The 288,358-nt window shown below is 38.2% G+C and overlaps 10 protein-coding genes and 1 long non-coding RNA gene across 16 annotated transcripts; 6 read left to right on the top strand and 5 right to left on the bottom strand.

The window, feature by feature from the left end:
- Window positions 1-1,309: 1,309 nt before the first annotated feature.
- eif3eb (eukaryotic translation initiation factor 3, subunit E, b) lies at window positions 1,310-11,985 on the top strand. Of its 2 annotated transcripts, none has more exons than XR_008906009.1 (13): window positions 1,310-1,422; window positions 1,969-2,086; window positions 2,317-2,434; window positions 2,547-2,589; window positions 2,708-2,812; window positions 3,339-3,464; window positions 3,843-3,967; window positions 5,775-5,901; window positions 6,269-6,370; window positions 9,767-9,876; window positions 10,355-10,473; window positions 10,803-10,937; window positions 11,266-11,985. XR_008906009.1 is itself a non-coding variant. In XM_056742188.1 (13 exons), exons 1-13 carry the CDS (start codon window positions 1,333-1,335, stop codon window positions 11,302-11,304), a joined length of 1,341 nt encoding a protein of 446 aa, XP_056598166.1. In that variant the 5' UTR covers window positions 1,310-1,332; the 3' UTR covers window positions 11,305-11,985. The 2 variants fall into 2 exon arrangements, 1 of the variants encoding a protein (XP_056598166.1); XM_056742188.1 differs by having other exon boundaries at window positions 10,355-10,457.
- Window positions 11,986-13,655: 1,670 nt separating this feature from the next.
- Window positions 13,656-96,189, top strand: pleca (plectin a). Its single transcript, XM_056742184.1, is given in 36 exon segments — window positions 13,656-13,954; window positions 15,073-15,110; window positions 16,511-16,792; window positions 20,179-20,371; window positions 63,896-63,957; window positions 66,272-66,361; window positions 69,175-69,252; window positions 69,378-69,470; window positions 70,648-70,814; window positions 72,782-72,897; window positions 73,022-73,128; window positions 73,276-73,395; window positions 73,980-74,075; window positions 74,209-74,336; window positions 74,997-75,090; window positions 75,181-75,335; window positions 75,558-75,909; window positions 76,176-76,253; window positions 76,372-76,533; window positions 76,747-76,851; window positions 77,039-77,134; window positions 77,221-77,346; window positions 77,441-77,593; window positions 77,741-77,895; window positions 78,101-78,227; window positions 78,500-78,683; window positions 79,251-79,408; window positions 79,984-80,162; window positions 80,291-80,429; window positions 80,516-80,872; window positions 80,976-81,059; window positions 81,145-81,249; window positions 81,822-81,920; window positions 83,569-86,907; window positions 87,778-89,053; window positions 89,056-96,189. Coding segments are annotated over 36 exon segments (14,286 nt in total). The 5' UTR covers window positions 13,656-13,797; the 3' UTR covers window positions 94,092-96,189.
- Window positions 96,190-112,706: 16,517 nt separating this feature from the next.
- On the top strand, window positions 112,707-127,164 carry eppk1 (epiplakin 1). The gene is given in 6 exon segments (XM_056742185.1): window positions 112,707-112,847; window positions 114,677-120,162; window positions 120,164-120,409; window positions 120,411-120,660; window positions 120,663-124,373; window positions 124,376-127,164. Coding segments are annotated over 5 exon segments (12,210 nt in total). The 5' UTR covers window positions 112,707-112,847; window positions 114,677-114,696; the 3' UTR covers window positions 126,913-127,164.
- Window positions 114,749-133,210, bottom strand: fbxl6 (F-box and leucine-rich repeat protein 6). Of its 2 annotated transcripts, none has more exons than XM_056742187.1 (9): window positions 132,281-133,210; window positions 130,961-131,119; window positions 130,734-130,797; window positions 130,262-130,393; window positions 129,696-129,803; window positions 129,484-129,597; window positions 129,154-129,385; window positions 127,748-127,988; window positions 114,749-114,883 (listed from the first exon to the last, which is right to left on the bottom strand). In XM_056742187.1, the coding sequence occupies exons 1-9, from the start codon at window positions 132,829-132,831 to the stop codon at window positions 114,865-114,867; spliced, it is 1,620 nt and encodes a 539-aa protein (XP_056598165.1). In that variant the 5' UTR covers window positions 132,832-133,210; the 3' UTR covers window positions 114,749-114,864. The 2 variants fall into 2 exon arrangements, with proteins under 2 accessions (XP_056598165.1, XP_056598164.1); XM_056742186.1 differs by lacking the exon at window positions 114,749-114,883 and adding an exon at window positions 127,264-127,587 and having other exon boundaries at window positions 132,281-133,208.
- Window positions 133,211-133,507: 297 nt separating this feature from the next.
- slc52a2 (solute carrier family 52 member 2) lies at window positions 133,508-141,778 on the top strand. Of its 2 annotated transcripts, XM_056741758.1 has the most exons (5): window positions 133,508-133,678; window positions 138,502-138,644; window positions 138,825-139,680; window positions 139,881-140,004; window positions 140,258-141,778. In XM_056741758.1, the coding sequence occupies exons 2-5, from the start codon at window positions 138,515-138,517 to the stop codon at window positions 140,465-140,467; spliced, it is 1,320 nt and encodes a 439-aa protein (XP_056597736.1). In that variant the 5' UTR covers window positions 133,508-133,678; window positions 138,502-138,514; the 3' UTR covers window positions 140,468-141,778. The 2 variants fall into 2 exon arrangements, with proteins under 2 accessions (XP_056597736.1, XP_056597735.1); XM_056741757.1 differs by lacking the exons at window positions 138,502-138,644; window positions 138,825-139,680; window positions 139,881-140,004; window positions 140,258-141,778 and adding exons at window positions 134,777-134,895; window positions 135,075-138,487.
- Window positions 141,779-142,148: 370 nt separating this feature from the next.
- Window positions 142,149-145,969, top strand: si:ch73-196l6.5 (riboflavin transporter 2). 2 transcript variants are annotated; one of them, XM_056741555.1, is made up of 5 exons: window positions 142,149-142,172; window positions 142,371-142,490; window positions 143,930-144,986; window positions 145,142-145,265; window positions 145,346-145,969. In XM_056741555.1, the coding sequence occupies exons 3-5, from the start codon at window positions 143,968-143,970 to the stop codon at window positions 145,553-145,555; spliced, it is 1,353 nt and encodes a 450-aa protein (XP_056597533.1). In that variant the 5' UTR covers window positions 142,149-142,172; window positions 142,371-142,490; window positions 143,930-143,967; the 3' UTR covers window positions 145,556-145,969. The 2 variants fall into 2 exon arrangements, with proteins under 2 accessions (XP_056597533.1, XP_056597534.1); XM_056741556.1 differs by having other exon boundaries at window positions 142,156-142,172; window positions 142,425-142,490.
- A 772-nt stretch (window positions 145,970-146,741) lies between these two features.
- Window positions 146,742-185,601, bottom strand: nfatc1 (nuclear factor of activated T cells 1). Its single transcript, XM_056742055.1, has 10 exons — window positions 185,260-185,601; window positions 182,375-183,401; window positions 182,084-182,243; window positions 178,800-179,002; window positions 177,451-177,623; window positions 176,605-176,745; window positions 164,376-164,431; window positions 161,723-161,855; window positions 158,081-158,719; window positions 146,742-149,334 (listed from the first exon to the last, which is right to left on the bottom strand). The coding sequence occupies exons 1-10, from the start codon at window positions 185,276-185,278 to the stop codon at window positions 149,279-149,281; spliced, it is 2,607 nt and encodes an 868-aa protein (XP_056598033.1). The 5' UTR covers window positions 185,279-185,601; the 3' UTR covers window positions 146,742-149,278.
- A 179-nt stretch (window positions 185,602-185,780) lies between these two features.
- On the top strand, window positions 185,781-211,692 carry LOC130415454 (uncharacterized). The gene is made up of 3 exons (XR_008905929.1): window positions 185,781-185,929; window positions 196,799-197,035; window positions 211,575-211,692. It is a non-coding gene; the product is annotated as an uncharacterized LOC130415454 (long non-coding RNA).
- atp9b (ATPase phospholipid transporting 9B) lies at window positions 191,469-230,384 on the bottom strand. Of its 2 annotated transcripts, XM_056741178.1 has the most exons (30): window positions 230,299-230,384; window positions 227,383-227,556; window positions 224,935-225,085; window positions 224,187-224,300; window positions 223,578-223,686; window positions 222,931-222,989; window positions 221,831-221,882; window positions 220,868-220,962; window positions 219,780-219,860; window positions 216,534-216,609; window positions 215,373-215,449; window positions 211,603-211,763; window positions 211,347-211,489; window positions 210,024-210,136; window positions 208,103-208,357; window positions 203,508-203,669; window positions 202,858-202,950; window positions 201,598-201,681; window positions 200,750-200,920; window positions 200,542-200,640; window positions 200,361-200,450; window positions 200,142-200,286; window positions 199,726-199,790; window positions 199,400-199,555; window positions 199,131-199,195; window positions 198,886-198,994; window positions 198,671-198,728; window positions 196,794-196,997; window positions 193,610-193,642; window positions 191,469-193,344 (listed from the first exon to the last, which is right to left on the bottom strand). In XM_056741178.1, exons 1-30 carry the CDS (start codon window positions 230,376-230,378, stop codon window positions 193,208-193,210), a joined length of 3,411 nt encoding a protein of 1,136 aa, XP_056597156.1. In that variant the 5' UTR covers window positions 230,379-230,384; the 3' UTR covers window positions 191,469-193,207. The 2 variants fall into 2 exon arrangements, with proteins under 2 accessions (XP_056597156.1, XP_056597157.1); XM_056741179.1 differs by lacking the exon at window positions 193,610-193,642.
- A 544-nt stretch (window positions 230,385-230,928) lies between these two features.
- Window positions 230,929-240,302, bottom strand: sall3b (spalt-like transcription factor 3b). The gene is made up of 5 exons (XM_056742147.1): window positions 240,038-240,302; window positions 239,797-239,956; window positions 233,370-236,300; window positions 232,873-233,210; window positions 230,929-232,589 (listed from the first exon to the last, which is right to left on the bottom strand). The coding sequence occupies exons 2-5, from the start codon at window positions 239,876-239,878 to the stop codon at window positions 232,194-232,196; spliced, it is 3,747 nt and encodes a 1,248-aa protein (XP_056598125.1). The 5' UTR covers window positions 239,879-239,956; window positions 240,038-240,302; the 3' UTR covers window positions 230,929-232,193.
- Window positions 240,303-276,953: 36,651 nt separating this feature from the next.
- On the bottom strand, window positions 276,954-278,627 carry galr1a (galanin receptor 1a). Its single transcript, XM_056741756.1, has 3 exons — window positions 277,724-278,627; window positions 277,463-277,528; window positions 276,954-277,271 (listed from the first exon to the last, which is right to left on the bottom strand). Exons 1-3 carry the CDS (start codon window positions 278,381-278,383, stop codon window positions 276,954-276,956), a joined length of 1,044 nt encoding a protein of 347 aa, XP_056597734.1. The 5' UTR covers window positions 278,384-278,627.
- Window positions 278,628-288,358: the final 9,731 nt, after the last annotated feature.

The raw sequence follows: 288,358 nt of genomic DNA, 5'->3' as shown, positions 1-288,358 counted from the left end.
TCTCTCCATCTCTGCTAAATGAACCTTTATAGGCATATAATTGCAAGCACTGAATTACACACCCCCTCGTGGTCTTCATGCTGCGTGATGATAAGACACGACCCTGTTTCGCTTATATCAAGGCTGTGGATGATATCTTCATGTCACATTTTTTGAATAACTGAGTTACTATGAGTTACCACGAGTTACCATGGAGATGTTTTTTGTGTTCTCCCCACAATCTTTCATGTTGCCTTGACTTTAGTGTCCACGGAGCACCATCATTCATCCTTTCCAAGAAGAAATCCATATTTCTCCATGACTTCAGAAACCGCAACCAACAGCTAAGATGCTTTATCTCATTTATAAAATCAATTGAATGTGAACTTAATAAATAAATAAAAAGTTAACCCCATGACCCTTATCACATGACTCAGATTTGTTACAGTGCATGCCATACACACTATGATGTACTGAAATAATTGTATATCCCTGCTTGACAGTCTGGACTGCAATATTCATTGTGATGACTAATACACCACATCTCAAATAGGACATGGCTAGTTGGCTACTGCCAGAATTGGATCCAAAAAATATATATATATTTGGAAGAAAGCATTAATCTGCAATTTATATATTCTTATCCTATCTACATTTGTACAATTTTATCAGGTTTGATATATTTAGTTGCTTTGTAAAGCTGCTGGGTTATTTAAATTTAAGGACAAAAACATCAAAACTAGAATGTGCTTTTAAAGTGAATGACAAATTTAACAATTAACCGAGAATGTTCATATTTGAAGAAGAAACTCTGTTGAATTGTTTGATCAGTTTTCTTACTCTTTATTAAATTATCCTTCAAAAGTACATGAAGTAATGATATGACCTCCCCTTTAGCAAAATTACCATGGAAACCATAGTTTCTGCTCAAGACCAAATTACTTATTTATTTCTACTGCACATTTAATATCATATCATTGAGATATTAACAGGCAACATAATATATACAATAGATGTCACATTGCAACCATTTTTTTGATTAAACGTGCATCCTTAGATAATGAATTTCATGATTTTACATTAGAATATATTAATAAATATTTTATTATATTGATAAATTCTGGTATTTTTGTGGTATTAGTTGGTGAGTTTCTATTCAGTCAAATACAGAAATTGCTATGATGATATATCAGCTTCTTATAGGACCAACGTCATGTATGCTAGTAAAGAATCTTCTAAATGCATCACTTAACAATGGCTAACTTTAAAACAGACCGCTCGGCTGAAGGCTGGTCACCTTTGTCTTTCTCGATGGGTCAATAAAGTTTTTCAAGAGCTCTTTTCGTTTCCAAAATGGCGGACTACGATCTGACCACCAAGATCGCGCATTTTTTAGACCGGCATTTGGTCTTTCCGCTGCTGGAGTTTCTATCCGTCAAAGAGGTAACGTAACAGAATATGTAACGAATACGTCATTTTTTGTGTGGTGTTTTTTTTATATTAGTGGTCGCTAGATGGTCAACCCCACGTTTATCCGAGAAGACAGCAGGTGATCTGCATAAAGGATTTGGATTTCTTAAATTTAATCTGAAATAACATTAAACGTGATTGAATTCGCCACTTAATTCAGTTTGCTTACTTATTGATATGATTGCATGAGCTGCTTTGCTGCAGTGTCATTTAAATTGCAAGCATCTCTTTATCTCTATGTACACTTGCAGAATACACTACCATAAATTACTACAATAGTTGTTTTGTAATGATATTCACTGTGCATATAATAATCGATCAGTACAATGGCATATATCGAATTACCAATGTGTATTTTATTTGTTGTTTATAAGTCTCAATGATTTCAGCACTCCTTCTTCACATCATTATAAATGAACAATTACATTGTTCACTGCGAAACAGCTTTGATATATGTGTTGCCTTAATCCTCTCTATTGGAAAATAAACTATATACCATATTTATTGTTCTCGTCATAGATCTACAATGAGAAAGAACTTTTTCAAGGGAAGCTGGACCTTCTCAGCGAGACAAACATGGTCGACTTTGCCATGGATGTATACAAGAACCTCTATCCGGATAAAGACATTCCACATTGTAAGTGTTTCCATGTTTAGAGAAGGTTCTATCATCAGTAAGAGTTTTATTTATTTTGCCATAGTGTTTGATGAAGTACTCTTACCGCTGTGTAATACACAGGATGGATCCAATCCATTCTTCAATTCTGCAGATAATGCAAAAATGTCTTAACCTACTCATAGACAAACAGAGAATTTACAACGTCTTATTATTTAGTACGTTTTACATGTAATACTTTCTCTTTGTAGCCTTAAGGGAAAAAAGAACGACAGTAGTGGCCCAGCTGAAACAGCTCCAATCTGAGACCGAACCCATTGTGAAGATGTTTGAAGATCCGGAGACTCAGAGACAGATGCAGTCCACCAGGTCCATATTTCTGTTTATTGATATTAAACGCCTATCTTTGTGTATGTTTCAAACATCTAACCAAAATCATGAAATCTGTGCGTAATATTGCCTTTATGCTTTTTTCTGTAAGGGATGGGAGAATGCTGTTTGAGTATTTAGCAGAGAAACATAGTGTAAGTACTCACCACAGTTTTAGCAATTCTGTATTAAACGCATTTACATTTGTCGGTGTTGTTATTACCTGATTTTATTTGACCTTATTTACAATAACTCTTTATTTTGACCACTCAGTTTCGTCAGGAGTATTTGGATACACTATACCGCTACGCCAAATTCCAGTATGAGTGTGGAAACTACTCGGGTGCGGCCGAGTATCTTTACTTCTTCCGTGTACTAGTAAGTGTTGTTGTACGTGTATGTGAAACTCCTAATCTGTTATATAGCATGTTTCGGTTGTTGTGGTTTGTGAAGTGTGAAATGGAGTCTGTAATTACCGCCCGGGGTAGTGTTGTGGGAGGAAAAATAAGACTGAAGAGCAGAAACATATATACAATAATTTGAACCCGTGCTACACGAATGGGTTCTTTTGTTTTAGTAATTTATCAGTAACTGTCAAAACAGTCTAATACAGAAAACAAAACCTTATCCTGAAAATATTGTGCAGTATAAATAAACTATGTTGCCAAATGACTAGTGAAGGAGAGTGGTGGTGACAACACGCCATCACCGAAACAGACACCACCTGATCCAAAAAAGCGTCTTTTAGTCTGTTGCTTGTAGACTTGTAATGTAATTGTCTTTAATCATGTTATGTCAGAGTGTTGCATGCATATTAAACCTACGCGGTACCCTAGATATAAAAAAAACATTATGTCTCCCCTGTTGCAGTAAAGACGTTTGATTGGTTGTTGTCATGTCCCAGGTTCCCTCCACAGACAGGAACGCTTTAAGCTCCCTCTGGGGGAAACTGGCGTCTGAGATCCTCATGCAAAACTGGGAGGCGGCCATGGAGGACCTGACCCGTTTACGAGAGACCATCGACAACAACGTGAGTCTCTCCAGCACCCTTGAATCTCCCCTGTTTGATTTAAGCTTTGCGGCTGTATTTTATCAGCTGCAGAAATCCAATATCCTGCCCACTGGTTAATTTACTTTATTACTCATGATCCTTTGAGCTCGGATATAACAGTCCTATTGTTCAGACATCAGGCATTAGATGAACTATACAAACAGAAATGACCAGGAGGACATTTACATTGCATCAGCCTTGTGTAGACACTAAGCATTTTATTTGCAGGGTTGTTAAAAATGCATGTACCCGGAGTTATTGGTTCCATTGTTTTGCACGGTTCTAATATGAGACAAATGAAACTGCAAGCAATATACGCTTGAGTTTTTGGTAAAAAAATATGTTTTTATCTTTTAGTCGGTTAGTTCACCCCTTCAGTCTCTGCAGCAGAGGACGTGGCTCATTCACTGGTCTTTATTTGTCTTCTTCAACCATCCCAAAGGCAGAGACAACATCATTGAGCTCTTCCTGTATCAGCCCCAGTGAGTACAGCCTCGTAAAATTCCCTCTGCTTTCCATTATGTTTGGACGTGGTCATATTTACCTGGGATTGGTCTGTTTAAATTATAACAATATAACTCCATTTACTCTAAGTAGTATATCTTATTGGATGTAATATGATGTAAATAAGCTTTGTTATGTTTGCAACAATTACTTCAGTAGGTAGTTAAGGAAGCTCACTGTTAACAAGGCATTTGTTTGTGAAAGCTTTAAATCTTAAAACTTTAGGGCAACGGTGCATGTTTGCGTGACTGTTTAAGAAGCGCCTGAGTGCTAAAATGTGAAACACACACAGTGTTAAAGCTTTTGTAAGCCCTCTCTGATATTCTAGCAAACCGGAAGCTGTTCAAAGCACATTTTGTTGACCGTGTGCACATGTAGGCAGGAACATGATTTGGAATAGTAGGTAGTTTGTGGTTCATTCCCTTTGTGCCACAAAATCAGTTGTTTGTGTTCTCGGTTTCTGTAATTCTTAGCAAAAACATATTCATGCATTTGTATTTATTTCACTATATGCTATTTTACATTTATATATTTTTTTCAGTTGAATTCACAGTTTAAAAGGCAAGTTTTTTTCAGTTTTTTTATGTTATTCTTAAAGGTAATGAGTAATCATGTTAAATAACCGAGATCTCAATATTGGCCATAATAATCGTGATTAAGAGTTTTGTCATAATAGAGCAGCCCTATCACAACATATTGTTTACTTTGTTATTTACTTTATTGTTATTGCATAGTACATCACTATTAACACATGAAGCATACATCCAGGGATAAGTGACATTACAATAATTTATTATAATATCAAATAAGGTTAAATATTACAGATTCACTGTATTCAAGAATAACATATGTATTCACATTGGATGAAAAGTACAAGTGTATGTTTGGCCAAATCAGCATTCTAGCTCTATAAATACATGCACGTTTAAGAACACAGCAGCTGTATCGCTACATGACATACCAGACACACTGATGCGTTCTGATGTCTCCAATACTGCATTATTCAATAAAAGATCAAACGGGCTGTGATCAGGTTTAACTATATCTGGTGTGGGTATCAAAACCTTCCCGTAAGAATATGACTCCCCTGTTAAGAACACTGTACTCCACTTTAGAAATGTAAACTGTTTATGGTTATGGCAAAGAATTTGTCCAGTGTTTAGTGTTTTTATAAATTTAAACCTCTTGGTCGTCTACATACATAAGACGATATATCAAATGTGCCTGTTGGCTGGAGAAAAAGGTGGATAGTAGCATTAGCATATTATTTAATATTAAATATACTCTGCTCAAGAGTTTTTATTAATAACTAACAATTAATTATCAGCTTGACACAAAGTCAGTTAATCAGACCATGAATGACATGTACCGGTTCATTCAGTCTTATTTTGACTCAATTGACTCATTCGTTCAGTGAAGGGTGTATTCATTCATACATTTAACCAATGAAATGCTCTGACCGAGCTCAAACGCTGTATATGAATTTCGGGTGACTCGCAAGCAGTCATGCTTCAAGTTTGAAGGGTTTTACCGCCGATTGTGAAGGAAATTAAGACGCATCGTAAACCATGTGGAGACACAGATTACATGTCTTGTGCTTCCCCTTCTCACAGAGACTTCTCCGCATACGTGAGATAAGCACACGTGATCCGCTTGAGCGTCTTGACTTCTCAACGAATAGAATTAAAGGAACATCATATCGTGAAATATCCCCATCACTCTACGATGCGCATCTTAATATTTTCGTTACACCCCTAGTACTGATGAGTCTTGTCAATTTTTTAGGTACCTGAACGCAATTCAGACCATGTGCCCACACATTCTACGCTACCTTACCACAGCTGTCATTACCAACAAAGACGTGAGGAAACGACGGCAGGTCCTCAAAGACCTTGTTAAGGTCATCCAACAGGTACTCGACAGCACGACAGAGATGTGTGGTTTGCATGCACGTTCATACGGTTGAAAGAGCTCTGTTTTTTTGAAAGGCACATCTGAACTGAGAGTTTATTTAAATTCTGTCTGTTTTGAAGATTTGCTACTTAATGATTCGCATGAATGAGCTCCCAGATTCTCCTTTGAGGTTCCCAGCTCGATGAGCAAGCGCTGCATTTCATTTTCTTTCATAGCTTTCAAATGCGCTTCTTGTGAAGTATTCTGTGAATTAACACCACTTCTACTTTTAACCTAGATGTCAGTCTGAAGGATATGCGTGCAGCATTCGCTGTCAAATTACAACTGGATTAACGTTCCACTCTGCTTTTTCGCTCTCTCAACAGGAGTCGTACACATATAAGGATCCCATCACGGAGTTTGTGGAGTGCCTCTATGTTAACTTTGATTTCGACAGCGCTCAGAAGAAGCTGAGAGAATGCGAGTCGGTAAGGTTCACCACCCGCTGGTTGTATGTGAGCAATATGCACCCACTAGGGCTGTCATCCCGGTAATTCCCACAATAGACTGCTTTCCTGTGTTTGAATCACTGTATTAGTTTGAGACGTTCATTCCGAGTCTCTCTCATTCTTTGCTGGGAGCCAAAGGTCCATTCATCCTCTGCAAATCCCTGTCTACTGTAATTTACTGCTTTTACCCAGTGGGCTTCTCAAAGTGTTTTTGCTGTCAGTTTTAGACCCACAGCAGTGAACTTGACTTCATCTCTTGTTAGACATGGCCTAGTTGGGCCAGAGGGAGCATTTTCAATTCAGACCTGGGAAGAAATAATCTCCCTTTGCTTTAGGTTTCTGTGCACGATAGTGGGCTTTTGATGGATGAGAAAAAATATGTATTTTATGAGGTTTTCTATTATAGTAGATAAATATTTCTTATATGAATGTTAGGAATGAAATCCAATGCGACACGTGATACTGAGTTCACGATACGATAGTATTTAAATTATTTTCATAAAATAACATAAAAAAAGCTTTGGGTCCAACAATATATCAATGTATCTTCAGCAAATGTAGAGATATGTTTTACTTATAGAAATAACTTGTAGCAGGTATAGTATATTACTAGAATTACTATATTTATATTTTGTTCTGTTGAACACTAAAGAAGATATTTTGAAGAATGTAGGACAGCAAACTGCTCTGAGGCCCTTTTGACTGCCATTGTCATTTTGGTAGTCAATGGGGTCCAAGAACTGTTTGGTTACAAGCGTTCATCCAAATGTCTTTGTGTTCAACCAAACAAAGAAATTATTACTCGTTTGGAACAACTAGAGAGTAAGTCATTCATGACAGAAATTAAATTAACATTTTTTTTGTTTTATGAAACATTTTGCTGTTACAACTTTAGGATGTTCTCTCTTATGGTTTAGCTTTCTCAATTTATTTTGGTATTTTAATTTAGTTAAATATGGTTTTATTTTTCAGTCACAGATCTATTTAGTTTTCATACAGAAGGTTTAATCAAACCTTGAATGTTGTCAGTTCTTTAAAGTGGGCGTAACATACAGGGTTTTTGCCAATCTCATTTTAATTTGGAGTACTATAGAGTAGTATTGCATACTTTGTATCTTCGAAGAGTATTTAGTTTGATCACATTCATATAAGATCGATACAGCTTTACGATTGTTTCTGAAAACATACTGCGCCTGCAGGGGGGAGGGGTTGTCTGAACCAAAGCACGTGCGCTAGTGATGCACGGATGGCGGTCAAATCCTTGTGCTCCACGGATGATCCAAGGGTCGGGTGGGTAGGGTAATAAAAAAATACTTTCTGATTAATTGCGGGTGGCTCGCGGGTGGATGAGATCATCCATCCATCCATTTTCTACCGCTTATCCGAACTACCTCGGGTCACGGGGAGCCTGCGCCTATCTCAGGAGTCATCGGGCATCAAGGCAGGATACACCCTGGATGGAGTGCCAACCCATCGCAGGGCACACACACACACTCACTCATTCACTCAAGCACTCACACCCTACGGACAATTTTTCCAGAGATGCCAGGATGAGATCATATTAACTAAATTTCTCTAAAAATACGAATGTGTTTTAAATGCATTTTTCATCAGGCAGACACTAATTTGCACTCATTTAAAAGAAATATCCGCGTGCCGGCGGAAGAGAGGGGGGTCCATTTCTTAAAGCAGAAATGGAGGGAAGGAAGGAAAGAAAGAAAGAAAAGTACCGTGTGTTAGCGTTTTAGCGAAGTGGTTAACAAGGATGAATCAAGTGCTGGGTATGTAAAATGTAACGACGGTGAGGCATTGTGTGTGTATATAAAAGCCACAAGACCTTGAACATGGTACATCATGTGTGTGCTAAATCGAAGGATTAGATTTAAGCATTTGCAGACATACACAGTGCTAGAAAATGTACCATTATCCAGTCATTCGTGTGTGTTTGTGTGTTGCAGTGACAGAAACGGCGATATTCAAAGTCTGAAGGTTGTAAAGCCTGTGTTTATTTTATTAAGAAAATGTAGGTTAATCTGGCCAAAGACAAACTTTTGTTTTGTAAATAAATGTTCCTTTAAAAGCATTTTACAATCAGCGTATTATTGTACCATCAGAGATTGGCAGGTTAGTTCTAACTTCACTGAATCAGATAAAATCATGCTCAAAACAAAGAATTAAAGTAATTAAAGTGACGATCTGGTGCGGATATCTATATCAGAGAAAATTATACGTGCGGGTGGGTGGCGTGGCGGGTTGATAATTTATTTGAAGCAGTGGTTGCTGGTTACATTTTAGCTCATCCGCGCATCTCTAATGGCGCACCCATTGTCAACAAAACACAGACATCAGTTCCACTCACCGCATGTCCGGCATCTCTTAGTGCCGGGACAGCTCCATGTTTCAGTTTCAAACGAGCTCCAAATCCGGCGTTTTATCCACAGTTTATATAACATTCATCACCCAAATGCACTGAACAAACTCTCTTTCTCCTGCTTACAAGTGAAAGTGACGTCTGCGCATGCTCCTGCTCTTCTGTGGCCGTGCCGTTTGCTTTTCCTGGAGAATTGCCCAATAAGGGACTAAGAAAGTGGTTAAGAAACAGTTTTATATGTTCGGAAAAAACTTTCCGAAACATGTGCGATCACTGGGGGAGTGTAATGAGCACAAAAATACCACGTTATACGCCCAACTCGTTTTTTGACAAGTTAAGCATGAGAAGACAGGCATGTTTAACATTGTAATGAAGTCAGAATGCATGATACATCGTTGCAGGGCCCCTTTAACAAAATAGCTAAAGTAACTGAAAATTGTTAAATAAATCTGTTCAGTTCAGTTTTTTACATTTTGGTCAAAGTATTGTGATACAGTTGCATTTTTGAACCCAGTATCATCAAGTTCAAGTCGTTATTATTATTTCAACTTTATAAATAACAGATAATATATAAAATATTAACGATTTTCAGTAAAATTGATAAACAAATTGATATAGATTTAACAACATTCAATATTTGGTTGAACCTTCTGTATGTATTAAAAATGAACTTAGTGAAAAAATAGGTTGACACACATTATTAAGACGCTATGTTATACTTTTTTGTTATATACCGTTCCATAATATATCATTTGCATTCCTAATAAACCGTATTAATTTGTATTTTACGCAAGGCATGTAAACATAATCATTGATTGTTGAAAAATTTGTATTTCCAACTTACTGATATATATATATGTTACTTTATGTAATTTTAAAGTCCAGGATTTAACACCTTATATTAACAACAAAAATCTTTATTGTCACGATATTAAATCTCATTCAAAGCACGCAGTTTTAGAATTTGTCAATAGTCTGAATGGATTTGTTTGTTTGTTTTTAAGGTGCTAGTGAACGACTTCTTTCTGGTAGCCTGCTTGGAGGATTTCATCGAAAACGCCCGTCTGTTCATATTCGAGACGTTCTGTCGGATCCACCAGTGCATCTGCATCAGGTAACCCCGGAGGAATCCTGATAGACCAGTGTTCTTTAATCCTCTTACTGAATTCACAGCACCACGGGGATCAATGCAGCGGCAGGCAAATCTGACAAATCCAAAGAGACGACACATTATAGAGGGACTTTAGAAGAAAGGGCTTGATGTATAAAGAGATGTATGTGTATAAAAGAACAACAGCCCTGTTTACACTTCAAACGGCCGTTGTTATTCTTATGTATTAACAGCTTCTTTGAAGGGTGTTATGTCGATCCTGCCAGAATTATCTCTGCGTGGTGCATTTCACACTTGGAAATGCTACTGCGTGGAATCTGTCAATATTCTACAAACAGATTATTTCCTGTCGTGGTGTTTACCACGCCGATTGATATTTACGGAGACTCGTTGAGTTCTTGTTTGAAGATGAGCTATAGCTTGTTGTTGACCGTCTATGCTTTCTCTCTTGTCTTATGCACTTCTTCCTCTCGCCGGGCAGCATGTTGGCGGATAAGCTGAATATGACCCCCGAGGAGGCTGAGAGATGGATCGTCAACCTGATCCGCAATGCCAGACTGGATGCCAAAATCGACTCCAAACTGGTGAGAGAGCTCTGGGGTGCAGAACACATGTCCAAACACAACGCCCATTAGTTTGAGATACGCTAGACACCATCAGTAGCGTCATGTCAGTAATAAAAGCTCATCTTTAGACACTGTTTTATAGAAGAATTCTTAACCATACTGTATTACAAAACCACCTTCGATTTCACAGCTCTTTATTGCTGCGTACAATTCTAAATAAGTCATCCTATTTAGGACAGTAGGTGTTCCATATGTGTAACAGTATTACAATTAGAGACTAAAAATGTATAAAAAATGACGTTGAAGGTCCAATGTGTAATTTTTGGGAGGATCTTTTCACATAATAATTTTATTTTTACCCAGGGTCATGTGGTGATGGGCAACAATGCTGTGTCGCCGTATCAGCAGGTGATCGAGAAGACCAAGAGCCTGTCCTTCCGTAGTCAGATGCTTGCAATGAACATTGAGAAGAAAATAAGCCACAGCAGCCGAAATGAGGTACTTTCATTCGAAGTGATAAACAAGTAATACATGGCCAGGCCTCACTGGAACCATAACCATCATAGAATGAGCTTGTTGGGAATCGTCTGGGTTTGAATGTTGGGCCCTAAACTCAACATTTGCTCAGCTAGAATTTCCCAAATATATTTTGGATGCTTTAAATACAAATGCTTGACTCTGCGAAAGCCATGAATAATTGAGTTTTATGTTATCAAAGTTCACATCACGTGTCTTTTGGAGACAGCTTGATCTGTACACTTTGATGAAACGTCACTTTTACATATAAAAAATCATTGATCAATAATCTTATCTTTTGCTTTTCTAGACACCAAACTGGGCGGCTCAAGACTCTGGCTTTTATTAGACTATCAACCAAAATCAAAACAGTGGATCAACCGTTATGTTCATCAATCACAACTTAGTATTTAACTTACTTTTACCTAGGTTTGTTTTATATAGGATCATTTCAGAAAAGACTGCTGCCGACATTTCCACAGCGTGATGAGGGCTGTGGAGTTCTGGGATGTTAAATTCTGACAGAACATTTTATAAGTTCTTTATGACGGACAGACCTGAACATATTAAGTGAATATTCCAATTGTATGTCATCTCAAAAAACATTGTTTTTACCTTAGAGTGTTCGCATACACCAAAATAAACACAAAGTGTTTATTCACATGCTGAGTTCACATGCATTTGGCTGATGCTTTCATCAAATGTAAATGTAAATGTAAAAGCGACTTTGCTTTTATTAGTGTGTATATTCCTGTCGAATGAATGCATGACCTTGGCATAGTGAGCACCATGCTCTAGATGCTATTAGATGCTTTCATAATCTTAACCTGCTTCAGATTGAAACTAGAGGTGTTTAAAGTGATGTTTGTAATTGTTGTAAGATTGTGATTTTTATTTTTTATTCCAAACAGGTTTTTACATGACCTCTGTCTGCAATACTTTGTGAAAACCATTCAATGCCATTTTAAACAGTTTATAACAGGAAGTCCTGTTCTAAACTGGCATTCTATATAAAAAATAATCAAACTAACATTTGTTTTGTATTTTTACCGTCTTGTTCAAGTCAAGTAAACTTGTTTAGATATGTAGTACTTACTAGGGTTCCTATGCATTTTTTGAAAATTATGGAAAAGTATGGTTTAGTATGGAATTAGTCTGGATTTGGTCTGGATTAGTGGAAAAGGTTTTTTCAGACTATAGCACATTCGTCTTCACCATAAGCGAGGCTCCTTTATTATTTTGGCTAAATGAATGAGCGCGTGCCTCTACGTCACGTAAACCCTCAACGTAAAGGGAACGTCAATTTGTATGCAATTTTAAACCCCGATTATAGTCTAATCCGTGTCAGAGTTTAATATATGCAGGTTCTAAAGCATTTTAGGTTTCTTTTCGTCTTTTAAGGACCTCATGAATGCTGTGAAAATATAAAATGCGTCTCTGTACGTTACTTCGTCAGAGAAATTGAATTTACATATGACTGTAGGCTACTGTACAATATTGAACTATATTTTCAGTATTGAACTATATTTTCACTGTTATATTTAGAAGTTCAATAATGTAAAACGGTCATATGAATGTAGGAACACAAACAAACAAAAAGAGTAATGAATGCTTATGTTCAGTATTACTTATCAATCATAAAACCCTCATTTCTGTGACTTTGCTGTTTTTCAAGATATCTTTGAAATACAATACACAAGCAATGTCTTGGTTTATGTGTTTTCCACCAGGTGGCAGCAGTGACTAATTTTTCCAATGTGTCTGGCAGCCGTAAACCTCTCATTACAGTTGGGCATCTTCTCTGTAAAGTTTGCTTGACTTTCCAATGTGTTAACAAGCTGAACCTGAAACCTTGGAATGTTGGGCAGCTGCATTTGATTTTGGGTAGACCAGGTCATTTTGGCCACAAAATGTTGTGTCGTCAAAGCAAGCAAAAATGGAAAGATTATTCCTTTTGTGACTCATGAATGACCAACTTCCTCTGAAACACACGTTACGTTTTCCCTTAGTTTATATTCAAGTTTCAGTCTCAGACCCACATGACAAAATGATTCTGAAAGGTTCTGTTTAGGGTTTGTACTACAATATGTATTCAACAATTTTTAAATGGTCTTTATACTATTTATACTACTACAACAAGTCTTTATAAATATGAATATGACACTTCAACATGACGATGTCATTGCATTGTATACAAAATATCAAACTAAATAAACACTGGGTGTGTTTAATCGTAACACTAATGAGAAATTATGCACGATTTTTTGATGCTTTATTCATTTTCACGCTATACAATTTAGATTATTTTATGTTAAAACCTGACAAGCTTAAATTAAATTAATATGAACATTTCTTAATAATATTTCCTTGTAATGCAAAGACTGTTTATTGCTTATATGTCCAAATACTTTTGGACGCCAATTGTATATTTATGCTATTTGCAGAACTATCTCTCCAATCTGTGTTTGCTTGCACACATGCACACACCTAGACTGTAATAAATGTTGTCACAGCGGAGACCGGCTTTAAACCGCCCGAGGCACATTTCTCTGTTCACCTAACATTAACAGGCAGGTTGCGGAGCATGAGGAAACTGCGAGGGTGTGTGTCTGCGTGAGATGTTTTGCCCTGGGAGTGGCTGTTGGATATTCCAGGCACAGTTGCGCTTTACTCCTCACTGCTCGACTCGGTGAAGGAAACACACGCTCACACGTACGCACTCCTCCAGAGCTGACGTGGGCTGTGGCCTTGCACAGCTGCTGCCCATCTGCAACCCGCAGCCACTCACAGGAGGTTGAGGAGAAGAAAGAGCAGACAAAGTTAGAAAGAAGAGTGGATAAGTATGGATGTTTTGCAAGACTGGGCCCTGGCGTACCCGGCCCTGGCCCGGCTCCTCTGGGTGTTCGTGCTGGTGTTGGCCAGCGTCCTGGTCTGGGGCTTGTTCTTCTGCTGCTGGGGAAGCCAAAGCTCCACCTTCCCTCTGGAGAGATATATCTCAGGTAATGGAGGCTTTTTTTCTTAAGAAACTGACCTGGAGTCAGTTCTGGTTTGAATGGGTTGCGAATGGTCAAGCTGATCAGTAGTCGTGTCCTGTCAGAAATCCCAGTTTCAGGAAGCTGTAAAGAAGGAAATTTATATCGAAGTGGAAATATTTTTTTGTCCGTCCTATTCATTGGATGTCGTGTTGGTTTCCAGAATGTAAAAGTTTCCATGAGTGGCTTCTCTGTGGTGGCATAAGATGGAAAAGCGGTCGAGTCTTTCTGACGCGTGTCGTCATCTCAAGGGGCGTTTTGAATCCACAAATCACTGTTTACTATTTGACTAACCCTATCCCGAAATTAAATGTTCCAGGGGATGTTACGCAATGACAGAAGGCCATTGTAAACCGAGATCTTAATTACTTTAAATGCACACTTGTAACGTTATTTTTAGACTGTCAAGGAAGTATTATAGTAAAATTTTTACATTTCTTTTGTTTAGCTCTCACAAATGTCAGTCAGACAAGACATTCAGGATCCGACATGTGTTTCAGACCTGAACTGTAGCTAGAATAAGAAAAGAGGGTTCATAATTGAACTCATTCTTTCAGAGGTAAGAGGTCGCGGTTCAAAGCAGGTTCTCGCTTGTTGTCAGTTCTGTGATTATAGAGGCTTTGAGAGCTTAACAGTCTTTATCTACATTTAAGGTTTTAGGCTTTAAAGGGATACTTCACCCAAAAATGCAATTACAAAAATTACTCGCAATCAGATTGTTCCAAACCTGTATAAATGTCTTTGTTTTGCTGAACACACATAAGGAAATGTGGAAGGATTTTAGATCTCGCCCCCCTCTCGACTCAAATAGAACGAACAACAAATATGGGAGTCTATGTTGGGTGAGATCTGACAGTCTTCTAAATGTCTTCCTGTGTTTAGCAAAACAAAAAAATTCATACAGGTTTGGAACAATCTGAGTGTGAGTAGATGATGACAGAAGTATCCCTTTTAGTTGACATACTATAGGTTTGTCTCCAGACCAAATACACAACCAACCTTACAGCATGTCAATGTCCGATCTTAAAAGTGAATGCCACTGATATGTTTCACATGGTCTTTTAATCTTCTGTTTTTTATTTCAGCAATAGAGAAAGACTCCAAGACGAAACACAAGAGTCAGGTAAGAGACCCAACCTCACAGTAAACATAGTACAAAAAGTACATTTAGCATATTCCAAATATAGAGATTGTGCTTTAATCCCAGCAGACTGTAGAGGCCAGTGTTGTAAAGCGACAACAATTTAAAGACCATTTTAAAAAGCAACCTGCTTTCTTTTTAGTGATTTAAAGGTCCATTGTGTCATTTTTTTGGAGGAACATAAATGCAATATAATGTACATAACTAGGTCTTCAGAGGTGTATAAAGACCTCACATAATGAAGCGTTATGTTTTTATTACCTTAGAATGAGCTATTTTTATCTATATACACAGGTCCCATTACTTGTAATTTGGCATGTTGTTTATACAGTAGCCTTAAATGGACAAACTGCTCTAAGAGAGCGTTTCGTAAATAAGTTAAATCCTTTGGCAAGGAGGCGACGACATCTTTATCATGTGAGAGCCGCTGTAGGGCTTTCTAAAACGAAGGGATGGAATGAGCCATTGGTTGCAATTTGTAACCTCTCCGCTAGATGCCGCTAAAATCTCCATATTACTCCTTTAATATACATGTAAATGATACAGCTGCGGATATGTTTATATATATCTCTTAATCTATTCCTTGTGATTTTACAACTTATAAATGCATTACCACACTTTATGAGCCATAGATTATTTAAGACTGAGGGTGAATTGTCACTGCAGGCTTGTGTTTGTGGTTTGATAGACTACAGGACAGTGATGGCCTTTGATAGCACTTTCTGCATGAAGGGATAGACTTTGTCTCTATTCGCTGTTATGAGACAACACAAGGCTGTTTCCCCTCCTGTCCTCCATGTGGATGGCGAGAAAAACAGATCACAGTGGCATTAGCTCACAGCCTGAGAGAAAAGCCAGATAACGTTTGTGAATTAGATTTGTTTGCCAAATTTGACCAGCAGATGGTCATAAAAAAGATGATCATGATAGTCCCGAAATAACATCAATATTGAGACGTTTTTTTTGGAAAAAGTTAGACTTGAGACGTGAACTTTAAAGTTGCTATATTCATGGATGTGTCTCATGCTGACGTTTTTCAGTCAAGATGTTTAAAGTTTGATTTATAGTTGACTTTATTCAGATCACTATGTTCTTCTGTCTGCCTTCTGTGTAAAAACTGAGTTGACCGATCGAAATGGCCTCTTTTGTGTACCTGACAGCTTCAATCAAAGTTGCGGACTGTCTGAAAAGGACGTCTTTGTTTGAACTTGGCAGTGGGCAGCAAAAATAACAGAGTAGACCGAATAGACGGCCTATTCAGCGCTGTCTTTCATGATCATTTGGATCCACCTAACGCTGCTTTTACCTTTAAAAAGCAGATTTTCTGTTGTTGGCTTTATAACCCTGTCCAAATGAATAAGCTGATTTCTCTGCTTTTCCAGCGGAAGAAGAAGCCGAAGGATAAGAGTGTCTCCGCAGCTCTGCTGAATGAAGGGATTGTTGGTGTGATCAAACTGGCGAGCCCTTTGACTCGACGGAATCAGAGGAAGAAGGAAAAACAGGGGAAAAAGACAGAGGAAGAGGAAGGAAAGACAGAGGAAAGGAAGGATGAGAAAATGGAAGAGGGAAAAGAAGAGCGGTCCTCCACAGTAAGGAAGAGGAATAAACGCCACCTGAAAGTCACAATTGCACCGGGCACCGTGACTAAAGAATCTGCTGGGCAGGTAAGGTCATTGTCTGCAACAACCAATAGGAAAATTCCTTTCGGAATTGCTAAACAATAACATGATTGTGACTATTCTCATGAAATATGAAGTAATAAGAGGGGAGTGCGCTTTGTCACTTTACATGTAAGTATCTGCCACTTGAATCAGTATTATTGTACAAGTCCACCTAACAGCCTTCAGCTTCATAAAATATATGCTTTTGCACCCTTTATGAAGTGCACTAGAGGGTTAATTTAGTGGGCATTGTGCACAATAGGCTGAAGCTGGCACTGAGACTAGTGCTGTAGTTAAATAGAAACCGGCCCATGCCAATAGCCACAATTCCTTTCTTTAAAAAGCCATTGAGCGGTAAAAAAAATCTGTTATGTAAGATGTTTTCAAGTCCAAGATCCAAGTCAATGTGACTTTTTTATTTAAAGCCTTTGATAATGCTGATGTGATGTATAAGACAGGATGGTAAGCCATTAATTATTTAAAGGAGACTATTTCTCAAAGACTGCACCAACAAGCCAATGAAGTAAACATTTAAAATTGCTAATGGCACTAGTTTTATGTTAGAAATCATTTTGTTGATCAGATTTCTGTTTGCACATTAATGTCAGTGAACGTTTTGCGGAATTCTTTTCCAAACCCGGCTCTCCAGGACTTTGCTTAGTCCTGGCAGATTTAAATAAATGATCAAATAAGCTGTTATTTGCAGCCCTACATTTCTCAAAACTCACTAAAATCAGTATAGGCCTACTAACACACCAGTGTTCAGCGTGCATGTTTCAGGATGAAGGGTCGCTCGTGGGTTTAAATCACACTCTTGTGTGCCTTTACTTTAGATCGCAACTGGACAGTTTGTTAAACAGAGGGGCATTTGTTCACTGGGAAGGCAATAAACTCTCCCCACATAATACATCAAATCTATTGTTGCATTGTGCAAAACGCCCAGTGACATTCCACTGTTGTCTGGAACTGAACCAACGGGGAAATTAGAGTTTAACGCCGCGTAATATTACACCAGATCACCTTTCTCCTCTCCTCCAGTGATCATCTCCATCCTTCTGCACCGTCATCACCACGACAACCCGCATCACACCGTATCCAGCGGTAATATCTGTTGTTATTCATAACTAGCGCGCGCATCGGCGGCAGGATTTCTCCCCGGTAAGTTCACTTGCTCCCATTTTGGAGTATTTTAGAGTATTTTATTCATCTTACAGTCCAGGCGGGACGATGCACTGTACTGTACAGTAAGTACCGGACCGTTATATAACGTGGATTTACCTTTCGCTGGGTGGTGACCGATGAAAAGGGAGGTATAACAGCTGGAATAGGGTGTGTATAGACTCGTTGCTTTGGTCGTCGTGAATGAATTGCAGAAATGATGTGAAGCGGTCGTTTAAAGGATGCTGTGAGTTTGCCGCATCGTTGATTCTGCTGAGTAATGATGACGAGAATATTTCCGCGCGCACGATCATGTGCGATGCGGCACCGCGCCGTGAACTCACGAGAAATATAAACATTGGCAGGTGCACTTCAGGAAGCTCGATTTTAATCGTTTGTTGTGATTTTCCGTGATTAAATTCAAAGAAGGTGCTCAAGCCGATCTCACTAAATCAACGCCATGCCCTTTACTACAACTTTTATTTGTATTTTATTTGTCAGGGACGATGCACACACAATAGTCTCAAAAGAAAAATATGAAAGAGATTTGGCAACCAGCTCAAATAGCTTCCATCAGTCCTTGCAAGTAGTTAGTAACATGTTTTTCGTATTAATCAACAACATCGATGTTTATTTTCTTGCTTTGAAGACGTTGAAACACGTTGAAACATTGTCACGTTAACTTTGTGAGTTATTGATCGCTTAGTTCACTTCAAGTCAGTGCAAAATTGCACTTTTTCTGCTGCCAGTGTATATTATAGTGTGTATGAATCTACGTTTATTGTCTATTTAAATCTAATTTCATTATAGTGGTCATGAAAATATATATTTTTGTAAATATCATTGACACTGATTTAATTGTATTGTTCTATGTTTAATATTATATACACTCACCTAAAGGATTATTAGGAACACCTGTTCAATTTCTCATTAATGCAATTATGGTGGTGGTGTAATGGTTTGGGGGATGTTTTCTTGGCACACTTTAGGCCCCTTAGTGCCAATTGGGCATCGTTTAAATGCCACGGCCTACCTGAGCATTGTTTCTGACCATGTCCATCCCTTTATGACCACCATGTACCCATCCTCTGATGGCTACTTCCAGCAGGATAATGCACCATGTCATAAAGCTCGAATCATTTCAAATTGGTCTCTTGAACATGACAATGAGTTCACTGTACTAAAATGGCCCCCACAGTCACCAGATCTCAACCCAATAGAGCATCTTTGGGATGTGGTGGAACGGGAGCTTTGTGCATCCCACAAATCTCCATCAACTGCAAGATGCTATCCTATCAATATGGGCCAACATTTCTAAAGAATGCTTTCAGCACCTTGTTGAGTCAATGCCATGTAGAATTAAGGCAGTTCTGAAGGCAGAAGGAGGTCAAACACAGTATTAGTATGGTGTCCCTAATAATCCTTTAGGTGAGTGTATGTTGTGTATTTTATTTTTATCTTGCATGACTGGTATCTCTTTTTTACTACTCAATTCTGTTAAAATGTATTTTTGTTGCCCTTTTCAAAGTTTTGTACTGTTGTAAAGCAGCTTCACAGACAAAGGAAAAATGAGAGACATGATATAAAAAAAAAAGAGATGCACGATAAATTATCAGCCATATCGGTCGATAAATTGTAATTTTAATGTTATCGTTATTGCCTGATAATAAAATTTAGGTCGATATATTATGGCCGATAAATTGTGAATAATTTCCTCTGGTTGAACCTCTGACAGTTAAAATACAGTACAGTACTGTCTATCTATCATGATCATTCACTAACTGTTATTAGCAAAACAATGGTGATGTAGTGTATAGGAACAAAAGCATATTGTTTGAATCAGACTGCTGTCTGAATGCTTTCTGTCTTGAGACCTGTTAGACTTGTGGCTATTGGGAAAATCCTTCCTTGGTTGCTCTATGAGAACATCTTTAATTTGTTTGTTAAATAAACATTGTACCAGAAAAGTTAAAAAGTTAAAGAATCTTTAACTAGTGAAAATTAGGCTCGGTACATGATTTCCAGGGGACATAAAGAATTTTCAGTCCCAGAAAATGTTATTTTAATATTAAGATACTGTATGTCGGCAAATAAATCGGTTATCAGCTTCCAATGTTCAAGAATGATCGGTTACCGGGATTGGCCAAAATACACAATATTTTTTTCAGTGCTGCTCGATGACCTGATGAAATTGAAAATGATCTCTTAAACTCATCCTCTTTCCATTGCAGGTCATGTCAGGGGGTCGTCGACGGATACTGGAGCGGTCTGCATCGGAGGAGAGCGCAAAGGACCTGAGTTCCTCACATTTTCCTGGAGACACCTTACCATGGAACCTTCCCAAACACCAACGAGTCAAACGCTCCAAGTCTGCTTCTGGAGACGTCCTGGACGCTCCGGAGAGAGCAGTCCTTCGTATTGCAGGTATGAGACAGCGAAATGTCCACAAAACAATTTATTCCTAAAAATGGATTAACTCAATTTTATAAGGAGGCCTGGATTTTGGTTAGTTCCTAGACCTAGACCTTAGATTGTTAAGGGCCTTTAAAGCCTCAGATCATATGACCAGGGACCTCCAATGAAAGCTCAACATCAGCATGCATGCAGTGGTCCCCTGAGGGTCCCAGGCCTCTTTGCAAATACAGCACAAGCTTACAGTGTACAGTATAGAGCTACATTTTTTAAGTAAGGCATAGATCATACTTTATTACTTTTTGAAGAATATTCATATTTTTCAAATATTAAATTAATATTTATATATAGCTTTTATTTAGCCATGCCCTCATAAAACCATGATCTGTTCCCCGCTAAGAAGCAGCATACAGTAAATTTGTTTCATGCACATAATGTTAATTTGATATATTAACATGCTCAAATTAATGGTGCAGGCTTTATTCTCTGTGGTTTAGAGGAAGAATAAAAATCACTTTGCATAAGGAGTGCAACTGAAGTAATACTTGCCTGGCAGGTGTGTGTTTGATGTGGCATCGTAGTTCCTTTTGAAGCGGACTTGCTTCTGTTGTCTTATGTTTGCTTAAATTAACTTTTTAACTAACACTGTGTGAGTAAACTGGGTCAGAGAGAGATCATGCAAATATCTTCGGGATGAATGTTGATTTGAAAGTGTAAAGAAAACATGACTATGCTGTAGTGGGACTACTTATTCTGGGTAGACTTTCTTTACAGGTTTTATATACAAGTACATGTATATGGCATTTAAAAAGCATTTCAAAGCATTGTAGTATTGTACCTACATGCTGCATAGATTTGAGTCAGCAGTTATTTTGTGTGAGAATGAGACAAAGCACACACACACACAGGCTTACTATTAGACAAGGGTGTAGTCGAAGGACTGCAGTGCTGTTGTCATCACCCTCAATAGTTGCAAATTAGAAGGTGATTCAGTCCCAAACAAATAGATTAATAGTAGTAGTATGTTCAACTCAAATTAGTGTTAGTATTTGGTCTAAATATATTGGTGACTGTAGGACAATGGAAATAAGAAGGTCATAGATCTCCTGTGGAGATTTAGAATTTTCTGTGTTTCGAGTTTATCAGGATTTACATCCCACGAGACTTGAATGTGTTATATTGGTGATGCTAGTGCTTAATACTAGTTGAGCTACAGGAACATATTAACTATCCATATCAATAATCTCAATAAACTGGATAAGGACAGGATGTTGTGGTCATTTTTATCTGCACTTCGATGCCATCCTGTGGAAGTAAATTGACAGTGTACAATTACTTGCAAAGCTAATTTGTTTGGTGCTTTACCTCTGCTTTGTCTTAGACTTAATATTGGAAGATTTCTTACATGCCATCTTGTTTCGGGGCCCAGGTTTGACATGTGAGAGCCTCCAGCTATAGAGTGAACACTGCACAAGTATCTAATATGTCTGGAATTTTACTTGTGTAGACACCAGAGAAAGGTGAGAGGGATGTTTGTGAGCACGGTGGGTGAGAGTGAGATTTAGTTACCAGACCTAAGAATTAAACCCGTGTTCTGATTTATGTGACAGAATGTGACAATAAAAGCCTCTGCCAAATGCATATATTACGTACTGGAAATAACATACGCATTTCATATTCACATTATTATTTGGATGAATATGGTTATTTCAATAAATATATCTTAAATAAAGTTAAATATAGCTAGTTAAAATTAGGGATGTACATATATGTAAATTTGGGCCGATAATGATAACGGATAATTCTTTAACATTTGACGCCTATAACAGATACAATTGTGCGATATACAGTATTAAAATATTCATATAAAATTCCCGACTGAAGCAAAAGGCAAAAAGTGGACAAATGCTTTTATTTGAATAACAAATTAACCATTAGTTCTCTTTTTCCCCCTGAAAATCCTGAACCAAGCCTACTTTACACTAATTATCAAATCTTTAACCTTCAAACTTTTCTGTTATTTTTTTTATTTAATAAACAAATTATAGATGTTCTTACAACGCAACTCTGAATTTTTTTCTTAATAGCCACATGTCGCCACATGTCTCAAGACAATATGCTTTTGTTCCTATAATTTACACATTCATAAATACTGTATCTACATACTGTACCTAGATAACCAACGTTTTGCTAATAGCAGTAAGTAAATAATCACGACAGGAAGATAGTACTGTAAGTATTTGAACTGTGAGCAGTGTGCAGCTGAAGATGTTTAACCAGAGGAAATTATTTATGAACTATTGGCCTAAATTTTATTATCGGCCAATACCGATAACATTAAGAACGACAATTTATGATGATTTATCGGCTGATACCAGTACGGCCTATAATTTATTGTGCATCCCTAGTTAAAACACAGCTTTTTAAACAAATATGTGGGAGGTGTTGAGAGAAGGAATTCAGCATCTGAACTTGAACACATACAATCCCTTTTGTACCTTTAATGAGAAGCACAAACAATTTCTAGCTACGTATAATTGTTTCCAGCCAGACCATGCAGATAATTTAAAATTGGCAACTTTTTATTACAAAGACTGCTTCCAATTATTTGGAACTGTGTTAAGTTCTATGAAGTGTGTGCATTTTGTTCATATTGTTAACTTCAGAAAGTTTGTGGAAAAATCTGTGACTTTTAGAGAGCACAACATGATCAATTATTCAATAGCAGCTATTGATAGCATATAAAGTCCTATTCAGCTTTCTTCCAGGCTTCAAATGTTCAGAAAATTATTTACTTACAGACAAGTTATTGGATTGTATAAAAGTTATTATAAATTAAATTCTTTAAATGGGGATGCGTGATAAATGATCGGCCATATCTGTATTGTCTGATAAATGTTCATTTTTAATGTTATAACGATAATAAAATTTACGCCGATATATTACATCCGAATAATGATGAATAATTTCCTCTGGTTGAACCACTTCAGCTGTACGCTGCTGTAGAGACTGGGCATAAGCCAAATGGTCAGAATCATTAAAAGAAGACCCATAAACCCCTTCCACTCTCTTTTGTGCTGTTTTCTTGATATCAACATCAAAAGACTTAACTCCAAAGGAGGCCTGGATGTAGTTACAGTATAAAAACAGTACAAAACTAATTGTATACTAAACTAGTTGTGCACTACAAAGTGTGTACTACAAAGCGTGCACTACAAAGTGTGCACTAGGAAGCGTGCACTACGAAAGTGTACTTATTAAGCACAGTATTAAACAGTACTAAACTAGTTGTGCACTAGGAAGCGTGCACTAGGAAGCGTGCACTAGGAAGCGTGCACTAGGAAGCGTGCACTAGGAAGCGTGCACTAGGAAGCGTGCACTAGGAAGCGTGCACTAGGAAGCGTGCAGTACGAAAGTGTACTTATTAAGGACAATATTAAACAGTACTAAACTAGAAGTGCATTACGAAGTGTGCTTAGAAGTGTACTTATTTGCAGTATTAAACAGCATTAAACTAGTTGTGTATCGAAAGGGAGAATTACTTTCAATATTCTAGTGTGCACTTCAAAGTGTACTTAAACAGTATTCAAATTCATTTTTCTTTCACATATTTTTGCACTTGAAAATATAAAAGCTTACAACACCTGCTATTAACATTTCATGATGATTTAGATCTTGGCCGATCCCTATAGGCACAGATTTATCAATTGTCCAATTGAGCATTATTGTGTATCCCTATGTTTTGCACCTTTCAAAAAGGTGTTCTCAATAGCCACAAGTCGGACAGCCATTCAGCATTCAGCATTCAGACAAGAATCAGATTCAAACAACATTTTTTTGTTCCTACAATTTACACATTCATAAATATCTACATACTACTTCAACAATGTTTTGCTTATAGCATTAAGTGAATGATCATGACAGAAACACAGTACTGTACTGTATTTTAACTGTTAGCAGCGTATTGATGATAAGTTCCAGACCTTCAGTGAGAAGTCTCTTTGTGTAGTCGCTATGCGAAACTACACAATCAGGGATCAGAATATCAATTGAGGTTGCCTTTTGTGGTTCAGCTTTAATAAACTACCACTTTGCAATATCTCACGCATTTCAATTCAAGCTCCTTTTTGTATATGCACAGGTTTGCCTAAATGTAAGTCCATGATTGTTCATCTTTTGGATTTTTATGGTGAAACCATAGGGAGACAAATCACTTACTTCCCATTTTCATTCTTCATATGGGAAAGATGCGCATTTATCAGACGACTAAGCGATTAGAACATTTGCAGCAGAGGAGTTTCAAACAGAATTGATGCATTTTTCATGAAACCAACTCCCTACAAAACCGACAGCATTTATTTAAACATTTTATGACCCATTTTGCTAACATTTGCTTTAGTTTGAGAACGAGCTACCCAAGGACATTAAAATGTCAGTAGCTGACAAACTTTATCCAAAAAGAGATGGCGTGTTGATATATTGTGGTTATGTTGGGAATGCTCGTAACGAAGGCCACATCTGGTTTAGGGGATTTCTTATCGCAATGGGTGGTTTGCCCCCTGGAGACCCTTGGGGCGGGGGTTTGGGCTGTTTTTAAGATGGCTGTAAGGTATCAAATGTTGCTGCTGCCAGCTTGACTCATTTATCAGAGGGAACACTGATGGCAGAATGCAGAATTGCATCTCACCCACTTTATGCTTTAAAAGGTAATTGCTGTTTTAAGTGATAAAGTTCAGTTCCTCCACCCTTCCTCTTCAGAGGACAGAGCTTCTCCATTTCCTCCAGAGATAGAATGAAGGACATCCTTTTATGTCCTTATACTTCTACCTCCTAATCCTCTCTCTCTCTCTCTCTCTCCTTTATTCTTACTATCTCTGCTCACACAGAAAGACAAGTTTGTTTCGCTTTTTAAAAGAGAACATTATATTAAATGTCCAAGCCACTTTCGATCAGATCATAATGCTATGACTGCTTCTATTTTTGGGTATTACATGTCACACTTTGTGAACATATTAACAATTTAGATTAAGTGATGTTTAAAGGATTTGGGAATTTCCTGGCAACATCATAGTGAAGTGATAAAAGTCAATTTATGTTGCCTTATTTTTGGGCCACAACAAAAGATAATTGGGCTGATTTCTCCCCTTCCGACAGTCCTAGGTAAAGTCCTGATGATCTTAAACGGCTCTAAAGAGGATCTTATCAGATTTCCCTGTGGTGTGATGTGTGTTAAGAGTGAATGAAGCTGATCGGAGGAACATCGGAGCCACCCCTATCGCGAATCTTATATATTTAACATGTTGAATATTCACGGTCATTGGAGCTAGTGGAGCCAGTAGACACTTTCGGGTGATGATGTCTGCAGCTATTTTTTACAAAACTGTAAAAAAAAAGTTTTTTAATTACTCTGAAGACGTTAATACAACAATATTTGAGTTGCAATAAAATTATAGTGCTCTGCCACCTTAAATGCTTTAGACGACGCCGCTTGAGCAATTTCTCAACGATGAATAATATTTTTAAAAGGTTATATGTACACATTTGTTTATATTGAACACATATATAATAAACAAAGCTTACAGTGAAATAATAAATACCTTATTTTGAAATCTCGAGAGAATTTGTGAGATTTCCTGTGATCACAGTCAGGACTCTTTTGAAAATCTATTGGTGTGTGGTGTGCTTTCTTTGTCACATCATGTTGCACCACACAGTATAGGAGCAAAATTATTAAATCTTGCATGTTTTTTCTCATGTTTGTGGTCTCTCACTGTTTAAAACTCTTTTGGTGTGGCCCCAGCATTACCAACGCCTTGGCACCACTCTCGTTTTCTAGATTTTTGCTTCAGTTTTAATTCTTGATCAAATTACTGTTCTTAGATAAGGATAAAAACAAAATCCTGGTATTGATTGCATTATATGTTTGTTCACACAATGTTGTTGGTGTGTTTGGATGTAAGCAAGGGTGTTGTTGTTGTGTGTGTATCAACACTTCAGATATAGCCCTCTCATGTCAAAGCCAATATTAGCACGCTTTAACGCTCTATGCTGCGTACTATTCTTGATGATCTATATGTTTAGGCTGCTTCATAGTGCACTATATTTGTCTAAAGAAAGCATAGTGTGTGATTTTGCAGTTGCATACTTGTACTTTCAGGGATGTCCTAGGACAATATTTCTTCAATATGTTTATTCTGAAAAATGCACTTTTTCATTTAAAACTTTTTAAAACTTTTCTATAAGAGGAAGGCTGTGAGCTTGTAGTAAATAAATTAGCTGTGATTTGTAATAGCAACAGAAGTCAATAGTATGTCCCCATTTAGATTGTCAAGTAAATGTGTCTGTGTGTGTGTGTGCGTGTGTGCCTTTAAGAGGTGGGACCGTGCTGTATGTGTTGGTATTTCTCAAGCTCAGAAGGGGAGTGGTACTGGTGGTCTGGAACGAGAGCCAGAACTGTGGAAGGGAATACTCACTCACACACTCATTCACACACACATACACACACAGAGTGGAGAAAGTGAGACTGTACAAACACAGCAGTCTATTCTGACGCTCAAGCCACCAGAAAGGCACGTCCGAAGAGTGGGAGTGAAAGAAAGTGGGAAAGGAAGAGAAGAAGAGGAACGGGAAGAGAGATTGACCTGACCTCAGACCAGGGCCATGTACAACCCCGCCAGCGTGACTGCTCATGCAGATGAGCAGGACTTTGTGTTAGCCTACGAGAACGTCCGAGAGAAGTATAAAGGTACCTCCACCTTGTCGTCTCTGTCACTATCCGTGTGAGCGTGAGCCATATGTTTGACTGTCTGTCGATGTGTTTGAGTCTGGAGAGAGGGGGCTGGGGCTCGTGATTGGGTTATAAGTAGTTCCATAAAGATTGGCACAGATGTGAGCGACTGCCAGGTTGCACAAGACCAAACCGCACTAGGCGATAGTAGCTCCGCGATTTTGGAATATCAGAGAGAGTTTGACAGCTGTTTCTGTTAAACCAGATGCCAATATATCTGTTCCGTTTAGATTTTAAAAGATGCTGTAATAAAGGAAATGTCTAATAACAAACTGATTTATACCAAAAAACGATGCTTTAAAAAGTGCATACACGTTTTAGAATCTGTTAATAGGAATGATCTGTTCACTTTCTTTTTTGGCATATGTACCCTGGTGGTATAATCATAAAAACTATGGTAAATGAATTTGCTAGTCATTCAGTACCATGATACTTATGTATACTTATCGTGCAATCTTCATCTCGCAACAGGTACTATCAAGTGCTGCTCAAGTCAATTTTCTTTGTGTTAAGTCATCGGCATTCTTGTTATGTTCCTCAGCACGTCATCATCCTCTCCCATAATCCCATCTCGGCCCCCATGTCTACAGTATTGAGTCCTAAAGAGAATTCTAAAAATATTGCCCCAGTTTATTTTGGTAGTGGATAACTGGACTCATATGACCAGCAGGAGTCTGAACACAGGGGAACACTGAGTCTGAACAATACTGAGTCTGAATCGAGGGATTTTGCGTTGAGAGCTGCACTGAATGTTAGTCATAATAATAACTTTATTTATGCTGAAATTGTTGGTTGTGAGGCCACAACTTTCAATGCAGTTAAGTGACAAAAATGTTCAATTTTGAAACTATAAATATACTGTAGTAGTTGAGGAAACACCCATTTAAAGCTATGAGGTCAGGTTGCTTGAATCCCAGATGAGAAAAGAGAACCGTTCTAGTTGTTTGATGTGTTATACAAGATCTAATAATATCATTGTTGTTTACACACATCTCTATGGTGAATCTGGGTGTGTGAAACGCCATGTGTCTTCCTGAAGACCCCCTTTTGATGTGGGTCACATGGTGCCAAATTCCCAAATCTTTCCCTCTGGCTCCAGTGCGGGTGTTCTATCACCCACTGTGACAGACCAACTTTCCCTTTCTGTGTTTCTTTTCATTCATGAGACACCTGCTGTTAGAGACAGAAGATTTTCATTTTGAGACGATTAAGTTGTGAGGAACTCCGGACTCCTTTAGGACTGTGGAGGCTTGCTGATGGTCATGCGCATGTTTTAAAATTGGTTCGTCCCAACAGAGGAACAAGTTTAACGGTGATGATTTGAAATGTGTGGATATTTTGGTATCAGTTCTGTTTTTAACATCTTTAACTCCCCGTGAACAGGAAGTTGCAATCGCTTTTACTTCAGTATTTTGACACATTACCGAGATAAATAGGGGGTGTGCCTTTCGTCTTTCTCTGCGATTTGATTGGATGTATAAAAACAGCCGTCGTTTTTTTTAAATGGAACTTGAAGCTGACTAACAGTTGAAGGGGAGGAGTTAACGGATGCTCCGCCCAAGACGTCTAACATAGGTCATTTAAAATGGATAGTCATTACAGGAAGGATGTGCATATTTTCAGGTTCTAACTAAAGATTATGAGGGCAGAGGAATTTCAAAAAGAAAATGACCCAAACTTGATAAACTATTTACAAGGAACACTGCAATATTTCATGATTTAACATGCTACTCTTCACATACCTGCATGTCCTTTAAATCAGACAGAGAGGCTAATTGTAGTTGGAATGATATCTCATTTTTTTTTTAATAGGGCATTCTCTTAAGTCAGTAAAACTGGTATGACATCACATCCTGTCACACCCTTCTTTTCACCACATCTGTCTCCTAACTATAAGCTGACCTTTGACCCTAGAGAATTCATACTGAGCTGCCTAATTGGGAAGTCGTATGGTAACTGGATAAGGAAGCCTGTGTTTACTTAAGACTTCTACCTTAACCAAGCTTGAGATCCTGTGAGTTGACTTCTTGTAGTTAACGTTGACCCAGAGTGACCCTGTGGGGAATTAGACCTTTCAGAGATGGAAAGTCCTGTTTAAATTATTCTGGGATGGGCACATCTTGAGATGGCATGCATCCATTCACATAAAATGATTTAACTTTTGACCAATAAGTGATTTACCTCATGTTACCATGGAGACACCCCATCACATTTGACACACCTGGGCACTTAAATTCACCCAAAACAATCACAAAAGCTGAAATTTTCAGAAATGTCTCTGACTGTGGTCCATACAACGGAAGTGTTGTTTGGTTACCAACATTTTTTTAAATATCTTTTTGTCGTGTAGGTTTGTAATAACATAAGGGTGAGTAAATGATGACTGAGTTTTCATTTTGGGTGAACTATTACTTCAAGCTACTATTAACAAAATCTGAATCTCATAAACCAAGATATGTACTGTTAAGATTTATAAGTATCTGGACTTTCTGGATCACATCAGATAGTTATTGTGTTGATGTATTTCTGAGATGGTTTGGCATCATTTGGTTGCAGAAGCTATGCCTTGATTATAATAAAGAGGGGTACATCAGGTAGACAATGTAAATAGCAGGTGGTGTAGCTTTGTCAAAGGCAGTTGTTGTAATTTCTGGCCTAACTCATGTGGTCTTGATCTGAATCACTTCCTTCATTTAATCTCTAGCTACCTTTAAATCTTGCACATGGAGCAGTCCTCTGACTCACTCTCCACCCTTACCCAGGATCAGATTTATGCAATGTGATCTTACAGTCTAAAACAGTACATCTCGAAAGCCTACACACAGTCATAGGTATGCATGAGTAGATTTTCTAAATCCACGTTTATTTATTCATAATACGAGTTATGTGATGTTTCAAGCATTTGTTGTGTTTATCCGTATAATAATTATATTGGATAGCACATATGGTTTTTAAATATGCACTGCGATACACCCACTCGCACACATAAATACCGCTGTGAGTACACTCATGACTCAAATGAGCGCTGCTAATGGTGCCATAGCCAACGGCATTTAATTTACCTTTGCAATGTGATAATAATTCATGTCATCAAACATTTTCCGGTAAAACATCTTTTGAATGGAAGCTCCTTATATTTCGAAAACCCAGTCATCACATCTAAATGTGAATGATAGTATTACAGTCCATATGCATAGAATAACATTAGCATACATACTGTACTTAAAATTTACAAGTGCTCAACTAACTGTTTTCATTGTGGTCATCTGTTGTTTGTATTTCTCCTGGCACCAGAGCTTTTGAGTCACATAATTGAAACGTGATCCATAGTGAAGCTTTGGCCATCTGCATTGGACCAGCCATCTTCTGACAGTGGAAAATTAAAAGACGGCTGGAGGAGTACAGTAAAAGATGTTTTCCTGAATGTGTACCGTCCAGCGGGGACGTCTGTAGAAGGGAAACTTTAAGTAACGGAAGTTATAGTGTTAAGAAATGGAATAGAAAATAAATATTAATACAAAGAGAAGAATGGGAAACAGGGAACGATGAGATCTTTATATTGGTCTATAAGTGTATTAACACAGTGTGAAATATGCTTATTGTTATCTGCTAATTAAGCCATTTTAGGGTGGAAGAAAATACTTTGTTAATGAGCTTATATCGTGTTAAACGTTGTGGTTTGTCAGTGTTCCTGCATTATGCTTTCTCACGGATGCCGACACATTACAGTACAGGTAACCAGATAGGGTTTACTGCTCTGTGCTTAACCCCATTGGGATTTCCCACACATCTGCAGGGAGAACCATATCATGTTTCCTTAAACATTTGCCATGCATTTAATGTAAGCTCATTCCTATTCTCTTTACATGTGCACACCAGTAACATGCTTAAGACATTGAGGGACATTCACTGTAATGGGAACAAATAATGTGGGATTGACAAGAGGACGTTAAGAGAAATTAAACTTGAATGCTCTATTGCATCTGTTGTGTTTTCAAACAGCCTTTGGTTCGTCGTTCTTGGCAGTTTTCGCTATCCGTGATTGAGGAGGTGCAGGTTCTTGCCAGCCCCTTAACAGAAATATGTATTTCTTTATACTCTTATCAGATTTTATAATATAGATGGTTTCAAAGTAAACAAACGTAACTGCACTGTAGATTATTCCTGATAACAAATAAAGGAAACTTAGAAGAAACGTTTCTTGGCTAAACTTGCATTTGCAATATTTTGAATTAAGACTGCGATACCAAGCTCAACCGCTAAATGTCACTGTCCCGTATGGTTTCTTTAAATGCGACAAAATGACAGGAACCATTCAACAAAATATTTATTTAATTAAAAAATGATACAACACAATTCAACAAATTGTTTATTTAATAAAAAAATTATACATTAAAGAAATAAAATAATTGAATATTACCATAAATTAAATAAAACGCGCACGTCCGATGAAACGGTCTATAGAGGAATTGTGTTATACCTGCTGCAGTGTGGTAGTGTTGTGCAATACCTTCGCAAATGTATTTATTTTATTTTATGAACCTTTAGTCTTCATAAAGATCTGTGAATTTAAACCGGGATACTCAAGCCCACTTGCAAAAAGTTCAGTTTTGTTTTATTGTCTCATAACACATTATCTACAAATGAATCTAAATCCATTAATACATTTTAATACATTTAAATAAATGAAAATTATTCATTATGATTAATTTCATGATTTTTTTAATGGATTCAGTTTCTTAGACTTTTTGAATTTCTTACTCAATTTTTGAAAATTCTAAGTAATATTCGTTGTAATTTAAATAAAAAAAATCTGGAAAATTCTGGTGTAGATTAAATTATTTTTTAATCTTATTTAATGGCGCTGTGTGCACATTAATTGAAACATGACACAGACGGGAACAAAACCTCTGTCCACTCCTTCCTGTGTCATAGACATAGACATCAGTTACTTTTTTGTTAATATATTTATATTTTCCTTGATGTGTGTTTACGGCTGTTCTGCAGCCCTTATCTGTCTTTTAGTAAATTACGGAAAGTTAAAATTGTTAAAATACCAGCTTTGTTTTCAAAGCTTTTCCCATCAGAGCAAGAAACGTTTAGTTTTTGATAACGTTAACTAAGATTAACAATTGCCTGCACTTAGGAAAGAATGACTGAATGTGTTATCTGTATGTGATCACGTTGTTACTGGGTTAAAAATTTCCACAACTGGTGTGGAATTTCTGTCACCTGGATACCAAGCATGCAACAAACTCACTGTCCATCTGCTAAAGCTGTGAACATTAGAGAAGCATAAATACCTGAACCGTAAAACTTCACTGGACACTGCAAACACTGACTCATGGAATGGTTAGTCACTGTCAGAATATAGCAAACCAGATTCCTGTTTATGTTGCGCAGACAATCCCTGGAAAATGACTAAAATAATGCGTATGTAGGGGATTCCAGTGTGATTTTAGTCACTATTTACTGAGTCTTTGACCAAAAACAGCATTACTCAGATTACAGGATTGTACAAAGTGTGAGCGAGTGTTATAGCGGTTTTAGCCTTGATCATTTGGTCAAGGTTGCCAAGAGTGCTGTATCAAGTTTCTGCAGATCGAATACGTTTTCATAGGGCCTGTTGGCAGGTTGTAAAGTGAAGGGCTTCTGTTCAAGAGTTTTTCTTGAGGTTAAATCCAAGGCTGTTGCTCACACATTGCATTTTCTGTGCTGCTTTTATGGGGAAATTGACTGTATTAGCTGAAATATTTCATGAATGACAACGCAAAGACTGGTGTTTTTTCCTTGAATCTAAATGAATTATTCACACAATCACAGAAGAACTCACAGTGTTTGGTCTGCTGCACAACATCTGGTCCACTCACAAATCAGATAAAATCTTGCTTTGAGCTTCATGAAAGGTTAAACAGGGGTTTGACAGGATTCTTGGAAGGTGCTGAGCTGGCGCTTGTCACCTGTCAGCAAATAATTGACTAATGAACGTTTGACGACATAACTAATGATGTTTAATTGAATGTTGGGCTTATGTGTATATTTTCGTCTTGACTGATAGCTCAATCGGTTATTGCGAAATAAATGTTCCCGAATGAGCTCAGAAAATCCTTTTCAGACATAAACAGTTGAAGACGTTATTGCTCTAGGATCAACATCTTGAGAGTTTCTGTTTAAAATACTATCTCATTGAAAAGAAGCATTAACATATGAGACATTGAGCAAATAATCAGCTTGCTGCTTATCAGACTGGCCAAGGTTTTGTTCACTAAACAGTGTCAAGCTTGATTCTGAGTGTCAGAAGAGGTCAGGCATGCATGTTTTTTTTTTTGCTTAACTATTCGCAGTGTTTCATCAGTGTTTCATGGGATTTGCTATGTTTTTTGCAATGGTTGTTAAAATGGGTGTATGCATGGCATCATTGACTACCACAGTAGAAAAAAATGTAATGGTTGTCAAAGGTGCCCTAGAACTAAATTCCTCAAATTATCTTATTTTGTGTTCAACAGAACCAAAAAAACATACAATAATATTTCCTACTATGGTAGGCAATGATGTTCCAGAAATGTGAGTTGCTAACATTTTCACAAATATCTGTCTTGTTGTTCAACAGAACAAAACAATTTATACAGCTTTAAAACAACTTGAGGGTGAGGAAATAATGACAGAATTTTCATTTTGGGGTAAACAATCCCTTTAATTCTCAATTCAAACTTCCATTATCAATTTGGTGTCAACAGCCCTTTATTTGTTTTGTGAAGTAAACATTTCTGTTTCAACAAGAATTTGTGTAAGCACTGAAAGACTTTAACCTTCAACCCTTTCCTATAGTGACCAAATACAGAATATAATATGTGTACACTACATACTTCATGCGGGAAGGAGGCCAATACTAGAAAGAGTGTAAAACACACTGTCTGTCGACAGTTTGCTGTCTGAAACGTTTCTATGGAAATGTTCCAAACAGTCCCCCACAATACTGTTTAACATTGTTATGCTATTCGACGTGGGTCTGAAAGTGGAGACGGGATAAGTGATCTATATAAAAAAGAAAACACACATATGATATGACATCAAAAAATAGTTTAAACAAAATGAAATAAAAAGTCAGTCTGACGTAGCCAGAACTTTGTTTGATCAATCTATTGATTTTTTTTTTATGGAATTTGAATAACTTTATATCCGTCCAAAAAAAGACAACATTCTGATGTCGCTCTCCCAACAACACAGCAAGATATACATTCTTTCAATTTCTTCAATCGAAGCAAACTTTTGAAGCAGATCAAACGCAGGAATGGCAGCCTGGGCTCTGTCTATTGACTAAGTAAGTTATGGCATAACTGATTTAAAGTGGCTTATAATAAATAATAAGCCATTATAATAATAGACCATTGCACATCTAAATGCAATAATAGTTATTTGAGATACAAGACTTTATTTAACATTCAAGTGCTTAGGTCCTTAGGAATAAGCTTTCAGTGGACTTCCATACTCACCTCTCTAGTCAATCCAGTTTACTTATAAACACTCCAGAAGTACACTGGTCATTCAGAAATGATTATCACATATCCATATGATCACTTGTGTTTACAAGTCAACCCACAACTACACTGAAATTCGGCCTAATATCTTCTTTGGATTACAAGGAAGAAAGGCTTGGGTGTAGAATGACATAAAGGTGAATACGTGATTTTGTATTTTTAATGCCTTCATATTCTTAAAAGTAATCGTTATTGTGTTTAATTTTGGTGTCAGTTTAGCTGTGTGTTGTCATATAATTTGTTCAGCTTACAGTATGCCTCTGACAGACTTGAAAAGGAAGAGAGAGAGTTACAAAGTGTGTTTGAGAGAGAGAGAGAGCTGATGCTCTCAGGAGGTCCAGCAGCAGGCCAGCCTGGCTGCTCTCAAAACGCTGTGTCATCTCGTCTGACTGGGGCTTTTCTCTGTTTTTGTGTGTTATACGCGGGAGGATGGTCTGTTTCTAGTCATTTAAAGTATCAGTTAATACAGCACAAGATGATGATTAAACTAAATATAATGTAATGTAAATATGTTGGTTCACTCAGAGCTATATTATTAGTATGTTAGTTGTAGGCTAGTAGCCTATTTTCTATGGTATTAAGTGTAGACTTAAGACAATTTTAAATTATTTACAGTATATGATTGATTTGTTTGTGTTGTAATATTATGTTAGTAGTATTTTATTTAGGATTTTCTATGTTATCAATTATAGACTAAGGATTACTTATATGACGGATTTGTTGATATATACGTATGTGGTAAGCATTGTTTGTAGGAGTTTATAATAGATTGTTGTTAGCAGAAATATTATTTGCATGAAAACAATTCTTTGCTGAGTCACTGCATACTTGCTGGACAAAAGTGATTTCTTAATAAATTATGTATGAATACAGCATGACATGGATACAGCACTGAGTGTAACAACACACTGTGACAAATCAATACATGAAAAGAAATTGAGATTTTGAGTAAATCTGCTGAAACATTCATTTCAGTTTCTACATTGAAGGCCCAGTGTATGAAATTTAGCGGCATCTAGCGATGAGGTTGTGAATTGCAACCCACGGCTCCCTCAACCCCTTCCTTTCGAAGAACAACGAAGTTCTGTGGCTGACACAGAACTAAGATGTCATCACGTCAGTGAGATAACGTATTTACTAAACACGCTTCGAGCCGTTTGTTTGTTTAGGGCTACTTTAGAAACTACATGGCGAAGTAAGGAGTGTATGTATATAAAAATAGCTCAATCTGAAGACTTGTACACGCCGGTACGATCATCACACGTGCTTATCGTCAACGTTTTTAAACGTTCGTACCCAAGCGACATTCACTGGCGAAGAGGTGAACGTGCAAATTCACTCCCTGACGTAGATGGCGTTAAATGAAAAACAGAAATACCCCGTTACACAAGGTGGCACTGTGCAACTTTGTGCTTCTGACACTCGCTTGACACACAGAAGAAGAATTCATATTGCGTTCTCTTCTTCAATGTGTGCTCGGCAAGACCATTTTGTGCTTGAACGCCACCAAGTCGTGTTTGACTGTAACTTCAGCAGCTCCAGGCAACTGAACAAAATGGCCAATCTCAAAAGAACCCAAGTTGTTTTTTTTAAATGACGCTTTTACGTCTGCCGTTTTGCGCGTCAGTGTGCACACTCACATTAGAGCCCTTTGTTTCGTCACAAGGTGTTAGACGTCGACGATAACTGTGCGCGATAATCATCCCGTTGTGGACAAGCCTTTAGGTAATAAAACATAACGTTTCATTATGTGAGGTCTTTATACACATCTGTAGACATAGTAATGTATATTATATTGCATTTTGGTCAATAGATCCTCCAAAAAAATACACATTGGACCTTTAATAGCTTGTCGTTCTTTAGGTTTGAATAGCTTTGGTTGTCATTCACACATCATAGAGATGGTAATAGATAGTGGCCAAGGAATGATTTAATCGCGTGTATTGATCTCATTTTCAAATTTTACTTTTAATTGCTTGAAAACCAGCAGGCTAGATAAAGTGACAATTTAAAGCTTTTCTTATGGCTCCACAAACTATGGGCGTGTTTCATTTGTGATATAAAATTAGCAAAGTAGAGAGAAATTGTGGAGAATAAATGAGTCATAGATGAGAACTGTTGCCCGCATCTAGCTAAACGCTGACAGGTTATATATTATTATGGAACTCGTTTCTTCTGAGCTAAATACAATCCTGTGTTGAGATCAATTACAGGGATAGGCATAGCGGGGCATGGTGTACGACACCTCTCTGTTTCTCTGTTTTGCTTTCTTGCATCCTTTCTCTCCTTTTCTTGTGCATTCTACGCATTGTGCATTGTACGTCTCTTCCCTTCAGTCCATGTAACTTCCTCTGCTTTATTTGTTTTCCTAAAATAGTTGTTAAAATAGTATCTGTCTCCCATCTCGAATTGTCCCATTAGTGGATCTTTATTCATTCTCATCTAGCATTCTGATTGGCTCTCTCCCCCGTGGGACTCGTGGGGGATGGAATGAGGTGGAGGAAAGAGGGTGAAATTGGGAAGCAGTGAGGGAGGGTTTTTCTTTTTACATCGCTTCCCTGTGAACAAGGAATAAGTGTGAGAGGGAATGAGTGAGTGAGTGAGTGAGTGAGAAAAGATCAAAACAGAACCACACAGTCAGCAGGCGGCATTGCAGACCTTACAGGAGAGAGAGAGAGCACTAAATCCTGAGATCTTGCAGCGAGGCTGGTGAAATCTTACTGAGGAGTGACCTTGCGCAGTGCACACTTCACAAACAGAGTGACATAGCCTGAAGCATGGATACAGCCCGGTCTATCCAACACGAGATCACGTCACTCAAAGGTATGGAGATCTTTCATGCCATGTATTGAGGCGTTTAATAACGGGAATAAGGGCGTGAATGCCTATGCAAAGTTTTAGATTCATTGTGTTTTTCTGTGTCAAGTTCTCTGTGTTATTTATGAGGGGTTGGGCCGCTTCTATTGTGCGGGGGCTCTCATGCTTGAACTCCGGCTGTGTTTGGGAACCGGTGCTGAACTTGGCTACAGCAGCACAGTTGAAAGGCTTCATGCTCCCTTTTATTGCGATGGGAAGCAGAAGGATCCTGCGTCAGGCATGCGGCACTGTCAGTGCGCTGACTGCTGCATCACCACGGTAACAGCCAGCGCGGTGGTGTGGGATCCCCCTGTTTCTTTTTTGGTGTCTTTGGTGCACAACATGTGTGACAGCAAGCGGATCAGGAAGTTTGATGTCATGGCAGACAGCTCAGCATGTTAGATGTTTGTCGTTCAAAATAAACTAATTAGCGGAGAAAGAGGTTGACATATTCATAAATAAATATACATTTACTTTACCCAGACCATGTACACATTACTTTTATATCTATTTGAATTGAATGAGAATGAAATGGCATTTATTATGTCATAATGGACCGTTTCAAAGAAATACATGTTCCTATTGATTTTCTCAGCCATCCGGGTTAGCAAAAGGGTGGAATTTGTATCGTGACAAGAACTGTGTGTTGAAGAATCCAACACCATCACTAGTTTGGGCTCTGGCTGAAAAAAGGCTGAGTGCAGATATTTAAGGGTCTGTCCAACAGAGCATGAATGTGGACCGGCTGTAAATGCGTGAGGATTAATGCTTTAAAGCTTGAATGAGATTTTTCTGTGCTTGTTTTTGTGTCGGGGTTTTGTTGGAATCAAAACATTAGAATTTGTTGCACGCTCGGGAAAAGTGCAGGCGATTGTTTTGTTATAGAGCTGATACTGACTTTCTATGTAAATGTGCTGAGTCACAATTCAATGGCTAACCGAGATCTTTAATATAGTTTGATCTGCTGTGGTTTATTTTAAATGTTAGTTTTTTTTTGTAAATTGCTGATTTGAAATCATATCACGATCACATCAGTTTTCCTGTCATGTTAGTGTCAATATATAGTTTGAATTTCATTGAGGAGGACCTTTTCCACCGGTTTAATTATAGAGATCTGTTTGGGATCTGTAGTAAAACCCTGCTTAATTTACTAACAATAAAACTCTCGTAAACCCTAATTCATTTTGTAAGGGCAGTTGTGCAGTTTCTTTTCATAGTACAAAATGTTTTTAAATCAAAATATGCCTTTAAAGTGGGTTATTATATAATATAATAGGATTAATATAATTTAATAAAGTTGCTAAAAATAGTTTCCAAATGACTTTTTGATACTCCCTCCATCAACCATTGGTCAGATTGAAGTCCTCTTTGTTGACACTAGAGACAAAAACAGTGACCGTTGTTCTTTATCTGTGTCGATCACATTCTCCTTTTGTTACTCTTTTCTTTTTTGAAAAGAGTCTTCAGTCCAAAGCAGAGTAATTTGTGTCTCTTCTGATGAATCACTGGCTGTTGCTCGAAGAAGTTTCAATGGAGATGCGAAGTATCTAAAAACTCTTGACTGTTGTGAGCCCAGTGAATGTTTTCCTAGTGTCAGAGTGTGTCAGAGCAGACAAAAGCTTATCACCCCATCAGACACTCCACTGGGTCTTTAGTTAAATCCCAGACGGGCTTCTACCCCTGCACATACCCACCGCTTTCATTCATCAGCATGTTAAACAAAAGCGCAACTTAGTGACTACCCATTTGTCTGTCTGTTCTGTCAGAACACGAAACTGTTGTGCATCACGGCCAATCCCAAAACAGATGTTGTTCGATATTGATTTTAAACAATACACCACACCCCTCTCACACATTTGGTACGATTTGTGTTTTGGGGAAATTTGCATGTATATTTCCCATAGGATTTCACAGGACACAGTTGATGTAAGCTTGTTTTAAGCTTGACCGTGACTCTAAATCTGATTTTGTTATTTCTTGCTGAGCATAACATTTAGTCATTATATAGCATGATGAGATTATATGAGTTTGAACCAGATGAATAACAAGGTTTGTCAAATTTCTTTTAAGACTACTTAAAGCCTGATGTTGTACTAGCTCCAGAACCAGTTCCCCTCTAAAAGAGATTCTCTTCTGACAGTTTTATGTGACATGGTTTTCTTTTTTTCTACTGCACCATAGAGACAGTACGCCTGGTGTAGGAATCTTATGGACCTCATAGCACAAATGGTGTTTTGTGGGTTTTTGACAAAGAGTTAACACATTGAATTGATGTGCTTCCGGGCTTGGGTGGTAAATTATGTGTTTTTATGTAGGGGCCTTTAGAGGAAGAATGCAAGGATGGGGTTTATTGTAGTTTAGTTTGCTGTCCTAAACGTTTATGCACAGATATACTTAATGTTGCAATCTTCCAAGTCAGAAATGCTTTATTTTGTTATTTATTTGGTAAAAGAATGGGTGTTTTATGTGTGTGAGGGTAATAGTTTTAGAATGTTGTGTGTGTTTGTGTATAAAGTTTGTACCAAGACGATCAGATCTAGCAGACATTCAGGAATTCTGTAGGCTAATATTTAAAAAATAGTTTATCCATTTTATAGAGGTTTTACCCGAAGCGACTTACAGTGCATTCAAGGTGTGTTTGACATTTGTTAACAGGGAATCAAACCAATGTCATCATTTGAATGCAACGTAAAACAACTTTTTGGAGTTAAATAAAAATGGAAAAGTTTTTCTTCTTTCAGATGTCGGCAGCAATCTCAATGCTGCGTGTCATTACTAACAACAATAATATTAAATTTATGTTGCAATTAACGTTATCTATCAGCTTTCTCTCAGCACTGTCTGTCATCATATCAAAAAATTTTTTTTTTTTGTGTTGTTAATCCTGATCCCATTATATTTCTTGTGGAGAGATCTGATTTTTGATCTTGTCATCAGAAGTCAACCAATCCAGCGATTCATATTCTCTATACCACCCAGACCTCCCGCAGCATATTCCAGTCATTGTAAAAGCCAAAACATCTGATATTTAGGACCTAATGAGATAACATCAGATAAGCGTAACCAGCCCGGAATCAGTAGCGGATGTCAATCAGTTGTTTAACTGCTGTGTACTCATTCCCAACTCATTGTTTATCTTCGTCGACTCATTCTGGTCATCTGAAATTGCAGTATGATGAGTTTAGGATTTGAAGGAACTAAAGGAAATGAGTGTTTAGAGATGCAGCCTGATGATATATCTGTATCTTGCGGAGTCTAAGAAGTGAGGTGTAAATATGGGCAGTAAATCATGATTTAGGTGATCGGCCCCTATAGACCTACGACAGCTTCATAGACTTCAAGAAGCCAAATGCACAGCGATGTGCAACTTTAAGTGACATCAGATATAATATTATCATAATATTGTAATGCTCACTGTAGAGTCTTAATAAAAGGATAAAGCGTCTGATTCTTTACCTAAAGTTTCCAGTAGGTGGTGCTGTCACAAAAGCAATATTATGAATCTCCTCTCATGTAAACCCCTCCAGAAGGTCCAACCGTGGCTCAGTAGGGGGTTAACTGTGTCTAATGAGGGTTAATGTTGTAAAGTGAACTATTGCAGCGATATCTTCATGCCGTGCCTGCTACATCCTGAAGTTTATTTTCCTTTGTTTCGGGTGTTCCTGCCTGTTTTTAACAGCGAGTTTATTGGAGAAGTCAGGTCCTGTCTGATGTCTTTAACAAACTTTCCCATCCAAACAGGCGTCAGTTTGTGCGTCAGAAGCACTTACGCTGACACCTAAGATTCAAGGGCGGGGAGAATTTAGACTCTGGGGCTTTACCTTTGTGGACCAAAAATGGTGATAATGTTCTTTCCTTTCTCTTGTTTTTTTTAAAGTAATATGCTGTTTATCTTCAGGTCGTGGGTGTGGGAGGATTATGAACATCTGGTAGGGAATGCCTCTCATGAGCCACGTCAACAAGGCACAAGACATCTGACATCAAACGACAAACAGCTTTAGGGTTTGTTCCTCTGATGTGACATTAGTTCAGGAACTTTAAGTCTCATAATTTTCAACGCAGATTTATTACCAACTGAAAGTACGGTCTTAAAAGTCACATTCCATCTGAAAGTCACAATCACATTTGCGAAACAACCAAACACTGTAGTCTAAAAATAGGCTTATGTTCAAATCTGCTTTTCAAAGCAAGAAAATTAAACATAAACAAACATCTCCTCCGCAGTCTTTAAACTTGCACACTGCGTCTGGAAATGTCGGCCCGCTCTCAGACATTTGCTTTTAATTCTCCATCATTGTATTATATAACTGACATTCAAGCAGTTAAATTACAAAGCTCAGGGCTATGTGGCAGTGCCAAGTCCAGTCTGGAAGGTCCAGTAGTGTGGTACAACATAATAGTTCAGAGAAATCCTCATGAGGCTGGGCGGCTGAGGATTTTGCCACATTGGTGTAGTTCAGGATCTGACTCACTCAGAACATTCCATGAGAACCAAAGCGTTTATTTTAATCTATTACAGTGGTGCCCTTTTTATTCATTTGCACACTGTTTTATTTTAGTCTGTTCAGCGTTAACCCTTTTGGATAATACAGATGCGTATATTTTGAGCATTTGCAAGTAACGTTTAATTCTGTTTGACAGAACGACATGTTGGAGTCGTGGTTTTACATGACTCTGAGAGATCTGGTAGTGTGCTGCTAGGTTTTCTGGTGCCAGGAGGTTTTGATGGCAGGGTGCGAGAAAAATACATCCTGTGACATACATATACCCAAATAGCCTACACCTTATTAATGATTAGAGAGTCATGTTACAACATCATCTCAGTGGTATTGAGTTTTCTTGAAAAGATCTTAAGTCTCTAGCACAGCGCGAGTAATGCTATAATGTAATGCAGTTATTCCCATTTTGAATTTGGGCGTGGCACTTGAAATCCTTTAAAAGTTTTTTTAGGTGCTTTATTGATAAAAACTGCTTCACAACCTCATCTTTATTCACATCTAAGAGGGTTATGAATAGTTTACATTTATTTGAATTACTCAATGTTTTCTCCTTTAGGCTGATAGGAAATTCCCAATACGTTTTTCCTCTTTTTTGGGTTATTTGTAAAAATGTTATACTGTATGATATACATTATTTATATATAAATATTCATATTTTGTATTATATCATAACCTATATTATTACTTTTTAAAACTGAACTGTATTGATTAATATTATTACATGATTTTTTGAAAAAATTATAGTTTTCCCACCATAGTAACAGTAACATTATGTGGAAAATCCATCATTCGACCTCTAACTAATGTATAAATTAAAAATAATTTTAGAAAAACGTTATGCGTAGAGGGACATGTGAACACTGGCTCATATATGGAATCATTTTGATCCAGCTTGTTTTATTTAACGCTTTCTATTCTGTTTTCTATGTAGAGAAACATTCTTAAAGGGCATGAAGCGAAACAAAGAAGTGTTTTTCCAGGAATTTATCTTAATTTGTTTGTATTTTTGACTATTTTTGTTTTTATTTGTTTCTAATGACCATGCCACGTTAAGCTTTGACCACTTTTATAGACACCATTTTTCAAGTTGCTGTGGTAACACTAAGTCATTGTCGACCACACCCAGCAGGCGATCAGACTGCTGACTCACTCGCTCATGTCCATAAATTGTGATCGTCTCATGAGGCCATTCTGCTAATTACTCATTCATTGTTCTTTCTTGTATCCTCTCCTGTTGCCATGGCTCTCTTCCTGGCCCTCATTGAATTCTATTATGTTTCTATCACCGGTATAACACTCGCCTCGGTTAATTCTGAGCTTTATAAATAAGTAGTGGATGTAATATATTATAAAGTCATGGTTAAGGGGTGTGGCTTAAATGTGAGTCGTGACAGATTCTGTATTGCAAATAAAATACATTAGAAAATATAAATATACTGTCTGGTATACAGTAAATATGCTTTATGTCATGTTTTTTTCTAAATTGTGTATTTTGACTATAGCTGTATTTACTTATCTGCAACCAGGACTGGAATTATCTGTTGTGTCAGTAACATGTCAAGTTCTGATGTATTATCATCAGATAATTGCTGTAGGATGTATACAGTAGCATACTTTCAATATTTTGTTTTCAAGTTTTGCTTATGTGAGAGTGAAAGATGGATAAATAGATTGCGTCTGTTTGACCCCAAACATTTATTAAACCCAATTTGTTTTCCAATCTACTCAATATGTTTCATATCTTGTGTAATGATTTACCCTTAGAATTCTTCATTTGAAAGAGACTGTGACTGAAAATTGCATGCGTGCAACCTTTTCAATTCAATTCAATTCAAGTTTATTTATATAGCGCTTTTCACAATGTGTATTGTTTCAAAGCAGCTTTACAGGGGCAAACAGGAAAAACAGAAAAGTTAAAACACAGCACAGTGCATGGTATTTATACAACGAGTAAGTTCATTCTAATAAATAACATCTAATTTCTAAATAAATAAATAAATGAATGAATGAATGCAGTCTCCCGGTGAGCAGGCCAACACTGCCCTGCTGTGGCGAGGAACCCAAACTCCAATGATTGATTAATGGAGAAAAAAACCTCGGGAGAAACCAGGCTCAACCGGGAGGGCCAGATCCCCTCTGACGTGTCATAGCTGCACTCAGACTGGTGACATGTGATTTTAGTTTAGCATTTAATACCAAATATTGTAACTTCAGCATTAATAAGACAAATAGTCCGTCTTTGCTCTTGGTTGGGGATGTAGTGGTCTGAGCTGGGATGGTCCGATGGTCATATTTCTCTTGGCAGCTGGTGGAATTGCCTTAGATGGAGCTGGGATAGTCAGTCAGTCTGCAGCTGTATCTGGTGTAATCTCAAATTGGGGATGGGCATCTGTCGGTCGTCTGGACATGGTGGAACTTCTTCCTACCTCGGGATGGGCATGGGGATGGGCATCTGTCGGTCGTCTGGACATGGTGGAACTTCTTCCTACCTCGGGATGGGCATCCCGAGGCAGAGGCGGAAAGAGAATAAAGAGAATAATTAGCGTAGCTGCTGTTCATTAACTATGCATTAAGTGAAAGCTTGGCTGAAAAGATGTGTCTTTAATCTAGATTTAAATTGGGAGAGTGTGTCTGACCCTCGAATAGTATCAGGAAGGCTATTCCAGAGTTTAGGTGCTACGTATGAGAAAGCTCGTCCAGCTTTGGTGGATTTTGTTATTCTAGGTATTGTCAAAAGTCCTAAGTTTTGAGATCTCAGCGAGCGTGATGGGTTGTAACGTGATAAAAGCTCGGTTAAGTAAGTAGGTGCTAAACCGTTCAGGGCTTTGTAAGTAATTAAAATAATTTTAAAATTATTAACATCCTTTTGCATTGATAACAACATGCTTATGTTGTGTGTGAGAGACTGAGACAATGCACGTGTTCTTCCCCACTGCCCATAATGTCAAAGTGCAGAGGGGTGTGTTGAGCGGACTGGAGACCAAGCAAGTGCAATAAATTCCACCCCATAAACCAAGTGTAGGAATGCGTGAGAAGAGTCAGCGTGATGGAAAACTGCAGTTTTAGGAACACTTTATCTGTCAGGTCTTTGTATGAGCTCCTTTCATGCAGTTTGCTTTATGAACTACCCTGATCTATCTGACATTATCTCCATGGTGAAGACGTTGTCCAATTGATTCACAAATGCATGTTTTGCGTGATTTCTCTCACTTAATTTCGCGAAAAATAACTTTAAAGTTTATGAATAGAACAATTTTGTCACCCGTTGGCATTGAGGTTTGGTTTTTATTCGTTTGAATGTCTGTGTTTAATCATTTTTACTGGTTTGGATGGAAGAGAGGAATCTGGTTGAGTGATTTAAGCTCCTGTGCTTTGGGGGTTTAGACTACACAAGGCTTTTGTTTACACAGCCTCACCAAATCGGTTTCAGCGTCAGGCAATGACTTACAGATGGGCTGTGCACTACTTGTGGCTTGGCTTCTGAGAAGAAGTTGATTTATACATTTGAAGAGTTTGGTTCCAAAATGAGATAAATTTGTCTCAATCAAGTAGTTTCGCTGAATTTCAAAAATAACCAACTTTATCTCTGAGAGATAAAATAGGAAGAAAAAATATTTTTCCAAGCCATTGTTCAAATGTCTTGCCATGAAGGATCATACAGCCGTGCAGTTCATGCAAAACCCAATAAAAAGCTTAACAAACCTGCCAAAAATACATGTAAGATTGCAAGAACCAAACGTAACCTCAAACAAAAATGTAATGTGTTAGATTGTGTGGAGATTAAGCCAACAACATGTCACTAACAAATTTCTGATTGTATTTGAAATCACAAATCTCTTGAATTTGTTGCCTTCATAATTGTAAGATGGATGATCTGGGCGTTTATATTTATTAAGGGATTTAAATCATTGATACAATTTTCAAAAGTGAGCTTCAGATGACAGTGTGTGTTTTACAATCACCTCTCCTTAGGCCCTTTTCACATTTTGTGCATAAAACCGTGCAGAAAACGCGAACCGGGCCACTTTCTCTCTTCAAATGACCGGCGGTGCATGCACAGCACTCCGAAAAGTTTAACAATTCCATCTCGATGCGGCACCAACGCGTCTAGAAAATTGTGCACGCCGCGACCGCATCGCAGCTTATTTGCGCGCGAAATATGAAGCGGCCCTTACTCTATAAACATAGCCAATTTCTGTCAGTTTCTGATATACAATATTCCCCTACCATTGAGGTGCAGATTTAAACTGTAAATATGAAAGTTATGGCATGACGTTGTCTGTATAAGACTTGCATGTATTTGGTGTGCAATCTGTAAACCATTTTTCTTTCCACTCATTTGGAGTCAGGACTTATCTAACCTATATTGCTAGACACTACAAACATAGACATGATTGTCTGTCTCGCCCTTAAAGAGAGAAACCAGCAACTGAATTTACCAACAGCGGCCATCAGCGTGTATGGTGTGTACAGTATCATAGCGACTGCTAAAGGGTAATGAAATGAGAAAGGGGTGTCCATGCATCATTTATCTTTCACTAGGTTCAATAATCCAAAATAAGGATTTGTCATTAACATTTAAATTCTTGTTTTTTATGTTGATTTATTTTTTAAACCCTGCATTATAAATCAATCCTGTTAAGCTGTTAATATAAAAAGCTTCTTTTCTTCAGGTAATATGATAGGAGATCGATTGTTGTAGAGCTTCCACTTGTATCATAAATACATTTTCCTTTCTGGAAAATGACTTGGCTTCTCTGAAACGGATGAAACATAGCATCGCAAAGCATCGTACAATATCATTGCTGTAGGTCATTTTATGTGGTTAGTACACACACTTAAAATTTCTATTGTAAAAAAGGAAACTTTTGGGACAATTTTCTTTCAAAACACCTCCTTACAACCTGTGCATACACACACTTGCAAATGTTTAATATATTCTTTTCTCTATGATAATAATTTGGTTTTGAACAATGATTTTATGTAAATGTGAAAATAAATGTTGATTTTTGATTTGTGCCTTTGTTTTGTGAAGATGTTATATGGTACACATCAGTCATGTCAGAATAACTATGCTTTTGTTATGTCAGCTTTGAATTATTTGTTGACTTAACTCAACATTTTAAGTCAACCAGGTCAACTTTGTAGATCGTTGTAATAACTAAATATTTTTACAAATAATCTTTAGTTGTTTGAAAAATGTACTAGTTGGATCAACTTAACACAGTGTTAAGGTAACAAATAATCTTTAGTTGTTTAAACAAGCTATTAGTTGGATCAACTAAACTTATTGTTAATGTAACAAATAATCTTTAGTTGTTTGAACAAGCTATTTGTTGGATCAACTAAACACAGTGTTTAGGTAATTTATCATATTTTGTTGTTTGAACAAGGTATTAGTTGGATCAATGAGTGTGTCTCATTGTGTTCACTTATATTTTTAAGTTGAAGGAACTCAAAATTTTAAGGCAACCATGTAACTTATTTTTTTATGTTGAACCAACAAATATTTTTTTACAGTGTGTGCTTGACAGTACACACTAACCCCTCTAGTTGATGGAAGTTTCACAATATTTAAACTGAACTCCTGTGTTCATGTGTTTTTAAATACGGTACTGTTGCAGAAATAATATTGTCTGTACATAATTCCAAGAAGTAGTGAAGTTAAAAGTGAGACTATACTGGTGTAATAATGCAAATCTATCTTAAAGTGATGGTTCACCCAAAAATTACATTTCTGTCATCATTGTCTCCTCCTCTTGTCATTTCAAACCTGCATGACTTTCTTTTTTCGGCAGAACACAACAGAAGATATTTTGTAGAAAGTTGGTAGCCGAACAGCACTGGCCCCCATTTACTAGTACTGTATGGACACAAAACCAATGCAAGGGAATGGGAGCAAGTTGACAACATTCTTCAAAATCTCTTTTTTTGTGTTCTTCTATGAAGTCATACAGGTTATAATGACAAGAGGATGAGTAAGTGATGGAACAATTTTTGTTTTGGGGTGAACTATCACTCTATGGTTCTACTTTTTCTATGCGGGACACAAGAGCTTACACAAGCCAGGCCTCATGCAGTGTGGACAAAATTGTAAATTATAATGGGTTCTAATGCGTTTTATTGTCTTTTGTCGTGTTGCATCGCTCATTGTAGACACGGTGTAACATTTGTCTCCATTAATGTAGCAAAAGTGAAATGTCTTGGTACCTTGTGTGATTTACATTTACATTTGCTTTTATTCATTTGGCAGATGCTTTTATCCAAAGCGACTTAAAAGGAGGAGAACATATAAACATTGTGATGATGGTTATCTTAAATAATAATTAAAATGCATAATTTATTTTTTGTAAAAGATAAATCCACGTTAAGATGATAATATGATAACTGAATAATGTACTTTAAAAAAGTAACGTAAATGTTAAATACACCTGCTTATAGGTGATAAAATATATTAAAATAAACCTACTCCGAGCCTATTTTCTGGAATGATGATGATGTTCAATATGGTTTAGGTGATGGTGTCACAGCAGGAAGGGTGTTGGGTGTCTCGTATTCCAGAGCCCCACCCTTTGAGCTTTTAAGAGCAAAGACCATTGTGTGTTATTGTGTGTCTCCCTCTGTGCCCTTTAATATCTTCTGTAGGCTTGTTCACTTACTCTCTCCCATTAGAAGGATTCGTACACAGAATCATAAGCACATAGTTTTGTAGGGTGTAAATACCAAGAGTCTCACACCCTGATTGCCACTGTGAATTATGCTGCATTTTTGGAATAGTACACTGGAAAAGTTCAGAAACTATTTTCAGAAGCTTTGTTCTTTTATAAATGTGTGTTACATTTGGCCTGTTATGGTCTATCAGTGCTGTGCTTGAAGAAGGTTTTTTCATTACTTTTTTGCTTTATAACTTGATCTTGTGCTTTACAACGGTCTTATGAAGTCTAATAAAGGCTAAAATGTCTTGGCAGCTTAATTAGTATAACAGTCTAACAGCACACAAACAGCTGCTTGGCTCTTTGCTGCCACCTACTGTTCTTATGTATCTACACAAACTTTTGGTTTGAAAAACGAGACAAACCTTTTCCAGGTGCTTTGCCAGTCACGGGTGGTGAAAGCCGACTATTTTTAAACAAACCGTTCATTCTCCGCTCACAAAGTTTCCGTTCCCAGGCTGGTAAATGACACAGCAGAAGCGGTAGATCTGAGACCAATTAGCATCAGTTCATTTTTTCCTCTCTTTTTTTTTTAATGGTCAGAAATTTGCTCGCTCCTGTAGTCTTGACGATCACTGTAAGATGTTGCCAACTCATTCCTACCCAAAACTGTATTTCCTGCTTTTGCGCAGTGTGCAGATTAAAATAAAGACAAGCCTGGCCAGTCAGACTTTAGGAAACGTTAAAGTTTGGTAAATCAGACTAATTGCTTTAAACAAGACATGGACTTTGATGATGGTAGATGCTTTATGGAGGATTTGATTCAACAGGGCCAAGGTAAGCACCATAAAACGTTAGCGAAAATCTCTATGATTTATTGCTTTTAATTTTTGTGAGGACATACAACTAGTACATTTAATAATGACTATTTACCCTTAAGCTAAACACGTGTGACTTGATTTATTATAGTAATAGTTTTATATCAGGTGATTAAATCTTATCCTGAAGGGTGTGGTTGAGCATCCTGATTGGTTGTTACCTGACGTCAGTCATCTAGTAAAATATAATGCCATCCATTTTTAAGTTGTTAGTGATCTTACCAGCAACAGCATCCGTCTGTCTTTATTGCAAGACTTGAATATTTTTGGTTAACTTTACTGGTCCCATCGGGCAGAGGTTTTGTTGCCAAATCTAAAAGACAGTCACATACATCAAAAGACTTGATCTGAAACTTTCTGGCAGCCCAGATTTGCAAAATCAGTATGTGAGGTCCTTTTCACTTCTGGTTCTAGCTATTTTAGGGACTGCCTGCTGCTTTTTGTCTGCAGTGGCTCTACACAATGAGATCTTTGTTATGCAGGATGTTTTGTGCTGTAGTCCTTCCATATCTTAAAAAACTTAATAAATTCATTATGCTTATATAGTTAACTGTAAAGAAGTTCACCATCACTCCAGGGATGAAGTTTTCACAACGGAAAACATTTGGAACGAGTAAAAACCAAAAGTGCTCTTTTCTTGTTCTCCCTCCCCATTTCCTTCCACGTTTTTTTCACGCGGTTGAATTTTGTACGCCCCTCTGGATGTAATCAGCATACAATTTCTTGAGGTCAGATGTTCTACATTGGCAGTTGGTGTCAGTGTATTGCTTGAGAAAGGGCCGATTTTATTCACAATGGATCTGTGTTGCTGTTGTTGTCGCAAACAACCTCCTCAACCCAACGTTTACGGTAGGTGGAAATACTTTTTTGTGGGCTATATTAAAAAGCTTGTTAAAGGGGCTGTACTGGAAACGGAGAAAAAGTCTTTCATGTTTGATGCATGACCGTTTTGTTTGCTATATATAATACAGTTTTGCTTCGTTCATAGTGTTTATTTTTGCTGCAGATTTTTCAAGTGTACAGTTTACTGTTTAATGAACTCAATAAATCCTACATGTAAACTTCTCAATGTCACCTGTCATCCATCTCCTGCCACCGACATGGATGGCAGGTGAATCTAAACCACGCTCAGAGGAAGTGAGGTCAGAGTGGCCGATAGAGGACGCCATTTTGGTTCTTTCAGTCCTCAGTTTCTAGATCAGCCCTTTAAACCAGCAAAGATTCGGCAAGCTAGCACATGGGTGTGGCAGGTTCACGCATCACACTGTATAGAGCTTTGCAGGCCACTTAAAAGATTTACTATCACCGAACACGCATTTCTTGTTAGTAACCTCTATGTTTATTTCTGGAAGGTTGTATGTTATACGTTTTACAACCACCTGCAGTGCGTGTTAGTGTCATAGGGTAACCGAATACCCACATACCCTTCTGGATTCTCTTCTACTTTTAAACTCTTCCGTCGTCCCGTCTATGCATAGCATGAGTCCCGTTTTAATATGTCGCCTGGTCTATTTGAGGCTTCTTCATTGGGCAGTGCACGACTGTTGTGCCACCACCCCTCCCTGGGTCACATGTCTGATGTGGTGTTAGATTTCCTTCATTTGCCTGGAAAGAACCGACAGAGTGTGAGTTCTTTATATGTCCAGGACTGCTGTAGGGACTAAATTGATCTGTGGTTGTCATTGACACTGTTTTAAAGGTGATGTTTAGCAGTGCTCTTAAAGGGATAGCTCTTAAAAATAAAGGTGCTTAAAAGGTTTTTCACAGGGATGCCGGAGAAGAACCATTTTCGGTTCCACAAAGAACCCTCCAGTGAACCATCTCTTTCTTACCTTTCTATAATCTGAAGAACCTTTTTTTCGCCGCATGAATCTTTTGAGGATCAGAAAGGTTTTTTGGATGTTAAAGGTTCTTTATGGAACCATTTTGCCAAAAAAGGTTCTTCTATAGCACCGTGAAGCACCTTTATTATTAAGAGTGTAGTTCGACCAAAAACATGAATTATCATTTATTCACCCTCATGTGGTTTAAAATCTGTATATGACTCTATCTAGGTAGAACACAAAATAAGATATTTTAAGGAAAACAATGGAAGTCAAAGCACAAAAAGCAACGTTTTTTGGTTGCCAACATTCTTTAAAATGTCGTCTTTTGTGTAATGCAGAAAAAAGGAATATCCTACGTGTTCGGAATGACACGAGGGTGAATACGTTTTTTTGGTTGACTATACCTTTAAACTATTGTCTCGCATCTGCTTGTATTTGATAATGGATAGAGTAGCATGGTGTGGGCGTGTGTTTATGTTCACTTTTATATGTTTTTGGGGTGTGCCATGAGCTGTTTGTTTGAAAACAAACATAACATTCTGTAATAAATTAATTTTGCTTCTGCAATATTGTACAATCTTTCTTAACAGAGGTTATGCTCCTCAAGAAAAATAGCTTTCCCCTACAAAGAATTAACTCTTATGTTGACTTTTCTTCGTGGTAGGAAGTGTATAACAGCTGTCAAGTCCGTCTCATTGTTCCCACTGTGTAGAAGTGAGAGCCCAAGGGGCGTCAAGCTTTTGGAAAGTTCGGCATGCGGTTGTAGCTGAGGACATATGGAAGGAATTATCTGCTGAAAGTAAACTGCAGTTACATAACAAATGAGAACGCTTTGAAAAAACAAAAACACTAACATTAGATTTATACAATTCGAGTAAACCAGACAAAATATAGTCAGAATAAATGTTTGCCTTTTTATTGTAAACAAAAAATCTTTGGGACAAGAAGTTATGTAATGGTATGATAGATCGAGACCCTTATCAAGCGCTGAGGGCTGAGGGTGTGTGTACACTCCCCAAACAAACCTTACTCATGTATTATTAACTTAAGCCAGACAGTCTAGATCGGTTACAGTCTGCTACAAAAAACCCTCCTGCAATGGATTTTAGAGAGAAAACTGCAGAAACTAAACTCTTCTGCATCACAAAACTGCAAAGACTGAAACAAAAAGTGAAATGCTTGAGAGGGAGGACGTAAACAATAAGAACTATTGGTTAAAGCGAGCGAGAGTAGTTAAGAAAGAAGGGAGGGTGGTGGTGGAGGAACCTCGGTGGCTTATACCAGCACATTGAGTCACGAACTGAGAGAGAGAGAGAGAGAGAGAGAGGAAAAAAACAAAAAAGGACAAGGAGGGGGGCGACTCTCTCGCACAGAACTCGCGCAGCTAGGAGAAACTTGGTTGACGGGTACATTTAAAGCCCAGAGACGACCCCACTCTACCCCCCCAGCTGCCTCCCCCTCCTCTCTAGCTCCCTCACCTTTCACCTCAAGCTTTGCTCCGGTGCACGGAGCTCACGCTGACAAACTCGATCCCGATGCCGGCAAACCCTCCTGGAACTGTCTTCCCGACCCTGGTGGTTGTGGGGCATGTGGTCACTTTAATAGCGGTGTGGAGATGGATGCAGAAAAAGAGGAAAGTCAGTGAAGGTAAGATTAAAAAATGCATATATATAAGTTATAGAATATTGTTGTAGCGCTAGCGTCCTTCTGATGGTATCGGACAGTGTTCCTCCGGCGTGCTCTTGCTCTCACTGTACACATGTGTCGCACACCCTCGATTTCCATCTCCACCTCTCTCTCTTTTTTTTTTCTGGTGTGTTGAAACTGCGGGGTTAACCCATTAGCTTCTGGACGTCATAGAATGACACTGTTTGGTGCAGATGCGTGCAGCTGCCTGTGGTTAATAGTTCATTCATTCATTTTGTTTTAGCAACTGTGATACCTGAAGTACTTGTATGTTCTCTTTTGTTTAGCTGGTAAAATGCATTTGTCATTGTCATTTGTATAAATGTGTGATGTCTCACTAGAGATTTACCTGAAAGACAGTTCTGTTTTTAGCTTCAGGGCGGGAATGTTGAGAATGAAAATTATTATTCTAAGTGTCTAGAGAAGCCACCTGGTTTCAGTTGTCTACAATGTAAGCCTCGGGTATAAAACGTGTCAGAAATATTTGATCTTCTTGTCAACCTGTGAAGGCTACAGCGACATTTTTCTGTTGGTATGAAGGCAAGACCACACCCTAAACTCAACCTTCAAACCTTGGCTATCTATGAGTCAGTTTAAATACAAAGGTGTGGAAAGGTGACCAGGGTCCAGAGGTGTGGCTTTGGTTATTGTCACCTCAAACAAATATCTTTTTACTCTTTTTCAATGCCTGTCCTCGACATAATACAGGAAGCCTCGCTTTACATAGAAGTTGTTTTGTTGCTGTTGTTTTAATTGCGTGCCTTTTTATTTGCATTATAACGAAAACTTTTTCATTAAATTACGTCCGTTTTGCTTGAATGAACTTCCCTTTTATTTGTTTTTTAATGAATTGGTTGGCTCCTGTTGGATCCATGGAAGTTGAATCCATTCATTCGGCATAATTTTACAGTAAAAAATGTTAAACAATACAAAAATATGCCAGATAATAAATATTTCTAAGCTCGGCTTACACATTTTTGGAGTTGGCATGACTTATTTTCAGTTTAACTCTTTCTTCATTCATTCTGCTACTGATGTTAATCATATTTTCGGCGGGGCACATGAATGCTGAATGTGTATTCAGTGCTTGTTTGACTGGTAAATGATGGCTGTTAGGCTGGAGGACAGGTTTTGTTGCTCTGAGATACCTCGGCAGCTGCATCATCTTTGCATGCGGAATCATTTACGATAAGCCAAGCCTGAAACTCCAGTTTGCTGTTTGCCTTCCCAATCCGAAGGGAATTTATTCTTGCGATGTCTGATTAGTTATTTGATGTACAATGCGCCTCAAATATCCATGCAAACTTTAAGTTTACCTTTGCTTTTCTGAGGACAGACCTGCGTTGGTTTTTACGAGCAGAATTCAGGTTATCGCGCAAGCTGACACCAGAAAGGTTGTGTCAGTTTAAAGAGACTCCGTTGGCACGCCAGTTCAAATGAGGTCAACAGAAGTCTGTTTGATCTCGAAGGTCGTTCATTTGCAGCTTTCGGAGGGCACGGGCTCTGGCAAAGGGCAGTTGCGTAAGATTGCATTTGATGTCGCCTTGTCTTGGCTGGTGAACAGAGGTGTTGTGTTGGGAATGCACCATATCTAGTTTAAATTAAGAACACTCTTCCTCTGCAAAGCACACGAAGCCACGATGGTTTACCTAACGCTATGAGTGATGTGTGTATCCTGGATACCACCAAAACACACGTCGAGTTACACTCTGAGGTCTCGACTCCGGGTGCTTTGAAGCATGTCAGCCATTTCATGTGTGCTCATATGATCACTGAGTAAATATATCTCCAGCGTAATGTTTTAATGGCAGCTTAACCTTTTGTTTAGGTTGTACATAACACTTTTTATGAACATACTTTATTATTATAAGTCATATTTAAATTACTTTTAGGGTTAGTGATAAGAGAAACGTTTGATATGGACGCCATTAGTTACTATTTTAGATAGTTCCCATGACCTCTGCTCTGATAAAAATATTACATCTCCTCTTCATATAAACATCATGTTTTGTTTATAGTCAAATTGCCATGAAGCTTCCTAGACTTTAGATCGTATATACGCAATTAGACAATTGTTAATTTAGTTTTTCTATTGAAAAGAAAACCAACAGAAATGCTGGAATCAGTTTTGCTTTACTGCAGAAAAAGTTGTTTTAGATGCAGACACAAAAAACAAAACTTTCCTGTGCTGCTGTTAAAGTGAAGCTTGCTTGTTTCATACACCACAGAATCTCCAAATCAAACCCTGTGGTCCAGATGCAGGCATACTTCAGAGCGAGTGAGTCAGATTTCCTGAATGCGTAGACTGAGAAAAATTTCCTCAAATTAAATTCTTATGTTGAGTGACTCACAGATGCCACAATAAAACTGACCTCCCCCTAGAACTATAAAAGCTTTTGGATTGACTAAGTCACTTTTGTTACCCAACCGAACTAACATTTGCTGGAGAATTTTTTTAAATTCAAAACATGACCATGAAATGTTTGTCGTTTCAAAAGAAAATATGTATTCATGAAATGCACGGTTTCTTATCAATCATTCCAGCTCCATTTCCTTGTCAAGTTGAGTCAAGTTCACTCCACAAAAGATATTATTTCAAAGCAGCTTAACAGAAAATAGCGCCTTTATATCTTGTCTGAGTGATCGTACCAATGCCATGAAATGTCATAAAAGATCTGAATCGAGATCAAATAGAGCTGCATTGTGAATGCTGTCATAGGGTGTTGTTGTAAGCATGCACTTGTAATGTTCATAACTTGTGGGTTTTGTATACATTTTGCATCTGCTTTAGAAGCTCACAACTTTATTACCAGGTCACCACCAAGTCTCACGTGTACGGCTTTGTTTGAATCACCATTCAGATATTATGTTACCTGCTCTGCAAAGAGTCTTTGAACATGAAAGTCACATACAAACATCATTGATCAGTTAAAGACGATCTGTTTATAAAACATAAAACTAACCCACATTGAATGTTTCGGTGCATCTGGCTGTGATGTAGATTTTCACAATGCATAACTGAGCAAAGATCCCTATTACCTTAGTTTTCTGATTCCATAACTTATTGTATCGTCGTTTTAAAATGTAGCGCCAACTGTCTGCTACAGATCTGTGTGTTTCTTCTGTAGATTTATGACATTGCACCTGTTGCCTCTGAGCAATAGTGTTTACTATATGACTATAAAAACGCATAACATCACGTGCTTTGGCTTCAGGAAAAAGACTTGTCTTTGGAAAGCTCGGTTATAAAACTATTAATAGTTAAAGAATACATTCGTTTTAATATAATTCGACGTCTGGTTATCAAACAAATCGATGCGCTTTAACATGCGCAGCCATAGTTGACTTTCTCTCCTTTTAAATGCGGTGCGCAACGACTGTAAATAAATCACATGATTTGCAACTGTAGCTTTAATACATCGCATATTAGAGCTTAAACGACAACAGACCCGTTTTTCTTAAGGCATCACATTTCAGTGGCGGTCCGGGAGATGAGTTTGTCCCGGAGCTCGAGCAGTGAGAGGGAGCGCGGCTTCACACAGATCGCGATGGGTTGGGCTAGTATTGAGGCAAAGCTTTTCACTTCTTTCCTTTGAGACGCCCCTTCATTTTCTCTCTAATGCCGTGTAGTCCCATAACAAATGAATCCACACGTGTACGGATGATAGAGAGTTTGAGGAACTGAATTAAACCACAGAAGGGTGCGCAACAGTTTTTTTTGCGATCATGGCCGGAGCGGGGGACGCGTCCGCGGCAGCTGCGCCGTGTTTCTCTATATTCAGCATGGATGTGATTTACGGGCGTGGGAACTACATCCACGAGATGAGATGCGGTGAAGTGGGACCGCATTTATACAGCCGCATGTGTTGCGCAGGTACGTACTGGATGAGCGCATTGATTTTTACTGTAATGGTACCGGCGAATAGGAGGAGTTCAGTCGAGGGGGGTGATAACTCCGTGCGCGGGAGCGCGCGTGTGGAGGGGGGAGTAAATGGGGAGGGAGAGGGTGTTGTGATGTTAACCGTTTTATGTTTAACTTTAAGTTACTTGTGTTAAATGTTTGATGGCATTGTGCTGTTAGCAGGCATACTCATTGTGTCACTATGTACACAGAAATGTCATTATGGGCTGTTGACATGTCGTTTCAATCAAGGAGTTTTCTGTTTGACTGTGTGTCCATAGAAAACTTTTTATGCAATTTTAAACAATATTTTCTAATACTTTATTTAAGACTTATATTTATGATTTATATAATAATGAACAATTTTGTTCATGTTGCTGGACCTTTGTAATAGTTTAAGTGAACTGCTTAAGTGTAGCTACACAATTATAGGGTGTATTTATCAATTGAATCAAGTTTTGAATGTCAAAAAGTTTAAGTGAGAATAGTTGATAGATTTATGCATATGTAGCCTAGTAATAAAAGCACTATCACAGAGTCAGTATTGACTGTGATTCGGCTTTAGGCACTGGTTAGTCTGGTATCATGTAAGAGAGAGAGAGAGAGAGAGAGAGAGAGAGGAGTTTACATAGAGTGAAGTGCAGGTTTTAATCTTGGAATGTCAGTTTTTTCTCAGACGACAGAACTGTGTGATTTAGCCTGTAGCGAAGATAATAATTTAGTTTTTCTTGCTTTTGTGCTCAGAGACACGTTGGCGCTCTGACAGAAGACATTATGACAAGTAATAAAGATGCTTTTAATTGTATCAGGGGCTTGAAAGAGTCTTTGAACTACCAACACCAGTTACCAGTTTCAATGGGTTCGGCAAGATGTGCTGTAAGAATTATTTAATGTTACATTCAGTATTATATGTAAATATCTAGTTATATAACTTGCTCCAGTAATTATGCACCTATGTGTATTGTTAAAGAAACAATTTAACTCAGAAAAAGCACATCCTGGCATTTCCTCCTTTTGGAAAACCGCGCTGGACCAAAACCGCAGTGCCTCTAAAAATACTGGCGGGCTGTTCCTAACTCACAGCTTCTGTATATTTGGTTTTGTTGCCCCAGTAACCAGTCATCTGTCTTTTTCCACCCACAGAGTTTGTACATACGCGCTATGATCTGATCCAGCTGTGAGAACATCAGTGTGCTTTGATAACAGTTATGTCTTAATTATAGCCCATGCAATTAATCAATCCATAATGAAATAATGTCCACTAGGGGGAGACATCTACATTTTATTTTCTAAACCTTAAAAGTTTGTATAAGAAAATAATTTGGCTTTGTTATCTGGGAATCAGTTGTCACAAGGTGGTTATTTAATATCATTGCAAAAAGTAATATGTACCCAGGATGTAAACACAATTGGGTTTGCTTTCCAAACTCATAGTGTTTGTGCATCATAAATCCATTCCTTTTATGTGTGTGTCTGCATGAGAAAGTGCAGAACAGAAGTTTCCTGTCGTTTGAGCCTTGTTTTTAGAATTTACAAGCACATGTTCTTACTAGTCTGCTCTTTATGCTGGAGGAGGGGTCATTGGTTGAAAGTTTACTGCCCATCTGTTTGCAGGGCCTTAAAGGGACAGTTCACACAAAATATTAAAATCTATAATGTATCTCACGCAGTCATGTTTCTCTTTGACTTTCTTTCCTCTGTGGAACGCAAAATGTGTTAGGCCAAACGTGAGTGACTGACAGCCTCAGTCACCATTTACTTTCATTGTATAAAGTCAAGAAGTTCATACAGGTTAAAATAATATAGGGGAAGACAGAACTTTAATTTTTGAGTCAAACAAGTCAGGGAATCGTGAAAATGTCCCATTAATCTGACAGGATGAGTTGCTGCCTTGAGTGTTCATAATAGGTTTGTGGAGGTCAGGAATGTAAGATTGACAGATTGTAGCTGCAAGGATTCCAGAATTTACGTTGCCCCTTCATTCATATCACATTTCTGCATGCTCTTACAACTACACACATGACCACTAAGAGGTTTTAAGTAATTTGATTGAAAGATGCAGATTTTAAACCCAACCAACAGTTGTGCAGCACACAAACAATTGAAGAACAAAAAAATATGTTGCAAAATAACATTCATTTTAAAATTGAATCGCTGTGCAGAGAACAATTTAATTTACTCAGCAGAAGTGGAAATGGTCCCCATTTCAAAATGTAAGGAATTTCCATATTTTCATATTTTAATAGCCACAAAAATAATGTAATACGAAATTATGGAGGCTGAATGCATCTATAGGCGGTTTCATTGGATGCACACACTGGTCCTGAAGTTAACTTCCAGTCTGAGTCTGAGTTTGATTGTGATATAATATTTAATTTATGTCAATATGAATGTTTATGAATATTTTATTATATATTAATTGTATTAAATAAAATTAAAACTACTCAACAGTTATTGATTCTTTGCGGATTCTTCGGTCCACTTAACATTCGTTAATGTTGTTGGCGTTAAAACGTCTATAAATATTCATTTTATGGTTAAAATGTAAAAAATGCCCTTCCAGAACCCCTTGGGATAGAGAAGAATAACTTTATTTACTTCAAAAAACATTGTTGTATGTGCCCTGAAGACAGTCTAGAGGAAGTCAAATTCCAGTATCTGGCACCACTTGCAAAAATATTAAACCCTTGACCATTTCCTCCTCCTCTTCTTTTAAGCCAAACAAACATGTAATTAATTCCTGTGTGTACTTGTTTTACTATCTTCCTCATAAATAATCGTCTTACATAAGGTATGTGGAATTTACCTGACAGCTGGCCGTCAAATTCTTTCAAAACGACTGAAAAATATTTACGGCTCCAGTCTGTCTGGATTTTGGGGCTTGCGAAACCCATTTTAAATCAAATTAATCCTTATAACAAGTTGTGCTACACAAATAGCTAGTTTTGCTGGGAATGTACATAGATATTTGCTCGGTGTTTCAAAGCGTAATGCTGGTCAGACCTTCGTCTGTATTTATATAGTGATGCCCTGGTGAAGGTGGGTAACAGGTCTCTCAGCTCAAGACCAAACAGGCCACAGCCCTAAACTGCAATGCAAATAATCCTCCATCCCTACATGTGATCCGCCTGCCATTCTCTCCCAGATAGAGAGATGGATTATCTCTGTGGTTAGAGGCCAAACTAAATGTGCCAGTCACCTGTGCGCTCAGGGATATGACTTCTTCCTGTAGCCGCCTGCATTTGTCCACATGCACATGCTTTAGAAAGACTAGATAAAGATGTCTCGCTCGTACAAGGTTTCGGTTGTTTGGCACCAGATAGATACAGAGGTTCTTTGAATCTTTGCATCTGTTTGTATTCACGAACACTCTTTTAAGATGCTGCCTCAAGGACGAGTGTTAATGGCAGACAGAGGTCACCTTGTGATCCAGCTCATTTCTGTCGGTCTGTGGTGACTTTGGCAGGCTGCGTGAAACAATGTCTTTGTTTAATTGGATTAAGTGTCTGCATCACTCAAAAACTCGAAAGCAGCGACTCCAGACGCTGAAAATATGTGCCTCTTTTTCAAGACATTAAGGAACTGAATGAGCCTTCTGTGTGATGTCGGGAATTAGTCACATTTTCCCTTATGAGTGGGATTTCCCAGTTGGTGAACCCCCACCAAACAGATGGAATACCCAGATGGAAACATACCCTTGTCTTCGTTTTTCCAAGTGCTACATTTTCCTGATGATACATTTGCAGCATGTACAGTTGACCAACTTGCACTTGGCCCCGCCCACAATGAAATCCAATTGGTCCAAAATCCTGCCCCTCATAGGTTTATCAAATGGGTTTTGGACATTGTAGAATTAGTGCCATATTTTGTTTTTCATAAACTATTAGTGTTGGACCAGTTACTCTGAAAAAGTAATTATTACTAGTTACATATTCAATAGCGTTATTAGATTACTGTACAAATTACTCTCTTCAAAAGGATTTAAATACTTATTACTAATGACTTTCTATGTCCTATGTCAACCTTGTTTGTTAAGTGATTCAAGGATAGACATGAAACGGCTCTTTAAATTCATTCAAATACCGTATGTAATAAAAAACGACATAAAGTACTCTTAACTACTGTTACTTAAATGAACTGAGCAAAGTATTACAAATGTGAGAATTATACATTAAAGCACAGAATTTAAAGTTAGACTTGATGTCAATTCCAGTATTGCACACACGTATTACACACAGTATTAACCAACGCTGTAAACTATACACAGCAGATTAAGGACAGAGGCTTGGTTTGTGAAACTCTAAGGGCCACCGAAAGTTGGTGGGCAGATCCACGTGGCTGTGGTTTTGCTATATGGAGATAAAAGCTGTGGTAACCGTTAGTCAAAGCATGCTTTTGTAGTTTTTTAGAAGTAAGACGTGGACTCTCTCTGCAATAAGTGTGTGGCTTTTTGTGCTTGTTTCAAGCAGTGCAAGATGTGTTGGCATGTGTGTTGTTGAACGGTAGATTTCAACCCTCTAAAACCGTTTTTTATGCATTCTATGCACTTTCGAATGTGAGAGACCCCTCCCCAAAAAAGGAGCAGGGTGTGAAACACATCCTTTAAATTTATAGCCTTCAGACAGGTATTTAGCAAGAAGTGTGGAAAAAGAAGGAAGAGGTGAAGAGAGGAACAAGAATACAAGGGGAAGAAAAGTGAGAGAGGGAGGGCGATGAGAGCAGGCTTGAGACACACCCACACCACTGCATGGATCTTCTCTATTTCGTTCACACACAGCAGACCGGGCAAATAGAAAGAGTGCTGCCTTTAACAGATCGGTAGAAAGTGTAAAAGTGGGCTCTGAAACTAGAAGTGCAGGGATGTCTACTTATCATGGACACAGGTCTTATTCCACTGACAGTGTGGGCAGTGATCTGGTCTTTACAGAAGAGAATCACTACCAGGGGATGCTCAGGGCCATGGATGAAAGAAAAGGTACAGCTGAACTTCTGTGTTTCTTAGCTAGTAGCTATTCGCTATTTTATTACATTAAACCTGTCGTTTATCTTTTAATAGGGCAGTGATTCATTGGTGATTCATAATATTCAAAAAAGCGATTCATAATATTTTCATAGGTGCATTCCTGCTAAATTGTTTGAACAAATATGTTATATCATAAATCGGTCCTCACCATAAAAGAATAACGCTGCTAAAAAGCAATGGAGAGTTGAACTTTCCAGTGAAGAAAAAGTTCCTCACCATTGAATTTGTGAAATTGTAATCCTTGTTATCCTTTGAACCAGTGCTGAGAGAGAAATCAGATGTCTAGTGGAACTGTTGTATTGAAAATGTAGTTTTGGGGCTCCAGAAGGAGGAGCCAATTTTAGGGCGGGTTACACATGACATGTTGGAAAAGAGGTGACTTCTGAATTACTTTGAACTATAATTTATATCGACATCTTAAGGTTTGCTCACAGACTGCTTACGTTTAACTCAATACAGTAAAAATGCATTGCCTCAGGATGTTCTTTCAGTTTTTACATGAGTAACATATGAGTTGCTTTGCTGTGGTATGCATCTTAAACATACTCTTTCTTCTGATCTTGCGTTTTGTGCATCAGAGTGTGAAAGCTTGAAACCTGTGTGCAATAAAACATTAACTAAGCTTCAATGCTAGAGGTATATTGATTAGATCAATGGGTATATGTTTCCATTGGGAGGCTTTGAACCGGTGTTGATTTTTTTCCTCCGGGAATTTGAAGTGCCCTTCTGATTTGGCCTTTGACCTAGGTAACCCTTCAGTTGAACACACACGCCTAGGGAAGAGCAGTTCTCAGATCAGTTTACTGACTTCGACTACAAACAGCCCCAAGACTTTGTCTTGCCATTTCAAGTCTCAACTTGTTGGAGAATTCTTGTGTTATCAAATTGATAACAAGCATTCTAACACATACTCAGTTGTGTGATCGTTGCGTAAACAGATATCCGTAGGATAAGATCACTCAAGTTGTGGTTGACTAGTTCATTATTTATTTACAATGGATTCGACGTTAAGCAGTGACAGGAATTGGTTTTGTGGCAGAAACCGGACGTGATGCAATGATGCCAACCTTCATAGTTGCCATCGCAACAGAACAACAGGGGTTGTTTTGTCACAGCTAGTTTATCCTGCATCACTTTGTCTAGTTTTTCCTACATTATCACAAACCTTTTGACAAAATATAAAACTTTTTGTTTTATTGTTTAGTTATTGTTCATAATATCTTTATTGTTTTATCATATGACAGAGATGTGCTATGGTTGCAACTTGAAAGTTCAATAACTCTTCTATATTAGTCATAAAATATTACACAACATCATTCTTCGCAAAAATTTACTAGGGTTACATTGCTTATGGTATTTTTTGAAAGCCTAAAGCAAATTGGCAAATACTGTAAATGTCTATCTGATGATGTGATCACCTTGATGATGGTTATTCAAGATGAAACATATAAATGTCAAATCCTGTGCCCTCCACATAACATTATTTTGTGTTTATATAGTTTATATAGTGCTTAAATGTTTTTGACTTAAAGTTTTGTAGTGACAGTGAGTTAAGAATATATTAATAATAATATATAGCACATTTCAATACATCAAAACTGTCCGAGTAACATTACACACTGAAACAATAAATGACAAATAATATAAATGTTAATCTAAAACTCAAAACACAACAGGAAGAAATACAAATGAGTTTTATATTAAAAAGCCTTTGCTTCTCTAAAATCCTTTCACTGTGGAACCGCAAAAGGTACTACATGGATCTCTATTGCCTAAAGGAAAGGAACTGTTTGCCTATAGGTCAAAAGTCAGTTTCGATTAAGGTACAATTGTTTTCCACCATGATATGAACTGAACCGTTTCTAACATGTTTTTTTTGTGTCTTGCAGACGAGCGGGATCGGGTGCAGAAAAAGACCTTCACAAAATGGGTGAACAAGCATCTGATGAAGGTATCACACACCAACCCCACTGACAGAAAATCATTGAATCAATTCAAAGCACAATTGCATTATGGATCGCCATATGCGTGGGCATGTTTCAAAACAACATCTGGCACACAATAAAATTGCCTTTTTAATACACCTGTACATATAAAAGTAAGCATTATCTGACAGGTTATTAGCCAATATGTGATCAATAATAAATTTTATAAACAGTCTCTATCATAATGACCATGTCAACAATAAACTGAGGCAATGCCTCAAGAGCATTTTGTGAAGATGAGTAATGCTTAAACTTCAAACAACAGTAATGACAGGTGCTTGACTGAAAACTCTCAGTGAGTGTTAAAACGACACAGAAGTTTGTCACTTGTCTGTCATTAAACCCAAAATACTCTTGTTTGGTGCATGAAACGTGTTGAAACGATCCAAGTGTGTTGAAAGAAACGGCAAAGACAAAGTAGAACAGACGTCAGTTCTGTGAGATGCTCAGCCTTGTCAAGTTTCCATTTTATTGTGTGACCTTTATGTAGAAACATATGGCAAATGTGTGTAATAGCTACTGCAGTGGAGATCATGATGGTTGAATAGTCATCCAATACACACCCAGTACACACTGCACTACTGAAAGATGCTGTTTGTTTATTTATGAGTGTGTGTGTGAGCATGAGTCATAAACATCTGGTCTCATTTTATATCTCCTGAAGAAACGGATCGTTTTCTTGGTACCGCCAGTATTTCCCGTCTGCCCTACAGGCGCCTCCAGGACGGCGTTGCTTCCATAAGCAACTCTGCCAACTTCAGATATCTACAAATTGTATTTTTTTAAGTCTATAAAGATAGGAAAGAAACACTGGATATGAAAAACAAGTGTACTTTGTAGATATTACAGAGCAACACAATCGTGACTGTACTTTGTGCATACTGAAGAAAGGGCTGCCATTTTGAGATTTATGGGTGTAGAGAAATATATATAAATGATATATTATTTATAGGAATGTATGCTAGTTTTTAAATTGTCACAGACTTGTTTTCTTTCCTCTGAGGAAGAGTTGGATTCTTCAAAAGACTTTACTGTGAATTGTTAGTCTGTTGCAAGGAAATCCCTCTCATCTGGATGCACTGGTTTGGGATGGAAACCTGGACGCCACCAGCGTTTTCTGTCTCTCCACTTAATTTAAGCCCAGAGAGTTAGGAACGAGATGCCAAATGGTGGTTTCTTGAGTTGTTGGTGATGGTTTATTGCTATTTCAGACTTCGTACTGGCTTATGTTACTATGAATTACAACCAAGACCAGTTTATGGAATATGGAAGGTATGCCACATGGGCGCTGTGCCCTGTCACATTTGATTATATGTATTTACAAAGAAAAAAAACTTGTGGCTGGTCGATTTTTTTCAATATAGCATTAATAAACAGAATTTGTTTGGGAAGCCAAGTTTTGTTTAACAAAATGTGAATATATTTGTTTTCTTTATATCAGTCGTTCAGACAATAAGGGAGTGCCGACTTTGGATGATAAGCCCTGATCTCTAATAAAACAAAGTGTGGATGTATATAATTTACATTATTATAAAAAAAATTGTATACTTTACTATAAAAAGATTAGTTTGTTCAACAAAATAAACCTACATACAGTAATCACACATTCACACCAAACACAAACCCCCAAAACCTTTCCATCTGTGTCTTGTCTCTTCTGTCATACAGTTTCATCGTATTTCTCATCTGTCCCTTCTCTTTTTATCTCTCCATGTCTCATCCCTTCTTCATTCTTCTCTATCAGCACTGGAAGGCAGAGGTAGGTGGTGTCTGTGATCCCACCTTTGCAGAGTCATTTCTGTTATTACCTGCATGGGTTTCACAAGCATCCAGTTTGTTTACATTAGAGCTTACACATTCCTCACCTGCCTTCCACGCATGAGGTGCAACACCTGATCTGTCTCCCCTTTCCCTTTCTTTTTTCTTTTGACACTATCTGTGTGTTCACTGTTTCAGCCTCTTGATCTTATTGTTCAAATGTGTGCTGATATGTTTGCTTTTTTGAATGTGAATACATTTACAACATCATCCATTACCAGCAAACTTTGTGTATATGCATCAGTTAATTTTGAACACTGTTTAGTGAGTCATATGTGAAAAGCTCTCAGTAAGAATATTTTTCTGTGAGAAAGGTCTGTCCAGTTGACCTTTGCCCACAGAGAGTTGAAACATCTTAAAGGGATAGTTCACCCACAAACGTTTCCGTCATCATTAACTTCTGTTTGTTTTTGTTTATCTTCATTATTCATAATCATCATATTCTTCTCATTTCTTCTTCAGGCCCAGCGACACATCACCGACCTATACGAAGATCTCAGAGATGGACACAGCCTCATCTCCCTGCTGGAGGTGTTGTCTGGGGAGACACTGGTAAGACTCTCAAAAGAGATCTGGGCCAGAATTTCCATCCACAAACCCGTTACCACACCCTCCCAAGTTACATCAGTCCTAAATTCTGCTTTTGCAAGGCTAAATCTTCCTCCACCTGGATCTGCTTTCTTAACATTAGCCCCTCCTCTTCCTGTGTCTTCTTCCTTTATAAATCGTGTATAGTTTTGTGCATTAAACTGAACTTTTTAATCTGCATCTGATTGGATATTTGGGTTTTGTAGTGTTAACACCTCTGAATTTGTTTTAGGTAGATTTTTTGCATGCAATGGTTATGATGACTCGTGCACTGCAAAATATCATTGTCTTAATCTGGGTTTTTGTCTTGTTTTAAAAAAAACACCTTAACATATTTTTAACAATATTAATATGTGTATGTGTGTTTGTGGAGTGTGTGTCTATTTTTTTATTTAAACAAAATAAAAAGAATAGGTCGGTCATAAATATATATTTTTATTAAATATATTCAGTGTCGGGTAAATTACTCTGAAAAAGTAATTAATTACTAGTTACTCATTACATATTCAATAGTGTAATTAGATTACTGTCCAAATTACTCTGTCCAAAAAGTATTTAGTTACTCATTACTTATTACTTTATATATCCTACATCGACCTTGATTAGTTAAGTGATTCAAAAATAAACATGAAATGGCTTATTTAATTCATTCAAATAAATAATATTATTAACTGACCAAAGTATTACAAATGTGAGCACAGATTTTAGAGTAAGACTTTGAATTTTGATGTCAATTACAGTATTGCACACGCATATATTTCACAAAGTATTTAGTTTAATTACATCAAAAGTAAGATTAATCCCTTACTTTACTTTTTCAAGGGAAAAGTAATTAAAATACAGTAACTAATTACTTAGTAACTAGTTACACCCAACACTGATTATATTAAAGAAATTGTTATTACTGGATTAAGTAATATATGACTTTTGCTAAAAGTTATTTTTGTGCGTGTTTAGGAGTGCACTAGATGGCCTCGAAGCTAACACACGTGGACAAAAACAAGACTATAAGGTTAATAATAAGAATTAAGATGATTTTGTTATGGTTGTGCAATGACTAATCCGCATCCAGAATAAAGGTTTTTTTTTACATATTAAATGTCTACTGTGCATATTCATTTTGTATGTATAAAGAGATTTGTGTACATGTGTATACATTTAAGAAAAATATAAAAATCAGTAATTGTTTATATATGACTATTTGTGATATATTTGTGTACATTTTTGAATAAAAAATGAATATGCACAGTAAACAGACAAATATTATGTAAACACGAACTTTTATTCTGGATGCGATTAATCGCGATTAATCATTGCACAACCCTAGATTTTTTTTAAAAACAAGATTAAGAAAGTGATTTTTTACAGCGTGTCATTGAGGTCTGTATGAGCTGTGGAGCAAACCACACATACAGAGGTTTACCTGTAGGATTCCGAATGTCCCGGCACATCCCCCCATCCCGATGAGCATTTCTACTGTGATTGTGTCTGTTTTGCATTGCGTCTCACTCTTTTAACACATTAACAATCTTACATTTTCTGCCTCAGTTTCAACTCTGCACCGGTTTGATCCCCCTTGACCATTCCTTTTTCAACTTCCTGTTTGCTCACCTCTGCCCTGACCTTGACCCCTTTGCCTTTGCCTCCTCTCTTGCGATGCTCTTGCTGTGGTAGCCGAGGGAGCGCGACAGTGTCAGGAACTCGCGGTTGGTGAGTTGGGTCTGAAAACGTTCGGCTCCCCTCCCAGGGCGGGGGGGTGTGGCATGTGTCGATGCCAGGGGACCTGTGTCGTGCATGATGTCACTTCCTTTGTCATGTTGCTTGTGGACAGTGCTGAATTCCCCCACCCATCCATCCCCATTGTTCGAGATTAAGTACATATGGGAAATAATATGATAAATATTACTAGGTACTTGTCTGCGTAAGTAAGAGAAGGTGTTTGGGTATGGAATGTGTTAGAAAATTGTACTGTTTGTTCTGTAGTTTAGTCTTTGCCCTTTTTGTTGCACATTGTTTCATGTCTTCTCATGTTTGCAAACATGGGATCTTTGTATCATCTACATTGAAAACCCAAGTGACATCATGCACTGCAAGCCAATAAGATCCTGGCTCAGGACAGCTTTAGGTTTTGATTGGCTAAATGTTTTGATGACTGATTGACAGATGTCATTGCATGTTCTTATTGTATGCTGGTGCATTTTTTCCACATTATGGTCCAGTTGGCGTCACTGCGTTCATGTAGAAGATGTAAATTTAGAAGCTGGATAATAAGTCTGGTCCTTGGCACTTAGTAAAATAAAAAAACAAAGGTTATTATCTAATATAATGCTAATAAGTTACACTGTACAGTAGCTGTATATCAGATCTTTTGTTTCTTTTATTAAAGGGATAGTTCTTTCTTTATTTGCTCACCCTCATGTGATTTCAAGACTTATTTTGTTCTCCAGAATAAAAAAGAAGATTTTGAAGAATGTTGGTAACATCAATGGCCCCCATTGAATTCCATAGTATGGAAACAAAAGCCCTGAGACATTTCTCAAAAAAATCTTCTTTTGTGTTCCACAGATCATATACAGGTTTTGAACAATATAAGGGTTAATAAATGACGATGAAAACATTATTATTTTAAAGGGCGACTATCCCTGTAAACATGTATACGGTATGTGCAAGATGTTACACAGAAAACATTTAGCACACCTAAAATCCTCTTTCCTAAAGTATTGCATTTAATTCTCTGATAACTTATCTTTATAATGATCTGTCCCATTTTTTTCCAGCCCAGAGAGAAGGGCCGCATGCGCTTTCACAAACTACAGAATGTACAGATCGCACTGGATTTCCTCAAACACAGACAGGTACAGTAGACCGAGCTGACAAACATATTTTATGTTATATATATTCCATCTCGCTGGCTGTCAAGCAGTTTTTGGCCTATAAAAGTGGGATTTCTCTTAATACTTCAAACCTCATTGCATTGCAGGTGAAACTGGTGAACATCAGAAACGACGATATTGCAGATGGAAATCCTAAACTTACCCTCGGGCTGATATGGACCATCATTCTTCACTTCCAGGTTTGTAACACTTCAATTAGTCTTAGCAGACACACTTTTATCTGTTCTTTACACGCTCGCTTTGGTTTTGCCTCACGTGAAGACATTTTCATATCCCCTTTTTATTGTTTCTACGTGGTGTACTGGTATTGCTGTCACAACACAGGTGTTTTTTCAGACCCGTGGCTGGGTTTGATGTAATGTATCATCTGGCATGACTGATAAAGGAGATCAATTTTCATTTATGTACCACGTACAAAACCACTTTTGCAAGGATTACAGTTTGTACAAAAAAATACATTTTAAACCTCAATGGGTGGATCAGGCCACCCATTAAACACCCACATAGCTGTGAAGTGGTTATTGGTGTTTTTCAGGTTAAATTGTGCATGAATTTGATTCACATTCACAGAAAGAATGTTAAACAAAACAATAAAGGGAGTATCAACAAGAACTAAGTGCAGCAGAGGTACAAAAGAATTGTGTTATATGGACTCACTATGGAAAGGCCAGCGTTCCTCATTTCTTATGCCAATGTGGTTTCTTTTTTCAAAAACTGTTTAAGCCACGATTCGGCCAGCAACATGTGTATTTCAGTTGGTGACTCACATCTTCCTCTGAGGAAGAGGAAGTGGGTAGACTGGCATGATGCTGAGGTGATTCATGAGACCTGTCACGCTCTTTGGTTTCTGTTAATGTGTTAAAAACGGGCATTAGCCGTTGGGTGGTTAGTGCCCAAAGGGAACTCTCGCCGATGAGTCACCAGGAGAACATACGCATGCAAAATAGCAGACTAAAAATTGAACAAGCCTTTTATTATAATCTTATGATCAGTGCTAACCACAATGTTTGCCCATAGTTTCTAGGCAACAGAGGGGTTATTTTAGGTAGACTTTTTTGTGCCGCCTAAATTATGAAATGTCATGTACTTTTCTCAGAATGGTATAGACGGGTTCATTTTTGCACACATTTAAAACCTTATAGGGACATTTTTGTTTGCGGTTTCTTATGTTTGCATTTAATTGGCAGATGCTTTTATGCAAGCTGACCGGTTCTATGTTCTCCAGGAATCCCATAACCATTACATTATTTGACCTCGTCACTATAAAACACAGTTAAACTACGGTTACTGTTCAGTATACAGTACATTTTTGTCATGTTTAGCTCTCCAATTTGCTGTCTTTCTTGACTCCTCCAGATCTCTGACGTCCAGGTCAGCGGTCAGTCAGATGATATGACTGCCAAGGAGAAGCTGTTGTTGTGGTCTCAACGCATGGTGGAAGGTTACCAGGGCCTGCGCTGTGATAACTTCACCACCAGCTGGAGAGATGGCAGGCTGTTCAACGCCATCATCCATAAACACAGGTACAATGCATGTTATCGGAGCCATGGCTTTGCGGGTGCTCATGCGGGACATGCTGATTTTGGTTTAGAAAAAATCCCAAACTATTTGGAAATGTGTCTGTCATCTTAAAAAATGTCTAATTGAAAACAGCACCTAAGGAATGAGAAATACTTGCCACGAATGTTTCAGCAGACAAGTTTATTTATGAGTTCTTGTCCAAACCTGCTTCCATTTCTGAGTTGTCAATCACAGACCCCATCAGTCCTTGTTGGGTCTATAGATCATAAACCAACTTCTGGTTTTTACTAAGCACTAAGTATTAGACAAGTTACAAGACCCATCATGCCGTAACTTCAGGTTGACTGACCCGTTAACACCTTAACATGTGCATACTTTGCAGTCATGCAAGGGGACAACAAAAGAAACAAAATCTCAGTCATGCAGTCTTTGAATGGGAGCTCGATTACAACTTCGTTTGCTTTAAGTTCATTTGGGATTTCTCAGGATTTAGTTCAAGTACTCTCGGATTCCCACTTCTGAAAAAAATTGGTAACAGGACTCCCGAAATGTGGGCGTAGCAGGTTCAGTTTTTGAAAGGATAACCGAAGGGCGTGCTTTTATCTTTCAGCGTGTAGCTGCAGAACTCAGGTGTACCTGACACTCACAGGCACCAAATCAGTTTTGTTCAATTGAGGAGCACTCCGCTTTCACTTTTCTCTCTTCCAGAAACAAACGAAATTTTGACCGATTAATACATTACTTTGACATGCTGTGGAGTGCAGGGGAGTTTTTCTCTGAAGAACAGAAGTGAATGATCTGGAAAGCTGTGTAGACAAATATCCACCTTCAACTATATGGGAAATCACAGAGATTGAAAGGGTTTTCCACGAGATGTTTAGTCTAAAGAAGAAGAAAAAGTTCAGCTTCAGAAAGAGTCGTAGCAGTCTTTCCAGCCATGGATCCGTCAGCGATATGGAGGATCGGGTGGTCATGCTGTGTGAAGATGTGCCGTCAGAGGTCTCCTTTGATTCAGGCCAGGAATCCATCAGTCCTGGAGCATGCTCAAGCAGAGGATCCCAGAGTGAAGATCTCGAGCATGGCATGGGACAGAGGCTCTCCTCTCTAAGTAAAGATGGGTTTTCTTACAGAAAAGTATTCGTCTCGGAGACGGAGGTTCCCTGGGGCCAGCCGTGCTACCTGCTCACCCAGAGAGTCCATCAACCGTAGGATTCTTCTCGCTGCATTTTGGTTCTTCTGTTAGGGCAGCATAAATCTGCTTTTCTTTTATTATTGTATTATTGCAGTTGTCAAACGTTGTTGGAATCTCTATGACTATGTTCTATATCTGCTTACCACTAAGTATGCAAGTATGCACAACTATGGATTGCTTGAACAAGGGCAGGGGCCTGAGTTTGCATGTCGTATTTTCCTAATTGTTTTTTGTTGTTGTCTTGCATAGTTGGAAGTTGAGTATTAAGTCATAGAAGAATTTTGTTTTTAATTCTTTGAAGAGAGATCCATCTTGTCCTTGCTTGCCCATGCTCTGGCGCATCACCTGGTTTGCATAGCCTCCAGGTTTGGCCCAGCAATGGGCAGTAAATTATACAACCCGTAATGTGCGAGCATGCATGTCAACTATGTCTTCAAATCAAGCCATGCCTGCTGTTTTTTATTTTGGTGGAAAAGGTTTCTTAAATTCTGTTAAGTACAATGTTTAAACTGTATTAAATGAGCTCATAAACAGTAGTGGGCTGTCGATAGGATCTGTTTTATAAGCTATTAAGCATTCATTTGACAAAAGACTTGCAAGTACAAGGTGAAATCATTTTTTTATTAAGTTTAAAAATACACAGTGGCCAACAGTATATCTTATTTTGACATATTTTAATGACGTCCTTGTCACTAACAACATGTACTGTAGCTTATTCTATACCTGAAACAAAAAATGATCTTTGCATAACTAGTTTCTTCTTGTTTTTAATGTTAGGCCAAATCTGATCGACATGACTAAGGTGTACAGACAGACCAACCTGGAGAATCTGGAGCAGGCCTTCAGCATAGCAGAAAGAGACATGGGTGTCACTCGCCTGCTGGATCCTGAAGGTAAAGGAAGAAGATCTTCTCAACATTTTTTTCCAGCTTGTTTAACATTTCCATTTATTCCTGCTGAATTTATGTACTGTGTATGTATCACATCCAATGTACATTCTGATGGTTGGCCCTGCAGATGTGGACGTGCCACACCCAGATGAGAAGTCCATCATCACGTATGTTTCCTCTGTCTATGACGTTATGCCCAGAGTTCCTGATGTTCATGATGGAATCCAGGCCAATGTGAGAACACTTAAGTCTGCATGTATAACACTGTATATTTTCATATTACATGATCTTAATATGGATGCAGCTATAGTAGTTCAGAATATGTAAAACACATCAGTATGATAAAGTTAGAGTCGTATATCATCTGTGTGATGGATATAGGAGTTGGAGTTGCGCTGGCAGGAATATTACGAGCTGGTGACCATGTTACTCCAGTGGATCAGACATCACATCATCGTGTTTGAGGAGCGGAAGTTCCCAACCAGCTATGAAGAGATTGAGGTTGGTTTTACGGGCTCCCTTGAAAAGTATCCAGAACCATTGATACGCATGTTTGCCGCCCAAAATATTGACTAAAGTGTTTTTTAAAGAAATAGTTCACATTCAAAGTTATTTTTTTTAATCATATACTCGCCCTGTTGTTATTTTGAGCATGTGTGATTTTCTTTCTTCTGCAAAACATGAAATAGGATATTCTGAAGAAAGTTGGTAACCAAAAAACGTTGGTCCCATTGACTTATATTGTTTGGACACAAAACCAATTTCAATGTCAATAGGGACCAACAGTTTTGAGTTACCAACGATATTTTAAATATCTTCTTTTGTTTTCTGCATAAAAAGAAAGTCATACAGGTTTAAAATGACAAAGCGCGTGTAAATAATGCCACCATTTTTTTGGAAGGTGAACAATCCCTTCAAAGGAGCAAAATAATATTGGCATAATCATTTTGTTTTTTGGTATAAATCGTTTGAAATATTGTGGCCATTATACTTAACATTATGCTGCAAAACGTTAACAAAATGATATCCAAATAACAGTAACCATTTATTATGAAATAGCCATTAAGCTTCTTTATTCTCTGTAGGTTCTTTGGCGTCAGTTTCTGAAATTCAAGGAGACTGAGTTGCCTGCAAAGGAGACTGACAAAAATCGCACCAAGCTTATTTACAAGTCATTGGAGGTAATTAAATTCACTTTAGGGGTAATAACATTTTAAACAAGCATGTAGTACAAAAATGGGTTTTACCAGACATTCAGAGTTTCCTGCTTTACCAGGATTTGATTTGTTTGCACATGGGTTTGTTTGGCACCAGGGTCCTGTACAGATGGGTCAGATAAAGGTTCCCCCCGGTTACCACCCCATTGATGTGGAAAAAGAGTGGGGTCGTCTGCACGTGGCCATTCTGGAACGAGAGAAGCTTCTGCGCTCAGAATTTGAACGGTGAGATGCTGCTTTCTTTTAAATTATTATAGTTCTAATAGGTTGCCATATGATCTCATTAAAAAGTATTACAATCCTCTCATTATCCCTTGTTCATTTCTATCTGGTCTGAATTTCATGCAGTTTTTATTTAGAGAATAGATTATACAAGAAATATAGACTATAAGATGTTGAAGAATGAGACTCTTTCACTGACTTAATCTGTGTAGTATTTCCTTTTTTATATATATAAATATTATATTTTGAATATATTTATTTTTTCATACATTTATATAAAAGATAATGATTTGTTTTGGAAATATTTCTTGTTATGGATTGCTATTAGATGCAATCGCAAAGAAAGAGCAAACAAGGCGTCACTTTTAGGAAGTTTTGTCACAAGACGGTCTGCTGCCCAGAGTCAGTGCTTAGTTACGACCGCTCAACTATAAACCTCAAATTCAGAGCGTCTCTCTCTGAAAAACCTTTCTGGACTTGGATTTAAAATTACTGGAATTATTAGTCATGGCTTTTCTCAATGACAGCCATGGATTGGAGTATCTGCTCCGTCAGACGAGGGTGTGAGTTGGTGCATCAACAAGAAAAAGCACTTTTGTGTTTTAGCCGATTATGAATTAAATCTATTCTGACGTGTTCAATGGTTGTGTGTTATGTTTTCAGACTGGAGCGTCTGCAAAGAATAGTCAGTAAGGTGCAGATGGAGTCGGGTGTGTGTGAGGAACAGCTCAACCAGGTGGAAACACTGTTGCAGACGGTGAGATACACATACACTTTGAATTTGGATAATAGAAGCTTGACACATGAGACATTAAGAAAATAACGTGAATAATTCTTTGCTTTGCAGGATGTACGTCTTCTGAGCGCAGGAAAACCCATCCAGCACGCCTCTGAGATCGAGGCGGATCTGAACAAAGCTGAAAACATGATCCGATACCTTTTCAACGATGTGCAATTGCTTAAAGACGGGCGCCATCTACAGGCAGAACAGATGTATAGAAGGTCAATACAGTATTTGTACTGTGGATTTTTTCGTAAGCATGAAGTATTAAGATGTTAAGGAAAAGATCATGAGTTATGGTGTGATTTTTTTATTGTTTTGTATTTGAAAAAATAATTGTGTTTATTATTATTGTATTATTATATATGTATTATTCAAGCGCAAGACACATTTTGCCGCATGTAGTATGGTAACTTAATGCTCTCCTCTCTTTCATGTTTTAGAGTTTACCGCCTACATGAGCGCCTGGTGAACCTGCGCAGCGAGTATAATCTGCGTCTGAAGTCAGGTGTGACGGTATCACAGGTGCCCATGACCCAAGTGCCTGTGACGCAGACCTCTCACGTCCAAACGTTGCAGCAGTCTCCTCAACGCGTAAGACCCGAGCTAGATGAAGTCACCATCAAGTATATTCAGGACCTTCTTGCCTGGGTGGAGGAGAACCAGAGACGCATTGATGGGGCAGAATGGGGCCAAGATCTTCCCACTGTGGAGTCTCATCTTGGCAGCCACCGCGGTCTCAATCAGTCTATAGAAGAGTTTAAATACAAAATCGATCGTGCACGAGCTGATGAGGTAGGTGAAAGTGCATTTGTCATACATGTTTTTTGTAATATTGGGTCTTGATAAAGACTGTCTGTACAATTTTGTAGCATTTGTTTTTTTTCTTTAAAATTAATGTATAGTGTATGTCAAGGTTTTTCTATCATGATGTTATGATGTTGGTCTAAATGAATGTAAAGTCACCTTACAGATACCTTTAAAGTTAAAGTTGCATTCGAGTGACCGTGAATACATGTCTTGGACATTTGAAAAAAAAACATAATTTTCTGTTTTCTCAGAATCAGTTGACTCCAGTCAGTAAGCCAGCCTATAGAGAATGTTTGGCCAAACTGGACCTTCAGTACGGCAAGCTGCTGGTACGTTCTTGAATCACACGTTTACTTTGCAGAATGAATTTTCCTGATGCAGCACATTTTTCTAAGCATACAAAGCCTGTTTACTTAAATTTGTTGGTCCTGTAATTCTTTTTTTCAGAACTCCTCCAAGGCACGTCTGCGCAGTCTGGATCAGTTGAACAATTTTGTAGTGGCCGCAACCAAAGAACTGATGTGGCTGAATGAAAAAGAGGAGGAGGAAGTGAACTATGACTGGAGCGACCGAAACTCCAACATGACCGCCAAGAAGGACTATTATTCAGTACGCACTTCTGATTTCTACCTGTAGTTAACAGTACACTTCGCAAACTAAGTTTGCAATGTCAAAAAAGTTTACAAAATCAGATTTCGCTGCGGTGAAGGCCATGTCTGTAAGAAACCTTGATGCCTTAATGCCACTAGATGGCATTATTGTGACATCTCTTTGTTTTTGGGTATCAGTGTTTAATGTTCATGATCCCGTGCTGTGCTTTAGGGTTTAATGCGAGATCTCGAACATAGAGAAACGAGGGTAAACAAGGTCCAGATGACTGGAGACAAATTTCTGAAAGAGGGCCATCCTGCCAGAAAGACTATTGAGGTAATATCTTTATATGATCATTTATATGGCCTCGTATTCATATGTCTCATTTTTACCAAATTTATGTTGTTGTAATTTAATAAAATATTATAAATCATTTACAATTCAGTGTCTCAGAGCTTTTGCTCTCAATGTATGATGTTTAATAATGAGTATTAATGGCTGTTTGTAAACCGCTTTTCTTCAGGCTTTCACGGCAGCTCTTCAGACTCAATGGAGCTGGATTCTTCAGCTGTGCTGCTGTGTTGAGACTCATCTTAAAGAAAACACAGCTTACTTCCAGGTACATCCATCAACACCAGTAAACATGTTTTGTTTGCAGTTCAAAACCTTATTTGCCGTCTTCTAAAATGTTCTCCAAATCTACAGTTCTTCTCCGATGTCAAAGATGCCCAAGAACGGATGAAGAAGATGGAGGACATGATGAAGAAGAAATATATGTGTGAGCGTTCAATCACAGTCACACGGCTGGAGGATTTGCTTCAGGATGCAATGGTGGGTATTGAGATGAATTTTCGTTCATCGCAGAATGCATTGCAATACACCGCTTTGGAGCAAAGCTCACGTCTGTTCCACATCTGGCTTTCAGGAGGAGAAAGATCAGCTCAATGAGTTCAAGACTCACCTGGAGGGTCTCAACCGGAGAGCCAAGACCATTATCCAGCTGAAACCGAGAAACACTTCTAACCCCATCAAGGGAAGATTACCGATTCAAGCTGTCTGTGACTTCAAACAAATGGAGGTAAAATAGAGACGTTCTGCCATGTGTTTGCTCTTATACGTGGGTAATAAAATAAATTGAGCATGTGCTTATTTGCCTTGTACGATTGTATAAGTATAGTTTTGTTTGACCTGTTTACATTTTCATAATTGTCATTCTTCATCCTAGATCACAGTGCACAAAGCAGACGAATGTTTCCTGACAAACAACTCGCAGCCGTACAAATGGAACGTGCGAAACTCCAGTGGAAACGAAGCCACAGTACCGTCCATCTGCTTCATAATCCCTCCCACCAACAAAGAGGCCGTCGACTTGAGCTCGAGGTGAATCTAGATAAGAGCGTTCAGGAATGGCCTGGTTTAACCTTCGTTCTTCTGATTGGCAGGACAACCAAATTCCACATACTCCTTTAATCTCTGTTTATGAGATCTGGAGGGCGAGTTGGCAAGGCTGATGGTTGCAATATAACTATATCTTTTTGATCTCTTTGTTCTGCCGTTTTACTTACGTTTTCGTTTTGACCTTCAGTTTGGATGCGAGTCAGCAGAGGTTGATGGTCCTGTGGCAGAGGCTCCATGTCGATATGAAGAGTCTGCTGTCTTGGCAGTACCTCATGAGAGAAATCCAGCTTATCAGATCCTGGAATTTCATCACGGTAACTTGCACACACCTCATTTTTGGTTTTAGATACTTTCAAGATGTTTAGAATAACAATTTTACGCTTAATGTTGTTTTATTATTTATAACACGGCGCACACTGTTAAGCAGTTTTTTTATATAGTTTGACAAGCCACCTAAAATCTTCTGGTTACTAGTCAGACTGTTAAATGCAATTCCACATCTTCACGCAGTCCACGATTGGACCGTTGTAATGTTTAAGTGTTGTATGTACTAAATGAATATACATATTTTCTTATTTCTGTGCAGTTTAAGACTTTGAGAGTCGAGGAATATCGTCTGTCTCTTAAGAACTTGGAGCAGCACTATCAAACCTTTATGCGTGATAGTCAGGATTCTCAAATCTTCGGCGCTGATGACCGCCTGCAAGCTGAGAACAGTTACGGCAAAGCAACTCAACACTTTGATAACCTGCTGCGGTCTGTCGAGCAAGGTGGGTGTCAGCTCACGGCAGATTGTTTATTCAGATGCATAGAAATCCTTCATTTACATTTCTGCTGTTCATTTGCTTTTATGACAGCACCAGTTAAACTCTGGTTTGCACTTTCCAGCCACAGTTCCCATTATGACATTGAGACATATTTTTCAGAACCTGTCCTGAACCCGAAAGACAAAGCTATGGGTAAACATAACAGTGTGGATTTGAAGATTAACCGACTGTGAATGACTTACAGTACATGTGCATTGTGCTCAGCATTGTGTGTTTTTAATATCTCAGCGTTTGCTGAGACTGTCCACTTCATAGCATGTTTAATTTGTTTAAAATTTGTAAAAAATATTTTTTCATGCAGGAAACTGCCTCATTTCTTTCGTCAGCTATATCATGTCCACAATTTCGAATGCGGTTCACTCACATAAGTGTGTTTAATAAATATAATTTTGTAAAGCATTACTGCCTTTAAGAATGCTTCAAAACTGTGTTGCTGTCTCATATAGTGGATGGTGCCATATGTGTTTAGGTGGACAAGGGTTAACTGTCTACTATGCTTGGTTTCAACAGGTGACCAGGATGAGTCGGTGTGCAAGAGCTACATCACCCAGATAAAAGACCTGAGGCTGAAACTGGAGGGGTGTGAGACCCGAACTGTCAATCGACTCAGACAGCTGGCGGACAAGGAACCTCTCAAGGCTTGTGCACAGAGGACCACAGATCAGAAGGTGTGGACAAGCTTATTGTACTCTGTTTTACAGTACACAGTTCCAAATTGACCCCTATTAGTGTTAATAAATACAGTATGTGACCTTGCCTCTGATAACCTAGCTGAAGTCATTTTTACATAAATGTATTCTACATACTGTAAATATTGGTGATGTGAATGTAATTTTTGAAAATACCTGTATTACCTCGATATCTTTAATATAGTAATGCCATGACCGAGATTGAAATGAATGTTTAGGAAGCCGATCTCTGGTATTTATTTGTGCAAAATAATAAAACATTGTGTCAATAAAATGATTTCAGTATTCCAAAAGCCATTAATAATAATCTTTAATCTACTGTGTTAAATACCTTTTTTTGGCTATGAATTCTTTAATAGTCAAAATCTCCTATATTTTAACTATTAACTATATTACAAGACTTTATTGTAATTTGATTAATCGATTCTTGGTGTAAACCATTTGAGTTTACTGGGGCAGAGACAAATTTCTATCTACAAAATGTACAAGTCTTTATAAACCTACTGTATGTAAACTAGTTTATGAAACGTGTTTTTTGTCTCTCTGTCCTACAGAAAGTGCAGGTGGAGTTGGAAGGTCTAAAGAAAGACCTGGACAAGATGGTGGAGGAGAGTGAAGAGGTGCTGGCAACATCTCAGCAGTCCAGTTCCGCTCCTGTTTTGCGCTCCGAGATTGACATCACTCAGAAAAAGATGTACCACGTCTACAGCCTTTCGTCTGTGTACTTAGACAAGTCAGTCAAACCCCTTCTCCAGTCATAGTAAAATATAGATTTAAAATGTTTATTGAAATCAACTTAAACAGGAAGAACTTTCTGTCTGAATAAAATGATGCCAAACCTTCCTTTTTGTGTCTGTGCAGGTTGAAGACCATAGACATGGTAATCCGCAGCAAACAAGGAGCTGAGGATGTTCTTAACAAGTATGAGAACCAACTGAGAGATGTACACAAAGTTCCTGTAAATGAGAAGGAGGTCGAGGCTGAACAGACGCAGCTGCAGGTGCATGTCTTAAAACATTGTTTGCAGTGACAAGAGCACAAAGCATGGATTACCTAACACGTTTTGGGATATTTTCTCCACCCCAGAAACTGCGAACTGAAGCCGAGGGCAAGCAAGGCATATTTGACAACCTGGAAGAAGAGCTTCAGAGCGCTAACGTGGTGAATGACCAGATGTCTCAGCTTCACAGCGAGCGTGATGTCGAGCTGGAGCACTACAGGCAGCTGGTGGGTAACCTGAGGGACCGCTGGCAGGCCGTGTTTGCTCAGATGGAGCTGAGACAGCGAGAGCTCGATCTGCTGAGGAAGCAGATGCAGGCTTATAGGCAGAGCTACGATTGGCTCATTCGCTGGATAGCCGATGCCAAGCAGAGGCAGGACAAGCTGCACGCTGTGCCCATTGGTGACAGCAAAGCCCTACTAGAGCATCTGACACAGGAGAAGGTAATTGGGTGGTATTGAATTTTTGTTACCGTGGCAACCCTAAAAAAATGACTTTATTTAGCAGTGTTTCCTATATCACTTTCAACTAATTTGTACTGTGCAGAAACTGCTTGAGGAGATTGAGAAAAACAAGGACAAGGTGGACGAGTGTCATAAACATGCTAAAGCGTACATTGATGCCGATAAGGTGTGTATGAATGTTGATTTTAGGCTGTTTTGCACAGAAATCCGGGTGATTTTTGAATATCATGTGACTGAATGTTCTCATCCAGGATTATGAGCTTCAGCTGGTGACATATAAAGCTCTTGTGGAGCCCATAGCTTCTCCTATGAAGAAAGCCAAAATGGAGTCCTCATCTGATGACATCATTCAAGAGGTACCTCTTCCACCAATAGTCTGATTTGTAATATCCACCTGTGTGTGCGAGTGGAGAACTAATTAATAATACATAAAATTGTGAAATATTATTTTGATTTATTAAAGAAACAATCCACTTCAATAGGTTAATTCTCTTATAATTTCCCTAATGCCATCCCAGATGTACTGTATATGACATTCCTCAGCTAAACAAATCATTTTATACTAAGAGGCTGTCATGTTATTGTCTTACACGTTACTCAGAATGGTAAAACAATAAGTTTGTGAGGAATAATTATTAATATTTTAGCTTATTTAGCTAATTAAAATGAAATGGTGGTATGTTGCATTATCTCATCTGTTCTTCTGTGTCTTATGATGAAACAGTTTGCAAGTTGCAAGAACCAACATAATTTTTTTCTTTCAATGGATAAGCTCAAAACTTTGAATTCTTTAACTTAGGAAGGGAAGTCAAATAAATTATGAGATTTTCATATTGTGGGGATTTCTTTAACATGTTTAGAAATTGACACATTTTGGAAAAAAAATTCACCTTATTTTTGCAATGAAAAATGTTGACTTGTTTTTCAGTACGTGACTTTGAGAACACGGTACAGTGAGCTGCTGACTCTGTCAAGCCAATACATTAAATTCATCATAGAGACACAGCGACGCCTAGAGGATGAAGGGGTAAGTGTCAAGACCTGAAATCTAGTATGTAATTTAGTACTAACTTTAATTCACTAACTAGCTTTATGTATGGACACATGAAATATTTTACTGTGCAAACCATATGAGACACAGTTACAACTGAATTTTTTTCAAGTCTTTTAGAGCCAAAGAAGGGTCTTGACAGGATTGTTCTCAGATTTACTATTGAAAAGTGATCCTTGCATTCTCTGTAAGCACCTTAAAGGTTCAAACAGCATCAAATTAGCAAGAAGAAAAATGAAATGTGTAGTTACGTAAATCCAAAATACTACAGAATAAGATCAGCTACTTTAGGTGGGCAGTAATGCTAATGCTTACAGTGCAGTTCATCCCATTTCTGTCACAGCGTATCCCATTTCTCTCATTATACTCTATGTTTAGGACTATATACTGTAAGTAGGTGAAGTTTATTTATACTTAAGCGAGAATTATGTAAGCATAGAAACCCTTCAGTCTGAAGCAAACATTACTCTCATCTTGAATATAAAATTTGTGCATGTGCACTTTGTAATAGTACATTTACTATTACATGACAAACGGTGGATACTGACTGTTGCTCCTGTAAACAGATAGCAGCATTCTTTCCCATCACTTTTGTCTGGGCTCCGGTTGTTGATTTTACACTGTTATGCTTCAGCTTGACTGCCACTTCTTTTTCTGTAATTGTTCTCTGCACAGTTTGGTTCTGCTTTTCTTTTCTAACCTTTATTTTCTGTTTGCCTCTCTAAACCACTTGCCCAGCGCTTTATCATGATGAATGTTTGTCATGTTTGGGCACTAAAGAGGTAAATTGTCCACAAAAAAGCATGATCATCATTTTTCAATCCCTTTTCACACCTGACATTAATGTTTTTTTGCCATTATTAAACAACATTTTTAAATGCAAAATAATATATGCATAAATGTATACTATAAGATTTCTATAGGAATCTTTAAACATCATTGCATTAATAGTTTGCATAAAATATAGTTTTTTTGCACTTGTTCTGGCCTGGCATTATATATTTTTCTTTATTTCAATCTTTCGTTCATTTTTGCATCAATAAACTGTGCACTTTGAAGTCATGATAACCTTTCAAACATACATAAAATGTGTGTTGTAAAAAGTGCCTTAACCTTGCTGCAATCCACACCCCAATCCTTTTTTCATTGACCCTTTACAATAATAAAAACAAAAATTAGGCTGTTTGGCCTATTTGATAACGTTGTCAGCACGTTGTGTATAAGAAATATGCCTACATTTATTTTCTTTATTAGTTCAAACTCTTTATAATTCAGATTTACAGGGTTTAGGTTTTAAATATTTATTAGATTGAATTACCAAGTCATATCTAATGATAACACCACAATAGCATGATGCCATTTTATAACTGCAGCTATAGTGTTGTTTTTGTGATTGTGTCTCATTCTGTGTACCATACATTATGATTTGATATCGTACTTCATAAATAATTTGTAGATATTTTACTAGTTATTGTAGCATAACTACCTCCCTTTAACTTAATTACTTTACTTACATTTATGTGTACTTACACATGTCTATATCTGTAATTTACTACAGATATAATATCTAACTCTAAAATGCTTAACATCTCTATTCCCTTACTATTTACTTCCACTAATACAGAAAGCTGCTGAAAAACTTAAGGAGGAAGAGAGGAAAAAACTGGCTGAGATGCAGGCCGAGCTAGAAAAGCAAAAACAGTTAGCTGAATCTCACGCAAAGGCTATTGCCAAAGCAGAACAAGAGGCCAGTGAGCTAAAGATGAAGATGAAAGACGAAGTCAACAAACGTCAGGACGTTGCTGTCGATGCTGAGAAACAGAAGCACAATATCCAGCGAGAGCTTCTGGAGCTTAAAAGCCTTTCAGAGCAAGAAATCAAGTCCAAGACGCAACAGGTTGATGAAGCGCTGATTTGCCGTACCAGAATCGAAGAAGAACTCCGTATAATCCGAATTCAGCTGGAGACGACCACGAAACAAAAATCAATTTCTGAAACTGAGCTTCAGCAGCTGAGAAACAAAGGAGATGAAGCGGACAGACTTCTAAAGTCGGCTCAGGAAGAGGCAGATAAACTTCGAAAGCAAGTCGCTGAAGAGAATCAAAAGAAACGCAAGGCGGAAGAGGAGCTCAAACTGAAATCGGCGGCTGAGAAGGATGCAGCTAAAGAGAAAAAGAAAGCCCTTGAGGATCTAGAGAAGTTCAAGCTCCAAGCAGAAGAAGCCGAGAGACACATGAAGCAAGCGGAGCTGGAAAGGCAAAGGCAGATTCAAGTGGTAGAGGAGGTGGCCAAGAAGACTGCAGCCACCCAGCTTGAGAGTAAACAGTTGTCATTGACGGCTAAACTGGAAGAGTCCCTCAAAAATGAGCAGGTGATGGTCATCCAGCTTCAGGAGGAGGCCGAACGTCTGAAGAAGCAGCAAGCTGATGCGGATAAGGCAAGAGAGCAGGCCGAGAAAGAACTAGAAACATGGAGACAGAAAGCTAATGAAGCTCTTCGTCTGCGTCTCCAGGCTGAAGAAGAGGCCAACAAGAAAAGTGCAGCTCAAGAGGAGGCGGAAAAGCAGAAAGAGGAAGCCAAGCGGGAGGCAAAGAAAAGGGGAAAAGCTGAGGGGACTGCACTTAAACAGAAAGAGACCGCAGAGAAGGAACTCGAGAACCAAAGGAAGAAGGCTGAAGAAACGGCACAGCAGAAGCTTGCAGCAGAGCAAGAACTCATTCGGTTAAGAGCTGATTTTGAGCATGCTGAACAACAGAGATCAGTCTTGGATGATGAGCTCCAGCGTCTTAAAAATGAAGTCAGTGCTGCTGTTAAACAGAAGAAGGAGCTGGAAGAGGAACTGATCAAAGTTAGGAAGGAGATGGAGATTCTTCTGCAGATGAAATCTAAGACTGAGAAGGAGTCTATGTCGAACACTGAAAAGAGCAAACAACTACTTGAGTCTGAGGCGGCAAAGATGAGGGAACTTGCTGAGGAGGCAACCAAGCTGAGGTCTGTTGCAGAAGAAGCAAAAAAACAGAGACAGCTGGCGGAGGAAGAAGCAGCTCGACAAAGATCAGAGGCTGAGAAGATCCTGAAAGAAAAGTTGGCGGCTATCAACGAAACAACCCGTTTGAAAGCCGAAGCCGAGATCACTTTGAAAGAGAAGGAAGCTGAAAATGACTGTCTAAAGAGAAAAGCTGAAGAAGAAGCGTACCAGAGGAAAGCCCTTGAAGACCAAGCGTCTCAGCACAAGCAAGAAATCGAAGAAAAGATTGATCAGTTAAAGAAGTGTTCAGACACTGAACTGGAAAGGCAGAAGAAAATTGTAGAAGAAACACTGAAGCAGAGGAAAATAGTGGAGGAGGAGATCCACATTCTGAAAATCAATTTTGAAAAGGCTTCGACTGGTAAACAGGATCTTGAACTTGAGCTTAACAAACTGAAGAGCATGGCGGACGAAACTCAAAAGAGCAAAGCAAAGGCAGAAGAAGAGGCGGAGAAATTCAGAAAGCTTGCTTTGGAAGAAGAGAAGAAACGAAAAACGGCAGAGAAGAAGGTGAAGAAAATCCAAGCTGCTGAAGAAGAGGCGGCAAGACAGCACAAAGCCGCTCAGGAGGAAGTTGAACGTCTTATAAAGAAAGCAGATGAGGCCAAAAAGCAGCAAGAGAATGCGGAGAAGGAAGCCGAGAAGCAGATCCTTTTAGTCCAAGAGGCCGCACAGAAATGTGCTGCTGCTGAGCAGAAATCCCAAGTTGTTCTCCTCCAACAAAATAAAGATACTATGGCGCAGGATAAACTTAAGGAAGAGTTTGATAAGGCAAGGAAACTAGCACAAGATGCGGAAAAGGCTAAAGACAAGGCTGAGAAAGAGGCTCTACAGCTGCAGAAGAAAGCAGAAGAGGCTGAGCGTCAAAAGCAGGCTGCTGAGGCTGAAGCTGCCAAACAGGCCAAAGCCCAAGAAGATGCTGAAAAACTGAGAAAAGAAGCCGAAAATGAAGCTTCCAGGCGTGCTGAGGCAGAGGCCGCTGCTCAAAAACAAAAGCAACAAGCGGATGCTGAGATGGCCAAGTACAAAAAGCTTGCAGAAAAGACCTTGAAGCAGAAGTCTCAGGTTGGAGAGGAGTTAACAAAAGTTAAAATGCAACTAGATGAGACTGACAAACAAAAATCTATCCTCGACGATGAACTTAAGCGACTCAAGCTAGAGGTCAGTGATGCTGTGAAGCAAAAAGGTCAAGTGGAGGATGAGCTCTCTAAAGTCAAGATCCAGATGGAGGAGTTATTAAAACTGAAACTTAAAATTGAAAAGGAGAATCGACAGCTTATGAAGAAAGATAAAGAAAACACTAAGAATCTTCTCGAGGAGGAAGCTGAGAATATGAAAAAGTTGGCGGAGGAGGCGGCACGGCTCAGTGTCGAGGCTCAAGAAGCTGCAAGATTGCGACAAATTGCGGAGACAGATCTTGCCAAACAAAGAGAACTGGCTGATAACATGCTGGAGGAGAAAAAACAGGCCGTTCAGGAGGCAACAAAACTAAAGGCTGAAGCTGAGAAGCTCCAGAAGCAGAAAGATCAAGCTCAGGTGGAAGCTCAAAAGCTGTTGGAGGCCAAAAAGGAGATGCAGCAGCGTTTGGAACAAGAGACTGAAGGTTTCCAGAAATCCTTAGAAGCTGAACGCAAACGACAATTGGAAATTACCGCAGAGGCTGAGAAACTAAAGATCAGGGTGACCCAGCTGAGTGAAGCTCAGTTCAAAGCTGAAGAGGAGGCCCAAAAATTCAAGAAACAAGCAGATGACATCAAAGCCCGTATGATAGAGACAGAAAAAACTACTTCACATGTTTTTGTTGAGGAACTGGAAGTGCAGAGGTTGCAAAGCACAAAAGAGGCCGAAGATCTGCATAAAGCGATCGCAGAGCTTGAGAAAGAAAAGAAAAAATTGAAAAAAGAGGCAGCTGATTTACAAAAACAGTCAAAAGAGGTATTGTGTTACATGTAGTATTGTAGTCTAGCTTTAATACAATACCCTTAAATACCTAAATTAACAATTAACAGTTTGTATACATGCTGAACATCTTTGTTTTTGTAAATTGTGTAATGAGAGACAAAGTGATAAACAAATCTTGCAACTTTAATGAACAAAGATGTTCTGGCCGCCATTCACATTTTAGTGTCCATGATACGGTTCAGTTTAAGATACGGTTGTTTCTCAACACATCAACCATGGCAAAACACAATAATGTTGCATATTCAAACAATATTTTAATTTGATTATATACATTTTAATAAAAACATGGGCACTATAATGTATTTCTGTTCCATTTCAGAAGAAGAATTTCAAAGTCTTAGTGTTCGTAAGATCTCTTATGAGTTGTATTTGTACAGTGGAATGCTAACGGGTTAAATGTGTTAAAGAGATCACCCAAAAATAAAATGTCGTTCTAAACCTGTATGACTTTCTGCTGAACACAAAAGACAATATTTTGATGAGCGTTGGTAACCAAACAACCATTGACTTCCATTGTATGGACACAAAACCACTGAGGCATTTCTCAAATTATGATCTTTTGTGTAAAAGAAAGTCTTTTGAGCAAAATGATTATGAATAAATGATGACAGAATTTTTATTTTTGGGTGAACTATCTCTAACACATTTAACTCCTGAGCGCTCCACTCCACAAATAAAATTCTAAAGAGATAAAACTGAATATATGATGACAGATTTTTTCTTTCTGTAACCCATCCCTTCTAAATTGTGGAAATCTAGAAAGATTATATAACCGCTATTAATGTTGTACATTTATAATTGGTCAATGTTCATTAATTACTGTTTCATGGCTTTTATTCACAGATGGCCAATGTGCAACAAGAACAGTTACAACAGGAAAAGACTATCCTCCAGCAAACTTTCATTGCAGAAAAGGAAACATTGCTGATAAAGGAAAAGGCCATTGAAGCAGAGAAAAAGAAGCTGGAAAGGCAATTTGAAGATGAAGTGAAGAAGGCTCAGGCTCTTAAAGAAGAACAGGAACGTCAAAAAAAGCAGATGGAGGAGGAAAAGAAGAAACTCCAGTCTGCCATGGATGCGGCTCTCAAAAAGCAGAAGGAGGCTGAGGACGATATGCTAAACAAGCAAAATGAGATGCAAGAGCTTGAAAAGAAGAGAATTGAACAAGAAAAACTTCTGGCTGAAGAAAACAAGAACTTAAAGGAAAAGCTAAAACAACTTCAGAGTTCACAGAAGTTATCTCACACAAAGGAAATGGAAATTCAAACTGAGGATGTCCCTGAAGATCAGTTGGTTCAAATGACCATGGTAGGAACAACAAAGAAGGTCTTCAATGGCTCTACAGAAGTGGATGGTGTGAAAAAAGATGAACCGCTGTCATTTGACGGCATCAGAGAGAAGGTGCCCGCGAGCAGACTTTACGACATTGGTGTTCTCAGCAAAAAAGAACTGGACAAGCTTAAGAAAGGGAAAACCACAGTGCAAGATCTTTCCAAGAATGACAAAGTCAAGATGTGCCTAAAAGGTAAAGATTCCATAGGTGGTGTAATCGTTGAACCCAACCAGAAAATGAGCATATATCAGGCTTTGAAAGAGAACAAGATTGCACCAAGCACAGCTACGATGCTCCTCGAAGCTCAGGCTGCATCTGGCTACATCATTGACCCCATCAAGAACAGAAGACTGTCTGTCAATGAAGCTGTGAAAGATGCTTTGATCGGACCCGAGTTACACACTAAATTATTAACTGCTGAAAGGGCTGCCACAGGATTCAAAGATCCCTTCACTGGAAATACAATTTCACTATTTGAAGCTATGAAAAAGGGCTTGATCGCAGAGGACCAGGCCAGGAAACTTCTTGATTCTCAATATGCAACTGGTGGTATAATTGATCCAGTCAATAGCCACCGTGTGTCTGTCCAAACAGCATGTTCACAAGGTCAGTTGGATGAAGATCAAAGCAAAATTCTGTCCAGTCCTCCTGCTGACAAGAAAGCATTTATAGACCCCAACACTCAGGACAGCCTCACTTATTCTGAGTTACTAGAGAAATGCAAACTAGATCCTGACACAGGCATTCCATTTCTACCTATCATAGAGAAAGCAGGGCAGATTAAAGAACTTACACAGATGAAGAAACTAAAGATGTATTTAGTAGAGCAAGCGTATCAATTCCATTTGGAAGATTTAAAGGAAAGACCGTCACCATCTGGGAAGTCATCAATTCGGAATACTTCACTGAGGGTCAGAGAAAGGATCTCATCCGTCAATACAAGACAGGCAAAATTACTGTTGAAAAAATTATCAGGATTGTCATAACTGTTGTCGAGGACAAGGAGAACAAGAAGGAACCTGCCTTTGTTGGTTTGAGATCATCTGTACCTGCGACAGAGCTTCTGGAAGCAAAGGTTATTAATAAAGATTTATTCAACAAATTACACAATGGTAAAGCTACTATTAAAGAAGTGTCTGAGCTTGAACATGTCAAGAAAGCCCTACAAGGCACACACAGTATTGCTGGAGTGCTTGTTGAGTCGAGTAAAGAAAAAATGTCCCTTTATGAAGCCATGAAGAAGGACATACTTGGATCAAAGCCTGCAATTGACCTTTTGGAAGCTCAAGCTGGAACTGGCTTCATAATTGACCCAGTGAAGAACCAAAAGCTCACTGTTGATGAAGCTGTCAAAAGTGGTGTTGTTGGCCCAGAACTTCATGAGAAATTGCTGTCCGCAGAAAGAGCAGTTTGTGGCTTCAAAGATCCATATACTGGAAAAACTGTATCACTCTTCGAAGCCATGCAAAAAGATCTCATAAAGAGAGACCAAGGAGTCCGACTCTTAGAAGCTCAACTTGCGACAGGAGGAGTTATTGACCCAGAGAAAAGTTACCGCCTCACTCAAGATATCGCATGTAAACGTGGTTACCTAAATGAGGAGATGAATAAAACTTTAAATAGCCCATCCGACTACAGTACAGTATTTGTCGACCCCAACACACAAGAAAACATCACTTATGCCGAATTGCTTAAAAGATGCACTACAGATAAACAGACTGGTCTTCCACTGCTTCCACTCTCAGAAAAAGCAGTCAAGTCAAAAGAAATCGAGCCCCTTTCTAATGCACAATGTGAAGACGCCTTGAGCCATGCAACAGTAGATATACACAGTGGACTTTTTAAAGGAAGGAAGGTCACGATATGGGAAATTATCAACTCTGAGTATTTAACAGAGGAGCAAAGGATTTATTTTATTCAACAGTATAGATCAGGAAAAGTCACCATTGAACAACTCATCACAATAATTGTCACCACGGTGGATGAAAAAGAAAAGAAAAGAGAAGACAGCTTTGAGGGTCTCAGAGGACCCGTAACAGCCAGTTCCTTGTTTGAATCTAAAATAATTGACAAAGACACATATGACGAGCTCCAACAAGGCAAAAAGAAACCTGCAGAGGTCGGTCAAATTGACTCTGTCAAACGTTACTTGCAAGGATCTGATTGTATCACTGGGGTGTTTGCCGAAAAGACGAAAGAAAAACTCAGCATTTACCAAGCAATGAAGCAGAAACTACTGACACCAAACACAGGTCTGTCCTTGCTGGAGGCCCAAGCAGCTACTGGCTACATAATCGATCCCATCAGAAACGAGAGATTTACAGTTGTTGATGCTGTAAAGGCTGGCATCGTTGGTCCAGAACTACATGAAAAACTGCTGTCAGCAGAGAAAGCTGTTACTGGTTATAAAGACCCATACACTGGCAATACAATCTCCCTCCTCCAAGCAATGCAGAAACAACTTGTTCTGCGAGACCATGCCATACCTCTTCTAGACGCCCAAGAGGCCACTGGAGGAATAATTGATCCCGTAAATAACCATCGCATTCCAAGTGATATAGCTATTCAGCGTGGCTACTTCACTATGCAGTTGGCTAAATCTTTCAAAGACCCCTCAGATGACATCAAAGGTTTCACAGATCCCAACAAAGATGAGAGGGTCACATATAAACAACTTAAAGAGACATGCATGACTGATCCAGATTCTGGAATATGTCTGTTACCTCTTTCTAAAGCAGAGGCTCCAAAGCAAGCTGAAAAAACGTATGTTTATACAGAGGAACAAGCAGAAACAGACTTGGCCAACACTCAAGTAGATATAAAACATGAAAGTTTTGCAGGCCAACAAGTGACTTTATGGGAGGTTATGAAGTCAGACTTATTGCCAGAAGATGAAAAGCAGAGGCTCCTTGAACAGTACTGCTCGGGAAAAATTACAAAGGAAAGAATGGTCATCATTATAATTGAAATCATTGAGCAAAGAGAAATCAACAGGCCTGAGCAAAGCATGTCATGTGATGTCATCAGACGCCGGGTCACCATCGAGGAACTTTACAGAGCTCGGATTATAGACCTTGAAACTTACAACCTGCTCAAACAAGGCAAGAAAACCATAAGGGAGGTCATGGAGATGCCATCTGTCAGGAAGCTCCTCTTTGGAACGGGCAGCATCGCTGGGGTGCTCGCCGATAATTATGCTAAGGTTAGCATATATCAAGCCATGAAGAGGGGTCTCATCACACCTGACGTTGGCACTGATCTGTTAGAGGCGCAAGCAGCAACAGGATTTATCAATGACCCTGTGAAGGATGAGTTGTTGACAGTTGATGAGGCTGTCCGGAAGGGTGTTGTTGGCCCAGAGATACATGATAAACTCCTGTCAGCCGAAAGAGCTGTCACAGGTTACAAAGATCCATACACTGGTAAAGTGATATCTCTATTCCAAGCCATGAAAAAAGGCCTTGTTCCTGAGTATCATGCTTTGAAGCTGTTGGAAGCCCAGGAGGCAACAGGTGGCCTTATGGATCCCGAGTACTATTTCCGCCTTCCAACTGATATCGCCATGCAGCGTGGATACATAAACAAAGAAACCAGTGAGAGAATATCAGATCTAAACGGAGATGTGAAATATTTTACAGATCCAACTTCAGATGAAAAGCTCTCTTATGCGCTACTTCTCAAAAGATGCAAAGTTGACAAAGACAGCGGATTGCGATTGCTGTCTCTGGCTGACAAAAAACTTCTGTTTAAGGGACTTAGAAAGCAGATTACCCCGGATGAGCTGTTGCGCTCTCAAATTATCGATCAGAAGACGTACACGGCATTGATGGAGGGCACTATTTCTGTGGAGGACCTCAGTAAAGATCTAAAAAAATATCTTGAAGGTCTCAGCTCCATTGCAGGAGTGTATGTAGAAGCCTCTAAAGACCGCCTGTCAGTCTACCAAGCCATGAAAAAGAACATGATCAGACCAGGAACCGCCTTCGAGCTTCTGGAGGCTCAAGCGTCTACTGGGTACGTGATCGATCCGATCAAAAATCTGAAGATGAATGTCCTAGAAGCAGTTAAAGCCGGAGTTGTTGGACCAGAATTTAAAGACAAGCTTCTCTCCGCTGAGCGAGCTGTGACCGGCTACAAAGATCCATACACAGGAAAAGTGATCTCCCTGTTCCAGGCCATGAAAAAAGGTCTCATTCTGAAAGACCACGGTGTACGTCTGCTCGAAGCTCAGATAGCCACAGGTGGCATCATTGATCCAGAAGAGAGCCATCGGCTGCCTGTTGAAGTGGCTTACAAACGTGGTCTGTTCGATGAGGAGATGAATCAAATTCTCACCGATCCCTCTGATGACACTAAAGGGTTCTTCGATCCAAACACAGAGGAGAATCTGACCTACCTTCAGCTGATGGAGAGGTGCATAACAGACACTGAAACTGGACTCTCTCTTTTACTTCTGAAAGAGAAGAAACGTGAAAGAAAGACCTCCTCCAAGTCCTCAGTGCGCAAACGAAGAGTCGTCATTGTCGATCCTGAATCTGGAAAAGAGATGTCGGTGTCCGAGGCATACCGCAAAGGTCTCATTGACCATCAAACGTACATCGAGCTTGCGGAGCAAGAATGCGAATGGGAGGAAATAACCACCTCATCTTCCAGTGGTGTCATTAAGTCTATGATTACTGACAGAAGGTCCGGGCGGCAGTATGACATTGATGATGCAATCTCCAAAGGCCTCATTGACCAGTCTTCTCTGGACCAGTACCGTGCTGGTAATCTTTCCATCACTGAATTTGCAGACATGCTCTCTGGCAATATGAGTGGCTTCAGATCACGTTCGTCTTCCTTTGGATCCAACTCTTCTTATACCATGAGCCCAGTTCCCTCCATAAAACCACCAGCAACAACCTGGACTGATCCAACTGAGGAAACCGGACCCGTGGCTGGAATTCTGGATACAGATACTTTGGAAAAAGTGTCGGTCACAGAGGCTATGCATCGGAATCTAGTCGACAACATCACTGGTCAAAGACTGTTAGAAGCACAAGCGTGTACGGGAGGAATTATAGATACAAACACGGGAGAAAAATTCACTGTTGCTGATGCGATGACCAAAGGACTGGTGGATAAGATAATGGTTGATCGTATCAATTTGGCTCAGAAAGCTTTTCAGGGATTTGAAGATCCAAGAACCAAAACAAAAATGTCAGCCGCTCAGGCCTTAAAGAAGGGTTGGCTCTACTATGAAGCTGGCCAGCGGTTCCTTGAAGTCCAGTACCTAACGGGTGGATTAATCGATCCAGATGTTACAGGAAGAGTAGCACTGGATGATGCTGTAAGGAAGGGCACCCTAGATGTTCGCACTGCACAGAAACTGAGAGACATCAGCGCATATTCCAAATACCTCACCTGCCCCAAAACAAAACTCAAGATTTCATACAAGGATGCCATGGACAGAAGCATGATAGAAGAAGGAACTGGACTGCGTTTGCTAGAAGCTTCCTCTCAGTCAAGCAAAGGCCTTTATAGCCCGTACAGCGTCAGCGGATCGGGATCGACCTCAGGGTCCAAGTCTGGGTCCAGAACTGGTTCCAGATCAGGCTCTAGAAGAGGAAGTTTTGATGCTACCGGCTCAGGTTTCTCCATGAGTTTTCCTTCATCCTACAGCCCCACTAGCTATGGCCGCCGGTATGATTCAGGGCCGCATGGTGGACTTCAGATGGATGAGCTAAAGCAGGCTCTTACAGCTTTGGCATCAGGCAGGAACTGTTGCTTTGAGGAAAATAAACTATTCACATTATCACAAACCAACTGCTCTTTAGTTGCTTAATTTATGTACAAAAGGGACATTTATCCTGCTCTGCATGAGACTGCTAATGGCCTTTTCACTGATGGGTATAATATTACTATATGAGACTGGCTTTGTTATTGTGTTACATTTTTAAATATATTTAGTTCATCGTTTCTTGTTTTTTTTCTCATGTTTTTTTCTCTTATTTCTTGTTGACATGTCGGTATGAGACTATGCATCATATATTATATACAGTTTGTTCTGCAAAGCATTCATGGCTGAAAAAATATGTTTTACATTTTCATTCAATTATTAGCAGTGTTAAATACTTATAGCTTTTCTTTTTTATCTGTATCTAGTTTTTTCATAAACTAGTAATATTGCAAGAATGTTAATGACATTGTGAAGAGGATAAATCAAAGGAGATGTAAAAGTTGGTTCTAATATTATCTAATATTTTCTTAGTTTGTCCAAAGATGCTCATCTGTACATCTCTGCTTGTATTTTGATGTTAAACATGTTAACACTATAAACCAGCGTGCTAAAATTAGAGAAACTATTGACTATCTGCAAAGTGGGATAAGGTCCATGTAGACACTGAATATTGGCATGAGACAATGCCGATAAACAAAACAATAAATATCTTGGTTAAAGTGCCACACCTGTGGCTTACAAGAAATTGAACATCTTTTATTATTTAGAACTGGAAAATTATTAACTCTGAAGTCTAATGATACAAACTGAAGTCATTGCAGGGTGACACACATTTACTGTAAAGATGCAAAATTACATTCAATTACATTTACATGAGACTTCAATTGCCTCTTACACCTTGTTTGATGTCTACATCGTTTTTTTTGTAATTAATGTGCACCCCTATTAGGCTTAATGGTTTAAGCCTAGTGTCATTACTTGTGTTTTTGCAGATTATATTATACAGAATGTAATTATATAGGATTTTAATGTTTATATTGACATACAAGTACTATGACAGTAAAGATGTTTTGTCAGATTATTTGGAAGCGACTCTCTTCACTGGTATTCTGATGATTTAAATATTAAACGTCATGACCAATAATTTCTTCAGAAAAGCTTATGTACAGTTAAGTTATGAAAAAGCCTTAATATACTTTTAAGCTTTTAACACGTCTCGATTTTGCTGACAGGGTTCTGTGTCAGAAGACAACTATGTCAAAATTAAAGTCAAGTCAAATGAATGCATTGGGTAGATTTCGTTCATTTATTCAGTCACTTTTGAAAAATACATTACAACAAAAATGTTAAAGGAAAAAACAGCACTGGAACTTTCTATATGCCCAGACTACCTCCTCTTTAAATGAATCTAAATTCAACATTCATGTTCTTTACAGTCATTATTATTGCAAGTTACCTGTTATCTTTCACTGCCACGGTGTAATAAAATGGAATTGATTTCTCCAATGAGAAGATTCACAATCATTGTGATCTCTCCGCCAACATACATGTTCAACTACCTTTATTTATGCTCCTTTTCCTTTTGCTTTTGAATTGCTTGTTTGATATAAATATACAAGATGCTAATGGCGTGTATAGGTTTAGGTCAGACTGGTATACTGATATTCATCATCATTTGACCGTTTTAACACAAGTTTTGAAGTCTTTGAGGTTTAATATTAGAAACTTGGATTGCTTTGTTCTCATGATCACATATCAGCAGCTGTTCAGAACAGTAACTTGTGTAATGTTTTAATAATGTGTTGACCATTCTAAAATGAACTGAATGTATAGAACATGGTCTCTATGCACATATTTGTCAAACCTAAGACAGACCGTATTGAATGAAACAAAAAGCAAATAAAGAATCTGCTAAACCCAATCCAATATGCTAACTTTCCTTGAACATTTTGATCACTACTGTACATCACGATATAATTCAGTTTTATTTTCCAACATTATATATGTTGCTTTCCATGTTTTACAAACATGATTAAAAGGATATGGGTGATTCGTTTTTAAAGTAAGCTTTTGGAGATTGTATCAAGATACATTAAGAACTGTTCTGATGTTTTGAATGCATGATCTGAGGATGGTATTGATGAGATGAGATGAAATGTTAGTATGTCATGTAAATAAAGTAATTATCTGCTGTTCAATGTCAGTTTATCTGTTTGTTTGTTTCTTCCTTGTTTCTTTTCACATCCTTTACATAATAACTTCATGTTCATGTTAAAATCAAAGCATGAAAACCGCATGCATATGAATACTGTATTATATCCATCAACCGTTCAACTACAAATCATTTTATATGAACTGAGAGAAAACCACGTGAGAATATTTGTCCCTGGGTAAGACAGAGGGTTTGTTCTATGTGACAGGTGTACACTTAATGTGTCAGCATTCCTGAAGACCTGTTTGCATGCTCTTATTTCTCTCGTGACAAATTATTTTGCATAACCAAGAACCAAAACAAACCTTTTTTACCCTATCAACAGAATATAACAGTATGATTGCAACGCTGGGTATGAACTATCCTCCCTTTAAGCAAATCAGTGTACTACCATCTCAGAAACAACCAGAATCAGATGTTTTGTCTCAAGCCAAGATTTAGAGAAACTAGTCCATGCTTTCATCACCAGCAGGGTGGATTACTGTAATGGACTCCTTACAGGTCTTCCCAAAAAGACCATCAGACAGCTACAGCTCATACAGAACACTGCTGCCAGGATTCTGACCAGAACCAAAAAAATCTGAGCATATCACTCCAATCCTCAGGTCCTTACACTGGTTACCAGTTACTTTAAGAATCAACTTCAAAGTATTATTAATTGTCTATAAATCACTTAATGGTCTGGGACCTAAATACATCTCAGATATGCTCATTGAATATAAACCAAACAGACTTCACAGATCATCAGGATCAAGTCAGTTAGAGATAACAAGGGTTCATTCAAAACAGGGCGAGTCAGCGTTTAGCCATTACACCACCCGTAGCTGGAATCTGCTTCCAGAAGACATCAGACATTCACAAACATGAGCTACTTTTAAATCCAGATTAAAAACACACTTGTTTGTTGTGCATTCACAACCGGAGCACTGTGCTGGTTTACATCAACTGCACTTCTATTTATAATTTATTATATTTTGCTCTTATTCTTTTTATATATACACTCACATTTTTAATCAATTTATTGCTGTTTTGTTGTTTCTTAAAATCTAAAGTATTTGTGATCTTAAATAATTTGCATTTTAAAGAAACGTTTTATTTCTTTATGTCAATCATTTTATGTAAAGCACTTTGAATTGCCCTTGTGTATGAAATGTGCTTCATAAATAAACTTGCCTTGCCTCCCTTCACAAATCAGAGAAAGCGCTAATGTTAAAAACCTAGTCAAAGAGAATGGAATCCACAAGTTACTCAGCTATGCTCATTAGGCAAGGCAAGTTTATACTGGTACTTTAAAGAAACAAAATAACTTCCATATAACCAAGAATCAAAACAAACAAAGAAGTTCAACATCACTTTTCCTGTGAATGCAACCTTATAATTATATTCTATCAACACTTAAGGTGTGTACTATATCACAAAACTGACCTTAGGATAAAGTCCTCCGACAACCAAGTTTTAAATTGTGGACATAGGAACCCTCATTCATCCATATCCTCATTTACATTAAAAAGACTAACAAGCAATTAGAAACTGTAGGCACACCCAAAGCAAGCCCATTCTGCTCCTTATCCTGAGTCTGGTGACAAAGTATCATTCAGAGCATGAAACTGCAGATCCTTGAAAGTGATGCTACATAACTACTGTGACAACATAAGAAACCAAAATATCTGAGCTGAAAAACTCTGTCAAGATGATGATGTTTTTACAACATGTATTTAAAAATGCATTTATGGCATTTATTTTGTACGTACATTTTTACAACTTTAAGCAATTTATTTGTACATCATTTGACCCGTTTAGATCTTTAAATGATTACATACAGTATTTACCTTTATATAATTTCTGGTTTCTATTTCAATAGAATTAAGGTGTGGCAAAATATTATGATTTGTTTTTCCACAGTAGCTAGAGTGTCTCATCAAGAAAAAAAATGATTTTGATCAAGTATTTAACATTGCAAATAATTGAAGGGATATTTTGAAAAAATAATTTTTCAGCCCTAAATGCTTTGCAGAACAAACTGTATTTAATACATGATGTGTAGTCTCATATCGTCATGTCAACAAGAAATAAGAGAAAAAAAACATTTCCAGCTTTGCTTTTGAACTGCTTGTTTGTTATAAATAGACAAAATGCTAATGGCGTGTAACATTTAGATCAGACAGGTAATCTGATTTTCATCATCATTTGACCATTTTAACACTAACTACGAATTGTTTTAAGTGTGATAGAAACTTGGATTGCTTTGTTCTCATGACGTCTTCTGCAAACTATGGAATTGATGAGATGAAATGTTAGTATGTCATGTAAATAAAATTATTATCTGCTGCATAATGTCAGTTTGTTTGTTTCTTCCTTGTATTTTTCACATCCTTTACTCTATTTATGACTTGGTAAATGTCTTATATCCATCCTCTGTGTCAACTGTTGTTAAAGTTAGTACAAATCATTTATATGAACTGAGGGAAAACCACATGAGAATATTTGGCGCTGGGTAAGACAGAGGGTTTTTTCTATGTGACAGGTGTACACTTAATGTGGCAGCATTCCTGAAGACCTATTTGCATTCTCTTAATGACAAAAATTTTTTGCAAATAACCAAGAACAAGAAAAAAAAAATCATTTTTACCCTATCATCATAATATGGCGGTATGACTGCAACACTAGGTGTGAACTATAATCCCTTCACATATCAGATAACGTGCTTTTGTTAAAATAATTGACAAAGAGAATGGAATCCTCAGGTCACTCAGCTGTGCTCTTTACTTTAATGAAACAAAATAACCAATAACTTGCACATAACCAAGAATGAAAACAAACGAAGAGGTTAGACATCTCTTTTTCCCTCTCATCAAAATATGACAGCGTGAATGCAACGTTATAATTCAATCCTATCAACACTTAAGGTGTGTACTACCACTATATCACAAAACTTGCTTGAACAGGAAAGTGCTCCATTCTGGCTGAATGTTGAAGGAAACTGATTTGTTTTTCCACAAATCCATTAAGCCTATTAGGCTTAATGGTTTAAGCCTAGTGTCATTACTTGTGTTTTTGCAGATTATATTATACAGAATGTAATTATATAGGATTTTAATGTTTATATTGACATACAAGTACTATGACAGTAAAGATGTTTTGTCAGATTATTTGGAAACGACTCTCTTCACTGGTATTGTGATGATTTAAATATTAAAAGTCATGACCAATAATTTCTTCAGAAAAGTTTATGTACTGTTAAGTTATGAAAAAGCCTTAATATACTTTTAAGCTTTTAACACGTCTCGATTTTGCTGACAGGGTTCTGTGTCAGAAGACAACTATGTCAAAATTAAAGTCAAGTCAAATGAATGCATTGGGTAGATTTCGTTCATTTATTCAGTCACTTTTGAAAAATACATTACAACAAAAATGTTAAAGGAAAAAACAGCACTGGAACTTTCTATATGCCCAGACTACCTCCTCTTTAAATGAATCTAAATTCAACATTCATGTTCTTTACAGTCATTATTATTGCAAGTTACCTGTTATCTTTCACTGCCACGGTGTAATAAAATGGAATTGATTTCTCCAATGAGAAGATTCACAATCATTGTGATCTCTCCGCCAACATACATGTTCAACTACCTTTATTTATGCTCCTTTTCCTTTTGCTTTTGAATTGCTTGTTTGATATAAATATACAAGATGCTAATGGCGTGTATAGGTTTAGGTCAGACTGGTATACTGATATTCATCATCATTTGACCGTTTTAACACAAGTTTTGAAGTCTTTGAGGTTTAATATTAGAAACTTGGATTGCTTTGTTCTCATGATCACATATCAGCAGCTGTTCAGAACAGTAACTTGTGTAATGTTTTAATAATTTGTTGACCATTCTAAAATGAACTGAATGTATAGAACATGGTCTCTATGCACATATTTGTCAAACCTAAGACAGACTGTATTGAATGAAACAAAAAGCAAATAAAGAATCTGCTAAACCCAATCCAATATGCTAACTTTCCTTGAACATTTTGATCACTACTGTACATCACGATATAATTCAGTTTTATTTTCCAACATTATATATGTTGCTTTCCATGTTTTACAAACATGATTAAAAGGATATGGGTGATTCGTTTTTAAAGTAAGCTTTTGGAGATTGTATCAAGATACATTAAGAACTGTTCTGATGTTTTGAATGCATGATCTGAGGATGGTATTGATGAGATGAGATGAAATGTTAGTATGTCATGTAAATAAAGTAATTATCTGCTGTTCAATGTCAGTTTATCTGTTTGTTTGTTTGTTTGTTTCTTCCTTGTTTCTTTTCACATCCTTTACATAATAACTTCATGTTCATGTTAAAATCAAAGCATGAAAACCGCATGCATATGAATACTGTATTATATCCATCAACCGTTCAACTACAAATCATTTTATATGAACTGAGAGAAAACCACGTGAGAATATTTGTCCCTGGGTAAGACAGAGGGTTTGTTCTATGTGACAGGTGTACACTTAATGTGTCAGCATTCCTGAAGACCTGTTTGCATGCTCTTATTTCTCTCGTGACAAATTATTTTGCATAACCAAGAACCAAAACAAACCTTTTTTACCCTATCAACAGAATATAACAGTATGATTGCAACGCTGGGTATGAACTATCCTCCCTTCAAGCAAATCAGTGTACTACCATCTCAGAAACAACCAGAATCAGATGTTTTGTCTCAAGCCAAGATTTAGAGAAACTAGTCCATGCTTTCATCACCAGCAGGGTGGATTACTGTAATGGACTCCTTACAGGTCTTCCCAAAAAGACCATCAGACAGCTACAGCTCATACAGAACACTGCTGCCAGGATTCTGACCAGAACCAAAAAATCTGAGCATATCACTCCAATCCTCAGGTCCTTACACTGGTTACCAGTTACTTTAAGAATCAACTTCAAAGTATCATTAATTGTCTATAAATCACTTAATGGTCTGGGAACTAAATACATCTCAGATATGCTCATTGAATATAAACCAAACAGACTTCACAGATCATCAGGATCAAGTCAGTTAGAGATAACAAGGGTTCATTCAAAACAGGGCGAGTCAGCGTTAGTCATTACACCACCCGTAGCTGGAATCTGCTTCCAGAAGACATCAGACATTCATAAACATGAGCTACTTTTAAATCCAGATTAAAAACACACTTGTTTGTTGTGCATTCACAACCGGAGCACTGTGCTGGTTTACATCAACTGCACTTCTATTTATAATTTATTATATTTTGCTTTTATTCTTTTTATATATACACTCACATTTTTAATCAATTTTGTTGCTGTTTTATTGTTTCTTAAAATCTAAAGTATTTGTGATCTTAAATAATTTGCATTTAGAAGATCAGTTTTATTTCTTTATGTCAATCATTTTATGTAAAGCACTTTGAATTGCCCTTGTGTATGAAATGTGCTTCATAAATAAACTTGCCTTGCCTCCCTTCACAAATCAGAGAAAGCGCTAATGTTAAAAACATAGTCAAAGAGAATGGAATCCACAAGTTACTCAGCTATGCTCATTAGGCAAGGCAAGTTTATACTGGTACTTTAAAGAAACAAAATAACTTCCATATAACCAAGAATCAAAACAAACAAAGAAGTTCAACATCACTTTTCCTGTGAATGCAACCTTATAATTATATTCTATCAACACTTAAGGTGTGTACTATATCACAAAACTGACCTTAGGATAAAGTCCTCCGACAACCAAATTTTAAATTGTGGACATAGGAACCCTCATTCATCCATATCCTCATTTACATTAAAAAGACTAACAAGCAATTAGAAACTGTAGGCACACCCAAAGCAAGCCCATTCTGCTCCTTATCCTGAGTCTGGTGACAAAGTATCATTCAGAGCATGAAACTGCAGATCCTTGAAAGTGATGCTACATAACTACTGTGACAACATAAGAAACCAAAATATCTGAGCTGAAAAACTCTGTCAAGATGATGATGTTTTTACAACATGTATTTAAAAATGCATTTATGGCATTTATTTTGTACGTACATTTTTACAACTTTAAGCAATTTATTTGTACATCCATTTGACCCGTTTAGATCTTTAAATGAATACATACAGTATTTACCCTGATATAATTTCTGGTTTCTATTTCAATAGAATTAAGGTGTGGCAAAATATTATGATTTGTTTTTCCACAGTAGCTAGACTGTCTCATCAAGAAAAAAAATGATTTTGATCAAGTATTTAACATTGCAAATAATTGAAGGGATATTTTGAAAAAATAATTTTTCAGCCCTAAATGCTTTGCAGAACAAACTGTATTTAATACATGATGTGTAGTCTCATATCGTCATGTCAACAAGAAATAAGAGAAAAAAAACATTTCCAGCTTTGCTTTTGAACTGCTTGTTTGTTATAAATAGACAAAATGCTAATGGCGTGTAACATTTAGATCAGACAGGTAATCTGATTTTCATCATCATTTGACCGTTTTAACACTAACTACGAATTGTTTTAAGTGTGATAGAAACTTGGATTGCTTTGTTCTCATGACGTCTTCTGCAAACTATGGAATTGATGAGATGAAATGTTAGTATGTCATGTAAATAAAATTATTATCTGCTGCATAATGTCAGTTTGTTTGTTTCTTCCTTGTATTTTTCACATCCTTTACTCTATTTATGACTTGGTAAATGTCTTATATCCATCCTCTGTGTCAACTGTTGTTAAAGTTAGTACAAATCATTTATATGAACTGAGGGAAAACCACATGAGAATATTTGGCGCTGGGTAAGACAGAGGGTTTGTTCTATGTGACAGGTGTACACTTAATGTGGCAGCATTCCTGAAGACCTATTTGCATTCTCTTAATGACAATTTTTTTTGCAAATAACCAAGAACAAGAAAAAAAAAATCATTTTTACCCTATCATCATAATATGGCGGTATGACTGCAACACTAGGTGTGAACTATAATCCCTTCACATATCAGATAACGTGCTTTTGTTAAAATAATTGACAAAGAGAATGGAATCCTCAGGTCACTCAGCTGTGCTCTTTACTTTAATGAAACAAAATAACCAATAACTTGCACATAACCAAGAATGAAAACAAACGAAGAGGTTCGACATCTCTTTTTCCCTCTCATCAAAATATGACAGCGTGAATGCAACGTTATAATTCAATCCTATCAACACTTAAGGTGTGTACTACCACTATATCACAAAACTTGCTTGAACAGGAAAGTGCTCCATTCTGGCTGAATGTTGAAGGAAACTGATTTGTTTTTCCACAAATCCATTAAGCCTATTAGGCTTAATGGTTTAAGCCTAGTGTCATTACTTGTGTTTTTGCAGATTATATTATACAGAATGTAATTATATAGGATTTTAATGTTTATATTGACATACAAGTACTATGACAGTAAAGATGTTTTGTCAGATTATTTGGAAGCGACTCTCTTCACTGGTATTGTGATGATTTAAATATTAAAAGTCATGACCAATAATTTCTTCAGAAAAGTTTATGTACTGTTAAGTTATGAAAAAGCCTTAATATACTTTTAAGCTTTTAACACGTCTCGATTTTGCTGACAGGGTTCTGTGTCAGAAGACAACTATGTCAAAATTAAAGTCAAGTCAAATGAATGCATTGGGTAGATTTCGTTCATTTATTCAGTCACTTTTGAAAAATACATTACAACAAAAATGTTAAAGGAAAAAACAGCACTGGAACTTTCTATATGCCCAGACTACCTCCTCTTTAAATGAATCTAAATTCAACATTCATGTTCTTTACAGTCATTATTATTGCAAGTTACCTGTTATCTTTCACTGCCACGGTGTAATAAAATGGAATTGATTTCTCCAATGAGAAGATTCACAATCATTGTGATCTCTCCGCCAACATACATGTTCAACTACCTTTATTTATGCTCCTTTTCCTTTTGCTTTTGAATTGCTTGTTTGATATAAATATACAAGATGCTAATGGCGTGTATAGGTTTAGGTCAGACTGGTATACTGATATTCATCATCATTTGACCGTTTTAACACAAGTTTTGAAGTCTTTGAGGTTTAATATTAGAAACTTGGATTGCTTTGTTCTCATGATCACATATCAGCAGCTGTTCAGAACAGTAACTTGTGAAATGTTTTAATAATGTGTTGACCATTCTAAAATGAACTGAATGTATAGAACATGGTCTCTATGCACATATTTGTCAAACCTAAGACAGACCGTATTGAATGAAACAAAAAGCAAATAAAGAATCTGCTAAACCCAATCCAATATGCTAACTTTCCTTGAACATTTTGATCACTACTGTACATCACGATATAATTCAGTTTTATTTTCCAACATTATATATGTTGCTTTCCATGTTTTACAAACATGATTAAAAGGATATGGGTGATTCGTTTTTAAAGTAAGCTTTTGGAGATTGTATCAAGATACATTAAGAACTGTTCTGATGTTTTGAATGCATGATCTGAGGATGGTATTGATGAGATGAGATGAAATGTTAGTATGTCATGTAAATAAAGTAATTATCTGCTGTTCAATGTCAGTTTATCTGTTTGTTTGTTTGTTTGTTTCTTCCTTGTTTCTTTTCACATCCTTTACATAATAACTTCATGTTCATGTTAAAATCAAAGCATAAAAACCGCATGCATATGAATACTGTATTATATCCATCAACCGTTCAACTACAAATCATTTTATATGAACTGAGAGAAAACCACGTGAGAATATTTGCCCCTGGGTAAGACAGAGGGTTTGTTCTATGTGACAGGTGTACACTTAATGTGTCATCATTCCTGAAGACCTGTTTGGATGCTCTTATTTCTCTCGTGACAAATTATTTTGCATAACCAAGAACCAAAACAAACCTTTTTTACCCTATCAACAAAATATAACAGTATGATTGCAACGCTGGGTATGAACTATCCTCCCTTTAAGCAAATCAGCGTTCTACCATCTCAGAAACAGCCAGAATCAGATGTTTTGTCTCAAGCCAGGATTTAGAGAAACTAGTCCATGCTTTCATCACCAGCAGGGTGGATTACTGTAATGGACTCCTTACAGGTCTTCCCAAAAAGACCATCAGACAGCTACAGCTCATACAGAACACTGCTGCCAGGATTCTGACCAGAACCAAAAAATCTGAGCATATCACTCCAATCCTCAGGTCCTTACACTGGTTACCAGTTACTTTAAGAATCAACTTCAAAGTATCATTAATTGTCTATAAATCACTTAATGGTCTGGGACCTAAATACATCTCAGATATGCTCATTGAATATAAACCAAACAGACTTCACAGATCATCAGGATCAAGTCAGTTAGAGATAACAAGGGTTCACTCAAAACAGGGCGAGTCAGCGTTTAGTCATTACACCACCCGTAGCTGGAATCTGCTTCCAGAAGACATCAGACATTCACCAACATGAGCTACTTTTAAATCCAGATTAAAAACACACTTGTTTGTTGTGCATTCACAACCGGAGCACTGTGCTGGTTTACATCAACTGCACTTTTATTTCTAATTTATTATATTTTGCTTTTATTCTTTTTATATATACACTCACATTTTTAATCAATTTATTGCTGTTTTGTTGTTTCTTAAAATCTAAAGTATTTGTGATCTTAAATAATTTGCATTTTAAAGAAACGTTTTATTTCTTTATGTCAATCATTTTATGTAAAGCACTTTGAATTGCCCTTGTGTATGAAATGTGCTTCATAAATAAACTTGCCTTGCCTCCCTTCACAAATCAGAGAAAGCGCTAATGTTAAAAACATAGTCAAAGAGAATGGAATCCACAAGTTACTCAGCTATGCTCATTAGGCAAGGCAAGTTTATACTGGTACTTTAAAGAAACAAAATAACTTCCATATAACCAAGAATCAAAACAAACAAAGAAGTTCAACATCACTTTTCCTGTGAATGCAACCTTATAATTATATTCTATCAACACTTAAGGTGTGTACTATATCACAAAACTGACCTTAGGATAAAGTCCTCCGACAACCAAGTTTTAAATTGTGGACATAGGAACCCTCATTCATCAATATCCTCATTTACATTAAAAAGACTAACAAGCAATTAGAAACTGTAGGCACACCCAAAGCAAGCCCATTCTGCTCCTTATCCTGAGTCTGGTGACAAAGTATCATTCAGAGCATGAAACTGCAGATCCTTGAAAGTGATGCTACATAACTACTGTGACAACATAAGAAACCAAAATATCTGAGCTGAAAAACTCTGTCAAGATGATGATGTTTTTACAACATGTATTTAAAAATGCATTTATGGCATTTATTTTGTACGTACATTTTTACAACTTTAAGCAATTTATTTGTACATTCATTTGACCCGTTTAGATCTTTAAATGATTACATACAGTATTTACCTTTATATAATTTCTGGTTTCTATTTCAATAGAATTAAGGTGTGGCAAAATATTATGATTTGTTTTTCCACAGTAGCTAGAGTGTCTCATCAAGAAAAAAAATGATTTTGATCAAGTATTTAACACTGCAAATAATTGAAGGGATATTTTGAAAAAATAATTTTTCAGCCCTAAATGCTTTGCGGAACAAACTGTATTTAATACATGATGTGTAGTCTCATATCGTCATGTCAACAAGAAATAAGAGAAAAAAAACATTTCCAGCTTTGCTTTTGAACTGCTTGTTTGTTATAAATAGACAAAATGCTAATGGCGTGTAACATTTAGATCAGACTGGTAATCTGATTTTCATCATCATTTGACCATTTTAACACTAACTACGAATTGTTTTAAGTGTGATAGAAACTTGGATTGCTTTGTTCTCATGACGTCTTCTGCAAACTATGGAATTGATGAGATGAAATGTTAGTATGTCATGTAAATAAAATTATTATCTGCTGCATAATGTCAGTTTGTTTGTTTCTTCCTTGTATTTTTCACATCCTTTACTCTATTTATGACTTGGTAAATGTCTTATATCCATCCTCTGTGTCAACTGTTGTTAAAGTTAGTACAAATCATTTATATGAACTGAGGGAAAACCACATGAGAATATTTGGCGCTGGGTAAGACAGAGGGTTTGTTCTATGTGACAGGTGTACACTTAATGTGGCAGCATTCCTGAAGACCTATTTGCATTCTCTTAATGACAAAAAAATATTTGCAAATAACCAAGAACAAGAAAAAAAAAACATTTTTACCCTATCATCATAATATGGCGGTATGACTGCAACACTAGGTGTGAACTATAATCCCTTCACATATCAGATAACGTGCTTTTGTTAAAATAATTGACAAAGAGAATGGAATCCTCAGGTCACTCAGCTGTGCTCTTTACTTTAATGAAACAAAATAACCAATAACTTGCACATAACCAAGAATGAAAACAAACGAAGAGGTAAGACATCTCTTTTTCCCTCTCATCAAAATATGACAGCGTGAATGCAACGTTATAATTCAATCCTATCAACACTTAAGGTGTGTACTACCACTATATCACAAAACTTGCTTGAACAGGAAAGCGCTCCATTCTGGCTGAATGTAGAAGGAAACTGATTTGTTTTTCCACAGAAGCTGTTAATGACAAATACTAAAGAACTGATCAGTTTCTTAACACGAACACCCTGCAATTTACTGAAACAAAGATTAGATTTGACATTTGATAGCCTTCTAATCTCTAACAGGCCACACAATGTAAACTATTCATTTGAAGTATTCATTTAAAATAATGTATTTGAATTTTAATCTTGTTTTGCTATCTCTCACCCTCGCTCTCTGGCTTCCTGTTATTCAGGATATATGGGTGTCAAACTACTGGCCCCTTTGCAACGGATGGAATCAGAACAATGAACAGAATATGTGATGCATAACGAAGACTTCTAAAAGCAAAAAACAACCCTGAATTAAATAACTTACATATCTGAAAGAACATACAGAGATTGCAAAAAGTTCACGCATTAAATCTAATGAGGTGTACACTCACCTAAAGGATTATTAGGAACACCATACTAATACTGTGTTTGACCCCCCTTTGCCTTCAGAACTGCCTTAATTCTACATGGCATTGACTCAACAAGGTGCTGAAAGCATTCTTTAGAAATGTTGGCCCATATTGATAGGATAGCATCTTTCAGTTGATGGAGATTTGTGGGATGAAAGAAGCTCCCGTTCCACCACATCCCAAAGATGCTCTATTGGGTTGAGATCTGGTGTCTGTGGGGGCCATTTTAGTACAGTGAACTTATTGTCATGTTCAAGAAACCAATTTGAAATGATTGGAGCTTTGTGACATGGTGCATTATCCTGCTGGAAGTAGCCATCAGAGGATATGGTCATAAAGTGATGGACATTGCTCAGGTAGGCCGTGGCATGTAAATGATGCCCAATTGGCACTAAGGGGCCTAAAGTGTGCCAAGAAAACATCCCCCACACCATTACACCACCACCATAATTGCATTAATGAGAAACTGAACAGGTGTTCCTAATAATCCTTTAGGTGAGTGTATATTTAAACGCAAAATGACTGCTTTCATACAATAACTAAAGAATGGTATATTGGGAAGGGAATGGGAAAGTTTCTGTGACACAATTTCATGAATATGGAAGGAGTTGCAGTAAGTGGTTCAAATATTTGCAAAAAAGAAAAATCTTACCACGTTGATGACAAATGTGTACACTTCAGTATTTTCTTTCAACACTTGTCGCAGGACATCTTTTGTGATTGATGGGGAATTTTTAGGTGGACCCCACCACAGACAGAATGAGAAGAAATTGTTCCTGCACTCACATCTGGCATTGACACTCAAACCCCCATCACTGCGTGGAACTTTTCGGTTGAAAGGGATTCTGGAATGTAAATTGACCCACCTTGTTTCTTCAGGCAAAACCTAACTTGCTTCAGCTGTTCCCCAGATACTTGTCAGCATTAAGTGTAGGAGGGACAATCTTGGAAAGGTGACGATACTCATGTCCTCATAAATTCTAGGGCTGTTTGAACACGTAACTGCTGATGATTAAAATGTCTAACAAAGGAAGCTGGCAACGTTTTCAGTTCTCCACACGCATAATACATTTACGAGAACTCGTTTGTAATTTACAAATGAAGACAATGTTGGAGTCAAGTCAAGATGGTTGAAAAGGTTTTGATGGAGGGTGTGGATTAGTTAAGTGTATAATGTTGCATACTTTCTGTGAGTAAAGTGCCTCATTTTTCCAGATATGCAGAAATTAGATTATTAGAATTCCATCATTTATCAGAAGTAAAGCATCATTATTATCTGGTGTCATCAACCAACACTATAAAAAAAGTTACATTTCTGTCCAATTTACATATTGAAGTAAGTTGACATGTTTGCAACGTATTATTTCATCATTTTCAAACCACTTAAATTTGTAAAATGGAATTAAAACGTAATCAATCACCTGGGCAGTGGATCAAGTTCCCAGCATGCTTTGAAGTATTTTTTAATTGTCTTATTGTGTTAAAGTGAAAGACTTCTTAGTGTTTAATACTCATTTTTGTTAGAATTTTTGGTAACACTTTCCTTGAAGCATATATGTATAATGCATTATAAGTTTTAAAGCATTGTAATGCACCTTTTAATACATTTTAATGTCTTTAATTGTTATTACAGTTAAAACATTATAACACTTAGCAATTCATTGTTACACTACACATTTTAAATTGGTTATAATTCTTTACAACTTCATATAATGCATTACAACACACATTATGAAGAATTATAATGCATTTTACCCTTTAATAACCCTTTCTAATGCATTATACATACATGCTTCAACGAAAGTGTTAGCACATTTTTTTAATGATTTTTTTGTTTGTGGTTAACATTGTGCTTAGGGATGTTTGTAAAGTGTTGCTTCACATTAGCTGTGCTAATGGGAGTACAGAGATCAGTCTATACACATTCTGTACGTTGTATATAACAATAAATAAAATTGGGCCCTATGGTAAACTTGGCCCAAAAATTTTTGCTAGTGTCAGCCCGATGCAGTACTCATTTTCCCATCCTGGGCTCCTTGTTTAAATAGCAAGAAAAATGCATTTACGCCCATTTGTGTGCCCATAGGCGTGCTGGTCTAAAAGAGGTGTTATCAGGCGTATTGTTGTCACGTTGCTATTTTGAGGAACTTAAAATAGACTGTGCCAAAGACCAACTCAAACCTGGTCTAAAGTCTAAAGTCAATTGCGCAAAGTCTGTGCGGTTTAGACCATGCACTTAGATCATTCAAATAGGGCCAATTGTCTTTAACAACTAATATACGCTAAAGCTAGTATGTATGATATGAACCCTGTGGGTAACCTAAAGGGATAGTTCTCCCAAAAAAGAACCAAACAACATTTGCACCAAAAGACTTCCATCGTATGGACAGCATTTCAACACCTTGGAATTATAAGGTTCTATCAGACATTTTTTGTGCACTGACCAAATATTTTGCATTTGCCCATATTACAATATTGATTCGGAAGATTAAATCATGTATACATAACATTATGTAAAAGTAAAAACACACACACACTAAGGACTGATGTTTAAACCAGGTAATCCTGGCCTTCTATTATCTGTTTACCCAAAAACTAAGGGGCAGGTTAAGCAGGATCTCATTCTCCGACAGTGTTGAAAAAGGTCCCCCGTTGATGGATAGATCATCTGACAATAGCGTGAAAAGATGTTTCATGTGATACAATGCCGTCTTGCATAGTTTTGAAGTCACTTCTGTTTGCAGGATTGTGTGGGTGAGCCCGCATATCAGGTCATCTTCACTGAGGTGTGGCATCGAAATACTGTAGAAGTACTGAGAAACAAAAGAGAGTGATGTAATAGTGGAGAAGGTGAGGTGATTTTGATAAGCATTTTCTCTTAAGAAGGGTTTTGCTTGACAGACCATGTGAAAGCAGAAGTAGTTTCCTATCACTGTTTAAATTTTGGGTTGTTTTAACATGGTTGGGTTAAATAGACAAACCCAACAACTGGTTTAAATGAACCATATTTAAACAAACCGTGGGTAAAAAAGCATACATTTATTTAAACAATTTAATCAATATTTTACCAAAAGCTGGGTTGAAATAATTCAGGATTTTATAAATATGCAGTAATTAAGCAAACGTTTTGCTTTATGAAGGGCACAATATAAAGGCCAATGTAAAACAAATCTCAGAACACCTAAAACTGTGTGAAATACAAGAGCAAAAAACAAACGGTTATTGTCGACAATGAAAAAACTTTAAATGAAAATATTTGAATGTCACATCCCTAGTAAAGAAACAATTAATTTAAAATGCATTCATTTCATACTAAGTAAAGTTTACATGTATTAACAGATTTACTTACGTGAATTACTGATATTAAATTATAATTAACCTTTATTTGGAGTACTATTTATACACAATGCACATTTCTTCATATTAAGCCTGTTTAAAATGTGTTCTTATGTCACTTTTGATTACGATTTTAAGATTTTTTTAATAAAATCAACCGTTCAATGCAAGATATTTAAAGTGTACCTGAAGCATACTTGCAATAGTTCCACTTTAGCACAATCAAATACACTTAAATGTATCTTTAGTTGGACTTCAGCACTATTTCTGCACAATTAAAGTATATTGTATATAAAGTATAAAGTACAAAATTAGTTGTTCCAATTTGGTATACCAAAAATACAATCGCAGTGTAATTTTATTAACTACATAAGATGTAAATGGATTTGCAGTTAGCATGAAATAAATGTATTCCAAATACATATTAATACAACAACGAATCCCTATAAAAACAGACAATGAAACGCAAGATAAATACAAAAAACTCTGTATTTCCCTTTTTTTAAATGCTTGGTCCAACGCTAAAACTATTTTATTCTGATTTACCCATGTAGCTTTTATACATGAATAAAAGCCAAATAAAAGCTTAAATGGAATTTTAACAAAAAAGGCAAACTCCTTTAGAGAAACACTAAGGTTGATGTCCAGTTTCACTGCCCTCAATGATATTTTAACCCAGTACAGGTCGGGCCAAATTTCCTTTGATCTGTGTTGAATCTAAAAGATAAGGTTCGCATCCTATACACTGCTTGCATTATAAAAACAACATTTTAAATCATTAACTGAATCCGTGCAATAAGGAAATACTTGAGAAAAGCATAGTAAAAAAAAATATGAGAACAGAAGCTTTTTCATTTTAATCATGCTTGCCTAAAAAAACTATTGCTCAACCACAGTCTGAAATGTCAGCCAGCTATTGAGTAAAGACAGAAGCATATGACTACTGCATTCCCCCAGTAAGGTTATGCACAAACACAAAACTCAAGGCTTTTGCTGACGTGCCTTTTTCATAGTGTTAAACATTACAAGTCGAGTGTTTATGACAACTTTGGTAGGAAGACAATAAGGAGCGTAACATTCCTTCTTTCGGCTGCAGGATATTTGATTTATCTCCAAAGAGAGAGGGGAGTGTTCCTCGGGGTGGGGTTTGACCAGCCTATAAGTATGTTAAACAGAGACAAGGAAGCATGCATGTTCAGATTTTCACTGAGTATCTGTTGTGTGCTTGGTTTACCTTAAGGCTCAGTCAAAAGGAACGCAGTCTCAGTTAAACTCCAACTGGATATCTCTGCAAAACCGCCAAAAAGAGGTAAGATGTGAATCTTTGAAAATCAAGCTAAAGATTGTCATTGAAATATTGTGTTTGTATAAGGACGTTTAAGTGCCATTATGTTTAACATCTGTTAACTTGATGAGCCACACCTCATATAAGTAAGGAGCTCTATGAGAATGAAACGTCCTCTTTGTAAGAAAGAGTAAATATTTGCTGATGGACGCCTTGTTAACAGTGATGATTCTACGGAGTATGTAAACTCTTTTTATGACTGGTTAAACATTAACTTCACTTACAGCAGTAATAGAGATACTGTAAATAGTGAAGGTGCTATTAGCATTATTAAGGTTAAATGCACTAAACTGACAAACTGGTTATTATGATGAAATATTATAACTGATTACAATGTACAGTTAGAGCATTAAAGGGAAATTTTACCCCAAAATGAAAATTTTGTCATCATTTAGTCACCCTTAGATTGTTTCAAACCTGTATAAATGTCTTTGTTCTACTGAACACAAAGGAATATATTTGGTAGAATGTCACAAACAGATCTCATCTCAATTTACTGCCATAGTAGGGAAAATAAATACTATGGTGGTCAATGGGGGATGATACATTCGTCCAATATTTTCCTTTGTGTTCGGCAGAACAAAGAAATGTATAAAGGTTTGAAACAATCTGGGGGGGACTAAATGATAAAAGAATTTTCATTTTTGGGTGAACTATCCCATAAGCATAACATGCATTGCATCTACACGTGTAAATGAAGCAGTTCATTGATGAGATGACTTGCAAAGTTTGCTAGGAGGACATACAAAAAGTAGCTGATTTGTGAAATGTATGTGGTTATGTGAAGTTTAACCTAAGTCTTTATGTTTAACACAGGCTGTGTCCCTGGAATTTCAAATATTTTTGTACAGGAAGCCCTATTCACTGTGAAAGAGCTTTAAAAATCCTGCTTGGAACATGAAGAAAATGCAGGCATATTTGCATAAAGGCCTACACAATGTTTCACATAACCACAGTCCTATTAAACAAAAAATAGTTATAATGGATGATGATAATTGCACAATTTACACAACATATGCAACATTTGCATATGTAACTATTAAAGTTGAAATTGATATTTACTAAAAGTACTGAAATGTTATTAACAATGTTTATCTGATTACTTGTCTGATCAAGTCATAAAAATGCTACAAATGTTAAGCATTTCCTGCTCTTTCAAACTAGCAATTTACTTTCGGTTGTGAAATTGCACATTTGGCTGTTTGATCAAAGAAAGGGAGAGAGAGAGAGCGAGAGCGAAAGCGAGAGCGAGAGACAGAGAGAGAGAGAGAGAGAGAGAGAGAGAGACAGAGAGAGAGAGAGAGAGCGAGAGCGAGAGAGAGAGCGAGAGAGAGACCTTTTCAAATACGTTTCTGACAGTAACCAAATATAATATGTTCACAAGCATAATTATATAATAAATACTGGTTTGTTTCAATGCACATCTCATACTTTCACCTTTTACTTGTTTGTGCAAGTGAGGAGGGAAAGTCTTGACATGGGTAACTAACTCCCTATTCAGACTTGGATAACATTCTTAAGAATAACAGCAGCATCCTGTATTTCCAGTTTTACCGTTAACAAGGTTTGTGCATCAGGGTTTTGCACATGATGTAATGACATTTTGCTTGGGTAGACAGGTGATAGAAAAGGTTAAATTTGCCTTTTTAAAAGTTTTCATTGTCAGATAATCCCAGGTGTTAATAGGGCACTAAATGTGTCAATGCAATGCGTTTTTTACTGTGTTTCTACAGTTACAAAAGAGAACAGTATTAACAGCATAATCAATTAACATTTTGTTATGTTATGCATAGGTGCCTGGAAATTCACAAAAATGCAGGAAAGCAGTAACTCACAGGGGATAGTCGCTGGGGTGTCCCTTGAACAGTCAAATGAAATCTCAACCTACAGTGATGAACAAATAGTGCATGTCTTCAAGGAGAAATCTGTGATCATCAATGCCGGGAAGTTTGCAGGCACACTTGTTTCACTTTGGGATTTGCTACACTCCGAGTACATATCTGCAGAGAAAAGAAAAGAGTTACTTGACCAATACAAACACAAAAAACTGACAATAGAAGGGATAACAGAAATGGTCAAAGCACTGATAATTGAAGCAACTACAAAAAAACATTCATTTAAAGGTTTGAGAAGACAAGTATCAGCAAGTGAATTGTACGTATCAAAAATCCTCTCAAAAGAAATATTTAGCAAGCTTATCAATGATGAAGTAGATGATGAAGACGTTGATAAAATGGAATCGATTCAAAAATACCTTGGAGCAACAAACAGCATTGCTGGTGTATTTGTCCAATCCACAAAACAGACCATGAGCATCTATGAGGCCAGAAATAAAGGACTTCTGACTCCTGGAACATCTCTGGTTTTGCTCGAGGCTCAGGCTGCCACTGGCTTTATGATCGACCCAGTGAGAAATAAGAAACTGTCAGTAGAGCAGGCGGTAGCTGAAGGGATAGTTGGGATGGAATGGAGAAGTAAACTGCTCTCTGCAGAGCGGGCAGTCACTGGCTACACAGACCCTAACGATGGGAAAATAATCTCATTGTTCCAAGCCTTGAAAAAAGATCTCATTGTCAAGGACCATGGCATTCGTCTTCTAGAAGCTCAGATTGCTACTGGAGGCATCATAGATCCTGTGCACAGCCATCGGGTTCCTGTGGAGGTAGCGTACCAAAGAGGATACTTTGATAAGGAGATGAACAAGATCCTTTCTGATCCAAATGATGACACCAAGGGCTTCTTTGATCCGAACACGCAAGAAAACCTCACATACTTGCAGCTTGTGGAGAGATGTGTTAAAGACCCAAACACTGGCTTGAGCCTCCTCGTCATTGTGAAAAAAGGTGAGCACTACTTCTTCATTGATGAACATACAAAGCAAATCCTCAAGTCTACAACCACAAATAAAGCAGGAGGCAAATTCAAAGGGGTGTTGGTTTCTCTCTGGGAACTGCTCTACTCCAGCTACATTTCTGAGGAAAAGAGAAGAGATCTGGTACAGCAGTACAAATCAGGCACAATAACTATTGAACATTTCCTGGAAATTGTTCTGACACTAATATCACAAAAAACAGAAACAAGTACCACAACCATTACCAGCATCACAACAACTGAGACAACCAAAAATACCAACTTCCAAGGTATCAGAAAAGATGTGAGTGCTGATGAGATGCTCAGTTCCCAAATCATTACAAAGAAAACATATGACGACTTGACATCTGGAACAATCACCGTTGATCATGTGAGTGAAATGGACTCTGTGAGAAAATACCTGCAGGGAACAAACAGCATTGCTGGTGTATTTGTTCAATCCACAAAACAGACCATGAGCATCTATGAGGCCAAAAATAAAGGACTCCTGACTCCTGGAACATCTCTGATTTTGCTCGAGGCTCAGGCTGCAACTGGCTTTATGATTGACCCAGTGAGAAACAAGAAATTGTCAGTAGAGCAGGCAGCAGCTGAACGTTTAGTTGGGAGTGAAATGAAAAACAAATTGCTCTCTGCAGAGCGTGCAGTCACTGGCTACACGGACCCTAACGATGGGAAAATAATCTCATTGTTCCAAGCCTTGAAAAAAGATCTCATTGTCAAGGACCATGGCATTCGTCTTCTAGAAGCTCAGATTGCTACTGGAGGCATCATTGATCCTGTGCACAGCCATCGTGTTCCTGTGGAGGTGGCGTACCAAAGAGGATACTTTGATGAAGACATGAACAATATCCTTTCTGATCCAGATGATGACACCAAGGGCTTCTTTGATCCCAACACGCAAGAAAACCTCACATACTTGCAGCTCATTGAGCGGTGTATTAAAGACCCAAACACTGGCTTGAGCCTCCTCGTCATTGTGAAAAAAGGCGAGCACTACTTCTTCATTGATGAACATACAAAGCAAATCCTCAAGTCTACAACCACAAATAAAGCAGGAGGCAAATTCAAAGGGGTGTTGGTTTCTCTCTGGGATCTTCTCTACTCCAGCTACATTTCTGAGGAAAAGAGAAGAGATCTGGTACAGCAGTACAAATCAGGCACAATAACTATTGAACAATTCTTGGAAATTATTCTTACACTAATATCACAAAAAACAGAAACAAGTACCACAACCATTACCAGCATCACAACAACTGAGACAACCAAAAATACCAACTTCCAAGGTATCAGAAAAGATGTGAGTGCTGATGAGATGCTCAGTTCCCAAATCATTACAAAGAAAACATATGACGACTTGACATCTGGAACAATCACCGTTGATCATGTGAGTGAAATGGACTCTGTGCGAAAATACCTGCAGGGAACAAACAGCATTGCTGGTGTATTTGTTCAATCCACAAAACAGACCATGAGCATCTATGAGGCCAAAAATAAAGGACTGCTGACTCCTGGAACATCTCTGATTTTGCTCGAGGCTCAGGCTGCCACTGGCTTTATGATCGACCCAGTGAGAAACAAGAAATTGTCAGTAGAGCAGGCAGCAGCTGAACGTTTAGTTGGGACTGAAATGAAAAACAAATTGCTCTCTGCAGAGCGTGCAGTCACTGGCTACACGGACCCTAACGATGGGAAAATAATCTCATTGTTCCAAGCCTTGAAAAAAGATCTCATTGTCAAGGACCATGGCATTCGTCTTCTAGAAGCTCAGATTGCTACTGGAGGCATCATTGATCCTGTGCACAGCCATCGTGTTCCTGTGGAGGTGGCGTACCAAAGAGGATACTTTGATGAAGACATGAACAATATCCTTTCTGATCCAGATGATGACACCAAGGGCTTCTTTGATCCCAACACGCAAGAAAACCTCACATACTTGCAGCTCATTGAGCGGTGTATTAAAGACCCAAACACTGGCTTGAGCCTCCTCGTCATTGTGAAAAAAGGCGAGCACTACTTCTTCATTGATGAACATACAAAGCAAATCCTCAAGTCTACAACCACAAATAAAGCAGGAGGCAAATTCAAAGGGGTGTTGGTTTCTCTCTGGGATCTTCTCTACTCCAGCTACATTTCTGAGGAAAAGAGAAGAGATCTGGTACAGCAGTACAAATCAGGCACAATAACTATTGAACAATTCTTGGAAATTATTCTTACACTAATATCACAAAAAACAGAAACAAGTACCACAACCATTACCAGCATCACAACAACTGAGACAACCAAAAATACCAACTTCCAAGGTATCAGAAAAGATGTGAGTGCTGATGAGATGCTCAGTTCCCAAATCATTACAAAGAAAACATATGACGACTTGACATCTGGAACAATCACCGTTGATCATGTGAGTGAAATGGACTCTGTGAGAAAATACCTGCAGGGAACAAACAGCATTGCTGGTGTATTTGTTCAATCCACAAAACAGACCATGAGCATCTATGAGGCCAAAAATAAAGGACTGCTGACTCCTGGAACATCTCTGATTTTGCTCGAGGCTCAGGCTGCCACTGGCTTTATGATCGACCCAGTGAGAAACAAGAAATTGTCAGTAGAGCAGGCAGCAGCTGAACGTTTAGTTGGGACTGAAATGAAAAACAAATTGCTCTCTGCAGAGCGTGCAGTCACTGGCTACACAGACCCTAACGATGGTGAAATAATCTCATTGTTCCAAGCCTTGAAAAAAGATCTCATTGTCAAGGACCATGGCATTCGTCTTCTAGAAGCTCAGATTGCTACTGGAGGCATCATTGATCCTGTGCACAGCCATCGTGTTCCTGTGGAGGTGGCGTACCAAAGAGGATACTTTGATGAAGACATGAACAATATCCTTTCTGATCCAGATGATGACACCAAGGGCTTCTTTGATCCCAACACGCAAGAAAACCTCACATACTTGCAGCTCATTGAGCGGTGTATTAAAGACCCAAACACTGGCTTGAGCCTCCTCGTCATTGTGAAAAAAGGCGAGCACTACTTCTTCATTGATGAACATACAAAGCAAATCCTCAAGTCTACAACCACAAATAAAGCAGGAGGCAAATTCAAAGGGGTGTTGGTTTCTCTCTGGGATCTACTCTACTCCAGCTACATTTCTGAGGAAAAGAGAAGAGATCTGGTACAGCAGTACAAATCAGGCACAATAACTATTGAACAATTCTTGGAAATTGTTCTTACACTAATATCACAAAAAACAGAAACAAGTACCACAACCATTACCAGCATCACAACAACTGAGACAACCAAAAATACCAACTTCCAAGGCATCAGAAAAGATGTGAGTGCTGATGAGATGCTCAGTTCCCAAATCATTACAAAGGAAACATATGAAGACGTGAAATCTGGAAAAATCACCGTTGATCATGTGAGTGAAATGGACTCTGTGAGAAAATACCTGCAGGGAACAAACAGCATTGCTGGTGTATTTGTTCAATCCACAAAACAGACCATGAGCATCTATGAGGCCAAAAATAAAGGACTCCTGACTCCTGGAACATCTCTGATTTTGCTCGAGGCTCAGGCTGCAACTGGCTTTATGATCGACCCAGTGAGAAACAAGAAATTGTCAGTAGAGCAGGCAGCAGCTGAACGTTTAGTTGGGAGTGAAATGAAAAACAAATTGCTCTCTGCAGAGCGTGCAGTCACTGGCTACACGGACCCTAACGATGGGAAAATAATCTCATTGTTCCAAGCCTTGAAAAAAGATCTCATTGTTAAGGACCATGGCATTCGTCTTCTAGAAGCTCAGATTGCTACTGGAGGCATCATTGATCCTGTGCACAGCCATCGTGTTCCTGTGGAGGTGGCGTACCAAAGAGGATACTTTGATGAAGACATGAACAATATCCTTTCTGATCCAGATGATGACACCAAGGGCTTCTTTGATCCCAACACGCAAGAAAACCTCACATACTTGCAGCTCATTGAGCGGTGTATTAAAGACCCAAACACTGGCTTGAGCCTCCTCGTCATTGTGAAAAAAGGCGAGCACTACTTCTTCATTGATGAACATACAAAGCAAATCCTCAAGTCTACAACCACAAATAAAGCAGGAGGCAAATTCAAAGGGGTGTTGGTTTCTCTCTGGGATCTACTCTACTCCAGCTACATTTCTGAGGAAAAGAGAAGAGATCTGGTACAGCAGTACAAATCAGGCACAATAACTATTGAACAATTCTTGGAAATTGTTCTTACACTAATATCACAAAAAACAGAAACAAGTACCACAACCATTACCAGCATCACAACAACTGAGACAACCAAAAATACCAACTTCCAAGGTATCAGAAAAGATGTGAGTGCTGATGAGATGCTCAGTTCCCAAATCATTACAAAGAAAACATATGAAGACGTTGACATCTGGAAAAATCACCGTTGATCATGTGAGTGAAATGGACTCTGTGCGAAAATACCTGCAGGGAACAAACAGCATTGCTGGTGTATCTGTTCAATCCACAAAACAGACCATGAGCATCTATGAGGCCAAAAATAAAGGACTGCTGACTCCTGGAACATCTCTGATTTTGCTCGAGGCTCAGGCTGCCACTGGCTTTATGATCGACCCAGTGAGAAACAAGAAATTGTCAGTAGAGCAGGCAGGCAGCTGAACGTTTAGTTGGGACTGAAATGAAAAACAAATTGCTCTCTGCAGAGCGTGCAGTCACTGGCTACACAGACCCTAACGATGGGAAAATAATCTCATTGTTCCAAGCCTTGAAAAAAGATCTCATTGTCAAGGACCATGGCATTCGTCTTCTAGAAGCTCAGATTGCTACTGGAGGCATCATTGATCCTGTGCACAGCCATCGTGTTCCTGTGGAGGTGGCGTACCAAAGAGGATACTTTGATGAGACATGAACAATATCCTTTCTGATCCAGATGATGACACCAAGGGCTTCTTTGATCCCAACACGCAAGAAAACCTCACATACTTGCAGCTCATTGAGCGGTGTATTAAAGACCCAAACACTGGCTTGAGCCTCCTCGTCATTGTGAAAAAAGGCGAGCACTACTTCTTCATTGATGAACATACAAAGCAAATCCTCAAGTCTACAACCACAAATAAAGCAGGAGGCAAATTCAAAGGGGTGTTGGTTTCTCTCTGGGATCTTCTCTACTCCAGCTACATTTCTGAGGAAAAGAGAAGAGATCTGGTACAGCAGTACAAATCAGGCACAATAACTATTGAACAATTCTTGGAAATTATTCTTACACTAATATCACAAAAAACAGAAACAAGTACCACAACCATTACCAGCATCACAACAACTGAGACAACCAAAAATACCAACTTCCAAGGTATCAGAAAAGATGTGAGTGCTGATGAGATGCTCAGTTCCCAAATCATTACAAAGAAAACATATGACGACTTGACATCTGGAACAATCACCGTTGATCATGTGAGTGAAATGGACTCTGTGCGAAAATACCTGCAGGGAACAAACAGCATTGCTGGTGTATTTGTTCAATCCACAAAACAGACCATGAGCATCTATGAGGCCAAAAATAAAGGACTGCTGACTCCTGGAACATCTCTGATTTTGCTCGAGGCTCAGGCTGCCACTGGCTTTATGATCGACCCAGTGAGAAACAAGAAATTGTCAGTAGAGCAGGCAGCAGCTGAACGTTTAGTTGGGACTGAAATGAAAAACAAATTGCTCTCTGCAGAGCGTGCAGTCACTGGCTACACAGACCCTAACGATGGTGAAATAATCTCATTGTTCCAAGCCTTGAAAAAAGATCTCATTGTCAAGGACCATGGCATTCGTCTTCTAGAAGCTCAGATTGCTACTGGAGGCATCATTGATCCTGTGCACAGCCATCGTGTTCCTGTGGAGGTGGCGTACCAAAGAGGATACTTTGATGAAGACATGAACAATATCCTTTCTGATCCAGATGATGACACCAAGGGCTTCTTTGATCCCAACACGCAAGAAAACCTCACATACTTGCAGCTCATTGAGCGGTGTATTAAAGACCCAAACACTGGCTTGAGCCTCCTCGTCATTGTGAAAAAAGGCGAGCACTACTTCTTCATTGATGAACATACAAAGCAAATCCTCAAGTCTACAACCACAAATAAAGCAGGAGGCAAATTCAAAGGGGTGTTGGTTTCTCTCTGGGATCTACTCTACTCCAGCTACATTTCTGAGGAAAAGAGAAGAGATCTGGTACAGCAGTACAAATCAGGCACAATAACTATTGAACAATTCTTGGAAATTGTTCTTACACTAATATCACAAAAAACAGAAACAAGTACCACAACCATTACCAGCATCACAACAACTGAGACAACCAAAAATACCAACTTCCAAGGCATCAGAAAAGATGTGAGTGCTGATGAGATGCTCAGTTCCCAAATCATTACAAAGGAAACATATGAAGACGTGAAATCTGGAAAAATCACCGTTGATCATGTGAGTGAAATGGACTCTGTGAGAAAATACCTGCAGGGAACAAACAGCATTGCTGGTGTATTTGTTCAATCCACAAAACAGACCATGAGCATCTATGAGGCCAAAAATAAAGGACTGCTGACTCCTGGAACATCTCTGATTTTGCTCGAGGCTCAGGCTGCAACTGGCTTTATGATCGACCCAGTGAGAAACAAGAAATTGTCAGTAGAGCAGGCAGCAGCTGAACGTTTAGTTGGGAGTGAAATGAAAAACAAATTGCTCTCTGCAGAGCGTGCAGTCACTGGCTACACGGACCCTAACGATGGGAAAATAATCTCATTGTTCCAAGCCTTGAAAAAAGATCTCATTGTTAAGGACCATGGCATTCGTCTTCTAGAAGCTCAGATTGCTACTGGAGGCATCATTGATCCTGTGCACAGCCATCGTGTTCCTGTGGAGGTGGCGTACCAAAGAGGATACTTTGATGAAGACATGAACAATATCCTTTCTGATCCAGATGATGACACCAAGGGCTTCTTTGATCCCAACACGCAAGAAAACCTCACATACTTGCAGCTCATTGAGCGGTGTATTAAAGACCCAAACACTGGCTTGAGCCTCCTCGTCATTGTGAAAAAAGGCGAGCACTACTTCTTCATTGATGAACATACAAAGCAAATCCTCAAGTCTACAACCACAAATAAAGCAGGAGGCAAATTCAAAGGGGTGTTGGTTTCTCTCTGGGATCTACTCTACTCCAGCTACATTTCTGAGGAAAAGAGAAGAGATCTGGTACAGCAGTACAAATCAGGCACAATAACTATTGAACAATTCTTGGAAATTGTTCTTACACTAATATCACAAAAAACAGAAACAAGTACCACAACCATTACCAGCATCACAACAACTGAGACAACCAAAAATACCAACTTCCAAGGTATCAGAAAAGATGTGAGTGCTGTTGAGATGCTCAGTTCCCAAATCATTACAAAGAAAACATATGAAGAGTTGACATCTGGAAAAATCACCGTTGATCATGTGAGTGAAATGGACTCTGTGCGAAAATACCTGCAGGGAACAAACAGCATTGCTGGTGTATTTGTTCAATCCACAAAACAGACCATGAGCATCTATGAGGCCAAAAATAAAGGACTGCTGACTCCTGGAACATCTCTGATTTTGCTCGAGGCTCAGGCTGCCACTGGCTTTATGATCGACCCAGTGAGAAACAAGAAATTGTCAGTAGAGCAGGCGGTAGCTGAACGTTTAGTTGGGACTGAAATGAAAAACAAATTGCTCTCTGCAGAGCGTGCAGTCACTGGCTACACAGACCCTAACGATGGGAAAATAATCTCATTGTTCCAAGCCTTGAAAAAAGATCTCATTGTCAAGGACCATGGCATTCGTCTTCTAGAAGCTCAGATTGCTACTGGAGGCATCATTGATCCTGTGCAGAGCCATCGTGTTCCTGTGGAGGTGGCGTACCAAAGAGGATACTTTGATGAGGAGATGAACAATATCCTTTCTGATCCAGATGATGACACCAAGGGCTTCTTTGATCCCAACACCCAAGAAAACCTCACATACTTGCAGCTCATAGAGAGGTGTATTAAAGACCCAAACACTGGCTTGAGCCTCCTCGTCATTGTGAAAAAAGGTGAGCACTACTTCTTCATTGATGAACATACAAAGCAAATCCTCAAGTCTACAACCACAAATAAAGCAGGGGGCAAATTTAAAGGGGAGGTGGTTTCTCTCTGGGATCTGCTCTACTCCAGCTACATTTCTGAGGAAAAGAGAAGAGATCTGGTACAGCAGTACAAATCAGGCACAATAACTATTGAACAATTCCTGGAAATTGTTCTGACACTAATATCACAAAAAACAGAAACAAGCACCACAACCATTACCAGCATCACAACAACTGAGACAACCAAAAATACCAACTTCCAAGGTATCAGAAAAGATGTGAGTGCTGATGAGATGCTCAGTTCCCAAATCATTACAAAGAAAACATATGAAGATATAAAAGCTGGAAAAATCACCGTTGATCATGTGAGTGAAATGGACTCTGTGAGAAAATACCTGCAGGGAACAAACAGCATTGCTGGTGTATTTGTTCAATCCACAAAACAGACCATGAGCATCTATGAGGCCAAAAATAAAGGACTCTGACTCCTGGAACATCTCTGATTTTGCTCGAGGCTCAGGCTGCCACTGGCTTTATGATCGACCCAGTGAGAAACAAGAAACTGTCAGTAGAGCAGGCGGCAGCTGAAAGTTTAGTTGGGCCTGAAATGAAAAGTAAATTGCTCTCTGCAGAGCGGGCAGTGACTGGCTACACAGACCCAAATGATGGGAAAATAATCTCATTGTTCCAAGCCTTAAAAAAAGATCTCATTGTCAAGGACCATGGCATTCGTCTTCTAGAAGCTCAGATTGCTACTGGAGGCATCATTGATCCTGTGCACAGCCATCGTGTTCCTGTGGAGGTGGCGTACCAAAGAGGATACTTTGATGAGGAGATGAACAATATCCTTTCTGATCCAGATGATGACACCAAGGGCTTCTTTGATCCCAACACGCAAGAAAACCTCACATACTTGCAGCTCATAGAGAGGTGTATTAAAGACCCAAACACTGGCTTGAGCCTCCTCGTCATTGTGAAAAAAGGTGAGCACTACTTCTTCATTGATGAACATACAAAGCAAATCCTCAAGTCTACAACCACTTATAAAGCAGGGGGCAAATTTAAAGGGGAGGTGGCTTCTCTCTGGGATCTGCTCTACTCCAGCTACATTTCTGAGGAAAAGAGAAGAGATCTGGTACAGCAATACAAATCAGGCACAATAACTATTGAACAATTCCTGGAAATTGTTCTGACACTAATATCACAAAAAACAGAAACAAGTACCACAACCATTACCAGCATCACAACAACTGAGACAACCAAAAATACCAACTTCCAAGGCATCAGAAAAGATGTGAGTGCTGATGAGATGCTCAGTTCCCAAATCATTACAAAGGAAACATATGAAGACGTGAAATCTGGAAAAATCACCGTTGATCATGTGAGTGAAATGGACTCTGTGAGAAAATACCTGCAGGGAACAAACAGCATTGCTGGTGTATTTGTTCAATCCACAAAACAGACCATGAGCATCTATGAGGCCAAAAATAAAGGACTCCTGACTCCTGGAACATCTCTGATTTTGCTCGAGGCTCAGGCTGCAACTGGTTTTATGATCGACCCAGTGAGAAACAAGAAATTGTCAGTAGAGCAGGCAGCAGCTGAACGTTTAGTTGGGAGTGAAATGAAAAACAAATTGCTCTCTGCAGAGCGTGCAGTCACTGGCTACACGGACCCTAACGATGGGAAAATAATCTCATTGTTCCAAGCCTTGAAAAAAGATCTCATTGTTAAGGACCATGGCATTCGTCTTCTAGAAGCTCAGATTGCTACTGGAGGCATCATTGATCCTGTGCACAGCCATCGTGTTCCTGTGGAGGTGGCGTACCAAAGAGGATACTTTGATGAAGACATGAACAATATCCTTTCTGATCCAGATGATGACACCAAGGGCTTCTTTGATCCCAACACGCAAGAAAACCTCACATACTTGCAGCTCATCGAGCGGTGTATTAAAGACCCAAACACTGGCTTGAGCCTCCTCGTCATTGTGAAAAAAGGCGAGCACTACTTCTTCATTGATGAACATACAAAGCAAATCCTCAAGTCTACAACCACAAATAAAGCAGGAGGCAAATTCAAAGGGGTGTTGGTTTCTCTCTGGGATCTTCTCTACTCCAGCTACATTTCTGAGGAAAAGAGAAGAGATCTGGTACAGCAGTACAAATCAGGCACAATAACTATTGAACAATTCTTGGAAATTGTTCTTACACTAATATCACAAAAAACAGAAACAAGTACCACAACCATTACCAGCATCACAACAACTGAGACAACCAAAAATACCAACTTCCAAGGTATCAGAAAAGATGTGAGTGCTGATGAGATGCTCAGTTCCCAAATCATTACAAAGAAAACATATGACGACTTGACATCTGGAACAATCACCGTTGATCATGTGAGTGAAATGGACTCTGTGCGAAAATACCTGCAGGGAACAAACAGCATTGCTGGTGTATTTGTTCAATCCACAAAACAGACCATGAGCATCTATGAGGCCAAAAATAAAGGACTGCTGACTCCTGGAACATCTCTGATTTTGCTCGAGGCTCAGGCTGCCACTGGCTTTATGATTGACCCAGTGAGAAACAAGAAATTGTCAGTAGAGCAGGCAGCAGCTGAACGTTTAGTTGGGACTGAAATGAAAAACAAATTGCTCTCTGCAGAGCGTGCAGTCACTGGCTACACAGACCCTAACGATGGGAAAATAATCTCATTGTTCCAAGCCTTGAAAAAAGATCTCATTGTCAAGGACCATGGCATTCGTCTTCTAGAAGCTCAGATTGCTACTGGAGGCATCATTGATCCTGTGCACAGCCATCGTGTTCCTGTGGAGGTGGCGTACCAAAGAGGATACTTTGATGAGGAGATGAACAATATCCTTTCTGATTCAGATGATGACACCAAGGGCTTCTTTGATCCCAACACGCAAGAAAACCTCACATACTTGCAGCTCATAGAGCGGTGTATTAAAGACCCAAACACTGGTCTTTGTCTGCTTGCTTTAAAAAAGTAGGTTTATGATTAGATGCAAAAAGCCATGCAGAGTAATTCAGTACATTGTGTTACATTCCTTGTTTTAAGAACTATATTATGCTGTGTATACAGTTTTTTCTTTGTGGTCAAAGCTAATTTTTGGGTAACTGGAATCCCAAATTAACACGTTTCTACCTTTCTACCTAACGTTTCTATACCTACACCTAAGACTGTAATGGTCATTAAATGTATTATGCAAAAACATGTTTTAAAATAAAGCTGAAATATATCATTTTGAAGTCTGTTTACTTTACCTTTGTAAACATGGTTTTATTAAATGCAAGTTGTTTACATGTAAATTCATAACATTCATTACATGTAAGCATATGAACATTAAAAAAAAAAACAGTTTAGTTCAGACCAGACAAATATTTATGAAGACACATTTCAAAACTAACTGCGAAGCGACTTTCTATGTATAAAAACCTAATAAAATTTACATCAAAAAGTACATTTGGGAAAAAACTGTATAAAATATCAGTTTTCTTCAATACAGACATCTGAATTTCTCCAACAAATACATGTTCAGCTTAATTTTTCTAGAAGCAGTTGAATGTCTTCTTGACCATGATATATACGTTTGAGTCCTCTGGGCAGATACCGGCACGAGGACAGATTCAAGTACTTCAGAGCTGGTGTTTGGCCTATCAGTAACCTATGAACAATTTATAAATTGTTATTTATCTGATGGTTATAAATATTACTTTAAGAAAAAAGACTTTACTAACACACTGAAAAGCAAAAATAGAGAATCGAAATGTACATTCTTTATTACATCAATACATGCAAAATGTAAAACAGACTTGTAGGCCTACCTGAGGGCAGATGAAGTGATTTTAGTTCCACTGAGATTCAAAGATTTAAAAGAATCAACTCCCACACCATGTGCAAGATGTCCCATGGTGATCTCCAAGTCTTCCTCTGAGAATGGCTGATTGGCCAAATCAAGCTCCCTGAGGGTGTTAGTCCATTTCTGAGACAGCATGTGTATGCCTTTCTTGGAAGCCACCATGGTATTGGTATTGAAGTACAATCCCCAATATAAACACTCCAGTCCTATATATGCAGGGTAAGTGAAGGGGGAAAACAGAATATTATTTCTGCCCAAAAATGTATAGGTATATGACCCTTTTCAAAAGTATGATAAGTCAGACATTAAGCAATTCAAGTTTGCTATAGCCAGTGTTGGGGAGTAGCTAACTACATGTAGCGACGCTACTAACTTAACTACATTTTTCTGTAGCTTGACGGTAGTTAAGTTACTTTTAAAATAGTGTAGCTTTTCCGGTAGTTAAATACTTTTACAAGCAAGTAGCGGTGTAGTGTGCCCAAACGCTACTCGCTACATTCCATTGCGACGAACTTTAAAGCAATAAGTAGTGCAGCGCACTGAGCACGTGCGTCGTCACCTTACTTACTACTGAAAATGTTTGCATTACTGCCAGCTAGTGTCCTCTGACGAATCTCGCGGCTTACGCACAGTATTCAGATGCGTCTGATGATTACGTGAATGTGCCGAAGTTAACTCGACACACACACATCCATCCAGGATGGAGCAAGTCATGGCGACTGAATTTCAGATTCATAATCGGAAGATGTATAATGTTTCTATAGCCTTTTAAAGTGGAAAACTGTGTATTTCTCCAAAATGCTACAGTAAAAAAATCCATATGGTGTGCATATATTGCGGGACAGCCCCAACTGAAACCCACCATCTGTTTTTTCTACTTATTAAAAATAGGTTATTGAAAGAGACACGGATCCTCTACATTTAAATAAAGCTTTAAAAGCAGCGTTCCTGGAATTTACGGTAAACCACTCAATATCTGCGCAAAATAACATTGAAATCATAACTGTGTTGTATTACATTGTTTTCTTAAAATATTTTTCATTAACAATGAATCAGTTATTCTGTATATACAATGAAACTCTAAAAGTAGTTTCAATGTAGCTAGCTACTGTTTTATAGTAACTTGTAGTGTAGCTAACTGCTTTTTCAAATGGGTAACTTAGCTGTAACTTTACAACTTTTATTGATGAGTAGCTTGTAGCTTATCTAACTACAGTTTCATAGTAGCTTCCCCAACACTGGCTATAGCTATGGTACTTTGGGCAAAAATTTAACCCTTTTTTTTATATAGAGTATAATATGACCATTTTAACACTGTTACATTTTCTCTGGATTGAGGCACATTAATATGTTTAAAAAATGAAATCTTACTTTCACAAGGCAGAGCATACAAGCCAGTGGCTGTTATGCGGGAGGCGCCACGCAGGTCCAGCACTCGCAGATTGGGGGAGCTGTGGAGCACATTGCTCAGGTCGCTGTCAGACATGAATGAGTGAGAGGAAGTGGCAATGCAGAGCTCCTCCATCAGCGGAAAACCGGACGTTGAACTGGGTGTGTTGCGGATCATTTTAGGAACTGGAGTGACATTCATTAACCTTAAAGTCTATATGTCAAATGTAAGAAGAAGCAAAATGTAGATGATGCAGATCAGCATTTTGGAAGAAGCAATGAGAATTCATTCACTAAAACTCGGATCCACACCTGAAGTTTGGGGCATCCAATCTGCAAAGCCTGAATGCATATGGGAAGCTGGCAGTATCCTCCATCTAATTTAGTGTTGATCTCTAGCAATTGGAGGTCGGGACAGCAACCTTTCTTGAAATTACAAGACATTACACTCATCAGAAACAAAAAGAGATGCTAATATGTCATCAAGAGTCCTAATTGCTATACAAACATTTGTAGTAACATACAGACAAAATGCCGAGAAGCCTGTCACTCTTGGGGCTGTGTGTGAAGTAAATACTCTTGATTTGGTTTCCATAGGTCTCGAGGAAAGACACCAGACCATCAACATGGAACTATATATAAAGGAAAAAGACGGTTATACTGCATGGGTATCATGTTATTTGTCAGTGGAATATGTAGATGTATACTAAAGATATATACATATATTGCACCGCATCTGCACTTTACATGAAAACTTCCCCACTCCCCTACACTATTTATATATTGTTTATATATAGTTTAACTTTCCTATCTTGTTTCTATTATATTCGGACAGTCGAAAAACATTTCACTGCATGTCGTACTATGTATGGTTTTGTATGTGACAAATAAACTTTGAACTTGAGATGCAATCTTAGAAAACAACAGAGAATGCCGAACCAGTGGAACCTCAGACCTCCTTTCATCTATTCATATTCCTGACTGCTTCCCGCCTGCATAAGGCGTGGGAAATGTCCTATTGAGCAATTCAAATGTGCTGAAATAGTGGGATTATAACAACTAGTCCTATTAAGCGAATCATTGAACAAACCTCTGATTGTTGAACATTTAAAGTCTCTAAAGATGGACAGCCAGCACCAAGACTCTGGAAGGCTTTTTCTGTCAACCCGGTGCAATAGGAAAGCTTGACAGAATGAAGATTGGGGGAGCATTGTGAAACTCTCTAGAAAAAGAGAACACATACCCTGAATATATATAGAAACAAGGTTTATCGCACGAGGCATGTCTGCATGAATTTATGGACCAAAGTAAAACATAAAAGTAGCATTTACTTTCAACTTTGGTTGTATAGAAAATTTCTGAGAGAACATAAAATAATACATTTACATTAATGCATTTGGCAGACTTGCATTGCATTATCCTATACATTTACATTCTAAATATGTGCAATCCCAAGGAATCAAACCATGACATTGGCGTGTTAGCTACATGCTCTTACCACTGAGCTACAGGAAAGCAGGTTATAATAGTAAATACTTTTTCTCTAGCAAATGTTTGGTTACCTCAATGACATAATCAACATGTTTTTTCCAGTGGCAAAGTGAGAAGTCCCTCATCTGAGATAATCTGTAGTATATGGAGACAAAAAGAAATGCAGGACTCAACTCATTTGCATGAACATTCGTTCTGCATAATCTCAGTCTTTTGTAAATGTTCCCGTTTTTCTCCAGTTGATGAAATAAAATAAATCGCAACACTTCAATACACTTTGTTTGGTTCAACCACTGACCTGTTTTGTGCAAGCCAGTCTATAGTGTTCCTAATCTTCTGTTCTGTCCCAGGTAACTGACTCTTACCAGGTTCAATCCAGCAGTAGCCAAGTGACGCGCTGCGCCACAGGACCGGAGAGGATGCAGCCCCATTCCATAGACGACAAACTCTACCAACCCTTTAAAGAGTGCAAACAAATACAACCAAACATAAGTAAAGGATGTTCATTAGATTTGTCAAGAGTATGTTAATAAAGAAACTAATTAGTAACATTTTAGTAGCATTTTGGATTAAGATTGAATACATTGTTTTTACAGTATTGTGTCGATGTTTGTGTTATTTATTATATTTTTCAGTTTCAACAGGAAATTTAACATGCATTTATTGTAAAGGTATGGTAATGTAAGTGTAGTTTTTTAGCAGATTGATCACCGTTTGCAATACTATCTCACCTCAATAAACATGATATTTGTAGACTCTCGTTTATAAATGATTGAAGCAAAAACAAACAAACAGCTTGCTTATTGCCATAGTCAAATTGTATAAGTGTTTTAATGGAAACACTACTTCTTACTGTCATAATTAGCATCAATTACAAATCTTGCACAAATCTAGATTATTGTTATATATAACTTAGATGTATTATTTATTGCTAGGTCATATTAAAGTGGCCGTTTACCCAAAATTAAAAATACAGTCATCATTTACTCACCGTAGAATTGTTCCAAATCTGTATACATTTTTTCCTGATGATCACAGAGAAAGACATTTGGAAGAATGCTTCTAACCAAACCCAAACAGTTACAAAGATTGACTAACATAGCAGGAAAACGTACAATGGAGGTTAAAAGTGGCCCAGAACTGTTTATATCTTCTTTTGTGTTCAACAGAACAAAAAACCTTTAAAAAAACAAATGTTCTTATTATTGTAGTCAATGGTTGCCAAGAACTGTTTGGTTACAAGCATTCTTCCCAATATCTTTCTCTGTGTTCTTCAGAACAAAGAAATGTACAGATTTGGAACAACTTGATGGTGAGGAAATGAAGGAGGCTTGTGATCAGCCAAGGACACAAAAGAAGGAAGACGCACACCCCCTCACCCCCCCAAAATAGTATTTAATGTTACAAATTAAATGTTATATTATATAAAACAATATTAAAAACAGGCAACTGTTTGCCAAATATATATATATTTTTCATTTAACAACACAAAAACAACCTATTATATTTAGCCAATTCTGACTACTGTGTCACCTCATGTCATGTACACAAATGTTTAAAAAAAAGTATTTCTTTAAAGAAGGAAAAAAACAGCACAAACACAGCATATAGATCTCACCTGCATAGAAAAGGTACAGCTCCATCCAGAAGGACTGCAAACTGGAAGATTTTCACCAGTATCTCTATTGGTAAACTTTGACCCCAGTGGTCAAAACCATCCGCGTGCACACTGTCCAAATCGACACGTTTATCAACTGATTCCTCAGCGACTTTGATTTTGGCAGGTTTTCTTTTCTTTTGAAGTGAAGAGGTTTCATTCTTGCCCTTTACCTTCTTCTTCTTCTTACATCCTTTACGCTTTGGTTTCCATATGCTGTCGCCACTACTTATATTCGATATAATCAAAAGCATGTCTTCTCCCTCCTGGACTGTATAATTTGGTCTTGGTTGGCTATTTTTCCGCTTTTTCTTCTTGCTCTTATCATTTCTGTTGGAATCTGCTTTTCTTTTTACCCCTTTTCCCTTAGCTGGCACAGGTTTTCTCCTGGATGTTTCAGCTCTACTGGACGGAGAATCCTGCTCTTGAGAAGATGACACTTCTGCAACAGAAGCCTGGGCTGACTGCTGCTCTGTACCTGAGCTGGATGCCTCCACGTGTGTGCTCTCCATGCCTCATAAAAACTGTTCGACGACTGGTCCCTTATTTTTTATTTACTAGGTACAAAAAGCGGCATGAAGGAAACTTTAAACTGAAACAGGGAACGATTGACACGTTTGACAAAAATAACGTCGCTCCTCCTTAGTTGAATGCATAGTTCATACACATAGCAGTAACGTTTAACCTGCACAATATTTATAAAAGCAGGCAAGTAATTAAGCTTTGTATAGCACAAATAAAAAAAGAATCAATGTTGTACCGCTTCGCTTCTTTGTTGTTATTCGCCTGCCATGATAATGTTTCGTCATATCCGTTAGTCGTCATATCCGCTCTGGTGCCTGACCTCATTGTCCGCTCTAGATTTACAATATTACACAATTCATCTTTTATATGTTTGGTTAAATTTCAGTTCTTTTGTTTATTCAAAAATGAGCACGTGGTTTATAAAGCTCTTGGGTGTCTTTTCAAATAAATCTAATGTCGTTTTATTTGTACATGCTTTTTCGTATTGTCATATTTAAATGAAATAACGTATGTTATGGCATGTTGTTGTGTTTAATCAGCCTAATAATAAACATATTTCCAAGTCAATAAACACTGAAAAATATTCAGCAAAAAAAGCCTTTATGCAAAGAATGAATGTATCCAATCAGATGTTCCACTGAGCAACACGTGACAGAACACGACGCTAGCAGAGCGGATGCTCCTCAGATTATTCAAACATCCTTGGTGATCGCCGAGTCGGAATTCCAGGATTTCTCTTGTCTACACACAGCAAAGAGTCGAAAGATAAACACAAACTGCACAAGAAACGTATCTTATATAAAGCAAGGATACATTTTGAAGCAAAATACAACGGTGAGTACATCGTGAAACACTTCAGGATGTATCAACATTACCAATAATCTGCGGTAAATGTTTTTGCTAGTCCTTCAGGAATGCGAGAGATCAAGACACACTTAAGTTTTTCTTATTTATTTGCGCCACAATGTTGTCGAAAATCTCTCGCGTTTACAAACATAAAAAACAGACAGTTTGTCTCTCTTTCAAACTTAAAGAGACAGTGGAGGTCGCGTTCCACGCGCAGGGGAGAATCGTGCACGATGCATGTGCAGCATTAAACGCTAGCATTTAGCCTTGAGTTCAAGCAGAAAAACAAAATGTACCAGACACAGAAATCATGTCAACTGATAGGAGAAGTGTAGAAGTCGATAACAAGAAGGAGCCGCGTGCTTATGTAGGCACGATTTTTATTTTCAAGGGTATCGGCATTACTCAAGGAGAACCAGTACATCATTGAACCAACATTTCAACAAAGCACGTGACCTAGATTTAGGATAGGTCTGGGTGCAGCTGAGCTTGACCTTTTGCCTAATATTTTTACTGTCTGTCCCAGCTATTCTTTACGCTTCCTTTGGCGTTAACCAACCTCAACAAGGATCATCCTCCTCAAAAAAACACTGTGAATACTTTTAATATTTCATAGTACAATATAATAGTTATTATTTAACAGTTTTACTATTAGCTAAAATACCATTAAAATGTACGATTTATCGTCAACTACCCATTTAAGTTACAGCTAATGATAAATCTATGCATACATAAAGTTTGAATAATGTTTTGTTGGTGTAAATGGATAGTGAGCTGTAACAAAAATAGGGTAAAAGCAATAGGGTAAATATAGTGTGTCTTACACATGTTAAAATTAAAACTTATTTATTAGAATGATCTTGCTTGTTCTATTAACACCACGCACTGTGCTGTGTTTTACCTTTCTATATTTCTTATATGCTCCTGTAAAGCTGCTTTGAAAGAACGCCCGTTGTGAAAAGCGCTATATAAATAAATTAAATTGAATGAAAATTAACTTTTGTCTTTGTTGCATGGTTAAGAAACTGTGGACTACCATGCTCTGGTTGTTATTACTAAAACATTTATTTGGCCTTTATTTGGAAGCATGCTCCGCCAGATGGTTTAATAAATACAAGCCAGGCCACTTTGGTGTGCAACTATGGATGACCTGCTTGACTTTGGTTCTTCTTGTGGGAGCTTAAAAGCCATTGCTGCTGAACTCAGTGAGTACTTTGTTTTTTGTTATTACTTATTCATTCATTTTAGACAAAGCAAACAAATGCATAGTGTTTTTAATAAAAGCCGGTTTTTACAGTTTTATCTATTTTATTGCTGTTCAAGCGTATGTACATTTATTGCTTGTATGCATTATATACAATCATGTTTTTTATTTTTTTTGCAGAAGATGACTTTTACTCCAAACTTGCTGATGACTTCCTTTGTGCCCAAAATGGAGCTGTGTTAAATCTAGAAGAAAAGCCTTGTAAAAACCGCATGTTGGTTCAAGTTGGCCTCCTGAGGGAGGAACATGACATTTCATGGGTTAATTTAATACAGTGGCTCCAAAAGCTCATCCCCCAATATCAGTCTGCAGACTTCTGTGGCTTGATTGTGAGAAACACCACAACAGCACTGAGCTTATCCAGAGATGCCAGGGAGAACTTTCTCGAGTCGGATGTCAACTTTGAATTCGTCGGACCTCTATGTGATACTATCGGAATCGGAAGAAAAGATTTACTTGAAATGTCCGACTTTTCAGACCGTGCTAAATTAACCGGTCTCACAAATGGCCTCGTTCTGGAATTGACTAACTTTATTGCACGAGAGAAATTAGAGCCAACTGTGCTGGTGCCATGGATCCGTAACTTTGAGCCATTATTCTGTAGAGATGGCAAGATACGAAATGCCTACAGGCCTCTGCGTGCAAGTCTGAGGAATTTAAGGATGCAGTACCGCAACAATCAGAGTAGCCGAAAGAGGAGTCGTGGGTGTTTGGACGAATTTCTTCAAAGTCCATTCGATCTTGAATTTGACAGTGATGAGACTGAATACAGGAGTATAGCAATGGTAAAGGCACATCTGAAGAAAAAACGCCGAACTGCCATGAATAAGGCTGAGATCAAGGAGGAAGATGAACCCGTGGATATTTCAATGACAGATGAACACGATCGCAAACAGGCAGAGCATGTGAACAGTGAAAACGGGGAACAGGGATCCAAGACAAACTCTGTAACACATTTAGATGATGTGGAAGACCCAAAAACCGACAACGGTGACTGTGTAACTCTTCTTGATATTTCTTTGCTCTCTTTGCAAAAGCTCGCTGAAATGTATGGAGGTAAGAATGAAGTAGCAAAAGTGGTTTCAATGGATCTTCTTAAAAACCACTTCTCTGCAATGCTGAAAGAAAATGCCAACTTGAGATTCTTAAATGACAAAGTCTTGGCTTATGTCTCAACAGAGGGTGGCAACTCTCTGTTAGTGCCACCTTTAAAATTCCTCCATTACATCAGTCAATTCCTTTCAGAAGTTATTGATATAATTGAGCAGCAAATGATGTCATTTGAAAAAGATATTGTGAACACCACAGGAGAGAAACTTGGTCGCGACAAGCACCCCAAATTTCGGAGCTTCCTCAACTTTGACGAGAGTACTGTGACCCGCTACATCCACATGGCTTCTGAAATTTTGTGTCCAAGAGAGGAGACCAACCCTAACTACCGAAGACACTGGCTTGCTTTTTGCGCCGAGAAAGATAACTGCTCTAGGTTGCCTATCAATCATTCCAATCGCATCATTAACTACTTTGAAGCAGCTGCTGGACTTGTTCACCATTACGAAGATGTCGCATTGTTTGTATCTGATTTGCAGGATCTAAACGATGACGCAAATATCCTGTTGGAGAGCGTCACTGCGGATGCAAGCGATGAGAATATGCAAGCGCTGGTCTGTGTGGTTGCCATTGTCTACCTTAAGGTTTTGGGACCCTTGTGGCAGCTGCTGAAGAGTGATGGAGAATATTATCTTTTCAGTAGGTACATTTATTGCCTGTACGATAAACTCTTGGAATGGTCGAAAGATACGAGCCGGCTTATGCAGCCAGAAGCGTTATTGAACGTATTCTTACAGCTTCCAGTGCAAGAGAGCAATTTCAGGGGAGTGTTCAAATACTGTCGTGTCAATGCAGAGAACCAGTACGGCACTCTCGTGAGAGCTTGTTTACAGAGGATGATGAAAGCGCTCGCGGCAGTAATGGAGGAAAATCTCAAAGATTTCCTTCCCGGAGGAGAGTACTGCAAAGAGCTGCCTACAGAAATAAATGTGCAGATGTCAAACTGCACATTTTCACAGTTGATGGGGGAGTACCCATTTGGTCACGCGTATCCGTATGAGAAGAACAGACCTGATAAAACTCCTGGTCCGGCAGAGGGGGGCGTTTCCCAAGAGGCTGAAAGAGCAACTGCTCCCCAAAAGACGACGGATGAACCTACATTTCCACCACCCGTGGTCACGTTATCTCCTGTTAAACCCGTCCAAAAACAACAACGTCAAATGTTGAAACGCCCCCTTGTCTTCAAAGTGCCGAATCTCCGTGATGCCAGAAAAATGAAGGTGAACAGATTAAAGCAAAAAGCTCAAGATCACGTTTATAAGAAGATGATTATCAGAGCGGTTTCCAAAAATGGTGGTCCGTGTAGAAGCCAGCAAGATGTTGAACGATTGCTCACGAAGTTAGAAGGTGCAACCCAGAGAGAGAAATGTGAGGCCTTCCGCTGTGAACTGAACTATCAGAAGTGCATCATGGGTTCTAGAGACAAAAAACTTAATCACTTTGGTTTCTCGCTAACAGAAATGATTTCTGCATTGAAGGATGTCTTGCCAAACGAGAAAGTGCCAGTTACAACACCAGCTGTACCAAAATTTGGTACAAGCAAAGGTTCAGACAGGCATAGCCAATAAAATACCAAAGACCAACACCATCTACAGACCCTTAAAGCACTGGTTCACTGTTTAACAAGTGTATGGATAAAAAACCTAAAAAGTTGATTTCCATGAGACCTTCGAATTACCTTGATTGTCTTGTTGAAATCGTTCTTCTTGCATTTGTTACTTTTTTGCATATACAACTTTTTAAGGTTTTAGATGTTCAGTATATAGTTTTGTGTCCCATGCGAAGCAATCAAGTTGTTTCTCACATTTCTTTCATTATGTTTGTAAAAACTTTTGTAAAACATTTGCATCAATAAAGATGTTTTTTTTCTTAAACCTACTTGTCTTGACTATTTCACATTACATTTTGTTTTTAATATTATCTTACAATTAGTTTTATTTTTACTATTTAAGAACTTATTATCACTTTAAATTTTAATAATACGGTCGGTGAGAAAATTTGGATCATTTAGCATCAACAAATGTCATGCTTCTGTTTCCTTGATAAGCTTAATTTTGATCACGTTGTTATATGGTCTTTTTTGTTCAATTCTTAGCAAATGACAGTTTTGCTTGAAACAAATTTACCACCAATAGCATCTTCAGTATCTTTAGTACACCAGCTTCACTTGTTTTCTACTAGAAATATTTATTAGTTTATTAATCAAGCAGCACAATGGCTGAAAAACTATTAACTTTAACAGCTGTCTTTGTCATTTGTAGTGGGTGTAAAGTCATTCACTATAAACCAAAGTAATCACATATAATTTAGTTAATATAAAAGGGTTAAGTCATATGTTAACTAGTTAACCACATAATTATCAGTTTGACTACAAGAATTTGTACACACTCTTTTGATGTTTTAAAATGACTTTTAACTGATTTCTCCCCTTTTCCAGACATAAAAAACCAATGGCAGCGGGATGGTGGGATCATGCCATTGTTACACACATACTGGTGGCTTTGTTTGGATTGGGTTCATGGATCTCAGTGAACTCATTATGGGTTGAGCTGCCAATTGTTGTTGGTGTTCTACCTGAAAGTAAGCAATGTTTTGTGATGAAATAAGTAAAAGCTTTAATACCATTGATTCATCATAATAATAGTAAAATTGCATTGAATGTAAATATGCCTCAGATGAATCTGATATGCTGAAATTCTCTTTGGTTAAAAGTGCCAAATCTATTGACTTCACAACTAAGGATGTGTCCTCTCTTTGTAGAGTGGAACCTGCCAGCATATCTTTCAGTACTGATTGCCTTTGGAAATCTGGGCCCGGTGGCTGTCACTTTAACACACCACTTCGCCCCAGGGCGGCTGAATGAACGCGTGGTCATCCACGCCATACAAGTACTGGCTGTGATTGCATCTGTGTTTCTTTCTATCTTCTGGTCCCATGTGGCCACGGTTGCAGGAGTGCCGAGATCTGTCCCGTTCCTGCTGCTTACGTTCATTCTGTCATTTGTCTGCTGCACATCCAATGTGACCTTCCTTCCGTTCATGTTCCGTTACCCCCCTCAATACATTCGGACGTTCTTCGTTGGCCAGGGTCTAAGCGCACTCTTTCCCTGTGTGGTCGCTTTGGGGCAGGGCATAGGGAAACTAGAATGTGTCGAGACGCCCAACGGCACACAACCTGTGTATTTCAAGGAGAACTTCCCTGCCCAAAACTTCTTCTGGTTTCTGACCATAATGCTGGCTGTTTCTGCCCTGTCTTTCCTAGCTCTGACATACCGGGTGGTCACCCAGTCTGCGACAGAGGAAATTCATAAAAGAGAGCTGGAAACAGGTCAAACGGATGAAGAAGAGACACACCCGTTACAAAACGGAGGTACACCAGTCTCAGAAGAACAGGTGGAAGTTGAAAAACAGACTCCTGCTGTGTCCTTCTGGACATCACAGAATATCTATCTTCTCCTGCTGCTGGGAATCTCCAACGCACTGACCAATGGCGTGCTGCCGTCCGTCCAGACTTTTTCTTGTTTGCCTTATGGCACCATGACCTTTCACCTCTCTGTCGTCTTGGGCAACATCGCAAACCCTGTGGCGTGCTTTGTGGCCATGTTTGTCCTGCTTAGGTTAGTTGTAATCTTTCCCTTTTTTTGTGAAGGCAATGCTATGACATCATAAATGTAAAATATACAAAATGCTTTTTATCAAAGGTTAGAGCAGTCAAATATTAAATAATTTTTTCTCCGGAAAATGTACTTTGTATTGTAAGTTTGGTCAATTATGTAAACTTTGTAGAACTGAAATAATTTAAGTGGTGTTATTTCAGGTCTAGCGTTGGTCTTAGTGTGATGTCACTAGGAGGTGGAGTTTGCGCTGCCTATCTCATGGCCCTGGCAGCACTCAGTCCTTGCCCACCACTTTTAGGGAGTCAGTCTGGAATCGCTCTTGTGGTTTGTATCTTATTTAGATCTTATTGTATCATATTCTGTTTTCTTTTACATGACACATTTTCTGTTCAATGTTTCACTTAATTTTCTCAAAAGATCTGTTCAAGAGAAACTAGATACTTATTGTTTTTAAATGTCATCTTTCTTTAAAATCTAATATTTTGTAATTACAATAATTGTAATTTTTTAACCCTTGATTATTCACCACACGTAAAAACACAACATCTTAGTTTCATTTACCTGTTTGTCCTGTCAGATCATCTCCTGGATCATCTTTACTGGCCTGTTCTCCTATCTGAAGGTGGTAGTCGGGTCTATGTTGCATGAAGCAGGACACGCAGCATTGCTCTGGTGTGGAGTCTTCATTCAGGCTGGTTCTCTTATCGGAGCGCTTACGATGTTCCCTCTAGTCAGCATATATCAGGTTTTCCAGCAAGCGCAGGACTGCACAAATAAATGCTCTTAATGTTAAAGCCCTTCGGCCTACATTCACCCTATGCCTTTATAATGCAAAATCACTGACTACCTGCACAGGACATTTACAACTCGTGTCAACCTGTTGTTGTTTAGTTAAAGGAATAGTTGGTCTCAAAAATGGTCCCGATTGACTTGACAACAGTAATGGGGAACTATTAATTTGAGATGCACTCGATAACATAGAAAAAGACAGTTTGCACATAATATACAATATTATATTTCCTTCAATATTCTGTATGCCAATGATTATGCCCCTGAATTGTTTAGCATCTATGTGTAATATTATACACAGTATTTTTCTTTTCCAACTCAGTTCAGACAATCAATGTTATTGTCTAATGGTATTGTAAGTCGGGTAAGTTTGCATTGATCCTCAATGCGTATAATCACAAGCAAATTTATTTAGAGGGATAGTTCATCCAAAAATGAAAATTCTGTCATAATTTACTCACCCTCAAGTTTTTCCAAACCTGTACGAATTTCTTTGATCTGCTGAACACAAAGAAAGATATTTGGAAGAATGTTAGCCATTTTCTGTTCTTTCTTTGTGTTCATCAGAACAAAGAAATGTATACAGGTTTGTAACAACTTGAGGTTGAGTAAATGATGACAGAATTTTTATTTCTAGTTGAACTATAACTTTAATGTTTTCTATGATAGCCAGACAAGACAATGTTCTAAGATATAGATTTTTGCTTAAGACAACCAAGAAGAATTGTATAATGTCACATTCCAAAAATATGTTTCTTTATGTGTAATTCTGCTGACACTAGTTTTGTTCTTACGTCTAGTATTAGATTTTGTTCTAACATCTAGAATTAGTGTTGCGTACATTTTAAATTTACCATCTGAAATATGTTTAATATGTCATATCTACTGTCTGTGGTGCTGCCATGTGGACTTGAGATGAGAGGCCAGTATTTTGACTCCAATCCTGTTATCTTGCACTGCTTGTGACTACTTTCATTGAAATTATAATTTGGAATATTTCATTGAAATGGGGGTAATGGTATTCTTGGCTCTAATTGTAAAGTATAAAATCAGAAAAGACTCAAACTGATATATTACACTACTCAAGCTTTCTGTCTCATTTAATACAATAATTTATTGGACAGAATGTGTAATATATATATATAATATTGTGCAGTAATAATGTCCGGATACTTGCTCTTCTAAATGTGAAGGATTTTTATTCCATGTCATTATATGGTTTAAATGTATGGGATCATAAATTAAAATGTTCATGGAATTTATTAGAATGTGATAGCATTGTAAGTAAATAAACTTGTAGAGAATTGTTGCATCTCTTTTATGCTTCTTTTCTATGTGCTTGAATGCGATTGGGTAATTAACAATTATTTATTACAACGGATATATATACACCAGAACAATATGACAACTGGTGATGACAACACTAAAACAGTTAAAGCTATTTAGTAAAAAACTACAAACTAAAGTTTATAAAACTATACTATCGCTTTAACAATCATCACGATTGTTTCCAACATTTTTTACCTCCCGTTGTTAACTTTTAACGTTTTACTGCAGCTGAAACTTGCCTGCTATGCAAAAAAACAGCCAAATGTTAATGTTAAACTTGAAAGTTTGTCAATTTTTTACATTTTCTGTCTCAACTTGAGTAAGAAAACATTGGGCACTCGTGCTGTTGTCGAAGTGCAAATATGCAATATCCAGTAAGGGGCTCTTAATATTGTGCCTAAAATATATATTGTTTTTGTAAAAAGTATTTTATAATATTGATATAGAAAATTCCTGCAAACTTAAATATAAATTGACATTTGGGTGCTCAATTTTCTACAACAATATCTTGTTATAGAATCATACAAATTAAGGGAAGTGAATTTCTTTTTTCTTCTATGAAACATCAACAGATACAGTAGGTGGTCTTGGTTGGTCAATATGAGCACACCCATTCACTTTTACAGAGTGATATAAAACGCATTCCTTCTATGGGAGTACATGACAGTCAATCTCATATGATCTCCAAGCATGTAAGTACCTTTTTGGTTTCAAATATGCAATACTATATATCTTGTTTGTTTATATGTTTATTTACCTTTTTATTTATGTACCTGTTTATCTATTTATATCTGATAAAACAAACAAACTAATTGCATTTATCCAATGTTGCATAGTGTTTACGTCAATACGTAAGTAATAACCAAGTACAAAATTTAGCAACGAGGGGTCCATAATTCATTGACCAAATGCAGTATTCACTTCTGTTAGCGCTGCTAAATGTTGCTTATAACAAAGTCTTCAGTGTTAAAGGAAGGACAACTGCACCTTTGTATAGTGATATCTTTTGTGTAACAAATTGCATTTCTATATGCTTGCAGGAAATAAGCTCCTTCCTGACTTTGTTCTTACAATACATTGGCACAGTATCAAAGTATAAGTTAGACAATCCAGATGTTATTGAATAACTCGAACAGATTGCCCCGGAGTTACGGAAGATAACATCTCTTTCTATAAGGCAAAATCTCTCTAGTCTTACATAAGATGCATTTACAACATTGTATTAAGTATTTACTTACATTTTAAAATCCACTGGAATATAAGGATTGACTTAAAGGGATGTCACCATTTACTTACCTTCGAGTTGTTCCAAATCTGTAAAAAATTCTGTTCTGATGAACACAGAGAAACATATTTGGAAGAATGCTTATAACCAAATAGATCTCCCCACCCTTTTGACTCCCATAGAAAAATTACTGTTGCATACAAAAGATGACATTTTGAAGAATGTATGACAGAAAACAGTTCTGGGGCTCTTTTGACTACCATTGAATTTTTTCCTACTATCATAGTTAATGGGGGGGCCAGATGTGTCTGGTTATAAGCATTCTTCCAAATATCTTTCTCTGCGTTCGTCAGAACAAAGACGTTTATACAGATTTGGAACAACTCAAAGGTGAGTAAACGATGTCAGAATTTTCATTTTTGGGTGAAGTATCCCTTTAATGATATTAGAGTTTAAAGCCTCTACATCGCCATCTTTGATTAAATCATAAAATTGCAGAATACTTTATGTACATATATTTAAATTAAACTAACATTTTCTACGAAAATGAAAATTCTGTTATCATTTACTCACCCTCTTTTCAAACTTATCATTTCAAACCTGCATGACTTTCTTCCTTCCGCAGAACACAATAGATGATATTTGAAAAATGTGGTTAACAACCCTCCATTCACTTGCATTGGTTACAATAGAAGGTGAATGGGGGGGCAGTGCTGTTCTGTAACCAACATTTTTCAAAATATCTTTTTTATGTTGTGCGGAAGAAAGAAAGTCATACAGGTTTGAAATGACAACAGGGTGAGTAAATGATGACAGAATGTTGATTTTGAAGGCAAACTACTCTTTTTACAACAGATTTTTCTTGACTTACTGTATTTCTCTTGTACTTGTTCTTTGTACTTCTAGCCTCTGATCTCCAAAGGAATATCTAAATCACCCCAACCATGTCCATCCTCACTCATGTTTTGGCCTGCCTGTTTGGCATGGGATCCTGGGTCACCATCTGTGGGCTTTGGGTGGAGATTCCTCTAATCGTTTCACATACCCCTGAGGGCTGGTATCTTCCCTCCTACCTCTCTGTTATCATCCAAATTGCCAACATCGGCCCACTATTTGTGACATTAATGCATCGCTTCCGTCCTGGAACTCTTAAAGAAACGGCAGTTATCTATTTCATTGTAAGTTTTGGCATTCTGGCCAGCTTCTTACTGGCGTTCTTCTGGAGCGAGAGGGTCGAAGTGCAAGGTGTTGATCGTAGCGTTCCCCTCCTGCTCCTTACCTTCTTCATCTCCATCGTGGACTGCACTTCATCTGTGACTTTCCTTCCCTTCATGATGCAGCTGAAGACAAAATATCTCACCACGTATTATATAGGAGAAGGTCTGAGCGGTCTTGTGCCGGCTCTGGTTGCGATGGTGCAGGGTGTAGGCGTCATGGATTGCGTCAATGCATCTCAGATCCTCGGATCCAATGAAACGCTGATTCAGCGTGTAAATGCATCTGATGATGTTGTCTACCTTGTGCCTCAGTACCAGCCTGCCAACTTTTCAGTTGAAGCCTATTTTTTCTTCCTGACGGCCATGATGGTGGTTTGTTTGGTAGCTTTTGTACTTTTAAACAACCATCCAGCCGCGCTTCAAGAACATGAAACTAAACACAACAATGCTGGAGACTCCGTATCCCAATGGAAAACCAAAAGAACTGAACAGAAACCGATGATTGGTCTTCATAGCGGTCATGAAAACCCCAAGAGCAGTTTTGGGACAGGAAAGTACAGCTGGTTACAGCTGGTGTACATCTACGTTATCCTAGCCTGGGTCAACGGTCTGACAAATAGTATTTTGCCATCGGTTCAGTCATACTCATGTCTACCCTATGGAAACCAGGCTTATCACTGGTCTGCCACTATGGCGAATGTTGCCAATCCGGTGGCCTGCTTCATCACTATGTTTTTTCTTCGAAGGTGAGCTTGACTGAGACTAAATCACTAAATACATTATAATTGAGTAAATAACATGTTGATGCTGCTTTCAAAACAGAAATATGCTATAACAAAATACTTTTTTTGCCTATCTTTGGCTTTACACACTGACTGTGCATCTCATTGCCTCTCAACAGGTCTTTGGTGTTGCTGGGTCTTCTCACTTCAGTTGGGTCTCTTATCGGAGTTTACATCATGGGTATGGCTGTGTTGAGTCCATGTCCTCCGCTAGTTAATGAGACCTCGGGAGCTGTCCTTATGGTGAGCATTTACTTTTTAAGTAGACCCTATTGTTTTTTTATGTTATCTTTAATAATAAAACAATTGTGTGTGTTTTACAGGTGTTGGCATGGTTCTTTTTTATTTTCATTCTTTCTTTTGTAAAGGTGATTATTGCAGTTATTCTGCGTGATGAAGGTCACAGTGCTCTTGTGTGGTGTGGAGCGGTAGTTCAGATAGGCTCAATGCTGGGGGCAGTAACTATATTCCCTTTAGTCAATGTATATGACTTATTCAATACGGGAGACCCATGTAACAAACACTGTATATGAAATATGGCCCTTGGGGAAAATACTAACTCTATTATTATCCATTAGCCTAATATTAGTTAGGTACTCTTAGGTACATTTTTATCAGATAGACACATTCACTTACTTTTTTGGGGCATTCTCTTAACATTTTTAAGATGAGTTGTTTTAATTCGTAGAGGCAGACCGTCTTTTTATTGTGTATTTCGACGCTCTGGAATACGCGATTGAGATTGGTAAGTAGCGCCCTCCAGTGGTCTCCGCGTGGTCTACATCGATTCTGAGGAACGCTCATTCGGTCAAACGTTGTTTCTAATAAAATGCATCACATGAAACCAATAAAATATTGAATCTCAAGTTGGTTTCTGCAATTGTGTGTGTAGTAGGTAGCCGTATAAATGGCAGAATGTACAGTATCGTAGGCTCAAACATATCTGTCTATTAAGTCCAAAAGATGCCAATTCTACAATCCACTAACACTTTGCCTCATAAATCCACACATTTTCATTCAGCAACATTACCCTGAATAAAACTTGACGGAAAAATCAACCCTGGTCCTGTAAGTAGAAGCAGCACAACCAGCAGCTGCATGAATGTGTCTGAAATGATGTAATCATACCTGCGCAGGAACGACGTCATTACGCAAGACGTTGCTGTGCAGATACAATGACATTTAAGTGGGTTTATGATAGGTAAAATAATCAATGCAAAACATGGATTTTTTACATATTAATTTACAAAAACCAAAACAAATAGTATCTAAGACATAGCACTACGTCTGCCTGCACCTAACAGAGGTAAAGCCCAGAGAGACTCGTAATTAACAGACGCTTTACACAGTCATGTGACAGAGACCTAAAGGCACAGTAGGCTAATTAGGAAACAAATAATTGTCACAATATTTTTTCTTTTCTTTGGTAATTTTTAAAGCAGATTGGTGATAATGTAATAATGGTATATCAATTTCGTACTGTATGATATAATATACTTTTATTATAATCGTTCGGGATAACGAAAGTCTGTTTAGCAGATCAGATTTAACAGTGTGAAATCCACATCTCATAATCTGCATATGCTGCATGGTGTTAATTTGCTGCTGCATCGTATATATTAATTTATATTTTGTTTTTTTGGGAAGCAGAAACATTTCATAATTTATGCATGTAGGTGTGTGTGCGCAACTTCAAGTGCCGTATTGCAGAATCATCAAATGACCACTAGGGGACGTTCTCATCTTGCTAATGATCATGTTTTGTTTGATGTGTAACATTTGTATGCCAAGTTTATTATTTAAGAAAAAGAACCAATTACAACTACTAATAAGATTAAAGTTTTTCATAGGTTGAATTTATTTATTTCATAGGGTTAGAACATTCAGCAGATCATTTTAAATGTCCGTTCGTTGATTTTTTTAATAAACTGGACAGATGAAAACAGTCTGTGCATAACCACCACCATCTTGCATTGATCCAGCAAGCTGTTATTGCAATCCACTGTGTGAATTTATACATAATAGGATGTGCAGCTCACATCTGTTATTTCTAAGACTTTGCTGCGATTTACTGGCGCCTGGTTCTTCATGCGACAGCACGGTTTCGTTGACACAGTGATAAACTTAAGAAGAGAGGAGGCCTATAGTAAGACAGTTACCAAAGGTCTCATCTTCTTGGCTCTCAAACAATCCTCAGCCTGGCAGCCTACTAATAGAGTGGCTATTTCTGGGCCCTGGCTATGATGAACCACCCCACCCTGACTGTGCGTTGTGAACATGGCAGTGTAACTCGGGATTCAAACTCATGGAAAATATTCCTGTCCGGCTGGCAGGTGTCACAGTGAGCTTGGCTCGAAGCCTGGACTGAACAGCTGCTTCTACTTTGATCCATTAGTTACTACTCTGGAAGTTCAGCTCTCCGGGGCGCATGGCGAAGAAATCTTCTGCATATTTCACAGCTCCTTTTCAGACAATAGCTCTGTGTTTTTAATGAGCCATTGTGTCTGAGAGATACAGATGTAACTGTATCTGTGAGTCTGAACATTAGGTCAGAATTTCAGCTTTTTTTAACAACTTGGACGAAAGACCTGTCTATTAAATCAGTGGCTATCTGTCCTTGATATGAATTATTACATATGCTTGACTTGTCATACCGTAACCTTAATGGAACTGTCATAGTTTTGTCAAGTTTTTTTGTCAACGTTTGTGTGCATTTTTTTTACTCAACATTCCACACCTCTAAAAGAGCCAACAAAGCATGATTTTATTTTGCATATTTGGTACTTAAATGATAAGGCTCCGTAAAAATGTGACTAGCATTGGTAAATCGAATACATATATATATATGTGAAAGAAAAGCTATCATCAATTTGATTGTTGATACCCTTTGGAAGAATATATCCCCTTTGTGAATTAGGTCTGATTGTCAAAAAGCAACAACAACATCAACAACAACAACAAATGAAAACAATGTGGTATTTTCGAGATCCCATTAAAGAAACATACAAATTAAAGTGCATATATAACGCTCTACAGACGAAGGATACAATGTATAGGAAATCTCATTATATGCTGAGAAACATGCATTACATTTATAATCAGAGAGGACAAAAAATACATACAAAAGTATTCCTGCTTAATAAAACACTTTAAGGCACAGTGCAGTAAACCATCAGGTCAAAGAGGCAGTTATAGTGAAATGTATATTTAGCTGTTCAAAGGCAGTTCAACAGAGCGGAGCCAAATCTGAAAAAAATCTTGTCTAGCTAGAATAATATTGAATGGTTGACAATGCCAGCCCAGTCCTTCTTAGGTAACTACCACTGAAATGCGACAGAAAAGGGAGTAGATTTGCTATACGTCCCTTATGGATTGCGTTTGATGAATTCCAGCAAACTCCAAATAAATAATTTCTATTCTAGTCTATTCTATTCATACAAATTCCAGTTGACATGTAATCATACCTGATAGTAAAAAAGCTATAAACATTGGAATGGCTTTTCAGACATGAGTGGACACAGACATCTGCTGTCGAATCAAGAACAAAACTACAATCTGGCATAAGGTTAAGGCAAGTCAATAAGGCCTCTCGGGCTTACAAAAAGATATTTTTACAAATTTCCCCACAAAGGCAATCCGTCGTCAATAGTTTCTTCTTCACGAGGAACAGATACTTCATTTAACCACAATTAATTGTGCCATTGAATGATGAAATATAACAAAAACATATAAACAAAAGAGAGCGCGCACCTGCATTCACAAACACGCACACGCATCCAAGCAAAAAGGCTTAGGTTATAATTTAGAACCGTGCACGTGTCAACAGCATGTCTGGGTTTGGCCTGCAAAGTTACTGATTTGTGGCCGTGCTCAAGTTGGTCTTGAATGGACGCAAATCTTCTTTTCAGAAATATACATGACAGAGAAGGCGGTCAAACTGCACTTACGGTAATAATTTAAAAAGCTACACGAGTACAAGAGAGTATATAGGAGAAAAAAGGGAAAGGATTTGGTCCTCGAGAGCAGACACTCTGTCTTGGCAGGATGCGCTGATACGTTTTGGAGCGAAGTGCACTTTTTTGTGCTTTAAGTCCCCCGTGGAAATAGAACAAGTTGAGTTTAGTCAGTTCTGATGGCCACACATTAAGTGAATCTCTGAGAACAAAAGGTTTGTTCGTGAATTGACGGTTTTTAAAGTCAGGCCTTGGTGATCTTCTGTAAGGTGTCCTTCAGGATGGAGGAGTCGGTGATCGCTGCTACGCGTGGCTGTGCACGGAGATGCTGGAGAGATCGTTCCTGATGATTTCATTAACTGTGAAAAACAAGAGGAAATCATGTTACTTAAAGACTTTAACCAAATCTATATACAATATATAAGAAATATATATTCAAAGAAAGTTTTGAAACACGTAATGCCTTGATAGCACAAATCACAGATACATTTTTGAAATGCTCTTCAACAGGATCTTCATTCATCTTTGCTAAATGCACCCTGTTAAACACAGATGCAAAATATCTACCTTCGTCGAAACCTTGGATGTCCAAATTTGCTGTTTTTCAGGAAATATAACTGAATAATACTGTACTTTTTAAATGATGAAATACTGTATCGTTCAGTACATTTATTTGGTCGGATATTTGCAAACCCAATACAAACATAAAGGGAGACTTACATGGAGATACAAGGTTTCAGAAGGACATAAGATATATATTTGAACTGATCGACAGGAAAGTTTGGTGGCCACAACTGTACAGGACAAATACCCATTGAAAGAGATACTTTTAATCACTTGTTGCCTTATTGTGTCAGGATTGAGAAAAAGAAAGTTTATATGATATCATGCCCTTCTATGGAGGACCCAGTCTTCTATCTTCCTGCCTTCTATCTGTTATTCTCTTTTCCCACACACCAGGACACTGACTCTTTCTGTCAACTGTGTTCTTTGGCTTTGGCATGGGAAGTGAGTGAGCATTGCTTCACTTTACACAAACAGTGCACTCACTTGCTGCTTGATATCGGAGGGAAACCGGATGAGGCTGGCTCGTAGAGTTAGCATGCTAGCATATTAGCACCAGACGTATTATCTTACCAGCGGCCTGTTGGGAGCATTGTATGACCAACAGAAGCCGGATTATCATTTCACAAACGTCTTGGTTGTCAAACCAGTTATTAAAGAACACTCAGATTCGTTTTTCCAGAGAGAAATAAGTTGTTTTCACGTTTGCTGATCGGCGCTAAATGCTGTTAAACGTCTGAGGGCCGTAGACAGGCAGCGGTATCAGCTGCTCTATCGGTATCAAAACAGCACATTCCTCTTCCTTTACGATCGAAGCAGACCGCCTAAGTCAGCCCTTCGAATTCTTTAGCGTGGACGTAAGCACCTGCAGGAAGCATTTGATAAGTATTAAACAAGCTGCGAGTGTTTTTCTCATTTGCACCGAGGAACCCCTTCCTCAAAGCAAAGATTTCAATCTTCTGATAACTTTTCTGAAAGCTTCTAAACGTTTGAATGCCATTTTACCGTGACTGCAAAACACATGGCCATATGTATATGAAGTTACCGTAGATACATGTTCAGCATGTTGCAACTCCATTGTTTATACTAATGATAAAACACTCACAAACCTGAAAATTATAAGCTTTAAAGAGGACAGGGGATCAAGTCAAAGTCATTGTTTACTCACCTTGTTTTCATTTCGAACCTGTATGACTTTCTTTCTCTGCAGAACACAAATAAGATATTTTGAAGAATATTGGTAACTGAACAATGGCGGTACCCATTTACTTCTTTTGTATGGACAAAAACCAATCCAAGTCAATGGGTACCTGTTGTTGTTGTTTCATAAAAATATTTTCATTTGTGTTCTGTGGAAGAAAGAAACCCGTATAGGTTTGAAATGACCAGAGGTTGAATAAATGAAGAAAGAATGTCTCATTTTTGGGTGAACTATCCCTTTAAAGAAATAGTCTAGCTTCTTTTCCAGTAGCCAACATCTTGTGTCTTACTCTCCACCCAAATATTAGGACAACCATCCCAAGGTTTTATCACTGCCTGTCATGTACAGATCCACCCGTCTGTCTTCTGTTCCACACCTGTGCCTCATATCCACCATCCTGGGATGAGTTACACTTAAATTGCTTGCCCTTTCCCTTATAACTTGACTCATAGCCCACTTATGCAGATTTTACTTCTATGATACACTTGAAGTGGATGAAGCGTGATCTGTTGTGATGTCACAATTGAGTTTTGGGAGTGCAACCGTGAAGTTTACAAATAAGTTGATTGCTCAGTTGGGGTTGACTGGTAATAATTTCCCTTAAATTTTTATTTTGGGGTGAACTATGCCGTTAAACTCCCAACAATATGAAAGTGATGAAGAGAGAGAAGGGAAAGAGAAATTGAGAATACACATGTTAGCTAAAGGCGGTGGATTTCCTCCCTGAAGTGTTGCTCCCGGCCAAGACCAGGAAGCCTGCTGAGGAATTCCCTTCAAATGAACCATGGCCTTCATGCTCTCACTTCAAATTTGCCTAAGGGACTAAGAGCGGCCCGGAATGCTGACGTTCCCTCTAAACAATGAAGCCGAGTCTGTCTTTCATCTTCTCATGAGGTGCGGTGGACCCACCCTACCTGACCCTGGACTGACATCGTCTCTTCCCAGGCTCCTGGTTTCTCTTGACCACGGTCTCTGTAATTTTCTTCAAACTGAAATAGGATCGCTTTCCCAAAAGTAAAAGAACTACGCTTCGGAAATCATCTTACGCCATTAATAACTTGACTAAGCAAACAGGAGAACAGTCTCAGCTGCACTTACAGTTCACAAGAGTTCTGATATCCTTCATTTTGTAAAGCTGTTGTTTACTTTTTAAATTTAGATTAAATAAGTTTATGGAGCTAATGGAACATAATTCTTCAACATTTCACAAATCAAATTGATCACAAGCATAAATGTTTGAGTTTTTTTGGCCATAACTAGATCAAAAGTCCACCTCCAGACAAACACGCTTGCAGGTAAAGTGAGCATAATGTTTAAAATCTAACATAATCCATTTAGAGTTTATTTAATTTTTACTTTTTACAATTAAATTCATTCCACAGTTTTTTTCCACAGTTTTCACAAAAATATCCCAGAAACGGAATCACTGATATTAAAGCATTAAAGATGAAGGAATATTTTTCACAGCATTGTAAATATTAAACTCCTTACAGATTTCATATTCTTTTGGGCAACAGCCTATATGATATGCATTGCCAGTAGCTTTCTGATCGAGTAGCACTCATATGTTAACAGGAAATGAATCAACGAGATGCTTGAAAATGGGATGAGAATCGCACATGAGCGTGCCACACAAGCACCAGTACATACTGAAACAATTAGGACCCTTGACAGTTGGGAGTAAATTACGCCAATACGTCTTCTGGCGAAAAAAAAAAATCTGGCGAGCACTGACAACTGCCATGGGAGTTTGGACATTAAAATTCAGGTCTCTTGAATCACTAGGTTCCCAACTGTCAAAACAGAGGAGTTTGGGAAGAAATACCTGCACGACTGACTCGGGGCGATAAAGTTTTATTTACATAATTTATGGCGAGCAGAGGTTAGCGAAAGGATTTTGTGGATTCTAAGAACTACTGAATGGGTTGAAGGGTAGACGCTTCATAGTGGAAAATGTCCATACGTTCCCAGTATAGTGATCGGCTAGACTCAAATCTGACTTTATCTGATCAATTGTCAGGTTATTGGGCCAGGTGCTGGTCTGTTTGAAAACACTCTCTTTAAAATCAAAGTCAAGCTATTTGGATTTAAGCTTTATGTCAGTTTCACAGGCTCTTGTTTACACGGCAAGTTTACAAGTCAATATAAAGGTGAAGTGTGTAATTTATATATTTTCAATGGCATAAAATTAAAAAAGCAAAAACATAATTTTTAAAGAATAAGTAGTGAAGATGAATAAACTGAGATGACACCTTATGACAAGAACTTCTTTGGAAGAGAGAGAATAATTTTGGACAAACTGTTCCTTTAAGAGAGAGTAATTTTAGACAAACTGTTCCTTTAAGAGAGCATCATTTTGGACAAATATTTCCTTTAAGAGAGAATAATTTTAGACAAACTGTTCCTTTAAGAGAGCATCATTTTGGACAAATATTTCCTTTAAGAGAGAATAATTTTAGACAAACTGTTCCTTTAAGAGAGCATCATTTTGGACAAATATTTCCTTTAAGAGAGAGTAATTTTGGACAAACTGTTCCTTTAAGAGAGAGTAATTTTAGACAAACTGTTCCTTTCAGAGAGCATCATTTTGGACAAATATTTCCTTTAAGAGAGAATAATTTTGGACAAACTGTTCCTTTAAGAGAGCATCATTTTGGACAAATATTTCCTTTAAGAGAGAATAATTTTGGACAAACTGTTCCTTTAAGAGAGCATCATTTTGGACAAATATTTCCTTTAAGAGAGAGTAATTTTGGACAAACTGTTCCTTTAAGAGAGCATCATTTTGGACAAATATTTCCTTTAAGAGAGAATAATTTTAGACAAACTGTTCCTTTAAGAGAGCATCATTTTGGACAAATATTTCCTTTAAGAGAGAATAATTTTAGACAAACTGTTCCTTTAAGAGAGCATCATTTTGGACAAATATTTCCTTTAAGAAAGATTTATTTTGTACAAACTGTTCCTTTAAGAGAGCATCATTTTGGACAAATATTTCCTTTAAGATAGAGTAATTTTGGACAAACTGTTCCTTTAAGAGAGAGTAATTTTAGACAAACTGTTCCTTTAAGAGAGCATCATTTTTGTGTGTACTGTTCCTTCTAAGAAAGCATGTTTGCAAAAACTGTTCCTGTAAGAGAGCATCATTGTTGGGCACGCTGTTCCTTTAAGAGAGTATACATTTGGGTGAAATGTTTCTTTGAGAAGATACCACAGAGAGTGGTACAAAGTGAAAGATGAAATATCCAAAGCAATCAAGATATTTATGTTGAGCGGGAGTGACTTCTAGGCATACAGTAATTTTGGGCCAAGATGACAAGCTTACATTTGAAAGGGTTTCATCTTGTTCTGAGAGTAAATAAAGACTTGAGTCTCGGAAGGTGTTGACACATACGCTAACATTTTGAAAAGACCAAGGAAACTTTGATTGTTTTTAAGTCTCTGTTGGTCAACAATTTTGGTTTTGGGGTTTTGGCTAAGGATAGCAGCTGATGAATCACGCGCTGACTGTGACGCTTTGGACCGGCGACCGCTTTTGTACATAGTAGACTTAAAAAGAAAACTGTTGGCTGTTGCCATGGGATACATCTCAATTTGCTGCCACATTTCATATGGGGAGTCTAATGAAAGAACTCCAGCAGGTGATAAGTGAACGGATCCAGATTAATATGAGAAGCCAGTTAAACAGACAGCATAACAAACTCAGACACCAAACAAACTTTTGGTGATGTTTGAGTTGGCAAACAGCGCCCAATAGCTGAATGCAAATCTTCATGACTTTTCATACCCCGATAAGCTTAACGTGGCTCGAGAGATACCGCGGCACGTGAGAAATGATTCAGAGTTGGTGCAGATGATGCATGAACTTAATTTATAGTACGATCATGAAATGAGTTAGTCAGCTAAGTTTTTTTTAGCGGCCTGCATGGAAAAAGAAATCTATGAGCCTGGGACGCAATGTTTGGTTCAACAACACATTTAAAAAGTATTAGCTCTTAAATCAACACTATTCAAACAGAAACAATTCAGATCAGCCCTGAACTCAGGAAGAAACTGTGAATCATGCCATCCGGCGTCCATGTTCCATTTCAGTCCATGATCCGGACTTTAAAATAAAATGTCCACAATACTGTACTTCCTGATTATATCTGTTGACCACTACATATCCGTATATCATTGTGTTACTATAGTACAAGTATTTGCCAAAATAAAGTTCGCTATAACTCTGTGAACGGTATTCCTGTATCCCTCTAGGACTGAGTTTTAAAAAAGGCTTAATGTGTTCATTAAATAATGCATTTTAATAATTGTGATTTGGATGATGGTATCTGGTTTTCAATCTGTGGGTTGCACAGTCACTTGGTTGTTGCAGTGAATGACACAAACACAGTTTAGTCCAATTAATCTCTTGCATTGATAATTATTTTGATTTCTTACCAAAAGGTATTTTGGTTTTGCATCTTGTATTTAAGGTCATTATAGGACACTAAAAATAAAACCATTGAAACATCACTGTTATACTAACCGGAAATTAGACATGTTGTCTTAATAAACTGAAATAAGTTTTAGTTGATACAATAGCTATAGCTATATAATTATTATATGTATTAATAATGAATAAAATAAATAAATGAAAAAAATGAATGTAGCATAGTAATATAAAATTAATTAAATAAATAATAGAACAGCAAAAGCGCATAACAAAAACTCAAAAAAAAAAAAAAACTACAAGAAAAATTTAAAAATAAAAGCCATAATATTTAACACAATATCAATTAAACATGTACAATAAAACTGAAAACAAAACTATACAAACTAGTTATATTTAAATAATAAAATAAAAATAAATAAAAAGTAGGTTACCTAGAGAGTACATGGCTAGGGTCCTGTAATAAAAATTGTGGGAAAGCCTGGGCTAGACCATCTCAGACCAGCAAAAATACCCGCTGGTCTAATTAATATCAGGCGATCAACCTGACCTGACCAGCTCGGATCAGCTAATTACCCGCTTCCAGCTTGAAATCTTGTTTTCTTTGCACATCTTACTATATATTTTGACAACTCCCCCTCTCAAACTCTGATATAAAGGTCTTGTATCTGTGTTGCGACTGGGAAGTGAATATGTGGATGTGAGGCAACCCAAGAACCTGCTTCCTGTTGGAGCGGGATAAGCGGCAGCTGGAGTCGAGTGATAGAGCAGGGAGACACGGCTCGCTCTCTATACCTTCAGGAAACAATGGGGGAACAAGAAACTACCAAACAATTATCCCACCAGCACTGTTATGCTCATTAAGGGCCCACAAGTGGCAACACTCCCAGAAGTCCTAATTGTTCTAATCAACAGAATACAAGAAAAACAAACCTCGGGTCAGAATCGCATTCACACTGGGATTTTTCATCTCCGCAATGACCAGCTCCACAATTGACTCACAAGGGTACATCTTCCTCAAAAACATGTTCGCCTGACTAAGAAACAAACCACAAGATGTTCTTGGTTTTTGTTATTATAGCAACCCAGTCATGATGCTGTTAATCACCGACTTTGATGTGTGAAATAATAGCTCAGAATCATCTAGACAAGCTTTTATGCAAGCACCAATTATGATTATATATACATTTCTTAAGTACTAAATGGAAACATTTACAGTCATAAACGTCATGAAAGTCACCATCTTGCAATTACTGTACATACAAATCCTTACTATACTCCCAGCCTTCCCTGACGCTCTGAATAGCTTCAGCATACACTTCCTAACAGACCCTCAGGCAAAACTGGATAGTTTGTTGTGGTTTCTTTCGGGGAACCCAGCTCTTGGGTCACGTGCTGTGGAACAGTTCCCATAGTGACCCCCCCTCCCTTACGGCAGGATCTACTGCTTTGGCTCGACCGAGCTGGATTCTGGCAGAGATCAAGCCACAGGCTCGTGTCTGCAGCGGCCAAGTCAGTGTTCTTTATTGCAGTGAGGCCACTCAAAGCTTACGGCTGGTGAAGGCCAGGAGCCAGGCTCGTGGCCAGCTTTTGTAAGAGTTTCCATGAGTAAAATGGTTTGTAACCCCTCCTCGCAGGACCGAAAGAAAACACGAGAAAGACCCTATCAGAGGAAACAGTGAGAGGCAAATGAAGTTAAAGGCTAAGCGGTCACTCAAAGAACTTTTAGACCTTTATTCAAGCGGACAGCTTATTCAAATACGGCGAGTTTATTATCATCTTTAATGATTTCTAAAAGCACTAAAGGCTGATTAAAAACCTCAGTACTAGATGATGGACGATGCATGAAACCCTACAAGGTTTTCTGTACACAAGTGCCTCTGTTTGAAATCGAATTATCGAGTGTACATGCTCGCGATACGCCACACCTAAAAGACTCCATTAGGGCTATGAAACCTAAACTTCTAATGACATGGGGAGCCACATTAGCGCTCGGTAAAACGTGTTAGATTTTGCCAGGGGAGAAATGACAGGTAATAATTTGGACATGCCGAACCATAAAAAATCCTGCTCACTCTGTGCATTAGAGTGCATTAGAACTTAACCGCGTTTCCGCTCAGTTTGGGCAGTATGGACTATATATCAACTGCTCTCAAAGTTAAGACGACGTAAGCCTGTTCTGGAACATAAAGAAAACCACTATGGCGCCTGGAATCCATAATCCAAACAGTCTAAGGTTGTATCTTAGAAGGCTAGCATGATCATATGCAGAATAAATGAAAGGGGCCTATTTACTTCATAAAACAAGTCTGCATGGAGTTTAATTATTCAAAAGGCACTTGAAATCCATCATGGCCCAAACTAAAGGAACACTGTTGGTCTGTCATGAGGTCTACCGTGTTGAAAAGCTACACATATCCAGACTATTTGTGAATCATCACATTACAATCTAAGCGACAGTGCTAAAAGGTGATCTCCTGCCAGGCATGAAGTACAAGACGATATTTCAGCAGATCCCAGTAGCCGTTTTCATTACCACTAGCATTCCTGCTAATACGCCGAGAACTATTATCTATCAGCGCTTGCTATTTTTTAGACAGATCCGATATTAAAATTCCTCCATCTGCTGAACTTTCCTTCCACAGATGCTTAAAATCTAACGCTTAAGTTGAGGAGGGAAACTATTGAAGTAATTGATTAACTTTCCACTTAATTTAGTTTTCTTTGTCGATATATTAAACATCGTCTTCGTCGTAGCTGTGGCGGCCGCGCTAGATCTTAAGTCTTAATTTTGTGAGAGAGCACTCCAGCAAAAACATTGAGCAATTAGAAACATCTGTTGGGCATTACATCACCCGACTACGATGCACATGGTCACAAAATTGGGCTGCAATATTGCGCTGTCACTTACCATCATCGAGGTACATCTGATCCAGTTCCTGCGGTTCCTGCTTGATGCTGACAGCCAGCATGGTGGGGGTTTCTCCATCTTCCTGCAGGAGGGGGGACGATCCACCCCTCACCGGTCCTTTGGTTATCGGAGCCGCCAGCGCTGAGGCATCGCTTGTGGCTTGTGATTGGGTCAAACTGTGGTTGGGAGTGAAGGGGAGATCTGGAGCTGAGTTCGGGGTGGAAGGATGGGACCCCGGAGAGGACGCGGCACTTCCCGTTGGGTAATGGTTGGGCTGTGGATAGTGTCCGGGTGTTGGCTGAATGGCAGATACGTGTGGGATTGTCGGAGACTGAGGCCCTAGGTTAGATCCTGCAGGCAGGCACTTAGTGGAAAGGTGAGGTGGAGAGAGATCCTGTAGTTTGGGGCTGGTGCTTGGGGAGGACGAACAGGAGAGGGAGACGGGTTTTCCCACCAGTCTTTGAGGGCTGCTTCCGAATGTGCTTGTGACGCAGGGCCGCAGTTCTGAGGGCATCATGGGGGTCAACGATGGAGGGCTGTAGTAGGGCTTTGGATGCAAAGCCAACCCGGCGGGATGCAGCGGCGTACATACCTGGGAGAGGTCGTAGTCGTCGTGCGGCTCTGTTTTTATGGTTGGAACTACAAAGGTGAAAGAGAAAGGAGTGCGTATGAGAGACGCATAAATGGGGTAAAGAGAAATAAAACGAGTAAGAGGGGGAAAAGGGAAACTGTATAAACACACGTTCTGCCTTCATGTGACTTTGCGAGCTAGCACGAGTGAGTGGGTTTGTGGCTAGGATACCCACAGCGAAACAAACATTCTCATCAATGAGTCTATGTGTCTCAGACCACGCGCTCCCGCCCAACCGAAAATATTTAAAGAAAGAGGGAAAAAAAGGGATGAATCATCGCCGTAAGAGCCTTCCAGCTGCTTGCGAAAATAAAAGCCTTATTATTTTTGGATCTCCCCCCAGTACTAACACCACATAAGCGTGCATTATGAAATATTTTACTGCTACAGTAGCCTCATATCCACAGTTTCGAAAAAAGCCCCATCAAGAAAAAAACTGGATTTTTCTCTCAGTAGAATACTCAGTGTGTCGTTTAAGATGAGATCTCAGGTTTAAAAGAGCCAAATTGCATCTGGGATAAGAATCGGACTGAGACTGGCTGAATAGAAACAGATCGGCATATCTTACAAACTGGGTGCACTGAGTTCAAACTTACAGTGATGAAGGTCATTTTTTTAACATACACATACAATCAGGATCCAAAATGAACACTTGCCAAGGGTCAAATGCGAGTAACAATTGGAATGGAATTAAAGTAAAATGGAGTTACTTGGCAGTTGAACTGTAACTTTAAAGGGATAGTTCACCTAAAAATGAATCTGTAATGAATTACTCAACCTTAAGTTGTTCCAAAGTTGAATAAAATAGTTTGTTCTGTTGAACACAGAGAAAGATATTTTGAGGAATGTTACCAACTTAGATTTCAGTTGTTTTTCAATGGTTTGTTTTTCTAAATTGTTCCAAATATTTTATTTTATGTTCAACAGAACAATAAAAGTACAATATTTATATCTATTATGGGGATCAATGGTGACCCAGAAATCTCAGTTGCTACCATTCAACCAAACATCTTTCTTTGTGTTCAACCAAACAAGGAAATTTCTATTTTGGGGCGAACTCTCCCTTTAAGAAATGATACGTAATACTTCGTCATGGTTGAATTGTAAGAATTACAATCTAATACCTGCTGATGTAAATGACAGGCACAATTCAAATAAAAATAATGAAGAATATATCTGTCATGACTAGTAACTTTTAAAAGGACAATTTGCCACATCACACACTGCCGGTAGGCATGCAAAAGATTTCATTTTGGACCCTGTACACACTAAACAAAGTGCACATCAATTCTAGAACATCAACAAAATCGATTTTTTTATGTGTCTGACAAAAACAAAGAAAACGACTAAAATATGAAATAAAATAAAATATGACAATAAAGTAATGTCATCGAACAAACAAGATTGATATTTCAGGAATGACTAATGATAATTTTAGAGGCAATGTTTAAAAATAATAAACAAGTTGTGCAGAATTGGGATTATGAATTTATAGCTATCATGTACATTACAAATTCCCAACTACTGACAAATAAAAAAAAACATAAATAGATAAACAAATAGAATAAACTTCTTATAATAAAGAATTGTAATCTTTATTTTTACACATTTTGCCAGTCAAATATTGGCAAGACAAGTATAAATACGAACATATGGCCTGACTGGGCAGCAGAAAAAAATTCTCATTGTTGAGTCCTTGTTTGATTCTGGTGAACATATTTGAAGCTACTGTGTAAAATTCATCAGTTGTTGACAATCTCTTCATTCTCACAATGTTGTGTTTTTCACCATTTTACTTCTGTCAGTCTGTAACGGTTTATTTTTCCTCGACATTGAGACATCGCTCATGCAAACATGCCTCCACAGAAGCACTGAAGAAGTTATATTTTGAACTCTGTCAACAATACAATGAAAAAGGGAACCTATTCGGGCCAGTCAGTCAGACCGCAAGGTTTTAAAATAGAGACTAGACGTCTATTTTAGGCCCAGCAGGGGGAAATGAGGCTTCCAGCACATGACATAGCGCAGTGCCATACAGTCAGAGATGTCTATCACTCTGCCTCGTGCATAACCTCAAAATAATATCAGATGTTGTAGATTTTTGATACCTAACTGAACCTTTTATACTCATTATAGAGTCATCAGACGGAGGGACTCATTGTCATTCTGTTATATGAAACGAAATGCTGTCTTGGTAAGAAAGTCTAAGTTACTTGAAAGGAACCAGGTCGCCAAGCAAACCATCATCTGGGCCATCAGAAAGAAAAAGATTTAACAATCTGCAACGCCTACACTCCGATCCATTGCCACTAAAGCTGAAATTGCTCAGACCTCCTATATATGATACATTTTATAGATATAATTGATATTTGTCCTGAGCCACATCATAAGAGGAAGGCCCTTAACAGATTTCATCAGAGGACACTGTTTCATTTAATTTGTGGAAAAATATTCAATATTAAGTTAACTTTAACCGAAGGACTAAAAGTTCCAAAACATTGAAGAATCTTGCCCTGAAATGCCCTGAATTTATCCCAAAAAACACACAGTGGACCAGCCCCCTGCGTGCTAATTTTCACAGGACCCCGTCTAAAAAAAGACAGTAGTCCAGTGTGAGTGCCCACACTTCAGAAGACAGGGCTGGGACAAGACGGGTCTGAGTCAAGTCTTTGAACCACCCACTGGTTACGCACGCCGGGCCTCAGGGAATTAGCAGTGGTTTGGACTTTTCAGATGTCAAGTATTTTCTTTAACATTTCACCTGGCAACCAGTCTGGATTTGAATAATAGCATTCACATACTGGACCCCACCCTGTCACTGCCCTTCCACTGCTCCCGAAGCAGGTATGGAAAAGAACAAGTTTTATGGAAATGCTTTTAACAACGAAAACAAACCTTCCCACAATTCCTGCTGCTATAAAAAGGCATTCTGACTTTCTTGAGATTTAATTCGGTTGAAGACTGGAAAGAGGAACTTGTGTAAATGAAAGGGGAAAGAGGCGGTATATTACCGTTCGGGGGCAGGTATGTGAAGCGCTGGTACTGGCTCCTCTTTCGTTTGCCGTTGCACACGTAGAAATTCACTTGAACCGGGCTGGATATTCTTTGGTTGCGGTACGATGGAATTTCCACAAGCAAAGACACCTGAAAAAATCAAAACCAAATCCCAAATGAGATTAGAGACTGATTTTATCTCTTGACTGTCTAAACTGTGCTATTCTGCATTAAAGTTTTATTTCTGCACCCATGACCATTTTCAGGCACACTTTTTAGGAAAATGATCTGTCGTCTTTTACACACTATCTTGTCATTTCAAACCTGTGTGACCTTCTTTCTTCTGCACAACACAAAAGAAGATATTTCTCTTAAGCATGTTGGTAACCCGACCATGGTGGTCCCCATTCACTTCTATTGTACGGACACAAAATCAATGCAGGTAAATGGGTACTGTCCCTTTTTTGGTCAACATTCTTCAAAATATCTTCTTTTGTGTTCGGCAGAAGAAAGAAAGTCATATAGGGATGAGTAACTGATGACAGAATTTTTTGGTGAACTATCCCTTTCAGCTCCCTCTGAGTTGGCTCCATGTCTCTCTCCACCTATAGCCGTCGCAACATCCAAGAGGGGAGACCCCTCACATTGTACTCTTACTACTTTGCTAGCTTAACCAGATGTTGTTTAAGAAAATAAACACCTTACTAAGCGCCAGAAACCTTGACTGCCCTGTCAGCGTTATTCCACTTCACACCATGCACGATGTCCAACAGCTGCAAGAGCGTCCAATCATTGTGGCTTTGCGAGCTCGGGGCAGATGAGGTTCAGACAGACCAAACTACACGCAGCAGACGCTGTTATTTTTGTGCTTCTCACCCCGAATGAGAAAGCGTCCGGGGAATTCATCTAGACAGTTTATTTCCCTACACTTCTACCCTTGCCGTCTCAACACACCAGTGAACTTTTGACCGCCGAACCGTCTGCGATTACGACTACCGTATGCACGGAGTGCAGGGGGTGTCAAACTGACTATCTACTGCCCTGACTATCAATGTCTTACTATCAATGTCAATCTTTTCATCCACCCTGAGATGAACCCAGTGCGGCTGAGATGAAATTGATGGCGGTGCTGTACAGTAGCCAGAGAGGAAGTCATCAGTCTTCTTGTAGGTTTTAAAGCCATGCGCAGGTGAGCTCCCCGACTATTTATATTAGCACACCGAAGAGCAAAGCCAGATGGAGCTCAATGTGTTTCAACGAATTTCAGCCATTAGACCGATTCGCAGCTGTGCTCGGAAGTCTTGGCCAAAAGCAGAGTAGAATGCTAGTTTAATATTCAGTTATAATGCTAATGCTAATAATGTGCGACAAATCTGTCTTTAACTTAACAAAAATGTAGTTCATGATTCCTTATTATGCAATGTCATTTGGTGAAACTAGTGCCGCACAAATGGCACACTTTACTTTTAATGATCGCAATGTATTTTTACCCATTTAATGCCTTTTAACTCAAATTTAGGCTGTATTTCTGGTTGCAATTTAAAGCTTTAATGCTAATTTGCGAAAATATTGACTCAAAAATCCCCCCCAAAACTTCTAAACGGGCTCTGCCGCACGAGCCCGCTCACCAAACCGAGAGCCATGTGGTTCAGAATGTGTGAGAAAATGGTTTGCATTAAATAAATATACATTTACACACACAGCAGAGCCGGGAGGGGCAAAAATCAAAGGCGCCCTTGTAAAAAAAATAGTCTAACACATTAATACTCCATTCAAACAGATGGTCCCCATTCAACTCCCTGAGCATTGAAACCGGGCGTGGAGGCTCCAATAAAGTTATGAACCAGGAGACACCAGACAAAGAGTTGCTTTCAGAGAGCGTTTGGCTCATAAGGGGAAGAAACAAACATTCATGCCTCCTATGAAAATATATGACAGCCATAGAGCTCTCTTCATTTTATCATGAACATATGAGCTTAGACAGAAGCTTATAAAACGTTTTGAGGAATGGGTTGTTTTTTTTTAAAACAGAGCCCAACTTGCAGTGCCCACAATTCAATTAAACATTCCCACAATTAAACATTTACAAAGCAATTTTCAAAGCAAGGCAGCTTTGATAATTTAGTAAATTGCTTGTGATTTCCATTGAGTCATTGAATAAAACATCTTATCACATTCCAGAAAACTTTATTGACGTTACGCTTTTCTAATACACTTTTAAAACGATTTAACAAACGCTGAAGTCTACGGACATAGGTGTACCTGACAAGTGTGCGTGTGTGTCTGCGTGTGTGTGATGTAGTATGGGGAGCAGGTGCAGTGTTTTGCACACAAACATTGTCTAATCCCAGAGTCTAAACTGTGGTCCCTAAGCTCTCATAGAAAGATTCTTCCATGGAGAAAACAAGGAACAGGTTTGCGTATGCCAGTGCAAGTGTGATCGTTTTCCCAAGAGGGTAGAGAATAGGATGCCACATGTACATTGTATCCGCTTTAGAGACAAAAAACAACAGCCAGCTTTCAACACAATAAACAAATATTTAAATATTAAACCTTCTTTTATGAAAAAAAAAAGATATAATTACATAATTAAATTAATCAGGATTTTATCTCTAAGAGTCTTCATATAGTGTATAAAATGGTTAAAAGTGTATTATTAAAAATACTTACAGATTTGGACGACTCTCTGTTGACTTTGGCTTCCATTTCCCATATGTGATGGCCGTCTGCAGGGAGAAAAAGAAAACAATATTAAAATTTACCACGCATATCTGAGAAATTACACCATGGATTGGGTTTTATTTCATAGTAAATTTAATATTAAACTTCAAAGAAAGTTGTACTAAATGGTTTTGACACTGAATATTTTACAATCCAAATTTCACTTTTGAAATTTCACCAATTTTTATTTCTTTCGTTATAATTTATCCTCATGTGTTTCAAAACCTGTATATGACTCTTTGTGGAACGAGAAATATCAGTGTGCATACAATGGAAGTCAATTAAGGACCAATGTTACCCCCCAAAAATCTTTAAAATACAGGTTTGGAATGACATGAGTAAATGATGAAAGAATTTTCACTTTTGAGTACACTATCCCTTTAAATTAAACATAATAACAAGTGGGATTAAGAAATACATATAAGAAATGCTTTTTATTGTAAATTGGATTTATAAGTAAATATAAAACAAATACAAAGGTAAGTTTAAAAAATAGCAAATTAAAATATTCTTGCATTATTCTACATTACGTCTAGAAACCAACACACAGAGCAACACAACAGACCAAAATATGAATGACACTGAATTAGTTGTTAAATGAACAAATCAAGATTTACAACAAAAATACTGTTGAATTTACACACGGACAATTGCATATCGGCCTAGACAATCTCGTTACAACAAAGACACACAAATCCCAAAAGTCTTTAGCGAGCTATCGCTAACTGCAGCCAGGCCTTAGATTACATCATGTCCTGTCTGCCTCTGACCCGCTCGGGCAGATGGGGGCTGATGCAATCCTAATGATCTTACCAGAGCCAAGAAGCGTGCGTGTGTGTGCGTGACGTGCTTTTGCTATGGGGGGACCAGTCGCTTACATCAGCCCCTTGTGGAATCTCGCAACTCATGACAAATAGTGTCTGAAGGGTCCAATAAAAGCAGCGGTAAACTCTGCTTCAGATAATGAGCAGCGGCTGTTTGGCTAAAGAGCGCACGGCGCGCTTATGCGTCACAGACCGCGATCTGTCCTTTCTCTCGGTCTCCAATCTAAGGCTTCTTTTCTGCTCGTTGTAAAAAGTTTTATTTAACTATTTTCTGCCTCCAGCGTTCGAAGCAAACAGGCTTTCCCACACAAACGTTTGGGAACAAAAGACGCATTAAGATCACGTTGCTATTTTTAGTTAAGACATCACTGAAAAGACGTTTTTAGTTAGCCCGTAAAAACAGGAGAAAACCGCAGCAGCTTGGTCGCAGTAGCGACCCGTTAGGGTAAACCACAGGCGCACACATGAAATCATGCATCATTGTGTCTAAGCAAGATTTAAAAAAGAAAACAAAAGTAGAGGAATTAAATCTTTGTTTTATTTGAAACAACAGATAACACATCTTTTGAAACTTTCCATTGGCTTGTCTGCTGTAATATTTTGACATAATTGCACATTGCAAGCATACATTTCACATCGATGATGCTCCGGGGTTTAAACAGAATGCTGTGGAAAAAAACACTGTATTGGTTTTCCATGATCATTTTCTATGACAAATACGCTCCAGAAGACCCTCAAGACTAGACTCCCTTTATGTTCCTGGACATTGAGATCTTTATTTATACCACAGAGAAATATCAAAAGTATCGTTCTCACCTCAGTGAAATATTTATATGAGGTCCCGAGTTTCAAGTCAGACACATTACACGTCACATTTCCAGACGAATGGCTTGTAAAGTCGACATAATGCTAATCAACACGTACGGTGAATAGATAAGGTGCCGTTTTATTTACTTTTGCAGGCTCGCTAACAATACTGCAAGTAACGCACGATTACGAAAGTGAATCTGGCATCTGGGATCATTTTCCATTAGGAGCTTTTCAAACTTTCAGACATATTATTCAAACGTTAAAGATGGAATGTTGAGACTATTTTGATTGCATTTTAACAGAAAGGTTAGACAGTGGGGTCTAGTTTCATGGGCAGACAGTGAGGACATCCCTGGCTAGCTGAGCTGCGGTCTGTGATGTGGTGAGATGGTCTGTCATTACAGCTGCAGGGTAATGCAATGCTAGGGAACCTCCACTCTCGCTCTCTCTCACTCCTTTGATTCTCTATGTCACTCTCTCTTTTTCTCCTGGAGCGGTGCCAGGAAGGTAGCACAATGCCAGACTGCTGTTATTAACTTATTATACACGTTAACTATCAACTTTCAAGGCATTTTGCTCAGTGCTTTGAAATAACACGTGAAATTATTTTTACATGCGAATAGTAAAAGTTTAGGAACCATATTTTTTGTGGGGCTTGCCATTTGTATTACAAAGGTTTTAACACTGGTTACTAAAGCGAGTCAATGGTTAATTTTTGGTGATTATGATTTTACTACAAATAAAAGCAAAAAAGTATGGCACACTGTCAAAAAAGTACAAAAGTGTACCCTTTGCCATCTTCAGGGTGGTATCCTTAAAGGAAAACTCTGTAATCATTTTCTCTCCCTCTTGTCATTTCAAACCTGTATGACTTTCTTCTGCAGAACACAACAGAAGATATTTTAAAGAATGTTGGTAACCGAACAACGATGGTCCTCATTTACTGTCACCCATTGATTTTTTGCTACTTTTTTTCTGATAGTGTATGTTTAATTTCGTAGGGGTTATACCAGGGTAAACAAATTGTTTTACCATGCTTTCTAATGTTTAAACTTGTGAGTATAAAAGAAATCTGTTGAAAGCATCTGTGGTTTCAACTGCAGTTTTAAAAATGGGTGGGATCTGCAAATCACCCGTGAAACAAAATATTTACTTATTTCCTTTACTTATTGTGTATTGTTGCATTTGTTCATCTAAATGAAAATGATTGAAATTCTACCGTGCGTTCATTTAGTGAAAACACGGCGTGGATAACACGCCATGATTATTTCAAATTCGATTTTGACTGTATTTTCGCTACTCTGACTGAGAAAACGAATCCTTATGAGCCATTTCAGAGCAATTATATACGTATCGAGACATATTGAATATCCCTGCTCAGCCCTATACTCTCAACCCCAGATCTTCTGTAAATGAACACTATCGATCTATTTTTCACATTCCAGCCCAGTCACTCACTCACCCCCCCGAACCGCCCTTATTTTGAGCTCTCTCTCGTCTCTGGAACTGCAGAGGTGAAACCTTTCTTGGAGCCATACTTCCAGCGGGACGTCCTTAAGTGCTAGCACAGGAGTCTGTGGTCAGAGAGCCCTCATCTCCGCTCCATCAGAACCATATGAGTGGAATACCTGCCCGGTCTGACTGCGCTGGAGAATTGATGAGCACGGCATGTACTTCTGCATCATCATTATAAGGTGCTCAGAAAATCCTCTTAACTAGGACTCAATCATTGAGCACGTCACGTCACTCGGAGAGAGGTAAACGGGTCCATTACCATTATAAATCCAGAAATATTTTACTTGAGATGAAAGGGTCGGTATGACATATTTCAAACATCTTAAATCCATTTTTACCATCTTTGATTAAAATATGAGTGGCACTACAAAACCTGGCGTCATGATGCAAGGACAATGAATGGTTGCCAAGGTGTAACTATGCAGTTGCCTAGATTTTTTTAGCATCTTGCTTAAAGTTGCTAAAGTGTTTTGGGTAATTGCTCACTGGCCTAGTCACGCCGAAATCTCTTACTATAAATCTCAAGATATAGTTCATTCCAAAATTAAAATTTTAGTCATTCTCATCCCCTACCTGTCTGACTGTCTGCAAAATACAAAAGAAGATATTTTGTAGAATGTTCAACAACGGTACCTATTGACTTGCATTGCTGTTGTGTCCGTACAGTAGAAGTGTCTGAGATAGAAAGAAAGTCAAACTGGTTTGAAATGACAAGAGGATGTGTACGTGATGACAGGATCTTAATTTTTGGGTGAACTATCCCTTTAACCATGGTAGAATACACTTAACCATGTTTTAACCATGATTTTTGTAGCAAAGCCATAGTAAACACAAATTTCCATTTTGTAGTCAAACTTTGGTAATAAAAATGGTAACGATCCAGCAAAAAACAAAGGTGACAACACTTTTACTACAAAAACGTGGTCAATTTTCTTAACGGTATGATATTATGGTTACTACAGTAAACGTGGCTTTGACTTCTTTGGATACATCATACTTTAATGTGTTTTTCAACTATTTTTCCCTCTGCCAAGCAAATCATGCAAGTCTAACCACTTTAAAACGATAGCACATCTTACAGAAAGCTAGAATGATTTCATAGCACAAACGATGAGAGATGTGTATAAGTTCAATACTTAAGAGTTCAGGTTTTTTCCTAATCTCCAAGCATGAGAAACTGATATAGGGATACTTAGCAAGAACCACTAATAACAATGTGGTGTTTCTCAGATCTTACCCCCCACCGCCAAAGATTACAACTGTATGTCCTCAACTCAAAATTGAAGGACCGTTCCTAGATCGGTCCGGATTTGCCAACTCCCCCCCAGCCCAGAATGAAAAGGCCTGTTGTGTTGTTGATTAGGGTGGCCCGCAGAGAAAGAAAGCATGGTGCCCCAGGCGGTTAGGGAAGCAGGCAGGGAGCTGGGTGGCAGTGTGCGCCCAAAGCCTCCCTCAGACTGTTGTACTGTAAACACCCACAGATGCGGCAATGCAGACCTGCTCTCCACCACGTTCTGAATAGCCTCCCTTGTCTTCCCTGAGCTGCAGCGAAGAGCAAACTCACCCACCCACCCACCGCCCGCCAAACCCCCCCTCCGGGCGAAAGGGATCGGCGTATGGCATGAGAGCGAGGCTGGGATGACCCTAATTGCAGATGCTCAAGCGAGCCAGTTTTCCAGAACGTGCTAATGAACAGCAGCTGTGGAGTCTTCAGGCGAGGAGCGCTGCTCCTCTTTATGCCACGTTAAAACGCTGCTGTGCTAAAAACTATCCATTTTCATTGCGTTCAAATGAAAAACAATAAAAGGAGCCGAACCGTGCCAGGCCATTGTTGTGGATGGTGGGTTTATAAATGTCTAATATATTTTTTTGTGTTGTTGCTTCTTAATGAGCAGACAATACAGGAATTCCCTGAGGCTTGTGGCTGTGATTGGTTTGTTTGTGCGAGTGCGCCATTGCTGCCGAGGGCTGAGGAAGAGCCAAACCTCAGGGCTCCTTCACACGGAGGTTATTGTTCTGAAGTGTGAAAGAAGGACTCCCACGTGAGACTTTCATTCACGAAGCAACTTCAAACAAGCTCGTCTCACAGCGAAGACTCATAGAAACAACTTTCAAATTTATTAGCGGGTCTTGCTAAGCCATTATAGTATGAACCCTCTGACTCTAAGCTTGCATTTTGATACACAAGCCACAAATGCTACTTCAAATGGCTTGTTGAGGAGAGATGTTCTAATGCTTTCATAAGCAATCAGATTAAAAATATGCAAAAAACAAAACAAAATATTGAATGTGGAACTATATCTGGCCGCTAGGATATCAGAATATAGATGTTCCTTTAGCTAATCTGGTGGAGCATTGCAATAGCAGTGTGAAGGCAATGGGTTTGATACCCAGGGAATGCACATGGGTAGTTAAAATTCAGCCTAAATCTCCACTCACCCTCAGGCCATCAGAGATGTAGGTGACATTTTTTCTTGAGTAGAACCATAAAGAAGATTGTTTGGTAAATCAGCAGCCTTCTCTGCTTCATATAATGGGAGTATACATGGTCTGCTGTTCTAAGGTTATTATACATGGAGATGGTGGTCTAGTGGGTTAAACCACTGAACTGATAAATCAATGGTTGCTGGTTCGATCCCAGCAGCCACCACCAGTGTGTCCTTGAGCAAGACACTTTACTCCATGCTGCTCCAGGGGGATTGTCCCTGTAATAAGTGCACTGTAAGTCGCTTTGGATAAAAGCGTCTGCCAAATGACTAAATGTCTAAGAGTTCCTAAAGCACATAATTCCAAAAAGGTCCTGGCGACATGTTGATGTTTTGTGAAGTGACTCGCTCAATATTTTCATAAATTTGAACAATCATTTTTAATAATATTAGCCATACAGTACAGCCTCAACACTCCCTTTCTGCAGGTGGCGCTAAACGTACCAAACGCTGGTATGCCATCCGCCACCAAATACTACAAGGAGAAGATTGCGATTTTGTGCAGAGGCTGAAAATTATGGCCAATATTATTAAAAATGACATTCAGTTTTATGAAAATATCAAACCATCTGCTTCACGAAACGTCAACATGTCGCCAGGAGCCGCTTTTTGGAATTGTGTGCTTTAGGAACTCTTAGACAGGTGGACCCCATAGACTCCCATTATATTAAGCAGAGAGGGCTGCGGATTTACCAAACAATCTTCTTTATGGTTCTACTCAAGAAACAATTTCACCTACATCTCCGATGGCCTGAGGGTGAGTAAATAAACGTCAAATTGGAGTTTTTGGCTTAACTATCCCTTTAAAAATATACCGTACATGTGTCTTTTGGTGTCACATAGCAAAATTTAGAAAACAAACTGTTAAGAATATATTTGTTTTACATTAATAAGAGAGATTCATCTTCATTGTTATTTTTCATTTTTTTTCCTGTCAAACCATAGGACACATGTATGGCGTACTTGTCAACTACCCACATACTGATAAAATGTATACCTTGAAGTAAGACTCAAAAATATATCAGAAGGAATATCATTGTCTCTTTAAATGTGGGCTACTACCCTGCTGAAAAACCCAGTAGAACAATAGAAACCCAGTAGAAACCATTACAGAAATTCTGATGGTTTCTATTAAAATATGATTATGAACCATAAGCCGTTATAATCACACAAAATATTTTTTTTATGATTTGGGCATTCTTCCTATAGGATTAACCTATGCCAGATAACATCTCACTAATAGAATCCATCACATAAATTATAGTTTCCGTTAAAACCAATACAATTCCCATTATATCCATCAAACCATAAAAAATTGTATACGGTGATTTGAGCAGGGTTTTTTATTGTTTTTTCACCAGGGTGAAATATATATATTGTTTTAACCCAATAAGTGGGAGAAAACCCCCTAAGCAACCAATCAGAACATGTTAGAAACATGGTCAAATCCATTCAGAAGAACACCAGCAAATGCATAGTAACATCCTGACAACAATCCATCATTAGAGTAGCTACAAGAAGAGCAGTATGAGGCCTTTGAAGATATAAATAAATAAATAATATCGATATTCAAATATACCTTGTAGCATCTAAACAATCTTCATTTAAGTTGTATAGTACAAATTAACTGCTAAACAACCATTACCTGCACAAACTTTAACAACAACACAATCCAACAATGTAATATAATTCAAATTTATAAACTAATTTAAGGCTGAGGCTGGAGCATGGGAAGGTCATAACCATCTGGCTCTTCGCTTTTCGATTAAGTGCAAAAACTTCAGTTCAGAAAGTTTTTATTAAGTCAAGTCCAATATTCACCTGCAGAGTCTGGAACCACCTCTCACTGCAGACGGATCTGTACCTATCAGCTCTAATGAAGACTTACTCATTCATACACATACATACAGGTCTGTACAGTACCTGGATAACTAATCTAATCTGCAAGGATAAGATGCCCCAGGTCACAGCACAGCGCTGTCCGTGACGGCATCATCATATGCGCATGCACACACACCCATGAATGCACAAAGAAAGAGGGGAAAAAGAATTTTAACTGGTTTCGCAGCTGAACAGGCCGTATAGTCCAGTGGGTCCAGATGTAAAAACGTTTCAGTCTCATAAGGGAGTTTCTTTGTGTCTGTCTTTCTTTTTCATTCGCTGTTTTTTGCCCTCTATTTTCCCTTCTGTTAGGAATCCCCACTGTTCCGTAACACACCCACGCACACATATTAACTGTAACACATTTGGGCCAAAAACACACGCAGGCTTTTCCAGTCAATGGAAAAACGTGAGATTTTAAAAGCAATCACCATAGATCACAGGTCCGGCCAAAGTAAAACAAAGGGAATGAAAACATAATTATGTTCTGTTGTTACGTATTTGCATACAAAGTCAACACGTTACTTCGCCTCTGGCACCGTGAACCATCCAAAAATATCAACTTGATAGTCATCTTAGGTTCCAACTTAAAGAAGAGTTAAGCAGTCCCTCCTTCCACGTCTACAGGGGAAGAAAATGAGAAATGCCTTATCTTTAGTCATCAGCGTGGGCCTGAAGCACACAAATATCTGATTATGTGTGATGTCTAAAAGATTGAGGCTTGAACTTTCAACTCAGTAACACACACATTATTCACACATGACTATGGAAGGTGCCCTGATCATTTCAACAGAGACATACAGATTGAAGTGTGTTCATGTTTTCAATGTTAAAATAATTATCAGGTTGCCGCCAGTGGTCCAGTGGACTGTGCGCCGACATGTTATGCATCAGCACTTCGGATGACCAGAGTTTGAGTCCCAGCTCGGGGTCCTATCCCGACACCTGCTTCCCTCTCTCTCATCTCATCAACTCCTGTCTCATTCTTCACTGTCCTATCTATATAAAGATGCAAAGGCCAAAAAATAGACAATGATAATGATAATTATAATTTCTCAGATCTAAGCTTAATATGCAGAGATTGCTGCATTTTGTGTCAATATTTTGCCACTTTCAAAACATTGATTTGTTTGTTCAAGTGTTCTCTTCTGTTTCTAATAGCTTAAGGTTCAGACCAATGTTTACCACCGTTTCAATGACCAACACTCTTAAACATAGAGGTGCTTAAAAGGTTCTTCACGATGCCGTAGAAGAACCATTTTTGCTTCCACAAAGAACCATTCAGTCAAAGGTTCTTTAAAGGACCATCTCTTTCTTACCTTTTTATTATCTGAAGACCCTTTTTGACAACGAAGAACGTATTATGAAACAGAAAGGTTCTTGGGATATTAAAGCTTCTTTATGGAACCATTTACAAAAAAGGTTCTTCCATGGCATCGTGAAGCACCTTTATTTTTAAGTGCGAATGTGCAACAATGTTTAGAAATGTAGAAAATTTAGAAATTGTCATTTCTTTGGCACAGAATTGACAATGAAACTTGTGTTACTTGGACATGTGTTAGTTAACTTTCACCATTTTCTCAACCCCATGTCATTTCGAACCTGTATGACTTTCTTTTTGCTGCAGAACACAAAAGACGATATTTTGAAGAATTTAGACAACCAAACAACATTGGACCCCATTGACTACCATTATATGAGCACAAAACACAAACATGTCTCACAATATGTTTTTTGATGTTTCACAGAAGTAAAAGTTATATACAGATTTTCAACAACATGAGGGTGAATAAATTATGACAGAATTTCTATTCTGTTCTATTCTATTCTGCTTCATTCTGATGAGTTTTAAAAGTCTATTCTATTCAAATCTTCTCTCTGGTCAGTCTTAAAATTGTTTTCCCTAAACCTCTTTTTGAACTTCTCTGGCAAATTAGATTATTTTTATGATTTTCCATTTAAGTCACGCTCCAGCTACAGATGGGAAAAGAGAGCATGAAGTCACGTTGCAACTTGGAGGAAACAATGGTCAGAAAGACACACGGAGAGAAAACGAGAGAGGGATTCCCTGTGTGTGAGTCACGTTGTGGGAGCCCCCACTTTACTCATAACAAAAACAAGCTTTACCGCTGAGCTTAAACCCTCAGAGATCGGCTACACGCCACTTGAACATTTCAACTCTTGTATACAACACCTTGTCAATAGAAATCATGATTCAGATCAAATAAATATGAATTTGATATGCATATGCATAACTTAGACAAGGATGTGAAGACATCACAATACAAATAGAGACTTTCATCATTGCATCCCTGAAAAAAGACTGTTTTTAAATTTTGAAAAGGCCAATGTTTTATAGATGATGTTAAATGCAAATATAGAGGAATAAGTTATGAGGCAATAAGGCAAGGGCATGTGACCGAGCACATGAAAAATGATAGTGGAAAAGATTTGTCTTTAGTAAAGTGGACAGGGAGAAAGAGAGAAGGAGAGAAAGCCAAAGGTGGGCTGGCTCAGGGGTGTTTCCATGTGAGGAGTGCCCAAGAATCCACAACGGATGCCAGACATGGGGAAACCCTTCTCAAAAACAAGAGCACACACCCTTGAGTCGGCAAGCACACACATGCCCTCTTTATCTATCAGAAACACAAAAATACACACAAACATGTATGTGCAAACACACCAAAAATGTCTGACCGCATGTTGTTGATGTCACAAAAAATGAAACACAAAATAACTGCGTCATTCAGCTAATGTGTGCAACTACAAAGACTGGACTTTTGAACAAGAGACTTAATAATTTTGTTTTTACATTAAGTTGACGGTCGTATCCAAAGTAATTGATGGTGATTTTATGAAACTATTTGTCTGTCTTTGCATCTGTCCATACATCTTTCCTCACAGATACAACAATAAACCCATTTCCTCTGACTTTCTATCACATGCTGCCAAACATCAAGCGTGTTTACGGCGCTCAGCCTTGGCCTTGTCTTTTTTCTTTTCTTTTTGACAAACTCATCAAGGAAATAACTGTTTGTAAATCTCGGGTATCAACAGCAGAGAGCTACTGCTTCTTTTTTCCGTATGGAAAAGAGATAGAAAAAACCTGAATAAAGACAGACAAAAAATCAAAACAAACGCCCAGACACGAGGGACAGCCCAGACTGCACGTTCTCTATTTGGGCTCCATTCCTGGGCAGCACAGGCAATGGAAAGTTCTGGAAATGTAAATCTGTTGGGTTAAAAATACAGCGCATTAATGTGCTCCACATGTGGCACTTTGGCATAAGGAGTGATATTTTGACGGAAGAGAGGGGAAGGAGGAGGGACGGACAGAGTGGTAGGTTGGTTTTGGAGGAGAAACTGGGCATGGATTCACATTTCTCAAGACTGCAATGTGACTTAACGACAAACTAGAACTTTTGTTTTATATTCATATGTATCCTGTGCACTTTCTATGGGCCTTTCACTTTAAACTGTACATGCTCTTATGTCTAAACACTGACCAACATGTGATCATTGTTTACTTGACAAGCTACTGTGGTCAGAAACTGGAAAAGAAATGAAGGAGGTGGTTGAAATCAAATCTTTGGAAGAAAATGTTAAAGTTGAAGCCTTTTATTTTTAGAAGGTCAAAAAACTTATATTAATATGCAGAGACAACTTGAACCATTTTAAAATAATGTGGTGCTGTTAAAATACCCAAAAATGTGACCAAGTCTGTCAAAACCTTGACATCCCTAATATTGAGTATTAAGTAAATGTCAAAAATTCTCAGCATTAGATTTTGACACTTAAGCCTGGTTTTCAGTGTCACAAAAATATAACAAATTATACACCTTTAAAGGTCAAATGTAGAATTTCTGCACAACTAATAGCACCAAATCTAGATGTCAATAATAGTCTAAGCAGGCTGATCCTGCAATATAGACACATGGAAGAAATTTAGGAAACAATCAATGTTTTTTCAATTTGGTTTGGTAACATTATTGGCTAAGACATTAATTATTGTACATTTAAATGCAAATACACAGTCTCTGCCTCTTTACTAGTTTATATACTATCCCCGTTATACAATACGCTAGAATTGAATACGTGGATAGAAAATTACAGTATATAAAAAGCAAAATTCCAAAAGTAGCCAGAATATTACTGCATATAATCCCTTGCAGCATGCAAGAGAAACCAGTTTTGTGAACGGTGATGTCCTATCCGAATATTATGAACCAATACTGGAGTACACGCATACTGAAAGTGAAAGGTTCACCCAAAACTGAAAATCCCTTCACCATTCATCCCCATGTCATTCCAAACGACATGACATTTTTTCTTCTGCAAAAATCAAAAGACGATATTTTGAAGATCGTTGGCTACTAAACAGCACTGGTCCCCATTGACTTCCATTGCATGAACACAAAACTTTAGGCATTTCTCAAAATATCATATATGCACACGTTTTAAATGACATGAGGATGGATGAATGGAGACAGAACTGGGTCAACATCCCAGTATCTTTAATACATGAAAGTATGTATTTTACCATCTAGCATCTGGGATTCAGCCTTTTTCCCAATAGTTTTTAACTTTAGAAAACTTCACAAAAGAAAGGCAATTTCAAAACAATTTCTGCTGCTCATTCAAACACACAAGCGTGTCTTCTACCTTGTGCTCTCTCCACAAACACCACCTTTGAGTCGGGCTGGAAGTTGTGTCCGCTGAGAAGTATCTGTTCCCCTCCTGAGGCACCGCAGCTTTCCATGCTCTGTTTATCCACGAGGGGCAGCTCCTGTGCCGAGCGCTGGGCTGCAGGAGGGGACAGACAGAGACAGAAAGAGATAGTGAGAAAAATGTGCAAAACCTGTCAAATCTCTTAATAATAACTCTTAATGTTAATACAGGTTTAACAGAGTATAACTTAATTCATCAGAATGTACAGTTGGGTACAGTTTTTTTGTGGAAAAAAAAATGAAGCAGTATTTAGGATTCTGTATTTAAAGACTATAACAAAAATGGTTGAGTAAAAGAAGGATTGAATAACACCTTTCACTAAACCGTTCTGCTGAGAATATCTGTAATGATTCAAAGCATTTCTCAGCCTTTCAGACCTTTCTGTATAAATAACATCTTTTTAAATAATAAACTGCATACACCAATTCTTACCTGAACATTAAACATCAATTACACTAAAGTATTCTAGTTTTTCTCTCTAAAACATGCAGAGATGACATCTCATGCTGAGGCCTCTGATATATGCTTCACATGTCTCGTGTGTGTTTGGCTTTTAAATGGCTATACGCCAAAAATCACACACATTTTATTTCCTTCTTTCCAGTCATATTTCTTATTACATCATAGCCTCTGATTCATCACAGCAATTACTGAAACTAAACAATTCATTTCTATGCACAGTTACACTGATTCAATCCATCAGGACAATCTAGGCCCACTGTCAAGAATAAACAATGTTTGCTCTGAGATCGCAAGGTAAGACTACAAGCTTGAACTCACAGCACTCGATGGGGTTGGACGCCACCTGTAAGGACACAGTCCTGCCGTTGGGTTGGTTGATATGAACACGGTAAACCATCCTCACACGCGTGTTCTTCCGTCCGATGTCCGTCTCTCCCTTCCGGAGTTCGATGTCTGAGTTTCGCAGCTTGAGAATTCCAGCGCAGTCGATTCTGTAGTAAAGAATGAAGCTTAACGTTTGAGGAACAGACTCGACAAAACGTCTCAGAGGTACAAAAATATGTGGTTAATATTGTTGGACGGCTGTTGGGATAATAGCATTATCTTAGAACAGAGTACACGTTTAATTTATTGCCTGTTTTTTACTTTTTTATGAGTTTCTTCCTAAATTGGAATATAATTCTATTCCACGTATATAAATGCCCTTTCTTAACCTTCCAATTTATAGTTGTGAATTGGCAAAGTAAATTGATCAATCCATTGCTAAATCCATAAAAATTCAACTTGTCAAAGTCTTGCACCTCACTGAAGAGGCATTTAAGGGCATACCCTTTATTATCTATGTGTAATCCATCTGAGCCAAATAAACCTTGAAGCTTAACTCTGGCGAAAACAGGAAGTCGAAAAAACTGGAGAAATAATTACGATTACGAATTACCTGCCAACTCAACACAGATCCTGGAATATCACATATAACATTCCCACATGTCGTGTATGTGGTGAGGCAGAGCACATCGTGTTCTAAGTGTTTACGAACAGAGTCACCTGATACACAGTTTTGGTTGTATTTCATCACGATTTTACCAATGTACTCCCTTTATAATGTGTGAAACTAGGCAGGCGGCGAGTAAAGCAGCCTGCTTTCCATTTCTAGGACTGGCAGTCCAAACAAAACTATATACACAGAAAAAATATACACATAATAATAAAATTGCTTCTATATCAAAGAAAGTGAAATAAAATACTTCACGACAAATCTCCCCTGCATCACTGACACATGAGCTCGACCCTTTTCTGGCTACGCTACAGAAACGTGACAAAGTGGAAATGTTCCTCAGAAACGGGATCCACAGGGGTTTGGGTTTGTTTTCCTCCTAAGTAAAATGTTACATCCATTACAGAGCGGTGAAGAAAGTGCTGAGCTGGTAAGACCACTACTGCCTGGCTCGCAGAACAGACCCCGCGCCCTGTTACGAGCTCCACGCGACCAGGGGCCTCCTGTAACACGAGCCCTGGTGCTCATGTGAGGGAAACCTGGTGCGGCGGGACTCCGTGCACACACAAATACAGACTTCTGCAAAGCAATTGCTTTCACCACGGGGAGGACGCCGGTGGATGTAAAATATCACGTCCCTCTGTTTTTTTAGAGATGCATAGGGAATACTCACATGCCCCTCATGTTGCTCTCGGGCAACAGAGGAATCTCCAGGACTTTGGTGTTAGACTGCATGACCTCGTGGCTCGGGGTGGACACGGTCTTTCCGGTTATCCTGTGAACCTGGTAGAAGGCGTGAGGCCGCAGAAGACGATCATCTGCCGTCCCGATAAACAGCTGCAGGGTCAAAGGCTCACTCTCCATGTAGCCGTGAAGCTGAAAGACATATAGGCTCATTTAGACGGAGGGAGGATATCACAGCTGAAAGGGTTGTTTATATTTGCTTTCAGGCGTTAGCCAGATGCATTCATCCAGTTTCAATACATTCAAGGTATACAGCTGGGATTCGAACCCGCAACCTTTTTCCTGCTTATGCAATGCTAAACCAAGCTACAGCTTGAATTGTATGGACACAAACCCCTGCCAAATTTCTCAGAATATCTTTTTTTGTGTTTCACAGATAAACTTGAGGGTGAATAAATGAACCAAATTTTAGTTTTTCGGGTGAACTATCCCTTTAAACACGGCCGATCCATAGAGATCCTCAAGGAGGGTGGTCAGCATATGTGGTGAAGGGGGTTGGACAAGCCTGTATATTTATTTAAGTGGATAAGTTTGAGCATGGCATTTATGTTTATTCAGGCAGTAGGGAGTGCACAGGCCAAAGAGCACAGAGCAGCACTGAGCGGTCCGCACATCCCACCTCCCCCTCTTCATTACATTATCACCCACTAGAGGAATGCAAAGACTCTTTCGCCCATGGCACGGAGTTCAGAGCCGTAAGTCTGCACCTCTGAGTTCTGCCGGTCACTTCTCACCCACTCAAGCCTCAACCTCCATGGCACATCTGTGGCAGATGAGGGAAACAAGTTGAGAAAAAACCCAGAGTAGACTATTTACACGGACGTCTGTGAAGGAGGCCAGATACGGTGAGCAACTCTTACTGGAAAACGTTGTGTCTCATGTGATATTGAGCAAGACGATCTGTTCTTCGAATTGTGCTGGGTCACAGAAATGCCTTAATAAAAGATGCAAACTACAAGTGCTGAATGAAAAAGAAATATCATTGTAGATGGCCAATGAGCAAAACTACCATGAATATTGCAAATGTGGAAGCACAAACCAACCTATATTTAGGGATTTCGTCACTTCTTCCAGTTACAGCGCCGATTTTTGTTGACAGAGCTGTTCTGAGCAGTTTACATCCCGAGAGACTTAAACGCAGACGTGGAAGCGCATAGCTGTGGTGCGGCAGGCTTACTTCAGAGGCTACGCACTCACGTATGCCGGCGGTCCGATGGCGCATGTGGTCAAACTGCATCCAAGAAACAAAAAATGACAGAAACCACCAGAGCGGGGAAGGGGGGAGGGAAAAAGAAAGATGGGGCTCCAGCAGTCTCGGTACAAAAATCCTGACCACCAGAAACCACCAAATCCAAGTGAAGTAACAGAGAAAGAGATGTGGGCATGAGACTAGACTATCTGTGAGTCAAAGTTATAGAAACTCAAACTAACTCTGTGAAGATCTCCCCACAAGAATCTTTAGAACTAAAAAGATGTATACAATCTCTAATTGGATGTTTTACAGGATGAGACAAGCTTCATTCGAACGCTCCCCTCCAAACTCGCCTGCCAGATATGTACGCGGCAGAGATTGGACGCCTCCACACGATGCTGTTGCACATGATGTCAGGACCTTTCAATAAACAAAAGACGGTCTGTGCGCTAGGCCGGAAACTGCAATGAATTTGAAAAAAAGAGGGCGAGAGGGTCGTGTTTTCTCATACGGGGGACGTATAGAGCCACGTGTTCAGAATCATTAGCACCTCATTAGGTTGAATTAAGTACTGAGAAACCATGATGCTGAGCTCACCGGCTTACTTAGAAAACTGGTTCCTAAAAGACCCTTAACAGTGCACAATTTGGCTTTCTAATCTTATCCACCTGATTTAACACACCAGCTTGTTGGTAGAGTATATTAAGACCTAAAATGGGTGTGTCAGAAGAGGGAGACATCAAAAATGAGCAAATTTGGGGTCCTTTGGGAAGGACTGGGAAACGCATATCTACAATATTCTTTACTCTGACTGTATATGATCATTTCACCCAGAAATGGAAACCTTAAAATCTTCAATCTTTATTTGCCAAAAAATCGTATCGCCTGTCTTGGTGATATTAAGTGATAAGATACTACCACTGTGCTTAATTCACAAAATAGATATTCATTTAATTATCTTTCTTTCTGTTTTCCTGTTTGGGTGAACCAATCCTTCTATGTTTTGAGACTTCTATGTAAAGTTTTATAAAAGAGCCTTCAGGGTCTGTGGTTCGAAAATCCCAAGAGTTACATCTAACCACAGACTTTACAGATATAACATTTGGGAACTCCTCAAGCCATTAAAGACGATTTGCAACTGCAGTGGATAGCCATGATTCATCTACAAAAGCAAATGAGCTGTGTGAGTCACCAGTGTCTGATGATAGTTATGGCCTGACATTAAGACACTGCGGACTTGTAAAATATCAGAAGTTGTTCGCTCATGTTCCCAACTTTGCACGTGTCGGGAGGACAAGAAGGACGGTCTCTCATCATGACTAGTGAGAAAACCAATATAAGGAAGTTTTTCTTTGACCAACAGTCAGCTATGAAAATAAACAAACAATTACAGAGAGAAAAGACAGGAAGATGATGTTGCGAGATGTTGAGTATACAGCTTTGTAGTTCAAAATAAGGATTTTCGCTTTGCATGTCAGATTTAGAATTAAAGGATGAATTTATGCCCATACCCCATTGTTTACTTGAATGCTTGTCCGTTTAAAGGTCCGGTGTATGAACATTTTGGGACATCTAGCGGTGATGTTGCAAATTGCAACCAACGGCGCACTCCACCTCTCCCTTTCATAGCACTATGGCGGCTGACAGGAAACTAAGATCGAATCATTGCCGAAGGAGATAATGTATTTAGGAAATGCACTCTGAGAGCAGTTTGTCCGTTTAGGGCTTCTGTAGAAACAACATGGCGAATTCCATGCAAGGGGTACCTGTGGCGTATGTAGATAGATATAGCTCATTCTAAGAAAATAAAACATAACGCTTAATATTGCAAGGTCTTTTTACACCTCTGAAGACATACTTATGTATGTTATATTGCATTTTTGTCAATAGATCTGGCAACAACTTGCACATTGGACCTTTAAAGAGCAACTTAATGTAACCGCCTCTCCTGTAGGCATGTTATAATTGGTTGCTTTCACGTTAAGAAACCCTATCATCTTTTAGAGACCATGAATACATACCTGGACCACTGGATGTCCCCCTGCAAGTGCTTTCACAGCCCCTCTGCTGCCCTCGGTCTCATAGTGAGCCCGATGATGAGATTTGGGTTGAACTTCAATCTGTAGACTGTAGGGTCCTGAACTAGAAGGCAACTGCCAGTCGAGAGCAGGCAAAGATGGACTTCAGGAAAAAGGTGAGAAAAAGAAACTTTGGTTAGCGGGACAAAAGAAGAAATGACAACAACACTCATTTCAATCAATAATAGAACTAACATTTTAACATAAACTTTCTTTTACAGATCAAACATATACCTCATGTAAGGCTTTGGCTTGGACCAATATGGGTGTTGGGGAACATCCAAGAAGCCACTACAATACGTTTCTTTTTTGAAGGGCAGACGGGCTGAGGAGAATTCGTCCTGGCAAAGCTCCAGAGATCCGGTCTCCTCTCCACCTGGTTCCACTTTCAGGTTCATCGAGGCGTTGTGCTCCATACTGGTCTTCCGGGCCTTCAAAGGGATCCCTTCCCCAAGATCTGCTAATCCATCGGTGGTGAGGGCGTTAATGGCAGCCACGATGGCGGAGTTGGTGTATTGATTGGTGTTAGGCAGCCAGGTGTCCTCTGTCACGCTAAGACGGGGAGAAGTTTGAGGGGACAGCCCCGGTGATTGGTTTGGTGAGTACGGATGGTACTTGTGCGACTGACCACCATTAAAGCTGTACTTCCTTTTACCACCACAAGGGGAATTTGGTCGCGATCCTCTAGGGCCCATCCAACTATCGTCAGTGATACTAGTGCGGGGAGAACCAGACGGAGAATGTCTTGGAGAAGCACTTAGAGTGCAAGACTGCAACGAACCTTTAGGGGAGACGCATGGACTCTGCCAGGGGGAGTTTTGCGGCGAGTTGTCGTAGTTGTATGAGAAGCCTGACTCGTATGATGATGCGTCCGAGTGGCAGCTACGGGAGGACACGCTGCTCGCCGGGCTGAGGCAACTGGGGTCACGATAACCATCGACGCAGGGCAATGTTAATGTTACAATGGAATTGACTCGCTTGGCAACAGGGATGCTGTTCTCCTCCACTTCGTCCTCTGGGAACTGCCCATATGCTGTGATCTCAATGCGAGGACTCTCCAGCGTAGGTGCTCCGTTAGACCGAGGCCCGGATGTTTGGAAGTAGCCAACTGTGCTCATGTCATCATGGGGGGAAAAAGTCGATGGCTGACTGATGGATATTGACATGGAAGAGCTGCTTTGGAGATCGTGGTAATGGGAGGGTGGGCACGGGTTGCTCTGAGACAGGGTTATGCTGGTGTTTTGGCTGTAACTGTACGCATCTGTAAGGTGAAATGGGACAGAGGGTTTAGAATGACTTTGTGAAGATTGTTAAGATTCCTGCTTTTACAAATATACATATCTAATAAATCATTTAATTTATAAAGAGCCTTTTGATTCTGCCATTGGGGGACTGTAAAAAAAGTCATTCATCAATACCGAGTAATAACTGTGAGTAAAGAACCTTAGCGGCTAAAAGCCACAACCTCTGCAGAGGAAGCAAGGTGAGTGATACACAAATACCAGGCCAAAAATAACAAAGCGTTAAAAATATCTTCCTGACGACAAAACCAGACGGAAAACCAATACACATAAGCAATCTTCATCTAAACACAAAGTCAAACATTTGCTCGTATGCAATGCATATGTTAACATTAGAGTACAGTGCAATGCTTTAATGACACGCAAAGAGACTAACACAAAATGTCTTGTCTACCACCACCCAAATAAAAAAGAATAATAAGAAGAGGACGAAAACTTTAAAAGGTAATAATTATAGCCTCCTGGATAGAAGAGCTTGAATCACTGCCACTCGAAGATTTTAAGAGCACTTTGTAGCTTATCCATAAACTTTCAAATCATTTTTGAAGCAGTATTCGTACGTCATCTTATACGCAGTCATCTATAAAGTTTTGTCTGCATGTGCACTTTGCTGTCAAGCCATACTTTACTGATAACAGAACTGCAATATTGAAAGATGCATTATTTTAATGAGAACTAGAAGTGATCTTTGCAAAAAAGGAAAAATGGGCTATTGAGTGAGTCACTCCAGTCTGCCAGTCGAACCTGCTGGAAATGTAAGTTAGTCCAAACTGACTCAAAATTGCCATTGGCTCCGAGTGCAAAAAATCTGTAACGATTTCACTCTATTTAAGAAGATGATTAAAATGGGCGGAGTCGCTTCTGTGAGGCCAAACCCATAGAATACTTGAACACGTGACAGCACAGACCACATGCTGTATCCTTTATTTATTATAATACTAATAAATGCATTGCTTTTGAAGATATTAATGGCGTTTAGATTTTTTTCAATACAAACCACAATGCTTATTTACATTTACATTTTAGGCATACGCTTAAAAACTACTTAAATTGCTTTATCCAATACATTTTACAAAGGTATTTGCAATACCCTGGGATCGAACCCACAACCTTGCTCTTACCACTGAGCTACAGGAAAGCCAGTAGTATAAAAGCCTTATGAAAGATGATGGTTTTATTCTAGGAAAAGTGTAGAAGCCGAACCATTAAACCAGTTATTGTGGTAAAAACATAGTAAATATTTAAATAAATAAATAATACTGCATACATACAAATAAACTACTATAGTTAAACCTTGATTAGTTTTAATAAGGAATGCGAGTCTGCTATACCAACAACAATAAATAACGTTTAAAAAAGGCGTATTGATTACTTAAACTGTAGTCATAAGAACTATTAGTCAATATTGTTTTTAGGTTCTCATCATAAGCGATGAACTCTGACAACTTTTCTTGTGAAATACTTAACTGGTGCTAAGACGATCTTGTGGCTTCGTCACGCCCACCAATACATTCAGAAGTCTCTTTTAGAAACAATGCTTATTTTATTTTAAATAAAAGGACGGAATACCAGCAATTCAGTAAGGGGAGTTCAAAAGAGTTCACGTTTTAAAATAAATCAATTGAAGCTATTATTGTAGGACACTAAAGAGTGATCTTAGGTGCAATCGCATAGCAGTCATTTATTCTCGTTTATCGTGACGACAGGTAAAATCACAAGCAAATAAATGCATATATTAACGGAACAGCTCAATATCAACAGTGATGACCGAGCACATGCAGTCATTCTTCATACATAAAAACGTAGAGAATGCGTTACCTTCATCTGCTGACTTCATGCTGTCGGAGAGTCGGGTGAACTCTGCCACCAAGTTCAACGCACTTTCTCTAAACGCGCGACTGTGTCCCGATCAGCGTTTTAGTTCCCAATATAATGTCGACTTTGATACACTTCAACCGCATCAAATGTGTATTCCAGACACTGCACAGATAATGTCAAATCGCGAATTTAAAAGGAAACTCGTCAAGGCGCATGCAATAACAACGCAAAGATGAAGATTATTCATAAAATAACACAATTACTCTAACTCGTAGTATTTTAATTCTTGATTTGCATGTTAGTTTCCAGGGGTTCTGGTGACGCACTGCTTTGCGATGGAAAGGTCTATATCTGTGTCTATATAAAGCCGGGAAACACCTCCGTGAAGTCCCGCCCTCCTTGGTGTGACGCAGGCACCACGTCTTCAGCTCAGCAGCACAGGAGAGGGATTCTCTCCTCTCAACATTTCCAGATGTGGAGCAGCTGAAACCGCGGGGCGAAAGATCTGCGCATGCGCGCGCGAAATGGCGGGAACTCAAACTCCAACAAGCCGATTAGAGAAGCCATTATGACGTTAATTTCAATTGTCTTCGTAATGGAAGAAATGGCGCCTCAGTGAGAGCTCTCTCATCGCGTAGCAACTGATACGGAGGGAATAAACAGACAAACGGTAAGAGTTGTTTTATTTAGGACATCGCAGCGCAACGGGATCTGAAAATCACAAGACGTCGTTGGCAGCTCGGCAGGCGATGATTTCGCTTTTGACAGATTTCCAGAAGGGCGCGATTCGCCGTAGTCGTCGAAATTAGCAGCGATTTTTAAAGCCAAGAAATGTTGGCAAACATTTGCATCGGTGAAAAAGCAATTCTTACTGTTTGACACAGAGCAAGAATGAGCTAAATAACTATTACGAGCACAGCATTCATCATTGTTTCTCGTCATTTTCTCGTCATTCGAGTACCCATAAATCACAGCGACCGTTTTTGGCCATATAGGCTATGCTAAATGCAAATGGCAATACTACGTTTATGCTTAACATATAAGCCCAACATGCAAATGCAGCTGTCATACTGTACATTTTCTCAATGTAGGTTTATTTTTTTATGTAAATGATGAAGACACATACCATAAAAGTTATTTCAATAGCTATGAAACTGTGTGAAATGAAAATGTTTATCCTTAATGGCCAAATGCCTACGTTAAAAAAGAATGCATTACAAATATTACAAGACAATTGCATCATATACATATATAAATTACCACTGCATATCTACGGTAACTTGTTTTATTTGAACGTATGTCTTATTTAATGCAGTTGTGCAGCCTCTCTAATGATTCGGGCATGTTTTGAAGTAGCTGCACGGCGTTTGCCCCCACTAAGAATTTATCTCATCAAATAACAAAAGGGAGCCAAATAACCTTCCACCCGCATACTCAGGATGATCCATAATTTCATCAGGAATGAGTGCACTTATGAAACACAAGCTGATTCTTTCATCATGGGAACATGGTAATTGTGCCCTTAGCTTTACGATTCGCTCTCTCCTGTTGTTCTATGGGTCAAATGTATTTGTTTGACCTCATGGAAAGCTCTCACCCTGTGGTTGGGGGCCCTAAGTGGGCTCTAAGGGGGGGTGGGGTGTTGGGCGGGGCCTCCCTGCCCTCCCCGGCTATGTGCAAAAGCTGTAAACACGGCTTCCAGCATGAAGGTAATAAATAGAGCTAACTGTGCTGATTGACATGCACCTAGTTGTACGTCAGTTGGCGTGTGGTTTTTCCACTCTGCCTGCCCGTTGCTAGGGCAGGAGTTTTTAAGTGCCGGCCGGACGGTTCCGGAAATGTTGTTTGCTACGAGTTTGCATTTTGGGTTACATGCCAAAAGCTGGGGAATTTCATTGTCCCAACAAAGACTTTCTGCTGTGTACATGACCACAAGATGTATGATTAACTACCATACAAGTGCTTAGAGGGTATTTTAAGCAATCCATGTTTAATCGGTACATTTCGTTAATATGAGGTCACCTGATTTGCTCACGTTACAGTATTCTGAGAAATTATTTATATCCTTTTTTGTCTCAAGTCGCCTCATCAGCTGCCATATCCAGTAGTGGCAGGTGTCTGCAATGGCGTGGTTCCAGTGATCCACTAATGATTTGATATCTATAATCATTAATGATAAAAATAGAAAGCCTGTTAAGGTAACCTCATGCAAGGTCAAACCAACGGACAGGGATACATGTCAAACGAATGATGCTTTTACTGTATAAGGAAAAAACGAATGACAAAATAATTTTCCAAACAGGATACATGAGGAGCGATACGTTATGACGCAATGATAGATATCTAAATGCATGGCATACTGCGTCAAGCGAAGACTTGGCACTATGTAACTCGAGAAACGCGTGCGTAAGTAATAGCACAGATGTTGAATGTGTGTCTCGGAGACGATTTAAAAAAAGCATGTACACTAATAACAATGGCATGAATCATAACATGCATGTGCATCACTAATGATGTGTCAGCGTTTAAAAATGGCTAAAATAAACCAAAACCACATTAACCCATCATCTGCCCCGACTCTTCCTCAATCTGTGCCGTGATTGGTCCGCAGAGGGGGAGTCACTGATGTCATAGGTCCACTCACCTCTTCTTACAAGTGACTGCTCTGTCTGGCCAGCAGGTTTGTGGGTGAGTATACCGGGAATGACGCTGAGGCTGGTGGTCTTCTGGAAAAGACCTCAAGTTTCTCCCTTGATAGATAAAACAGGCCAGATTCTAAGGTTCGGATACAAACGGTGAATTTCATAAGACTTCAGAAGCAAGCAAAATGAGCATCATGCTGTGATCTGACCATGCCAGGCAGGTTAAAACCTACACAAAGTATCAAGATAATGTGAAACAGGAAAGACTGTTTTTACTTTTTCACACACAATGGGATTGTAATCAAATATGTTATTTTAGCTATTTTACGACGTGCCTGATGACTCCAGATCGTAAAATCCAGACCACATTTAAAAGTAAACTGATGAACATAAAAAAGCTTAAAGTAGAAGCAGCAAAAGCAATTTGGGGTGGTATTTACACGACGATGGCCTTGGTTATAGACCTGCCCCCTGCCGTACCTTGGGGCTTCCTGTCTCCACTGAATGCTCTCTTTGACTCGGCGCAGTGACGGAATCCCCAAGTCTGTTTCCTGTTGTGTAAGGCTGTTGCCGAGCAACCGTGGACGGGTTCCAGCGGGGAGGGATTTCATGGGCTCCCACAGGCTGAGTGAGCAAACACAGACCCTCTGCTCGGAGCTCCACCGCGGGGCCCAGACACAACAGTGACAAATCCACAACACAGCTAGTTGAGCAACTGTTAATCGATTTTTAACAGCATTACTGAGCATGCGATGCCCATGAAAATGAATTATCATGGAATTGTCTGATGTGACTTGACTTGAAATTGAGCAAAAATAAATCAACAAACAACTTTTGGAAAAATGTTTGTGGCGTTTAGTAATTCATGTTTAGCAAAATGTGTTTTGCTTAAATGTACTATTGCTGTCACCATATAAGATATTCAGTATGATTAACATTATCAAAATAATTAATGATCATACTTAGATACATTATTTGTTATCCTTTTGTTTGAATTATTATTATTTTTTCTGTTGTTGAATACAAGTGCGGGGGGGGGGGGGCAGGCGTTTTTACACTAATGCAAAACAGGTGACAAATTACTATCTACTATGTAAGATCGTCCACCAGATAACAGATTTTTAAACAATATTATAATTTGAGTAGAATAAACACAACATTAATATGAATTATTATTCATTTCAAAGTTATTGTTGAAATATTTTGACACTCCTACAACTTACAAAACTACATACAAATATTAATATGCAGATAAAAATAAATGTACCTACTGTAAATATCACCTAAATACAATAAGTTAGTATTATTACAGTTCCAAGTTCATAGGTTTTTGTGTACTTATATATGTTTGGCATTTACAGCTTGTCTGCGAGATTGAATTTAAACTGATTATTTAGAAGTTTATGACTCAGTCTGTGACAACACATGCTAAAGATTTTTATTTTGTGATTGACTGTTTTCTACATAAAAACATCCTATATAATGTAAGCCACATTCTGTGAAAAAATATAACCTTGATATTTTTAATATAGACTGAGTGAGGGCATGTCAAAGATTAAAATCATAGTGAAATTTATAAATGAAATCAAACTTTGATGCCCATTATCTCCAAATTTGGTTCTGAGACTTTTGCCTGGTTTTCACGGTCACATTTAAAATAATGTTGATCATCTAATACAAACATAAGTATTCTTATTTGCTGAATTCATTGTTGAAGAACATACAGGATGCTAAAAAACTGCTGAAGTGGACAGCTGAACATTTTGGATCTACAGTAAGAAAGTGCTTAGCTAAGGGCGTATCCCAATCTGTGTCCACCTACAGGAAACACAATGCTTTGGAAAAACAGATACACTTGAGACAGTAGCAAAACAGTATGACGCGTGTTGTGCACAACATGTGGCCGATAAAAAAACAGAGCTGCCCTACAATCTCTGCAACATGTCCGGCGCACAAACACATCAAAGGGCGGAGGCCCTATAGGGCACGTGCTGAAAATTACAGTCGTTTTAAGCAATCGCTGACAATGCAGGATTGTGCTTTTATCTGTTTATAAGGCCAGGGAGCATTTTTTGACGTACAAAGGTAGATGGACCGATGGAGAGAAAAAGTGAAAGAAGTGGAAGGGAGGCAGAGAGAAAAAGAGATAAGATAAAAGACACTTCCTGGCACGCCGGGGCCAGTGGACCATCACATCAAGCACAGGGTCTCTGTAAAACACACATTTCCTGATCTGTGCAGCATGTGTGGGTGAGGACGGGTAGAGGAAGGTGAGGGGGGGGTGGTAGTCGATAACAAATCTACGCAAATGTTTTTTTATGGGTTCAGTACATTACCAGCCAAAACTTTGGACACACCAGCTCAATTCTGATTTAATATTTTCTACATTGTAAAATAAGAGAAATATTTTCTATGCAATGAATGAAAAGCAATCACAAAAAGATTGAATCCAACTATTGTATTTCGGCTTCTGCTGATCACAGCCCTGTATCTCCCTGGTGCAATTTTCTATTTTAAAAAGAATAACATTATATATTACATCATGTAAAATGAATACATTTTAAGTTTAACTAATAAATGAATGAATTAACTCGGCCATTCGTTTTTTTTGGCTTAAATCAGTCAAGTGTGCCAAAAAATCTATGGGTAAAATCCCTTACTATATGCCCTTGTGAACGTCAATACAATTTCATACAAGTTTTTCAATAAAGGTTGAAGCAGTTTTCCGAAATCAATTTACAATTTGCATTGGTGCAAATTATTAATGTTATCATATACTCTACAGTCTGCTGAGAGTGAACAAGCAGAGAGCAGAAACTAAAGCAAAGCAAATAAAAATACAGAGTTTAAGTAGCATACAATTTCAACTGGAACAATAATTACAAATAACATGAATTAATAAAAAACATAAAATCGACCTTTACTCGTCTTATTTTTGATAAGCAACCACAGTTTTAGTGGTACATATGAAGATATATTTTACCCAGGAAATTGGTTTGAGGAATGGGAAATGCTGTGCAAATATCGCCCTCTAGTGGTTATAAGCAATACTAACATAACACTAATCATCACGAGGTGTAACCTTCAAAGTTTTATTCTAGTAATATCTTAGTTGCTAGCATCAATTTGAAAGGGGATGCTGGTCATCAATATAAGAATGTCAAGCTAAATATTAGTCTTTATGTATTTTCCTATTTATTTTTTTATGAGTTTTAAACTTTTAAATCATTTTTAATAACCTTAAAAAATAAATATTGTAATTGGTATGCTGCAGGTAACATAATAAAATGTGTGATATCTTAATATTAAATTATTGGGAATAAAATAGATTACTAAAAAATACTGGTTACTATAATGAATTGAATACCAATTGAACAGTTGCCAAATATTTTGGTGGGACAGGGCAAAATCAGTAATCTCGCACAGTATTAAATACAGCATTTTCTATGGACAACAACTTATCCATGTTTCCAGAAACTGCCATAGAGGATTCTGCACACATTATGCCTTCACCAACCTGTAAAACAAAATATTCAGCCCTCTTTAAAAAAAGTACTAACAAGACCATTTGGAAACATATTGCTTTTTAATTAAACATCAAGATTATTAAAATGATACTGCTCAAACTGTAATGCTGATAACATTTAGAGTTTAAGAACTGGTCAGCTGCATTAACAATACTACCAAAAGATCACATTTAGTAATATTATGGTAGAAAAAGAGTGCACAATTAATAACTAAACACAAAAATAAATAAATAACCTTTTGTTGTTAGACTCTCAAAGGGTTAATGTAAGCTTTTATATACAGTACATGAAAAATGTAGTTGGTTACAGTACATCTCAACTTTTTTTGACAAGAAAATAAATCCACAGTTATAAGATGATGAAAATAACAGCATGTGTGACGTATGTGCCTGGCATTGTCTCATTCAGTATTGTAAACACACACACCAACACGGTATAGAAAAAAATGTGAATGATAAAACTCATTCCTCATACCAGCTGACTGCTTTAGAAAGGTAAGGCAAATGATCTTGTACATTATAAACCCAGCTTCAGGCGTCAGTACAGTTACTGGGGGGAAATAGTGCAGTGCAGTTTTTCTGTCCGTCAATTGTGACCGCCAAAATCATTTTTGACTGTATGGTGTCATTGTCTACATAAATGAAATTGTCGTCTTGAATCGGCAATGACAAAACTGGCAAATGAATGCCGTACATCCATATCAGTATTCCAAAAATTGCAGCATAAGCAGCTTTGCAAATATTTATGTATTAAACAAACACTTTTTGCGATCTTATAAAAGTCTATAATATATAACAGCAATCCACCGAAATACTACATTCTTGCGCTGATTCACTGTCGCCCATGAAGATGCGACAGTCTAACGAAGAGTTACAACGTAACCGATGAAACAATCATTAAAATATCACGCATCATTCAATTTACAACTTAAAAATCTTAAATAGCTCACTGTATCAAATGGTTACAGATTTGACAAGTCAAATGTCATGATGATACATTTAGAGGTCAAAGCTAAGAGTCGGTTGTTCCCAGAACAAATACTGTGTTGTTACAGTTACACAAAGATCTGCAGAGCTGTCCAAACTCAACTTCAGTACGCGACATTAACACAACATGAACCCTCAAATCACAACATGGCCATTTATAAAGCCAAACTCTGATCTCTTCAATACAAAATAACCAAGAATGTGCCCAAAATGAAGTGCTGACGGGTGCGAACATACACACCAACAATAGCCATGTGGAGTTTAAAGTGAATAATCAAAACGTCGCTTTATCTCGTTCATAAAAAACATTAAAAATGAATCTATAAAAAATAAGCCTTCATTTAAAGGGATAGTTCACCACAAAGCGAAAATTCTGCATGTGAGAAGTTTCATTTCTGTGTGAATTATTCACAATAAGTCCGTCATTCCAGTGTGTCCCCAGAACAACCATCTAGATGTTTTCTCTTTCATCCTCGGTCTTTTTTTGTGCTTTTCAAGTACTCAATACTACTCACCAACTTCCTCTAAACTACAACCCTCTGCAGTATCTTTGTACAGAAATATACATAGTAGACATACTTATATGCACCACATCATGCCATGAAAGTAGTATTCATAAGCAAATATAAACAGCATCATCAAGCAGATATAAAGCTTCACGAGTGTGAGGTTACATCACACCCAGTGTTATGAAGCCGAACATCATATCTGTTTTCAAGAATTGATGTAGCCATGACCGTTGCTTATATATGCAAACACATGCCTTATGGGCACCACGTGAATACTGGAAAGTTTAAGAGGAGAGTTTGGAGTAACTGGGAGGTGAGAACTTCCGCTTCAGATATTTGATGATGTAGAGAGGCAGACAGCTGACCAGCGTGATGACGCACACCTTCCACAAGAACACCCGCGTCGTGATGAACGAAAGATCTGGAGATAAGAAAAAAATAATCAAGAAAAGATGTCAGGATAACAATTGCGGTTTTTGAGGACGATCAGTTGTGGATGAAATAGATGCACTGCACTAATGGAACATTTCATGAGCAATCGCAAGGTCATGGCACATTCGAACGAGCTCGGTCTCATCCAGGGGCTGTGAGAGTAAGCCCAAGGGAGAAGAACAGACTCATGTGTGAAAACAGGAAATGATAACCGATGAGATGACAAAGGGAACACAGGAAGAAGACAAACCTACCCAGGAAAGCTCCTAAGGTCACACGACCTATGCCTGAGGCACAGTCACAAAACAGGTGGAGAAAGAAGACAGAACAAAGAGCTTTAAAGTTGAGGTTACACCGCACAAAGCTGTAGTGATGAGTGTTTGGGTAGAGCATTAAAACCAGAGGCTACAGGTCATCTGTTATGGAGCATATTTGCATTCAATTGACCTTCTTCTGTATGATCACAGCTAAGGGAAAACTGGCCAAAAAGCAAAACAGCAGATTACATAAATAAATGTCAATAGATTATCCCCTGTGTGATTAAATCTACACAGCATGACCTTTTTTGGTAAAAAACAGACAAAAATCAATTGACCAACCGGCAATTTTAAAGGAGTAGTTCCCTATAAAATGAAAGTTGCATGATAATTCACTCACCCGCATGTCATACGAGTTTATTTCATCTCTCAAAAACAAAAAGGCTCTACACGACACCTGCCAATGAATAAGAGTGTTGTAAAGCAAATCCTTGGCTGGTGAGGTGTAGACCCTTTTGAAGCTGCGATGAAACTGAAATTGGGACCGTTACCAACAGCATCCAGTTTAAGTGCATTATATGGATAAGAACCCTGGAAACTAGGGATGCACTGATAAGATTTTTGGCCGATACGATACTGATTTTAACAAATAAATATCGGTCAATTAATTGCATATACCAGCTATTTTTTCTGAATTAAATTAATTTTACTGAACATGAATTTGATCCTTTTAACATTTTAAGAGAGGGACAATTTAAAGGAGCCAGTCTTTGGCTGTTTTAGAGGCTTTGATTATGTTTTTGGGGTGTTTAACAATGGATGTTCATGTTTCTAATAAAAAAAAACTGTCCATCTTTTAACAAAACGACTGGATTTCTTCCGGTCTATAACTTCCTTCCTTCTGAAATGCTCTGATTGGTAAAGCTGACCAGGTCTGTCGTGATTGGTTCCCTGCTTAAAGTGTGTCTCTGAAGATGTCCCACCCTTATCATATCAGCGAGCTTCAGCTTCTAAGGCTGTTGTGATTGGTCGGAGCCCTCTCAGTGCACGTGCATTCATTAACTTTGGGTTCGAGCAATAAACAGTAACAATGGTGTCAACTTCACTTTATCAGTTAAAAACATGCGGATCTCTTTGAAGTGTAATGGTAGTCTGCTAGTGCATGTGCAAACGTCAATGTTTGTTATAGATTGCCAAAGAAAATCCTACTATGGCGAGGGAAATGACACTGGACCGATTGGTGTCAGACAGTTGATAACAGAAGCGTTAGTTTTGCATTTTTATATTGGACCCAAGTTGGATATTAAAACGAGCAGATTGACTAGGAGACATTTGCAAGCAGGACTTCAGAGGACGTTTCAAAGAAGTGTTTTAGAGGTATGCGCACACACACACAGTACCAGTGTATTACACAGAACAGCTTTCACAGCCGATGTTAAAGTCATGGAAGCTGTTATTTGACCATTGGTTATCTTAGTATGTGTGTAGCTGAATTCTTATTACCAGCTGTAGGACTGTGATGAACTGAAAGTAGTTTAGCGAGCAGCTAAGTCAAAGGTTTACAATCTCTGATAACCAAACACTACACCAGAGGCTTTTCCTCTTCTCTGAGGAAGGCCTCGCCTATTTTTTTCGTATTCCTTTGGGCGGAGGTTATTTAAAGCATTTTGAATACTGACTTCATGTACACGGGAAGTAGAGCGCTGTAGGCAATTCCAGCCGTTCTATGAAGTTCTTGAAAAGCAAAATATCTCGCTTGGCACTGAACTTTGAGCTTCATCATTTTGCAGGTATTATTTATGCTCTAACAGCAACATTACAGACTAACTAAAGGTTATAAATGCGATCGTGGGGAATGTGGCCTTAAAGATAAAAAAATATGTTAAATTAATCCAATATCGGCTGATTTATATGGGTGGTAGATACATCGGTGCATCCCAACTTGAAACCTTTCCTCAAAAGCCTAAATTTGTTTTCGACAGAATAATTAAAAACAGGGACATGTATGACATTTGGGTGAGTGAATTATCATGAAATTTTTATTTTAAAGCGAACTACTCCTTTAAAGGAATCTGCAGTTCTTGCAAACCGAGATGGTGAGAAAGAGGCAAAAATTCTGCAATTATTTATCCTCATGTCATTCAAAATCAGTTCATGACTCAATACAGTGGAACACAAAAAGATATTATGAGAAATGTCTAATCGGTTTTGTTACCATACAATTGAAGTCAATGGAGGCCAGTGTTGCTTGGTCACAAGTGTTGTTTAAAATATAAACGTTTGTGTTTTGCAGAAAAAAGATATTCAAACATGCTTGGAAATTACATAAGGGTGAGTAAATAATGAACGAATGTCATTTTCAAGTGAACAATCCCTAAGACCTCTATCAATATTCAAGGTCAAGATTTTTTTTGTGAGATTTTGTATTAAACCAAGAGTTCCCAAACTTTTCAGCCCAGACCCCTAAAATACCAGTCCCAGTGACTCGAGACTCCCCACTATCCTCGGAGGTGGTTAAAGTATACAAACGTTGCGGTCAAATGCGCACATGCACCTAAACACGCATAATGACAACTCAACATAATATAATAACATAGCATAATTTTATAGTTATTTACTCTTTACTTTACTTGTCGTTATACATAAACTATGAACAATTACTACAGATCGTCAAATTTCATCAAACTGATTCGAGTACTGATGGATGTGCCTGTTCTCGTACCTGAGCACTATGGCCCCTATGACTGCGGTGCTATTCCCCCCTCCTCCGCTGACATCCCTGTATTGTCTTTGGTCAATATTAATCAACGTTTCATTTCGACAAATAAGAATATCCTAAATTTAAAGCCTGAAAAATAATCTGCGTGCACATGGGGCTGTTTAACATGATGGTGTAAATGGACTAGCTACACCTAACATAATACGGTAGCTAATGTCGTTAATGTGAAGTCATCACCTCAGGGGTCATGATCGAGGGGGTAGAAATTCCAAAGGCTAATGGCTTTTAATTTGCATGGTTTTATTTTTAACTTAACTAATGTTTTCATATTTTGTTACACTTATTGTTTACATACGCTAGTTCTAATAATACATTTCTGGAAATGATCTTTCTTTAACTTTATCATTCAGCAAACAAATCAAAGATTCAGGTAGACAGATAACACACAATCTTTCTGCTTACCAAAGTATTCATTGAGGAAGGCGAGGGAGGCGAGGTAGGAGACGAGACTGAAGAGTTCAGCCACCACCATGAGCCAATGCCAGGTGCGAACCGTGAGCGCCACCATGAGCAGCTCGGTGAGGATGAGAGCAGTGAAGGAGATCGCCACAACATGCACAAACTCCTGATCAAACAACACCAGGGCACCGTACATCAGGATGCCCCCTGGTGGCCAAACAGAAGAAGTGACGCAATGTGAACAGGTAATACTGGCTGTAGTATTGTATTTATTATTCTGAGCATGTAAACACAATGCAGTAGATATCACATTAAAGAAAACAAATAATGACAAAACGAACATATAATACTGTAGTCATGACAGAAGTGTCGCTTTAACGTTTTTAGCAAATGACTTAAGACTCATGTCTATTCACAACAACACAGGTTTCCTTCCCATTTTCAAACCCTCACGGTCTGATCCAGATTCACACATGAGTGCGTCGAATCCTGACCCCTGCTCGCAACGCTCCACGCTCGCTCGGCTGGTCAGCCTACTGTAACCGTCTCTGCTTTCATTTTAATCATAACGCCGGCGCGATCCAGCCTAATGGCCTCTAACTGATCACATAATTGCCTCTCTTCATACGGCGAGCATTCCTCGAGGTTACTCACTGGACTAAATGAAATCTTTGCTCATATTTCCCTGTTGTTCTTGACTCTCTGTATTAAGGTTTAATTAAAAAGCACGAGCTGTCAGACGGGGACACTGATCTCTCTCTCTCTCGCCGCTCGGATCGATTTACAGTGCGGATAAAGACCGCCGCGTGCGCGTGAGAGCTGGCGACGCTCCGAAAGTCACATTAATGACAAGGAGCTCCTTTAAAATTGTGGAAGAAGTTACTTTTGAGTTCAAGGTTTATTTTTTTCAATGAAAGGCTCAAGGATTACATTTTTGAGGCAAAATTGCTTTTGTATTTTTTAAGTTTATAATTGTCGACCACATCTTTCGTTTAAATTTCATATTTCTATAATACACTCCATTTGTCTTTACAAAATGATAACCAAAAAAATTGGTTTTCATTGGTATTATTTGAGTACTACTCTTAAATAGTTCAAAAAAGTAAATGAAAAAGGATAAAAATAGGAATAATATATTACATTAAAAATCATAGTAACATATTTTATATATTTCTACCGAAAAGTTTATACTTAGATTTCTTTTTATCATTTATCAAATTATTACTAATAAATACCCAAAGAAACTATTTTTAACAGTAAATATTCACACTGATGCACTGTGACCCTTTCAATGGTTCTCAGAGTTCATGAGTCAAATATGTGACCCTGGACAACAAAACTAGTCTTATGGGTAAATTTTTCGAATTTTAGATTTTTACATCATCTGAAAGCTGAATAATTAAGCTTTCTAAGGATGTATGGATGGGTTGTTAGGATAAGACATTATCTCGCGGAGATAAAGGAGTTTAAAACTCTGCTATCCGAGGGAGCAAAAAAACATAATATTGAGAAAATCGCCTTTTAAGTTGTTAATCATAGCAGGACATCCACTCACAAAAATGAAGTTTTTATATATTTAATGTAGGAAATTTACAAAATATCTTCATGGCACATGATCTTTACTTAATATTCTAATGATTTTTGGCATAAAAGAAAATCGATCTGACCCATACAATGTATTTTTGTATTTTACTAAAAATGTTCCCGTGCTACTCAAGACTGGTTTTGTGATCCAGGGTCACATATACAGAAAGAGCTTCATTCTGTACACTGTACACACATCATTCCAAAAAAACATACCGTCAGACGGCAGTACAGGTTTATTGGTGACTTGTTGTTCAGGACCAAACAAAAACACAAGACACCGTTCATCCATTTACCTTGATATACACTTATCAAAACCCAAAGCAGGAAGGTCTTAAAGGACAGGGAGCGGCCCTAGTAGAGGGAAAACCAAAGTCAACATCGCTCTCATGCAGCAAACATAGACTCATGCTCTTAGATCTCATTCCTCTACTTATGACTTGTATCATGCAGATTGCTGGGAGGTTAGTTTCGATTATCATTGCCGCTAAAAGGTTATGTGTGTTGCTACCTTGGTGAGGTCTTTATAGAGCTCAGGATAGAGCAGAGCCATCTCAGGTTTGACATCCTGGTCCAACACCAGAGAAAAGACAGGGAACATGGTGTAGATGGTGGCATAACTAGAAACAAGTATCAGGTATAGAAAAAGTATTAACGAAGGACCGCCTGTCAATCAACGAAGGACCGCCTGTCAATCAAACACACAGCTCAAATAGGTTTATCTACACAAACACAAGCAGCACAGACTCTACATACCCGACCATGAGGAATCCTTGATACAGAGGAACAGATGCAAAGTAGAAGATGGATGAGAACACAGCCTGAGACGAGAGACACAGCCAATCAGCATTCAAATCAAGACGCTATCACTTCAAATCAAGAGCCCCCATAGTAGATACAAGTGCTGCGCTTATTTCTGAGAGCAAAGCAATCTGCTGTAATGATTCTGGTCACATAAGAGATCTCACGGGGCTGCGAATGAATGGGGCTCTGAAAGTGTGTGTGTATTCCCATTTGCGTGTAACCTGCATGGTGGAGATGATCATGCCGCGGTGCATGACGAACTGGCCGAGAGCCGCCGAGCGTTTGTAGCTGTTGCGGCCGTGCACCATCAGCAACCTGCCGATGTGCTTGAACTGGGTTATGGAGAAATCTGCAGCGAGGGACGCCTGTCGTCCCTCCTGGAACACAAGTTAAGGTCTGTTAGACAAGATTTTCAGTGGGAAGACATTCAAGATCTTCTCAAAAAGCTCTGTGAAGGCCATTTCGTCCCACGTTTATTCCAACGGGTGTTTAAGGGACAAGAAAAAAGATAGGACCAAGAAATCTATGCTAATGAGAAACACCTCACCTTCCCTTCAATACCGATACCACAGTCGGCTGCCTGGATCATGCTGACATCATTTCCTCCATCACCTGAGCACAGAGAAAAGAAAGATGATAGCAAGAAAACATGAGAAGACACTGTAAACCAGTCATCTTTACCGCTCTCAAAGATTCATGGGACGTGGGCTTGATAAGGTGTCTACTATCCACTTACATAAGAAATGAAAGCGTTTGATACAATGGGGAACATAGAAGTAGTTAAAATGTATCCGTGTTACGACTACCTCCATCTGTAGGTACATTCTTGCTCTTGACCTTAACCCTATCCCAACCGTTCCCTTACCTCCATAGCAGCAAAACTTCACAGTATACTTACTCGAAGACAGGAGAGATGAAAAGAAGGAAGGAAAGGAGTGACAAGGACAAAAGATGAGCACTTACCTATTGCACAGGTTCTGTTGTCTGTGTGTTGTTGAAGCAATCGAACAATCTGAGCTTTCTGCGTGGGAGAGCAGCGACAGCAAACCACAGCGGGACATTGACACGCCAACTCCACAAACTCATGCTCATAGTATCGTAGACACACCTGATGAGCCACACAAACAGAAACGCTAAGTGTGAGTAAAAAAAACCCTGAACATGATATAGATTGTGTTTTACCTCCAGAGAGTCTCCGGAGATGACCAGGGCACAGTCGTGTTTCCTCCTGAAGGCGTTCAGCTCTAAATGAGCCTCACCACGATTGGACACCTTGAAAAATGGACACAAAAGACTTCATGTTGAGTGTTCACACTTAAACTACTTCACTTTAAATCCAGATCAGGATCCATTTGAAGTTTACCGGTCGAAAGATGTGAATATCTTGACTTCTGGACACTAAACGGGAGCTTTTGGCGATACATGTAGCAGTTTCAAGTTTGTCTCCTGTTAACATCCAAATCTGAAATAAAGTACCCAAGAGTCAGACAGAATATTTCAAACCCGAGGAAAACTATTCTACTCCTATCAACTGTCAGGATTATTGTAGATAATTGAAAGCAATTGTGCACCTTGATCCCAGCATTGCGGAGGAGCTCCAGCGTGGGCCTGACGTCAACCTGAAGCTGATCCTCCACCCCAGTGAGACAGAGAAGCTCCATCTCTCTCTCCAGACTCTCCACCACTGCTGCCACCTTCAGAGTGCGATCATGAATACTCAGCTTCGCCTGGTTATACCGACTCTGAAGACGCAGAGAGAAAGCAAATAAGTTGCAGAAGACGTTTCAAACCTTTTTAATGGAACAGTTCACCCAAGAATGAAAATTCTGTCATCATAAACTTTCTCTCAAGTTGTTCTAACACTGTATTAAATTCTTTGTTCTGTTCTGTTGAACACAAAGAAGATATTTGGAAGAATGCTTGTAAGCAAACAGTTCTGGGGCACTACTGGCTTCCATAATAGGGAAGAAAACTACTACGGTAGTCAATGGGGCCCCAGAACTGTTTCCCACATTCTTCAAAATATCTTCTTTTGTGTTCAAGCGAACATGGAATTTAATACAGTGTTGGAACAACTTGAGAGCGAGGAAACGATGACAGAATTTTTAACCATACTTTTAAATGACGAACCAGTATAAAATAATAAAAATCAATTTCCACACCAAAACAAAAAACTAGCCTCCAACCAGATACCAAAGTTTCATAATTCTTTGAAAACGTTTACATAAATAAACAGTCTGAGATCAGAACTATGAGTTCAGCTCAATTACGTTCGATTCTGTACAAATACTGATACAAGATACATTTAATGTTAAATAATGGTGTTATGAACATTTTACCGTCTGGATCGAAATATAAAAACAAATTATTTAGCACTCCTGCTAAATTCAGAAACAAAGCTAGTACAGTATTCATATACCTCAAAGTCTTGGTACTGCTCTTCAGTCAGTGATTTCTTGGCCACAACCAGCGTCCGCAGGCCTTCTCTGGCCATGTTCCCACACTAAACAACACAATACAACACATATTACAGTGCGTGGTTGTATATTAAACAAAGATCTTAATTAGTATACAGAAAGCATGGAAACAGAGATGTAAACAATGATTTTAATACGATTATGTTCGAGGGAAACATCACAACACTGCTGGACAAATTATGAAACGCCCATGCAGACACACACATACACACAGACAAGTGAAAGGATCAACTATGAACAATAGACAATCGCCTGTGGGATCTTTACGCATGCTGTAAAATGATGTGGGACAGCGGTTTATTTTTTGTATGAATATCCAACCGGCGAAACTGATGCTGTGATTAGTTATTGACCTGTCCCCATAGCAACATCACGTACACACACACAGAGGACATCATAGGATTATGACATGATTCTGCTCCCAGTCATACGCCTTTATTTGGGTCATTCATTAATTAATAAACCTCATCTCCGCCCTTCATTGACTGCATATTGCCAATACAATTATAATCATCAAAGTGAGAAATGCGTGTGATGATGAGCCGCACGCTCTGTCCTTGATCAGACCGGTTAGGACGGCTGAAATCAGAACAGAAAGACCTATTTACATTTATGCATTTGGCCAAAGCGACTTACATTGCATTGTACTATACATTTCTGACTATGTGCAATCCCCTGGCATCGAACCCACGACCTTGGCGTTGCCAGCTCTAGCCAGTGAGCGTGACCAAGCTGTTTGTTATAGTTAGTTACAGTTGAACTCTTACATTTATTCAATTAGCAGACGCTTTTATCAAAGCATCTTACAACTGAAGATGTGATGGATAAAAGAATAAATGATATGATAGATTAAACCATCTGCTATATAATTATTTGTGAATAACCCACATACCAAAGTTCACCTTATTAAAAATAAGTTTGTGGTAAATGGCCAATGTGGATTTTTTTGACGACGTTTATTGTCTTTTTAACATTAGCCTATGCACCGTGTATGCACACTGGACGGCGTAAACGTTGCCAAAACACTCCGATCCAAAATACGAAAAATGAACTGCATACAGAAACAATGTAAAACAAACCAAACAAGAAATACAAAACAGGAAGGGTCAAAGCAGCAGACAATTAGGCTATTCACGAGCTCACCAGCCCACACAGACTGCCCCATGACAATTTTCCATCAACAATAATCTATGCATTCTTACCTCCTCCTCCAACCAATCATTGTACTGTACAATGCTCGCCATGGCAACATCGGCCCCTTTCATGTAAAACGTGATGTCACCGGTAGCCTCCTCCTGGAAAGCAATCAATGAGAGAAAGCTTTAAAAACAGGTCCAAAACAGCATCTGAAATATTAGCGTGTCCAACAGTGGAGCACAAAACCATTGATCCCACACGGTATCGGCACAAAAGGAGCCAAACAGAGATGATTTGCACTAATGCACAAGCTAACACACAGACACACGATCGAAGCTCTGCCACAAATACTCATATGCATTTCATGCACTGTAACAAACAAAGAATGAAAACAAACACAATGTGAAAACCTCACAGAAACAAACGAAAGTAGTCCTAAAGGATCCAATGGCTTACTCAAAAATAATGCAAAAGACAAAATATTATATTCTAAGCAGATGTTGCAAGCAACTACCGAACAAGGTTATCTCTGCTGTAAAAACTAGTGAGTGGCCTACTAAGGCATTGGAGCTATCCCAGAATGCACTGCACCAAGCTGAGTGCAACAAAAACATAACTCATCCAAAATTGAAAAGGTTAAAATATGTTAAAGATAAAAAAATACAATTTATCCAAAATCTGTGTTTCAAAAGAGAAGTATAGTTTTGAGACGTACCCTGACGATGATGCCCATGCGCTTGCTCTCAGAGGTAAATGGGAAGATCTGGAGGATGTAGTACGTCAGGATGTGTCCAGCTGGGGTCTTCAGCTGAAGGGATGTCAGGTCTCTGTTCACTAGAGTCAAACCAACACTTTCTGTCCAACGCACGAGGGTCACCTACACAACACATGACAAAAATATAGTAAATGTGTAGAGGATTGAGTATACTTGTGAGGGACATTTTTTGTCTTTAAGAATTATGGTTATCATGCAGTTTCTTGTTGGCTTTAAACTTATTTTTTTTTTGCTAGATAATTTAGACAAATTAATAAGTAGATATAATTTTTATTCTTTTTTTTACCATTTACAGGGGTGCAAGGAGGACTGTTCAGCCATTAATTGCACCCAGAATAAAGATTTGTGTACATGATATATGTCTGTGCACTGTGCAATGTGTGCATATTACATTTGTACTTCTAAACACATACACGTGTATTTAAGAAAAATATGAAAATTAATAAAGGTTTATATATAATTATATATCATTTTAAGGAAACACTTCAGTATAGGCGTCAACTCTCACTATAAACTAGTTGCTAGCATGCCTATTATTGGCATACTGGCTGTTTATTAGTACTTATAAAACACACATTCTACAGCCCTCATCCTACCCAATACCTTAACCTAACACCTACCTTACAAACTATAAATAAGCAACAAATTAAGAGTGAATTGGTGGAAAAGTCATAGTTACAGGTTTGTTAATAGTGAGAATTGCCCCCTATACTGAAGTGTGACCAATTTTAATTATATCTAAATATTGTAGGGTTGTCAAACGATTAAACTCATCCAGAATAAAAGTTTGTGTTTACACAATATATGTCTGTGTACTATGCATAATAATTTTGTTCATTTAAGAAAAAACATACAAAATAATATACATATATAGAATTTTAATAATTGGTAAATATAAATAAATACATAAAACATACACATTCATATTTATATATTAAGGACAATATTTTGATGTTTATAAATATAAAATTAATATGCACAACTCACAGACATATACAATATTATGTAAACACAAACTTAATTATGGATGCGATTAATCGTTTGACAGCCCTAAAATATGAATATATACATATAATATAATATTTCCTTAATATATAAGTGGATGTGTTGATAAATACAAAATAAATATGCACAGTGCACAACATATATTATTATGCAAACACAAACTTTTATTCCGGATGCGTTGAACAGCTCTAATTTTGTCCCGGTCCTTATGAATTCTAACAGCGGCCCTGAGCTCAAGTCCACGCTGTCATATTTAATAAGCAAAGAGGGACATAACCAATTAAATTGACTTTCATCTTACACTTTAATCATTGCCTCAAACTGTTACGCTAATAATATAATTTGTGGCCTTTACATATTGTTTATCTCAAGACAAGATTGTAACCGTCCCAACAAATTATGTCTTTAATTTTCCTTGTAGTCCTCCAATTATATCTGCTTTCTCTCTTACACACACGCCCGCTTATATCTATGACATTTCCATGCTGATGTGAATAATTAGCTTCTTCTTTGTCAACCTGACGGTGCTAATTGACGCTCTTGAGAGAACGCACAAGACAAACACATACCCAAGTGTCTCAGGTAGTGGGGAAATGCCTTTAGGAGTCGAACAGGGTTTTACGACAGTGAGTAGAGCATTTAATATACTTCATCAATCATTTCAATAGTACAGAAAGAAAAGCTGTAGTCATAAACCAAGCTGAGAGGCAAAGAGGATCGCAACCACGCCGTGTGACCTACAACCACACAGAGACATGGCTGTTATTTAATAAAGAGACCAGATGCGACAGGAAATATGATACAATGTCATAAAAAAGGCACAGTTATGATGGTTTTATTTGACAGGGCAGCTTTATTTTGGAATGCCGGGAGCAGTTGTTACTGCTGAATCCATTAAACTATAAAATGTAAAAATTCAAGTTTTAAAAATACATTGCAAATTCAAAAAGCAAAATAAATAAACTGAAACCGTTCTTAAAAGCGAAACATGTCATAACTCTCTTGTACGAGTTACCCGCCTCTTCAGAGGGAACTTGAGTTTAATGGACTAGAGGTTAAAGGTCAACGCCATATTTTCCTTAGAAGAACCAAAGGTCAATACTCTCCGATCACTGTCATCTCATCTGAATAACCCAAAACCACTAATAAAACCATCAGTGAACTTCTATAACCCTGCATAAGTAAAACTTCATTATCGGACATAAAAAACGTTCTTGCTCACGAGCCTATCCGATCATTAAAGGTCAGGATAAACCCCTGACCCTTGACACTCTGGGGTCAGAGGTCACAAATGAGTTAAAGCGAGTGTGCGAAAAGGCACGGGGTTATTTAATCTTTGAACTAGGCTCTCTTCTTGAACATCGGCGATGTGTTCGTTCGTCATATTAACAAGAAAAAAGGCTGCAGCGAGGAGACACAGACGCGGCCCCTGATGAGAGTGACACGAGGAGAAGGACTTGTGTTAACCGCTAGTCTCTCCGAGAAAATTAAATATTGATCAATCCCAGAGTGAAGACGTTGGAGAGATAAGACCCGGGCATTAAAGAAAATAAATAAGTAGACACATCAAGGGAGAAGAGAGGACAGGCAATTCCACTAAAGAGTGAGATGGACAGATTTCGTTTTCCTTTTATCACTCGCTCTCTCAAAAGATATCTACGTTTACAGAAGGCTCTAAAGAAAAAAGAATCCTGGGAAATTCTTAATTTATTTAATGAGCAACACGTTTTCTTGGAAACAATCAATGCTTGGAAAACAATTAGCCTGAATTAGTTATGCAATTGTTTGATACAGTGACCGAACAGGAAAGACGACAGAAATATCTAAATGAAATGATTCACACAAAATGTATAATTCATTCTCATGACAATCTGTTGTAACGGAGGAGGATAGAGATACATTTCTATACAATAAGAGTACATGGAAGCATATTTGTAGATATTTTCTATTTGAAATGCAATACCCAAAATGGCAATGCAATTGTGTATTTAAATATACATTTTAAATAACACATGTGCAACATTAAGTGCAAAATGAACAAAAAAAAATTATATCAATTACACTGTCAGTTCCTACACTAGTTTTAATATGTTATTTAAAAGGATATTTTTGATGCTCTTTAAGTTGCAAAATGAAAATTCCCTGGATTGATTATAAATGTTTAAGATAGTCAATCAAAACTGTAGCAAAATGAAAATTCAAATGTTATTTTCCCTAAATGCATTAACGGGTTGAACATTTGGAATTGCATTTTCGTTAACACACAGCACGTTGTGGAAAATTCAACGTGTACTTGAAAATGCATTTCGAGCTGGCCACGCCCCCTCCCCGATACAGCGTCATTGCGCATATATTATTTTAAATGTATATTTTAAATACACAATTGCATTGTCATTTTACATTCTGCGTTGCCGTTTTGGGTATTATTGCATTGCATTTTTGAAAATAGCTACCAATATGCTTCCAAAGGGAGTAGGTGTGTCCCAATATACCGTATATTTGTAATAGTAATAATTATGATTACTGATATTCTATTAATAAAACACTGAGAATACCATAAATAATTCAATCTCACAGAATTTTTTTTTTTATTGATTTTGCGATAATACTATATCACCATCATGAATTATTTTCCCCACAATAACCGTGAAGTGAAAATGTGATATAATGAGAACCCTAAATAAAAGTAAATCGGTGCCCCTGTGCGGTCAAGCTCTTAACTGACATAAAATCATCATAAAAAAAAAACTAAAAATCACTCATTTTTGGGTGAAATATTTAATAAGTCAAGCCACAAACATCTTTTTGGTCCTCTTATAAGGTACACGATAAGATATCCCTCCATCTATCAGTAGACCACTGCTGCCAACGTGACATATGTTCACCCTCAATGCCGCTCCTGGTATTTATTTAGCGCTTTCCTTACCAACAACTCATTCAAAATATTGTTTCTCTACAACGGATCTATAAATATCTACAATCTCTCAACACAAATGATGACCGAGTCCTTCCTGGTGTGTGACCTACCCCTGCACCCTCTGCCTCTGATATTTATTGAGCCCTCTCAGATTTCTCTACTAACACAGAGTCTATATTACCATCCAATAAGGCAGTAAATTCAAGGCTAAAGTGGGGGAGTCATAAATACTAAAGCAGCGATATATAGGATTACACCTTTAGAGGAATGAGGAGGATAGAGTCAATGCAATCAGATTTCTAAATAAAAAAATAAATAAAAGGCCGTCCTGCTTTTACTGAATCGCTCAGGCAGAAAATTGCATAAAATTGTCAAATTCAATGATATAGAGGTAAAGAGAGGTTACTAAATATAAAAGATTATGCCGAACGACGATGCAGCGGTCAGATGCTCCTTACACGTTGAGTCGTGGAGCTCATTTGGGACACGCAGGTTCGTTTCCATCACAGTGCCAAAATTCCCTTTCAACTCCTTAAAAAATTAAATTTCTAGAAATAGAAAAAACGCATTGATTTTGACAAGGTGCACTGACTTCATTTAGGACACCTCTTACCTCATCAGGACTAGAGGCTTGATAAGTTCGGTTGTCGTCGCTAAAATCCTGGTCAGCCTCTGTGCTCTCTGGCTCAGAGCTGGCACAGTTAGCGCGGGACTCGTACACGGGCGTGACGTTGTGGCAGAGAGCAATGGCTTTCACTGCTTCGTGGATCCGACTGCTAACGCTCTTCCGGACCTTCGGCGCAGGTGGCTGAGGCTTACGGGAGGGTGTGGAGCTCTCGCTACTGCTGTTGGATTGTGTCGTGCTCACCTGAAGAGACGTCACATGAAGCAAAAGTGTTGGTCAATATTTGAATTGTTATATTTGTTGGTCTGAATAATTAAGCTTTCTATTGATGTAGGAGTTGTTGAGGGTAGGACAATATATGGCGGAGATACAGACGTTTATAACCCTGGAATCTGAAGGTGCTAAAAAATCTAAACATTGAGAAAATCGGCTTTTTTAGGAATTAGGGTAGGAAATTTACAACATATCTTCATGGAAAATGATCTTTACTTAATATCCTAATGATTTTGGGCATAAAAGAAAAAAATATAATTTTGACCCATACAACGTATTTTTGGCTTTTCCTAAAAACGTCCCTGTGATACTTAAGACTGGTTTTGTGATCCAGGGTGTGCACTACAAAGTTCAGATGTGTGATAGAAAGCACATGCCTAGTGTGTGGTTCCCCTAAAGGGATTTTTTAGCTAAAAATTAAAATCTGACATCATTTATTTACCCTCATATCACTCAAACCTGTATGACTTCTTTCCTCTGTTGAAACCGAAGAAGATATTTTGAGAAAGGTCTTTTCTGGTTTTGTGTCCGTAAAATGGAAGTCAATGGGGGGCAATTTTGTTTGTCTCCCACCGTTCTTCAAAATATCTTCTTTTGTATTCTGCATAAGAAAGAAAAGTAATGCACATCTGAAATGACACGAAGGCCATAAATGAATTCTTTCATAAATGAAAAATATTTTCAAAACTATGCCTTTAAGTAACCAATAATAAACAAACACAAGACGTCTTTTCCCCACTACATAAAAAAAAGTGTATTTTGTGTACATAAAAGTGTACATAAATCAGCCAAATTATGTCAGAACCTAACGACAAAGTGTGTAGTAAAAGAACAGAGGAACACGGTCAAAAAGTGTGTGAAGATATTCACTTGAGACTTCCAGTTGTTGCCTGTGAGGTCTCAACCAGGACACACTGGAAAAAATGTGGAGATTCTAACACACAGTGGTGTCTCAATCCCACTCACTGACATTTATCCATTTTTATACTGTGAATTTGTGTGAGTGTTTGGTTGAGGAAGATATGATGACCTGCCTCCAGTCAAACACAGATTCATAAAGACACTCCCTCACTAACATACTGTACGAAACAAACAAAGTGTTATAAAACCAGAAAATAAGTTCAACTTGGTTAAACGTCCTAGCAGGATAGACCCTGGCTTACATGCAACTACAAGGTTTCGCCACTATGAAACAACAGCTGTTTTTAATACCAACGTTTTCATATGCATAATCCTCCAGAGAGAATCGGAGCTATAACCGCCTGGCGCACATGAAAGCATGTTAAGCTGTAAATTACATTATGTTTATTGATTCCTGTCAAACTCGATTTCACACGTCTTGTTGGACACGTCCTGCGGGGGGAGATTATGAGGCTATGATCGCTCATATCATGGGTACATTTCAAACCTGCCCATCACTCTGTAATGAAGGACCATGAAGCATCAAAATCAATTGCTACTGTGGCTTTATAATTGGTTTTCCTAGAGAACGTACATATGCCATCCATTTTGCAGATATTGTTCAGAGTGACTGAATGCAGACCACACAGAGAAAGGTTTGGGAGAGGTACGGCCTTTACATTCGAGATAAGGATAATAAAAGTGTAATGTGTAAGGAGACAGATGTCAAACAAACCTGAGCATAGGACTGTATGATGTGACTCTGGATTTCGTCCATGGTGTCCATTCCGTACGAGACGGTACCGAGATGGAGCCGTTTGAAGACCATTTCATTCTGCGTGAGAGTGCCTAGAGAAAAACGTCACACTGACATGAAACGTCCTTAAAAAGCCTTTATCTGTGAGGACAAATAAATATTTGTAAGGATAGTTCACCCAAAAAATAAAAATGTGTCATTTATTTACCCTCATGTCATTCCAAACCTGTATTACTTAGGGGTCATTCAGATAGAACACTTTTTTTCCATTCCAATGTGGTACTTTTCCATTGTTTTTCTATGTAAACAAGGGTTTGAGGGACATGCATGACCGTTACGCTCGAGTCTTGCGTCTTTTGAAGCGACTCGCACGAGAGCGCCCGTGTTTTTTAAGATGCCGTGTCATGTAAAAAAAGTCAAATTTTGCATGCAGCGCTGCTCATCAATGTCAGTTCCAAAAGCAGTGAACCAATCAGAAGAATTTGGAGGCGGGGAAAGTGTTGCAAGCCTCTGTTTACCGCAGCAAGTTGTCATGACAACTGTTTTATGTGATGCCAACATGGAGGAGGAGCCACATAGTGACTGTGACGGGATACCCGCGTAACGAGACCCTCGCATTCTAGGCTGCGCATTTTAAAAAAACATATCGCATTTTAGACGCAGAGACGCGGTCTGTCTGAATTGCCTCTTACTTTCTTCTGCAGAACACAAAAACTGATATTTTTAAGAATGCTGGTAACCAAACAATATTGGACCCCATTGACCAGAAGTTGCGAATGTTTTTACTTTCTTTTTTTGACGCATTACGGAGTGAATTGGAATTTTGAAAAAAATAGTGCTTTCTCTGCGATTTGATTGGATGTATAAAAACAGCTGTTGAATTTTGATATTGAGGGGAGGGGTTAACGGATGCTCCGCCCAAGCCGCCTAACATAGGTCATCTGAGATGGATAGTCATTACAGAACGGAGTTCCTTTTCAAATTTCAACTAAAGATTATAAGGGCACACGATTTCAAAAAAAGAATGACCAACATTGATAAACTTTTTACAATAATCTCTGCAATATTTCAGGAAAAAATATGTCATTTTCAAATGTAAACTTTTAGTTTTGATCCCAAGTTTAATGGTATAAAAATAAAATGCAAAAATAAATTATGATATACAACCAGAACTGAACCAGGAAGCTTAGCTATTTTAATATCACATTGAGTTTTATACCACAAAAACAAATACTTCCTGTATTATTGAGGCCAAATCAAAGCCATAACAAAACACTTGGTCATGTGACATCTAAAAAGTACCCGTTTTGTCTGTGAGAAGGTATACCAGTCGCCCAAGCTCCTCTGGTATGGTGCTTGTTCGGACCACAGTACCAGGAATATTCTCATCCTTCATTATCATCCATCCATACGCTGACTTCCCCATGTCCAGATTTACTCTCAGACTACAAACACATACAAACAAAATGTTTTGATCAAGTTAATATAATCTCTGATGAAAATAAAAAAATCAACATTTTATATTTTAAGGATCTAGACGTCAATGGAGAAAATGCACCTGATGGGGATGATGTACGAGAACAGAACCACGAAACGGAAGAGGTTACGAAACCAAGGGCCTAGAAATCCCTGTAGAGCGACCATAACAACAGACAGAACCACCTGAGCAAGGAACAGAGCTTTAGTCAGGCGGTTTAACTCCAGGTCCAGCAGCCCCACCTTCAGAGAGGAGAGAGAAAAAGAGATAAACCAATGCATGAGTGAATCTGAGATGATGAGAGACTTCTGAGATATTATGACACTCCTTCTACTGATTCTGGATTGATTTTCATTTGATGCTTTATACTAAAATGTGAATATTTACATGTAATAATAAACGAAATACTTTTTATGTTTATCCTTGACAAATGAGTGTATTTGACTACTTTGTCTAATAAATATACTCCGATCCAGGAGTCTTTGAAAAAAACATGTTTCTTATTTTTAATATTTATAGAATAACATTTCCAAACTTGGTGTACATATTTCCGGGGGGTGTTTGTCATTTTTGATATTTTTAAATAATTAAATGATTCATTGGTTTTAAAACTCTCAACCACGTCATGCGATATCCCCTCCGAGTACGAGTCTCAAGTTGAGGGTTCTTCTCATCTGAAACGTTATGAAAAATAAAACAACCTGCCCATGAGCCAGCATTGATCAATCCCCCCCCCCGCCCTCTCAGGCCTGATCCAGACCGCAGGCTTTTCTCATGCTAATAATGTATGTGGACGAGAGAAGAGATGAGAGGCGTTTAACCAAGAAGCCCACTGCTGTTGTCGTCTCTCCCTGAAAAGCACAGGAGGCAAAACCGGAAAAATAAAAGCAGAACGCCTCTTCATAGAAAACGGGCCCCTGACAAAAGATCTCGAGTTTTCCCTTTTTCTCTCAAGTATGTCCCTCAGCCAATGGAATATGTGGGAAAATGATGTCAAATAAAGAAGTTTTTCTTGTTTCCCTCTGGCGAGGGCCGACGGCGCGGCCCGCGCGAAAACACTGAGGCCTTTCATCTCGGCAGCGCGCTAATAAAAACAGCAACACATAACACCGTCCCCCGACAAGAAGAATCTGCGTGAAAGGGACGCGGGAGGAGGGGGACAAATTGAACAGAAAAGACCAAAAAAAATTGGAAGAAAATTAATCCCCCACTGCCCGCCAGCCCCCCCGTCCCTGTGCAAACTGGGAGACATTGGGAGACACTGGAAGGGAAAATCTGCTGTCTGATTTATCAGCTGAAGTTTTAAACCCCACCGATGGCCTGCTGCCCCACTCTGAACTTCATGCTTCAGCTAGTGAGGAAAAAGGAGGGAATGGAAGGATTAAAATGAAGAAAAATTAAGACAGAGCAGCTGAAAGGGAGGAATCCCCCTTTATGGGGGCAAAACAATGCGGAGGCTAAATTTTGCAAAGCTGGCCGGGGATCGGGTGAAGTCGTTATTCATTCGAGCCGAGAGGAAAAGGCGACTCAATTACCTCAAGCTGAAGATGCTATCAATGAATCGAGAGCGCATATTTTACTCTATTCATCCGGGCCTCGTTTAAAGTGAAAGGAATGATTCAACCTGCCTGTATGTTTTGTGTGTGAAATTTGATGACGACTTTGTGCCTGCATAATGAATATTCATTGGTTGAAATCCATCAAGTATACTGAGGCCGTTACAACAATATGGCATTATACCGCCGCTCTAGAAACTGGATATGTAATACGGCTAAATGGAACTCGCAAGACCTCAGATGAGGCTTAGGAAGGCCTTGACATGCTTAAATAAGGTTTTGTTTTACCTGATTCTCAACGTTAAAAAAGTCGAAACAAAGTAGCCAAAAAAGAAAATTTGAATATTAAGCAACGATACGATTTTCTTCTCTGCTCTCTTAGAGTAACTGTTCATGTAAGAGACCGGCCCGCAGACTCCGTGTGCGCTGTCAAACCACCCATGTTTCGATCCTGGAAGCAAAGATCGCTCCATATTACTGCAATGACAGACACACGCACGCTCACGGTGTAAAGTGATAGCTCATGTGCTGTCAGCAGCTTCTAGTGAGAGCTCAGAGCTTCGTGCACAGAATGTCACAACAGATTATAAGAGGCGAAAACGTTCTCTGTGACTTTCGCCGAGTCGTATTGACTTTCCCGCCCCATCTCGTTCTCCGTATTGGCACCTCTGACATCATCTCCTTGAGATATTGGATTCCACTCTCACACTAGGTGGATCTATGAGCGCCGATGATATCACGCATCCATGACAAGGTCTGAAACGCATCACAGCATGAAGACTAGCGGTCTGCCGATAAGGTTTTTTTGATAACTGATTTTATTTATTTGATACTGTTTTGATTAAAAATGAGCAAAAATAATGCACATAATATTTTTGAGTTATTCTGACACTAGGGGGAGCTAAAATATTCGTTAGAACATACAGTCTTTGCCGATGACTCTAAATGATAAATACTGCTTCAATAATCGGTTAAGCAATATATACATTTTTTACTAATGACTAATAAGGTGAAAAACACTCAAGGCCAGTATCCAGTCTTTAACATTACAGCTCGCAAGTAAATCCATTATTATGGCAAAGCATGACACGAGAAACCTACATGCTCATCAGTTTAAATTATTTATTTTTTAAGTCTAGTATTTTCATATACATTATTGTGTTGAAGGATAAAGATGAACACACACTTAATACACAGTTAGCACATAAACGTACTACAATTCTCAAAACGGGACAAGCTATGAAAAAAAGAAAGATCTCAAAGACAGCGGGGTCAGCTAGAGGAGGGGTAATGAGTGTAATGGGATTTGGCGTTTTTGTTTACTTTTACAGCATCGACATCCACTGTATGTAATCATTAAAGGGAATTCTGTAGGATTAAAGCTCTGCTACAAATGTCACATAAGTGCTTGCTTGGTTAATTTCCCACTAGATTAATCTCTCTGGGGTTGACCTTTCACATCGACAGGTCTAACTTCGTCACTACAATCAGAGTTGAAAACCACCTCAACGGCACTCCGTTTTTATTCTGTACTCTTCAAGTCTTTATTGAAAGGTTAAAAACACCCCCTGGGCGAGATTCAAAGTATATTGACTACACAAATGTCACAGTTTGCCACTGATCATGGGTGAATCTCGCAAAAACTGTCAGTAAAATGTCCAGGTTCCATCCAACTTTAAATGAAAGAGACATAAATATGAAATTTTCTTTTGCCTTGGGAAAATTCTAGAAAAGTTCACCCAAAAATGTAAATTCTGTTATTTAAGATTTTTTGAAAAAGGCTGATAAGAAAAACAACAGTGACCTCAATTTCTATAAATATCCTCTTTTGCATTCTGGGTAAATAAAGTCATACTTAAAAGGGTATAAGGGTGATTAATACTGTATATAAATGATGGCATAATTTAAAATAGAAATTATTTGATATCATATTTTTTCTCAAAAATTCTCATCACTGCAATGCAAAAACATTTTTTTATATTTATTCTAGCTGTCCTTGAAAAATGTATTGTTTATAAATCAGTATTTATGCATATTTTGCATTGAAATAAAAAACAATATTATATTATAAAAGTACTGTTCCTATAAAAAAAAAGATCCCAGCAATAGGACTGATTTCTAGCCCTATTATATAACAGTTAATGTACACAAAAATGTGTAATGCTTGAATGGTCATAAATGTTTACGTTCCATTTATTATATAAATATCAAATACTTTTTCAATAATAAACATTTTTAAATATGAAAGACTTTTTACACAAAAAAAAAATCTCCGTCGGGAGGCAAATTACCCACCTTGTTTTTAGACTGCGAAGTATTAAGCACACTTCTGGTCTCTTTCCCGGTGTATATGACTACACCTATGACAGTACCTGAAGTAAAGAATAAAATGAGATGAACAACAAACAAACAGGCCATGTGTCTGGCTGCTCTAATGAACAATTAGCTCAAAAAGTGGGTTTTGCAGTTAACGGATGCAGCGCAGACTCAGACAAATGATTCAATATGCAGGACACACAGAAATAAACCGTTACAATGAGGCCTATTATAGTCAGATCAATGGTGCTGCTTTGGTAATGGGCTGATGGGTTAAAGTAAACTAATTACTGGTGGAGAGTGTGAACGCACGGCTAAATGAGAAAGCTCCAGGGTCCAAAGTTCAACTTTGTTAAAACACAACTGAAGTCACAAAGCTTAAATCATTTTCAATGTCTTTAAGTTGACACATTGTTTTGTGTCTAAAAAAGAACGAAACCCGGGCTGCTCTCAGGGGGGTATTTTATGGGCTTGGACTACTGGGGATATCTGTTTCCGCCCCACTGTGTTTAGTGTTGGGTCTGCTCTGTCTGGACGGGATGACGTCACTAGACTGGGTTTTGCGGGGAGATGCAGAAGGACTTTCTTCTGCTGAAGGTCACAACGAGTCAAGCAATGAGAAGAAGCCTTAATACCCCTGGAGAACCGAGACGGGGAAACCACAGATCAATGAAGGGCCGATCGCTGGCACAAACGCGCGCCGCTTGAAGAAAAGGACCTGCTATTATTGTTGGACCGGGGTCAGGGTTCTAAACAACAAACCCCTAGGAGATGTCGCTGTAAGCGTAGCAGCAAAACTGATCTCGGACCCGTTCTTTGGGGAAAAGTTTCATCGACACCGCAGGGACGGGACTGCAAAAAGCCAGACACTTTGGCTTCCCATTAACGACTCCTCATATTTCTCTGCTTGCGAGATTGTTTGAATAGTAGCAGATGAGTCTGGCGGGCTCAAGTGACAAACAAATGGGAGCGCGACGGGGGTCTTGAGTGATGCTGGCAGAACGCCCCGCTATCAACGGCACACTCTTCGACAACACAATAAACTCGAAAGATATTTGACCTGCGATGAATATTTCAGACCTTGATCTTTCATTTCTAGAACACATTCAGGGGAGGCAAAAGTGTAGTGGAATAGCTCACCGGATGCCACCACGGTGCTGGCCCACAGCGTGTTCTCGATGCTCAAGCTCTCGTGGATGGGAGGGTCGCAGTCCTCCTGGGAAAAGAAAACAGTGTGAATCAGCAAGCGGGACATGTTTTATACATCTTAATCTGTTTTGCCTGCATGGTTATCTAGCGCAGGAAAAAGCGGTTATCAATTATGGCCTTTAAAAACCGGGTCGATAAAAATGACAAAAGCCCCAGCACAAATAAATGAATCGATGAACTTTCATCACAACAAACGGTAAGTAGGGAATTAGCCGAAAGATTGAATTACACTAATGCCCGGTTAAGCGACACAGTCCATTTAGAGGGAACAGCGAAATCGGTTTGACTTGATTTGCCCCGTTTACGAAACGAGCCTCGTTCAGTGTTAGCGCGCTCTGCGTTGAGCAGAATTTCATAAATCAGGGAGATGTCCAGAAATGAAATCTCGAGATGTCTTTTCCAGCATAACATGTTGCGGATGAGAGAATAAGATATCTATTATCTGCTGTCGCCTGGGCATAATATACACGGAGAAAGAGGGCCACACACATCGCCTTCTGAGGAGACATGCGTATTCAAGACGGCCCACTTGCTCTTGTCATTTGTCCCGATCTGGCCAGCAGATGTAGCAATGCCAACAGGGATCATCTATAATTTACAAGTGGCTTTATCAAAAACAACCTTTGATCAGTAATAAGAAGGGTTCATTTAGTCAAGAAAGAAGTGTTGGTTAAAGTAAGGACGGACATTTATGATAATTGAGTTACACATTTTTGCAAGTGAACGTTGGTATATAAACATACATTTTTTAACTGGAAATAGTTAATAGCATCAAGATGAAGATGCTACATTCAAAATGATTCTTCCAACGTGTTATGCAAAAAGAAACCGAGAAAGTTTGGTCTGCATCATGCATTCAATTTAAGTTAATGGAACGCAATGCATTTGGTTTTATGTCTTAATCTGCATCTACAAAGAGGCTTTCTTCCTCATGCATGTGCACACAAACAAATATGCTTCTAAATATTATTATGAATAAAAGAGGACAGCATAAACTTCCACTCTTTTGAATTTTAAATGCTATAGACTCTGATAAAAGATTTTGCATTTTGTCAGTGCCGGTGGTCCAGTAGACCGTTCGAGTTACGGCGCTTGAGCCTTTCCTGGCTCCTGTACTCCAGGTCCAAGAAATATTTCCAGCCCAATGACCCCTAAAAACTGCCCAAACGGAATGAAAACTAGACCAATTTTTTTTCAAAGGTGTTAACTGCCAAAAGACGTTTCTATTCCTATATTAACTTATCTGAAAGGTTTCCTAGGTATTGTATATTTTTTTGTTCTGTTGAACACAAAAGGTGTTTTTGGGGATTTAGGAAATCAAACAATTCTGGGTCACCTTTTACTACCATTTTATTTTTCACTGCTATGGTAGTCGATGATGCCAAATGATTTTCAGTTGCTATTATTCTACCAAATATCTTTGTGTTTCAACCGAACAAAGAAATATATACAGGTTTGCAACAACTAGGCTAATTCATAACAGAATGTTCATTTTTGGGTGGAGTGTCCCCTTTAAAAAAGATCCCATGTGTGCTGGAGGCCACGCACGGAAATGGACAAGAAAAGTGTTTTCTCTTCGTAAGACGTGCAAAACTTGCTTAAGAAATAAGCGTGGTTAAATGTATCGCATATGCATAATGTGTACAAGCACCTGAATGTTTAAGTTGTTCAAGACTGCGTATAGCGCTGCTCAAACGTGATATTTGGCAGCCGGAAGAATCAACTGTTGTACACTCAGGCGTGATTTCTCTCACTGTGCAACATGACATGCACCTTAATATGAAACATAATTCGGATGCATTCTCTAATACCGCCGCTATATTTTCCTCTTTGGTTGAGCTGAGCTCCCGCGTCCCTCCCTGTAATGTACCAGTCAGACTACTCGTTCACCACACTTTTGAAAATGGGTCCTTTCCTTGAGTTGCCAGGTATTCATCTGGATTATATATATTTATTACAATTTCTCATTAGAATATAAACATTTTGGCAGCTGCATTACATCATGAAAGTTGCCCAAATCCCGCGTCCCGCGGCTCCATAATTTTTCCCGCAACTGCATTTTCAAAATAGCCCAATTTGTGCCAGAAAACCGCAACTCTGGCAACACTGTGTACCCCTCTCTTTCATCACATCATTTCCTACAATGTATTGTCTGGCAAAAAAACTTTTTTAAATAAAATACCATTACACTTATTTTTTGTTTGTTTTTTCAAATGAGGACGTCCCAAAGAGGAGTGCGATAATACAGCGTCTCATGATAAATCGGTTCCCCAAGTACTTCTTAAGAAAATCCTAAGCTGTTTTTAAAGACAGAAGAGATAAAGGTTAAATGGTCATGCCACCGATTCCACCATACAAAGAGTAGAAATCACATTCGCCTCATCTGGGTTTGATTTATAATAAATGACCCGTAAGGGGACTTTCTCCATCATTTACTAATAAACAGATGTTCTGCTAGAGACTTGTTTGTAGGACACTTAAACTTTGATCGGTTCAATCAGTTCCAAATAATCCGATCAAATCACAGAAGAGAATGAAACAATCTCTATGTCAAACTGAAGAGATGAAATAATAATGTTGAACAGGTGCTTCATCGGACATGCTATAAAAAAGCTTGTGTGGCAGTGAGGTGCGACAGTAAAGGACTGTGGGAAACGGCATGTGGAAGCGAGTCACTGTAGCTGCGGATCTGTGAAAGCGGGCTCACGAGGGTGACTCAGCACAGGAAGTGATCTTCTGCCCCTGCGTGCTGTGTGGCCGAGAGCAAAGACTTCAAACAAAGACAGGCTTCATGTGGGGGGTCTCTTTTTTCCTTTTTCTCCCTCTCACTTTCCCCGGTACCGCGCTAATCTGCTGTTAATAAGGAACTCCGTCCAGCCAATGGGGCGAGGGTGAGCCTAACAACCAGTGATGTCATTGCCGTAGTAAGGAATGCGGACGGTTTTGCATTCCAGAGACACTTCGGCTCATAGTCATGTGAACGGACACACTTTGAGAATCCATGTTATTTTAACGTGCAATATAAAAAAACGGTTAGGTTTTGTTCGCCGGGCAACGGCACAACATTAAATACCTCTACAAAAATCTAACAGCGGGTATAAATTGAGGTCGTGACGTCACGCCACACGCAAAAAAAAGCCTCGTAAAAATTCCTTCATTAACAGCAGTTTGTCTTACCCTTGTGAAGTTTCCTTCAAAACTGTGAATGTCCAGTTGGGGCTTCTGGGCGTAAACGTAAGCTCTGATGGAAAAGAGATCCTGCAGATAACAAATGAAAAGGTCAACAGTAAATCAACAACAGAAATGTCAGGCGAACAAAGTTCTGGGCCGGACCCAAACCCAACCTCTCGTTCGTGCAAGTATTATGGCAGGCCTCAAACTGACTAACAATCACAGATTCTCATGAAAATAAGCCCCTTCTGACATCCTGCCACAAGGCTGTGTTTCAAACAGAACAGATATTGCAGACAAAACAAAAGTAATTAAAACGAAACAAAACTTTGACAGGCTGCTTACAAATTATAATGACTTTTGCATTTGATGACGTGTCCTGTAGTATGAAAAACAGGCATGTTTTACCATCTGACAGTCAAGCCCACCGGGTACCCGATCCGACCGCTGCTTTACTATGTCGATCATTCGACGACTCGCTGAAATTTTAATTCTGTGATCACATTAAGTGGTTTCGGAAAGACAAATACAAACGTGAACCCGCGATCGGGGTGAGTGTCATCTCCACGCAGATGCCACCGGGAGACAGGCCGTTCGGCGGATTCCAGTTGTCTATCGGGGTAAAATTACCGGCCCTTGTGAAACAAACCCTCCGGCCAGTAAATCAGATACACAGTGATATCAAACATGAGCCTCGCTACCATCATCCTGAGAGAGTCTGAATGTGGACACATCACTCACTGACTGCGGGGGTAAAGTTACCGCCTCATCTGAGAACACGAGCAGCTGAAATTTGATTTGGGATGCTGTCGATGTCTTTGACGGTTCAAATCATCATTGATGATCACTTTTTATATGATGTATATAATTTATCATTTTGAGCGAGAACATTTTATAGAATTGGTTGAATGCCTGTTTTCATGGCAAGTGAGAAAAACGACACTCTGGATTTTAAGTCAAAATAACAAAGCAAAAAATAGTATTTGAGCGTCGCACTGTTTGTTCATAAAATTATTAATCAAATTTCTTTGTATTTTTAGAGAACAAAGTTAGCATGAATACCTGCGTAAATGTGTAAGCATTTGTGCTCTTACCCCTAAAGCAGAAAGTCTCTGAGTGCAAGGAACAGCGACTCTCAGTTTCCAGTCTGTCTCTCCATCCAGCTGATCTGTTCTAATAAAGCACGACCCTGGAAGCAGATTGTATATATATCAGATATAAATGTCTGGTTATTTTTCATCACATACCGTATGTGATTCAATATCCAGTGATGTGCTAATGCAATTGATTTTCCTCTTTATTTAAACAAAGATAACGTTTGAGAGCTGAAGATGTGTGAAGGACACTGCATTTAACATCTGTGGTGGGTCAAAGCAGTGGCCCCATGCATTAAAGAACTCAGAATGCTCAACATAGTGTTCATATTGATCTGAAACAAGACTGATTTAACAGCAGACAGTGGACAGAAAAGGTCACAGTGTTTAAGAAGAATCAGTGTTCACTAATAATGTACTGAACATAGTGTGTGTGTGTGTCACAAATCATTTAAATCAACAAATCATATTTATTTAAAAATAATTATAATAATAAATTATAATTTTGGAGGAAACTTTGGGAATTTTTGCAGATCAGTGGCTGACTAAATGCAAGCATTTTTGGGGGGAAATATGATTTGGACATGTTCTAGATATTTCGCTCGAGTCTTTATTAACTGATTTCTATATAGTAATGCATTATCATCTTCTGTTTTTATCTTCCCCACAAAACATCTACTAAAGCAACTTTATTTGCCAGTTCATGCAGAATTTAGCACAGAGTAAATACATTTTTCGAGGAAAGACTATATCTACAAATACGAATGAAATATTTATTGTTGTATGAAAATCTATTTTAAAATGATAAAATAGGAATAGCTTAAATTGTTAACATTGTGTGTTCGTTGGGCTTTTCAGAGCCGTCATGTGTTTTAGGACACTGAAATAATAACATATGACATTCAGCAGAAATGATCAAGGCGGTCTGAAAGCTGTAATTTAAAAGCAAGAGTTGAAACTCACCGGTCTTCTCAGAAGTTCTCAGGAAAATCATATCAGCAGGAATTCTCTGATTCTATAACACAAATCATTAAATGGCGGTTAAAGCTCAAACCAATTTCCACGCCATTCACAGTAGAAAAACCAACGGTGGTTTAAAACCCAGCTAGCAGCGCATCACGATCAGGCATCAGAGATGCAGATCCAGTGGGTTCAAAACAGGTAAATGTTGATTAGAAATTTAAGCAAGCAACAACGTTTCACATTTCTATGTACCTTTAGACTATTGAATTATGTTTTTTAGAGCTTTGTAAAACACCAAATTAAATTCTGATAAATTGTGAACTTTTGGTTAGTTTTGTTGCGTTTCATTAGGAGCACAATTTGTTAACAGGGCAGTTAAGAACATACGGTCTAAACCCGTATGCTGTTCTATTTCCCATGAGACACAAAAAAAACATTTTAAAAGAATCTTCGCACAGCTCTTTTTCACATTTAATGCCATAAGACAGCTTTGAAAGAGGAGTGATTTCTCATGTGTTTTCATTTTTTAAGAAGTATTCACAGCTGCCATCATATGAAAAAGTGCTGCCTAATACGTTTCTCAAAAGTGTTCCTTTTGCATTTGACAAAAACTGTTTAGAGAACCTTTGTGGGGTACACTATTTCTTTACCTGACTGTTAAGTCAGAATCGCTTTCTTTTAAAATCACTTGACTGAGGTTTAATTTCGGTTAAAATGCTACCTTTGGTCTACGAGGAACCTAAATAGCGCCGCACCTCACAGACTTTTAGTACAGAGTCAATGTCTTTTCCCCGTGAAACTACTGCTTATAAGCTTTTCAGATATGAATATATTAGCTATGCTGAACTTGCTATATGGTATATATGATGTTAGTGTCTCTGTCCTGTAACAATAGTCCTATTTTTGCGTTCTGTTGAATAATTGAACAAGGTCGTTTCCCTAGCAAGCAATTAAAGTGAACCACAGACAGCGAGAGAGACAGACACAATGTCCCACTGAAAGAATGACAGGATTTCATGTGACGGATCACATAGCAGCACGTTTATGCTGATACCTTCAACAACAAAGGAGGGGGAGAGATTAAAAAAGAGACAACAAACCTTTTCCACAATGATTAAATCTCCGACCTGTATGTCTGAGCTCTTGACTTGAACCTTCCCTGAAAAGATGGACAAATAATTTCAATGAAAAAATGATCTGAACACTGATTTTGCAATGAATTTTACCAGAAACCTGAATTGAAAGACTATCTGATCTTTTGTGAAAAGACACAAACTGTTTGAAACAAAAATACCATGGCCGCTCAAAAAAACAATATAATTTATTCTATATATCATTCTCATGAACTCCAAAGGTTGAATACAGCCTTACAGGAATCCCACCATACAGTAGTATGGGCATATGGCACAACATTTACACTACCAGTCCTATGTTTGGACACATCTGCTGTGCTCATTGTTTATCATTACAATTTTCCACATTTTAGAACAAATAATAAACTTTGAGTAACACACATAAAAAAAAACTAGCACCAAAAATCGTAAAAAAAAAATATTTGGACTTTCTTCTTAGAAGTAGCCTAGACTACAGCTCGGCACACTCAACACACACCGCACACTCGACAAACTTCATCAAAGCTTTTGTTTTTAAACAAAACCAAAGTAGTTCTGGCTAATCTTGATTGTTATAAACACGTCCAGCTAAACTTGTGTCTTGGTATCAGAACTCCTGTCATCACTCTGGTCACCTCTCATTGTAAGTTTACTGTACAGCTGCGAGTTCATCTCTTTATCTCTCCTGCATCGCCGAACTTCGTCAACTGCTTCTCTCACCATGGTGACGGACAACACAAAACCCTGATCAACAACAACAAAAGAAACAAGCAAAGTAACGTATGAATGAACAAACTCGAAGGGCTGGAAACAGGGTTTACATAGAGGTGTCCCGAACTGTATTTGGATGAATTTTACAGAAACGATAACAAAACACCAGTCAAATTGTTCTGAGAGACAACTTTCACATCCATATTTGCAATGACTTTAGATCATTTTTGTAATGGATGTACGTTTACCAAGGTGTCCTAGTAGAGACGTATCACTCACGTCGACTATGAACATGTTCCACTAAGTTTGACAACCAGAAAGTGTATCTCAACTGTTTATTATGATTTGCAACATAAACTTTGGGGAAATGTTTTGCTTACGAAGTGCATTTGTACTATCATTAAAATAAATGGTATTTGGTTTGACAATTTGTTATATAATGCAATTTTTTAGTATGGTGTGTCCAAATACTTTTTGGGGCCACTGTATGCTGCGGTTTTAATGACTAACTTCATCCGGTTAGCTATACTTACCAGCGGGGCCCAGTAGGTATACAAATATCCGATCTTCAACGATGGGACAAACTGAGAACAAGCCACCACCAGAAAATACAGGTTGAGGAAGAACTTAAATTGCTGGTAGAGAACCTAAAAGAAACAAGCACTGAAATGAATATTCTCTGATGTAACACTTGCTAAATGCATCACATGAATCAAAAACCTGGTTTTGTATGCAGTGTTGTCAAAACGATGATAAAAGCTTTATATCTGTTTTAGCACAGTCCGCTGATACATGTGGCATGCAAACACAGTAGTGCACCTGATTGGTTTATACATAATTCATCGTACAAGCTGCAAATACTTTGCCAAGTGCACATACACAAGGCGCGTTCCTCTGAATAAGACATTGCCAGCAGTCATAATACAGTAGATCGCTTACACACTCAGTGGAAAAAGATACGTTAGATTGCTGTTACTTCACAGCTAGTTACACATTAACCTGATTACCGAGCAAATCTGCTTTGAGCACTCAGGGTACAGATTTCACTTTAAACAGCCCGGCGAGAGATAAACGCAGGCACAAACCGCGATGGAAAATCGACATCAAAACCGCTTTTCCACACTTTTAATAGAAAGCACATGTCTAGCTATAAACTCAAACGTGTATAATATAAATAACATTAATAAAATACTGCTAAAACATCAATAAAATATATAATAGCAATGTCAAAACATGCAAAAACCAAAACAACATGCATCAGAGCTTTCTATATGGCCTTACCCCTGGCACAAAAGTGACGATGTTGTATTTCTGGTTCTTGATGGCATTCTTGGGGTACTTCTCTTCACATTTCTCGGGATGTCCAAGCCAGACTGTCCGAGCCTTTAGCTCCTTCTTCCTGCGACATGTGTGAACCAGACATTCGCAACAGCTGCGTGACAGAGAGCACGGGAGGAAAGAGATCATCCAGTGATTAGACAGATTCACAAGAAAGGAGGACGCAGCACTACAGGCGCAGTTTAGGCCTGGACTCTGGTAATGGCTTTAATTAAAACAACCCCCGCCAAATACTCAACAAACACGGCTGATCTTTGCTCCTAATTTGGAGCGTTAACTCATTTTGAAAACTGGTTATTTTATAATTATCTTCTAATTCATCAGTTAAAACACAAACGTGAGGCCTTTAAGGGTTTTCTCCGCTGGCGTTGATACAACGTTAATGCAAGTGACGGTAAAGAGAGGCCAGCCTAGTTTCACTTGAACTTTGGGCAGACAAAACAACGCACTTCCACTAAGAAGTAAAAGAGAGAGAAGGTGTTTTACGAAAGCCTTGCGAAAGTACAGAATGCACGGATGCGTTTGGGGTGGTCTGAGCCTGGCGGTTAACATTCTAGGCTAATAACCAAATGGTTGCAGGTCTGAAACCCACAAGGAACGGTTTTTACTAATAGCTATCAGTATTGTGCCCTTGAGCAAGCAAGCCACTTAACCCTTGGTTGCTCAAGAGAAATCTTCTCTGTAACATATCGTCCTTCTTCAACACTGTGAAAGTAACGGAAATGCGTTTACACGGTCTGGTGACATTATGTGACTGAATTCCGACTGTGCAATTTGTTTCACATTGTTTGCAATGTATAGGCAAGCATTGGTGTGGATTTAAACCTGGAAAAATCGATTCAAGTCAACACGAAATGGCGTTTGCAACGCACACTTCAATATTGTGTACTTACAAGTGTACTGTTATTTTGTGGACAATGATAAACCAGGAATCAAAGCTGAAATCCTTCACATTGGTTAGATTTAATAAAAAATATGTTATTTTGGATAAGTGCATAAGAAAGTCAAAACTCTCTTTATACCTTAAGTAAACGTAAACCATTTTTACTTTATAATCATGAATAATTATTATGATTTAGAATTGGAGCTGTTGGATCGGATTTTGTGCCAGTTTGCCATAATGTTCACCCACATATAGAAAATTAAAGAAAACTGCGATTTTTTTTGTTTTAAATAGAGATGGCGAGACCGACGTTTAAACGCAGATTAAAGTATTTATAGAAATATACAAGTATTGCTCTTCCACGCGGGCCTAGCGATATCAAAAGTGAACAACAAACCTGTAGATGATGTCCTCTGTAACAACCCCTGCCAAATAAACCCCTCCCTATTAAAATCAAACCTGATTCGCTGTGAAGGTCAGAGACGGCGGCAAACACTCTGTTGACCTTCATATTCATTTTATATTCTAGCGGTTCCCTGCAGAACGGCGTGACGCCGTGCAGGTGCGGAGCTTGTGCTCTGCTCAGTGTACACAGTCATGCCGGTTGGTTTGGCTGGCATTGAACTAAATTACATAAACTTTGAACAAAATATAATAATATTTGCGTTGGCCTCTTGTCTGTAAGTGCCAGCGCTCCGATTCATAAAAGAGATTATTTGCTCAAATGAACGTAGTGCAAATAATAGGGCCGTTTGAATAAGCGGAGTTATTCTGCTTGAATTATTTGTTCATTTCATAATCCTCCGCCTAAGCACACAGAAAATTACTGGAAAGCATCAAACTGGTCAGCTGTGCGAAATCCCATTTGTTCATTAGGAGAAAAAAAATCAATACCCAGCTTAGAATTGAGATGCGTCGCAGATAAAGTGGAAGAGTCAAGAGGACGCTTTCATAATATCGCTAATATCTCTTTTCATCGCACTTGTGTCATGTGTCATTGACGTGACAAAAGGCATTGTGATATTCTTTGAACGTCGGCCCAAAATAGACTTTGAGCGCTGATGTTGTTGGCTGCATAAGCACATTTTCCGTCAGAACGTTTGACCTTCTGACTGATGATGCGAGGAGAGCACCTCAATCCAAAAACACAACCTGCGTTTGTGTGTGCATTTCATGCACAGTTACCGGTGCGTTCAAAAGGAGCCGCGCCAACCTGGCAAAAGCGCTACAAACACACACTATAAGCTGCACGCCTAGCGGTCACATTTTATTAACAAAAAGTTAAGGCCAAAATTGTCAAAGTGGAAATGTCTGGATTTTCTTAGCTCAACATCCCTCTATTCTTCTATACTACCTCTATTTTGAGGGAAGCAGCATTTGTTATATAATCAATCTTGTGGTCCAACCTACAGGTTTGGAATGACCTGAAGGTGAATAAATTATTTATAATTTGTCATTTTTTTGAAAGATCTTTGCCTTTAGCATGAGTACTTATGCGGGGATGTTACCTGCTGCAAAGGACCTTCCATCCACCACAGAGGAACCAAGCCAATCCTCTCCGTCTCTGACCTACTCTGGCTCTGGGCAGTGTCTGATAGTCACTTTCGTCGTTTTCGAAAGCTTCCTCTGACATCATCAACGGCATCTCATCAAGGTTTGAGGATTCGTCTTCAAACTCATACCTGAAGTGTTACAAGAAGACAAAACTGCATGTTAAAAGGATGCTCAGCATCATGATATTCTGCAAAAATTATTTACAAACACCAAATGTAGCACTTTATAATAATATATGAAGTAATAAAAAGCCAAATAGCCTGCAAAACAACAAGTTTAAGTCAAATGCAAGGCATAAATAAAATCAACAGTGACCTTGTCCGTGTTATTTACCCACAAACGTATTTTTATTTTTATAATTTATTATCCATTATAACAAAAAGAAAGGACAGCTTTAAAATCACCTACATGAATAAGCACAACAAAATACACTAAAGTTTAGGAACCGTTCTTCTCCCACATTCAGCTCCCCCGCATTGAGACGAGTCTCACACACATCTCAAATCCAGAGCGGCAGAACGCTATTGTGACACTGTGAAACAGCCAAAGTCCCACGAGGATATCAGCTTCCACACAAACAAAAGCCAAGCCGTTTCTGCGCCATCTCCACTTCAGCCTCAGCGTCAAAACCTGCACGTTCCCCTTTCTCTCTCGAGCTATCCGTGGATAGATTTAATTCATGCAATTAGGCCTTGGTGACCGCTGCAAGCACAGACAGCCTTTTGCAGTTAAACAATGAAAGAAGCATAAAAACACATACCAGATCCAGACAATGCAGACTGAACAGGCCTCATCAGATAGTGATGTCGTGTCGGATAAATTATTATAGAAGCCAGATACAGAAACAACGGCGAACACTAAAAACCTACAAACTGTACTGCTTCAGAGATCGCTATAAAAATAGAAGAAAGAGATCAGGGAGTGTGTGAATCATAGTTTACGCTGCTTCAACATGCCGCACGCCTACGTTGTGCACTATGCAGTTAAAATGATTGCACTTACTGAACTCGATCAGCTGCTTGAATATAGTAAACTAAAGTGGTCCAATTGGAACAAGTACACAATGTATACCTTGACTTGACTGTAGCAGAGTATGACACTTTGGATAAAAAAATCCAGCAAATGCGGACATAAATCCCTTAAAGAGACAGTTCTCCCAAATATTAACATTTTTGAACCACGGCGGTACCCAATAACGTTAAAACCATGGGTACCACCATTGTTCGGTTACCAACTTCCTGCGAAATATCTTCTTTTGTGGTCCGCAGAAGAAAGAAAGTCACCAAGGTTTGAAATGAAAAGAGGGTTAGCAAATTATGCCAGAAGTTAGATTTTGGGGTGAACTATCCCCCCATTCTTTCGAATCTGGAATGAAATATCACCCAGTCTTGTTCTGGACAGGTTTCGTGAGATTGACTCTTATAAGAGATTTACAACAAAAGGGAAATGACAAATATTAGCTCTACAAAGGGTAATCGGTTCCTGCCACAACAGGCAATTTATTATTGAGGTATGTCAACAAAAACACATCACTCTGACATGTGTCTATGTGGATTTTAGCCTTTGATGTTTATAGCAAGCCGTTCTAATAGCGTCCAAATAAAAATCCTAAAGCGAAAGGAAAATGACACAAATTTGTTTGGGGATTCTTGTAATCATAAACAATACAGTGAGGCAGGGGACGGTGGAAGACATTAGCAGCCCGTGGGCCTACCACTGATATTTGTATTCAATTGTATGATAAAAGAAATCAGATGACCATCAAATCTGCTTAACCACCCATATAAATCAAGAAGGACAACAGCATAAGCAAAGTATGAGCCAAGCATAGCTGGTGGTCCAATTAATCTATCCTAACTGCGGTCAGCTCTTCTGCTTTTCTCTTTCCTCCTCAATAAAACACGAAATGATTCACAAAGTGATCATGTGCAATAGCATTACCCCAAACAATGAAATCAAATTAAGCAATCACTTTGGTTTAGATCCATATTCTCAAGAAGCAATACCACAAGTGGTCCTTAGAATGTCAGTATCTGACAAACAGCTGGATGCCATAAATACAGATCCTGTCTGCTGTTAGGCTGTTTATGCACTTCAGGAAAACCAGATGGACATCTAGGGTCTAAATGAATATCTGTGGCGTCTTTGCCTCGCGTAAACCGTGGGAAAACCCATTTTCAGAGCTAATAAAAGCGCTGGGTATCAGCAAACCGCATGGCATATAATGGATGTATTTAAGACTCGTGATATGTTAAGCATAGTTAATGTGATATTGCGTGAGATGTTCAAGAATGTTCTTCAGGGGCCAAACACAACTAATCTTAAATCCCAGGTAAACATCTTACACGTTCTTTAAGGGTTTCAAATCACCATGGTTACTACACAGATAAAACATGATTTTTGGATCATTTTGGTCTAGGACTCTTAAGGACGTTGTATTTCTTAATTATATAATGCATGAGATATTATGTATCACTATATGTTACATAGACATAGCAAAGGCCAATGTGAAAGTATCTATAATGATTAAAATGCGAACATGTGATGTTCTATGAATGTAAACTAACTACACGTTCAGGGCAATGAACCAACATGACATAACATCTCACATAAATATTTCACGTTATATTGACAACCCACATGGCCCGAGGACTCTTGTATCCTCTCGTGTCCCATCACAGTCGCGATCAGCTGTAATTTGACACTGACAGCTCGCGCTTCTGAATGTACACTGCTAGCCTATTAGCACTCAACCCCGGAACAGCGCCGTAAACAAAGCTAATATCACAGTATACATGATAATAGCAACTCACACGAGAGCCTTGTGCTATAACGCGGATTTTAGAATATATATCCAGAGGTCTACGCACCTGGCAGGCCTGCCAGCATTATAATACGCTGGTTTTCTCAAGTTCTTCCGTACGGGATTCAGAGGTATGCCGTCCGCCATCTTTGCGTCAACAACGTAGAGGATGTCGTCACTTCCCTCATTTAAATCTCTAAATACTTCACGTCATTGATAGGCTATGCTTGAGTTGTTGTACGTTTGGACATACCATTGTAATTCTAATCATTTATTTTAGAGGAACAAGTTTTATCTTTCAATTATTACATATTTAAAAAAAAAACACAGTTTGACTCAAGGTCACATTACACACACACACACACACACGCACACACACAAACACGTACAACGTACGTAAATTAACAGTGGTTTAATTATATATCTTTTGTTTTAATACAAATTATTATTTTTGTTGTACCATTGTCTCACTATAATATGAGGAACATACAATTTAGAAACAATGTAAATAAATGAAACGAAAAATATGTTAAATTTTACTATAAGTTCATGATTAATATTTAAAAGGGACACAGAGAGAGAGAGAGAGAGGGGGGGGACAGAAAGAGAGACTTTCTCCATATACTCATAATAAATTAAAACAAACAAAATATTTAGTCTGAGATTTTTTATTGAGGGAGGTGGCAATATTGCATCTTAGAAATAAATCCAGTTCAGTCAGTATATGTTTGAGAGCCCACCTCAGTCGCTCCATGTAAAAATACTGATGTGCAGACAGAAAGAGACATTTGGAGTACATTTTAAATCCTCTTATAATGTATCTGAGTAAAAAAATAGTGTCTCCTATTCATGCAGAAGACACATCAAACACCCCATCCCTTTAACATCCTTACCTATCTTATGAAAAACTGCTCATTTGATTTTTTTGTTCTGTTTTTTCCCAACACTAACTGATATCTAAACAATATGTTTTATAAACAAAAAAATCACTATAAAATGAAAAACACTAAAATTACCTGCTACATGAGAGATCTAAAACATGACACTCCCAGTATAAGAAATAAGCTAATATTATAGAGAATTCATTTGAGCTTTTTTCTTTCCTTTGTCCCATAACGTTTCTGGAAACATTTATTTATTTGTAAAACACACTTAGAAAAATCTACATTGAGAAATAGAATTGTCCCGCATTAAAAGGGCTTTCAAAGATAACTATACAACTGAAGTTCAAAAGCGTTTTTAATGTGAGATCTTTATTAAGACATACTTCATAGTTTGGCCCGCTAATTAGGTTTGCATGTAAAGGTAAACAAAAGCAGGAAATAAAACATACAACACATTATCTGCATTATTAATATAATAACATAGGCTGTTTTAAGATCGAACACATCATTGTTGATTGCAGCTAAAATGAAACTATAGCTTTCATAGTGGTGTTCTTAATTTACAAAAAAATAAATGGTTTGCATCCAATGCATAGCAGCAAAGCAGTGGGATGTCAAAGAATAATGCATCTCTTTTCAAAGACACTGCAATGTCTCTTTTTTCTTTCTGGGGATTAGTTACGTAATTATAACTGTAGCAATATTAAGACCACAGTGTGAAAAAAAATCTAAATTTTCTTTAATATATCCAAACATGTTCCCTTTCCCATAAATGGAACAATATTAAACAGCAAAATCGGAGGACAAGAAAATAAAATACATATTTACAACGTAAAATAATTTTATCTCAGCAAAATGCCCTTGAATCAAGTGTAAGGTTTCAGTCAGTGAGCATAATTGTAAAACTATCCGTGGCCTTAGTTAAAACAGAGAAATAAAAACCAAGTGCCACTACAAGATAAGATAACTGAGAATTTTCCCACACAAATAAAGCATATTCTAAAGACATTATTTAAAAAAAATTCAAGACAACTTTATTATCAACCTTAAGTAAGGAGAAATAATATCACCTTTACTTTTAATTGTTTCCCATGTCTTTTTTGTCATTGATCATCATGGAAAAGTGTTGTCCAATTCCCCTATCTATGCCTGTCTTTTCAAGAGCTGTGATTGGTGGGCTGTTTCCAGTACTAGCTTTATCCATGGCTACGTTAATGGCAGGAAGCTGAGGGACTCCTCCATTCTGAATGACGGATATTTCATTGTTCCTCATTGCTAAGCCATTAGATATGGCTGCTGCATATCGGCTCCAGAAGTTTTGGTCCACGTTCATGGCCCTAGCCGCTAAATCCTTTTGAAATGCTTCACTGAATTTCAGGGCATCACTTCCCAGAAGGGCGATTGGGTTTTCCACAGACAAACGTCTACCTCTACGGGCAGGGGTGTTATTCCACATATGGGTGCCCATGTGCACCTGTATATAAACAGAAAGACATTTTTACAAAATTGTTGGTTTTATTAGTAAGTATTTGCACCAGTCGTGTGATTTTGTATTATATACATGCAGTAAAAAAAAAAAGAGCACCTAGTGGATATATAAATTCTTCATAATAAAAAAATTGTTCTATTAAAAAACAATATATGATTTTATACCATTTTAAATTACCTTAATATATTTATTTTAAATAAATTATTACATCTAATTTAATTTATTAAAGCCGTTCATTTCATCCCTAGCGTCGGTACTGATCACATACCTTCAGATTACCCTTTGTAGTGAAGGCTCGACCGCAGACAGAGCAGCCGAAGGGTTTCTCGCCTGTGTGTGTGCGCTCGTGGATCTGCAAGGCGCTAGCAGAGGAGAAGTTTTTCCCACATGCGCTGCAGTTGTGTTGCTTAGGGGTCCGTCGAGGAGGGGGTGGTCCAGTAAGCGAGGTGACGCCTGGTATCATCACCTCAGAGCGAGCGGTGGGAGACGGAAGGCTAAATGCAGGAAAAGGACCCTCTTTTAGCATGTACGGCTTACTGCAGACAGACATCTCCATTTTAACTAGAGCATTTTTATTATCCTGTTCGGTGGTCCTTTGAAGATTTTCTGAGAATAAAAATGATAAACGCCTTTTTTATAATCATGATATAAAATAACTTAACAGAACGGATATATCACATAAGGAAATATCATGATACAAAATGTTAAGTATTCAAAATTACAGACTGGTTCATTTACAGATATCGTGTAGCAGTTTTTTCTTACCGAGTTCCTTACTGAAACTTTGCACGATGAAAGGATTTTCTTTCTTGACTGTACAATTAATGGACTGGATACCTGTTTGATTAAGACTAATCCCATTGACTAAACTTGTTGCGGGACAATCCAACATTTCAGATTTGACTCTAGCACTTCCCTCTTGAATTTTCATGGAGAGGTTCAGAGAGGTGGAGTCCTCATGTGTGCCATCGGGTTGAATGTTCGTTGGATAGGGTGGAATGTGAACAGAGCTTGACGGTGGCATTAAACTAGTCAACATGTTGTGGTTCTCCATCTCGCCCGTGCCGGTGCGGCCAAGAATATGATGATTGTTATCCATAGGCCCACACCTGACCATCTTTGTCCCATTCGATTGGCTGAGACTGATAGATGAGTCACTCTCTGTTTTTTTAGCTTCCGGTAAAAAGGTTGGGAGCGATGGGATGGGTGGTAGGCTTTCTGAAAAAGAGCTTAGAGTGTTTTCACAGTTTTCTACAACGTCGCCTTCATCCTCAAATGAAATATCATCGAGGCAGTCATCATCATAAGTACTCATGCTGTCAAAGCTCTCCATATCGGTATCTTTCTCATAGACGGTTTCTGTAAGCGGAGTGTTTGGAATCTGCCCGCCCATGTGCATACGAATGTGCTGCTGCAACACGACGGCATTAGTGAACTTTTTCTGACAGATCGGGCACGAGTGCTGAATCCGAAGGGGAGGCTTTGCGCGGTGCACGCCAACGTGAGTCTTCAAGTTACCCTTTGTGGTAAAAGCACGGCCACAAACTTTACATTTAAACGGCCTCTCACCTGTATGAATGCGGTAGTGCATCTTCAGCGCGCTCTGACAGCTTAGCACGCGGTGGCAGATCACACACTGATTGGGCTCCGTCATCTGCTTGTCAATGTTTTCCACAAGCTGCTGGAGCTTTGATGTCTCAGATGTTTGCATAGATTCTTCGAGACCGCCGAATGGGAACTTGGCTTTAAACTGATCTGAGATTAGTGGGGGAGATGAGGATTTATTAACCTCTGAAGGAACATCAGTGGACTCGGGTGCATTGCTCTTAACAGGTGTTGCTGTTGGCATAGACTGTGGATGCAGGCTGTGGTTTGAAGGGCTGAGGTTGTTACCGTTCCTAGTCACATTATCATTTGGTGGCAAGTGAACCTCCTCTGTGGTCTGCGTGATCTCTCCTTGTCTGTTTGACGTCGGAGAGGATGTTGTGCTGGACATATCCGTCTCGGTCCCAGTGGGATTGGGCGGCGAAGGTGCAAGTTCACCTCTGGCTGGCGAGGGCCTGTGTGGAGATCTTTCGGAGGGCGTACTTGTAAAGGAATCACTTAAGCTTTCAATAATCGGTACCGTAGGTGGCAACTGCAGACCCATCGCCGACGGCACTGTTGGTAGGACAGGTTTGCTGTCTAGCCAAGTAGGTCCTGCTTTTTCTGGAGGAAAAGACATTCCATAGGGTATCCCAGAACTGGTAGGGATATTGTCCAGATATTCAGGGACTGGGTACGGATTCATCTGAACGTGAGGGTATTTCTCCTTGTGCCTTTGGAAGTGGACTTTGAGGTTTCCCTTGGTGGAGAAACGATTGCCACAAATGTTGCATTTGAAGGGCCTTTCACCCGTGTGTGAGCGCAGGTGAATCTGCAGCGCACTATCGCTGCCGAACACCTTGGCGCAGAACCTGCATTTGTGCTTAAAGAACGGATCTTCTGAAGTGGGCTTGCTGTCAAAAATGGATACTCCTGGGAGTTTGCCCTTGCGCTTCATCATTGCAGCGAGTGGGTCTAAAGCACTGGCAGTGGCTGCTATGCTGGCCAGTGGATTGGGAAAGATGACTCCGTTGGGAGGGCTTTGAGGTAGTAATGGTAGGTTGGCTGAAGGGCTAAGGAGGCTACTCTGGCAAGCTGATAGTGAGTTGGGAGTGCTTATGGACTGGGTGTTACTAACATTAGAGATTGATCCACTGCAGGATGGCAAGAGTGGGGAAGACCCAGTGTAGTTGAAGAGATGCGGGCTTGAACTTGGTAAGGAAGCACTGTCCATTGCTCTTGCGTTGGACTGTCCACTGTTGGGTCGGGAGGAGAGTAACGCTTGCCTTCCGAGCATAGAAGCCTGGGATACCGAGGCCTGCCCGTTCACTGAAGAGGGCATGACACCAGATAATGGAAGTACAGGGGGCGGAGCAATGCCCTGGAAATTGTAAGTGGTAGAGTCAGAGGGCAGGCTTTTCGAGGCAGGATTAAGTGCAGCTTGCGTAGGATGCCTATTCATTACAGCGACCTGATTGCGGATCTGCTCGATGAGCTGTAATTGCTGAACCTGCTGTTGCTGAAGAGCCATCAACTGCTCCAGAATCATGGGTATGGCAGTCGAGTTCAGCTTGCCCGCGGGTCCCGCACAGTGAATGCTCTGGGAAAACTGGGCAACGGCCACTCTGGTGCTATGAAGAATCTCCAGCGTCACGTTAGTGCTAGGCATGTCATAGTGGTTGGTCGTAGAAGGTCCAGGCGAAGAGGTTTTCATGTTTTCATTGTCAAGCGTTAGAGGGCTAAGGTGTGATGATTCATGCCCGGCCATGCTAATATCCATGTCTTCATCCACGTCAATAACTTGGGTTTCCTCAGGAAAGCTCTCGTCGACTTTCTCAGCCAGATCAGAGTTGTGCTCGCTGACCTCCATTTCAGCTGAGTCACTGTGAGTGCTTAAGAAGGACTCTGTGGGCGATCCTCGGGACAGCAGCTTCTCTTCGTTCTCTTTTACTATCAGCACGGGAGGGTCCTCTGTGCACTTCTGCTGGTGCTCCTGCATGTCAGACCACTTGAAGAATTCAGCGCAGCACTTCTCGCACACGTGCGTCTCCTCGCCCCCGCTGTGGCTTTCAGTGCTGCTGTCCTCCTCATCGCCTCCCATCAAGAAAAGTGCTAGAGATAAAGACAGAGAGAAAAACGTGTGAATAGAAATTCCAGAGATGATAGATTTTTCACAGCCATTCTCGGAGGAGTGAACAATATAGATAAACTAAATCAATTGTACTACTTTACCAATTACTGAATGCCTGCCTCTTTGTGCTCATGCTCCAAAGACTCGGATGATAATTTTCTTTGCACAATCCATCAAATTATGCGACCTATCTATTGAATATACGGAAACTTAATGAAATTCTATATGGGATATTGATTTCCAATGTTTTTATACAATTCACAGCTGCACTGTCAGTTGAGGGCAAATTGAGCCTTTGATTGACTAATCTGAACTCTCCATTGCTATCAAACACTCCTATTTCCTGAAGAACTAATTCCTCTCCACTTGACATTGTTGCTGAGTGAAACAGGCAACTTAAAATTCTGGACAAGCATTTAAAACCTTGACTAAACCGTTTCAGTCTTAAAAATGAAAACATAACTGCAAACCTTTTCAAACTGGGTTATTTCGCCCATGTAAAAACATATACAGTATTTAAGATTTTTAAAAAAGACTGAGTAGCAATATTATTGTGTGAAAAATAAATATATTATACAAGAACAATTTAAATTAAATAAAGCATTAGAAATTACAATGCAAGATCATAGAAGTTAAAACATTTGATGCATGTCATGCAATAAATGAGCATCATTTAAAGATTTTCATTCTTGCATACTTGCATTTGTATAGCCAAAAATACACCATAGTAACATCAAGTTCAATTGAGTCTTAAATATCTCTACAGGTTGTTGGCTTTCTGACTCACTGATGAGCGATGGAAGGAAGAGGTTTGCGCAATCAATCTATTTGCCAGAAAATTCCAGAGAAAAATGTACTCATAAATAATTTAAACTCATGAATAAACGCTGTTAATTTATAAAGTTATATCATAAAACAAGTTCTCTATTATCAGTAAAGCTAAACATGAGAAAACATTTAAGTCTTTTTTGTGTGAAAATATTTGTGCTCCTTTTTCACTTATTGATGATTATTATTATTGCTTTTTATTGTATAATTTTTTCAGTTTTTAATATTTGTATACGAAGCAATGGCGGATTGGTTGTTTCTTGATTTACTTTATTCGCCCTCATGAAGCTGTGCATAACTAGTGTAAAAACATTAGACAAGAGGGAAACTAAGAAAGGGAGATGGGTAAAGAAAAAGGACAGATAAATATATCTAAAATGATGGTCAAGTGTTATGTTTCTTAATGTTTGTATGGCTCCGTTTAGAGTAGTTACTGTGTGGGTCATTTGCTTGTCTTATTCCTGTTACTATGTGTGTGGTCCGAAATAACTCAAACGTGGAAAGGTAAGACCTTACTGAAAGTGATCAAGCGGGGAGGACCAATTATCTTAAAGCCTGTGTTAGAAATCAATTTAAAATGTTCAAATGAATCTTGGCCTCATGAAAAACAGAGTTCATTCAATAGTCCAACTGGATACGCAGAAAAAAATCCTGTAGGTAAACTTTTTTTAAATGGACAAAAAGAAAGACAAAACTTTGATCACGAGATAAATATGTCAAATTATTAAATGACAAAAAAGAGAAACTCTGGGGCCCTGCTGCATGAGCCAGCTAGAATGAAAAAACTTGGGAGATTCCTGGGGTGCTCAGCTGGTAACCGTGGTTTTGTTAGCTTTGAGGATTTAGACTCCTAGCTGGATAATTTCGACACAAGACAGACAATGTCAGTAAACAAGTTTAAAGAAAAAGAAAGCATAAATGTTTTACTTTCTAGAACAATCGTTAATGTAGAGGCCTGATGAATGGGATTTAAGGCGAACCACAAGGTCAAATAAAAGTCTGAATGGTTGTGTTAACTTCGACAAAATGCGAATGAAACATCAGCTAGGATTTTGAAATAAGTACCTTGCATATGGTGAAAAACCCTAGAAATGTATCAGCTAGAAATGTTAAGCTGATACATTTCTATGGTTTTTCCCCATATGCAAGGTACTTATTTGAATTAAGGGTGAATTATTATTGTGTTTTTTATTGGATATAAATATAACAATAATTTCATTATAACTAACAGAAAACAGTGTGTGCGCTTACTATTTACAAATGTTGTATAGAAAAATGTATGTATACAGTGCTGTTCACAATAATAATAAAAATCATATCCCCAGCTTATGTTTGAGCTTACTTTAAATTTCTGCACTTTCTCTATTCATTTTGGGGATATCAATTTTGGGAAATACAAAATACTTCAAAATTAATAGCCCTCCTTCAGTTAATTTGTTTGATCAACTGATTCTAAAAATACTAAATATCAGTTTTAATAACTAAAAATGTTTTATTATTTATTTTATTTCTTATTGCTTTACAAAGTTGTTTTACGTTTTTAGTCGACTCTTTTAATTACACTTCTAACAGCTCAGGCCTGCTAACAATGGATTCAACTGATTAAAACCGATCTAAAGGAAAATTAAACGTCTTTCACTCTCCGTCTCAGACCAAAACTCTGAATCTATTCTTTTAGGTCGATCTTTGTCTTGCATTAAATACTTTAACACGATTTAAATGAAGATACAAGTTCAAGGCAAACCAAGTGTGAGGATTTTTCATGTGGCCACGTAAATAACCGAATTACCATGAGAAAAGAAATTATTCCGACGCAAACAGACGAATATAGAAGGTTTTGTTTGAGACACTTTTCTAAAGATTTGCATAGATCATTAAAGCTTATTTCGGCACAAAATCACAAATTAGATGTAGCATTTCATTATAGATAGCCTAACTCTATAACTCTAGTCTACAGTTTCTGGTTATGACTATTAATAATTAATGATACATCGAAAGTCTAAATTGTTTTAAATATAACGTTCATTTTTTTTAAATGTTTATATTTTCTTTATAAATTACGAAATGAATAAACGTAAGGCCTGTATTTGTAGTGCCTATATAAAGCAAATTAAACGCGGTCTGGCGTTCATAAATGTACAACTATCTCAAGTACATTTACCATAAATTGTTGTTTAAAAGTTCGAAAATGCTAAAATACTAGACACAGCATGCTGAAGTATTCGTATTTTTGGTCAAATGGTACGTAATGGACGTATGCCACGTAATAAACACTTTCTAACTGTACAAAAGCGCATATTTTATATTTCTTTTTACTAAAAGCATGACCTAACTTCACTCACTTGATTTAAATAATACACCGTGTATTTTCTAATCGAAATGTTTCATAAAACTCCCGTCCCAACTTTGCCCGCAGTTCCCTCTCGCCTTCATGCGAATTGAACTCCCTACGACATATGCTCTCTAAATCAACTTCTTTTAAACAATTTATACCTCAAAAGTACTCTCTCGGCCAAAACTAACATGTGCCATGCATCTCGTAGTGTGGCTTCAGCAAAGCTCAAGATGAGCAATAAAGCGATGCTGTATTCCGACATCAGAAACTTGTATCTAAACACGCATAAATGATCAAATTGGCAATAGGCATACCGTTATCCGGACCTTTTTCCGACGGTGCTCCCTCTTCGTCCGATCTGAGATGCTGGGGTTTCGCTTGCTTTCTTCGGGACATGTTTCTGCGCTCGCGTCGGCGCTCCGATCTGCAGATGCATCGGACGCAGGCAGGCAGTCCCGTACAGTCCCGGGGTCACTGAATAAGAGATATTAGATGTTGTTACCGTTGTGCAGATTGCGCATGTCGGCGTTATAATGATAGAGGGTCATGTATTACGTTGCGCTGCATGAGGGATTGGCCGGGCGCCAGCAGACACTCTCTCTGGATATGGAAATGAGGGATGGACTGAGTAATTAGCCCGTTTCACTTCCTCAGTTTTTTCCCCTTTTGCTCTCTGTTCACGTCCAGCAGAACCACAAACTGGACGCAAACAAGTGCGTCTACAGCGTAAAGTCCGTCCGTAGTTTGAGCAACGTCACCTATAAGTGTGGAAACACGGCGTTCTCGTGCAGCACACTTTATTTCAAAACGGTTTTCCAAAAGATCAACAGTCCTCCATCATATGAGACTTATTTATTTTTTGCCAATGCGTGCAAAGTTTGCTTTAACAAGCATGTATATCGACTTTTTATACAAACGATTCACGTTTAGCATCTTTTTATCCATTTGTGCGCAATGCTGGTTGACGACACACCGGTTCCGCTCTGGGTCGGTCGGTTCATTCCGCGCGCACGCTCACGGTGAGGGAGCATCCTCCATACTCAACCAATCCAAGACTACCGAAAACATAATTTATGCCCGTGCTTTCTAAGGAGGACATACTTCAGAGACCCAGGATGTCCGCTGAAATTTGGCTGCGAACAGAAGCGCAAAAGCGGCTGAAATCCTGGAGACTTGCAGGGGGGCTGATGTGTCTAATCGTATTGCATAAGGCGACCACTAGGATATCGCAGAAACGCAGACCCCACAGCAACCTGCTCTCCTATCTGTTTACTTTTTACATAACTTTACATAACTCTCTGATTAAATGATATTTTATTTGTGGCTCAAAACTTAAGTGTCTGTCATAATATTTAATTGGATCAGACATTTGACCAGTAGCCTATCGCGGGTGTATAGCAGCCAAAAGGCTCTAAATCAGCGATACATCATTTCCATTACAACACAAGTAGAACAATATATAAGCCTATTGATCCGCGTCTCTGTTACTCTTCTGGTGTAGAGAGATAAGCGCAATATAATTTCGTTTGACCTATCTGTATGGCCAAGTGATGGATTGCCAGGGTAACCAAGGGCTTTTATCACAAAACTCTCCCAATGATGTACTATTGATTGTCCTTAACTAGCTTTTCTGGCAAAAATCAAAAGTCCCATCCTCTTCATTATCAATAAAATTACAAAGTGGGGGGAATTGTCAAAATCCAGCCCCAAGGGAACTCTTTAAAACAGCATCCGTTATCCCGGCTTTTCTGTTATCCATTCCATGTGGGATTAGAAGAAGGCTTTCCAAAATAAAACAAAATGATCAGATGAAGACAAAAGCCTTAAAGGATAAAATATTTAAAATGCTGCATATATGAAATTCTAACACTAAGTGTCTGTTTGAATGCCTGTTTGAATGGAAATTGTGTTTTGTTTTACCTTCCACACTGCTTTCTTCACTTTCTCCATCTGCTTTCGTTACAATAAGCTTTGAGTAACAAACTTGCTAAATTAAGCCGCAGAACACAAACCAGGTTTGAAATGAACCTAAATTGATCTCTAAACCGAACAAATCTGATCATAAGAGATACGGCTTTTTCAACTCATCTACAACTTCTTCTCGTAGTCACAGATTACAGTTTAAAAACATAAATTTGAAAAAAAAAAACGATATCAAATCTCTCTCGTAGTGTAGCAAAACATGGTTTCAATTCGAGCATGGGTTGTATTGTACTGAGTTCTGTCAAGGTCAATGTTTGTTAAGATTTATCATTTTCTTTCCATCAAAACAAAATTATGTTTAGAATCTTTTCATGGTCCGTGGAATTTCTTTGTTTCTTTTAGCCCAAATGCAGCTTTTAACCAAGAACATATCCCACAGCTAAAAAACATCTTTCCCTACTCTAAACATGATGAAGAGGGTTTGACTCAGAGTATAAAGCACATCATCACAGATAGATCAACAAATGAAGTGTCACGACCAAACTACATGAAGAACAAACAAAGCAGAGACGGGCCAGGGAGATGGACAGATGTGAGATAGCACTGTTCTATGTGCCGAGGGCCTCTGGAAATTTCTGATTGGTTTAATTTACCACATCTAACGCGGCTGCTCCTCAAGCCCGCGACTTTTATCTAATGCTGTGAACCTCTATTGATTTCTCTTCTCTATCTTTAATGCAGGATTGGAGCGAAGAGAGCAAAAAAAAGCACTTGCTAAATGGAGGACTACTTTGAGATGGCTGCTATTCTCCGGCTTATTGCCTCCTGTCGGCCATGGTTTCACATGAGGTCCGGGGTGTCAGGTCTGCTTCCACCAATAAAGGCTGTGATTGACAGTAGCGGGAGAGACTTGAGCTGGGAAAGGAAACTGAATCTCAATGTATGAGGGGTGAGTCAGGGTCTATTGTGAGGCCAGCTGGACCTGATACCACTAAGTGAAATAAACGTTTTTTGGCCGTGAGATGCGGGTCCCTTGGCGGTACCGTGGTGCAGTCGTCGTATCATGTTGTCCGAAACGTAGCGTTAAACACTGTACAACAAGGAATTCAAAATTTTCGGAATATGGGACATGTTCATAAAAGAGAGACATTTATAAAAACTTACATTGGAGAGAATTATTGAAATAGGTCAAAGCATTATGTTGCTTGAACTTCTTTTTCCTCTGGTAAATAATATTGTCATATTTTGTCAATAGTGACTGTAGTGTTTACGCTACTATCTTTGTAAACACAACAGAGCAGTATGAAAATCTGCATTTCCACATCTTTTCGCAATGAATCTTGATATGCAATTATATGCAGAGATCTCACTAACATACTTAAGGTCATTTACAAACACTTTTCTCAATACATACACAAAGCTTTTTTTGCTCTGTAAACAACCGTGCAAAGAAGATGTTTCAGTTCTGTTAACACGGGTCGTCATGACAACAGACTATTTTTATGAAAGACAGCAAATTTTAGGCACAAACAGGATATTATGTATTGGATGTTCTCGGGGGAATAACGAGCAAAAACAAGAATGACGCCAGTAAAAACAGTAGTTAATTACTGGCTGCGAGTGTGTGCTGCCTGAGATGAAGAGCGAAGACTTCAGGCGCAAAGTAATTCACTTACATTTATGACCTGAAAAAGAACAGACCCCGCTATTTGCATCCATTGGCTTGCTATAGAGGAAAAGCATATAACAAATGAGTTTAATCTCCATCAGATTCTCTGAAGCACCGTCTCACATATATGTCATCTTATCCAGTGGAATGAAGTTAAATCATATTGCTTAATTCACAAGAGTACCTTAAACAGCATGTGTAATCTTTATACCTTACTCTAGATCACAATATAATGCTTGATACATTGATATTCTTAGGTGTGCAATTAATGAAATGAAACGCCGTAAATTATATAAACTAAAATCTAGAAGTACTTTTAGAATCAATAATGCAATTAGTGTTATACTCCCAAAATATTTCATAACTTTTATTGAAGGGATATTTCATGAAAGATCATTCATCATTTACACACCTGAGTGACAGAAGACAAAACGAGATATTTTGGTAACCAAAAAACACTGAACTCCATTGACTTCTATTGGACACAAAACACAAAGACATTTCTCATAATATCTTGTTCAGTGTTCCACAGAAGAAAGAGTCACTTATGAGTTTTTAAATGGCATGTGGATGAATATATGATGGCAGAATTATAATTTCTGGGTGAACTACCCCTTTAACAGCACATCGCATATTGCATTTGTGCCTTTTAAACTAAACATCTACTTTGTAGCACTGCAAATATTTTTTTGAATCAATTGCGATAATTTTCCTAATTTTCTTCATGTTCTTAAAGCTTGGACTTGGTAATTCTTGTAAAAAAAAGCACCATGACAACACATGCTATCTGCAAGTCAAACCTCACTGACAGCTCAATAAAGCAGCATATGGTTGGACATCTAACCTTCCATGTCCAGAATTACTCTCTCAGCTGGAGGCTGGGGACAAGATAACGATTAGGACACTGTTCCACTGATCATGCTGAGAGAGACGCAAAAGCAGGTTAGCATGATCATCCGTCATCTAGAGAGAAACAAATAAAGAGAAACAAATAAAAGATTCCTCTGATCACCTGGACAAACCAAAGGTGCATTTTTTTTAAAAGAAGAAGAACTACTAACACCATCTCTTGCAAGCCACTGCCCTTAGATCACGTATGCTTGTGACATTTACAGTTGGAGCGATTGTAAAGCGCTGTCAGATGTAAACAGCCGGTGACTAGCGGACGAGTGTGTGTCTAGTTTATGACTCACCTCTTATGTGAGTCTCCAAGCATTCTGCTGTAAAACCACAAACAAAAGTTCAGTAAACCAGGAAGCCCTCACTCAGATAACAGAAGCAAAAAGACAAAGTGTGTCTTAAGAAAAATATTTTCGATTGCTGTAATGGAATGTTAAATGAAATGAACTATCTTGTTACAAATGTCATTTGGTGCACATGTGGTCTCACAAAAACATTGATTTTCATGATAATTACAAACAATGTGACAGTTTGTTAATGCTTTGATTTATGCTCTACTGTATGTTTGTAAACAAGTGCTCGTGTCCAAAACAGGCACTCACCAAAGACGCAAGACGGTCATCAATTTAAAAATATTTACATTAAATTCAATTTATAACAGAAATATGTGTATGAGAAATATATTGTGTATAATAAATATAAGAAGAACACATATCTGTGTATAGAGATGGAGAGATTTTTTTCGAACTATTAAAATACACTCACTACTTAAAAAAACCAAAATGGAAAGATTTGAAATACTTCGTAAATCTAAAAAAAGGCTTTTCCCTGTAAAATCAAATCAACGTAAATTACACAGGTAACTGTAAATAATGTCAAATATCATATAAGAACTCTACACTACACACACAGCTATATATTTGATATAATTCCCTGTTTTCCCCTAACAATTTAAATACAAGCATCCATTTGTTGCATCAAACTCTAATTTCTAACTCGCACTCGCAACCCTCTTGCACCTCAATGTCTCAATAAGCATCTGTACACTGAAATCAAAGTAAAAAACATGTCTTTGCTCCGTTTTTACGTGAGCGTTAACCGAGGAGTGGGCTCCATCTGTGTAAACTCTCCGCAATGGTAACTTCCTCTCCATGTCTCAGACAGAAGCAGTAGGCAAACTACAGAAAAAGTCACCATACGTGCCCCAGAAAGAGAACCTGACGTTACCTTATTTAGTCTATAAGATGCTTTCCCCCTCGGAACAGTTTAATGAACGGCTAAGTTTAATGAGTAACATATATCTCACTGTGATCTGACAGACTTTATGGTCTCAAGGTGTTGTTTAAAAGTGATAAGCGGCTTAAAATCAGCTGTTGTTATGGGTCACGCGGGGCGCCCACTTCCTGTTTTGCCACATTAAAAACATTTCTGTCATCCCTGAGCACCCTTATGTGTGTAAACAGAGATACGTTATTTTGTGAATTTGTAACTTAGATTTTACTTAGAATTGATCAAATGCTTTTGCCAAGTTCAGTTTATTTGTGTTGTATTTTCACAATGCACATTGATTCAAAGTCTCATTCTAACTAACTTGAGTATGCAGTGTCATCTGTCAATAAGGAGGACATAAAAAGTTCCTTTCCTTTAAAAATCTTTTAATTAAGAGAATTGAAATAACAATTGATTACACTTTATTCATTTTAGACCCCACACTGTAAAGCTTTACTGTAATTTCTGCGGCAGGTTTGCCGGTAACTTACTGTAGATTTAATTTACAATTTTGTTTCAAGCATAAACTTACCTTGTTTACATATTTTTCTTTCATTAAACAAGACTAAAAATCTTAGGTAACTTTTCTTGTTATGTAAATGTGTGTAATTAATGAAATGTAAAAATGTGTTTCCTAGAAAACAAGACAAATACGACTTTTTTTCAAACAGATTTTGAAGTGCTGCTGTGCAAATGCCAGTCTCTTCCTGCTCATTTTCAATCTAAAAAGCCAAAATGTTTTAATTTTAATTAAAGTGATTGAAAACAGTACTAATAGGAAATTAGTATTAAGTAGTAATTCAATCTACAGTATGTTACTAGCAAACATGCAGCAAACACTACAGCAAAATTTTACAGTGCAACTAAATCACATATATATATATATATATATATAGGTAGATAGATAGATAGATAGATAGATAGATAGATAGATAGATAATAGATTATAGATAGATTTATAGATAGATTTATAGATATAGATAAACAACACTTTTAGTTGCACTGCTCGGAAACCTTTGTGAACATGAGGGGAACTATCTTCATGCATCCACTAAAAATGAAATTGGTGCCAGTTTGATACATGCGTCTGCAAAAATAGCCAAGAAAAGTGAAGTTAGTTCTGAGACGTCTAGTATCATTTCTGTGTAGAAAAAAATCATGCCTGTTTAAAATGTGGGGTTGTTGTAGGTCAATCATTTTAACCAGCACCCAGTTGCATTAACTTAGCCACTAAGTTAAGACTGCCTCTTAACAACTAGTTTCACTGTCTAGCAATTATTTAGGAGTTATTGTTAAGCAGTTTATGCAAATGGTCCCATGTCTAAAACAATTATATTGTAGCTAGTTGACTCATAAAATACAACTTATTTTGTACTCTTCAAAAGTACAAAGTACATCAATCGACTGCAGTTTCTTGTCACTGCCTTACCATAATTATTAGTTTAAATAGGCGAATAAGCAGCCGGACTGTGTAAACTACGTAGACACAGTCAGTCAACAGTGTAGTGTTTGGAGACTGTCTGGTCTTGCACTGAACTATGGTGAAGTCCAGTCATATCAACTAATTCTCATGGCACAGAGAAGGCACACATCTCACTGCACCGTTAACACAGAACAAGCCCACCGTCATTCACTGTTATTATCCCAAAGGAGTGAAAAACATAAAGTCCCATATGTAAGACACGGTCAGGGAATTAAAACAAACAGAAGCAGGCAGTAGTATACAGATGACAGGCCCTTATCCTTACATGATGAGAGAACATTCTTAAAATAGCACTGCATATAACCGAAGGCTACTACTTTGGTAACCTGAAATTTCTGGTTAGGGATCGACTTCCTCTCCTCACATCCTTATGTGACTCATTAAGAAAGTGGAGAGAATGACTGATTCGAGATTAGATCTGAAAGCAGCAGCACTTACAAGTTTCAGGAGCAAATGTCAGCATGGTGAATGAGGACAGTGAAGTTTGACGCGATACGCTTTACAGATGTTTTTATGAGGCAGTCCTTCTTCAAACGCTCTTGTTCTTTCTTTCTCTCTCCCCTCTTAAGAAAATCTGAGCTACATGTCTTTATTCCTGGGAGCAGTTCTTTAATCGTTGCCTTGGCTTTGACTTCCTAACGGTTGTAAACAAATGCAATTTTGCATTTCCTGTAGTCTAGACACAACAAAAGAAGTGTTGGCAAGCCCAGATCCAACACATGCTGTTCGCATAGCAGCGGATGGATTCCAGCAAAACTTTTGAGGAAGAAAGGGTGCGAATTTGGCATTTTAGAAATGAAAATTTCAGACAGGTTTTAAAAAAATGTGTTGACAGTTTTATATTCCAAAAGTTTTTCTTTGTCAAAAAGCAGATGCTAATGTTAATAATTCACCTATTGCTGAAAGATGCGCTTAGATTATTGTAAAATTAAAACATTGCACAAAACTACAGTTTTAAGGCAATTTTTCTAGGCTATGTATGCAAAGTTTTATAGTAGATGCTTTAATATAGTTTATTAAACACGTTCTTCAAAACCGCAAAGCAAAAAGGATGTTCCCCCTATTCTCATTAAACCCCCCCACAAAAAAATCAAGCCTCTTGGGAGAAAAATATAACCCTGGGAAAAGCTTAAGCTTATATCGGCCATCAAACAAGTATTTTTTGTCTGTGTTCACCCCGGACAGAAAATCTACAAAAACATCTCAGGGTTGTAGGACAAAGGCATGCTCCGGCCATACATCTGTGAGTTTTGAAACAAAGCTTTGTTTGTAAGCTTCAGTCACTTGTGCTCATGAAAGCAGACACTTACTTGAAAAACTTCTCCTTTTTTTCCAGGGAAACACTCTAAACCAACATCCTGGTATAAATTTGCAAAACGCAATACAGGCCGGATTGTGCGCGGGACAGACGCGGGACGCATACAAATGCCCCCCCGTCTAAAGTACCCCCTGTTTCTCTAAGGCCTCAGAAGCTAATGTACAATAAATCAACAAAAGAGCATTAATGTGTCCATTGAGTATAGGAGAGGCTACTGCTATTGTACCTTTTTTTTTAAGCATTTAATTGGAAGGGTCCCTTGAAACGTTACCCGGCCCTTTCGGATGACTTTTTCCCAAATCTAAGAAAAGATTGATAAGAATTTCTTTCCTCCCTCCCTCCCTTAAATCTCTTCGGCCTTTTTTTCAGTCCCTCGCAGCCTTTCAGGAGAGGCCGAGTTTTTTACCGAAGGGAGAATAAAGTTTCAAGTGCGTGGCATTTGAAGGTAAGGGAGTGAAATCGGAGGCTGGTCGTGGGGATAAGGCAAGGCTGGGAAAGAGGGAAGTTGGCAGTGGTGCCCAGCCAGACTCGGTGCCTTGAGCTCCCCCCCTCCCTGCACCAGGTGTCTGCTACATTTAAATGATACTATTATTCATAGACAAGAGAGCAGGGTATTAAAAGTCCCCCCAAAAAATCATTTGCAATTGAATACAGATATAATCCTGGAAATATAAGTCTCCATTTAGGCCTTGCCATTAAGCTAACAAGGAGCCCTTTGTACAACATGTGTGTATTAATCACGGTCAGGGGAAAGGGGCAGGAAGAGCGAGAGTGGGAGAGAAAAAGGAGAGCGAGCGAGCGAGGGAGAAAGAGAGGGAGAACGCCATGCGTGTGTTCACATGCAAATTGAAATGTTGCTCATCAAAAACGAGCTTATCACTTCGCTTCTTGTTCTCGGCAGACTCGCGGCGAACTCCAAGTGCTCGAGTTAAGAATACGTGCTCGCCCTGGAAATGTATTCACGTTTGTGGAAATTTCACCGCACTTGATTTCTTTAAGCTGCCGTGTGCGAGTTTGTCAACTTACGAGATGTTAAGACTCACACGCTGGGCGCAGATGTCGCGCCGATCAGTACTGTAGGAATTCATACAATGAGACTCGAACGTACTGTCTGCCTGGATCAGATTTTTCTGCACTTTGATTTGTGCCTATTTTCAATGGAGAATTTGGAGGACCCTTGACAGACCCCCCAGCCCCCAATCCCCTTTTACAAAACTCTTCTGTAGCAATCATTACATCACCATTTCTCTAAGCCGATTTCCAGCAGATCCAGCTCGGTTATTAATAATTTTTTGTCTACGTGAACAAAGGCATGTTTTCCCCCCACCTAGGGTCTCTGAAGAGGGCAGGGGTGCCGGTGAGGTCCTCGACATCCTTCCCATCTAGTCTAGGATCTCTAGAGGTAATCCCTTTTAGTTTGGTACAGTACATAAGCTTTGATAATGGAATAGAATTGGACACTATAGATCGATCTAGATTCCAGATCGTGTCTGACTGACTGATGTTGCAAACAACCAGTTCTCAACAAAAGGATTTGCAGAGTGAATGAAGAGCTGTAACAAAATCACATCAAGAGTTTGTATTTTATTTGTACAAAAAGACGGTTTTGTATGGTAGAGTTTATTGATAAATAACAATCTCTGGGATTACAGTGTTCAAGACTACACAGAGGAACTTTTAACCATACGGCACATGGGAAAGTATTGTGAGAACTTGAATCAACAATATGGATACAGCTTAATGGGCTAGTGCTCAATATTAGTAGAGTTCTGAAGCAGCACAGCCGGACATTTCCATAGCAGATTAAGTGGTCACAGTGAGGAGGGCAAGGGCTTATGGGTAGAATTGCTAGCAAGTGACTCTTAAAAACACAATTTTCCTTGGAAACACCAATCATGTTTAAAATCCAAGTTGGAGAAGATTGCCGAAAAAATCCCCCAAAGGAATAAAAGTTGACTTTGAGAGCCTTTGAGTCCCCAGGCTGCCCATCTGCCATAAAACACCATTGTAAAGTTGGACACAGGAGCCTGAGATTGATGACTTGAAGTCTTTCAAAAAGTTGTTTGCATAAGTGGAGTTATGCTAAAAATGTGGCGCGGGCAAGCAGGGATAATATTGCCGCAGTTCATCCGAAACGCAGCATTACCGCAAAGATAAACATTCTGTTTGACTTCATGGATTTAGTCAGCTGGTGGTTGAAAGACACACAAAAAAGTGGGTGGGAAAACATTTGCCTTTCTACAAAATGAAGTCGTTATTTCACACAGTTCTCCCGCAGCCATAAATGCGTGTGCAAGCTCGACTTCCCGACAGATCACAATAGAGATGTCAGGAGATGATCTCTGAACCACACCACATCCACCCAATTCCCACCACAACACGTTGCTATAGTTCAAATCTTTCAAAATTACCTAAGACATTATTCTAGTGATTTTATGAGAAAGGTTTGAAGAAACAAATAATGTCCTTATTTAATAACCCAAACTCATAGCTACCTCTGTTTTATGGAAAACAAAGGGAATGTTACCAAGACAGCACTGATTGTTTTTTTACCGTAGTATTACAATGTACAGTGACTAAAACTTGTGGTCCATATGACTCATGCATTATATTAAAAAAACTGAAATAAACAGACCAAAATATAAATCATCAGTATTTTTTCGGAGAAAGATACAGCAGAGACATCTAATTTGAAAATGACTTATTTTGTTGAGTTTTCAATTATACCAAACTGTTCTTAATAATTTGTTCATGAATAAAATAAACTGACACTCATATTCAATACACAGATTTAATGATCTGTTAATATTCCACTGTTGTCAATAAATACACAATAAACGCAATAATCCAACGTAAATTTTAGTTTGTTTTCCACAACAGAACCAGCTAAGAAACTGTTCAGCAATTGTCCTTTTATGTTCCAATGAAAAGTCCTGAGGGTGACTAAACAATGACAGAATTTTTATTTTGGGTGAACTATGCCTTTAAATATTGTTATTAGCGTCATAAAATGCCTCAAGCTTTCCCCCGCCTGTAAAGAAGCAACAGGTCATAAAATGCTTTGTCTTTACAGGCTCTCTGTCTTTACCATGGAAATGACTTTGATTTTTTCCCCCACATTCTGGACAGCTGGGGCAGGGGGAGCTTTCTGGGGTTTCACTGCATCTCAGTGTGTCCAAGCAATAAGTGCGGGGCCAATGCAGTAGTCACTGCAGGATTTAAAAAGACTTCCTCATGCAGAAATATTTAATCTCCTTTCAGAAAATGAAAGGGCGAGAGAGGGGAAAAGGATGAGGGGAAAGAAAACCCACCATGAGATTTTCCGTTCTTTATTACTTGTGCGATATCAAAGACTTGTACATCATAGTTTGTTATCGTAGTCCTGGTGTGAAACTTCAAGTGTGAAAGTTAGATTGATAAAAAAATCAAAAAGGTGCTAAAAGGTCAAGGCTGGACTGTAAAATGTTATATTCCATGTGCAATATCTTATATATGCACTGCAACAATTGTATCCTTTATAATACAGGTGAAACAGCTTTGAAAAAATGATTCTTATTATTAGATTTTACAGTGTATTGTGTTAATTTTTACGTTCTTCACTGTGGAGGCTAAATTATAACATATGTGTGACTATTACATAGCCAAAATTACAACAAACTAATTCTTCAATTATTCGCGTCTGACATCTAGTTGTTTGCACCTGCACGTCATATGTAAGTTTATTTGTGACGCGTGTTTTCATGGTGAAATCGGTACCTCGCGGAAACGGAGCGGTGTGTCATCAGTACGTCACAGGCCCAGTCGCTGTGTACTTCCTGCGATGGTTCCATGAGTTTTGTGAGAGCTTAAATGTAGACTTTGTAAGAATTTTCGAAGAACCACTAGACCATGTTATATATTTTTTTCAGCGGAGTAATTAAAATATCTCAAATGTTTCCAACTGCTTTAAAATCCTGAAAAAAGCGCCATTCTAAACAGTGGACCGGGGCCATTTAGTCGCCTCTCAATGACGTCATTACCGCGTTACCCTTTGTTACTGCCTTTACTGACGTGGCAACTGCGTGACTCTGTCGTAGACAGATGCGGAAGTAGTTGGTACCGTCGGTCCGTCTAGAATATTTGCAAAATATGTGGGTACGTTCAAAATAACTTTTACTATGAATGATTTGAACACTTAAAACTTCGCACTGTTGTCACACCACTGACAATTACTGTAACATCTATGACTAAGAATTTAGTTTAAACCTTACATTACTCGGGTCTAATTCATTATAATAAAATAAAATGATTTCATCAAATGCAACATTTATAAAATAAAATGAATTCATCAAACGCAACGTTTATAAAATAAAATGATTTGCAACATTTATAAAACTTTATTACTTTACCTCTTCCGCTAACAGGAATTCTCGTCCCCGTCTGAATGATGTATCAGCGGTACCATCGGCGGTGGAGTTGAAGACAACATATCCCATCATTCCACGCTTCTACACAGCGTCATCAAGCTACGTGATTCTTTTGATCGTGCGCCCTCTAGCGGCGATTTCTACAAACGGTACCTTTAACACAAGGTTATAAAGAAAAACAAATCAAAGCTTCTGCGTCTACCTTCGTTAAAATTGTTTATTGAATGGCTTTGTGGTGTAATTGGTGTTGCCATCTTTAGTATTTCCTGTAATTGCTGTTACTATTCTTACAGACATTATTCGCGGCTATCGCGAGAAGAGAAAACGCAGAGACTGCATTGCTCGATACATTGTGGCAGGTGCATTCGACAGAGCCGCTTGTTTGATTGAAGTACGCTTGTCGTTGTGCTTGTTCAAGTATGAGGATAACTAATGGCACACCATTTTTTGTTTGAGTTTATTTTGTTTTTTTCAATTAGAACTTTTTTCCGGCTTCATCGTGACCATTGATCTAGAGCCCTTTGATTCGAGCGATGTTTGAAAACATAGACGGGCTCACGAAAGCGTTTTTCACTATTTAAATGTGTCATCTGCTTGTTCTGCGTGTCTATGAGTGAATGAGTGGCACACTTTACATGTTACGAGCGTGACACTCGTGCATTTTCTGTATCTTACCATAGGCCTACGAGGACATGAACACATGAACTTTATCCACAGAGTTGTTTTGAGTTTCTTTTATGAACATTTCAATGTTTGAGTGAAGCTACTGTCAACCACACTGAAACTCAAGCGCCTGCGCGACAACCCGCCAAAATATAAGTCCGCTTCATTTGAACCAGATGACAAAATAATAAATTTGTAGTAGCAAATATAGTATAGTACACACAAATTGAACTGCAGTTTACTGTAGTAAATACTATAGTATACAGTATCTTTATGGAAAAATGTATTTACTGCCGTATAGTAAAGCATTGAATATACAAAACTCAGAGAAAAAAAACGAATTTGGTAAAAACTAAAAATTAAATGGCACTTTATCCATTTGTGTAACGTTAATGTCCATGTACAGTTACCTGTCTATTTATTTGATGACCTGCACTGTTTTTTTAAAGACCATAACAGACATACACTTGTGCAACAACTGTTGACTGTGCTACAAAACTTTAAAACTCAATTATTATATTTGCCAGATACATGCGCTATCAGGGAAAATACCATTAAACCATACTGGACCCAAAACACATTACACAAATTAATTTGTATAATGGTTTAAGAGGTAAAAAAACTAATGCCTCATAATGGTATTGTAATGGCAGGGAACAATCACATACATCAAAATACAGCTCCTCCGTAAATTTAAGCATTTCTTGATCAGCTATTATGTAATATTTACATAATATTTTTTTTATTCATTGAAGTATCACAAAACTTTTGCCTTTTAATGGGATAATACAAATTCTGTCATCATTTACTCCACCTCAAGTTGCTCCAAAGGAAGATATTTGGAAGAATGTCAGCAACCAAACAAGTCTCATCCCCCATTTACTGCCACAGTAGGAAAATAAATACTACGGGAGTCAATCGGGGATGAGATCTGTTTGGTTACTGACATTTTTCCAAATACCTTCCTCTGTGTTTAGCAGAAAAAATACATTTATACATACATAGCATATTATGAGCTGATTAGGCTCTCAAGGCCAAAGCTGATGGTTTTAACATTGATTACTTGCAGTTTGATATTTTATTATCAATAAAAACATATAACAATTTATAAGTGAAGCACTCCTCTCCAACATACATTTCTTTATATGGGACAGTCACCAATCCATCACCAATAAACCTCAGTGTTGGTAATAAATAATTGCCATACGCCATTAACTTTGGGGATTTTGACCCTCCAGGCATCAGATTTACTCAAAACCCAGAGCCTAAACATTTAACAGGTCATAGAAGGAAATCCTCTGGCAAGATCTTCCCAACACTAATGACCATATCTGACATGACCACCATCGTTTGGCAGCCCCCCAACAACTCTGGCTCCAAAATTACCTCAGGGTCACACTCCTGGCATAAAGACTGGCAGGAGACGGATAGAGTAAGCACCTGCATCCATGATCTCAACCTATGCCAAGCTGAGGATTGGCAGAGCAGCTGGCACAAACCCAGAGAAGGCTGGGGTATCCCCAACGAACATCATATACAGGGCTGACTCAGGATCCCGACCCAACCCTCTGTCTAACCCCCCCCCCGGAGTAAACATATGCTCTCAAAGAACCTTGAACTAGTTTTGGCCAAAAAAGTTAGCAAGCATAACACCTGCATAGAAAGCCGGTTGTCAGTGGATGTGATATTAAACTCTGCGATCAGATTTTGGCAGCTGTTGGAGTGCTATACAATACCTGATGTGCATCTCTATTCGATGGACTCCCGTGCTTCTATTTTTAAAAACTCTATTTGTAAAGACATGGGGATTAAACACTGCGTTAGATCTCTGAGAAACACTTTCCATCAATGTAGGTTTTGGTTTTGATTCCAAATTGCGAGAGTTATTTAATCAATGGCTGTCTTAGCTCTGAGATCTAAAATCATTTCAGGGAAGTAATGAATACAACTCAGCCATACAACATCTGTGCCGACATGGCTAAACCCTGTGGACTTTCTATGCTCAATTTAACACCGACAGAATCATATCTCTCTCGCCCTTTCTCTCTCGCTCTCTATTTATAATTGGCTTTGTCACTAAGCACTCAAAATAACTAATCAGCGGACACGTACACACAAATTGGACTTCGGCTCTGCTTTTTGAGTGTTTCAGTGACTTAGGTTAAACAGCTTTTAATGACGTAAGCATGTGCTAATGGTCTGGTGGATTAGGTGCAGAATGAGAGAGAGGTTAACAGATTAGCCCCATCGTTTTGATTGATTATCAGCACGCTGCTCTAATTATAGTGATTATAAGGATGCAGATGCTGGCTGAAGAGCAGGACATGTTCCTCTTATTCTTAAACAAGATATATGGTGTATTTTCTTTTTAAAAGCTTGCTGTTGTAAACAATAAGAGATGAGATGTGTTATAAAGGGTATGATTGTTAGTCATTTAGAAGTGGAAAGCAAACTCTTTGGCATGTCTAATGTTATTTCCCAAAAAGAAACAAACACTTTAAAACAATATGTTGGAAAAAAGGGTCAAATAATTTTTTTTTGCTAAATTAAAATGATATAAAAAAGTTATTGATCACATATTTTTTTTACAAAAAACTACAATTACGTATTACTATAAAATTATTATAATTTCATAAAGGAACATAATTGAATATAATTTCTTATTTTTTTGGAGCAGAAATGAAAATATAATAACTATCATCAGAGGTGTATAAAAACCTTACATAATGAAGCGTTATGTTTTATTACCTTAGAATGAGCTATTTCTATCAACATACACCGGGTCTATAGAAGCCCTAAACGGACAAATTGCTCTACACGTTTCATAAATATGTTATCTCCTTTGGCTAAGAAAAGAAAACGTGACATTTTAGACCTGTAATAGCCACATTAGTGCTTCGAAAAGGCGGGTGATGAAGTGAGCCACAGGTTGCAATTCGCACCCTCACCACTAGACATTGCTAAATTTAATACACTGGACCTTTAAAACCGGAAGTTTTAGATTTTTTAACAAACAATACAACAAACTGTCAATAATTTGGTACAGACCATTTTGCCGTAAACAAGGGCAATTATTAATCCAAAAATCTAAAAGTAAAGTTTCATTACACTTGCCGGAAGTGACCGTGTCCAACATAGTAGTAGTTGGCATTAAAAGTTCTTTTTCTCTTTGCTAAGACCGAGTACACTGGTTCATCTGTGTCACATGTCCTGGCATAGCTGTCTCCCGGGTGGACAGAGGGGATGCTGGGAGCCTGGTGCGGCCATGGAAATGAGCCCCATTCATCGCCGGCTCCGAGCATATGGCGTTGCTTTGTCCCCAGCTACTGAGGCAGAAGTGATGCAATTTGTTGGCATGTCCTGTCATTTCAGCAACTCCCCGGCCCTTCCTCAGCCCTCATAAACAACAACAGAGCAGAGAGCGGGGCGGCAAGAGAGAGCAGGTCTCACACGCTCGCCCACACTGCTACACTAATGACTGAGACACAGGGAACATGCAGCGGACACTCAGAAACTCACATTGTGTGTGTGTGGTTAAATGTGTCATAAGCATGACAAATAATGACTCACTTGTAGTCTCCAAGTCATTGAATATAATATAATATAATATAATATAATATAATATAATATAATATAATATAATATAATATAATATAATATAATATAATATAATATAATATAATTATAATAATGTTTCTGTCTGACCATCTGTCTGTTTCTGGCAAATAATATGCCCATAAGGGACACAATATACACTTTGTTTACATTTCTTTATTCATTTAAGGTAAAAAAAAATACAATAACGTTTATTGTATCCCTCTCTGTTCGGTTTTCCCTCTCATCTCTTCTGCAACAGAATGGGACATATGAGCATACTTCTGGGGGAAGTGAACATATCGCACTTGTTATCAAATGTAAACTGTTGAGAGAAAAGTAAATACTTGGCCTAACAGTGGGGGGTCTTATGTACAGATTAAAAAACAACTGCTAAATGAAAAACTGGCTCGACATCAGCTAATACCTCTCAGGCGGGAGCTTTTACTCGAAACTTTAGAATCACCATATGTTTAAACTCAAGGCGCACACATACAAGTGTATGTTTCCGTAATGTTGCGCTGTGTGAAAACAGAAAATTAAATTTTCTTTCATTGCTGTCAGCCGTAGACTTCAAGCTGTCACTGATCTGATTAGCATCATAAAAACACCCTGAAAGACTGTGAGAGTCATCTTTGTGGATTACGGCCGAAGCTTTGTGAGACATTAAATCCACTGTGTGCCATTATTGTGGGATGTTTGCTAGTTGACTTCACCTTCTGGTGAGATCTTTAACGCTGGAGAAAGTCTCCTGAGACGTGGTATAAAAGAGCGTCCCCCCGCTATGATCTGGCATCTGAATGAGGCACGCTGGGAAACGTCACGAATAAATGAAATTACATCTGCTTCCGTGCACTGTGGCGCCTCTGAAACTTACGTTGAGAAGGGTACATAAAAAATTTGGTTTGATAGATCATCACATCCGCCAATCCTCTTTCCCACACACTGTCGTTGTATTTATTGTTCTCTGTGTATACACACACATATTAATACAGGCGGAAAGCAGTCTTGGCAAGCATCTGTCATTTTCAAGATTGAAGGAAAAGACCTGTGGTGTTTGAAATCATCTCAGGGCAGCGAGGAACAAGACGTGTTCCGGGAGAGATTGATGGCTCGACTTTTGTGCTCTGGACATTCCACAGCTGCCACGACAACCATCCGTATGACACATTGGTGACAAAGACTCAATCAGTGTGTCATTTTTCAGGGTCACCGACTGACAGGGTCAGAGTCTGACCACCAGCCTGTACACAGATCTGGAGAGAGGACATGACTGGGAAAAGAAAACCTTCAAGCTGTGCTGTTTATCACCTTATCCAGCTATAAGAATTAGAATCAAACTCAGAACAAGAATCGAAATGACAACGGAATAACAACCTGATTGAAAATCACAGTCAGATTGTGAAAAAGTAGAATCAGAAAACAGTAATAAAATTATTATTATTTTCAGAACCTATTATTATAATTTTTATACAATTCTTAAGAATCTTTATTATATAAAGTATATACATATATCCTGTACATACTATATAGGCTATATATCGTCACCATGGAATTATAAGATTCTATCTGAATTCTGAGCAGTTTTGAAATATTGAGCTTTAAAGTTTTTTGCATTCCATTTGACAGACCCTTTTTACAAAGCCCCAAAATATACACAATATTAAGAGCAATGTCGCATAATGTTAATACGTTGTAACATGTGAATAACTCAGTCCTGATGAAAATATTCAGATATAACCATACACTGTAAAAATTAAAACATGCTATTTACTTAAAAAAATTTAGGTAACATTATTACACTTATTTTTTTTTAGTAGTTTTTTCTTTTTTTTCTTTTTGTGGAATTTACCTTAATAAATAAAGTAAAATTCTCTTGACTATTCAATCAACGGCAAATGATGACTTTGTATCATTTAAGCAATGTACTTTATTTATTTAAGTTGTCTCACAAATTTTTTTACTAAAATTCCCTTAACTTTTCAATAAACGGCACATGATGACTTTCTATAATTTAAGCAATGTGCTTCATTTATTTAAGTTGTGTCACAAAAAAATGTAGTAAAATTCCCTTAACTTTTCAATAAACGGCACATGATGACTTTATATCATTTAAGCAATGTGCTTTATTTATTTAAGTTGTCTCACAAAAAAAATTAGTAAAATACCCTTAACTTTTCAATAAACGACACATGATGACTTTATTTCATTTAAGGAATCTGCTTTATTTATTTGAGTTGTCTCAGAAAAAAATGTACTTAAATTCCCCTAACTTTTCAATCAACGGCACATAATGACTTTCTATCATTTAAGCAATGTGCTTTATTTATTTGTCTCACAAGTAAAATTTCCTCATTTGTATTGATGAAAATGACGTGAAAATAAAATGTACTATCAAGTCATCAATTTATTCAGGCTAATTTATTCAGAACTGTTTGCAACAGGTTAGGAATCTCGTCATCTGGAACCTGATCATCACTTTCTCCAGCGCTTTCTGAATCCTCACAGTGTGGATCAACAGCAACTGAATGCTGCCTGGTCTTGCTCATCACATCAGCCTTGAAATCATTAGGAGAATGAGGATTGTGTTTTCTGCTTTTGTGCATCACAAAAAGTCCCATAAAAGTTTGTCTTAAAATCACACCCATAAAATACACATTCTACAGTTTCGTGACCTCTGAGTTGTTTACACAAATGTTGAAAATAGTCATTTTCAGAAGAATATTGTGTATTACAAATGTTACAGTTAAAGGAAAACACTGCCTCTGGTTCCAAAGTGTCCTCAATTAAATGATATAGTCAAATGTGTGTGAAGAGCACCGTCTGTTTTGAAAAAGCATGGACAGTTGTAATGTGGGCATGCAAGGTATAGTATGGCTATGTGTAAATGGTCAATGTTTTAGTCTGTAGTGCCCCAAAAGAGCTCCCTTTGAAGATGATGTCAACTGGCAAACTTTGCACTTCCACACCATGATTTCATGCTACATTGTCAAAGTCCTAAATGCAGGTTATTTAAACTGACAATATAAGAAGCCTGCATAAATGCTAACAGAGATGCTGAAACAAGGAGCCTCACAAAGATCTGTAAACAAAAAAAGTTACATATTAGAAATTGTACAACCTAGCTTGAAGAGGTGGACACACCTCTTAAATATAAAGATGTCACAATTTTAACGTTTTTGTACAATTATAAGCATATAAACCTAAATATGGCTTACCTCTTTATGTGATTATCCACCGCTCTGACAAAACGCCACTGCTCACATGCAATTTACATCTTCTTCATCTTGTCTTGTTTAATGTCCTCAGTACCGTTCAGTCCTTAGTACCGCCACCTACTGTATAGCTTACTTCCATGGGTGATGGATCCGCTGTTTATTAGCCCGGTGGGCTCTCGCTAAATCCTTGGTGTTTCGAGTATGATGTCATCACCCAAACGTGTTTTTCGTCAATTTAACAATCATAGGTAGTTTAGATGGTAAGAGTAAGGTTGGGGTTAGGGTAAAGTTTTCGTGAGAATTGAAACACCAAAGATTTAGTTAAGATTTAGTTTTCTGTGGCTCAGTGGTATGAGCATTGCGTTAGCAAGGCAAGGCTGTGGGTTCGATACCAGAGGTGATTTGTTATATATGCCCGTTCGATGCTCTTTTAGATCTGTGTAGGACAAGTTATAAATTAAAACCCATCGTGATTTGAAGGATACGAAGTCCCTTAAGAGTTAACTCACCATAGAGTGACTGACTTGTCATGCGATCGCTTTTCTCTGACACATACACAATATAAACATATTACACGATGTCTATGTAATTGTATCTGTTTTTTTTTCAGAATATAATTATGACAGTGGGTTTCAGAAAATACAATGACAGCTTAATACGATCGTTTCCACCTCCTTCATTTGCAATATAAGCATAAAATCTAAGATGATACATTCTGGGTATTTGGAAACCATCGGGATCGAACACACAACCTTGCGCTCTCCACGCAATGCTCTTACCACTGAGCTACAGGAAAGCTTTAAACATAGGCCTACTTGTATTGTAATCCCTTTAAATGTGCCATTGTGGTTTTGGCCAAAATAACTCCTGGCAATAGTGTTTTTGAAACTCATGGCGACTGTTAAAAACACAATGTCGCTTTAATTGAGCGTTAGCAGCGCAGCAAAACTCTGCGCCAAAATGATCGCTGCACTGCTGTTCTGCTCCGCGAACACGCGCTGCCTACGCGTGCGGTATGAAACGGGAGAGAACGGTTCATGATGCGCCACTCTGCTTTCACACACTTGTTTGTTTCGCACTAGGGATCCGCGTGTGTCTTCTGACTAAATAAACAAACCTGGGTCACATTTCTTAATAAATATATAAATAAACATCCAACTGAACATCTTGAACTTCCATGGTGTATCCAGATTAAAAAACAAGACTTTGAATTAAGTGTGGGACAACACAGAAATACAATTATAAACCTTTTCAGGACTAAACACAATAACTGAAAAGAACAAACTATTGATATTGTATCAGTAGTTTTGATGTTAGGATGGTAGCCTACTTCAAAACACTTGACACTGGGCTCCTCAACCTGCTATGCCGTTCAATTTCAAAAGGTGTCCAAATAAATAAGTAATTGAACAAGTTCTCTTAAAATAAATATGTATCTTATTTCAGCTTTATTTTGTTCCTCAAAACAAGTTACAAAATTGGGGACATTTCCTTAAATTAAAAAGAGAAAATAATATCTTGGTTTTATTAGTGAAATCTCCTCAATATTATTTATAAAACACTAAACCACAGTTTCATTAATGAAATATACACACTATTTTTAATCATCACATTAATTTTTTTAATGGAATTTACAAGACCCATGATTCATTTTTTACAGTGTATAATTAATATAATAATATTATATTATTGTTAATCATAAATACAATCAACCAAACATAATTCCTCTCTTTCATATCACATTCTTCTATTTCTGTACACTCTTATCTTTAAACATTATATTTAGGATTTTAAAGTGGCACATTCATTTGTTAAATAAAAATTAAGGTGTACACCTATGAACCTAATTGGTTGTATTTTATATAATAATGATATATTGCCAATTGACAAACTACACACACACTGTAAATAAAACTTTGTTTCCCCGAGTCCAACAGCAAGTGTGACATCACATACAGTAAGCTCATTCTCTAAAATACCTTTCATCATCCTGTCTTCTCATCTGTCATCCTTCTGTTCCCACCCCGTGCCTTGTCTAAAACAGAAGTGCTAGATGAGAACCGACATGTAAATCATACGGAACGTGACATTCTCATTTGATTAATGGAGTCGTAGTGTGACTCTTTGTATATTAATCAACAAATAGCCTGACCTCATCAGATGCTGTCTGAGTTCATACTTAATAAAAGGGGGGTGCTCTGTGAGGTCTTGATCTGTCATCCAACAAGGAGATGGGTGTAAACAGCCATAGCTTTAGTAATTCATACCAATTAGTCTTTTGAAAAGAATAATCTGTGCTCGTTCTGGCGTCTTTTGTGCTTTATCTCCATTGTTGGGATTTTCATGCCTTTATTGTGTCTAAGAACATTTTGAATGGACCAAACCACGGAGAATCTAGCTATTGTTTTAACAAATAAAATAAGATTTAGACCAAAACCGAGGAGAAATTCTGAATCTTAGTGGAGCTTAATAAATATTGTATATAAAATCGTTTCTTCTTCTTCGCCTTGTTATTAAAAGGTATAACTGAAAATCAATGATGATTGTCAGGAGATTATTGTGACCTTTCAAAGTGCCTGTGATTCATTTGTCCTGTGAAACTTCTAGTCCCTTATCAGAAGGACAAAATTTCAATTCTATTTAACTTCATCAAATCTGTATTATTTTAATTATCTATCGCTCTAGAGTTACACGATAAAAAGTATTTTCTTTATTTTGCGTGTATATATTGTGCTGTTTTTGCATAGGGAAAAATGAAAACCTGCCATTGCAAACCGGAAAAAAATGATGAAGCATAATTATCCATTATCCCTCTTATCCTGTAGGGTCATTGGGATTCCTGGAAAACCATTCATGGAACGGTAAAAATAAAAATTACATTACATATAACCAGTGTTATCATTAATTGTTAATAACTGTAATTAATTCATTGTTTAAATACTAACTGTACATTACAAATGAATTGCAGGAGCCCAACATATTAATATATTATTAATTGGTTAACCAAAGAGGTTGTACAAAAATCATGACATAATGAAACCAAAATTGACAAATAAATAAATAAAGTTTTTATATCAACAAGCAAAACAACAAATGCTTTAGAGAAAACACACATTTGTGTATATGGAGTATTGTCTCAAACTTGAAGTTATTAATTATTGCCCTTATGACAACTCGTTCCATCTCTTTTACCCCTTTATCTAAAACATATAAAGAACTTAACTTCATTAAAGTCACATTCAGTTATTATCTGCAGCTGACGAGCAGCAAGGACCTGGACTGCAGCACCACCACATGGTATGAAATATGATTGCCATCATATTTCTTATGGAAGCCCCCCAGATACATCACTCTTCATACCTCATACATCTGAAATATCTGATCTTTAAATGTGGCAATAAAGCTATTGCTGTAGAAATGCTGAGAATCCAAAACATCACTAAGCCACCAGTTTAAGTAAAACCCTCAAATTATACTTTTTTTGTATTTACTGAATCTTTACATACTTTTCAAAGACAATGAGTTCTCAAATTCCATTGCATGACATTATATCAAAAACTTTAATGAGAATGAACTGTCACGTAGCCACAGGGGAGATTTGAAGGACTCTGCGCCTTTATCTTCTAAATTATTTTATTGATTTTCCATGTCCACATGGATGCCGTCTGATTCATCTTTCTCTAATTTGCCGGATTGATTTCTTGCGGTCAGTCATTTGACTCTGAATAACATCGCCTCATAGAGGATAATCCTGTTTTAAAGATCTAATTTGCATTTATGGAATTGCCGAAATGTATTGATTCAATTTTCAAGCTTAAGTAAATAATATCTAGTAAATGTCAAGCATCAAGCTCTCATTTTGATATTAGTATACTAGCATATTGGCCGATTGTATTTGACTTCCAACACTTTTGGCATTAAAAGCACTTTCGGTCCTGTGAGCTGTTATGCATCGTTATTGACGTGATGTCAAATTACAATGAACCAGAACACTTCCCATAATGCGATGCTATTTGTCCGATGGGTCTTTCTTAATGGACCTTCAACCAGGTGATTCTCACGAAAATAAAAAAGAAACTCGTTTGCCAGATCTCATGGCTGTTGGTGAGATTTAGCCCTTCCTACTGGGTCTTAAAGCAAACTAATCCACTTCATTGAAAAATTACTATGTGAAGGACCACTTAAAAATGCATTAGAAGTGCAAAGCATTATCAAACAGAGAAGCACATAAACCCAGTCAGCCGTTTAAAGCTCTGGCCTCACAGTTTATGAGCTCAACCCTTCACGCTGAACGCAGCTCTTAGATGAAGCCAATAGCTTACAGCGCTAACTGTTCCGCCGAGGTAATGGTGCCTCGGTCTATGCCTGCTTGAAATGGCTGTAGGGGCTCCTTGTTCGCCTCGATCGGATCGGTGACCCTAATTAATAACGATCAGTCTGTCTGAAATGTGCAAATGGAACAATAAACGTAGATCTGAGTAATTAACCTCTAGCATTTCTGCTAATCATGGGCAAACATGCTCACTCTGTCATTGTTACTCGCTGCAGTAGATTACAATCGGGCCAGCAGCCTCGTTTAGCAGGTCATAAATCTGACACTCATATCGTCCTTTCAGGCAAAGGGCAAAGTCGGCACTACGCAGATGTGGAAAGTAAACAGGATGCTAAAATGTAGGGGGGTAGACAATAAATAAATTGGAAGTCTTCGTGAAATTGGGTTCCCAAATCCGTTTCCCTTTCTTGTTCCTGCACACATGTTTGAAACATGCAGTTGCACGCAGGCACGCAGAGACAGCCAATCTCACTCGTTTAGGAAATGCATTCATCAGAGAAAGAAATTCTACATCATTTATCATTTTTTATAACGTGTATCTACTTGTATGTACATACTGTACATGAACCTGCATCCTCTCTCTCTATATATACTGTACATACACAGACACATTTTCATTTCACTAGCATTTCTGGGTGTATCATAGTCACTCCTGTCCAGTGTATGTTGAATTACAACAAAATCAAACCTCGGGATGACATCCAACAGTAATGGGAAAGACTGACTGCATGAAAAGACACATGAAATATATTAACACACAAATATTACTTGTGTGTCGCTTAAAAGTGAATATGAACTTGATTTCTTTGCACTATTTGACGTTTGAAAAAACACAGAGCCTCTTTTCCGTTCTTTTGACACGTTTCTCCAGTCATTTTCTGCAAATAAGTGCACATAGAAAAATATTTCTGATTGAAATTTAGAATAAACATTGAAAGTAATTCACAGAATGAAGAAAAGAAAGATAATTTTTTCGTAACACACACATACTATACCTACAAATAGTGAATTTTGAAAACATGACAATAATTTTGAAATGGTCTCTTTTTTCCACGGCTGTATATTCTCAGAGACACATCTGCATATACACACACTATATGGATATATGGGGACCCATTAAGTGCTTTTAGAATTCAGATAACGCATCCAAATGGAAAACCAGATCTTCTGCTCTCTAAATGCACAGTTTGTGATTGATCCCGGGACAATAACCATTTAGGCAAAACAAAGCCTCTATAATCCCAAATGTGGGCATCTGTGTAAGCGCGTCATTGACATGGACACAGAGGGTAAGTAATTGGGGAGTCGGAAAATGATTAACCCACTATGCAAATGGCAATTAAAGGACACCTAGTGCTGCAGGCACTGTCCTTGTGTCCTAATCGCTCGGACAAAAGTTCAAGTACAGCTGTTTACCGTGGACGGATTCATACTAGAAAATAAGAATCCCATTAACACGATCGAAAAATAGACACTGCATCACTGGGCAAAGTGACATGGGGAAAACACTAAGCCTTATGATAGTAGCTAACCAAACATAAAACTTTGCCTTTATAGTTTGTAAAATACATTGAAATATAGTCGCATATTGTATTATAAATGGGAGTAATCACTTAGGGCTGTCACAATATCAGATTTTCACTTCACGGTTATTGTGGCCTAAAGAATTCACATTAACAACATTATCATGATATCTAATGGCAAAAACGAATAATGCTATCAGTCAAATTCATCTTTAATTTGATTCTCTATTTTTGAACATTAATCACATATAAAAGACGAGTCTGGGTAGACAGATCTGTACTACAAATTATAACTGATACTGATGTAAACATTAGTGACTGGACAAAATGCTAAATGGGTACAAAATCTCACACTACCACTGTATGTTATACCACTGCTGGAATACTTGCGATATTATCATGCGTATAAGCAATATTGATAATCACAGTTATTGATATCAAAATCATTTCAACTGGTAGACATATATATAGATATAAATTTAATTTCACAATTGATTTTTGGTTTTATGTAATCATATGTTAGAGTAATCCATCATTATTTTTTTCTTAATGTCAAAAGAAACTAAATCTTTTGTACGTCAATGAGACAGAATCCCAATTAATACAAAGACGGTTTAATGTGATTTGGATATAACAGGTGTGAGATAAATAACAGATTCATCACAAGATGACATTTCTTGGAGAAACGACACTTTTTCCCCGTTTTCACTTTTCTCTGAAACAGATCATACACACAGTCAACATCATCATCACTGGCGGCCCACCAGCTTACAAATATCACTTTAGGCTATTGTTCATTTGTCAAAGTAACCAAAGATCCAAGCCAACATTATCCAGAGATGGAGAGATAATTGAACACCCCTCTCGCTTCAAAGCTCAACGCCATCTTTTCACCATCATCTATGACAGATCGAGCACGTTTCTCAGAGCTGTAACGCAGCGGCGATCAGTCTGTTTATGCCTCGTCCACCGCAGTCTCAGGCACTGCGGGAGTTTAACACAGCTGATCGGCTCTAGCCTTCTCAGCGCTGACCTCAATGATTTCCCCATCAAGGCCGGCCTGATGTACCGCTCCATCTGCACCCAATCCCTCTCCCGTATCGATCGCTCGCAAATGAGCCTTCCCAGGCCTGGGCTAGGAGCAGTAATTCAAAAGAGCAGCGCATTGAGTGGACCTAATGTTATGAGACCAGGATGTGCACATGCTAACAAAACAAAGTGCCAACATCGGCTTTCTGCACATAATTCACAGCTGTGCTGCGGTCTCGGATTGAATTGTGGCTGTCTGCGAATGATTCTTGCCTGTTTGCTTGTTTTTCACCCCATTTTTTATTCACCCCTTTTTTGATGTTTAATGACGTAATACACTCATATTCCTCAACACATTGCAGAATCTGGTACCCAGAATCTGGTATTTTTACTATATGAGTATATTGGGAATGAGAACTGACATTCTTCCAAATTTCTTCCTATGTGTTAAGCAAAACAAAGACATTTATACAGGTTTGGAAATATCTGAAGGTGAGTAAATGATGACAGAATTTTTTTTTATTAAATATACATTGGCTGCACATATTAAAGTTATGTTTCCTAAGTATTCATGTTCAGGTTGCCAAATATATGTTGAATGTGATTTTTACACGTACATTCAGATTTTGAAGTTCTAAACACGCCGTTTTTTCCCTGTTTACGAAGCTTTGATTGTGTTTTTTGGGCATTTTAACAATGCTTAAAGCATTTTAACAATGCTTTAACGCTTTATATTTCAAGTCTATAGATCACCGCTATCCCTCCTTTAACAAATCGACTGGATTTCTTCCGGTCTATATAAAGTCCCTCCTTCCGAAATGCTCTGATTGGTAAAGCTGACCAGGTCTGTCGTGATTGGTTCCTTGCTTAGAGTGTGTGTGTGAAGATGTCCCCCCCATACCATATCGAATAACACGAGTTCTGCTCCTCAAGATGTTGTGATTGGTCGGTCCCCCTCTCAGTAAATGTGAATCCAGAAGCTTTGGCTTTTAGCAAAAAACAGTAACAATGGCATCAACTTCACTTCATCAGTTAAAAACATGCGGATCGACCGAAGTGTAATGGAGGTCTGCTAGTGCATGTGCGAACGTCAATCTTTGTTATAGATCACTTTTTTTCTACTATGACGAGGGAAATGACACTGGACTGGTTGGGTCAGACCGGCTATATTATTACCAATAGCAGAAGCGTTAGTTTTGGCGTTTAATATTGGACATAAGTTGGATAATAACACAATCACATTGACTAGGAGACATTTGCAAGAAAGACTTCATAGGACGTTTCATAGAAGTGTTTTAGACAGAGGTATGCGCACACACAATAACAGCTTTCACAGCCGATGCTAAAGTCATGGATGCTGTTATTTGACCATTATCTAATACGTGTGTAGCTGAATTCTTATTACCAGCTGTAGGACTGTGATGAAAGTGAAAGTAGTTTAGCTCGTAGCTCAGTCAAATATATAAAATCTCTGATAACCAAACACGACTCAAGCGGCTTTTCCTCTTCTCTGAGGAAGGCCTCGTCGCCTTTTTTGGCGTATTCCTTTGGGCGGAGGTTATTAAAAGCACTCGGAATGGTGACATCATGTACCCGGGAAGTAGAGACCAGTAGTCAATTCCAGCCATTTCCTCGTAGTCCTTGAAAGCGAATTCTGTTGAATACAATATCTTGCTTGGCATTGAACTTTGAGCTTCATCCTTTCGCAGGTATTATTTATGCAAACTAAAGTTTGAAAGATGCGATTGCGGGGAATGGACTCTTTAATCTGACTTCGATGTTTGTGATAGTTCACCCAAAGTGATGTTTTTTTCATAATTTACTTTTATCATAACTTTAATTGATTTGCTTATAGTCAATATGTCTCATGTACAGCTGCTTTGTAACAATGAAATTTGTAAAAAGCGCTATATAAATAAAGTTGAGTTGAATTGATTTACCCTCATGTCATTCCAAACATGCATGACTTACTTTCTTCTTCAGAACAGAAAAGAAGAAATTTGGAGAAACGTTGGCACCATTGACTTCCACTGGATGTACACAAAACCACTCAAAGTATCTTCTTTTGTGTTCCACAGAAGAAAGAGTCATATACAGGTTTTGAATTATATGAGGAAATTACAGTTGTAAATGTAACCTCCTGTTAGCATGCTGGGAACTGAAATCCTCTTCTCTGTTTCAACAATTTTATTTTAACGCAAAAAATCACGTAGTCCCAACATGAATGGATGAAGTTTGATAATTGAATATTAAAATATACAATATAGTATAGAACAGTGCAGTATAGATGGTTTCAAAGTAACAACATAAAAAACGTTACAGCGCAGGTGCGCCTTTGTGGCCCAAATTTAACTTCCGGTACAGAGAATACATAGAGTCCCTGTAGATTATTTCTGAAATTAAGCAAAAGAAATAACAAGTAAATTACATTATTGCAAGTAAATGTCTAGCCAGTATTATTTGGGGTTACCAGTAGGTGAACCGTTACCGATTTTAAATGCCACGAAGTTACACAACAAATTCAATAAATTGTTTATTACATAAATTTAATATGAAGGAAAAAGTTGACAAATTGATATTTTAATACAATTATGATATAATAATATTAATATAAATTCATATTTTATATAAATAGTTATATTATCCATTAGCCAGAGGATCTACAAACAAAAATAGGAAGTTAACTTCGGGCCAGGTGAGTTTGTCCGATGAAACCGTCTATAGTATAGTAAAGTATGGTCTGGTAGTGCATTGTAATCATTGTGTTCTTGCCCAATCCCCTTTATACATTTACTTCAACGTTTAGATTAGGCGACATCAAAAGCTGTCTGATTCTTTCCTCCTATCAGGCATAGCCATTATAATAAAGTCGACAGAAAGCCTGATGTCCCAGCACCTCTAAATTCAATATGAAGATTGACTGTTCGGCACACAAACAGCATACAGTCCTTCCGACAACTCGCCACTGGATTAATATTTCAAAAGCTGTCACCGTAACTCAAGACTGCGTGCCGCCTACTGTTTGCCTGGCCCTGAGAGTCAGTGTTAAAATCTTCTCACGGTTATGACAGAAGCGTAACTCATCAGAGGATTATAACCAGCCCTCTGCCTGCAGAGAAACCGTATTGATCTGACCGCAGGGGGGCAACCAGCTCAAACCTGCACGACTTTATCCACGTGCATTTGCAAAAAAAGAAAATCTAACATTACTGTTAAATAGTGTAGCATTTACAAAGAGTTTTTGGTCTCTCACTAGCTTCACAGAATTTTGCAACTTAACATTACCGAGCAAAGGCACAAATCTGCTCAAATTCCACTGCTTTGTCCATCAAAAACTGCGCCAGGATTCAACAACTGACATTAATTCAATGGTCTGACCCAGACCTGAAACAAGGTCTGCTTCAGATCCCTGTGGAAGGATGAAGCCTGTCTGCGGAGGTCTGTCTGTGGTGTCACGCTTGGTTTCATTTTTCCCCACAGATGAGATCTCCAGTTCAATCTGATGAAACCGAACAACCATTACCAGCCATCAGAAAATAAAGCCCACTCCACTCACGGCTAAAACGAATCCTATACAGCTGTCTTTGTCAGCATTTTCCGAATCTGTTGGCCTCCGATGATCGGCATAATCTCAGCTGAGGGAGATTGACAGTTCATTGCAGAAATCAATATTTACAATTTACTTCCTTTAACGTCCTTTTGGGAAGGATCTAACGTGTTCTGCTCTCCCGAAATAAGCTGATCATATCTTTTCCAGCCCTGGAATGAGTTTCAGTAGCAAAAATGTGAATCTTTATCTATCTATTTTGCCTCTTTCTTTTTCTATTTTCTTTCTTTCCCTTCTTCTCTCTCTCCCTCTTGAATCAATGTGTGTGTCTGTGTGTTCTAATCTGGTCTTTGATGACAGTAAATCTTTACCTCTCAGTGGCAAGTAACACTGAACCACTGACACCATTTCCTTTGAGAACAAAGGGACAGACCAAGACCAATCTCTCCCTCTCCATGTACCTGTGTCCATCTCTCTCGCTCTCTCAATCTCTCTTGCTTCCATACTTTCTCTTTCTGTCTCATACACACACACACACACGCACACGCACACGCACACGCACACGCACACGCTCGATGTACATGAGCGGGCAGAGTCATTAATCAGTAAAGGTGACAGCCGTAAAAACACACACGCTTCCCTTTATTTGGGCATCATTATGATCTTGTGTCACTTACTAAAGGCGGTGATAGGTTTGCACTCTAGATTCAATCTAAAGAAAGCTTTTAGTCTATCATTCTTTAAGCCTTTTATAAATTTAGCTTTTGTATGCTGAGGGACGCTTAACATAAATGTATTGAAAGAGATTTTCAATTGAAGCAACATAATGGTGCAATTCTCCCTAAAATAACAAATGACCCTGAAACAGAACTGAGCTGCACTAAACACCACATTTATGTGATATTTAAATCAGCTGCATATTAAATTTATTGATAGACTGTAAAATCGAACGAACATTTGACACTTTAATACAGCCCTGTAGGGTACATTCGTTCAGGCTGATAAGGCGTTTATTTATCAGCTGGAGTCCATTCACGTACTGTACTGAGGGAACGATTGGGTGGTAATCTATTGTTAAACAGAATTTAATATGGGATGGAAATGTCAGCCCCGCACACGCGATCAATTCATATCTTATTAGTGCGTATTATTTATGACAGAGGTAATGAACAGGTTATGGCTCTCAGGGGAATAACACAGACCTCAGCAGTCAGGCCGAATAATGACAAACGCTGTGGTTATATATGTGACTACAACAGCCAATACTGAGGGTTAGCTGGGAATATTATGGGCTGTCGTACATGAGATCTTTAGGAATCAGAATTTAAATAGAGAGAGAACGCACAAGTATTAAGATAAAAAATGTACATATAAAATAATCAAACATAAGGTAACAGTTTAATTCTGGATGCTGTTCTAAGGGCTGACATCTATGATACAGTAACAGCTGAAGCTATAGACGGTTTCAAAGCAACAACAAACAAACGTTTCTGCACATGCATGCTTAACTTCCGGTACACATCCGCAAAGAAAAGAGTCCCTGCGGATTATTTCTGAAAACAAGCAAAAGAAATAACAAGTAAATTACATTAGCTACGAGCAAGTTAATAGTATGTCTAGTCAGTATTATTTTGGTTTAATAGTAGAAGAACCATTCCTTGGCTAAACTTAAATGAAACAAAGTTAAACAACCCATTCAACAAATAGTTTATTTAATACATTTATTATTTAATTATATATGAATATACATTAATTAAATATAGTTACATTACTAGCCACTAGTCAGACCGATCGACACGCACAGACCGGAAGTTGACTTCAGGCCAAGCATGTGCAGCTGATGAAACCATCTATAGTTAAACATCATGCAAAACACATGAGGATTGTTTAGGTATGCACATATGTAAATGTTGGCCGATAACCGATATATTGGCCGATATAAAGTCCCTAAATATTAATATCACATTTTCTGAGACTGAAATAAAAAGTGGACAACTGCTTTTATTTGAAGACATTCACCGCAGAAAACAAGGTAACAATTAGTTCTCTTTTCCCTGAAAGTTAAGTTAATCTAATGAGCCTACTTTACTTTAAGATTCTTCAACTTTTCAACTTTTCTGGTATCATTTTTATTTAATAAACAAATTATAGATTTTCTTCCAGAGCAATCCAGAAAAGTGTTTTAATAGCCACAAGTCTAACAGGTCTCAAGAGAGAAAGTATTTAAAGTGCAATCTGCTTTAAACTGTATGTTTTTGTTGCTCTAATTTACATATTCATAAATATCTACACACTACCTATATAACAATGTTTTGATAATAGCAGTAAGTGAATGATCATGGCAGAAAGACAGTACTGTACAAGATCTTAACTGAACAGGGTGCACCTGAAGTGCTTCAACCAGAGGAAATGATTCAAAATTGATTGGCTTTAATATATCGTCCTGATTGTATTATCAGGCCGATACCGATAACATTAAAACGACCATCTATCGGCCGAAAATGTAAAGTATTATACGGATATAGGCTAGATGTATCAATTACTGATCAGTGGTCAATAAGTTTTGACCAGGCACTGTTCCGACCAGATAGTCTGCCCTGTTAAAAACTGCCTGAGACACCCGTTCGCTGTAAAATCCCATAATGCACCACAAACCCAGGCAGCGTCGATAATGCGGTTTACTTGTGTTTCAGTCACATTTTCTGTCTTCTAAATCGCAGTAGTAAATTTACGTGAAAATTAGCCTATAAAACCATAACCACACATCACTAAAGAGATTAATGTGACTAAACGTGTGGTATGTATTTTCATAACGTAGATTAAAAGCTTAAAAATATCGGTCCTGCCTGTTGTTGAGGACTACCAGTGTTGACGCTGTAAATCGCGTGCCGCCGCAAACGAGTTATGTTAACTTGATCAGTAACTTTTTTAAATATGTTTTTATTAACATTTAATACACATAAAATCAATGTTATACATGTTAGCCATTATAATTAATTTTAAGGTCAGACTGCATGCTCTCTGCATACAACGAACAGTCAGGACTGCTGAGAGGATTTTTGGTGTCCCCCTGCCCGACCTACAACATCTTTACACCTCCAGAAAGAGTAAAAGGGGTAAGACAATCATTTTGGACCCCTCTCACCCAGCTCACTCCCTCGAACTGTTGCCATCTGTCCCGCGCTACAGAGCACTGACCACCAGAACAGCCAGACACAAGAACAGTTTTTCCCTGCAGGCTATACTCAGCCTGAACAATTAAAAGCTCATAATACACACTGTCCATCACATTGCACACTTACACATTGCACATAGCATCTGGAAACTGTAGCCTACATTGTACGAAACAATAGGTTAAACCTTTAAATAACACATCTGTACACTCTTTTTATAAACTCTGTTATTTTGTGATTCTATTTTAACACTTTTTGAATATAGTGCATTATTGTTTTAATTTATTTCTCATTTTTTTCTATCTTAATGTATATTTGCACTATATTGTTTCTTCTGCACTAAGCTCTTGTCGCCAAGTCAAATTCCTTGTTTGTGTAAACACAATTGGTAAAAAGCTCCTTCTGATTCTGATTCTTCTGATTCTCATAGTCATCATCCAACAATGATATGAATATGAAAACGATCATTAACAAAGAACAGTAATAAATATGTTTTTATAATTAAAACATCGCAGTTTATCTGTCTCGCTTATGTTCTGCAGATCAAACATTGACTTCATAGGGCGCATTGTCTGTTTTTACATTTTCAATTCTGTTACAGTTTTAAGAGCACTTCAAGCATGATTGCAATGTTTTATTATCATAATTTAAGACCCATCTGTTATGGGTTGTATCAACAGAGCTCGAGTGCAGCAAAAAATGACACTTGAGTGAATCTCTAGGGGGTTTTACATAATGTGAAGCGTGTGGTTCCAAATGCTGTGTAAGCCTGACCTCTGCTGGTGGAACACATCAAGCAATTTTGGATTTTTTTATTTTTTGAGAAGTTTGCTTCTCTTTTTGTCAAGTCAAGTAATGCATGATCTCTGTATGAAATAGGTTTCTATAAATACATGCATTTGTATCTGCTTATCTACTGAGATTAACAATCTAAATTATCCATAAAAATCAAGACTCTCGTACAAGTTCAATGTTGTTACTCAATACATTAATATGTACTCTCAAAAAGTCAGAGCATTTAATGTGTACACTCTTAAAGTCAATGCATTTAATATGTACACTCTAAAAATATGTGTGTTAAACCCAGTGTTGTGTTAAAAAAGAACGAATCCAACCTGCTGGGTTTTTTCAACCTATAGTAAAAAGCTGGGTTGTTTTAATCCACTTTTGGGTCATAAACATTTTCCGGGTTAATTTACAACACCAGCATTCGTCCCTTTTGACCAAATGCTGGGTTGAAAATAATCTAACAATTTTATAATTCAATTTAAATAACATGGTTAAATGGTATGTGATTTTTAAAATCTGTAGCAATATTCAGAGGTAAAGAGCGATAGGAATTGATTTAGAATTTTCCATAAAAAGATTTAAAATGGCACCATCATTAATAATGCTACACAATGTTCACATATTGTTCTAGAAACACATCCACTCGTTTTTACCCCCCTCCTCAGCACATTCACACACACACACATACAAAGCAACAAAGCAATCAAAGTTCACCTGGATCCCTCATGAGAGGCCCCAGGGGTGAAAATCATAAAAATGGTAGTCAGGGAAAGGTACTCTAAAGTTTCAAAATTGCACATCATCTCAGAAGAGAGAAAAATGTCCCTTTTTGGCCAAGCCTTTGTAGTCTTCAAGCCTAATCTCTGACCTAATGATTGTCTCTTTTTTGTTGCGCTAGTGTGTTATGAGAGCATGTAGCCTGACCTTAAAATATATTATAGTGGGTTATATTTATTACATTACTTTTAAAAGATAACAGTTTTATTCACTTCTTGGTATTGGTTGTTGCTACAGTAATGTACATGGCAGAAGTTGATACACGGGGAACTGAAGCATTTTAAGTGCAACATCCAAAAACAACATATTTGTACTGTTTATACTGCACCATGCTTTCCAATACTGTAATCTGCGTACTTTATCCTCATTATGTACTCATTGAAACGTATCATATATTTCATGCTTGTTTCTTTTTTGTATATTTTATATGTACAGTTAAGCTAGGGATGACCTGTGATAATATATTAAAGACTTAAACTATTATGTACTGTAACAGAATTTATTAATCTCAGAACTGTATGAGAAAAACTATGTACAATGATCAACTTCCCACTTTGTGGTTAAAAAACAAACAATGTTAATCTTGTATCATATGAACTATACTGCTCCCATATCTGTTAAAAAAAAAGCTTAAGTACGTGTTTTCTGGATCACAGTGACCACACACACACACACACACACACACACAAAAACACACACCAATGATGGTGAATTGCGAGTCCTGTTGCTCACTCCAAAGATGACAGGGCTCACTCAGGTACCACACGGTGTCTCCATGACAACCAAAAGCTGGGTAGTTTGAGACAGAAACTCTTTTCATGGCACATGAAAGAACTTTACTACACATCACAAAGAACATAAACACAAGATCATGAAATACAGTTGTAGAGATATTCATATCAGATATAAACTGAGATCTTTATGCAGTCTTTCACATTTTCAACACTTCGCCACCCCTCCACCATTCTGTGAGTCTAGAGATCGTGACAAGCCTGCAAGACCTTCTTACAGTATATTTCATTTTCAGTAATTCAGGTACATTTATCTCAATGATAATCTTTTCATGTCTCTTCTGCATGAAAGAACAAACGCGTAGCCTCTTATAGTGACCTATAGGACACGATGATTGGATTTTTCAGTGCAGCGGGCACTTAGTGTGCTACATATATAGATTGAGTTTCTGAGTTTCCATCAAAGTTAAGGACACTTATGAATTTGAATCTTCCCTGTTAAAGTCTCTTTAACATTCTTAATGTGATTGGTGTGCTGGAGTCATCTTATACAAAGCTGGGGAAGACTGTGACATCACTCTTAAATTCATCTTCAAGTAACACTTGTACAAGAAGTATTGTTTGGGTGCGTACGATTAGCAAAACCTTTCCAACACCAGGCACTATAAATGTGGCACATTTCTACAACCTGCATTTTCAGATTTACTGAGCTCTTTTTTGTCATAGTTGAAGCTCAAAATTATGTTTCAAAGACATATTAGGATGTTTCGTTTCTTTTTTATAATGCTAAGGAAACCCAATATTTCAAATGTACATTCTAGACTTTAAAAGTCTATAAAATGGCTCAAAATACTTCTGATTACTTTTCCATCACCTTTACTCCCACCACTTTCTTTGAATGCATGTATTTACAATCTATACATCAGCAGCAAATAATAAGGTCTTGGTTTTGCTCGGAAATACGTACAGACATTACAAATAAGAGAAAGCTTATTTCCATAAATACGGTAAAAAATACATTGACATACAGAGTATGAATTCTGATCGATTTGTACAGTACCAGCACAAGTTCCGTATTTTCATTGATTTTCATTCAAAAATCATCATAAATAAATACAACAGTCAGCTACACAGTGGTGCAGTTAGTGGATGGCCCCGCCTCCATCTTGCTCTTCTTCTGTCTGGCCTCATTCGTAGGGCACTCAGAAGTAACCTGACAACGAAACACCTGTTTATACGCCTGTCTGAAGTTCTCAGAGAGGAATGCATATATAACAGGGTTAACTGAGGAGTTGCTGTAGGCTAGACAATGAGCGGCCACTCGGAGCACGAAGGACGCCTGGTTGAGGGGAAAAGAGCCGAACTCGACCCAAAGATGCACCACGTGATGGGGCAGCCAGGACAGACAGAAGACCACCACAACCACCAATACTGTCTGAGCAGTCTGACGGGGAAGAAAACGTTTTTTTATCATAATGGTGTATTTCATGACAAAATCATACAAATATGTATAAATATTAATGTATGTTTCTATTAAAGAAATGTGCACTTTAAAGTGACTTCAATTGTGTTACTGTGAGCCTATTATTAATGGATTATTACAAAAAAATTAAAGCATGCACAAACATTTCTTACCTTCTTTTTCGATGCTTCAGACTTTTTGGAAACATTTCTCAGCTTTTTATGCAAGTGATTCAAGACCTAAAGACACATTGTCACATGATCATTTAAAATTAAAATACCTTATATATATATATATATATATATATATATATATATATTTGTATTATAATACATTATATAGCCTACCTTAATATTTTAATTAATAATAAATATAATTGCACATTTAATTTTGAAATATATAAACAATGCCACATTAAAATAGGACCCACTAACCTTTGCGTAACAGAAAGATATGAGAATCAATGGCAGCACGTATCCAAAGACAAACGTGCACACCACATATATTTTCCTCCTGTGGTGGTCCGGCCACACTTCCCAGCAAAACGTGCTGTTATCCTCACTTTCCACGATACTCTGGTAATAGGCAACAGGGGTGGCCATGGCGAAGGACAGCACCCATATAACCATCACCCCGATCAATGCGTGCCTGGTAACTCTGATCGACGACGACTTCCTGCAGTGCACTATGGCGATATACCTGTCCACCGACATGGCAGATAAAGTGAAGATGCTCACCAACATGGACACTGTGAAAAAGTAATGGATGAACTTGCAAATAAAGGCACCCAGGATCCACGTGGGGAGCATGTACACTGTTGACTGAAACGGGATGCAGAAGAGAAGATACGACAGATCGGCGACGCTCAGGTTCAGGATGAAGATGTTGGTGGTGCTGCGATGCTGTCCAGGTTTGCGTTGAGACAGCACGGTGATGACCAGAGAGTTTCCCAGGACCCCCAGAGTAAAAATGAGTCCGAAAATCAAAAGGGTGACGAAGTTGTCGGAGCCGATTCCGAATAATGTTTTTTCGGGTGCCTCTGAGTCTATATTGCTCTCGGGTCTCTCTAAATCACTGCTGTTTTGGATGTTCATCTTTACTGTGGACTTAAAACACGACCTTTCACAGCTCCTATGCAGTTTGTTATCTTTTTATTTTTATTTCCAAGAAGAGAATCTCAATGGAAATTTTGCTGCGCTTTAAAAATCCTTTAAAGTTTTTTTGGAGTCCGAGAACGACCAGGTTGAAGGCGCGCGTTTACGCATGTCATAACATTTACATTTCTGATCATTTCATTTCATTAAATTAATAAGTCTATAATAATTCTGATACTGTCTAATAATCCCTTTGTTTGTCCGCACTGATGATGGCGTTCACGGGTTGATGTTGTATTCTTCAGGACAGGTGGTCTTCAGGTGATGTTCTTCAGCTCTGTACTGCTGCCGCAATGAAATATTGCCTGTGTGCACGTCACTGAGATAGCAATTTCCCACCCTTCCTCACCCATCCTCTTACATGGCTAAAGCACAGCTACATGATTGAGCATACTGTTGAACAAAAAATACATTTTATACTTGAATTTGTTAACATTGGTCGATGCAATTTTGTTCATACTTAATTTGTGTATATCATTACAATTAGTGTATATTGAATTGTAAAAAAATACTTTTTGTGTCTTGTGTTGGGTTAATATGAATGGGTTAGGTTATCTCCGACTACTTTTCACCTCTTTATAAAAGCATAATTTAATGTCTGCTTATTCACTCTGTTGCAAAACGCAAATGTTAACATTAATATGATATTAAACATTGACTTTATGTATTTAGAAAACAATTACTGTAGGTCAGGGGATCAAAAACATTTCAAGTAACATGAGATGAAAAGACCTCTGTTTTGAAATTGAGACAAACAATTTTTAAATATGTATAAATGTCTTATAGCAAGACATGATCAAATCTAAGAGAAAACACAAAACATGGTTAAGGAACAGTTTTACGTCAGTCACCAAGTGCTGCAGGGTTGGATATAGTTTAACCAATCCCTCCAAAAATAACTTGCATAACTGTATCATGAAGTTGACTTAAGGACAAGAACAAGTTGTTTTGCCAACCTAAATCTACATACAAAATAAAATACATCTTTTTTAATTCTCTGCTTAAATCTCATTGGTGCTTTAAATTACAACCCCATTACTCAAATGCTAATTAGTTCAGAAGATGTTTGAGCACACTGTTAGTTGATTGCCTCCCCACTCATGCTAAATGCTTTGTTTTGACCCGCTGTGTAAGGATACCAGTATTTAAAGAGGAAATATAACTGCACTGTCCTCATGGAACCAGATATGGTTAGTGATGTAGGATCGCTGAAGAGATAAGCACATATCCAGCACTCTAATCGGATATTGATGGGGCGCAGGAAACTATGACAACTGAATTTATAATGAAATCTTAGGGAAAATGCAAGTTGAGAGTGACAGTGCAATGTTTTTTTAGGTTGGAAATCTTTCTTATCATAAACACACGAGTACCGAGGTCGCAGGCAGCCCCATATGAACTGAAAGTCAAGCCTTAGAAGCATCATCAGACACAACTTGAGTGTCCTTCAGACATATAAGGTGAATATGAGAACAATTCAGCGTTTTAAGTAAGATTCACAGAGCAAGAATGTCAAAATTAAGATTTTTTTATGGTTAAAATGTTCTCTTTTAGGGGTTCGGATTAAAAAAGCAAATCAATCGCTTTTGACAATGTAGCTATGTCATCTTCACAGATGGCCTGAGCTGCTCAGAGACAAAATATTGCATGGGTAAAAGTAAAAAAAAAAATGCGGTGAAGTACTTCAGCTGCTCATCAATTTTCTGCACACACCGAATGATTATTAGACTGCTCTTTACAGGTTTGAATTGTTTCAAAGTCCTTCATCCTTTTGTTTGCTGCCCCTATGAGATCCTGAGGTACTGATGTTACCATGGTGACCAGTTGCCTCTTCTCTAAGACCAAAACACTTTTTCTCAGTGTGAGAAACCGTACTGGAGCTGGATCATGTTTTTCTGGGTCAGATGAATTAAACACAATGTGGTTAAGCTCTTCACAAAAGACCATTGCTCATTTAAGAAACCATTCTAATCATATGCTTATTAAAAGTGAGGAAAATCGTTACTTTCAAGGTGTCATCAGTTCTTGAAAGCGTGATGGTCAATATCCGCAGTGGTTTAAAGCGTGGCTTCAGGCTGTTTCAGCACCATGGACAGAGGCGGTGAACGCAGAGGCCCGGAACCGATGAATTGATCAAGATCTTCATCTAATGCCTTCTAATATCAGCCTTCATGCAGCAGAAATAAAATGAAATGCTTTGTCTGCTCCTGTCATTATTTGACAGGTCTTACATAATGTGCCCTAAAGAATATTCATGTGCCCAAGAGCAATTCATTAATCTTCCCTTCATTTCATTGATAGGGAAATATCTTTTTGCTCACTGTAAAAGTTCTTTCTATGAAATAGTAATCATTTTGATCGTGTACACTTATTCACAACTTACACAGGAATAGATGCATGATTTATAGGGGCGGTTTCCAGCACATGGTTTAAGCCTAGCCCCAGACTAATTCAAATGTTAGTTGCATCTATATCGAAAACAACTTGCACTTGCATATCTTAAAATATATCAGTGTGATTGTTTTGTGTCACGATGCAAACAGTAATGTTTGTTTGTAAAGTGTCTTCAAAAACTCCCAGTAAATATTTTTATTTATCTAAAGCCTAATCCTGGTTTAGTTTTACCTCTGCTCTGTCTGAGAAAGACTCTGGTAAGAGTGGGGGCAAATCAGAAAAGGTTTTTCTAACAATAAAAAGCTGTCCACATACAATTATTGTATTGTGGTCAATTATCAGTCAAACAACAACTAACTACTACTTTTTTATCCAAATTTAAGCCGGCAATTTTGATTAATCAAGCGTAACATTTCACCAGTAAAACTATTTTAATGACTTAAAAACAGTAAATAACTGTAAGTAAAAAAATATAACGTGCTGTTTTGTTGTCTCCCTTGTTAAACATTAATCGATAAAAAGTTATAGAAATAGTGTAAAATAAAGATATTTCATGTAGGCTATCTTCACATTAAATATAAACACCCTGACTATTAAAAAGTAATATTTAAAAGTTTCATATAATGTATAATAATAATAATAATAGCACCAAAACTTGAAAAGCATAACAAATGCTGTAGTATACATTAGTATTAACAATAGTACACTTTTTAACTTTTTCATAGTAAGCATACTACAGAATTTACTACAGTTTAGCAATTGACTATTTAATACTGTGATATACATCAAAACAAAACAGTATAGATAAAAAAAGTTTAGCAATTACAATACGACAGTATACTTAACTTTACTACTGTAAACACTAAACGGTACTGCCACAAAAAATACAATGCATCCCTGCACACTAAAGCACTGTGTAACACTGTAGCTATTGTTAATTCAATTTTTTATTATTCAAAATACTGTAATTTGCAATGTTTCTGTTTCCTAAAGCAATCGATTTATCTGAAATCACAACTGCAGATCTAAAATAGGAGCTAAATCCTCCTTAACATGAATAATTGTAAATTCTTAGAAATATTATTCTCCTCTGATCTGTCCTCTGATGTAAGGACTCTGGCATAGCCTCTTTTCTAAAGTATGTCGTATGACCTGCAGGAGGTTTTACGGCACAGATGTCAGATCAGGCAACAGAGTGTTGAGTGATTGCGGTGCTTCATTTGAACAGTGGATGGGGTAAGAAAGCACCATTATTTTCTAAAGACTCCGGTCAAGAAGACCAGAGGCTCTTGTCTGAACCACACCTACTCAGGGAGAGTATGAAGCCTAGCTGCAAATGCTTTGGGAATACAAGCGTGCAGTTTTGTCATGCTAATGCATACTTGAATTGAAATAGAGAGTGCTGACAAAGAGAGAGAGAGGAAACAGAAAGAACAAAAGATAATATTGAGCTGTAAGTCATGAATGCAAATGTTTAGTTTTTTTTACAAGTGTGCTGATATTTAAGATAACATCACTGGCTTTACCATTTGCATCACTCGGCTTGTTAGTGTTCATTGCCTGGCCTACGTTGCTAGGCGACAACGTTTGAATCTGTTTTCATCAGTGGAGCAAAATGATGATGTTGTACTGACTATCAGCACTGATGTAATAAATTATACCGACTCATCAACACTTCGAGCCCACTGCATTTTTCTTAATTGGGAGAACTGCAATTGATTTGCAGCATTTCCTGGGAAGGTGTCAATGGAAAGCAGCGATGCTACGTGTGACTCAGTCCAACATGTATTATAGTGTGAACCCAAAGAGACCTTTTGCACCCTAAAAATAGTAACTGTTCATGAGGAAAACAAACGGTTTGTGTACACAGTTCCCTCTGGCTCTCTACCAGGGATGAATTACAATTGAATGTCTCCCTCACCTTCAGACATAATCACTGAAACATCTATTGTGCTGCAGGCTTTTTTGTTTTTATTACAAATATGCTTTAGCGTAACAATGCGAGAGAAGATTTGAAGAGAAAACGTATTGTGATTGTGGTTAATACATAAATGTAGACAAAAACGACACTCTTTCGTAATTCGTTTTTAAATTAAATACAATTAAGACACTTTTATTCAAAAGCATGGAAATGGTGCTTGCTTAGACTACCCTTGAGTATTTTTGTTATTTATTTTGTTATTTGTCTTTATATTATTATGTTATTTTTCATGCTTCTGCTCAGTTCATGTGCGTCTATCATTAAAAAAAACTTTATTGTTAAACCTGTTTTAATTGGTTAAATGAAAAGAAAATCACGCTTATGAACAGCAAGAAGGACAATTCTGACGTAACCATATACTTCTTGTAAAGCATGAATTCTCAGGTTTTCAGAGGCATAAGGATAATAGACCCTTGGCCTTCTCTTTCTCTTCATTCAATCATCAGATGTTTAGGTTAGATATATAAGAGCTAAAGCTCTAAAGCGCACATGTTCCAAATATAAAAGACAAATTGCTTGAATATGCTGCAGCGTGGCTCTGAATATCCTACATGTACATTTGAACATTGACGCAAACTGGAATGAAGTTCAGGGTCAATCGATGACGCTGATAGGGTTGATGGTTGTCTAAATTTAAATACACCTCTTCTGCACTTCAGAACCTGAAACATGAAGAGAATTTTCTATTTAAAACAAACAAAGATGACACGGTGCAGGTTTGAATTCTTAGCACCTGCCTGGTCTTTAAGCTCGGCGTATCGCTTTTTATGTCATTAGACTCGATAAATACGTCAGATGAATGAGCTCTTGTAGTTACTTTTGGAGTTGGGTTGATCAAGGCCAAAGTCATTTTTTTAATTCATCGTTGAAACAGTTGCTTTTCATTTGGTTAAAAGCATATGTCACATTCATACTGTAAAGGTTCCTCTGTGAAGTGTGCTGTTTCTGAATGACTCACAATGACATTCAATTAGTTTTTTTCAAGTATAACACCATTCAAAAGTGGATCCCCTATACATTCCTTATGAATATTTTTGAAGTAGTTCACATCTATTTTCTAATGAAAGAAGTTGTATGTTTTCACAATTATATTTTAAGTGTTTTCAACAAACAATATTTTAATATCTAAGCAAATGTCTTAAGATCAAATTATTTTTAAGACCACAAATATACATTTTAGTCAATTGATCCTTAACTTATAAATGGTAGTATAAAAATATCCTCTTTCAATGCGTTTGAAAGATATTTAAAAGATATACAAATATTAGGGCTGTCAAAAGATGAATCGCATTCAGAATAAAAGTTTGTTTACACATAATATATATCTGTGTGCTGTTCATAACAATTTTGTATTTATTAACACATACACATCCATGCATTTATTTAAGTATATACTATAAGTACTGTATATATTACATTAAATTATATGTATATATATATATTTACATATAATTTCAATCGTTGGTAAATATAAATAAATACATGTAAATATATCCTAAATATGTATACATGTGTATGTGTTTGTATTTATAAAAACATAATTAATATGCACAGTACATAGACTTATATTATGTAAAAACAAACTTTTATTCTGGATGTGATTAATAGCGATTAATCTTTTGACAGCCCTAAAAAATACATTTGTTTTATGTCTGTATGCATGTAGATGAAAAGTTATTTTTAATAAGACACTGCAACAAAACTCCCACAGGGAATTCATCATTGTTTTACAAATCAAGCACATAAAAGACATTTTTAATGACACGATAAAACATTACCATTTATATTCCAAACCTTAATAAATCAAAGAGACAATATGACCAGCGCTGAACAGACTGGTGAACAAAATTAAGGGTTTTTGAGGCACACAATAACAACTGAAAAAGAAAAACCAGCATGAATAATCTACAAAGACTTCATTGTGTGTTCAGTCTGTGGCAGCACTCCGAGAAGATTCTTCCTCATTTAGTAAAGCTGTCATTCTGCAACAGCACTCCTGTATGTATCTAACACTGTGCCATATGTGACATTGCCTGATGGGCTGCCTGTCGTGTGTCATTCATCTCAGGAGCGTCAATGCGGCCACTGCAAGGTGTTGATGTCACACATGTCCGATGTTAACCGCACCCGCCTCCCTGCATCTCCGTTCTGGGTTTGTTGGAGTAATGAAGGGTCACTATTGTGAACACTGAGATACTGCAAATGCAAGATTACTGAATCGTTTTTTAAATGATGTTTTCCAACATTTAAAATAAACTTTCCAAATACAATATACAACACAGAATAATTTATAACTTCTCTATATACTGTGTTCTTTGGATGTTTGATCTCAGTGTGCTAGGGGTCTGTCCTTATTGTTCCTTCTGGTGGGTAAACAAGCCAATGCTAATGCCCCAGTGAAGGGCCGCCAACGATTCCATCAACTCTTGGCATCCTCTCTAAATGCTGGACATAAGCATAATGCTGCCATTTGTTTATGTCACAACAATATCATGCCCTCACAGTTGGCACCGCCATGCATGTGCCAAAACTTCTGTTAGACTCATACAGAGAGGATTCCATTTTAAATAAAGATTCAAATAACTTAAAGAAATTTGTTACATGGACACACTGGAAAAAAGTGTATACTATTATTTTTGTCTTGTTATCAAGATGCATTTATTTGAAAAGCAAAATGGCTTATGAGCTTGAAGGGATATAGTTTAACTTCAACATGAAAAAGTATTACACGCCCTCTTGTCATTTTAAACCTGTTTAACTTTCTTTCTTCTGCAAAACACAAAAGACAATACTTATTAAACAATTAATGGTGGTCCCTATTGACTTGCATTGGTTTTGTGTCCATACAATACAATGGAAGTCAATAGGAACCAAGGGTTTTTGGCTACCAACAAATATCTTATTTTCTGTTTTGCAGAAGAAAGAAAATTGCACAGGTTTGAAATGACAACAGGGTAAGCAAATGATGACATCATTTTTCATTTTCAAGGTGAACTATTCCTTGTTTTCTAAAAAAAATATATATTGTTAGTTTCCTTAATTCACCTAAAATTATACTTCATTATTCTTTTTTAATTTTACCCTCATGTCTTTCCAAAACTGTTTGACTTTCTTACATCTGCAACAAAAACTATTTCTTACAATATTTTCTTTTGTGTTCCAGAAGAGTCATTTACAAGTTTTAATGTTATGAGGGTAAATAAATAATGACAGAAATTTTATTTTTGGGTGAACTCTTCATTTAAGTGCATGCTTTCATTATTGCTAACGGTGGACGTTATATTGAACTGAACTGATATTCTCATAATATAATTTCAATAAGAATAATTTCCAATGAACTTTGTCCGCTCACAAGGAAATTTGCTGATTAAAAAATCAATATAGTCAAGACGTGTTCTTCTAAATATGCTCTCCAGGCAATCAATGAGTCCCAGGTTTGTTGCTTGCCATGCAAAGTAATTTGATTTGTAGACAAGCGCTAACATCTGTGCAGATCAATCACGTCCACTGGGATTTCACTTGGAGATAATAAGTGATGCTAACAGGGAAGAGACTGGTAAAGCTAGAAAACCTTGTAATACGAAACAGAAGGGATCTTTTTTGTCGAAAGTGGCAGAGATTTCAAGAGTTTGTAAAATGATTCTCAGCAGCTCTGTGGGCGTCTTGATCGTGATCCGCATACTTCTCGTTGTTTTGGGCTCTCTCCCATATTTGTGTCCCACAAGATCACATTAAGGGTTGTATTGTTTGCCCTTGCGGTCTTTCACCCCTTTTTGGCCAACAAAGCTTCTCGTTTTTATCACAAGGGCACATGCAGTGCAACATGCCCACTCTCTGCATTCCTGCACCGATCTGTTGGAGAGCAGTGGGCGGTTCAGAGATAGCCAGCCCTCTGGCCAACAGATGAGCTTCTGTCAGTGCACAAATACAACCTTCTAGCTCCATTTATAGGTTGGCTATAAATTGAAACGGAGAGACTTTGCAAACTTCATTCAGTATGAACAAAAGCAAACATTTTGTATACCGTGTTTTAATGTGAACTGCTGACAATCCTTACAGTATGATTAAATGCATAGACTGAATCTATTCATATTCAATCTATGCATTCATACAGTAAACTATTGTGACCCTACTTGTGAAAACCCTAGTCATTTTTTGTAATTTACTGTTTTCTACATCATCCTAAATAATGTAAAGTACATTCTGCAAAAATACTGTCTTGATATCTTTGATATTGACTAAGTAAGTCACATTGAAATCATAATGAAATACTGAAGTCAAACTTTGATGCTTGTTTCTCAAAATCAGATTAGGTCTGTTTTTACAAACAGGCTCAAAAATAACTACAGCATAAGTGATGTGATAATCATGTGACATACTAACCACTAATAACCCTAGTTAAGGTTTTTAAAAAAAATTCTTCTAAATCTCTTCAAATCCCTGAGATTAAGCAATTCAATCTTAATATAATACATGTATATATTTCTAAATGATGTGTTGCTTTGGAACTCATTTATTATGCGTTTTTAGGATTTTTATCAGGCTTTAACAACTAAATAAAAAAACTTTTAACTTCACTTTTTCCATTAGGCAGATGCTTTTATCTCAATAAACATTACAGTACATTCAGTGTGCATTCAAGGTATTTTATCAAAGCATTCACTTTCCTCCATGCTCTAACAACTGAGGTACATAAAAACTCACGGATACATTTAAAATAGATGCATTTTTCTCCCTTTTAAACAGGAGCAAAGTTTTCCCTTTGGAAACAACTGATATCGTATTACTGCGGGTCAAGATCTGAATCTTGAATGGTCAGATGTGAATTGAGATATCATTATAATCTCTGTGGCATCATTTCTGTCTCTCTGCTTTGAGGTTCAGCATACGCCTCATTATTTTCACATTATGCATGACTACACGGTATTATTACTGGTTCTGATTTTGCATGATATTCCTAATCATCATGAGGAAAACAAGGAGAAAACACGTCCGCACAGACGGGTGCTGATGGTCGAAGCCTTCGTTTTTAAAATCAGACATTTGACCACGTCAATAAAGACAATAAAACAACACTAAAATAAAAAGATTTTAAAAAACATACAGAACACCGTGAGCCTTTGTTCAATGTTCAAACTCACAGTGCAAACAACCACCAATTGTTCGAAAATAGGAGAGAAAAAACAGCATGCTAGGCCAACAGCATTTTAGCGGCACTTTATCCTCAACACAGACAGATTTGTCCATGTATTCAAAATGCTTTTCTGAAAAGCATGCCGGCCACACTGCTGAGTATCACACGCAACGGTTGGATAATGAATTACTAGGTGACTGAACATGAATTCATTAATCTCTACATATTTCAAGTTTTAAACGGAGTACAAACTGGAGTGTTTATCTGGGATAAAACATTCAAAGAGTTTTTTTAAAGAAATCAGACCAAGAATTGGTTTCGCTGCATAACTGCTTTGAAATCAAAATTTATCAATGAACAAAAAGGAAGGCGTGTTCCCTCAACTCCAGCATGACATTCTAAGGGT

The sequence above is a fragment of the Triplophysa dalaica genome, chromosome 25 (genome assembly GCF_015846415.1).
Source record: "Triplophysa dalaica isolate WHDGS20190420 chromosome 25, ASM1584641v1, whole genome shotgun sequence".
Taxonomy (NCBI): Eukaryota; Metazoa; Chordata; class Actinopteri; order Cypriniformes; family Nemacheilidae; genus Triplophysa; species Triplophysa dalaica.
The sequence above is the reverse complement of the archived record's forward strand: the minus strand, read 5'-3'. Positions and strand labels throughout refer to the sequence as shown.

Excerpts from the sequence above, each read along its gene's own strand:
- eif3eb (XM_056742188.1), top strand. The coding sequence starts at position 1,333 with ATGGCGGACTACGATCTGACCACCAAGATCGCGCATTTTTTAGACCGG. Across the intron at positions 2,435-2,546 it reads AGACAGATGCAGTCCACCAG|GGATGGGAGAATGCTGTTTG; the intron begins GTCCATATTTCT and ends TTTTTCTGTAAG. Across the intron at positions 3,465-3,842 it reads GAGAGACCATCGACAACAAC|TCGGTTAGTTCACCCCTTCA; the intron begins GTGAGTCTCTCC and ends TTTATCTTTTAG.
- fbxl6 (XM_056742186.1), bottom strand. The coding sequence starts at position 132,831 with ATGGAGAGCACACACGTGGAGGCATCCAGCTCAGGTACAGAGCAGCAG. Across the intron at positions 130,798-130,960 it reads GACTGGCTTGCACAAAACAG|ATTATCTCAGATGAGGGACT; the intron begins GTCAGTGGTTGA and ends CATATACTACAG. Across the intron at positions 130,394-130,733 it reads ATGTTGATTATGTCATTGAG|AGAGTTTCACAATGCTCCCC; the intron begins GTAACCAAACAT and ends CTCTTTTTCTAG.
- slc52a2 (XM_056741757.1), top strand. The coding sequence starts at position 134,832 with ATGGATGACCTGCTTGACTTTGGTTCTTCTTGTGGGAGCTTAAAAGCC. Across the intron at positions 134,896-135,074 it reads AGCCATTGCTGCTGAACTCA|AAGATGACTTTTACTCCAAA; the intron begins GTGAGTACTTTG and ends TTTTTTTTGCAG.
- si:ch73-196l6.5 (XM_056741555.1), top strand. The coding sequence starts at position 143,968 with ATGTCCATCCTCACTCATGTTTTGGCCTGCCTGTTTGGCATGGGATCC. Across the intron at positions 144,987-145,141 it reads ACTATGTTTTTTCTTCGAAG|GTCTTTGGTGTTGCTGGGTC; the intron begins GTGAGCTTGACT and ends GCCTCTCAACAG. Across the intron at positions 145,266-145,345 it reads CCTCGGGAGCTGTCCTTATG|GTGTTGGCATGGTTCTTTTT; the intron begins GTGAGCATTTAC and ends TGTGTTTTACAG.
- nfatc1 (XM_056742055.1), bottom strand. Across the intron at positions 176,746-177,450 it reads GTCCAACCCCATCGAGTGCT|CCCAGCGCTCGGCACAGGAG; the intron begins GTGAGTTCAAGC and ends CCCCTCCTGCAG. Across the intron at positions 161,856-164,375 it reads ACAGAGAGTCGTCCAAATCT|GTGTCTTTGCTTGTGGAAAT; the intron begins GTAAGTATTTTT and ends TGATTTTTTCAG.
- atp9b (XM_056741178.1), bottom strand. The coding sequence starts at position 230,378 with ATGGCGGACGGCATACCTCTGAATCCCGTACGGAAGAACTTGAGAAAA. Across the intron at positions 215,450-216,533 it reads CAGCACCGTGGTGGCATCCG|GTACTGTCATAGGTGTAGTC; the intron begins GTGAGCTATTCC and ends TCTTTACTTCAG. Across the intron at positions 208,358-210,023 it reads TCATACAGTCCTATGCTCAG|GTGAGCACGACACAATCCAA; the intron begins GTTTGTTTGACA and ends ACGTCTCTTCAG.
- sall3b (XM_056742147.1), bottom strand. The coding sequence starts at position 239,878 with ATGTCCCGAAGAAAGCAAGCGAAACCCCAGCATCTCAGATCGGACGAA. Across the intron at positions 236,301-239,796 it reads GGAAAAAGGTCCGGATAACG|CACTTTTCTTGATGGGAGGC; the intron begins GTATGCCTATTG and ends CTTTATCTCTAG. Across the intron at positions 232,590-232,872 it reads CTACAAAGGGTAATCTGAAG|GTGCACATGGGCACCCATAT; the intron begins GTATGTGATCAG and ends GTTTATATACAG.
- galr1a (XM_056741756.1), bottom strand. The coding sequence starts at position 278,383 with ATGAACATCCAAAACAGCAGTGATTTAGAGAGACCCGAGAGCAATATA. Across the intron at positions 277,529-277,723 it reads TATCTTTCTGTTACGCAAAG|GTCTTGAATCACTTGCATAA; the intron begins GTTAGTGGGTCC and ends ATGTGTCTTTAG. Across the intron at positions 277,272-277,462 it reads CTGAAGCATCGAAAAAGAAG|ACTGCTCAGACAGTATTGGT; the intron begins GTAAGAAATGTT and ends CTTCCCCGTCAG.